The 228,021-nt window shown below is 42.2% G+C and overlaps 9 protein-coding genes across 19 annotated transcripts; 6 read left to right on the top strand and 3 right to left on the bottom strand.

The window, feature by feature from the left end:
• Nucleotides 1–9,936: 9,936 nt before the first annotated feature.
• On the top strand, nt 9,937–14,923 carry HSPA5 (heat shock protein family A (Hsp70) member 5). Its single transcript, XM_080667209.1, has 9 exons — nt 9,937–10,051; nt 10,136–10,347; nt 10,443–10,674; nt 11,054–11,191; nt 11,495–11,607; nt 11,708–12,098; nt 12,221–12,458; nt 12,778–12,945; nt 14,010–14,923. The coding sequence occupies exons 2-9, from the start codon at nt 10,226–10,228 to the stop codon at nt 14,570–14,572; spliced, it is 1,965 nt and encodes a 654-aa protein (XP_080523335.1). The 5' UTR covers nt 9,937–10,051; nt 10,136–10,225; the 3' UTR covers nt 14,573–14,923.
• Nucleotides 14,924–16,066: 1,143 nt separating this feature from the next.
• Nucleotides 16,067–37,856, bottom strand: RABEPK (Rab9 effector protein with kelch motifs). Of its 4 annotated transcripts, XM_080669676.1 has the most exons (10): nt 37,653–37,852; nt 36,761–36,905; nt 35,389–35,447; nt 32,741–32,799; nt 30,117–30,274; nt 26,010–26,162; nt 21,273–21,434; nt 19,613–19,762; nt 17,062–17,211; nt 16,100–16,432 (listed from the first exon to the last, which is right to left on the bottom strand). In XM_080669676.1, the coding sequence occupies exons 4-10, from the start codon at nt 32,791–32,793 to the stop codon at nt 16,143–16,145; spliced, it is 1,116 nt and encodes a 371-aa protein (XP_080525802.1). In that variant the 5' UTR covers nt 32,794–32,799; nt 35,389–35,447; nt 36,761–36,905; nt 37,653–37,852; the 3' UTR covers nt 16,100–16,142. The 4 variants fall into 4 exon arrangements, with proteins under 4 accessions (XP_080525803.1, XP_080525802.1, XP_080525801.1 ...); XM_080669675.1 differs by lacking the exon at nt 35,389–35,447 and having other exon boundaries at nt 37,653–37,856; XM_080669677.1 differs by lacking the exons at nt 35,389–35,447; nt 36,761–36,905; nt 37,653–37,852 and adding an exon at nt 34,183–34,340 and having other exon boundaries at nt 16,067–16,432.
• LOC308249060 (small ribosomal subunit protein uS14-like) lies at nt 23,701–24,002 on the top strand. The gene has a single exon (XM_080669679.1). The coding sequence runs from the start codon at nt 23,705–23,707 to the stop codon at nt 23,921–23,923; it is 219 nt and encodes a 72-aa protein (XP_080525805.1). The 5' UTR covers nt 23,701–23,704; the 3' UTR covers nt 23,924–24,002.
• PPP6C (protein phosphatase 6 catalytic subunit) lies at nt 37,829–61,857 on the top strand. The gene is made up of 7 exons (XM_080669678.1): nt 37,829–38,116; nt 47,705–47,800; nt 55,285–55,350; nt 56,354–56,495; nt 58,741–58,820; nt 58,995–59,204; nt 60,165–61,857. Exons 1-7 carry the CDS (start codon nt 38,042–38,044, stop codon nt 60,411–60,413), a joined length of 918 nt encoding a protein of 305 aa, XP_080525804.1. The 5' UTR covers nt 37,829–38,041; the 3' UTR covers nt 60,414–61,857.
• A 4,610-nt stretch (nt 61,858–66,467) lies between these two features.
• SCAI (suppressor of cancer cell invasion) lies at nt 66,468–153,393 on the top strand. Of its 2 annotated transcripts, none has more exons than XM_080669659.1 (18): nt 66,468–66,593; nt 67,284–67,333; nt 110,394–110,525; nt 124,741–124,836; nt 125,373–125,459; nt 126,960–127,058; nt 130,668–130,764; nt 131,943–132,041; nt 132,174–132,326; nt 133,763–133,864; nt 134,794–134,895; nt 135,588–135,666; nt 137,316–137,415; nt 139,207–139,288; nt 146,045–146,117; nt 149,861–150,034; nt 150,226–150,326; nt 153,050–153,393. In XM_080669659.1, the coding sequence occupies exons 3-18, from the start codon at nt 110,419–110,421 to the stop codon at nt 153,194–153,196; spliced, it is 1,698 nt and encodes a 565-aa protein (XP_080525785.1). In that variant the 5' UTR covers nt 66,468–66,593; nt 67,284–67,333; nt 110,394–110,418; the 3' UTR covers nt 153,197–153,393. The 2 variants fall into 2 exon arrangements, with proteins under 2 accessions (XP_080525785.1, XP_080525786.1); XM_080669660.1 differs by having other exon boundaries at nt 66,480–66,593; nt 67,284–67,328.
• Nucleotides 153,394–163,426: 10,033 nt separating this feature from the next.
• On the top strand, nt 163,427–205,190 carry GOLGA1 (golgin A1). Of its 3 annotated transcripts, none has more exons than XM_080669656.1 (23): nt 163,427–163,525; nt 164,306–164,355; nt 165,360–165,655; nt 169,907–169,997; nt 172,202–172,276; nt 173,209–173,306; nt 175,711–175,743; nt 177,792–177,920; nt 178,375–178,544; nt 179,036–179,147; nt 179,852–179,977; nt 183,021–183,116; nt 186,537–186,632; nt 188,497–188,646; nt 189,134–189,229; nt 194,704–194,793; nt 195,547–195,649; nt 195,753–195,913; nt 196,345–196,494; nt 200,982–201,041; nt 201,661–201,831; nt 202,360–202,446; nt 203,003–205,190. In XM_080669656.1, the coding sequence occupies exons 3-23, from the start codon at nt 165,521–165,523 to the stop codon at nt 203,081–203,083; spliced, it is 2,310 nt and encodes a 769-aa protein (XP_080525782.1). In that variant the 5' UTR covers nt 163,427–163,525; nt 164,306–164,355; nt 165,360–165,520; the 3' UTR covers nt 203,084–205,190. The 3 variants fall into 3 exon arrangements, with proteins under 3 accessions (XP_080525782.1, XP_080525783.1, XP_080525784.1); XM_080669657.1 differs by lacking the exon at nt 163,427–163,525 and adding an exon at nt 163,752–163,862; XM_080669658.1 differs by lacking the exons at nt 163,427–163,525; nt 164,306–164,355; nt 172,202–172,276.
• An 862-nt stretch (nt 205,191–206,052) lies between these two features.
• ARPC5L (actin related protein 2/3 complex subunit 5 like) lies at nt 206,053–213,983 on the bottom strand. 5 transcript variants are annotated; one of them, XM_080669668.1, is made up of 4 exons: nt 213,679–213,983; nt 209,294–209,366; nt 207,872–208,048; nt 206,053–206,595 (listed from the first exon to the last, which is right to left on the bottom strand). In XM_080669668.1, exons 1-4 carry the CDS (start codon nt 213,825–213,827, stop codon nt 206,533–206,535), a joined length of 462 nt encoding a protein of 153 aa, XP_080525794.1. In that variant the 5' UTR covers nt 213,828–213,983; the 3' UTR covers nt 206,053–206,532. The 5 variants fall into 5 exon arrangements, with proteins under 5 accessions (XP_080525794.1, XP_080525796.1, XP_080525795.1 ...); XM_080669670.1 differs by lacking the exon at nt 213,679–213,983 and adding an exon at nt 210,458–210,669 and having other exon boundaries at nt 209,294–209,364; XM_080669669.1 differs by lacking the exon at nt 213,679–213,983 and adding an exon at nt 210,458–210,660 and having other exon boundaries at nt 209,294–209,391.
• Nucleotides 213,984–218,502: 4,519 nt separating this feature from the next.
• RPL35 (ribosomal protein L35) lies at nt 218,503–223,146 on the top strand. Its single transcript, XM_080669673.1, has 4 exons — nt 218,503–218,571; nt 218,979–219,115; nt 220,238–220,319; nt 222,958–223,146. The coding sequence occupies exons 1-4, from the start codon at nt 218,569–218,571 to the stop codon at nt 223,105–223,107; spliced, it is 372 nt and encodes a 123-aa protein (XP_080525799.1). The 5' UTR covers nt 218,503–218,568; the 3' UTR covers nt 223,108–223,146.
• Nucleotides 223,147–223,348: 202 nt separating this feature from the next.
• Nucleotides 223,349–227,564, bottom strand: WDR38 (WD repeat domain 38; the record flags this gene model as incomplete). The annotated part of the gene is given in 9 exon segments (XM_080669667.1): nt 223,349–223,562; nt 223,564–223,632; nt 224,214–224,363; nt 224,483–224,614; nt 224,859–224,939; nt 225,226–225,323; nt 225,408–225,524; nt 226,914–227,034; nt 227,496–227,564. Coding segments are annotated over 9 exon segments (999 nt in total). The 3' UTR covers nt 223,349–223,400.
• Between the last annotated feature and the right edge of the window lie 457 nt (nt 227,565–228,021).

Raw genomic sequence — 228,021 nt, 5'->3', positions numbered from 1 at the left:
GTCAGCTTCCCTTGTACTGCCTCCCACGGCTAATAGTTATGCTGCTTGGAGCAATATAGAATGTTTCCCACTTGACAGCCTTTCAAAAAGTTGAAAGCAATGATTATATCTAACAACACTCTGAGTTTCCAAGCAAAAAAAGAAAGTAATTATCATTTTTCTAACTATTTCAAATGTGAATAAGCTTCCAGACTACTTTCCATTTAGTCATCCTCCTTGACCTTTAAAAACTGTCAAAATTTGCTTCATATTTATTGCCTCATTTTCTTACCACAATAGCTGGTCAGGTATTATTGCTCTTATATTGCCATTAATCTGATTCAAGAATTCAATTTGATCAAAGAGTATTTACCAGCTATTATAAAGCATTGCTCAAAGCACCACGGGAATGAAAAAAAGCAACAGGACACAGTTTGCACTCCAGGGTCAAAGGATAGCTCACACAGATTAAGGATAGTAATAGTAAACTAAGGTACAAAGTGCTGATATTCCGGCAAAGGCTTCATTAAGTTGAGAGGCCATGACAGTGGTTCTCAACCTTTCTAATGCGGCGACCCTTTAATCCAGTTCCTCATGTTGTGGTGACCCCCAACCATAAAATTATTTTTGTTGCTACTTCATAACTGTAATTTTGCTACTGTTATGAGTCGTAATGGTTGAGAACCGCTAGCAGGGTCGCCTAAGACCATCGGAAAACACAGATATTTACATTACGACTCATTAACAGTAACAAAATTACAGTTATGAAGTAGCAACAAAAATAATTTTATGGTTGGGGGTCACCACAACATGAGGAACTGGATTAAAGGGTCGCCACATTAGAAAGGTTGACAACAGCCCTAACTGGTTTGGCTCAGTGGATAGAGCGTCGGCCTGTGGCTGAAAGGTCCCAGGTTCGATTCCCATCAAGGGCATGTACCTTGGTTGCGGGCACATCCCCAGTGGGGGGGGGTGCAGAGGGCAGCTGATCGATGTTTCTGGCTTTCTATCCCTCTCCCTTCCTCTCTGTAAAATATCAATAAAATAGTTTTTTAAAAAAAGGTTGAGAACCACTGTCCTAGAAGGAAGTGACACTGGATGGTGGGATTTCAAGAAGGAAAAGGGTATGTGAGGATTGTGAAGAAAGAACCCAGCCTAAGCAAAATGCGCAAATGAACATGTTCACAGTTTGCTCTCAATACCGAATACTCTAAATGGGCTGGAACACACCGGCCAGGCAGGAGAAGAAGGGACCCCAAAAGTTGCAAAAACTTTCTGGGATCCTGAAGAATCTGCATTGGGAGTGAGAAGTAAAAAGAGCACTGGGATGGTCAATTAATTGTTCTGAGCCCTATGCTGTCATCTACGAATGAAGAAATTGATCAGCAGTTTTCAGTTGTTTTTTTTGTTGTTGTTGTGTTTTTTTTTTTGGCATCCAGAACACCTAAGTAATACAGGCCCAGACATCAAACAATGGGTCACTACAACAGTAATTCTTATGGAATATGAGTATGTATTATTATTCCCAACACCTTTTCCACATGAGAAAAAGAACTCAAGGTTAAAAGAGGCTCAAAATCAATAAATAATACTGAGGATAGAGAATCCCATCTTTTAAAAAAATTATTTCTGGCAATAACTTTTTAAAAGAAATACTTTAATATGTTTTTTTTTAATTGATTTCAGAGAGAGGAAGGGAGAGGGAGAGATAGAAACATCAATGTTGAGAGAGAATCATTGATCGGCTGCCTCCTGCACACCCCCTACTAAGGATTGAGCCTGCAACCCAGGTATGTGCCCTGACTAGGAATCAAACCAGCAACCCTTCCATGCAAGGGACAGTACTCCACCAACTGAGCCTTACAGGCAAGGGCTATATGTTATTTTTTAATGGGAAAAAGTTTCCTAAAGCTCTAGAGTCTGTAAAAAAAAAAAAAAATCCAGAAAGACATATGTGGAAGCAAAAGTATTCCCTCATAAAATTTTTTTGCACTTTGGAATAACCCAATTGAAAAGTAAAGGACAAGACTCCAGTTATACATTGGAGTCTTCTGGGCCCTTGGTTGTCCTGTACTGGCCCCAACTGGCAGGCTCAGAAATAGTAGTTAGTACTCAGAGGTCAATTTACTATAAAGCTGATGGAGCTTATAATTTAGGGCCCCTCACTTGTTTGGGGACCCTTTCAAGGTCAGAGGACTGTATTCATGTAGTCATACAGTTTTATAACATTTGCCAAGGAATTTTAATGTTTGGCAATGCTGAGGACAACTTGAGAATACTGAAAATGAAAATGAGGAAAGTGGTTCCTGTAGAACAGGGTCATAAATCATGCAACTCACACTTCAGCCCACTGAAATCTATTATAAACCTTATTTTTCTACCAGTACCAGTGATGTCCAGATTGATAGGAGCGGTCACCATATAACTTTGGTGCATTACCTGTATTTTAATTTAACCCATGATTAATTATAATGTTTAATTAAATTGTATCTTACATATTTTTCACTGACAATGCTTTTTGTTGTTGTTCTTTTGTATTAATTTTAAATTTATGCCTGCCCTTGTTTTCAAACTTGGTAAGTTCCTGATAAAGAGATTTTTTTTTTTAATAACAAGAAAATGTAGACCAAAAAGTAACGTACAATTTACTCTTTGAAAAACATAGATATTATGGAAGACTTGATTTAGGATGATAAACACACAATATAATATGCAGATAATGTCCTGAAGAATTGTATACCTAAAACCTGTATAATTTTATTAACTGTCATTCCAATAAAGTAAAAAAGAGAAAAACATATATATCAACAATTTTAATGGCTATATGTTTCATCATACTGATATATCATGATTATAATTTTAAGACAGAAATTATTTATTTATTTATTAAATGGTAGATTGGGCATCCCTTTTTTATTTTATTAAATATATTTTATTGATTTTTTTTTTTTTAGAGAGAGGAAGGGAGAGGGATAGAGAGCTAGAAACATTAATCAGCTGCCTCTTGCACATCTCCTCCTGGGAATGTGCCCGCAAGCAAGGTACATGCCCTTGACCGGAATCGAACCTGGGACCTTTCAATCCACAGGCCGATGCTCTATCCACTGAGCCAAACCAGTTAGGGCTGGGCATCCCTTTTTTAAAAAATATATTTTTATTGATTTCAGAGAGAGGAAGGGAAAGGGAGAGATAGAAACATGGATGAAAGAGAATCATTGATCTGCTGCCTCCTGCACGCCCCCTACTGGGTATTGAGCCCACAACCCTGGCATGTGCCCTTGATTGGAATCGAACCCAGGACCCTTCAGTCTGCAGGCCAACACTCTATCCATTGAGCCAAACCAGCTAAGGCAAAATTGTTTATTTCTGATAAGTTTTTAAATGCTAAATTCATGAAAACTTTTAAAACTGATTTTTAGAGAGAGGGAGAGAGACATCAATAGGAGAAACACACACTCACATTGTATATGAATTAAACATCTCTAGAAAGCTACACAAGCAAGTATTGACAGTGGTTACCTTTGCCAGTGCACAAGAACAGGGCTAGGGAATGGGTGGCAGGCAGATTTATTTTCATTGCATATTGTACTCTTTGAATTTTATACCATATACATATATTTCCTATTTTTAAAATGTAGAGATTTAAGATATATAGATATACATAGCAAGTATTATTACTCAAATTCCATATAGTTCTTTATACTTAAGACTAGAGGCCCGGTGCACGAAATTCGTGCACGGGTGTGTGTGTCCCTCAGCCCAGCCTGCACCCTCTCCAATCTGGGACCCCTCGAGGGATGTCCAACTGCCCGTTTAGGCCTGATCCCGAGATTGGGCCTAAACGGGCAGTCGGACATTCCTCTCACAATCCAGGACTGCTGGCTCCCAACTGCTCACCTGCCTGCCTTCCTGATTGCCCCTAACCACTTCTGCCTGCCAGCCTGATCACCCCCTAAACCCTCCCCTGCCAGCCTGATAACCCCCTATCCCCTCCCCTGCCAGCCTGATTGATGCCTAACTGCTCCCCTGCCAGCCTGTTTGCACCTAACTGCCCTCCCCTGCAGGCCTTGTCCCCCGCAACTGCTCTCCCCTGCAGGCCTTGGTCCCCCCCAACTGCCCTCCCCTGCAGGCCTGGTCACCCCTAACTGCCCTCCCCTGCAGGCTTGATCACCCCCAACTGCCCTCCCTTGCAGGCCTGGTCCCTCCCAACTGCCTTTCCCTGCAGGCCTGGTCGCCCACAACTGCCCTCCCTTGCAGGCCTGGCCCCTCCCAAATACCCTCCCCTGCTGGCCATCTTGTGTCCACATGGGGGCAGGATCTTTGACCACATGGGGGCAGCCATCTTGTGTGTTGGAGTGATGGTCAATCTGCATATTATTCTTTTATTAGATAGGAGGACAGAGGCCTGGTGCATGGGTGGGGGCCAGCTGGTTTGCCCTGAAGGGTGTCCCGGATCAGGGTGGGGGTTCCCTTGGGGCGTGGGGCGGCCTGGGCGAGGGGCCTGTGGTGGTTTGCAGGCTGGCCATGCCCCCTGGCGACCCAAGCAGAGGCCCTGGTCTCTGGGGTTTATTTATCTTCTACAATTGAAACTTTGTAGCCTGGAGCAGAGCCAAGCCTTCTGCCTGCTCCGTGGCGGCAGCCATTTCTATTGGGATTTTTGTATCTTCTATAATTGAAACTTTGTAGCCTTAAGCGGAGGCCTGGGCCGGCCAGGGTGTGTGGAAAGCTTGGCTTCCTCCATCGCCAGGGACAACCCTAGCCTCCTGCTCTTTCCAGCTCCGTGGCTGCCGCCATTTCTGTTTGGGTTTATGTATCTTCTATCATTGAAACTTTGTAGCCTTGAGTGGAGGCCTGGGCCGGCAAGGGCAGGCATAAAGCTTGGCTTCCTCCATCGCCGGGGAAACCCAAGCCTCCCTCCTGCTCTCTGTAGCCGTAGCCATCTTGGTTGGGTTTATTTGCATATTCGCTCCTGATTGGCTGATGGGTGTGGCTCGTGGGTGTAGCGGAGTGAGGGTTAATTTGCATGTCACTCTTTTATTAGATAGGGTTATTTTACTTCAAAAGAAATTTATGTATAAAGTTAAAATGCTTTACAATTAATCAAATTCCTTAAAAATAACAACAACCTTGTGAGGAGGCAGAATTATATCCATTGTGCAGATTAGTAAATAGCATGTGAGATTGACTTGCCCTAAATCACAGCTAGCTAAGTGACAGAACTGGAGCTCATAGTTTTATGCTTCTAAACTCTATGGTCTTTCCTCTCTATCACACTTTCTGACATAGCATATCCACCCTGCCACCCCCCAAAAAAATATATATGTATATATCTATATCTATAAAAAGCAAGCGACCGGAATGCCGGAACAACTGGAACAACCAGTCGCTATGACACCCACTGTGGCCTGCCAACCAGCCTGATCAGGGGTGGAGCCAGCCGGCCAACCGCCCGAAGCCTCTCCCCCTGGCCAGCCCAGCCCCAATCTGCCCCATTGAGGTGGGCTGGATTGACCCCACCTGTGCACGAATTTGTGCACCGGGCCTCTAGTATATATAAAAGTAAACAATTACTTTTCATTTGTGTGGGGGGGGAAGGGAGGTGAAGGTTATCTATTTTTTAAAAAATATATTTTATTTTCTTACAGAGAGGAAGGGAGAGGGCTAGAGAATTAGAAACATGGATGAGAGAGAAACATCAATCAGCTGCCTCCTGCACACCCCCCACTGGGGATGTGCCCGCAACCAAGGTACATGCCCTTGACCGGAATCAAACCTGGGACCCTTCAGTCTGCAGGCCGACGCTCTAGCCACTGAGCCAAACCAGTTAGGGCGAAGGTTATTTATTAATTAAAAATTATCTTTTAAAAAGTGAAGACAAAGAAGAAAACTTATTGCATAGCATATTACACTTTCAAAAGAAAAAAAAAAATGACATGATTTTTCCCTAGTACTGCTCCCAGCTCAGGTGTAGGGAGATACTTTTGTTTTACTTCAGTGTTGTTTAATGAAGGCTGAGAAATTATTCTGTCTTTTAATAAAAAACATTTATGTGGCCAATTAAGAGAGTAATAAGATGCAGCAGCATTTCCAAAAAATCTTTGTCAAATTTAACGTATCACCAAAGTTATTATTTCTCATTGAAAGAAATCTTCAAAATTGGCTCTTAAGAGGTGGAGTTTTTAAATTTTTAAATTGCAGTTTACTTTCAATATTATTTTGTATTAGTTTCAGGTGTACAGTTAGATAATCATATACTTTACAAAGTGTTCCCTCCTCCCCCAATATTTCCAGTAAGGAGGTGGTGTTCGTGAAGAGCTTCTGAAATTTCTTCTCATTGTACATTTACAAGATTGTATATTACCACTATTCTACAACTTTCCAAGTACTTTTTCATTTGATCCTTGCAACAAGCCACTAAGACAGGCAGGACAGAAATCCTGACATTCAATTGGTGAAGAAATTGAGGCTCTGGAAGGTTGTTTTTTCCCCCCAAGTTCATGTGCCCTACCTCTTAAGTTGAATATTCTCTCCAAAAAAGCATGTGAAGCCCTGACCGGTTTGGCTCAGTGGATAGAGTGTCAGCCTGTGGGCTGAAGGGTCCCAGGTTCGATTCCAGTCAAGGGCATGTACCTTGGTTGCGGGTACATCCCCAGTGGGGGGTGTGCAGGAGGCAGTTTATCGATGTTTCTCATCTATATTTCTAACTCTCTATCCCTCTCCCTTCCTCTCTGTAAAAAATCAATAAAATATACATATTTTTAAAAAGCATGTGAAAAATTCTCAATTATCAGGGTCTAAACATTCAACTTATCAATTATTTAGGACTTTTCCTTTACCTCTCTGCCTTTATTCCCTTTCAGAAAGGAAGATTTAGAAGCGAAATGACATCCAATCCTAATCAGTCCTAACTGCTTAGCTTTCTGAGATCAGATGGGAAATGGAAATTTATTTTCTTACCTCCGGGAACACAAGTGAAGCAATGTGGTTTAAATTACTGGATAAACTCTACATTTATCTATGACCCCTTATTAAAATGTTTGCAAACTATATAACTACTCTATATCCTAAAACAAAATCTTATAAACCAGAAGCTCAGGATGACAACCTAGACTACAGAAATTAAACATTAAATGTCAGTCTCAAATTCTGGCTCCATATCTTCTCAGCTGTGTGATTTTCTGGGAAAAGGTCTTTACCTCTTGAAGCTTCAGATTCCTTAGCTCTAAAGTAGGGGTTAAAAATGCTTTCATAAGGATTAAAACAGAAAATATACATAAAGCAATTAGCACTTACTAAAACATTGATAAATTGGCACTGATAACTATTATCAGCATTTAACATTTAGCAAACTAGATTTACCTGTACACTTCCCTATTCAATTCACATATGATCACACTTTGGAATATAACATATACCTAATTTATTGGCTTTAAAAAGATATTACAACCACCAATATGCTCAATTCCCCTCAGAAGTTAGCCAGGTATCACTTTTCTAAATATTAGAGAGTTGCAAAAGGTTACTCCATCAATCAAAGGTGAAGCTGAAATTGAAAGCTTTGTTTTTAATAGAAGTGAACTGTGATATACAGGGTTTGGTAAAAGTATGTTTACAGTTGTGAGTACGAGAACGTTTATTCTTATATTATTATTTATTATTGTATTATTTTCTATACAAAGAACTGTAAACCTACTTTTGCCCCACCCTGTATACAGGAAATTTGCTCAAATTGATATGAAGCTGTAATGTGGCTGGAGATTTCTTTTTATTGATTTTTTTTTTTTTATTAGAGGGAGAGGAAGTGGAAGGGAGAAAGAGAAAACATTGATACATGGAATGACCAATTGCTTGTTTCCATACTTGCCCTGACTGGGGATGGAATGCAAAAACCTGAGTATGTGCCCTGACTGGGAATAGCAACAGCAGCCTTTTAGTGTACAGGTCGACACTCCAGCCAACTGAGCCACGAGGCCAGTGCTGAATGGTGATTTCTATCTTGATAATAGACTGATGCAACCTAAAGAAGGGTCAGTGTTACTGTGGTATTACAATCCCTGTTCAAAGAGATGGCTGATGCAACTTGGATAGTAAGAATGGAGTCAATTCTGAGTCACCAGTATAACCTTTGAAGAGCACAGAGGAAAATTCCTGAGTACTGACTCCTACACTCAGCATCTTAGTGAACTGTGTGTATGTAAGATGTTTCAGTGCTATGTGGACACAGTACTGGCCATACCCATGAATCTCAAAAATACACTTAGTGGGGAATGTATTCACTAATTTTAAAAAATTGCTAAGAGCACTGGCTATGGTATCATGCTGATTTGGATCCTAATCCCATCCCCTCATAGACACAGCCACAGTGTGGTGATTACCACAGGGAAAGGGGGATGGGAGAGGTACAAGAGGGTAAAGGGGTGAGGGTAATAAATGTGATGGAAGGAACTTGACAGGGTAGTGAACACAATATGCTGATGATGCATTATAGAATTGTACACCTGGAACCTACATAATTTTATTAACCAATGTCACCCCAATAAATTCAGTAAAAAGGGGGGGGGGAATCCTAACTCCATCCCTCACCAGCTCTATGACTTTTAAGCTAGTTAATTTCTTTCTGTCTCAATGTTCTCACCTAGAAAATGGGAAATGCCAAATGCTGAACTGTAAGGACTGAATGACACGGGGTTGGTACATAGTAAACCTCAAGTAAATAGTACCCTATGTCATTTTCTGCTGCAGAATGCTATACAAGATTAAGGCACCATGGAGAGTCTTTGTGGCCCTAGCTGGTTTGACTCAGTGGATAGAGCTTCATCCTGCGGACTGAAGAGTCCCAGGTTCTATTGGGGTCAAGGGCACATGGCGGGGTTCTGGGCCCCACCCCCAGTAGGGGGCGTGTAGCAGACAGCCGATCAATGATTCTCTCTCACTGATGTTTCTCTCTCTCCCTCTCTTTCCTCTCTGAAATCAATAAAAAAATATTTAAAAAAAAAGAAGTCTTTGTGTACCAAAAGCACAATCAGACAAAAAGAGTGGAGGTAGAAAGCTATCTATAATAAAGGATAAGGAAGGTCTTGTAAATGGTAATGGGAGCCACAAAGGGAAACGATGGACGGGGAAGGGGAAAGAAAGGGGTAACGTACACTAGAAAAATGACGCCTGTGGGAGGGATGGCATCAGAAGCTCTTCGGGGAGCGTGTGGTCACAGTGGGGAGGGGATTCAGGGACAGGAGATAACTACTTTGGCCCGGCCTGTCCTGTGACTTACCCCGGGGCAGGGCAATGTGGAGAGGCCTGGTTTAGACAGATAGCTGCAGGGGAAGCAGGGGCGACATATTGACTAGGAGGAGCCATGATTCGGGCCGCGCGATGAGCAGGTCCCGGCTCGAGGGCCGCCGGCCGGTGAGCAGCAAGAGACTCGTACACCCTAGTACAAGTACCGGTAGTGGCTATAAAGCGCAGAGAAATTCGTTTTCGGGTGATCATAGCACCTACGCTGAGACCTTGCTGCATGGGACAGGATGGAGGCCGGGAAGAGAAAGAGCCGCTTCCTGCTTCGGGATGAGGGACAGAGGAGAGGCAGGCAGACTGCGGGAAAGCAAAGGACTGAAGCCCCACTGTCTCGGGGGAAATCAGGCCCCAGGCCGGTTGCGGCCCCCGAGGGCCCAGCGTGGAGGCGGGACCGCAGCGGTTACCGGTAGAAACGGCCTCCGGGTGAGAGGTCGCCACGAGGAACGGACAGCGGCTGAACCAATGGGCCCAGATCACGGGAGCGGATGTTGACTCCCATTGGTGGTTGTTGGGCGCGATCAGCAGCCAATGAGTCCGCCCTGGGGGCGTAGCGGTGACGTCAGTTGCGTAGGAAGCTGCTTCGAATCGGTGGCGGCCAGCTTGATGGCCTGGACCAATCAGCGGGCTCCAACTAGCAGAGCCTTGACCAATCGGCTGCCTCCACGACGGGGCTGGGGGGAGGGTATATAAACGGAGTCGGGGGACCGCGCGGTAGATACTGTCCGAGTCATTACACGCTTACTGATTTTGGGGTTTCGTGAGTGCGAGAGGTAGAGAGGTAAGCGCCGCGGCCTGCTTTTCCAGACCCGCCCTTCGTCTTGTCCACTGCTCCTCCTGACTCCGGGCCCTGTGTCTCCCTCAGATCGGTAACCTTGGTGCGTTTCCTTGCTTGGGCCTGTGCCTGGATTGCTTGCGACGCCCCGCCTGCCTGCTGACCGACAGCGAAGGCAAGATGAAGCTCTCCCTGGTGGCTGCGGTGCTGCTGCTGCTCGGCGCAGCGCGGGCCGAGGAGGAGGACAAGAAGGAGGACGTAGGCACGGTGGTCGGCATCGATCTGGGGACCACCTACTCCTGGTAAGTGGGATTTGTGGAAAGGAGAATGGGGCTTGCCCCCTTGGGCTGCGGTGAGAATGGCTGAGCTGATAATTTCCGTTCGTTTTTTCTGCCAGCGTCGGGGTGTTTAAGAACGGCCGCGTGGAGATCATCGCCAACGATCAGGGCAACCGCATCACTCCGTCGTATGTGGCCTTCACTCCTGAAGGGGAGCGTCTGATCGGCGATGCAGCCAAGAACCAGCTCACCTCCAACCCCGAGAACACGGTCTTCGATGCCAAGCGGCTCATCGGCCGCACATGGAACGACCCGTCTGTGCAGCAGGACATCAAGTTCTTGCCTTTCAAGGTTCGGCCGGGTTTTTTCACCGGATAGGAAGTGGGCGGTGGTGGTGGGAGTATTTAAGATTGAGAAGTTACGGAAAAACAGTTTTGAAGACAAAAAAGGATAGAGACATGGTACATATAATAATATTTATTTAATAATTCTGATACGTTACAAAATTTACAGACACACTTCAGACATAACTACTCTGTCCACAATAGTTCATGATTTAAGAGAAGTATTTTTGGTCAGTATTTAGCTCCAGGGGCTCAAAGTAAATCAAACTGTAAGGGGAGGAAGTGCCTCTCACTCAACCCTCCCCCCCTTTTTTTGACAACCCCCTTTTTTTTAAAGTTTGAAGTGTTGCCTCTGTGTCTGCAATAATAATCATTCTTTAAAATAGGTGGTTGAAAAGAAAACTAAACCATACATTCAAGTTGATATTGGAGGTGGGCAAACAAAGACTTTTGCTCCTGAAGAAATATCTGCCATGGTTCTCACTAAAATGAAGGAAACCGCTGAGGCTTATTTGGGAAAGAAGGTAAGTTTCTCTAGAACATGTTAAGTATTTTTATTGTTACTGTTCGTGATTGTGTTGTATAAATGCCTTCATTGTTTTTATAATTTGAATCTGAATGACATTCATGTATATCAGTTTTAATTACATGCATACTTTACTGTAGACCAAACAAAATGCTAGGGACTTTACCTGGGTATAAAACTATATATATTATGCCCATCTTAAAAATAAACTAGCTTAGAAACTAAAGTGATGATTTGACCGTAACTTAAATAAGGGTAAAGCCGTGTGATAAAAGACAGTTACCTTTTGTTATTTTTTTAGGTTACCCATGCAGTTGTTACTGTACCAGCCTATTTCAATGATGCCCAACGCCAGGCAACCAAAGATGCTGGGACTATTGCTGGATTGAATGTTATGAGGATCATCAATGAGCCGTAAGTGTTAAATTCAAAGAGAATGGTATAGTTGCTAAATAGAGAAATTGTAAACTTATATAACTTATCTGAACTTTTTTTTTTTAAATTCTCCTAACAGTACAGCAGCTGCTATAGCTTATGGCCTAGATAAAAGGGAAGGGGAGAAGAACATCCTGGTGTTTGACCTGGGTGGTGGAACCTTCGACGTGTCTCTTCTCACCATTGATAATGGTGTCTTCGAAGTTGTGGCCACTAATGGGGATACTCATCTGGGTGGAGAAGATTTTGACCAGCGTGTCATGGAACACTTCATCAAGCTCTACAAAAAGAAGACTGGCAAAGATGTTCGGAAAGACAACAGAGCTGTGCAGAAACTCCGGCGCGAGGTAGAAAAGGCCAAACGGGCCCTGTCCTCTCAACACCAAGCAAGAATTGAAATCGAGTCCTTCTATGAAGGAGAAGACTTCTCTGAGACCCTGACTCGGGCCAAATTTGAAGAGCTGAACATGGTATGCTCCTTGTTTTTGCATTGCTGATGAGATCTAGTAAGATTGAGACAATGCATTTAGAAATCTAGATAATAAGTCAGTATAACAGGCATCATAATAGTAATTATTGTCTTTTATTCTAGGACCTGTTCCGCTCCACCATGAAGCCTGTCCAGAAAGTGCTGGAAGATTCTGATTTGAAGAAGTCTGATATTGATGAAATTGTTCTTGTTGGTGGCTCTACTCGAATCCCCAAGATTCAACAACTGGTTAAAGAGTTCTTCAATGGCAAGGAGCCATCCCGTGGCATAAACCCAGATGAGGCTGTAGCGTATGGTGCTGCTGTCCAGGCTGGTGTACTCTCTGGTGATCAAGATACAGGTAGGTCAATGTTGGAAGCATCTTCCAGAGTGCTTCAGCAGCTTGCTTGATGGGAAGACTATAATTAGCTGTTGCTTTAGAAAGCAATAGAATATGAGCAACAAGGTCACATAGCTAATAAAGGGTACAGTGGGGACAAGACCTGATGCAGTTTTAAGATCCTTAGCAACTATATTAACTGCTTCTAAAATGGTTTTGTATAGAACCTAACCACATAGAAAGACGGAGAAGATAAAGTTGTAATGGTCATGGGGAGACTGCTTAGTAGTAATTCTATTGACTCTTTAATTAGAAATTAACTCTATCATTACCTTTGCAGGTGATCTGGTACTGCTTGACGTATGTCCCCTTACGCTTGGTATTGAAACTGTGGGAGGTGTCATGACTAAACTGATTCCAAGGAACACTGTGGTGCCCACCAAGAAGTCACAGATCTTTTCTACAGCCTCTGATAATCAGCCAACTGTTACAATCAAGGTTTATGAAGGTAATTGCTTATATTGGTTAATATCGTGGTATGTGTGTGGTGAACAACATGACTTCTTGCTTTTAATATACTCTATTGAATTGAAAAGACTAGGGAAAGAAATATCTGCTGTTTTCAGATGGGGGTCCCTAACTAGTGCTGAGTTTGTTATAGTTGGCATTAAAATCCAGTTCTTACCTAGCTTCCTAGAACTACTGCCCATTAAAAATAATTTCTGAGCTAGCTCTAAATTATAAGAACAAGAAAATGGTTCATGTAAAGCCAGTGAAATTAGTAGGAACGCCTGGATGGCATGGCTCAGTGGTTGAGTGTTCTATGAACCAGGATGCCACGGTTCCATTCCCAGTCAGGGCACATGCCCGCAACCCATTGTGGGGTGTGCAGGAGGGAGCTGATCAATGATTATCTCCCATCATTGAAGTTTCTATCTCTCCCTCCCTCCTTCTCCCTTCCTCTCTGAAAAAAATAAATAAACAAATACACACACACACACACACACACACACACACACACACACACACACACACACACAGTAGGTCCTCGGGTTACGTCGCAGATCCGTTCCTACGGTGCGACATAACGTGATTTTCGCCGCAAGTCAGAACCCATCTACATAAGCACCTACATCATTCACATGGAGCACATACACAGCAGTAATGAAGTGATAGTAAAAAAAAAATTTAAGAGATAACAATTCCTGACCTTTACTTGTGGTAAGTAAATAATAATAAACATAAAGCACATATGTACATACATCGAAATGACGGAACTTTTTTTTAAATAAATAAATGGGAGATGGCAATGTAACCACGAAACGATGTATGTCGAGTCCTACGTAACCCAAGGACTGTCTGTATATGTTATATATGTATGTATATATATATTTTTTAAAGAGTTAGTAGGAACTTAATTCACTTAGTTCATTTGTTGCTTCTTATAGACCAGTGACCCACTTCTGGCTTGATAAGAGTGCCCTTTTCACTGTAGGCTCTGCCAGACGGAAATACAGGGATCCACGTGTACTAATGTTGGTCATTAACAAGATTTTTATGTGTAACTTCTAGGTGAACGTCCCCTGACAAAAGACAATCATCTCCTGGGAACTTTCGATCTGACTGGAATTCCTCCTGCTCCTCGTGGGGTCCCACAGATTGAAGTCACCTTTGAGATAGATGTGAATGGCATTCTCCGAGTGACAGCTGAAGACAAAGGTACAGGCAACAAAAATAAGATCACAATTACCAATGATCAAAATCGCCTGACACCTGAAGAAATTGAAAGGATGGTTAATGATGCAGAGAAGTTTGCTGAGGAGGACAAAAAGCTCAAGGAGCGCATTGATACTAGAAATGAATTGGAAAGTTATGCCTATTCTCTAAAGAATCAAATTGGAGATAAAGAAAAGCTGGGAGGTAAACTTTCCTCTGAAGATAAGGAGACCATGGAAAAAGCTGTAGAGGAAAAGATTGAATGGCTGGAAAGTCACCAAGATGCTGACATTGAAGATTTCAAAGCTAAAAAGAAGGAACTAGAAGAAATTGTTCAGCCAATTATCAGCAAACTCTATGGAAGTTCAGGCCCTCCCCCAACTGAGGAAGAGGAACCAGCAGACAGGGATGAGTTGTAGACACTACTCTGCTAGTGCTGTAATATTGTAAATATTGGACTCAGGAACTTTCGTTAGGAGAAAATTGAGAGAACTTAAGTCTCAAATGTAATTGGAATCTTCACCTCAGAGTGGAGTTGAAAATGCTATAGCCCAAGTGGCTGTTTACTGCTTTTCATTAGCAGTTGCTCACATGTCTTGGGGTTGGGGGAGAGGAGAAATTGGCTGCCGTAAAAAGTGGATAAAAAGCTGGTTAGGGCGTGTGTTCACCGTGGAAATGTTCTATTTAACAATTGGGTCATGTGCATCTGGTGTAGGAACTTTATTTTCTACCATAAGTGACACCAATAAATGTTTGTTATTTACACTGGTCTAATTTTTGTGATAAGTTTTCTAATTGGGTCAATCATTTATTTTCGGTTTAGATTCTTAAGGGGGGGGGCGGGGGTTGGGGTTTTGAGGTAACTGGGAACTTGCCTAACTTCAATTTAATTCACCCATATCCTTACTTAGGCAAGGGTCATTTCACAATGCCCAAGAGTGGTGTTTTCTTGAACATGTTTGAAATGTCCTATTTCCCCTTATCTTTATAAAACTTATCTTTCTGGTGGCTTATTTTTTTTTGGCTATTAATGATACTTTAGGTTGTTTGCATTTTCTTAAGACTTGATAAAGAGATCACTGATGTTAACTTTACACACTTGAATTCATTATTTTAGGGTGTAAAGGTATATTTTTAATTTCACTATGTCAGAATCCCCATCTGAAATTTCTCACTACCAGGTGCTACTGGAGTGGGAGCTAGGACGGTGGTGACCTTGAAACCACATTAAGCTCCTCTGCCATTGTGGATGAAAGGCAGTCCTTTATGTCATGACAGGTTCAAGAATACTTGGATTGGCTTCCCAAGCAAAGGGATGGTCGTGAATAAGTAGTATGACCAATAAGGGGCTATTTGGCACTAACATGATATCCAATAAGACCCAAGGATAACTTTTTTAGATGGGCAACTGGCCAAAAGGTTAATTTGCTAACTGGCAGAGCTGGGACCTGACGGCACGATTGTGTTACTCTGAAGCCAGAACCTTGGCTGCAACGCCCAGAAGCATTTGGATAGGCCTAGAGTAGTACTTGTCTTCAGGCCAAGTGGAAGACAATCACGGCCGTGCTGTGTGCAGTGGGTTTAGTGGGTAGTGGGGAAAGACGGACCAGTCTTCTTTCCTGACCCCAATGGCTCTCACTACCAAATGCCAATGGTCTACACCTTTCTGAGGAGCAGCTACTGAATATTAAAAACACACTTGAACCTGTAAATGTCCACTCTCTGATTTACACAGTTTGTGTTGTACCTAACAATCATGATTTCTTCAACATTTAGCAACCAATCTCACCTAGGTTGTATTGCTGGTAAAACCCTATATTTATGTAACAGATTTTTGCACTGGGCTGTCCAGTTCATTTCCTCACCTTACCAAAGTAGGTAAGAGCTAGAGGGTTATAAAGTCAGAATATTTTGGAGTTATAAAACAGCTTAGGTTTCACTTTTTTGAGAGTAACTGACATTTAAAAGTATCAAAAACGGTGGGTTTTATTAGTCAATTACAGTCACAATACAGTCGTCGTAGATTTCCCCTTCGGTATTCATCCCACCAAACACAAAGCAGAGCAGTGAGTCAGTCTGACTTTCCTCATGTGAGTCACCATCTTGGGTCACTCCTTTGTCAGTGGAGTTCCCTTTCTCAGCATCACAGTTCAGAGTGACAGGATCTGGATCTTCCTCAGAAGTGCCCATCACTGGCCATGGAATGACACACATGCAATGGTCCAATCGTCCACGGGGTAGAGAAGTATCAAATTTAAGTAAGGTCCAATGCTGCTTCTCTGTTAGGGACAAAAAAAAGGAAATGAACAACAAATACTAATGGTAGTGTTACTGCTTTGATGAAGTCATTCCCTAAAAGTTTGGCTTTCATTCCCTTGGATTTAGGTGTGGAGGGACCAAAAAGAAACCAAAGCACTGTGGTACTTTTATTTATTTTTAAAAATATTTTATTGATTTTTTACAGAGGAATAGAGAGAAACATCGATGAGAGAGAAACATCGATCAGCTGCCTCCTGCATACCCCTCACTGGGGATGTGCCCGCAACCAAGGCACATGCCCTTGACCGCAATCGAACCTGGGACCCTTGAGTCCGCAGGCCGATGCTCTATCCACTGAGCCAAACCGGTTAGGGCCACTGTGGTACTTTTAAAAAAATAGTCACATTTGTTTATAAAGACCCATGGCTCTGGCCACATAGCTCAGCTGGTTAGCGCATCATCCTTATACACCAAAGTTGTGAGTTCCATCCTGGTCAGGTCACATGTAAGACTCAACCAATGAGTGCATAAAGCATAAATAAGGAACAACAAATCGATGTTTCCTTCTCTCTCTGTCTCCCCCTTCCTCTCTCACTAAAAATACAAACAATGAAAAATTTTATAAAGACCCCAGGGCACACCTACTTACCTGTGTGATATTGGTACATTGTGTCCAGTGCTCCTGTGGGAGTCATCCCTCCGAAGACATACAGGTGTTTCCCCACAGCCACAGCTGAGTGGGCAGCACAGCCTGTGGGAGCTGCCCCCGTGGGATTTAGTTTCTGCCACCTCATGTCACCTGCCAAGAGAAAGAAAGTGGGCACTCCATAGCCTGGAACGTGCTTTCAAACTTACCAGATTCCTACAGTTCACAAACCAGTCGCTGAACGTCACTGCCTAGGAGCTCTGAGAGGCAATACAGCAAGGTTAGTGTGCAGAAAAATTACTTGGGGGGAGTTTGAAATCCAGTTTGGGTCTCCAGGAAGGGGACTTAATCTATAGTGTTTTTTTTTAAATATATTTTTATTGCCAAAACCGGTTTGGCTCGGTGGATAGAGCGTCGGCCTGCGGACTGAGGGGTCCCGGGTTCGATTCTGGTCAAGGGCATGTACCTTAGTTGCGGGCACATCCCCAGTAGGGGATGTGCAGGAGGCAGCTGATCGATGTTTCTCTCTCATCGATGTTTCTGACTCTCTATCTCTCTCCCTTCCTCTCTGTAAAAAATAAATAAAATATATTTTAAAAAAATATATATATTTTTATTGATTTCAGAGAGGAAGGGCGAGGGAGTGATAGAAACATCAATGATGAGAATCACTGATCAGCTGCCTCCTGCACGCTCCCCACTGAGGACTGAGCCCACAAACCATATGCCCTGACCGGGAATCGAACCATGACCTCCTGGTTCATAGGTCGATGCTCAACCACTGAGCCATGCCAGCTGGGCCTTAGTCTATAGTTTTAATGAGCATTCCAGATGATTCAGATGTAGGTGGTCTTCAGAGCACACTGAGGTCACCTTTGGTGACTATCACCTTTAGCTATCTGGGAGCCCAGAAGTAGGTGAGGTTACATGTGCGTGCGTGTTTTAAATACTAACAGTTCCTTAGAAAGCATCTTTGCCAAGTACTAGCTAGACACTTTAAATATCTTGCTTGCTTAATTCTCATAATGGCCTTATGAAATTGCTATTGCTTTTGCCTACCCTCTTTCTTACAGATAACAAAACAGGATTAGAGAGGGAAAGAGACTTGTCAGAGATCCCACAGCTAGAAGTGGCAGAGCTGGAATTGTACTCAGGTCAGACTCCAAACCTTACGTTCTCTATACTGTAACTTTCTGCCTTCCAACCTATTTCTGCATCTTTTCCAACAAGCATTTAAATGAGGCTGGGAATCACTGGATTTTAGAGTTAGAGATCCACCTGGTTAGGATAGTGGGAAAAAGAGCCAGGAAGTAGTTTCTCCGCACAAGAGATAAGGACTTTCTTTTTAAAGAGTAAGCATTTAAACCTCTTTTGATGGCCTGCAAGAAACACTTCTGTGAAGATATTTTTCATCTGTCAATTTAAGACATGGGTCCAGAGTTGGAAGGGAGAATCACCCAGTCCTGACAAAATTCTAGTCAATGCAGGAATCCCAGCCAGTGTCACCTGGCCTCAGATGTCACCAAACCAGAGAACCCATTGTTTGGCAAGGTAGATGGACACACTGCACAGCAGTTCTCATGCCTTCTGTCCACTGTTCCAATTCTTGTAGTCTGGACCAACCCGAACATGTTCATGTGTTCGTCCATCTATCCTTTAACCGTGGTCGCCAACCGGTGGTCCGCGACCCACTGGTGGTCCGTGAGGTCCGAAAGGTTGGTGACCGCTGCTTTTACAGACAAGCCCTCATCACCCAGACACTGAGCTAAGTGCTACAAATACAATGGGGAACAAAAGAGATCAAGTCTCTGTTCTAAGGAGCTCACAGTCTGAAAGAAGGACCCGGAAGGAGTCCAGGCTTTCTAGGGCACGTCAGCCCTTCAGACACTTTAAGACAATTCTCATGTTCTCCCTAACTTTTCTCTTCCCAGTGTTTTTCACTAATTAGCATGACAGTTCTGGTCATCCGTCTCCAGACATACTAGAAGTTGTCGATGCCTCTCATGGGCCTGGGGTTAATGGCTAATGCCTGAAAGAAATCCAGTTGGGGAACACAAAGTATAAGGAATTTTAATGAAAGAACAGGATTGTTGGAAGGAGGAGATAATTGATAGCGAGGCACATAGCAAAAGCTCAGATGTGATTGCTTTTTTTTTTTTTTTAAATATATTTTATTGATATTTTACAGCGAGGAAGGAAGAGGGATAGAGAGCTAGAAACATCGATGGGAGAGAAACATCGATCAGCTGCCTCCTGCACACCCCCCACTGGGGATGTGCCCGCAACCAAGGTACATGCCCTTGACCGGAATCGAACCTGGGACCCTTCAGTCCGCAGGCCAATGCTCTATCCACTGAGCCAAACCGGTTTCGGCCAGATGTGATTGCTTTTATTGTCATTTATTAGTAGTAGTATTCAGGACACATTTGACTGACTAGTGAAGATTCTGCTGGCTGAACAAGTTACCCACAGCTAGGAGTAAGGCTATATTCTATCAAAGCACATTTTATTTAATTTTAAGCAGACAAGCTCCCATGCCCTCCATCCTACTTACTTATATCAATGCAATGAAGATCATCATAGAATCTGTCCCCTGCCAAGCCTCCATGGATGAAGAGCTTCGTCCCTGCTGCCACCATCACATGACCATGCCGGGGGGATGGAGGTTTTCCAAGTGTCTCTGGCTGTGACCAGGTCAGAGTGTCTAGAAAAGTAATTTTTTTCATTGATATCAGATGACAAAGCTATGAAGCAAGAACACAGGAAATACACCCAGAAAGCAGAGATCCTCCAAGCAGAAAGTGACCTTGGAGTCATTTACTCTGACCCATCTACCCAATCCAGGCCTCCCTCTCTCCACAGCCGTGCAGCCTCTGCTTGGCTACTTCTAGGGCTGGAGAGTTCACTACCTGACATGCCTGCCCTTTCTACTGGGCATGAGAAAATCATTCCTAGGTTTAAATTTAAAAAGACCTCCATCTGGTTGAGTCCAGATCATGTGGCTTCAAAGTTCATGCTTTCAACTACTAAGATCTACCCTTGTCCCTGCAAATGTAAGCTGCAGAACAGTATTTATAATTTGATTCCATGTGTGTGTTTTTAATAATTTCAGGATTCATACATGTTCATATATACTTATATACATGATTTACAAATGCATAGGGAAAGTCTGGAAGGAGAAATTAGGAACTGTCAACAGGGTTTACCTCTGTCTGGGGAGTGAAAAAGAAAGGCTAATGGAGGAAGTTTTATCTTTTTACTTTATAAATTATACTGTTCCAATTTTTTAAATTGACCATTTATACCTTTTTAAATGCAAATTTTGCTGTGGGAAGAAGGTATCAGCTAAGGGTTATGCTGAAGAGTCTAGAAGTGAGACACTCAGCCAGGATGTCATTTTCTTTTTTTTTATTTTCTTTTTTTTTTTTTTTTTAAATTCACACTCGAGGATATTTTCCATTGATTTTTAGAGAGAGTGGAAGAGAGGGAAAGACAGAGAAATATCAGTGTGAGAGAAACACATCAATTGGTTGCCTCCTGCACGCGCCCCGACCAGGGCCAGGCTGGGGAGGAGCCTGCAACTGAGTACGTGCCCTTGACCAGAATCGAACCTGGGACCCTTTGTTCTGCAGGCCGACACTCTATCCACTGAACCCAACCAGCTAGGGCCAGGATGTTTTTCTTTTTAATACATTTTTATTGATTTCAGAGAGGAAGGGAGAGGGGAGAGATAGAAACATCAAAGATGAGATAGAATCACTGATCTGCTGCCTCCTGCACAACCTCTCTGGGGTTTAAGCCCGCACCCTGGGCATGTGCCCTTGACTGGAATAGAACCCAGGACTTTTCAGTCCGCAGGCTGACGTCCTATCCACTGAGCCAAACCAGCGAGGGCGTGGATGTCATTTTCTAACCAGCCGTGGGCAAACTACGGCCCGTGGGCCGGATCCGACCCGTTCGGCTGTTCTATCCGGCCCGTGGAGCCGAAAGAGCGGAGGGTTCTCTTGCTCTCCCCTCCGCTCCTTTACTTTGAATTTATATTAGTTCACACAAACACTCTATCCATGCTTTTGTTCCGGCCCTCCGGTCCAGTTTAAGAACCCATTGTGGCCCTCGAGTCAAAAAGTTTGCCCACCCATGTAACCTCTGCTTCCCACATCAGGTAAGCTGTGGGCCGGGTAAGGGGCAGCCCTGTGTTGCCCACCCGTCCATACTTGCGTCAAACACATGAAGCTTCACATCCTGCACAGGCTGGGTGCCTCTCTCTCCGCCCCCAAAAACATACAGCTGGTTTCCAATGGCTGCCGATGATGTGTGGAATGTTCTTGGGGATGGTGGGGGGGTGCTCGCCTCTGGCGTGGTCCAAGTCCTGGTTTCTGGTCCAAAGAGAATGAAGGCACCTAAAATAACCAGACTGAGGGCCCTTGACCTTGACTTGGGCTGAGCAGCGTCACTTTTCAAACCCCAATCCCCAAGGCGGGCAGTGTAAGGCAAGGCAATGATCTCATGCCACCAAAGTCAAGGATGGGTAAGGGGCAATTCTTAGAATTTGCCCAGATAAACCCAAATTCCAAGACTGAAAAGCCACAATTACAAGTAAGAATGTGGTCGAATTGTTTTTGGAGGCCTTCAAACATCCTCTTTGAACCCTCTTCCACTCTGCTGACTCCTACCCCATGTCATTCAGAGGAACCCATCATCTGCCAAAAGTCATTCCCACCAGATTCTAGAAACCAAATGTGCCAAATTTCCCAGGAAATGTATGTGACCATTAAAAGAAAGTAGACAATAAAAAAATAAAAATAAATAAAGTGTTTTTACGGTTTCAGTGGTTTTACTAGTAATTCCTCCCTACTAAATAATAAGTGCTAAATAAGCATTAGTTTTCCATTTTACAGATAAGGGAATTGAGCAGAGATAGAAGAAGTCACTCATTTAAAGGTGACATGGCTAATAAATGATTGAGTTGGGATTCAAATTCTGTTTCGATAACACTAATATTTAAGTATTTTCCACTCTTCTGACTTGAGAATAAAGTTTTATCACCTGGGTAAGTGTATAGAAGCTTATTTCTTAAAAAAAATATATTTTATTGATATTTTACAGCGAGGAAGGAAGAGGGATAGAGAGCTAGAAACATCGATGAGAGAGAAACATCGATCAGCTGCCTCCTGCACACCTCCCACTGGGGATGTGCCCGCAACCAAGGTACATGCCCTTGACCGGAATCGAACCTGGGACCCTTCAGTCCGCAGGCCGACGCTCTATCCACTGAGCCAAACCGGTTTCGGCAGAAGCTTATTTCTTTTTAGAAGGATGCGTGAATTTTATAGAAATTAATGCATTAATTGAGCACCTTCTTTGTGCAGAATCGTTGCCTTGAGCACTCTGCCATCCCCACTATCCTCACTCAACCGTGGGAGGTGGACAGAAAGTATCTCCACTTTGCAGATGAGGGAACTGAAGTTCTTAAATCCTTTCCTCAGGTCACACAGGGCTTGTGAGTAGCAGAGTAAAGATTTGAACTCAGATCTGTCAAGAATCCCACAATGGGATGGGGGGGTAATGGGGGGGATAAGGACGCATATGTAATACCTTAATCAATAAAGAAATTAAAAAAAAAAAAAAAGACTCCCACACTCGTTCTACCATAACACACCAGGAGTTATTTCTTGCCTGGCAAATTCTGTGCCTTTTGTAAAAATCTTCATTGAATATACAAAGTGACCCATGAAGCAATTGTAATATGTGTGGGACTCAGACATGAACAAGTCTCAGCCTACATCCAAAGCCAAATGAATGTGTCTCTGTAGCTGCAGAGCTTGGGGAGTTTTTGGATCTTAGGGGGAGTTAGAAGGCCCACAACCTTCAGGGTCAGAAGGCCCTGGGATTGTGTTGCTGCCAAGTCAAACAGCAGCACAAATAATCACAAGGGAGTTCTAAGCCATTTGACAGACTTGTCTTAGCAACAAAAGCAACTAATGATTCACTTTCATTTTTCACATTTCTTGGGCACCGTGTCAAATTATGCTTTCTAGGAGAAAGGATCTAGTGGAAAATCAGCTCCTTTGACAGAGGCATTCCAAATTCTCAATGTATTTTATTTAAACAGATGCCATCATTGAAAATCAAAAGGCCAGTATTCTAGATGCATTTCCATCTGCCAAACTATAGCTATATTAACCACAACAACATTATTGAGCATTAACCTTGTGCCAGATATTGAGTTAATTTAAATCCTTGCCAAATTCAACAAGGTAGGAACTATTAATATCCCAAAGTGACAGAGAAGACCAACTATTGTGCAAATAAGTCTATTGTTGATAGAGGTACTGGGCAAGAGTTGACTGTCATGTGAAAAAATGTCCAAGTTACTGCCCTGGCCGGTTTGGCTCAGTGGATAGAGCATCGGCCTGAGGACTGAAGGGTCCCAGGTTCGATTCCGGTCAAGGGCATGTGCCTTGGTTGTGGGCACATCCCCAGTGGGAGGTGTGCAGGAGGCAGCTGATCGATGTTTCTCTCTCATCGATGTTTCTCTCTATCCCTCTCCCTTCCTCTCTGTGAAAAATCAATAAAATATATTTTAAAAAAAATGTCCAAGTTACTAATAATTACCAAAATGAGTATTTAAACAGTCAGATACAAGATGTTTTTGCCTATTTTCCTTTTGCCTCGTTGCTACAGAGTGAGCCAGATGGCTCACCAGCAGCTCTACTGGAGCCATCCGAGGAAATTCGGCCAGGGTTCTCGTTCCTGCCGCGTCTGCTCAAACCGCCACGGTCTGATCCGGAAGTACGGCCTCAACATGTGCCGCCAGTGTTTCCGTCAGTACGCGAAGGACATAGGTTTCATTAAGTTGGACTAAGTGAACTTCCGTGAATGGGTCATTCAAGACATCTACCTTATGACAGAATGCTATCTCTTTGTATAAAATAATAATAAAAAAAACCACCTTCAAATATAAAAAGAAAAAAAGATGTTTTTGCCTAATCAAATTAGCAATGTTTAAAAATGACAAATGCAGTGTCAGTCAGGAGTAAAACAGCACTATTAAACACAGCTGGAGGTAAGTTCAAAAACATCTTTCTGGAGAGCAATTTGGTAGCACATATCAAAAGCCTTAAAGTTCACAATGTGTTTTTTTTTTTAATTTTCATTTCTGGGCATCAATTCTAAGACAATAATTTGAAATACAGTCAATCTCTTCTCAACAAAGAGGTTCACTGCTCTGTTACTTATAATGGCAAGAACCCAAAAACAAAATAGATGTTAAAAAACAGGAGACTGCCGAAACCGGTTTGGCTCAGTGGATAGAGCGTCGGCCTATGGACTGAAGGGTCCCGGGTTCGATTCCGATGTACCTTGGTTGCGGGCACATCCCCAGTGGGGGGTGTGCAGGAGGCAGCTGATCGATGTTTCTCTCTCATCGATGTTTCTAGCTCTCTATCCCTCTCCCTTCCTCTCTGTAAAATGTCAATAAAATATATTAAAAAAACAAAAAACAAAACAGGAGACTTATTGTATTGTCATAAAATGGAGTGTTATGCAGCTACTAAAACTGATGTTAACAAAGCACTGTTGTTAATGGGACATCATTTATGTAAGTAATTATGAAATTAAAAAGAAAAAGGTACAATAGTGTAGTGGTGAAAATAGTATGATCTCAGGCTTATAAAAATGCATACAAAAGACAGAAAGGAAATACACAGAAATGTTAATAGCCTTAATGTCATAGGATTATGGATAGTGTCTGTCCACTTACACTTTTCAAATGTTTTACAATGAATATAAATTAGTAGAGGCCTGGTGCATGAAATTTGTGCAAGGGTAGGGTCCCTAGGCTTGGCTGGTGATCAGGGCCGATCTGTGGGGTGACCAGCGGGGCAACTGGGGGCCCCCGCTGGCACCCGCCTTGGCCAGCCTGGTGCCGCCCACTCGCCAGCCCTGCCCCCCATCACCACTCGCCTCCCGCGAGGCGACCGGTGGGGCAATTGGGGGGTGGCGCCCGCCTGCTGGCTGACCAGCCTTGCCCCCTGATCGCCCCACTGCTGCCTCCGGTCGCCTCCCTCTGCGGGGCGACCAGTGGGGCAATCGGGGGGAGAGGGGAGCCTCCCACTGGCACCTGCCTTGGCTGGTCTGGGGCCTGCGGGCAGCTCCTGCATTGAGCACCTGCCCCTTGTTCCACCATTCGGTTGATTTGCATATTAGGCTTTTATTATATTGGATACGCATAAAGAGAAAACAAAAACACTATTTTAACTGACAAAAGACAAATCCATCTCCCATGGGTGGTTCAGCCACACCTGCTCAGTAGTGATGTGCCTAAACTGCCTCTTCTCCGATAAAACTGCCAGTGAGACTAGAAGGAAATGCTAGTTACTAATAATTATTTGCACTTTTTGGCCAACAAAATATACCAGGAGGATCTAGGTCAGGCACTTTTGGCATTTTAGACCAGATAATTCATTACTGTGGGGTGCTATCCTGTGCAGTACAGAATATATAGCAGCATTTCTAGTCTCTACCCAGTAGATGCCAGTAGCAAACTCCCCTCAACCTTCCCAAGTTGTTTCCAGATATAGCCAAATGTCCCCTGAGGAGCACTATCACCACCGTGAACTAGGTAACAGGTTCTAGCCTGGCTCAGACTCCCTAGAGACTTTAGGAAAGCCACTTCCCCTGGACCTGGGGTGCCCTTGGCATAGCTGTTCTCTGAAGTCTCTTCCAGCTTTGGCTTTTAAGAAGCTGATAACTGAATATGTTACTAGAAAAACAAAATGCAATTCTGCTATTTTGAGATTCTGCTAGAAATTAAAATTCCTGTTTTCTCTGAGGTCAGCAAAGTTCGATGGACAATTCAGTACAATCCAAATGGGATTTGCTACAGGAAATGAACTGAAATTTTATTTATTTATTTATTTAGGTAAATAAAATAACCTTTGGCTACTTACCAGGATTCAGAACTTGTAGGCAATTTCGATTTCCTGACTGGTTGGCACCTCCAAACACCCAGATGCTGTGAGGTGTGCAAGAGGGAACGAAGCTGGCATGCTCATACCGGGGCAAGAGGCCCTCTGAAGTGGCTAAGTCCCACTGGTGTGTTTCTAGAAAACATTTCACCCAGTTTCTAGATTGGGGCTGCCAACTGTTTAGATTGCTTGGCAAACTTAGGGGAGGGGAGGGAAGAGAAAACAGTCAAAAGCATAAATGAACAACCATCAGATCACTTAAAGGGAATGTGGCCAAACTCCAAAGAGTTCTGTATTAGACACTTCAGGGACTATATCCACAAACCCTTTTCTATGGAAACTGCCCCCATTTTCCCAACCACAGGGGTTGAACACAGAACCCGTTTGTACTACAACACCTTGACTTTCTCGCCCTAGCTGATTGGGTCAAAGGTAGCCACTTGACCCCAAATGGGCCAATCAAATACTCTCTCCCGAGAGTGCAGAATTCAAACGAATTCCTGGATTTGGGTGGCCATCTTTACCATGTGCGGACAGGCAGAGAAAGCCAAAGTATGGAGGAGAGAAGAAGAAATATCTACATAAAGAAGATCTCCCCAAAGAGAGTGAGAAAGTAGAAGGTTTTTTTGTTTAATTTTTAGAGATTTGCAATTCCTGCTTCCTCTCTCTCCTAAGATGAGGCTGTATTTCAAACCCTTGGATTCCTCTCTTTACTGGTTTAAAAGAGTTTCTGTTACTCACAACTGAATTATTTCTGGCTAAAACAAGTTCACAGAATAATAATACCTAACCCATTAGTTATTTTAGCTAATAAACCATTTACATAGGACCTTCACGGGCCTATCTTATTGGATCATTACAACTGTAAGTGAACCAATTTTACAGAATACTGAAACCCAGATGGTTTGGACAGGTAAGCCAGAGTCACGAAGCTAGTAAGAGGTGACAACAACAATGTAACTGAACTAGACAATGAGCTTCTTGAGGGCTAGAAGAGATTTATTTTACCTTTGATTCTGGTGCAGGGTGTAGAAATTCAAATGCCTACATAGGAGTGGAGGGAATGTGGCAAATTGGAGCCTGAGAGCCCCATCGATAGGTGGCAGTCAGCTCCGAATAATGGTTGCCATGTAGACACATAGGCCTACAGATGTCAGATCTTCCAAAATTATCAAAAGAAGCCAAACCATTTCGATTTTTATATGTAGACTTCTGCACATTTGGTTGGTAAACAACTCAGATTAAAACAATAACAGGCCGAAACCGGTTTGGCTCAGTGGATAGAGCGTCGGCTTGCGGACTGAAAGGTCCCAGGTTCGATTCCGGTCAAGGGCACGTACCTTGGTTGTGGGCACAACCCCAGTAAGGGGTGTGCAGGAGGCAGCTGATCGATGTTTCTCTCTCATCGATGTTTCTAACTCTCTATCCCTCTCCCTTCCTCTCTGTATAAAATCAATAAAATATATTAAAAAAAAAACACACAAAAAAAACCAATAACAGCAATGTTACATGCACCTAACACAGTGGTCGGCAAACTCATTAGTCAACAGAGCCAAATATCAACAGCACAACGACTGAAATTTCTCTTGAGAGCCGAAAACCGACTTCTGCGCATGGGCCACGAAGTTTTAATCGCACTGTACGTGTACGCCCGCACGTGGTATTTTATGGAAGAGCCACATTCAAGGGGCCAAAGAGCCGCATGTGGCTCGCGAGCCGCAGTTTGCCGACCACTGACCTAACAAAACATGTATGTGTCAGCAGTTTTCTTCTGCCATTGCGTATAGTACATAGAAGTTACTACTTATCAGTCCATCCATCCATTCAAATACTTATAAAGCACTTACTCTGTGCCAGGTGCTATTGTTAGTGGCTGGGGATATAATGATGAGCAATATAGCCATGTTTCTTGTTTCCAAGGAGCTTATACTCTTGTGGGGAAGGCAGATGAGAAACAAACACACGAGATAAGGGCTGTGAAGGGAGATAAGGATGGGAAAGTACAAGATACTATGAAAATATAGAGGGTGGTGGTGACATTGTGACTTATATTCAGAAATATATGTATCTGACCTTCATCACTTCTAGGCACAGAGCTCCTAAAACCCTTGGAACTTCCTAAGTGATAAGATCAGTAAAGGTGTCTTATGCAACAAGCCCCTGTCAATCACACCTGAGCTTGTTAGGGCGGTGACTTTATGAAAAGCCTCTAAGGTTGAGACTGGTTGCCAAGGAAACCAACTCTATGATTAGAGGGTTGGAACTTTCAGCCCTCACCCCTGCCCCATCTCTGGTTGTTACCTGTACTTCTGACTGACTGGTTATATTTCAAAGTTTCCCATGACCCCCTCTCCTCAGGTTCAATTAATTTTCAAGCACTGGGTCACAGAACTCAGAGAAACATGTTGCTTGATCACCAGTTTACTATAAAAGAATATTTAGCCGAAACCGGTTTGGCTCAGTGGATAGAGCGTCGGCCTGCGGACTGAAGGGTCTCGGGTTCGATTCCGGTCAAGGGCATGTACCTTGGTTGCGGGCACATCCCCAGTGGGAGGTGTGCAGGAGGCAGCTGATCGATGTTTCTCTCTCATCGATGTTTCTAGCTCTCTATCCCTCTCCCTTCCTCTCTGTAAAAATATCAATAAAATATATTTAAAAAAAAAAAAGAATATTTAACTCAGGAACAGCCAGATGGAAGAGATGCACAGGGCAAGGTATATGGGAACGAAGGTGGTGCTTCCATGCCCTCTCTAGGTGCGCCACTCTCCCTACATCTCCATGTGTTCACCACCTTGGATGCTCTCTCTCTCTGAACCCTGTCGTTCTGGGGTTTTATGAAAGCTTTATTACATAGTCATGGCTGATTAAAGCATTGGCCACCAGCAATTGATTCAACCACCCGCTCCTCTCTCCTCCCTAGAGGTGGGGAGGGGAGATGGGGAGAGTATTACTGAAAGTTCCAACTCTCTAGTCACCAGGTTAGGTGTCCTGGTGACCAGCCCACATCCTTAGGTACTTTCCCAAAGTCACCTCATTACTATAACAAAAGACGCCTTTATGACTCTCAATACTTCGGAAATTCCAAGGGTGTGGGGAGCTGTGAGCCAAGAACTATGGACAAAGACTAAATATGTATTTCTTTCTTTTTTTTTTTTTAATATATTTTACACTTTTTTTACAGAGAGGAAGGGAGAGGAATAGAGAGTTAGAAACATCAATGAGAGAGAAACATCGATCAGCTGCCTCCTGCACACCTCCCACTGGGGATGTGCCCGCAACCAAGGTACGTGCCCTTGACCGGAATCGAACCTGGGACCCCTCAGTCCGCAGGCCGACGCTCTATCCACTGAGCCAAACCGGTTTCGGCTAAATATGTATTTCTTATAAATCACAATATCAGAAATCTGAAAGATGCATAGTAGCCAGGTGATGAGAAAGGGACGAGCCCTCCAAGCAGAGGGAATAATAATACACGCAAAGGTTTGGAGACCAGAATTCAAGATGTGCTCAAGAATCCAAAGGACACGCAGTGTAGCACATGGGGATTTGGGAAAGCCATGAAATAAAGTTGGGAAAGGCTTGACATGCAGGAGTGACACAGTCAGATTTGTATTTTAGACAATACTCTCTGGCTAAGTATGGAAAATGCACTGTAGACGGGGCTAAACTTGGAAGCAGGAAGACCAGAGAGGAGGCTGTTGTAACCTAGTGGAGAGATGACAATTCCTGGACTACAGCAGTAGTGGAAATGGACAGACATGGATGAAGAGAGAACTATTTAGGACTTAGTGGTTAATTGGATGTGTGGATGGAAGAGGAGGTGGAGTCATCAATGTCTCCCAGAGAAATAGTTGATAAATGAATGGCTGGATGTCCAGGGCTCCATACGGACTCTTTCTCTCAAAACACGATGTATTGGTTGGGTGCTCTGCTGAGACCTTAGGGACTTCTCAGTAATGTTCATTTACTTAGAGGAAAACCCTGCTGTGTGTTCTGAACTGGTGTTCCTAGGAATGCTCTGGTCCTGGCCAGCACCACAAAGCCCTGCTCTCTGGCTACAGGCACATGCTCTGCCACTGCTGGTCTTACCCAGGTCCATGGTGTGCACATCTGAGAAGCTCCTGTTTGGATCTGCTCCCCCAACAATGAAGACCTTCCCTCTCTTGGCATCACCAACGGGGGGTAAATACGAGCAGCTGTGGCCAACCCGAGCACATGGGCTGTCTCCAGGGGGGGTCAACGTGTACCTGCCAAAGGAAGGATGTATTCAGGAGGCCTGAGCAGAGAATAAATGCAGCAGTGTGTTCTTCCTATGCCTCATGAAATATTCATAATAATGACGGTCTTATACAGACACAGAACACTTTAAACTGTGTCCAGCAAAGCAGCATTTCCATTTGCACATAACCTTTGACTTTCCAATTTTGTTATTACTTTTACCTCACATTAACTTAATGGTGATGCACTGGGGTAGTAACTGTCCCCATCTGGTAGATAAACTGACACCCAGAAACGTTCAGTGGGGTGTCCGAGCACAGGATGGTAGTTCTGAGCATAGTTTGTGAATTCAGATGGACCCAGTTCAAGTCTCAGTTCAGGTGCTTTCTAGATGTGTGACCTTTTGGAAGTCACTTAACCTTTCTGAACTGAAATTTCCTTATTTGTAAAATGATAGCAATAGTTCTTACCTGCGAAGAGTAAGATGAAGTCTTGTAACAGTGCAGGGAAGGACTCAGTAAATGGTGGCTAGAGCTTTATGTGCAATCACACAGGAACCTACAGCCCCAGCGCTCTTGCCACTAGACCATGGTGCTTCCTGTTCTCAAGTAATATCCACCAGAGTTTACTGATTTTAAGAGCTGATGGAAGCCAAAGCTAGGACTTTGGAAAGTCAAATAAAATTAACATCTGCTCTCAAGTAATATCCACCAGAGTTTACTGATTTTAAGAGCTGATGGAAGCCAAAGCTAGGACTTTGGAAAGTCAAATACAGGACCCAGTTATTCCACTCTTTAAAGTTATTCTGAATTATGACTGAGAAATCGTACTTCAAGCTTCCTGGTTGGAAAAGACAATCCTGTAGCTATTTCTGAGGCCCTGTCTCATCTGACCTCTTTGGCTCCTTCTTCCTTCTTGTGCCTTCTCCTTACCTAGCTGCCCCACTCTCCTCCTTTTTGGTTCTCTACCCACTTTTCCGGGGGCTCTTCCTGTTTCCTTCTCTGACTCCTTTCCCACCAGCCTTCTAACCCTCAGTACCCTTGGGTTGTCTTTTCAGCCTATGTTTGCTTACCTGATCTATTTTACCTATATGGATGACTTCAATTATCACCTATCTATATATTCGTCAGTGATTTCCAAAATCTCTGTTTCTTTCCCCGACCTCTGGTCTGATGTTCAGATTCACAGATCCCATTACACCTGAATAATTACTAACAACATACCCTGCATGCTGCTAACTTCATTACAACCCCAGTTGCACTTAATCTGCACAAAACCCCTTTGAGGACAGTACTATGATCATCATCATTTGAGTTTTACAACTGAGGACCCAAGGCTTGGGTAAGGTTAAATAACTTAGCCATCCAGACACATGGTGAATAAGACAACAAAAGGTCCCTGCCTTCATAGCCCTTAAAGACTAGTTGAGAAGAGAAACATTAAACAGGTAAGTTCACAAATATCTGTTTCAATTGCGCTATAAAGGAGTACAGGGTATACAGTATTAGAACATATCATAGGGGCACCTTACCCTGTAAGGAAGTAGGGGAGGTAGGTAGTCAGGGAAGGCTTTCATTTCATTTGAACTGAAATCTGATGTATGGATAGAAGTTAGTTGGACAAAGGGAGTCACAAAAGATGGAGGGAAAGAGTGATCCAGGTACAGGGACCAGCACATACAGTTGCTGAGTGGGACAATGCAAGGCATGTTAAGGAAGAGAAAGAGAACAAAGGATGAGCACAGGGATTTGAGGTCGGAAAGACAGGCTGCAGGGGCAGATCATGCAGGGCCCGGTGGGCCATTTTAAGGACTCTGGTTTTGACCCTAAGACCAATGGGGAGGCACAAAAGGGTTTTAAACTAGGGAATGCCCTGGTCAGATTTATGTGGTGTGGAGGGCAAGAGTGGACACAGGGAAGCCAGATTGAAGACTCTCTTCCAAGGTCCTGCAGAAGCTCTGCCCCATCCATCTCTACAGCCTTCTATGGTCCCTGCTTCAGCACAGATCACATTTCATCACCATCACCTGCTTCGTGTGTTAGCCCCCACTACAGTGAGACTATTCACCTTTGTATATTCAGCACCTACACAGCAGCTGCCCCTGTCAGGCCAGTGCTAGTTATTGAATGAAGGGTTGATTGAGCAAGCAGCCCAGAAACTGGGAAGCCAGTTAAATCCAAAGCCGATTCCCTGAATATCTTAAAAATGAGTCACAGCTTGGGGGGAAGACACAGTGTTGAAGCTGAGGATGCCAGATGGTCAGGGCCTTCCTCTTCCTGGTAAGTGGACTTTAATAAAATTAACATCTGCTCTGATAATTATTGCCCCACTACCTTTCCTCTGAAGACCTTCTCAAATGGTTTGAGGCTAATTACCAGAAACTACAGACAGTTTTATCTCTACCCTTTTCAATAGATGTTTAAATATGTTAGTAAACCACTTATAAATGAAACAAAAACTTATGTTTTTCTCTGTCTGAATCCTTCGTTACAGACCATGTTGCTTTCCTGGGCTTGTCTCCAGGCTCCAAGGCTGGCAGCTGCTTCATGGTGTTCTACATACAAGAAAAGAAAGGCACTTTTTAGCAATTTATGATTATCTTCTACCTAACACACAAAATTAGTTCACTTCCCTCTTTAAAACCTTTCCTGTTGATGTACCAATTTCTAGGATCTGATAAATTTGAATAAGCATTACTAACCTTTTGATAGCAAGTTATATTTGAGAGGCAAATATAAACACAACTTTAACACAATTACAGAAGTGTTTTGGCTAAAGTTTTCAGTGTCTATAATTTTCATGCAGAAGAGGCATACATCAAAATAAATTTTCAGCCTGGCCGGTGTGGCTCAGTGGTTGAGCATCGACCTATGAACCGGGAGGTCAGGGTTCAATTCCCAGTCAGGGCACATACCCGGGTGGCGGGCTTAATCCCCAGTGTGAGGCGTGCAGGAGGCAGCCGATCCATGATTCTCTCTCATCATGGATGCTTCTCTCTCTCACCCTTTCCCTTCCTTTCTGAAATCAATAAAAATATATTTAAAAAAAGAATGATTCTTTCTAAAATAATAATAATAATAAAATTTCAGAGGTCAAGCTTATCTTTATCAAAAGATAAAACATTTCCAAAGGCTGACAAATAGGGAACTCTAGAATAAATCCTAGCCTCATCATCACAGTTTTCTGATGTCAAACTTTTTTCCAGAAACTCCACAGTTTCGTGCTATATTTGTTGTTCCTCTAACATGACAAGCCCTTTCATAACTTGCATCTCCTGCTGTTTTCCTTACCTGAAATGTTCCTTTCCTTCCTTTCAACCAGCAAACTCCTAGGTCACCTCCACAACCCGGTTGGAATGAACCCTCTTCAGTAAAATCTTCACTGATTTGCTGCTTTCCACTTAACATCCTCAAATTACTTCCTTCTCCCTCTGAAGGTATCTATTAAACCACCATCATTGCAGGGATCACCGTGAATGTAATTGCCTACGTAAAAGTCTCTAGACTAGATTCTAGACTAAATTCCAAGAGAGCTGGGCCTGCCGAATTCCTTCAGAAAATCTACCTATGAGTCAGGCATAGAGTAGAATTGAAGGATGAGTGAATGAAGAAAGTGGATGAGATTTCTGGGAGATGGACAAATCCAACCTTGGCCCTAAGCCACTGCCTCTGTCCCCAAAGCCTAAAAGCTCAGTGGGATTAACTTCGTGTGGGCGGGGATATCTCCAGTCTCGTCTCCGCGTGGTAGTGACAGGGGCTAGGAGACAGGGTCGGGAGAGACCAGGCCAGCTCCTTTCCATCCATGTGCCCAGGCCAGAGCCGGAGGAGGCCCTCTCCAATCCGGCCCGGGCCCACTTCCACTCCCGTAAAGAATGAGGCCGCCCCCACCCCAAGATCCTGTCCTGTGACCCTCCCCCCCCAGTCCCAGACCGCATTACCTGCAGCGGCTTGGGCCAGTCCCGAGCTGTAGCTCCGCCCCAACGTGGGCGGGGCTTAGGTCGTCACTCAGTCCCAGACCCCGGAAAAGCGAGGCAACCAACTGCTCCCCTCCGCCCCACTTGCAGGGTCCAGCCCCCAGGGATCGCCCTTAAAGGGGACGGGGCGGGGCCCTCCAGGCTGGGACGTGGACTGTTCATTTCCGGGGCACCAATTAGGCCGGCTGTTTTCGGGGTCTTAACCTGCCTGCGGAGTCAGAAAACCAGGTCTACTTGGAAAGTATTTACAAGAGAAATGCTGGAGGTTGGACGTCCACGTGGGTGACCCGATTGTGGGTTATCCTAAAGGGGCTGGGATATTTTCAGTTCCAGCGGCTGTTAGAAATGGTTTCTGATGAGCTATGAAGATGGAAGCCAGAGCTGCTTAAGAGAGCCCGCCTGTGAATGAAGCCAACACAGGAAATAAGAGGGCCAGGAGATGGAGCGTGCCTGGATCCAGCCGTGCCTGAAGCCAAAATTACCTATTTGAACATTTCATTTATGTGAGCGAGAAGTTTTCTTTCTTAAGCTAATTTGACTTCTTAATTTTACTCCTTATAAATAAGACTCCTAGTAAATGACCTCTCGGTAGGAAAAAAAAAAAAAAAAAGGAAATGGTTTCTGAAAGGGAGAGTTAAGGATGCTTTACCAAGTGAGAAATCTCTCTGTGCAGCCTTCGGGCCAGTTCAAGTTTTACCGCCTTAAACGGCTAACTCATTCCAGAATCAGCGTGTATAATAACCATGGCAGGTACTATGGAGAACCAGACAAGGTCCCGGCCCCCTGGAGTTTACAATCGAACTAGAGAGAGCGGTTAAAGAAAAACAAACAACTAGGTACATTTGTAAAAAAGTGCAAGGAATAGAAAGTCCATCCATGAGAGTATCCTTGGGTAAGTTACTTTTCTCTGGGCCTCGCTGTCGCTCCTGTAGGACGGAGCTAAGATTTCTGTCACAAGGTTATGGTGGGGAATACATGAGCTAATGTATTTAAAGGGTTCAGTGCCCAGCCGCTGGTGCAGAGCTGGTCCTCTGTAAAGTGTAATGTTCTTCCTAGCTATAAACCAACTCTAGACACCAGTCCTGAATGGGAAGTATTCATCTGCATTATCTCTGGTCTCCATAACCATCGGTTCTCTGTGGCTTTCCTCAAAATGGATAGGTGGCTCACCTGTGTCTATGTTTTAGAGAATCTCGAAACCACTTAGGAGGGTTGAGGCCAGTTGTATCCTAGGAAACAGCCAAGGAAAAAAACAACAGGAACTCCGTAAGTACAGCTATAGCTTAGTGGGAAGAAGAAAGACACACTTGGGTTCAAATCCAGGCTCCAGCACTAACCATCTAACCCTGACATTTGGCAAGTTCATTACCCGCTCCGAGCCCTAGTTTCCTCCTCTCTACAATGGGGAATAGTAATACGTACCTCCCAGAGGGAGCAGCTGTGAGGATTTGATAGTACAGGTGAAAAGCCAACGTGGTAAATCTTCTAGCTACTTGGAACCATAATGAAAATTTATTGACAAAATGGAATGTGAGGTCTGAGCCCTCCTCACTGTTCAAATACCCTATTTCCATCACCTGGCGTCTTTGTGAATGCCCATATTAATGGGAAAATCTCCATTGACTGTCTTCCTAAGAGGAGTTTAGGAATATTCAGTCATTCTGATTTCCTCCAGCAAAGAAAACCAAGGCCAGGTTGGCTCTGCCATATGCTCATGTGCATCTACATGGAGATTTTTGCTCAGAGCTGCAGAATGCTTTGACATCCCCTATGTCTTTTGGCTAGATCCATTTCAAGGTGACATGCTGGAGTTGTGCACAAACAAAAATTGGAAGAGGTTTATGGGCGAAAGAGCAACCAGTTTTAATTGTGGAACCTATGCTTTTAGACTAGAAATCACATTTCAGAAAGTGCTGGAAGGAACTTTTGAGACCTATTTTTTTAAAAATATATTTTTTATTGATTTCTGAGAGGAAGGAAGAGGGAGAGAGAGATAGAAACATCAATGATGAGAGAGAATCATTGATTGGCTGCCTCTTGCACGCACCCCACTGGGGATTGAGCCCACAACCAGGCATGTGCCCTTGACCGGAATCGAACCTGGGACCCTTCAGTCCGCAGGCCGACGCTCCATCCACTGAGCCAAACCGGCTAGGTTGAGAGACCTATTTTTATAATGGAAATCAAGGTCCAGAGAAATTAAAATGACTAACTCACGTATATGGCAGAACCAGGAGCCTACATCTCCTGCTTTGTGCAAGGAAGATTAATAGCATATTCCAGTCAGCAAGCTCTGCACACCGGCTCTGTAAAAAACTATCCAATGTCTCTATTACCTCTTCTAAGGACCTTGCCCACACTCAAGGATGCTTCCCTCTCTCTGCTCTGGATGTCAAGATCCAGACCCATCAACATTCATTGAATGAGATGGGTCTGCAGAATGGAGCTTCTTAATGCCAGTTTGGCAATGTGAACACTACCACCTATTTTCACTAAAAGGGGATACCATCTGCTTTCATTACCTACCTGTTCACTGACTTACCAGCAAGGGAACGAATGATGCTGGTGACACCTTTTCAAGCACTTTATTTGTCCTTCCTAATTCTGAGAAGGTATTTTGGGTAAGATTCATTCCCAGTTACTGAGGTTCAGAGATGAAAAGTGAATTGCCAGCTTTCCAAAAAGGACTGTAATTAAAAAAAAAAAAAAAGTCAAACAACAGTAGTATCTTTTGCTCAATTGGAAGTTGTTTCAACAAGAAACTGAGCATATTCTCCCTATACGTTCCCCCCCCTAAAGTCGTAAATGTTACCTCTTCAGAAAGGCCTTTCTTGTCCATCCAATACTCAGAACTAACACATTGCACCCACTGTGTACATAACATTGTTTTAAGCCCTTCCCATAGTAACTCTATTAAATGTCAGTACAAGCTTATAAGGTAAGTAGTATTCTTGTCATCTCCATATGAAGTAGACACTGTTATTACAATTTCCATATTGTAACTGAGTAAACTGGTGAACAGAAAGGATAAATAACTTTGCCAAAATAACGTGGTGAGTAATAGACTTCAACTCTGGCTATCTGATGCTTGAGTTGGTTGGAGCATTTTTAAAAAATCCTCACCGGAGGACATGCTTTTTATTGTTTATAGAAGGAGAGGAAGGGAGAGAGAGACACAGAGAAACATTGATGTGAAAGAGAAACATCGATGGGTCGCCTCCCGTGCACGCCCCCACCGGGTTCAAACCGGCAACCCAGGTAGGTGTCTTGACCACAATCGAACCGCAACCTTTTAGCGCAGGGGATGATGCTCCATCCAACCGAAGCCACCCGGCCAGGGTCAGACTTACCTAGTTTTTAATTAGAGATGTTCGGGTGAGAGAATGCTTAAATGGGTCAAAGTGAGAAACCAGGGAATGGCTAGGGTTACCTACTTCGTTGTTTTGCTCGGAAAAGCCTCGCTGGGTCCCCAGAGGTGAAAGTCTGGAGAAAGAAAACGGGAGGAAAACAGGAGTATCTCGTATCAAAACTACAAATCCCAGCCCGCCCCGCGGCAGCCAACTATGGGTCCCGGCAGGTTTCATTGTCCCGAAGGAACCCCTCAGGGCCTGCCGCCGGAGTTCCGCGGGAGAAGGCGTGGGGCGTGTCCAGGCGGCGGGGAGACCTAGGTCAAGCTCTACGTCGCTGCGCAGTCGTCTCTCACGGGCCGGACGTGACGCAGGGAGAGTTCCGGCTTCGGCCTCTGCCGCTGCCGCCGCTACTTCAGCCGCTGCCGCTACCGCCACCGCCGCCGCTGCCGTCGTCGGGGCTAGTTCTTCCTAAAATGGCGCCCCTAGACTTGGACAAGTATGTGGAGATAGCGCGGCTGTGCAAGTATCTTCCAGAGAACGACCTGAAGGTAAGCTCGGTCGGGGCGGGAGCGCTGCTGGTCGGGTTCGCCCCTTCCGGCAGTGGGGCGCCCGCCGGCCCGCCCTTCTCGACGCGGGACCCCCGCCGGCCTCTCGTCCCGTCTCGGTGGAGGGCCTGACGCGGTGCTGAGCGACCCGGTCCCTTTTGGCGTCGCGCGGACAGCGGGGGTTGTCGGAAGAGCCGGAGTCCCCCGAGTGCCGTCCCGGTTCCGTAGCGGGGATCCTGAGGGATGTCGCGGCCTCTGTCCCAGGGTCGCCCCTCCTGGCCTTCGGGCCGCCGCAGGGCTCCGAACCCTAACAGCCGTGCAAAGAAGACTGCCCTCCTCTGACCCCATCCCCGGTCTCTCGGAGTCCGAACCGAGCCACAGTGGCCGTGCCCTCGGGATGGGGTCATCCCTCCGGAGGTGGTGACAGGAGCGCGGGTGGCCGGCGTGTGACAGATGTCCGGGCCTTGGGAACGCGCCCCGGTGGGCGAGATGTGAGAGAACGTCAGGGCGTCCCTCTGGTCCTGCCACTCCTCCCAATTGTTCTTCACAAGCGTTGGCTTTCTTCTGCTAAGTCAGATGCGAATCCCGTTTTTCCTGGACGTTGTTGAGCTCATTTAAGTGGACAAAGCTAATTTAAGTGGACAATTTAGTAGTCCCTCAATAAATTACAAATACTTTTCTGTTTTTTAAGTTGTTCCCCCATGATCCCTTCTTAACTCGGGATTGCATTTTCTTGGTGTCCTAAAAGAGGTGAGTTTTTTGTTGCCGCCGAGTCTAAGTAACAGTAAATGTGTGCGTGTGTGGCTAAAGGAATGAATGTAGGTCTTTTGACAAGTCTTTCTATTTTTGTGCGTTTGTTGAAACTAGGGCTTAGGTGCCTAGTTAGTGCTACTCTCTTTTATTTGCTCAATTAACATTGATTTGTTTGCTGTGTGGTAAGTGGGTAAACTGCCAATAGTTTTTGAAATTGTTTTATGCTTTAAGCTGTGTTTAAAGCAATTTATCTTTGTGAATTTTTTTTCTCTTAAGGAAGATGTTACTGTGTTTTTCTTTTGCTGTCTCTCTTGGTACAAGGAAGTTGATATTTAAGGACAACAAATGTGCAAAATGTTGAAAGCCAAAGGTGCTGTTGTGAATGTAACTTATTTGTACTTATAGGTAAATGATGTGCACTATATTGTAGGGGAGTCATTCTTGTGCGTTTTCCCCTTAATAGGATGATTTGAAATGAGGACAAAGCCAATATTAGTAGAAATGTAGCTTTCATGCTCATCTGAGTCCTTTGTGGCTTCTTTAGGAAACAAAGATACAAGCAACATTGGGACCCAGATCATGGATAACTAACCAGACATCTTTTGGTAGCATTGTTCATCCCATAAGAGAAGTGGGGTTTTGCATGTCAGTGAATTGAGGTGAAATTTTCTGTTCTTTAGCATATGTAAAGCTGTTTGAAGCTTTGTGTTTATAATTAGTAAAATGTTGCTTATTATAAAAATATATGTTGATATTAACTTGAAATTGGATATTAAAATGATTTGGATGATAATCAGTTGGATTTTCTTTAGACCTGTTAGTTTGATAAACAGATTTCCTTCCCACCTCAAGGAAATATTATTAAACCATTTCATTTCCCCTTGCAACACAAAATGGACTGTATTTGGCATGTATGTTTCTTAAGAAAAAAATTTTTTTAAATCTTCTGGACAACTACTGGGGAAAATTAGGAATTTTTCTTTTAAGCAAAGGCTTTTTTTTTTTGGTCTTCGAAATGTTTTTGTTAAATTAATTTGCTCCTCTTTGGTATATTTTAAAAAATTTAAATTTGATTTTACTTCTTGGCATGAAGTGCAAACTAAAATTAGGCAGGCCAAGAAAGTATTCCAGGAGCACCTTTTCAGAGACTTTAAAGCCAAAGTAAAAGATTCTGTGAGGAAGGAAAGTAATCATTGGGGCCACTTAATGATCATATGGAAAAGATTTGTTCTGGTAGAAAAGACAGAAACTCACTGTGTTTTAGACTGACTAGAAGTTGGAGGTACTAAATAAAATAAATGCATAGGATATTCTAGATCTAATCATGATTTCTCTATACCTAAATTGGAAGTGGTCAAATCACTAGTACTGAATCAAATTAATATAACTGTTTTGAAGGAATAAGGATGAAATATAAAAGTGAGTAGACAAAGTATAACCTTTCTTTAAAAAGAGGTCATGTGACTCTCATCTACAATAAAGATTTCAGAGCTGCTCATAGAAGATACAGATTCCATATCTGGCTATGGAAGACTGAATGATAAAAATCAGGTTTATTGAATATTTAAACTTAAGTACTTAGGCGGGTGATGGGTTTTATAACTTGAAGATTGTCAGATCTCTTAGATGGTTCTTAGAAGGGACATGTAAGCAAAGAAATTGCATGTTGAGTTGGTGTTCAGTTTTCTTACTGAAGAACTTAAGACAGTTACCATGGTAAGGGTTGGGAGAATACTAGTGTCTATCTCAGAGATGCAATACAAAGAATTGTGTAATTCCACAGTCACCACTTTTATGGATTAATAGTATAATCTTTGTAGAATTCACTTTTTTGTTTAATCTGAGCCATCCCTGAGTTTTTTGTATAAGGCTACTTGCTCTGCAAAGTTGTACCTCTGTCTGAAATGCCTCCATAAAGCTTCAAAGAATTTCCCTTTCTTTTTTCCCGATATTTGTTGAACAGCATTTCATAAAATTCTCATTCAGCCTTTGTCTGATTTTATAGATTGTCATCATATATTGTAGTCTTTATCTTTCCATACATACTTGTCTCTAACCTTATTGCCTGTCTTATTGATCATTCTGTTTACTTGAGTTGTTTGGTTTTGCATTGTATCTTTCTTCAGGTAATACAAGGAAAACTGAACATAGTACAGAACTTTGGTACACACCATGACTTTATAAGGGACCAGAAGAGTGTTTTTAAGACTGTTTTTGATAATGCCTTACATTTTGTTGGTCATTTTGGCCACAGAATCACAGTCTCTTGTGTATTCTGAAAATAGTCTGTAACAGTGCTGTCCAGTAGAAATAAAAAGCTTAGAAATATGAGCCGCAAAATACATTTTTTTAAAAAATATTTTTATTGACTGCAGAGAGGAAGGGAGAGGGAGAGAGAGCAACATCAATGATGAGAGAGAATCATTGATCGGCTGCCTCCTGCACTCCCCCTACTGGGGATCAGCCCACAATCCAGGCATGTGCCCTTGACTGGAATTGAACCTGTCTGCAGGCTGACGCTCTATCCACTGACCAAACTGGCTAGGGCGCAAAATACATTTTTTAAAAAGTGAAAAAGAAACAGGTGAAATTAATTTTGGTACTGTTTAACCTAATTTCAACATGTAATTAATATAAAATTACTAATGTAATATTTCCCTTTTTTTTTGTACTAAGTCTATGAAATATGGTGTATATTTTACATTTATGACATGTTCCAATTAAGACCAGTCTCATTTCAGGTGCTCAATAGCTACATGTGGCTGCAGGTATCTAATGGGACAGTGCACACCTCTAATAACTCCCCAGCCCACTTCCTAGAATTGCAGAGCTGAGAGAGAATCAGAGTTCATCTAATTCTATACCCTTCTCATTTTACTGAGGGGGTACTCAGCTTTGTAGTGTTTATGATTTGTCTGAGGATGTTCGACTAAGCCATGAATTAGGTTGGAAAGCGTGCATAGCTCTTTCTGATACAGTTAATAGCTTTTTTAGGATGACAAATAGCTTGCTTTTCTAGATATGTCTTCCACTTCATCACCTTTTTAAAAAAATCTTCCATTCTAAGTACATTGGACTGCTGTCTTCTGACAACATGCTCTGTACTTACTTGCTTCTTTGCTTTTTTTCGGTCTGTTTTTGTCACCTATTTAATATGTTTATAACACATTTATTAAATTATTTAATACTTTGTGGGTTGGGTACTAATATTTGCCTTGTTTTACAAACAGGTAACTGAAGCACAGACAGATTAACTTTCCAAAGTCATGCAGCTAGTAAGTAAATGGATGAGCTGGGATTCAAACCTAGGCAAGTCTGGCTCCAGGTTCATGTCCGTAACTAACACTTACGCTTCCTTTATGCCTGTGGTCGGCAAACTGCGGCTCGCGAGCTGTGGTTTGCTGCTCTGTTGAGTAATGAGTTTGCCGACCACTGGGATAGGGGCTTAACCACAAGGAACAGCAGCAGCCTGTAATTATTGGAATTGAGAGTCTAGGTCAGTGATCGGCAAACTCATTAGTCAACAGAGCGGCAAACCGCGGCTCCCGAGCCGCAGTTTGCCAACCACTGCTCTATGCAATACCCTCCATGCCTCTTGTGAGCTTTAGCTCAGATGCCACTTTCTCCATACAGGGTTCCTGGATTCCATAGTCAGAATTATTAGTAATGATTAAAATTTACATAGCTACTTATATTATAGTCTTCTGAGCACCTTCATGTCCATTCTGTCATTTACACAATCCTTGTGATAGGCAGAGTAGGTACCAAAGCCAGGAATTGATGAGGTTTAAGTGATTTTTACCTGAGTTACTCAGCAGAGGACATGCCTGAATTTAATTGCTAATAAAAATTCCCATTCTTGCCGAAACCGGTTTGGCTCAGTAGATAGAGCGTCGGCCTGCGGACTGAAGGGTCCCGGGTTCGATTCCGGTCAAGGGCATGTACATTGGTTGCGGGCACATCCCCAGTGGGAGGTGTGCAGGAGGCAGCTGATCGATGTTTCTCTCTCATCGATGTTTCTAGCTCTCTATCCCTCTCCCTTCCTCTCTGTACAAAATCAATAAAATATATTTAAAAAAAAATTCCCATTCTTGCCTGGCCAGCATGGCTCAGTGGTTGAGCTTCGACCCAGGAACCAAGAAATCACTGCTTTAGTTCTGGTTCAGGGCACATGCCCAGGTTGCAGGCTCAATCCCAAGTAGGGGGCAGCTGATAGATGATATTTCTCTGTCATCAGGGTTTCTATCTCTATCCCTCTCTTCATTTCTCTCTAAAAATCAATAAAAACGTATTTTTTTAAAATCCCCATTCTTTCTTTTCTATATTAACCTTTTCCCTATAGCACTTTTACTCCATTTTACCACTTACAGTATTCTGTCTTGTCTGATAGCAAATGTGTCCATCTCCACCATTAGAATACAAGCTTATTGAGGGCCAGGGCCATATCTTGTTTATTATATTCTCTACAGTATTAGAACATTGCCTTGTATGTGATAAACAATCAGTTAATGCTTGTTGAGTCAAAGTGTATACTGTTTAACAACAAGCATTTCTTTAAATGCTTCCTGTGTCAAGTACTGTTCCATGTGGGTACTAGAGGTAGAATCCCATACTTGTCTCTGCCTTTGAGGGGCTCTCAGTGTAGTAAGGGAGATATGAAAGGTAAACACATGATCATCACATGGTGTGACAGGTGCTAAGTAGAGGACTGTCTAATAACCATGATATTAGGAAACATAGAAGCAGCATCTAATTCTGACGCCATCAAGGAGAAATGAGAGGATGAGCAGAGTTTGTTCAGGTAGACAAAACAGGAAGGAAAGAACATGCAAGCAGGATAAATACCATGTGCCATGGCATAGCGTAATCTGAAAGAAAGAACATAGTTGATTCGGGGAATCTGAGGCAGTTGATATGCCTGGAAGTAGTGCTGGGAGGACATGCAGAGGACAAAATCATGGCAAACTAGGCTGATAAATTTGGATTTCCATCTTTTAGGTGGTACGTAGATAAACACTTTGAAATGTTTTTATATTTTAGGGGAAAACATTCTGTGACTTTTTTTTTTAAGTCTTTTTTTATTCTATTTTATTTTTTTAATTGATTTCAGAGAGGAAGGGAGAGGGATAGAGAGATAGAAACAATGAGAGAGAATCATTGATTGGCTGCCTTCCGCACGCCCCCTACTGGGGAGGATTGAGCCCGCAACCCAGGCGCAACACGGGTATGTGCCCTTGGCCGAAATTGAACCTGGGACCCTTCAGTCCGCAGGCCAACACTCTATCCACTGAGCCAAGCCAGATAGGGCCATTCTGTGACTTTTTGATATTGTTTAAAATGTGGCTAACTAAAAAAAAAAGTAGATTCAAAGAAAACTATTATAGGAATACACTGTTGTATGTAGTAGGAGTATGACAAAATCTTGATGATGGTACTTGAATGGATTATGGAAAACACTGCCATAAACAGAGGAGTGCCCTTGAGAGATTTTTAAGGAAGTGACAGTTGGTTTTAGAAATATTATGGCAACATTGTGAACCATGACTTGGAATGGGATAGGAATCTCATAGAAACAATAGACCAAGTGACATGAGAACTTGAAGTATAATAGGACCTGTTGATAGAATAAGTCTAGGTGATGAGGGAGAGGGAAGAGTTCAGTGTAATCTCTTGGTTTCTGGCATGGATAACTTAGTTAATACTACAACTAGATGAAGGAATGCAAGGGAGTTTGGTTTGAGCATACTGGATTTGATGTGATTTTGGCTGCTAGGCCAAGACATTGAGGTAGAGATGTTCAGAAGACTTGGATACACAGGTTGGTTAGTTAACAAATATTTATTGATTGCCATATGTGCTCCAGGCACTGTTCTAGTAGTATTAAACTCAGGAGAAAGGTCTATTACCAGTAGTTCTCAACTGGGGATGATTTGCACTCATGAGGATGTTTGGCAATGTCTGGAGACATTTTTATTTGTCACAGCTTGCGGAGTGGGGGTGGGGAGATATAACTGTGGGTATCTAGTGGGTGTAGAAGCCAGAGATGTTGCTAAATATCCTATAATTCACTGGACAGAAGCCCTCCACAATAAAGAATTATCAGTAGTAATGCTATGGTGGAGAATTTAAAGCCCAGTGTATCTGAGGGACTAGAGGTAACAGGGAGACAGGAGCAGAAAATAGAATGGAACCATGAACAAGTATCTTGAGGAAAAGGTAGACAAGGGAAATAGGGTCTCCTAAGAATGGGGTCATGAACCCCTACTTGTTCAAGGATTAGGAATTAATTGGGCACCATGCGGAGAGGTGGGTGTAGTTTACCCTAAATTTGGGATAAATTTGCCTTAGTGCCTGTTTTGGAGCAAAAAGTGTAACCAAACTTCCTACAAACCAAGCAGCAAAACAAAGATGTGAGGGGCTTTGGAGGAGCTTCTCCCATGGCAAGGCTGGATTCTGTGGGGCCACTGTATGTACTGGTATAGTTGGCTGACATATGTAGAGTTTGTACTGAGATTTCAGACTTCTTTTTTTTTGTGTTTGCTTGATATGAATTTGTAAGCTACTGCTGAACTGGAGAGATGAGAGGTAATGGGTTTGGCTTAGGGACTTAACTCTAAATCCTCAGTTGGGACTGTAGACGTGGCAGTTATAGGAGGCAGCTTTTACTTTACTCAAGTTAGTGTTCCTGACTTCAGGTTAAAGATGCTGCCTGAGTAATTTACATTCTCCAGGCCTTTGAGATTGGCAGGGTTTCACAGTGATGTTCTTTACAGTCTGCTGTTACTTTCAGATCAGTACTGGGAGTATGGGTCAGTCTCCTTCAGTTCTGGAGGCCTCATGGGCTAGGAGAGCCAGTCATATGTTGGTGCAAATTCTGGCACATTCAAATATGGTAACCATGAGATTCCCTCGTGGTTAACAAAAATGCATTCAGTATAGCAAGATAAATATTCAGAATAAGTAAGAAAAATGAGACAAAGAGAAAATAAAGATAGGAAATCAAGATGAAGCGAGAAGTAAGAATATAAAAGCTGTGATGATCAGGTTACTTCTTTGAGATTAGGCCCTGAGTTTTCTGGGAGTGAACGAAAGGTAGGAACTGGTCAATTAAAAAATTCAGAGTCTATAAGATGGTAAAAACAAGCATCTTAGGGAATCACATTTATCCTTGATAGAGACATTCTTTCCCTAGGTCCTCCTTGAAGGCAACTGTTTAATCACAGCATCTTATGTACCTCATTTATAGTCTGCACAGTGACAGGCTCTGTAGAGGACTGTTCTACAGTGTCCCATACTACAGGTTGATGGCATGACTGTAAAGTGCAATTTGGGAAAGGAGGGTGGTATAATGCAGGGTGAGGACAGGCCTCTTTAGAGGACAATCTGACTTAATTCAGGGTGGAATTTATAATAGGTTTATTTGGGTAGCATTTTAATAATTGATCTTTAAAGGGGTATAAACAGTGGGGCCCTCAAATTTACAAGTAACCAACAGTACCCAAGAGTAAGCAAATAGAAAGATCAACATTGCAGGAAACAGAGAACTTTTCTTTCCCAGAGATGCATTCTGGAAAGAAGAGTGGGAGAATAGCTTCTTTGGCAGCTTGTGTCAGAGGATGTGTTGGGGCAGTGGTCGGCAAACTCATTAGTCAACAGAGCCACAGTTTGCCGACCACTGTAGTTGGGGGAAACATTTAAATTGTATTCATGGTATGGGCTCTCACCTCCATTGATGGAAGTTAGGACTCTTTTTAAATGATGTGAAATTTGAAAGGGAGTGTGGATAGGACAAGTGCCTGACAACATGCAGGTCTCATGGCAACAAACGGAAAATTCTGTCGACTCTTGTACAAATGACAGCAAAGCACTTCTACAAATACTTTTTAAAAAATATGTATTTTTATTGATTTCAGAGAGGAAGGGAGAGGGAGAGAGAGATGGAAACATCCATGATGAGAGAGAATCATGGATCGGCTGCCTCCGGCACGCCCCACACTGGGGATCGAGCCCACAACCTGGACATGTGCCCTTGACTGGAATCGAACCTGGGACCCTTTAGTCCTCAGGCCGATGCTCTATCCACTGAGCCAAACCGGCTAGGGCTCTACAAATACTTCTGGTGGGATTCTCTTTGAGGAGGTTTGGTGAGTGTACCTGAAAAAATATTCCAAATATTTATACCTAAGGAAGGTGGGTAAGCCCTACCTGGTTTGGCTCATTGGATAGAGCGTCCGCCTGTGGATTGAAGGGCCCTGAGTTCGATTCCAGTCAAGGACACATGCCCAGGTTGTGGGCTTGATCCTCAGTAGGGGGCATGCAGGAGGGAGCCAATCAATGATTCTCCCTCATCATTGATATTTCTATCTCGCTGTCCGTCTCCCTTCCTCTCTAAAATCAATAAAAATATATTTTTTTAAAAAGTGGGTAAGATCTTGAAATAGGTACTTTAAAATATCACTATATTGTTTTATTTTTGAAATTGTACAGTAGCAGAAATAATTGTTTTAAATATTAATTGCTACTCTCTGAAGCTAACCTGAAAAGAGTAGTGCTCTTTATTCTGGCAAGATGAGAAAGAAGGTGGTAATGAAAGACTATTGAAAACAACACAGGCCAAACATGGAGTATTTGTTCTTTGGAAATGAGTTAGAGTTAAAAAAAAATGCAAGTAGCAGATTGTAAACTGTGGGAGCTAACTACTGTAAACAATCCCAGAATCATCAAAGACAGTTTCCTTTCCTATCAAACAATTTAAGTATTAGTACTTGTCTTTTTGTCATGTGATCCTTAGTTTTAATATTGTAGTAAAAGGTTGCATTTTATCTTTTCTCCTTACAGCGGCTATGTGACTATGTTTGTGACCTCCTCTTGGAAGAGTCAAATGTTCAGCCAGTATCAACACCAGTAACAGTGTGTGGAGACATACACGGACAGGTAAAATTTCATAAGCAGATTTTTAGCTTTGTACTGTCCATAGTACATGTGTAGTTCCATTTGTGCTGCAAAAAACAAACAAACAAAAACAAATAAAAAACAACAGCTGGTAGTTGGCTAGGTTACTTCAATCTGTATGACTGTTAACTAAGTGAATAAAAGCAGTGGTCAAATTATTCATGGAGTTTGTTGAAATTATGCTTGCAAAGTAAATAGAATGCAGTACTATTGTTCTGTGGAAAAGGGAAGATATAAAACACAAATGTGGACTGCTCATAGTTATTATGGTTAATAGGAGATGCAAATTTCCTTGGTGGGAATGAGAATAGCAAAGGTTCAGAAAGAAAATTGTTGGCGTGTGATTTCACAGCAAGTCACTGCTAGAATTTATTTTTTCCTCTGCTGGGTTTTTATTTGTTTGTTTTTAAGAGTTTCAAGGCAGGAAGGGCACATGTCATCTTTAGATTCTTAATGTCAGTGTTTAGTCTAGTTGGAAAGCTGTGTGTTTATAGTTTTTTTTAAATAGGGAAATGAAAGGTGAACTGAATACTCATATCTTGCTGTATGCATACAATGGAATTGGGACTACAAGACAGATATACACTGTGAACAATATAGTATTTATGAATGCTAACAGGACTTACTGTCTTCTGACAATTTCCTGTCTTACATATGACTACTTAAAGGAGCAGAAATGTGGGTAAATAGATTGTGGTTAGGGGCTAGCTGCTGAATGAGTAAAATCTTACTTTGACTACTTAGAGGGCTCTTCTTTTTGGCTTTTCAATCTGTTCTCTGAAGGTTGAGATTATAATAAATCTGACATCTGCATGTTCTCAGCTTGTAAATAGATACCCCATTATGTCACACGTGATCTGTGAGTAGATTTTAGGAGTGAATTTCTTTTAAAAAAATATATATATTTTATTGATTTTTTACAGAGAGGAAGGAGAGGGAGAGAGAGTTAGAAACATCGATGGGAGAGAAACATCAATCAGCTGCTTCCTACACACCCCCCACTGGGAATGTGCCTGCAACCAAGGTAGATGCCCTTGATTGGAATCGAACCTGGGACCCTTGAGTCTGCAGGCCGGCGCTCTATCCACTGAGCCAAACCGGTTAGGGCTTGGAGTGAATTTCTTAATATTTCCATGTAACTTCTCTCCAAAACTATAATAAACATTTATATTTTACATAACATAAAGGATAGGAATATAAGCAGTTTCTTTTAAAAAAAAGTATATTTTTATTGATTTCAGAGAGGAAGGGAGAAGGAGAGAAAGATAGAAATATCAACGATGAGAGAGAATCATTGATGGGCTGCCTCATGCAGCATGTGTCCTTGACAGGAATTGAACCCGGGACCTTTCAGTCCTCAGGCTTACGCTCTATCCACTGAGCAAGACTGGCTAGGGCTAAGCAGTTTCTTAATACATTCATAAAAGCTGGAATAAACCAAGCAACGTTTTCCTCTGATTATAACATTAAAGTTGCCCTAGCCAGTTTGGCTCAGTGGATAGAGCGTTGGCTCACAGACTGAAGAAGGGTCCCGGGTTCAATTCTGGTCAAGGGCACATACCTGGCCCAGTCTGGGGTGTGTGCGGGAGGCAGCCAATCAATGTATCTCTCTCACATCGATGTTTCTCTTTCTGTCTCTCCCCCTCCTTTCCACTCTCTCTAAAAATCAGTGGAAAAATATCCTTGGACGAGGATTAACAAAAAAAATAAAAAATAAAGAAACTTAGTGTACTGATATGAATTGATTAAAAAAAAAAAAAAGTTGAGGGGTTGCCCAGCTGACATGGCTCAGTGGTCGATTTATGAACCAGGAGGTCACAGTTTGATTCCTGGTCAGGACACATGCCCAGGTTGCGGGCTTGAATCTTCAGTGTGGGGTGTACAGGAGGCAGCGGATCAATGATTGTCTCTCATTGATATTTCTATCTCGTTCTCTCTGAAATCAATAAAAATATATTAAAAAATTAAATTGAGTCAAAACCAGTTTGGCTCAGTGGATAGAACGTCGGCCTGCGGACTGAAGGGTCCCAGGTTCGATTCTGGTCAAGGGCACGTACCTTGGTTGCGGGCACATCCCCAGTAGGAGGTGTGCAGGAGGCAACTGATGGATGTTTCTCTCTCATCGATGTTTCTAACTCTCTATCCCTCTCCCTTCCTTTCTGTAAAATATCAATAAAATATATTTAAAAAATTAAATTGAGGGGTTACCAAGAACTTTTCAATATGTGAATTACAGTCATGATCAAAGGTCAGGAACTTAGAGACAACTTCAGATTGTGAAAATTAATTGAAATCATAAAATTGTACTTCTGTATTACTTAAAACAAATGTACAGTATTTGCTAACATTTATCTTGTGTTTTGAGCTTAATAAAGTGCTTTTTAGCATATTCCATGTAAAATTTTCTCAAGAGTTCTATACGATTGGATCATTTTGTAGAGAAGGAAACTGAGACTAAAAGATTGAATTAGCCCAAACTCTCACAGCTGTTAAGGGACAGAGCAGAGATTTGAAATTCATTTGGATGCCCAGTAGTCCATATTAATTTAAGACTACCACCAAACTGTGAACATTGTTTCATTTGTACTTGACCCTTTAAAACAATTGCTAATCAAAAACATGGGACTTGTAGAGCTTCTAACAGTCTGTTGATTGAGTAAACTAAATGTAAGATATGTCCTTTGGGACTTGTATAGTTGTCTTTCCCGTGGGCCAGTTCTGGAATTGCAGGATTGGGTTATAAGTATAAACAAACATGCTGGCAAGCATGTAACAGCTGTCCCTCGGTATCTTCAGGAGATGGGCTCCAGGACCTCCCACACATACCCAAATCCTGGGATGCTCAAGTCCCTTATACAGAAATGGCATAGTATTTGCATATAACTTATGCACATTCCCACATATACTTTAAATCTAGATTACTTATAATACCTAATACAGTGTAAATGCTATGTAAATAGTTGTTTAAGGAATAATGACAAGAAAAAAAAGTCTGCACATGTTCAGGCCTACAATCATTGTAGGCCTAATACATGGTACATGTCAACAAACATAACATTCCCTGTTCACCTGCCCCTGGTCCCAGATATTTTTGATATACTGCTGGTTGAATGGGGATGAGTCTGCAGTAAGAGTCTGGGAATCTGCAAATACGAATGACAACTGTACTGCTGAGAAGCAGTGTAATCTAGTCTGGAGATGGTAGACTTCAGTATCAGACAGAGCTTGTTTTAAATCCTGACTGAGCTATGCACTGCCTGTTTAAAAAGCCACATCAGCCCTAGCCCGAGCCCGTTTGGCTCACTGGATAGTGTGTTGACCTGTGGACTGAAGGGTCCCAGGTTCAGTTCCGGTCAAGGGCACATGCCCGGGTTGCAGGCTCGATCCCCAGTAGGGGGCATGTAGGAGGCAACTGATCAATGATTTTCTCTCATCATTGATGTTTCTATCTCTCCCTTTCTCTCTGAAATAATTTAAAAAGAAGTATATATATCCTGTCTAATAAAAGTAATATGCAAATTGACTGTCACTCCAACACACAAGATGGTTGCCCCCATGTGGACACAAGATGGCTGCCACAAGATGGCAAGCAGGGGAGGGCAGTTGGGAGGGTCCAGGCCTGCAAGGGAGGGCAGGTGGGGGCGATCAAGCCTGCAGGGGAGGGCAGTTAGGGGTGACCAGGCCAGCAGAGGAGGGAAGTTGGGGGCGAGTGGGCCTGCAGGGAAGGGCAATTGGGGGGAACCCAGGCCTGCAGGGGAGGGCAGTTAGGGGCAATCAGGCTGGCAGGGGAGCAGTTAGGCATCAATCAGGCTGGCAGGGGAGTGTTTAGGGGGTGATCAGCCTGACAGGCAGAAGTGGTTAGGGGCAATCAGGAAGGCAGGCAGGTGAGTAGTTGGGAGCCAGCAGTCCTAGATTGTGAGAGGGATGTCCGACTGCCCGTTTAGGCCCAATCCAAGTAGGACATCCCTCGAGGGGTCCCAGGTTGGAGAGGGTGCAGGCTGGACTGAGGGACACCCCCTCCCCTCCCCGTGCACGAATTTCGTGCACCAGGCCTCTAATACATACATACATATATATATATATATCACTTCAGCTAGCTCCTAAGTTCTTTTTTAAATATATATATATATATATATAGTGAAACCAAGATGGCGGCATAGGTAAACACCTGAACTTGCTGCCTTGTACAACCACTTCAAAACTACAACTAAAAGACAAAACGGACATCATCCAGAACCACAGGAAGGCTGGCTAAGTGGAAATTCTACAACTAGAAGGAAAGAGAAAAGCACACTGAGACTCAGAGGAGGTGTGGAAGTAAAGTGCAGAGGTACGGAGGCGCACGCGGAGAGGGCTGGCAACTGAGTACGCAGCTGGCTTTTTCAATTTGCAAGGAGACACAAGCTCCCGACTGCTCTGAACTCCAGTTCCAGGCGAGACTCTGGGGATCCAGACTCATACGGGGAGAAACTGGACTGTCTGGCAGAGGGTGGAATGCGAGGGCGGCTTTCTCTTAGAGGTGCTTGCAGAGCTTACCGAGGCACACTGAGACCCAGGGGCCTCTTAGGGCAGGGCTGCGGAAAGCCATTGCTGTTTGCTCCACCCTGAGACTCCACCCCATCCAAGCTGTGTGCAGAGGCTTTTGCATATGAATGGCCTGGTCCTTTGAAATCTAAACTTACCTAACAAACTGCATCTGAGGGACACACTCAGGGGGCAGACTCAGTGAGCACTAAAGCCCCACTGAAGCAAGTCTTGCCTCATAAGGTGTCTCTAGCACAGAGGTTCTCCCAGTGTAGACACAACTGATCCTCATAGCCAGTTGGCCTGGAGGTCAATTCCTCCCAGTGATACCAACAACAATCAAGGCTTGACTACAACAAGACTGTGCGCACAGCCCACAAAGGGTTGCACCAAGAGTGTCCACCTCAGATAACTGGGGAGGCTGAGCCATTGGGCCCTATAGGACATCCAGCATACAAAGCCACTCTTATCAATTCAGGGAAGCAGCCAAAATGCAGAGACAGAGAAACAGGTCACAAATGAAAGAAATGGAGGAAAGCAAACGACTGGATATAGAGTTCAAAACCATGATTATAAGGTTTTTCAAGAATTTTCTAGAAAAGGCTGATAAATTTAGAGAGACCCTCGAGGATATGAAAAAGGACCAACTAGAAATTAAGCATACACTGACTGAAATAAAAAATAATATACAGAGATCCAACAGCAGACTAGAGGATCGCAAGAATCAAGTCAAAGATTTGAAATACAAAGAAGCAAAGAACACCCAACTAGAAAGGCAAAAAGAAAAAAGAATCCAAAAATATGAAGATAGTGTAAGAAGCCTCTGGGACAACTTCAAGCGTACCAACATCCGCATTATGGGGGTGCCAGAGAAAGAGAGAGAGCAAGATACTGAAAACCTATTTGAAGAAGTAATGACAGAAAACTTCCCCCACCTGGTGAAAGAAATAGACTTACAAGTCCAGGAAGCACACAGAACCCCAAGCAAAAGGAATCCAAAGAGGACCACACCAATACACATCATAATTAAAATGCCAAGAGCAAAAGACAAAGAGAGAATATTAAAAGCAGCAAGAGAAAAACAGTTAGTTACCTACAAGGGAGCACCCATAGGATTGTCAACTGATTTCTCAACAGAAACTATGCAGGCCAGACGGGAGTGGCAAGAAATATTTAAAGTGATGAATAGCAAGAACCTACAACCAAGATTACTCTACCCAGCAAAGCTGTCATTCAAAATTGAAGGTCGGATAAAGAGCTTCACAGATAAGAAAAAGCTAAAGGAGTTCATCACCACCAACCAGTATTATATGAAATGCTGAAAGGTATTCTTTAAGAAGAGGAAGAAGAAGAAAAAGGTAAAGATAAAAATTATGAACAACAAATACATATCTATCAACAAGTGAATCTAAAAATCAAGTGAATAAAAAATCTGATGAACAGAATAATCTGGTGAATATAATAGAATTAGGGGCATAGAAAGGGAGTGGACTGACAATTCTCCAGGGGTGTGGGGGATGCGGGAAGAGACTGGACAAAAATCATACATCTATGGATGAGGACAGTGGGGGGGCGTGTAAGGGCAGAGGGTGGGTTGGGAACCGGGTGGAAGAGAGCTACGGGGGGAAAAAAGAGGAACAATTGTAATAATCTGAACAATAAAGATTTAATTAAAAAAATAAAAAATAAAATAAAAAGTGACAAAACCAGAAACTAAATATATCTCACGGAAAAACAAAACAAAATAAAAAATATATTTTTATTGATTTCAGAAAGAAAGTGGGGGGGGGAGGGAGAGAGAGAGAGAGAGAGAGAAACATCAGTGGTGAGGGAGAATCATTGATTGGCTGCCTCCTTAAGGTTAAAATTCGCTGCTTAAGACTTAAACAGTTAAGGGGCGAGGGGGCGGGAATGCTTTATTTCAGTAGTTAACATTTAAATGTCAGTTTTGTTCACTGTTACTAAGAGTCTTGTACAGTTTTAACCATTAGAAATTTGATACTTATTAGTGATTTTATTTTCAAGTCTAAAAAATTGTTGGAAATTATTAGTTGTGGTAGGTATAGTTTATTACAGAAAAACTGAAGTTTCTTTAAGAATTAGATTAGGGTTATCTAGTAGACTGAAGTTTCCACATGTGTAGTTTGTCATTTACCAATATTTAGTCAAATAGAATTAGGTGAAATATGCAGTTCCTTTTTACTAATTTTTTTTAACATATTTTATTGATTTTTTACAGAGAGGGAGAGAGATAGTTAGAAACATCCATGAGAGAGAAACATTGATCAGCTGCCTCCTGCACACCCCCCACTGGGGATGTGCCTGCAACCAAGGTACATGCCCTTTACTGGAATCGAACCTGGGACCTTTTAGTCCGCAGGCCGATGCTCTATCCACTGAGCCAAACCGGTTAGGGCCTTTTTACTAATTATTGAGAGGACACTCTACATTTGTGGGGGCTGAGGGTACACATCAACAGTATACTGTAGAAAGGTAGGTTGACCTGTTCTGTATCGTGTAAGTTTATTCTTTGAAATAAATTTTTAGCCACTTGTTTACTTTATCTCATTGAAATAGATGTTAAATATGTGATGGGATGGTTAGGTGAGCTTATTGACAAGTTATGTAACTGATAAATGATTTCAAATTCTCAAGTATTAGGTGGGGAGATAGATACATGAAAGAAACTTAAGAGGGAGGCCTATAACATTAATGATATATGAATGACTTTAATGGTAACTGAGCTTTATTTTAATGTGTTTATTTTTTTTTTAAGGCTTGGAAGCTGTGTGCTTGGCAACTTTGCTTATACTTTTTTCTTTTTATTGTCAATATTTGAAGTCCTCATAATTAACTGCTGCTTTACACATTTTGCTCTCAGTTTTATTATTTTACTTCTTTATAGGAATTTGTAATCAACAAATACTGCCTTTCTTTTATAGTTTTATGACCTTTGTGAACTATTCAGAACTGGAGGTCAGGTTCCTGACACAAACTACATATTTATGGTATGTAAAAACCAGTGACATCAAGTACTTATTTAAAAAGGAAAAGATCTTATTCCATGTAAATTACATTATAATTTTATTACCATGTGATAATCACTTTAAATATCTAAAAAGGTGATTCTATACCTTTCTACATTTTTCTGGGTCCTCTAGTTGAGAATAATTGCTTTAGTAAACTGCTGAATACATAAGAATGGGTTGTAGCCCTCAGTAATGGTTGGGAAGAAAATTAATCCTAGAACCGCTGGTTTAAAGCATAAATCTTTAATTTATTGTTACTTTACCAAACTTTTTTGAGTATTCATTTTTATGTTATTAATCTATGAATTAAGGAATATGCACACAGACACATTTGCTATGAAGATGCATATTTGCTTACTTTCAGAATGTAATGTTACTGTTTTACTTTTTCTGTGTCTTCCTTCTGTAAGTTTCTAGGTCACTTTCCTATTATTCTTTTAGCTGTTTTCTTATTGGTCTAATATTGGCCCAAGTAAAACATTAATGGGAAGTGTAAATAGCATGTCATCACATGCCATTGTTAAATACAAAGCTGAACATGGAACACTGTTATGATTATGGTGTTTGCTTTTACAAAAGAAAACAAAACTATTTTATTCAAGTTGGTAGCTCTTCTGATTCAGTTAAAACATTTTTGAAATTTATTTAAAATTTTTTATTTACACATTACCTTTTTGAAACATGTTACTGTGGGTAATAGAGAATTGAAAAATGGTGGTTTTGCAGGGAAAAATCATTGAAGAATTGTACTGCAGGTATCTGTAGGCCTCCTGAATCATGGACTAACACAAACACTAGTAAAAACAGCCTATTTACTTCCATTGGAATTTTTTGTTAAAACTCAATTTCCAAATAATTCAATGTGTAACTCTTCATTTTTGTTATTTTGGGCTGTATCTCTGATTTCTGTGCACTTTGGTATAATTTTTAAAATATATTGTTGCCATTTTATTGTTTGTAACTGTAATCTTTTACTTTACAGGGCGATTTTGTAGACAGAGGTTACTATAGTTTGGAGACCTTCACTTACCTTCTTGCACTAAAGGCTAAATGGCCTGATCGTATTACACTTTTGCGCGGAAATCATGAGAGTAGACAGATAACACAGGTTTATGGATTTTATGGTAAGACCTTCTGTTTCTCTGATTCTGAACATTATTTTACATTCCTCTTTGGGGAGAAAACACACAAGTCATACATGTGCTTAATAGTAAATTTAGAAAATACAGATAATCTTTTTCCACTTTCTCACCCTTTAACTTTCTCTCTTCCCCCAATCAATGGGAAATCTTACCATGGAGAGAGAACCATTCTTAAATTTTTGGTGTACATCTTTCTAGATCAGTGCCTCAAAGCACTGTCCTTAGTTTACCTTACTGGAATCATCTGGGGTGCTTGTTAGAAATGCAGATGGCTGGGCCCCCATGCAGAACTTTTGGGACGGGACCCTTGAAGTTGTCAGAGGTGTATGTTCTGCACATTCAAGTTTGAGAATTTATTCTATATATCTACATATTTGTGTGTGTTTGTGTTGTATAATATATGTGTGTGCATACACACCACACTAAAATGGGATCACACTAAAATGGGGTCATTTAATATTGTGACCTGCCTTTTTACTTCATTAATGTTATTTTTTATAGCTGCTTATATTATACTATAAGGATATCCTGTAATTGATTTAACCAGTCCCTTTCACATTGGATATTGGAGTTATTTTATTTTATTTTTTAAAATATATTTTATTGATTTTCCACAGAGAGGAAGGGAGAGGGACAGAGAGTCAGAAACATCGATGAGAGAGAAACATAGATCAGCTGCCTCCTGCACACCTCCCACTGGGGATGTGCCCGCAACCAAGCTACGTGCCCTTGACCGGAATCGAACCCGGGACCCCTCAGTCCGCAGGCCGACGCTCTATCCACTGAGCCAAACCGGCTTTGGCTGGAGTTATTTTTAAGTTGCTGATATACACATAGCTGAATGAATATCCTTTTGTATACATATATATATGATATCCCAAGGATATATAAATATCCTTTTACACATATATTAAAAATGTGTTCTTGTTCCAGAGAATCTCAGGTCATCAGGGATTAGAAATAGAACTCAGAAAAAAAACAACAAAAACAAATAGAACTCATCCATTAAAAACAAAATAGCTGCTGCGTTGGACCGTGTGGCTCCGTTTGTTGAGAATAGGTCCGTGCACCAAAAGGTCTGTGTTTTGATTCCTAGTCAGGACACATGCCCAGGGGATGTGCAGGAGGCAGCCCATCGATATTTCTCTCTCACATCACTATTTCTCTTTCTCCCCCTCCCTTCCTCTCTTTCTAAAATCAATTAAAAAAAAACATTTAAAAATTATTTAAAAGCAAAATAGCTGCTTTTATAAAATTTTTATATGGTTGAAAGTTTTTTTTTTTTTTAAATATATTTTTATTGATTTTTTACAGAGAGGAAGGAAGAGTGATAGATAGTCAGAAACATCGATGAGAGAGAAACATCGACCAGCTGCCTCCTGCACACCTCCCACTGGGGATGTGCCCGCAACCAAGTTACATGCCCTTGACCGGAATCGAACCCGGGACCCCCCAGTCCGCAGGCTGACGCTCTATCCACTGAGCCAAACCGGTTTTGGCTATGGTTGAAAGTTTTAATAAACATGGTTAAGAAGTTCTTTGAAGAATGTAGACAGAGAATTGTTGAGCTTATTAATAAGAATTTTTCCTTGAGCACAAGGTAGATATTGAGAGATTTAAAAATAAATCTATAACCCTTTAGTTTAAGATTTTTATATTTTGAATTATTTTCTATCATTATCTGGACTCTCTTACTAGTTTAAGCTGAATTCCTATTGTCCTAGTATTTGATGTATTCTTCATTAACATTTTTATTTTTTTATTATTTTTAAAAAAATATTTGTATTTATTTCAGAGAGGAAGGGAAAGGGAGAGAGACATAGAAACATCAATGATGAGAATCATTGATCTGCTGCTTCCTGCATGCCCCCCACCAGGGATCGAGCCCGCAACACAGTCATTTGCCCTGACTAGGAATCGAACAGTGACCTTCTGGTTCGTAGGTCAATGCTCAACCACCAAGTCACACTGGCTGGGCTATTTTTTTTATTATTAATTTAGAGAGAGGGAGGAAGGGAGAGAGAGAGAAAAACATTGATTTGTTGTTCCACTTATTCATGCAGTGAATGGTTAATTCTTGTATGTGTCCTGACGGGATCAAACCCCCAATCTTGGCATGTTGGGAGGATGCTCTAACCAACTGAGCTACCTGGCCAGGGCTATATTCTTTATTTTTATTGGCAGATTCAGAATTTCATTACTGAGAACTCTCCTGTTTCTTTTATAGATGAGTGCCAAACCAAATATGGAAATGCTAATGCCTGGAGATACTGTACCAAAGTCTTTGACATGCTCACAGTAGCAGCTGTAAGTTTATATGAATCTTTCTAAAGCCACAACGTATTTCTTGCCAATAATACTTTGCATATTTTTATCTAATTACCATCTTAGTTATATTGATATTATTATGACTCATTGGTGAATTTGGATATAACTGAATTTATTATTATATGTTCAACTCTTTGTTATCCTTTTTGTTAGTTAATAGATGAGCAGATTTTGTGTGTTCATGGTGGTTTATCTCCTGATATCAAAACACTGGATCAGATTCGAACCATTGAACGGAATCAGGAAATTCCTCATAAAGGAGCATTTTGTGACCTGGTTTGGTCAGATCCTGAAGATGTAGATACTTGGGCTATCAGTCCCCGAGGAGCAGGTTGGCTTTTTGGCGCAAAGGTCACAAATGAGGTAAAGTCAACATTTTCGGAAAAGTGGTTTGTTGGTTGCTAATGAACTATACAAAGAACTATGGTGGCTGTAGATAACAAACTTATATAGTCTAGTTTACTCAAACTATGGTGGTTATGGATATAAAATTTCTCATCTAGTTTATTATATAGTATATATTTCCTTAATAATTAAATGAGATGAATAATGAAAGCACCTCCTTCAGCATCTACTTGGTAACATATATAAAATAAATGTTCCTTTTCTTCCAAATACTGCAATTAAGTAATGAGATTAAGCAAGGGCAAGAAAGGCAACTTAAAAAATATTTTTTTTCATATTTATGTTTTTAGTTGAGATACAATCGACATTTAACATTGTATTAGTTTTAGGTGTACAACATAATGACTTGATATATGTGTATATTGTGAATAGGCAATTTTTTGAGGTTCAGCTATTTACACACACACACACACACACACACACACACACACACACACACACACACACACGAGCTATATTGGGAAGTAATTGAATGTGGAATCAGAGAGCTAGGTTCAAGTTATTTATCCTGTCTGAATCTCTGTTTCATTACACTGAAAATGGGTAGTAAATCTCAGAATTTTTGCAAGAACCATACTAAACAGTAAATTATAGATATGGTAACAATATGTTTATTGTTAAACCATAAGAACTTTGTTTCATATCTGAGAGTACTTGTAGGATGCTTTTCTTCCAGAAACTTCTAGTTATGTGACTGATGATTTCTAAGCTCTTTAATAATCTCAGGCCAAAGTGACTCTATAGCCTATAACTCATTGAAATTATTGGGGGTAACTGTAGAGTTAGTTTTACAGTCATGAGAACCGTATTTAGTAACAGGATTTATACTTTATTTAAATGTTTATTCTATTATATATATAGGTTGGCATTTTTAAAAAGAATATGCTGGATACTTAACCAATCCTTTCTAAATTGCAGTTTGTTCATATCAACAACTTAAAACTCATCTGCAGAGCACACCAACTAGTGCACGAAGGCTATAAGTTTATGTTTGATGAGAAGTTGGTAACAGTATGGTCTGCACCTAATTACTGCTATCGTTGTGGAAATATTGCTTCAATAATGGTCTTCAAAGATGTAAATACAAGAGAACCAAAGTTATTCCGGGCAGTTCCAGATTCAGAACGTGTTATTCCTCCCAGAACGACGACGCCGTATTTTCTTTGAGGCCTGTGCCCATCCTGCTGACCGGTCACATTTTCTGCCCTCTTCTTACCCCAACTTCCGTGTATTACCCTCTATAATATACTTTTTATTGAGCACTTTGCTGCTGAAATGCTGCCTCTTGCCTTTTTTTATTTTAAATTATCTAAATTTATTGTTTGTTATGGTGTCTATAACAATGTTTTTCTATCAGTTTTCTCCCCCATCCCATCCCCATCTTGGACTCATCTGAGAAGACTTGAGAAATGTCTTAATACTCATACTGCTGCATGTAGCTCTTGCTTATTTACTGGTCTGAGGGAAACAAGATGTGTTTCCTTTTTAAAAAAGCCAATTGACAGAACAGACTACACTGAAATACTCCTTTTGTATCATTCAGCCTTTTATTTTAGTTTGGTAAGTTTTAAGAAATTTCAGCAGCAAAGTTGTTATCCAGTGGGCACGATGGACTGCAAATGCCTCGAGTTATGTATACTTGTCCCAGCTGTAAACTTCATTGTCCTTTGTTGGATATTTTAAGTGGATATAAAATAAATTGGTCTAAAGGGCTGCCCTCCTTGTTGTGTTTTTAAATTTGAGTTAAAAACTGCTACAGCTTATGATTTTGTACATTAAGATAATTGTATTGATCTTTTTTCAGATTCCTTGTATTTTTAAATAAAGTAATCTTAAATAAAACCCAGATAGGTTAAAAGTGTTAGAAATTTTAAACAGCTTACATTGTTAGCTTAAACTTACTCTTTTTTTTTTTTTTCTAGTCAAGAGTTCTTGACCCTTTGGTTATTGAATTTAAAACTTCAACTGAAATTCAGTACTATTTATTTAAGAAAAAAATCACTAAACTGTGCCTAAGAACATAACTGCCATATTAATTAATGTTTTGGTTTATATCCTCTATAGTAATAGAAAAACATTTAATACTTGTAATGCTGATATGTTCATTTGATACCACTTGAGTAAAATGTGATCAATCCAGTTTACAATCTATCATGAGTATTATTAAGTAATATCTATGTACTTTTCAATAGGAATCATTTTCTTGCTGTAACACTTGACCTTAACTTTTAGAAAGTGTTCTTTTTTTTTTAAAACTGCAACTGGAAAGGTTGAAAAGTCAGGACTCTTATATTTGTGAACTGTAATCTGAAGCAGGTTTTAAAAAGTGTGGAAAGAAATTGTCCTTTTTTTGTAAAGGTCTGTGATACCATGTTTCGGCTTTGTGTAAGTAATTTGAATATCTAAAGGATTGTGGTGATCAGTCCTTGATATGCAATGTCCACTTAATAAGGACAAGTGTTCCAGTGTCTCTTATGACTGTGGTCATAAATGATGTTGGAATTTACCATTTTGTGAAATAGTTGGTATCCTTTTACTACTATAATTAATTTTTGTCATTCCAGGAAATCTTTGTGAAGCCAGCCAATTAATAAAGCACTTTAGCATCTGTTCAGGTAGTTTTGAAAATCAACTTTTCCCCTTCAGGATAAGAACTTCCAGGTTACCTAAAAATGCAATAAAAATCTTTATAGTCTACGCTTCTTGGCACATAATTTTTCATCAGGGTTTTCTTTTATTAAATGAGCACAACACTGTTTTGATTTTTTTCCACAACCACCCAGCTACTTGTGTAGTTTTTAATTGTATAGCTATATGAAAGAAGTGACTAAGACATTTGCTGCACACACTTGAACTGTTGGGTCAGTAGCTTTGTGTCATTGCCCTGACCCCAGTGTAATTCAGGGGGAAAGTTATTAATCTTACAGGGATATGTAGCTATGTATTTTACTAATTGTTAAACACTGGAAATTAATGATGCAGACAACTTGATGTGGTCTTTAAACAGCTCTCTGCAGTATTTTTTTCCTTTTACCATAAATCGTTTGTTTTTGTTAATCCTCACTGGAGAATATTTCTTCCATTGATTTTTTTTTAGAGAGAGTGGAAAGGAGGGAGGGGGAGAGAGAAAAAAAACATTTATGCGAGAGAGAGAGAGACAGAGAGACAGAGAGAGAGAGAGAGAAAGACATTGGTTGGTTGCCTCCCACATGCGGGGAACATACCTGCAACCCAGGTATGTGCCCTTGACCAGGAATTGAACCTGCGACCCTTGTGGTGCATGGGCCGACATTCTAACGCTGAGCCACACCTGCAAGGGCTCCTGTTACCATAAATTGTATTTACGTGCTTGCTCTCCTCTGCTTTTAAATTGTACCAGTTAAACCAGTAACCCTGAGCCCTCCCTTCCCATTTGATACTCCCTAGCTTAGGTTGATGTAGTTTTAGTTATCCCTGTAATGTGACATTTTTAAGTCGTGGTATACTGCATTTGTCTGTCACTAGTTGGGCATGTGCCAATAATATTCTGTCCATTTCTTAACTGCCATCTCTGTTCTGCCTGATTTTTTCCCCTTCTTCAACCGTATTTACGGCTTTTTGCATGAAAAAAGTTTTTACTATTAGACATGTAAAGGGAAGAGAGAGTGAATGTATTGAGTTTTGTAAGCCTAAAAGGAATATTTGGATTCCTCTACGAAATAAGGGCTACGTACTATATACAGTAATCATACGGTGGAAGATACTTGCAGGTCATAGGTTTGTAGGCAGAAAGATCTGTTACTCCCTGTATCTAGGCTGAATGTAAAATCCCTTATATTGTATTATTGGGGATAATCACTATTTTTATTTGCCTATGATATACTTGGTTTCTAATAAATTGTCCTAGACTCTAGTGAGAACTGTCTACTTTTAGTTGCCAATCACTCCCTGTCCTTACTTGCCTGATATACTCTTGGCTAGCTTTTTATAGGTTAATGCTTTTTCCTGAAATATCTCACCACTTTAAATGTGTGAATTTGGGTGTGATCCTAAAAAGCCTGGGTCAAGAGCATATCTAATATGCAACCTGCATCAGCTCCTACTCCATCTGGATGTTTAGAACTTTTGGAAGATTTTGACGTCTTAAATCCTGGGTTTTGCTTTTGAAATAAGATTTGAAATATTGTTCATTGCATTAAGATTTGTGTGTTTTTGCTTTGTAAGCCCAGCAGGTTTTGGAAAATGCCTGTATTGTGAAAGCAAATCTGAACTCTTTCTGAGCCTCTTTTATTGTGAGAAGTAGAATTGCTTTTCATCAGCCTCCAGAAAATTGTGTACCTGGAGTTGAGATTTTACAGCAAGAATCCAGATTTTTAAATGTAATTGTTTTTTAACTGCTAATGTTTGTAAAGTACCTTCAGTTCTTTGGATGAAGAGTGCTATATTCTCTCAGTGTAAATTAATAAAAATATTATAGGAAGTTTGTCAAAAAATTTTATCTAATGCATAGTTTGTAGTATGTCCCAATAAGTTAGCATTTTATATAACAATTTAAATTAAAAATGCTTATTCCTCCACTTAGTTGCTTGACTAGTAAACAGAAGTGAAACTTTCTTGTTCCATATTTGACTCTGAGCTAAGTGTTCCATTCTTTAAAGGCATTATTCATTGTTATACCCTGGGTCTGGTGGCCAGAACCATGCTTCATGAGATTGTCACAACTTTCAATTGTATATTTACAGTGTGCGGTCATGCTGAGAAAATATACAGTAATAAAACACCAAAAAGAAGCATTTGTAAAGTCCCCTAGTATTATGCCAAACACAGTCGATGTTTGGGGAAGGTTGGTTCCTTAGTCCCCTCTTACTAGCTTTTTCTTTCCTTGTCAATCAGTTGATGAATATGTGTCTGTCTTACCCTCGTGAGAGCAGGCTTATGCTGCTTGGGTCATTCAAATATTTTCTTGACTCAAAAATGCACAAAATTTATGAAGATTTTTTTGTGTGTCAACAAAAATACTGCATAAGTATATTCCACTTAATCCCTTGGCACCCATTGTTCTAAGCAATCTGCTTTTATGTGTAAATGGGAATAGGATAGAAAAGACTGCTTGGAGGCATTATGGAATAGTGGAAAGAATATAGTCTTTGTGATCAAATCTAGATAAAAATCCCAGCCATGCCAGGCAGCTAACCTGTATTGAGCACACTTAGCTAAATGCTGTGCTGCTCTATGTTGTGCCCTTACTATGGCTCTATGACTATATTACTTTTTTTTTTTTCCTCCTTCGAATGAGGAAACAGGTTTAAGGAGGATGGGTAACCCCTGTAGGGCACACCAGAGTGTATCTTAAGTCCCCTTACAGCAATCTTGAGTAGATTGGTTATAGCTATGTGACCCTGAGCAAGTTGGATTTTCTGAATCTTGAAATTCTGTGTCTAAAATGAGAGAATACCATACAGACTTGATAACAGGATTAAAAATAGCACTCATAAAGCTCCCAGTCCTTGGCCCAAAGCTACTATTTATTTACAGCATTTGCCCAAAATCAATGTTGCTAAGTAAGAATAACCCAAGGCAATATATAATTGCTGACATAGTAAATCTTATGTTACTACAACAAATTTGGAGAAGGAAATGTTTGCTGTAGGATGCAGTAATTAGGAAAGGCTTAAAAGAGGAAGTATGAAATGTGAACTGGAATGAGATGTGCATTTCTTACACAGTAAAAGCACAAAAGCAGAAATTACTAAAACTTGGAAATGACGCATTTTACTACCATTATTTCATAGAAGAAAGGTCATTTTTTAACATCAGATGTAAAAAGAGCCATTTCTGCATAAATGCAGCCATAAATTTTGGTTTGTGAAAAACTAGTACCCTTGTTTGCCATTTGTGAAAATCAGTGAGAGACTTGTTTTCAACCTGTGTACTAATCTAGGCTATCTTGGTGCATAAAAATGTGTTCTAATAAAATGGAAGTAGTTGAAGAGAAAGTTTTATGCCTCCTCCCAGCTTCAGTTGGTAGATACCAAGGTTCTACCAAACAGAAAGTGTACACAATGAATCTAGAGAGGCTGAAGGGGATACCACCTTCACAGAAGAATTTTATATGTTAAATGAACTATGTCTTATTTTCAAGGATGGCCTTGTTAAAGGTAACAGTGTGCTTATGTGCTAGTTAGTCAACAAAAAATGCAGTGAAATTTATTTTGATTAACGTGTAGAACTTAAAATCATGTGTTATCACAGGATGGTTAGCATACACTCGGGGATCTATTTAGGCCTTTTAAAATGCTTTTAGTTATGGCATCAATTGTTTGCAGCATTGCTCTTTTGTGGCACTTAAAAAGAAGGCACACAACTCTTGCTGTCTTGGAAGTCTACGCCCAAGCTTGTGACCTTTTCTGCTGAGGACTGAGCATCTAAACCATGCTTTATGTGGTAGATTAAATTTTCTGGCTGGACCCTCTATGAAGGGTATCTGGGAGCTGTGAGAATATTTCATTCAGCATGATACAGAGCAGTGATTTTCAACCTTTTTCATCTCATGGCACACTACTAAAATTACTCGGCACACCAGAAAGTATATTTTTTGCTGATCTGACAAAAAATAGGTATAATTTGGTTCATTCACAGTGGATGGCTATTGTGTTGGCTGTTAAATCATTTTTTAAATTTGACAATCTAAGGGAAAAGAGGTCAGTGTTCCTGACTAGTTAGGTATTGCATGTCTTAAAAATTCTTGTGACACACCGGTTGAAAATCTCTGATATAGAGACCGGGACCGCATACAGGGTAGTTCAAAATGAAGCTCGTTTTGGAGAGTTGCCTCACTGTCGCATCTGCCAGAGGAGTTTGGGAGATTGCAGTGCTTGGCTTTGAGTCCTGGCATGGTGCAGTGTTGGGGCGCCAGCAGGTGTGTGGGTTGCAGGACACAGTGAGCAGAACCTGCCTGCAGGTGTCTGAGGCCGAAGGTGTAGTTTCTGCTTTCCGACGCGCGGTGGCGCTCAGCCCCCCCCTGCCCTGCTAGTGGTCTCTAAGGCACCTCCACCGCCACCTGCAGTCTCAACCAAACTCTAGGTGGCGGGATGTGACGGCCCGAGCGTCCAATCGACCATCAGGATTTCGGGCATGCTACGGCTCTAGCCAATGGGAGCCGAGGAGAGGCGCAGAGGAGGCGGGCCCCGCGGCAGTCTGGCCGAGGCGCGAGGCCCTCCTCCCGCCTCTCCGCCTACTCCATCCTCCGCCGCCTCAGCTTCCCCAGCGAGCCCTGCGGCCGCCGCAGCTGCTCCCGCGGCGGAGCAGGAGCCGGATGGTCAGAGGAGCCCGGCAGCCTCAGCAGCCGCGGAGTCGCCTGGCCACCAGGTGGGGCGGGAACTGGGTGGAAGTCGAGGTTGGGGATGGGGGCAGCAGCGGGCCCAGGGGCAGCAGCCTGGGGCCATGAAGCATTCGGGGCGCAGAAACTGGCAGGGCCGGGGGGTTTCGTTTGGAGGGATTCGAGGGATTGGGAGGCTGCCTGGGGGTTGGTGGCGGGGGAAGCTGACTGGGCGGCGATCGCATCCTCGAGGCGGGAGGGGCATGAGCGGGAGGGGGCGACGAGGGGTGAGGCCGGGGGCACGCCCCGTGAAGGGGCCAAGGAATGCGGGGGGCGCGGGGCCCGGAGGGGCGGGGCCCCGAGTGGGGGTGCAGGCTCGCGAGGGGGTGGGCACGGCCAAGGGGAGACCAGAGGGGCTTGCTGGGGTGACGAGGCAGACAATGAGTAGGTAGGTGGTGCTGGGTGGTTTTGGGGAGCTGGGCTGTGACAAATAAGAGCTGAGGATGGAGTGAGAGATCCGGAGGCAGAGCAGGGTTTGGACTAAGCGGACGTTAGGGGAACAGTGAGTCCCAGCACTGCTTGGTCTTGTTCTATCGGGGAAACAGCATAGGCATTTGGAAGGTCAGGTCTGGGCTTAGCGAGCCTTTAGTCCTAGAGGGTGGGACATCGAGTTCAGAGTAGAGCCGGCGACGTGTCTTGTGTGTGACTTGTAGTCATCATCTTATCTGTTTGGTCTGCAGACTGACTGGCACAGTGGAGAAACCACCTCGAAAACGGAAAAGCAGGTAAGGTAAAAATGCCTTCCTGTTTTGTTTCGTGTTTTTACATTTGCTTGACTGCACCTGTGCCATACTGCATACTTCTGCACTGTTAGCAGGTGAAGTGTTTTATTTAGCTCTTTTCTTAACTAATATAACTGTCTGCAAGACTTTTTTTTTTTTTTTTGCGGGGGGGGGGGGTAATCTAAGATTATATAGGAAAGAGACATGGATAATTGAGAAATCCTAGTTTTTTACTTTAGCCATAATTTCAACTTTTCCACCCGCTCTGTTTAAAAGCTAGTGTTTATGGCCAGATGCTGTGTGCTTTGTATGTGTTATTTTCTGTAACCCTTGAAGCACCCCAAGGAAGTACATAGCGTTTTCACTATTTTGCAAAAGAGGGAACTGAGGAACAGAGAGGCCAAGTATTTACCCAGGATCACACATCTCCTAAGTGACAGAACCAGGATTTGAATCTAGGCAGTCTGACTCCAGAACTTACGCTCTTAACCATTATGCTATCATCCCTCTAATAAATGTCATCTTGAAAATAGGTTTCCCTATTGCTTTTTCTTTTTTTCCTTGTACACAGAGTCTAGTAACACATAGTTGAGCCCTAGGAAAATAGGAAAAAGGGCTTGTGTAGTCTGCAAACAAGCGAGTTATTCCTTGAGTGATGAAGAAGAGCATCTGTCCATTCCACGAACATTTCTTAGTGCATGCAGCATGTCTGGTTCTATAGAGCAGTTCTGTATAGTCATTAGAAGATTCCATTTTCACAAGTGTAGGCACTGGCCTAGAGAAAGTATGCTGTAGTAGTGAGGATGTGGCCAGCAGGACTACTGTCATAGCTGATACTTGGTAAGTTATTGGTGTTAGCACACAGAAAACTTCAACAGTAGGCAGATGTGAAATGCAGATTGTGGACGTGCCAACAGCCATGGTTCCTTTGTCACTCGTTAGGCCTATACTGTTCAATATGGTAGGTCTGTATGGCTGTTCAGCACTTGCAGTGTGGCTAGCATGACTCAGGAACTGAAATTTTAATACTGTTAATGATAATTTCAATTTGACTCATTATTGGAAAACGTTTCAGTATGTTTGGAGTAACTTGGGTTTGTGAATCTACATCTCCATCTGTAAATTTTGTGACATTTAAATGCAGATTAAATATTTCCAGTGAAAACTTCATGTCTAAAATGAGGTGTGCTCTAAGTATAAAGTACATGCAGATTTCAGGTTAGTACAAAAAATGAATGTAGGCCTAGCCGGTTTAGCTCAGTGGATAGAGCGTTGGCCTGCGGACTGAAGGGTCCCAGGTTCGATTCCGGTCAAGGGCATGAACCTAGGTTGCAGGTTCCTCCCCGGCCTGGGCCCTGGTCAGGGCTTGTGCAGGAGGCAACCAATCGATGTGTCTCTATCACATCAATATTTCTCTCTGTCTTACCCTCTCTCTTCCACTCTCTCAAAAAATCAATGGAAAAATATCCTCAGATGAGGATTAAAAAGAATGTAAAATTTCTCATTACTAATTTTTATATTGATTCCATGCTGAAATAATATTTTAGATATAGTGGATTAAATAAAAGTGTTACTAAATTTATTTTTTCTAAATGACTACTGGAAAATAAAAAATTACATATATAGCTTGTATTATATTTGTTTTCAACAGCCCTTGTTTTACTATTATTACCCCACTGTCAGACTCTGGAGTAGCCTGACTATATTCCCTACCTCGAGTCTCATTTATTCATCATACTATACAAGTTGATCTTGTAATTCTCATGCTTAAGATTTTTGTGTTTTACATTGCTTATTGAACATAATTCAGACTTGTAGCCTAATCATAAAAAAAGAGACTGCCTTGATTTCACTTCTGCCTATCTTTCTAGCCACTGTTTATTATTTTTTTATTTTTCAATATATTTTTTATTGATTTCAGAGAGGAAGGGAGAATGATAGAGCTAGAAACATCAATGATGAGAGAGAATCATTGATCAGCTGCCTCCTGCATGCTCCCTACTGGGGATCAAGCCCGCAACCTGGGCATGTGCCCGTGACCAGAATCGAACCCGGGACCCTTCGGTTCGCAGGTTGATGCTCTATCCAGTGAGCCAAACCAGCCAGAGCTCCAGCCACCGTTTAGTGCTGTGGCCATGGGAAGTCTCAATAACAGACCTATTACTAGTAAGGGTCTAGTATTAAATGACAACTTTCTGGTGAACCTTTGATGATGAATTAATTGCTGAATGTAACTCTTATGTTCTGTTTGCCATTCCTGGAACTTACGTTCCCTCTTTGCTCTGCATTTTTTTTACACTTTTTCTTTTTTTCTGTGATACTTCCTCGTTTCTTGGCAAACTCCCTCCTTTCAGTCGTAGCTCAGATGTCTCATCCTCCATGCAGACTTTCCCCACCCTCACCTTCTCCTTCCTCTGCTCTATCTTGTTGCTCCCCTGATAGCCTTTACATACACCTAGATACAATAGTTTGGGTTGATTGAATGCAAGTTGTGAAATCATATGCCAGTTAAACCTTTCTGAGCCCTTATCTGTATAATAGAAATAATAATAGTTCAAACACAGAGTTGTAAAATGCTTAGTATAGTGCCTGGCATATAGAAAATACCTAACAATAGCCCAACCGGTGTGGCTCAGTAGTTGAGTGTTGACCCATGAACCAAGAGGTCACTGGTTTGATACCTAATCAGGGCACATGCCCAGGTTGCAGGCTTGATCCCCAGTGTGGGGCATGCAGGAGGCAGCCGATCAATGATTCTCTCTCATCATTAATGTATCTATCTCTCCTCTCCTCTCTGAAATCAATAAAAATACATTGAAGAACAAAAAGATTAATTATAGAGAAAGGATGTAATGACTGTAGCCAGAAATTTTTTACAGTTGTTACTATCAATTGCATGCTGTGGCCATAAAAATTCTCAGTATCAAATGATATAAATTCCTGGTGAGCACTTCAAATGAATTAATTGCCAAATGTAGCCGTAAGTATCCCTTTGAGTTGGCCTGTTGTGTAGAGTTGTTGATTATTAAAATACGTATCCTGTTACATTTTGGAAAACAGTTGCCAAAAGTGTGATTTTTATTTTAGAATGGTTGCTGTTAAGCCATTCTTTTAGATAGGCATAAGTTAGGGCTGAGTTATCTTTTGAGAGCATTCCTGGTACAGACCAAACTATAATACCGTTAAAAAAAAAAAACTAAAATAATTTGAGATAAGCAAGCATCTCATATCCTACTGTTACTGATTTTTTAAAATATATTTTTTATTGTTGATAGTATCACAGATATCTCCCATTTTCACTCCCTTCCCCCCACCCCTAGTCCTTACCCACCCCTCCAGGTCTTCACCACCCTATTGCCTGTAACTGTGGGCTCTGCATATAAGGATACAAGTTCTTTGGTTTATCTCTTCTTGTCCCCCCAGCCCCACATCGAGGTATGTCAGTCTGTTCCATGCCTCCCTGTTTTTGGTCTTATTTGTTGGTCTATTCATTTTGTTCATTAGATTCCACAAATAAGTGAGATCATGTGATATTTGTATCTCTCAGTTTGGCTTATTTCACTTAGCATAATATTTTCCAGGTCCATCATGTTGTCCCAAAGGATAAGAGATCCCTCTTTTTTATAGCTGCATAGTATTCCACATCTTTTTTTTATCCATTTATCTACTGATTGGCACTTGGGCTCCAAGCTCAATTAATGTAGGATCCTCTTCCAAGCTCACAGGCTGCCCGAGGGTCTACAAATCTTAGCTTTTGTAAATAACACTGCTATGAACAAAGGAGTGTATATATTCTTTCTGATTGGTGTTTTGGGGATTTTAGGATATATTCGCAGAAGTGGGATCACTGGGTCAAATGGAAGTTCCATTTTTAATTTTTAAAAAAATATATTTTATTGACTTTTTACAGAGAGGAAAGCAGAGGGAGAGGGATAGAGAGTTAGAAACATCAATGAGAGAGAAACATCGATTCAGCTGCCTCCTGCACACCCCCTACTGGGGATGTGCCCGCAACCAAGGTACATGCCCTTGACTGGAATCGAACCTGGGACCTTTCAGTCCGCAGGCCGACACTCTATCCACTGAGCCAAACCGGCTAGGGCCATTTTTAAATTTTTTTGAGAAAACTCCATACTGTACCTTCCTAGGTACAACACATACCCATTTCCCTCCAAGGACTTGCTAGAACACTGCTGGGAAGTGGAGTTACAGACCCCCTCTTTCTGTGGGTCCCAAAGACTCCTCCTTCCCAGATAAATCACCCCATTTTTTCTGCCCTCAAAGGCACTATCTTTCCATTCTTTCCTCAGCATAAACTTCTCAAGAAGTTAACATTTTCAGAAAACAAACATAAAATCTCCCCCAAGGCAAGGGCTATCTTCTTGGGGATTGGGAAATACAGTGAGAATAAAACATCCATTGATGTCTTAATTAATAGCTTATCCAGCTACTTTTCCCCCTCAGTAATTCTTTTAGTCCCTGTGGTGGTTTTAAAGATCTGTTTACAAATTTTTTTTGATTCTCCTTTCTTTAAAAGATGTAGCTTAATTCTCCTCCCCTTGAGTGTGGGCTGGACTTAGCGACTCACTTCTAATGCACAGAATACAGCAGAAGTGAGGAGGTCTAACTTCCCAGATCTGGGCCTTCTGGCTTGGGTGTGCGAGTTCACTCTCTCTCCTGAATCACTTGCTGGGGGGTGGAGGGCGAGGAGGCTATAGCTGCCATGGTGTGAGTCAGCCTAGGGGAGAGGGCAGCCAGTGGCCTTGTGAAGACCCTCGGGCAGCCTGTGGGGAGGGCCACATGGTAGGGAAGCGAGGACGGCCAGCATGAGTGAGCTTGGAAGGGGATCCTACATTAATTGAGCTTGGAGCTGACTACAGCCCTGGCCAAAGGCTTGACTTATAATTCTGGCTTCACAAGGGCTGAGTTATATGAGCCTGTGATTTATTGTTATTATTATTATTTTTTTTTTGAGAGTCTCCTTTCTTCTGGCACTGGCTCCATTATACCCAAAGGGCTCAATCTCTGGGTAAGCTTTTTCTCCTGGATAGGAGTCTGATAGTGTGTGTGTGTGTGTGTGTGTGTTGGGGAAACAGCTATCTTTGTATTAAAGGCATCGAAGGACAGTTACTTTCAGGCAGTGACGTGTGCCTGTCCCAGTAACTAAATCTCTATTTGCTCTTTATCTTCAGAGTCATTGCTCTCTCCCTGGTCTTTTGTCCCACGGATTAGAAGATAGTCCCCTGCTCATGTTCACTCTTATAAAGGAAAGAGCCAAAAGGTAGTTGCCCAGTGAAGAGTCCATTTTCCTCTCCCGGGTGCCTGTCACCAGGTTTTAAACTCCTGTCAACCCCTTCTTGGCTGACTGGGAAGAATGGGCAAATCAGAGTCAAGCCAGAAGTGAAGGTTAATTTTGTGTCAGCTTGACCAGCTGGGCCACGGGATGCTCAGACATGTATTGGGTCAAATGTTATTTTGCACGTGTCTGAGGGTGTTTTGGGTGAGATTAATATTTCAGTCAGTAAAGCATATTACTCTCCCCAGTGGGGGTGGGCCTCATCACATCAGTTGAAGGCCTGAAAAGAACAAAAAGACTAAACCCCTCCTGCCTGACTGCTTGAGTTGGGACATCCGTCTTTAAAGCCTTTGGGTTCGAGCTGAAACTTGGCTCTTCTTGGGTCTTAAGCCCACCTGCTGCCAGACTGGAACTTACACCATCAGCCCTCCTGGTGTTCAGGCTTCAGACTCGGGCTGGAACCCCACCATTGGCTCTGGTGGGTCTCCAGCTTATATGTCTCGGCACTTCTCAGTCTCCATCATTGTGTGAGCCAATTCCTTATTTTCTGCGTACACACACACACACACACACACACACACACACACACCCTGTTGCTTCTGTTTCTCAGTAGAACCTGACTAATACATAACCTACTCTTTTATGGCCGGTCTTTCACCCCTGCCTTCCCCAAGTGCTCTTAAACCTGTCATAGCTTCTGCATTGCCAGCTGTGGCTTTTCTTCGTGGGTGCAGACTGCCTTGGAATGGCCATCTTCCCCGCAGGCCGAGCGAAGGGAGAGGTGTTTGTGTTTTCACAATCTTGGCAGCTGTTTTGGAAACATTTCACTGAGGCTAGACACCACTCTGTGTTCTGTTTTGCAGCTGGGTTTCTTTCTTCCATCTTCTGTCCACATACTCCATGGGCCAGGAGAGAGTATATGCCTGTTTGGCAACATCTTGGGAGTTCTCTGGATGGGCCCAGGCTGAAGGTGCTCACACATAGTTCCCCAATACCTGCAAAGTGGCAGTCAGAATTTTTATCTTCTTAATTTTTTAAAATATTTTTATTGATTTCAGAGAGGAAGGGGGAGAGAGAGAGAGATAGAAGCATCAATGATGAGAGAGAATCATTGATCGGCTTCTTCCTGCATGCCCCCAACTGGGGTTGAGCCCGTAACCCGGGCATGTGCCCTTGACTGGAATCGAACCCGGGACCTTTCAGTCCGCAGGCCGATGCTCTATCCACTGAGCCAAACTGGCTAGGGCAGCAGTCAGAACTTTTAAATGATTGTGATAATTTGCAACCTATGGAGTGACCACATACAGATTTTTAGGGAGCCACTATCCAAAACAAAGATTTTAGATTTAGAATAGTTGCCATTAGCAAGTCATTGATCTGTTGAAGTAACTCCTGGCTGGTGATAATAAAATTATAATCAACAAGTAAGATGATTCAAGGCAATTTTAAATCATTTAGATGTAGGTTAAAAAGAAGGGGGATGTTTTTAATAATTTATAAGAGAATTATAGAATCTGTGTTGGAAGAGATTAGTTATTGAGCCTAACCATAGGCATAGCAGAGGTCCTGTAACACACCTGAAAAGGAAGTCCTTAAAAATTCCTGCCTCAGGGGTGAAGGGATTAAGAAAAACAAAACAAACAAACTCCACCTCATACACACAGACAGCAGTATGGTGATTACCAGAGGGGAAGGGGCGTACTCTAGGGGGGATAATGGTGATGGAAGAAGACTTGGGGTAGTGAACACAAAATACAATATACAGATGATGTGTAGAATTGTACAGCTGAAACCTATATAATTTTTTTTACCCAACATCACCCCAATAAATTCAATAAAAAAGAAAAATTTCCTGTCTCATTCTTTTCAAATACGGTTTACTCACATGTTTACCAATTACTGACATGTATTCAACGTTTCTTAAGAATTTTATTTAAATCGAACAGCTCATGTAAATGCCCTTGTGACAAAATAGCAATAGCATTTTGTAGAAGTGTCAGTGAATTTGTGCTACTTTTGTCATTATTGATTTTTTTCTCAATAACCAGATAATAAAATCAATAACCAGATAATAAAATCACAATGTCCACAGACTTTTTACTCTTAAAAAGAGACTTTTATACTTGAAAACATTGGAAACCAGTGGATTTGCTATCGCTGGAGTCATTTCTAGCTCTAATATGTGGGAAAAGGACGTAGGCTTAAGGATGGAGTCTTGGTACAAGAATGTGTTTAAAGGGCATGCAGCATGGCCTGCTGGTGAAATCCCTAGAGCTTTGGCTGGTTTCTAGTCACTCCTTTTCCTTCTTTCTTCTTATCCCTGCCTGCCCCCGGGGTTTGATTCATCTTTATTCTAACACCCATTATGTAATCTGTTGTCTGTGCCCATAAACCCTTCCCTGAAACAGGATGCAGGTGCCTCAGCTTTCTCCTTACCTTGTTAACCTGAAGGTGTTCGATGCTTTTTCATTTTTTTTTTTAATATATATATTTTATTGATTTTTTACAGAGAGGAAGGGAGAGGGAGAGAGAGTTAGAAACATCAATGAGAGAGAAACATCGATCAGCTGCCTCCTGCGCACCTCCCACTGGGGATGTGCCCGCAACCAAGGTACATGCCCTTGACCGGAATCGAACCTGGGACCCTTCAGTCCGCAGGCCGACGCTCTACCCACTGAGCCAAACTGGTTAGGGCTGCTTTTTCATTTTTAAGGGTTTTTACTGCCAGTAACAATAGGGAACTGAGTGAATACAAATTTATGCATTCCCGAATTTAGAGGTTTGCTAAAAATAAGAGGTTTTCCTAACCTTCACTGAAAGGTACATGAGAAAAGCTCAGTTTGTTAGAATAAAGGCAATAGGCTGATATAAAAAGTTTCTTCCAACTCAAAAATGTTTACTTTTTAGTGAGAGATTACTCACTTTCTGTATTTTATCACTCTTCTATTCTGGAAAGTACCTGTCTTTTCTTCTCTTTTTTTTCTCTATCTTTTGGCCCTGAAGACAATTACTTGTAGGCTATTGGCTTTATTTTAATCACAAGGGAGGAGGAACTCCAGGTTATTGTTTTCCAACCTCTTTACCTGTTGCTTTTGCAGGAAATGTCTACTTAATACACACCAATAAACACTATCGATAAAAAGTTAACATGGATGTATTTTGTCACAGAACCACTCCATTGGTGTGATAGATTGTATTTCCCAAAGATGTCTGCAACAGCATCTTTCATTCCACATGCTGTCCTTACAATGCGACCGTGACAGTCCTCCCATTTAGTGGTGAGGTCTGTGTCTCATCTCTTCACCACAAGCCTTTGTAACTGTTGCCACCAACAGGGCATGGCTTAAGCGACACTGTGTGACTTCTGGAGCTAGGTCACGGAAATGCCATGTACTCCCACCTTCCTCTCTTGGCACACTTGCTACCAGGCAGAGCTGTGAGGGGCTCAAGAGAGAGGCCTGTGTGAACGAGAAACTGAAGCACCTGACCCTCCGCCCCAGCTGAGCTCCCAGCTGACATCCAGCATCAGCCTGCCAGCCATGCAAGTGAGCATCCTCCAAGTGGATCTCAATCCTCCAGATCCCCAGGATGCTGCCCCGGGGGGGCGGCCCATGTTGAGCAGGGAACTGCCCCTGCCAAGCCCTACCCAGATCGCAGGTTCACAAGAGATTGTTATTTTAAGCTACTAAGTTATACAACAGAAGATAACTGAATTGGTATTCCATTTTGCCAGAGTTTGGAGTAGAGACCGCACTATATATTAAACTGCCTCCACTTTAAGAACAAGATGTACTAGTATTTCTACCTCCAGGAGCACTGTTAATCTCACAAGAGAAGAAAAAAAGATTCTGTGTCCACTTTCTTTATAGATTTTTATGCCAATGACTTTCACTTTACATATTGATTAAATTAGGGCTTAAGGGTTCATTTAAGAGCTGAAGACCAGAATGACCTCTTTGGGAAAAAGGATTAGGGAGAAGGTGATGGAGAAATTTCAAAACCAGGGGTGGGCTGGTGCTGATTCTTGGACTTCTTGATAATGACTGGCATTTACTGATGGATTAATCAGTGATGTCTCATGTATTGTCTTTTGTCACTAGTTTATTTTTCTAACAAGCCCTTTAAATGTATTGATGAATACTTTACATGCAATAAAATGTGTAGCTCTTAAGTGTTCACTATGTGTTTTAATCAATTCTTAATCGTTTGTGTTTCTGTTGACCACAAAGTAGAGTAGTAAACGACAATGGAAGGAGAAGACCACAGGAGGATACTAGTAACTTAATTTCCTGGGTGCTGGTGCCTTTTAGCAGATCAGGTTTATATCTGTTACTTCATTTGAAGACAGATGGTATTCCCACTTACAAATAGAGAAACTGAAGTTCAGGAAAGTCAAGTAGCACAGCTAGGAAGTGGCACAGTCAAGACAAGACACAATTTTGGTCTGGCTCTATAAAGTCTTTGCTACAGACTAAAATAGTAATATTGGAGATAGTTTCCTATCAGGCTTTATTAAAGTCCCATCCATAACATGAAAACAGTGCTTGATGTGGATGTCTTCGGTTTCAAATGCTTCAAATTCCTTACGTTTTTGAATCCATTATTTTCTATTTCACCAACTTTTGTAATTGAGATAGTGTCATTTTGCCAGATAATCCTCTCCAGTGGTTCAGGTATTAGATAAAAGTTGTTGTTTATGGTAACCTAGTGCATGTTCACTTTGAAGTATCAAGAAAGTAAAGACCATTAAGAATGAAAAGAATTCCGTTTCTAGACAGTTCATGTTATTGCAAGTCTCACAGATACAAGATTTAAAGGCAGAAATTCCTGGACACAGACAACTGTGGTGATCGCAGCGGGTAGGGAGAGGTGGAGGAGGGTTTAGGGGGGAATAAATGGTGATTGACGGAGACTTGACTTGGAGTGGTGAACATACAATACAGTGTACCCATGATGTGTTGTAGAATGGTGCACCTGCAACCTGTATAATTTTGTTTACCAGTGTCATCCCAATAAATTAAAAAAAAGAAAAAAAAGGCATGTACCTTGACTTGGAGTTAAACCGTGACCTCTTGGTTCTTAGATGGCCGCTCAACCACTTGAGCCACGCCAGCTGGGCAGTCAGCTGTTTTTCTAAGATGACAAATAATCTGTTCAAAGCCATCCATCTAATCATGAATAACCACATCAATCATGTGCTTTTCAAACTACGTCAAACCACCATAATGTATGCATTTAAATTTGTATACTCTTTTATCCTCCCTAGTAGATTATAAACCAGCAGACAGTTTCTGTCTCTGATAAAACTTAGTATTAGCTGAGGCTTAGGGCCAAATAGGCACTTGAATTAAATTAAAGCATGCTTGGAGTTGGTATTGAGACTTTAAAAGGAGAGACCTTGACTTAAGTAATTGTTTCAGTACTTACGTCAGGTTCTGTCATTCTCTAAAACGTATGTTTTGCCTCTTTGGTAGTGGGCTAGTGTTTGTATTGAATAGAAAGGTTGGACTGGTGAATTGAAAGTATAGTTTTTAAACTTTGGAAGTACCATTTTCTAGGTTTCAGTCAGTTCTATTTTTATAAAACCTTGTCAAATGGATATCTATCTGTAATTCTAGGGCAACCGAAAGAAAAATAACTCTAGAATATGATTTACCAAAACTATTTAAAAAATTTATTGATTTCAGAGAGGTAGAGAGAGGGAGAGAGAGAGAAACATCAATGATGAGAGAGAATCATTGATCGGCTGCCTCCTGCATGTCCCCTACTGGGGATTGAGCCTGCAACCAGCACATGTGCCCCGACTGGGAATCAACCATGACCTCCTGCTTCATAGGTCCATGCTCAACCACCGAGGCACACCGCTGGGCCCAAAACCTTTATTTCTATTCAGGAGGGATTGTACCATTAAATTTGTCCATCTTGTTAGAGTAGACAGTTTCAGATTCACATGTTAGGGAAGAATGTGAGTTTGAGTGGAGAGGGTTCAATTTAAGGTCTATTTCTATAAAGTATGTCGTCTTTTGCCAAAAGAAATATTACCTAGCAGCCGTTTACATGTGCCAAGAGAGGCCAGAGAAGTCTTGTAGTAGAAATTGTACAGGAGAGCTGTCAAAGCAGATCCCTGAGGATGTCAGGCAGGAAATAAAGCTCATGATGCTAAAAAATGTTACTGGATGGCTAGGCCATTGAAAATGAATCTTCCAGTGCATGTAAATATTCTATTTAAATCCGCACCTGAGGATATGTTTATTAACTTGAGAGAGAGAGGGAGAGAGAGAGAGAAACATCGATTGGTTGCCTCCCATACACATCCCAACTGGGGATGGGACCTGCAACCTAGATATGTGCCCTGACCAGGAATTGAACCCTCAGTGAGTGACATTCCGACTCACTGAGCCACACCACACACTGGCTTATATTTCTTTAACCATGCTTTTGTGTTGAGTAGACAGAATTACTTTTACTTCTGTAATTTAAACTTTAAAAAATTTAAACAAGCCCTGGCTGGTGTAGCTCAGTGGTAGAGCATTGGCTAACAGGGGTGGGCAAACTTTTTGACTCGAGGGCCACAATGGGTTCTTAAACTGGACCGGAGGGCTGGAAAAAAAGCATGGATGGAGTGTTTGTGTGAACTAATATAAATTCAAAGTAAAGGAGCGGAGGGGAGAGCAAGAGAACCCTCCGCTCTTTCAGCTCCGTGGGCCGGATAGAATAGCTGAACAGGCCGGATCCGGCCCGCAGGCCGTAGTTTGCCCACGGCTGGGCCGCTAGCACACCAAAGGGTCACAGGTTCGATTCCTGATTAAGGGCACATAACCTGAGATGCAGGTTCCTTCTCTGGCCCTGGGCAGGGAGTGTTGGGGAGGCAACCAATAGATGTGTTTCTCCCTCACATCGATGTTTCTCTCTTTCCCTCCCCCTTTCTTCTGAAAGAAAAAGCAATGGAAAAAATATTTTTGGGCAAGGATTAAAAATTTTTTTAAATCAAAATTTAAGAAATTTTCTAAGATCTTACTGAATAAATATGAATGTATTTATAGTTTCTTCCAAAGTGTTTATATTCTGAGATTAAGGTTTGTAACTATATTAGGAGATGAGCTTTAAGTTCTTGGGGATGAAACAGTAAATAATTTCCTTCTCTGTGGCAAAAATGGAAATACAGAAAGTGTAAATAAGCAATTGTGTCCAAGCATTTATCTGTGGTTCTCTTTATTTTTACAATACAGCATTTTCCATTTCTACTGTACACGTTCAGAGATACTGTACAGAATTGTAGGAATTTTGAGCCTGAAGCCCTTCTAAAGGCTATTTGGATTCCTTTATATATGGTGAAATGAGGCAGGTCCTGTTGAAGTACAAGTAATTTCTCCAGTGCCATAAAGGGAATCAGAACATTTTTAACACCTGGGGGAATAGGACCTGTCCCTTAATTACTGTTGTATTAGTGAGTTATTTGAAATCTTAAATGGGGCCTTGGTTTTCTCACCACCAGGTGGCTTCTAACAGTTGGTATGTCAGCTTTTAATTCACTGCCAGCAAATGTAAAAACTGGTAAGCCCCTTTGAGGGTCACTGTTGTTCCGGCAACAAAACAGTGCTGCCACTTTAAGTAAAATAAGAATAGCTTTAGGGTCTTCAGAATTGAGAGAAGTTTGTGATGGAATTATTTAAGCCTAATGAGCTGCTTCTACATTGGTGTCTCCTCTTTACCCTCTGAGTGCTCCTTGAAGTTCACAGTTATGTTTTAGACTAAGGTTATAAGACTTTAAAAGGAATAGAGAGAGCCCTGTTGTTTCAGTAATAGGCAGTCCTTGTAACTGGTGTATGCAGAAATTTTAAAATCAGTCTGGTTACTTCTGGGTCATAGGATGTTGCTATTAATGATTTTAAAAATGCATACAATTCATGATAGCATTGACGATTTTGATTTAAATTTGAAGACAGTGTGTTTAAAATATGTATTTTGTGCTTGTAACCAGTTTTTACTTAGGTGGGTTAAAATAATGATTATAAAATTAGAATTTGACAAAATAAAACCTTGTCTCTTTAATTCCAATTCATTGTCAAATCATTCACTAAACAAATAAGAGAAAGAACTGTTTTGGCAACGAATGTTCCAACTCATTATTGCTTAGATAGAAATGGATGCTTTCTTTTGGGAAACAGCATAATTACTTTCAGAAAGGTATTTGATGATTTTGCCTGATTGGGTCAGGTCATTATTTTCATCTTATCCTTGACATTTCCTTTGATGAATACTTATTTCAGGAAATGGTCAAGCCATGACCTGGGTTTTTAGAATTGTACCAACACTATTATAATTTCATACAAACATTTCTCTAGCTTTATCAACTTTCATTTATTGCTAGTTTGTGCTTGATTTTAATGTGATTTTAGAGGTCAAAATTTAAGAAATTATCTACTCTGGGATTTCCTTACATCATTATAAAAAGGATGAACTTAATTTTACAGTATGATTTGACCGAGGGATTATGTTATTTGAAGTAATGCTAAAGCCCTCCTAACTTTGTGAAGATGTATGCTCAAATGGTTAATTTGGGAAAGTATTTGACTTAAGGCCAATGAAACTTTTGTGTTAGCTCTAGCCAGTAACTTCTTCAAGATTAATTATCTTAAAGTGATTTTATTTTTCTGCTGTAACAATGCAAATAATTTTTTAAAGTTAAGTGCACTGACAAATCTTTTTATTTTGCTGCATTTGTTAATTTTTTGTTTTGTTTGTTTTTTTCCTGTAATGTGTTGAGCGCCAGCAAAGATCATCTGATTGGCAGAATTAGACTGGAATCTTTTGGCGGGGGGGTTGTGAAGTATTTGGATTCTAAAACCTAGAGCCTAGAGGAAGTGATGGCAAGGGTAGGAGTATACACCTCAAAAGGCTACTGAGTTCAATTGCAGTCATGGCTCTTCTCCAATAAGATTTGGAATTGACTAGGAACTCCTTTGTCATTTTTCCAGTTACTTCTGCCAGATGGGTTCTAATAGGAAGAATGTGATGTCAGCTCCTTTATACTTTGGACTAGAATGATTTTGTTCTCTGGTCAGCTTGAAGACTCCTCTTGAGTCCCTCTCCAGTGACTGGCTTGATTTTTTTTTTTTAATATATTTTATTGATATTTTACAGAGAGGAAGGGAGAGGGATAGAGAGCTAGAAACATCGATGAGAGAGAAACATCGATCAGCTGCCTCCTGCACACCTCCCACTGGGGATGTGCCCGCAACCAAGGTACATGCCCTTGACCGGAATCGAACCCGGGACCCCCCAGTCCGCAGGCCGACGCTCTATCCACGGAGCCAAACCGGTTTCGGCATGGCTTGATTTTTTATTATAGTTTTTAAGTATCCATTTCTACTTCTAATAATCCTGCTAGGAAACATATTGCCAACTGTATGTGAAGGTGTAGCTATATGGAGCATAAAATTAGTTATGCTTCCTTCCTTTGGCTTGTAATCTAAATTTAGTAGGCAAGAATCTCCTTTCCCAGATGTCATTAAAAATAGAAGATACCCATCTGTCTGGCATGGTTTCTGTACAATTCCGCCTGTAGGCTTGGCGATGAACTCGATAATGCTGACTTTCTTTTAGCCCTCGGATTCTTAGAAAAATAATGCTTTCTTTCCTATAGAGGCCAAGAGTGTACAGTTTACATTGTTGACCTTAAGTGATCCTGTGAAAATCAGGGAAACCCTGAGAATTGAATATTGAGTAGAAATGTAAAAGGTAACATGAAATAATATGACTTGATTAAGAAAATTGGCCTTAAAGTAAAATTTAGTTCCTGCCCTATATTTATAATTTATTAGCTATGTGAGAAAGTTTACTTGACTTGTCTGATATTGTACACTTATTTATACAGCTGGAATAGTAGGGCTTACTTCAGATGGTTGTTGAAGAGTAAATTAAATGAGGTAGTATTTATAAACTTTTCTTCACTGCCTGGCATGTAGAAGGCATTCTTTTGGTTATTATTATTATTGTTTATGTTAATATTACTACCTTTTTATTCAAAAATTCTGCCACCTTGCTGTTAAAAAATCTTACTCTGGAGCTCAGGATATAATATGGGGTTAGAGATACAGAGAATTTCTAGGGGTTTTTGGAGCCATGGAAATCATTTAGGAGAGGACTGAAAATCATCCCTAACGGATGACTTGTGTTTAGCGGATGCAGAAGAAACAGAGAAATGGCCAGAGAAAGCCATCAGAAGAGAATTAGGAGACCAGTGTCATGGAAACCAAAAGTTGGGTTGCTTACCAGGTCAAATATTTTCTTCAGAAGTTCATTTTTTAAAAAGTATATGTATACTAGAGGCTGGGTGCACGGATTTGTGCACACTGAAAGGGAATGAATTAGAAGGTGGCCTGTGGGGCGGGACTAGGCAGGATGGGCTGGACATGCCCTGGAGCCAATCTCCCATGGTCCCTCCCCAGCTGGCGACACCTGGGGTGGCTCCAGGGCTCGAAGGGTGTCTGTGGAGTAAGCGGGGTCACTCCAGCAGGTGGGGTCCCTAAGCCTGGCCTGCGAGGATTGGGCTCCCTCCTCTCTGGTTCCAGGGTGCATCACCCAAGAACCGCCGCTGCCAAGTCACCGCAGCTCTGCAGCTCCTGTGTTGAGCATCTGCCCCCTGGTGGTCAGTGCATGTCATACCTACCAGCCGGTTGGACGGTTGGATGGTCGCTTAGCTTTTTATATATATAGATAATTTTTTTTCATTTCACAGATTGCCTTATGTGAGGTGAGGAAAAGTGAAGGCCATGAGTATAAGATGGATCCTTATGAAGATTTAGTTGTATAGAGAAGGAGAGAGAGGAGAAAGGTTTGTATTTGTTTAGGAAAGAAAAAAATGAGCAAGTTTGGAGCCTGAGAGAGAAATTAAATATCCTGGCCAGAGGATAACCGATGGGCAGGTCATGGTGTGCAGGTGGAGGCTGAGAGGAGCAGCTCTTCTTTGGTAGAAGGAAGAAGACAAATTGAAGTAGGGGCACAACATGAGGAAATTCATGTATAATGGCCTCTATTTAAGGGGGGAAATGGCGAGTGAACGTCTTGAGATAACAGCAGATCAGTGTTCCTAATCTGAGGGTGGTTTGGCCTCTCGGGAGACATTTGGCAATGTCTGGAGATGTTTTTGATTGTCACAGTTGGGGAATGTGCTAGTGGCATCTTGTGTGTAGAGGCCAGGGATGCTGCTGATCTCCCTACAATCACTGTACAGGACAGTCTCCACATCAAACAATGATCTGAGTCCAAATGCTAAGAGCACATATATCTAGGGTAAGGGTATCTTTTTAAAAAATCTGTGATTTTGCCAATTGAGAAGAAATGGGAACAGGAGTGAGAGTTTTGATATTGTAGATGTGGTTAAGGGATAAGCGCATGTAACACAAACCTAGGAATTATCTCACATCTGCTAACGTAACAACAAAACTCTCCGATCTCCTGCTTCAGCCTGGGTAATTGCTTTTGGCATAATAGCTATTACCTCAGACAGACTGAAAGTTTAATAACTAGATGGGAGATTTCCCTACATGGTGCACAAATAGGAAAAACACCACCATAGAAGTTATCTCCCACATCTGTCCTCCTCCCTTCCTTAATTTACCAGCAGTGCAACTGAACCTCACTGCCATGCCTCATTTTAGCATTTTTAAATTGTAATGCTGCCGATTATCAGCTTTCCTAATTTTTTGATATTTAACATTGAACAGCTCTAAATGAGTTTAAAGCAATCTTGTTATGCATAAGAGTTTATTTTCTAAAGGCTTCTGTTTGATTTTGTGTACTCATTTTGTGCAAAATAAATGTTATACTGCTTTATTAAATCTCTTTTATGCTTGCAATTCAGATTTAGCACCGAATAAGAGGTCATTTTTATTGTTATTTTTTTCAGTTATGTTCATGTTCTTAAATACTGTTAGTATTGAAAATTTCCATTACTTGTTGACTATTATTTTAAGTCTTTGAGATTCATGAAACACCCTTAAACTCGTCTTCTTTGAAATGTAGGTTTATTTCAGATAGCATACTCTTCTGAAATATCCAGAATATATTTTACCAATAACAGAAGGATATTACTTGGAAATGCAAACTTCACCTAAGAGGTAGAGAGAATTATAATACACAGACAATTCGTACAATTCTTTCTTTTCTCTCTGCCTCCTTAAATCACAAGATTCTCAGGAATCTTGAATGTCCTGATTTTTTCATATGTGCTATATATGTCTCTAAGTATCTTTTTATATTTTAGCATTAACATATTGATGGTTATGTATACACTAGAGGCCTGGTGCACTAAATTCATGCACGTGTGTGTGTGTGTGGGGGGTGTCCCTCAGCCCAGCCTGTACCCTCTCCAATCTGGGACCCCTTGAGGGATGTCCGACTGCCCTCCCACAATCCAGGACTGTGGGCTCCCAACTGCTCGCCTGCCTGCCTTCCTGATTGCCCCTAACCACTTCTGCCTGCCAGCCTGATTACCCCCTAACCACTCCCCTGCCAGCCTGATTGATGCCTAACTGCTCCTCTGCCAGCCTGTTTGCCCCTAACTGCTCTCCCCTGCAGACCTGGTCACCCCTAACTGCCCTCCCCTGAAGGCCTGGTCCCCCCCAACTGCTCTCCCCTGCAGGGGGTCCCTCCCAACTGCCCTTCCCTGCAGGCCCGGTCACCCCCAACTTCCCTCCTCTGCCGGCCGGGTCACCCCTAACTGCCCTCCCCTGCAGGCTTGATCGCCCCCAACTGCCCTCCCTTGCAGGCCTGGTCCCTCCCAACTGCCCTCCCCTGCTGGCCATCTTGTGGTGGCCATCTTGTGCCCACATGGGGGCAGGATCTTTGACCACATGGGGACAGCCATCTTGTGTGTTGGAGTGATGGTCAATCTGCATATTACTCTTATTAGATAGGCCTGGTGCATGGGTGGGGGCCAGCTGGTTTGCCCTGAAGGGTGTCCCGGATCAGGGTGGGGGTTCCCTTGGGGCATGGGACGGCCTGGGCAAGGGGCCTGTGGTGGTTTGCAGGCCAGCCACGCCCCCCGGCGACCCAAGCGGAGGGATTTACTTATCTTCTACAATTGAAACTTTGTAGCCTTCTGCTTGCTCCTTGGCAGCAGCCATTTCTGTTGGTATTTATTTATCTTCTATAATTGAAACTTTGTAGCCTTAAGTGGAGGCCAAGGCAGGCCGGGGCTGCAGAAGCTTGGCTTCCTCCATTGCCAGGAGCAACCCTAGCCTCCTGCTCTCTCCAGCTCGGTGGCTGCTGCCATTTTTGTTGGGATTTATTTATCTTCTATAACTGAAACTTTGAAGCCTGGAGTGGAGGCCTGGGCCGGCCAGGGTGTGCGGAAAGCTTGGCTTCCTCCATCGCCGGGGAAATTCAAGCCTCCCTCCTGCTCTCTCTGTGGCTGCAGCCATCTTGGTTGGGTTAATTTGCATACTCGCTCCTGATTGCCTGGTGGGCGTGGCTTGTTGGTGTAAAGGAGTGATGGTTAATTTGCATATTACTCTTTAACTAGATAAGATATAAAATAACATTAATCTTTTTCAGGCCTTTAAAATTCTTGAGGAGTTTAAAGAACCAGAATAAAGAAAATATAATTTATTTGGTTTTAATAAATTCTCCATTGTTTCAGCAGAACTACCGGATGAACCCACAAAGTTTTCCTCCTTTTAAAATATTCCTTCTGCCTAGCTGGAGTGGCTCTGTTGGTTGAGCGTCGTCCTGTGCACCAAAGGGTTGCTGGTTCAATACCTGGTCAGGGCACATGCCTGGGTTGTGGCTTTGATAAACAATCAGTGTATCTCTCTCTCTCTCTCTCTCTTTCTCTCTCGCTCCCTTCCTCTCTCCCCTCCCATTTTCATTCTTTAAGAATGTCCTTGGGTGAGGATAAAAAAATTCCTTCTTCTCTCCTCTGAAAATGTTTTTGACATTTATTTAGACTTTAAATCATAGGCAGCCATACATCTTGAAGAATAATGGTGCATATATGTATTTTACAGTCATGGAATGTGGTCCTTGACATTTTAAGTGAAAAAGGCAAGATGCATAGTTTATATCATATAATTCCATTTTCACTTAAGAAAATCACCATGCCCTAGCTGGTTTGGTTTAGTGGATAGAGCATCAGGCTGCTGCTGCTGCTGAAGGGTCCCAGGTTCAATTCCAGTCAAGGGCACATGCTCGGTTGCAGGCTTAATATCCAGTAGAGGGCATGCAGGAGGCAGCTGATTAATGATGCTCTCTCATCATGGATGTTTCTATCTCTCTCTCCCTCTCCTTGCACTCTGAAATCAATAAGAATATATTTTTTAAAAAAGAAAATCACCATATATTTGCTTATGGAAATAAAAAGGTTTGGAAGGAGGATCGAAAAAATGGCGGCAGAATAGACAGACGTGTTCCGAGTCTTGTCCCGGAGCAGATAGAAAGAACAGCTGAGGGTCGCACGGGGAGTGTTTGTTTGTGAGTTGAGGGACAGCTATACTCCAGGAGATGGTGGAGGACTGCTGGACAGGGCTCCCCTGACCAGGCAGCCCCCACTGCTGCTGGGTTCCCTCCCGGAGCTACCGGCTCGGACATGGAGACCACGCCGCCTTGAAGGGGAAAGTGGATGTTATCAGAAGCCTGAAAATCTACAACTGGGGCACCCACCGAACAGCTGAGAACCCCAGAGCACCGGCCCCCAGTTGGCGCGAACACGCGGATTCAGAGGAGCTCTACACTCCACCACGGAAAGGTCAGATTTCGCGTGGGATAAGGTGAGGTCTCTGGTCCTGGCAGGAGAGAGAAGCGCGCGCACTGCGGGAGCTGGATGACTGGGGGAAGTCTGCGCCTAGAAAAATCTGTGGCTGTTGGGGCTGGCGTGATCCGTGAATGTGGAAGGGGGTTCTCAGAGCTGCTAACAGAAGGGAACTCTAAAAAGCAACCCATTTTTATCTGACGCAAAAGGACATCCTAAAAATTTTAAAAGTGTGCCGGCTACTTAGACCCAAGGCGGAAAAAAAGACTGCATAGACTTGCGCGCAGCCCCGGAGTTTGCACACTTACATTGGCTCTTTTTTTTCTTTTCTTTTTTCTTTTTCCTCTTTAAATCCTTGCTTCTGATTACTAAGCCCAATACATAGGATCACCCAATTGGGGACACCCTAAGAAACTGCAGGGGAAAGTTGTTTTTCTGGAACCTGGGGATCAGAGCAGGAAATAACCATCAGAGAACCAGCTCTGGGGCAACCCACTCCCACAAACCGGTATTGAGTGCCACAGGGAAAGCAGGATCTAAGCACTGGCTAGAGAGGACCTATAGACCTGGAGGTCAATCCAGAAACACTGCCACCCAGGGGTTGAATCACAAATTGACTCTTGTGTAAACACAAATAAAGGAATACAAGAAATTAAGACACACTGCCTGCTTAAAAATCAGGACTGGCTTACAACACTGATGAGCAGTGGAACGCAGGGAACTGCGATACTGTCCTGACTAGGAAACAGGCGTGCCAAACAGAACAGTAGGGGAAGTGAATGACCTTCACTACTGCACATTTTTATTTTTTTAATCTTTTACTTAAGAGACTATTTTTTTTCTTTTTTCTCACTTGATTTTACCTTCTGAATTATTATTTTATTTTCAATCAGTATTGTTACTACTGCTATTTTACCTTTTTTAAAAAATAGTGTCATTTTATTTTCTCTTTATTTTACTTTGGGATTAGTGTTCTACATTCTATTTTCATCTTTCCTTTAGCATCATTTTGCTCTATCTCAACTTTAACGTTATGCCTTCACTCTCTTCCTAACTTTTCCCCTTTTGTTGCCCTATTTCTCTTACCCTTTTCCTGCTTTAGATTTTCCCTATTCCTTCTTTTTACCCCCTGTTAAAATTTCACCCTACTAATATATCTAATTTTCAATCCCCTGCTCCAAGTCCATACACACCTCTCTCTTCTCTATCTTCACTATCCAAAAAATTGTTTTTCTCTCTGTCCTTTTGTTGTTGTTTGCTTGATTGTTCATTATATCTATTTTTTATGCATGTTTGTGAGATTGTTTTGCTTATTCTTTTTTTGTTGTTTGTTTTGTTTTTGTTTGTTTTTTGCTTCTGTTTTCCCTTGCCTCACTTGATATTAGTTGTTGTTTGTAGTTTGTATTCATCTCCAGGTACTTGTTGCTGGCATTTGTTGGGATTAGTGGCTGTTCTACTGGAGTTTTCTCCCCATATATATAGTTTGTTCCCTTTTTCCTTCTTATTCTCTTTCTTTTCTCTCTTACTTTTTTTTTCCTTTCCCCAATTTCATTTTTGCACTCCTTTCCTTTTTTTTTCCTCTTCTTCTTTCTCTCCTATCCTCTAATTTGCCTTTTTCTGGTGGTTACCTTTATTTGGGGTTATCGTGAATACATTTCTGTTCAGTGCCTTATGCATTGTACCTGGTTGTGTTGTATTTTGTACCTTTAAATCAACGCAGGAGAGAGAGAACTACATAACCAGACACCCGGAGAAGGGAGACCATGGGGAGACAAAGAAACAGCCTGCATATGAAAGAAAAGCAGGCATCACCAGAAAGGGAAGTAAACGAAATGGAGGCAAGCAACCTGTCAGAGAAAGAATTCCTAGAAATGGTCATAATGTGGCTGAAAAGAATGGAAGACAAATTCGACAATATGTGTAAGAACCAAGAAGAGATGAAGAATGACATTGCTGCTGTAAAGTACTCAATAGAAAGCATCAAGAGTAGACTAAAAGAAGCAGAGGACCGCATCAGTGAGCTAGAAGACAAGGTAGGAAAAAATACTCAATTAGAGCAGCTTCTAGAAAAAAAAATTAAAAAGCAGGAGGAGAGCCTAAGGGAACTATGGGACAACATGAAACAAAACAACATCCGCATAATAGGGGTTCCAGGAGGAAAGGAAACTGAGCAAGGAATAGAAAACCTGTTTGCAGAAATAATGACAGAAAACTTCCCTGATATAGGGAAGAAAAAAACCCACACAAATCCAAGAAGCTCACAGAGTCCCAAGCAAAATGAACCCCAAAAGACTGATGCCAAGGCACATTATAATTAAATTGGCAAACACCAACGACAAAGTAAGAATATTAAAAGCGGCCAGAGAGAGACAGAAAGTTACCTACAAAGGAACCCCCATCAGAACAGCGACTGATTTCTCAACAGAAACTCATCAAGCCAGAAGGGAATGGAATGAAATATACAAAGTCATGCAAAGGAAGGATCTGAATCCAAGAATACTGTACCCAGCAAGGCTATCAATCAAATTGAAGGTGAAATCAGGAGCTTCACAGACAAAAAAAGACTTAAGGGAATTTATTATCACCAAACCAGGAATCAAGAAATGCTAAAGGGTCTGCTGTAAAAAAAAAAAAAAGAAATAGGAAGCGAAGAAGGAACACAAGGATAAAGAATAAAAATGGCGACAAATAAGTACCTATCAATAATAACTTTAAATGTAAATGGATTAAATGCCCCAATCAATAGACATAGGGTAACAGATTGGATAAGAAAACACAACCCATATATCTGCTGTCTACAAGAAACTCACCTCAGAAAAAAAGACGCACACAGACTGAGGGTGAAGGGATGGAAAAAGGTTTTTCAGGTGAATGGAAATTAAAAAAAAAAAGTTGGGGTAGCAATACTTATATCTGACAAATTAGATCTCAGAGTGAAGGACATAACAAGAGATAAGGAAGGCCACTTCATAATACTAAAGGGAGCAATCCAGCAAGAAGAAATATCTCTGGTAAACATATACGCACCTAATACAGGAGCACCCAAATACATAAAAAAACTCCTGGAAGATATCAAGGGAGAGATTGATAGCAATACAATCATAGTAGGAGACTTTAATACCCCACTATCACCATTAGACAAATTCTCTAAACAAAAAATCAGCAAAGAAACATCAATCCTAAATGACTCACTAGACCAGATGGAATTAATTGACATCTTCAGAACATTTCACCCCAAAGCCACAGAATATACATTCTTCTCAAGTGCACATGGGTCATTTTCAAAGATAGACCATATGTTGGGTCATAGGCAAAGTCTCTTCAAATTCAAGCAGATAGAAATCATATCAAGCATCTTCTCAGATCACAGTGGCATAAAACTGGAAATCAACTACAATAAAAACAATCCAAAAAAATCAAACACATGGAGACTAAACAGCATGCTATTAAACAATGACTGGGTTATCAGAGAGATCAAAGAAGAAATAAAAAACATCATGACAACAAATGACAATGAAAACACAACAATCCAAAATCTGTGGGACACAGCGAAAGCAGTCTTGAGAGGGAAGTTCATAGCTCTACAAGCCTACTGCAAAAAACAAGAAACAATGGTAATAAATCACCTAACCCTACAACTCAAAGAGTGAGAAAGAGAGCAACAAGAAAAGCCCAGTGTAAGCAGAAGGAAGGAAATAATAAAGATCAGAGTGGAGATAAACGACACTGAGACAAAAATAAAATACAAAAAATCAACAAAACCAAGAGCTGGTTCTTTGAAAGCATAAACAAGATTGATGAACCTCTAGCAAGGCTCACCAAGAAGCAAAGAGAGAGGACCCAAATAAAGAAGATCAGAAATGAAAGAGGAGAAATAACAACAGACCCCAACGAAATACAAAGGATTGTTATAAAATACTATGAACAACTCTATTCCAAAAACTGGACAACCTGGAAGAAATGGACATATTCCTAGAAAATATAACCTTCCAAAACTCAATCAGGAAGAATCTAAACATCTCAATAGGCCAATAACTATGGAAGAAATTGAAGCAGTCATCAAAATGCTTCCAGCAAACAAAAGCCCGGTACCAGACGGCTTCACAGGGGAGTTTTACCAAACATTCAAGGAAGAACTAAAACCTATCCTCCTCAGACTATTTTTAAAAATTCAGGAGGAAGGAACACTTCCAAGCTCCTTCTATGAAGCCAGCATCACCCTAATACCAAAACCAGATAAAGACAACACAATGAAAGAGAATTACAGGCCAATATCCTTCATGAACATAGATGCCAAAATCCTCAACAAAATTCTACCAAATCGGATCCAGTAGTACATCAGAAAGATAATACACCATGACAAAGTAGGATTTATCCCAGGAATGCAAGGATGGTACAATATCTGCAAATCAATAAACGTGATACATCACAAAAACAAATTGAGAGATAAAAATCACAGTCATATCAATTGATGCAGAAAAAGCATTTGACAAAATCCAACACCCTTTCTTGATAAAAACTTTCAACAAGGTGGGAATAGAAGGATCATACCTCAACATAATAAAAGCTATATATGATAAACCCACAGCTAACATGATACTCAATGGGCAAAAACTAAAACCATTTCCCCTAAGAACAGGAACAAGACAGGGATGCCCACTCTCACCACTCCTGTTTGACATAGTATTGGAAGTATTAGCCATTGCAATCAGACAAGAAGAAATAAAAGGCATCCAAATTGGAAAAGAAGAAGTAAAGCTGTCCTTATTTGCAGATGACATGATATTGTACATAAAAAACCCGGAAGACTCCATCAAAAAACTAATAGACTTAATAAATGAATTTGGCAATGTAGCAGGATACAAAGTTAACGCCAAGAAATCCATGGCATTTCTATACACCAATAGTGAACTTACAGAAAGAGAGACTAAAAAAGCAATCCCATTTACCATCGCACCAAAAAAATTAAGATACCTAGGAATAAACTTAACTAAGGAGGTAAAAGACCTATACGCGGAAAACTACAGGACACTGAAAAAAGAGATAGAAGAAGACGTAAACAGATGGAAGAACATACCATGTTCATGGATTGGTAGAATCAACATCATTAAAATGTCCATACTACCCAAAGCAATCTATAGATTCAATGTACTCCTCATTAAAATACTAACGGCATATTTCACAGACCTAGAAAGAATTCTCCAAAAATTCATCTGGAATAAAAAAAGACTTCGAATAGCCCCAGCAATTTTGAGAAAGAAGAACAAAGTAGGTGGGATCTCAATACCAGATTTCAAGCTGTATTACAAAGCCACTGTTCTCAAAACAGCCTGGTACTGGCACAAGAACAGGCATATAGATCAATGGAATAGAATAGAGAATCCAGATATCGACCCAAACCACTATGCTCAATTAATATTTGACAAAGGAGGCATGAACATACAATGGAGTCAAGACAGTCTCTTCAATAAATGGTGTTGGGAAAATTGGACAGATACATGCAAAAAAAATGAAACTAGACCACCAACTTACACCACACACAAAAATTAACTCAAAATGGATACAGGACTTAAACATAAGACAGGAAACAATAAAAATACTAGAGGAATCCAAAGGCAGAGAAATCTCAGACATATGCTGAAGCAATTTCTTCACCGTTACTGCTCGTAGGGCAATGGAAGCTAAAGAGAAAATAAACAAATGGGACTACATCAAAATAAAAAGCTTTTTCACAGCAACAGAAACCATCAACAAAACAACAAGAAAGCCCACTGTATGGGAGAACGTATTTGCAAATGTTATCACTGATAAAGGTTTAATCTCCAATATCTACAGGGAACTTATACAACTTAATAAAAGGAAGATAAATGATCCAATAAAAAAATGGGCAACGGACCTAAATAGAATCTTTTCGAAAGAAGACAGGAGGAAGGCCAAGAGACATATGAAAACATGCTCAAAGTCACTAATTATCCGAGAGATGCAAATCAAAACGACAATGAGGTACCATCTCACACCTGTCAGAATGGCTATCATTAACAAATGACAAGTGCTGGCAAGGATGCGGAGAAAAAGGAACCCTCGTGCACTGCTGGTGGGAATGCAGACTGGTACAGCCACTGTGAAGAACAGTATGGAGTTCCCTCAAAAAACTGAAAATGGAGCTCCCATTTGACCCCGTGATCCCACTTCTAGGAATATATCCCAAGAAACTAAAAACACGAATCAGAAAGGATATATGCACCCCTATGTTCATAGCACAATTCACCATAACTAAGATTTGGAAACATCCTAAATGCCCATCAGCATATGAATGGATTAGAAAACTATGGTACATCTACACAATGGAATACTATGCTGTTATAAAAAAGAAGGAATTCTTACCATTTGCAGCAGCATGGATGGACCTGGAGAGCATTATGTTAAGTGAAATAAGCCAGGCCAGTGGTCGGCAAACCGCGGCTTGTGAGCCACATGCAGCTCGCGAGCCGCGGTTTGCTGCTCTGTTGACTAATGAGTTTGCCGACCACTGTCATTTACTACCCTTTACCTCTTTGCACACAATATGCCACAATTGCCTAATCCTCACAGCTTCCAACTACATGGTAACATTTAGTCTAGTCCAGTGGTCAGCAAACTCATTAGTCAACAGAGTGGCAAACCGCGGCTCGTGAGCCGCATGTGGCGTTCGAGCCGTGGTTTGCTGACCACTGAGCCAGGCAGTGAAAGAAAAATACCACATGATCTCACTCATTTATGGAAAATAAAGAACATTATAACCTGATGAATAAAAAGATAGATACATAAGCAGTAAAGCACCAAACAGACTGTCAAATTACAGCGGGAAGGCTGGGGAGTGTTGGGGAGGGGGGGAAAGAGATCAACCAAAGGACTTGTATGCATGCATATAAGCTCAACAATGGACACAAGACACGGGGCGGAGGGGGGGGGATGAGGGCATGTGACGGGGTAGAGGAGGCTGGGGGGAAGGTCAATTGGGGGAAAAAAAAGGAGATACATGTACTAATATATGTAATAATTTAAACAATTCAAAAAAAAAAGGTTTGGAAGGGTGTATACTTATTAACTGTGATGGAGAAGAGAACACCTCGAAGGATTAAGTTGTGGGGCACTTCAGCATTCTGAGGTTGGGTGATGAAGTGACCTGTGAGTGCCCCACGTTGGGCTGCCAGTTGCGAGTGTCCCCCGCCATGTCCCACATGGTTCAGGGTTCAGGTTCAGGGTTCGGGCTCTGGAGGAGGCCGCACGCCAATGAAAGAGACTAGAAAATATTAATTTGAAAATATTGGGGGCCAGGCGGGAGCCCAACTCAAGGGGAAGGACTCCACTTTGTTCCGCCCTAGCGATACCTTTTATTAAGACTTTGGGATCCACCCATAGCTCTAGGCAGGCAATTCCAATAATAGCCAATCAGCAAGGATTTACATAAAACTAAAAGGTGGAAGTTGCTTTAGCTACCATTGTCTCAACTAAACAGTGGGTGGTTGGCTCTGACCTTTCAGGGCTTCAAGGTTGACCAGCCTTCCGGGTTCCTTGTCCACACGTCTCTGCTAGTGAGGACAATGGGCGGCTTCCAACAGTGACCCATCAGTGGAGACTTGAGAAGGAGCAGCTGTTGAGGTAAGAGGAGAAAATGATGTCTTAGAAGACAAATAGGAGCATTCAGGAGAAGAGAATGACCAACAGGGCCCAATGCTGTTGATAAGTAACTTTAAAAAAATGTATTTAAAAAAAATATTTTTATTGATTTCAGAGAGGAAGGGAGAGGGAGAGAGAGATAGAAACATCAATGATGAGAGAGAATCATTGATCTGCTGCCTCCGGCATGCTCTCCACTGGGGATCGAGCCCACAACCTGGGCATGTGCCCCTGACTGGAATCGAACCCAGGATCCCTCAGTCCACAGGCCGATGCACTATCCACTGAGCCAAACCAGCTAGGGTGAAAAAAAAAGTATTTTTTAAAAATTAAATTTATTGTTGTAACATTGGTTAATAAGATCATATAAGTTTCAGGTGTGGGTTTCTATGTTACAATATTTGTATATTGTACTGTGTGCCCACCACCCAAAGTCAAATCATCTTCTGTCACCCCAAAAAGTAACTTAGATGAGGACAGAGAATTGCCCGTTGGATTTTTCAGCATGGAGATCATTAGTATTGACAGAATGCTTCAATGGAATGATTGGTGTGTGTTGGAGAGATGGGAGACAAATTGGAGACCACTATATAGACATGTCTTTTAAAGAGGTAGGCTGTGAAGAAGATAGATAATAGAGAAATATCATGAAAGCTAGAGGGAGATGCGAGGGATTTTAAGTTGGGAGATTACACAGACTCTTTGAACACTGATGACCATTGTGCAGCATAGAAGAGACAATTGATGATGCTGTCGAAAGAGAACGGTTGATGGACCGATGTGCTTGAATAATAGCAAGGGATATGAAAGCTAATGCATAAGTAGAGGCATTGACCTTAGATAGGAACACAGTTCAATCAAGGTAATAGAAGGAAAGACAAGAATAATGTATATGGTTAAGATGCAAGTGGTTGGTATTAAGTGTGGTCAGGTGTGTGGAAGATCGGTACTGATTGCCTGTGTTTGTTTTTAATTTTAAAACAGCTTTTATTTTATTTTTTTTCTTATTATTTTTCTTTATTAAGGTATTACATATGTGTCCTTATGCCCTTATTGCCCCCACCCCCCCACCCCACACCCATTCATGCCCTAACCCCCCTGGTGTCTTTGTCCATTGGTTATGCTTATATGCATGCATACAAGTCCTTTGGTTGATCTCTCCCTCTTACCCTCACCCTCCCCTACCTTCCCTCTGAGGTTTGAGCATCTGATCCATGCTTCTCTGTCTCTGGATCTGTTTTTGTTCATCAGTTTATGTTGTTCATTATAATCCACAAATGAGTGAGATCATGTGATATTTATCTTTCTCTGACTGACTTTTTTCACTTAGCATAATGCTCTCCAACTCCATCCACACTGTTGCAAATGGTAGGAGTTCCTTCCTTTTTACAGCAGCATAGTATTCCATTGTGTAGATGTACCACAGTTTTTTAATCCACTCATCTGCTGATGGGCACTTAGGCTGTTTCCAAATCTTAGCTATGGTGAATTGTGCTGCTATGAACATAGGGGTGCATATATCCTTTCTGATTCGTGTTTTTAGTTTCTTGGGATATATTCCTAGAAGTGGGATCACGGGGTCAAGTGGGAGCTCCATTTTCAGTTTTTTGAGGAAACTCCATACTGTTCTCCACAGTGGCTGTACCAGTCTGCATTCCCACCAGCAGTGCACGAGGGTTCCTTTTTCTCCGCATCCTTGCCAGCACTTGTCATTTTTTTTTTTTAAATATATTTTATTGATTTTTTACAGAGAGGAAGGAAGAGGGATAGTCAGAAACATCGATGAGAGAGAAACATCCATCAGCTGCCTCTTGCACACCTCCTACTGGGGATGTGCCCGCAACCAAGTTACATGCCCTTGACCGGAATCGAACCCGGGACCCTTCAGTCCGCAGGCTGACGCTCTATCCACTGAGCCAAACCGGTTCTGGCAACACTTGTCATTTGTTAATGATAGCCATTCTGACAGGTGTGAGATGGTACCTCATTGTCGTTTTGATTTGCATCTCTTGGATGATTAGTGACTTTGAGCATGTTTTCATATGTCTCTTGGCCTTCCTTATGTCTCTTTCGAAAAGTATCTATTTAGGTCTGTTGCCCATTTTTTGATTGGGTTGTTTATCTTCCTTTTGTTAAGTTGTATGAGTTCCCTGTAAATGTTGGAGATTAAACCCTTATCAGAGATAACATTGGCAAATATGTTATCCCATGCAGTGGGCTTTCTTGTTGTTTTGTTGATGGTTTCTGTTGCTGTGAAAAAGCTTTTTATTTTGATGTAGTCCCAATTGTTTATTTTCTCTTTAGCTTCCATTGCCCTAGGAGCTGTATTGGTGAAGATATTGCTTCGGCATATGTCTGAGATTTTTCTGCCTGTGGATTCCTCTAATATTTTTATGGTTTCCCGTCTTACGTCTTTATCCATTTTGAGTTAATTTTTGTGTATGGTGTAAGTTGGTGGTCTAGTTTCATTTTTTTTTGCATGTATCTGTCCAATTTTCCCAACACCATTTATTGAAGAGACTGTCTTAACTCCATTGTATGCTCTTGCCTCCTTTGTCAAATTTTTTAAAAAATATATTTTATTGATTTTTTACAGAGAGGAAGGGAGAGGGATAGAGAGTTAGAAACATCGATGAGAGAGAAACATTGATCAGCTGCCTCCTGCACACTCCCCACTGGGTATTTGCCTGCAACCAAGGTACATGGCCTTGACCAGAATCGAACGTGGGACCCTTGAGTCCGCAGGCCTACGCTCTATCCACTGAGCCAAACCGGTTAGGGCCTTCGTCAAATATTAATTGAGCATAGTGGTTTGGGTCAATTTCTGGGTTCTCTATTCTATTCCATTGGTCTATACGTCTGTTCTTGTGCCAGTATCAGGCTGTTTTGAGAACAGTGGCTTCGTAATACAGCTTGATATCTGGTATTGAGATCCCTCCTACTTTGTTCTTCTTTCTCAGGATTGCTGCAGCTATTCAGGGTCTTTTTGTATTCCAGATGAATTTTTGGAGAGTTTGTTCTAGGTCTATGAAATATGCCGTTGGTATTTTAATGGGGAGTGCATTGGATCTATAGATTGCTTTGGGTAGTATGGACATTTTAATAATGTTGATTCTACCAATCCATGAACACAGTATGTTCTCCCATCTGTTTATGTCTTCCTCTATCTTTTTTTTTCAACGTCCTGTAGTTTTCTAAGTACAGGTCTTTTACCTCTTTAGTTAAGTTTATTCCTAGGTATTTTAAATTTTTTGGTGCGATGGTAAATGGGATTGCTTTTTCAATCTCTTTCTGTAAGTTCACTGCCTGTGTTTTTTCAGTGAACCATAGAACAGTTGCCATCAGCTGAAAGTGAGGATGGGGAAGAGATGTGGATGTTTGAGGAGAGCGGAGAAGGTGTGAAACAGTGCTCTAGGAAGGTAAAGAGTGAAGAAATGAAGGGAATGTGGTGGGAGTGTCCGTTCTGAGGTCCTGAATTGAAAATGAGCCCAGTCAGTATGATTGTGTTTCTTCAGCCATGGTTACTGAGATGAGATGCAAACTCAGAGTAGGCAGAGTATTGGATTTAATCAAAGCAATAAATAAAACTCATTGTTCACTTTGCAAGCTGTTTTCAAGAGGTTGATGTGAATGGCATTTAGCATTTCAGCTTTTCCATTATATGCAGTTTTGGAAGGCTATACTTAGTGACAGGTCATTTAAAAAAAAGAAAGGAAAAAGGCATGGCATTGTTTCAGGAAAGGTTCTTGGTTGAGCATTACAGGCCTAATTCCAGCCAATTTAAGCAGAAAAGGAATTTATTGGAAGGTTGCCGAGTACCTCACAGCACTGATCTGGTTCAGAAAACAGGCAGGAACCAAGGGGATTCAGAGATCTGGAATTACTGCCAAGGTCACACCACTGGAGCACCTTGGTGTTAAGGATGTTCGGTTTGAGGATGCTGATGTGGTGTGGGTAATTGGTGGGGCCTTTGGGAGGTGCTCAAGTCATGAGGGCGGAACTTCATGGGATCAATGCCTTAAAAACAGCTCCAGAGGCGCCTGGCCAGTGTGGCTCAGTTGGTTGAGCGTCGTCCTGTGCACTGAAAGGTAGTCACTGGTTGGAATCCCAGTCAGGGCACATGTCTGGGAATGCGGGCTTGATCCCTGCTTGGGGTGCATACAGGAGGCAGCAGATCGATGTTTCTCTCTTCTGTCAATGCTTCTCTCCCTCTCCCTTTCTCAAATCAATAAAAACATTTTAAGAAAAAGTTCCTGAGACATCCTTGAGCCCCTTTCTAGTGTGTGAGGGTACGGCGAGAACTGCGCAGCTAGAAGAGAACTTACCCCACCAGGCCGGCACCCTGATCTCAGGCCTCCAGCCGCCAGAGCTTGAGAAATAAATTCCTGTTGTTTATAAGCCATCCAGTCTGTGGTATTTTGTTATAGCAGCAAGAATGGACAGACAGATGCTGCCAATTCTTTTTTTTCTTCTTTTAAGATTTTTAAAATCTTTTTTAAAAGGCTCCACGACAGATGATACTGATTGAGATTAGGATGGTGACAGTGGAGATATAAAGAAATGGACAGATTCACGAATAGCTCATTAGGTTGCTACTAAAATTCATGTCTTGGGAAAAAATATTTTTCTTTTTTTTTTCTCCTCCTCCTCCTCTTCTTCTTCCTCCCCCTCTTATTCTCTTCTTTTTATCCTTTTTTCCCCCTTGAAATATAGATCTTTCTAGAGGCCTTGATGCAATCTTATCTTGCACAGGGCAGGATAAGATTCTGCAGTGTTCATTAGAAATACATTTTTAAGCTCCTACTGTGTACAGCAAGCATGTCAAACTCGCCGGCTGCGGGTTTGACATGCTTGGTGTACAGCATAGTGCCGAAGGGGGTTGCTAGTTGTAGTCATTCTATAATTGAGTTAAAGTCTAGACATTCAGAAATGATTTCTTTATTCCCGGGCACTACGGGACTGCTGAGTAGGATTGTAAGGTTTAATCAGAGGTGTAAGACTTAACCCGACCGAAACCAATAAGTTGACCAAGACAAGCAGGGTAAAAGCGAAAAATTGCATTTATTGAAAGCTCTCGGGTGAGGTCCCGCGGTCCGAGAGCACAGGCCGGGGGAGTCACACTTTATTCACCGGTGGGTTCACCGGTGGGCTTAGAGAAAATGAATTCAAATTCTAAGCAAGGTTACAAGCAGAACTTCCCTTTTTATTAAAGAGCCAGCCCTATGTGCACTTAGTGGTTATCTCGCTGCTGGCCTTGAAAACAACACAGTTCTATCCAATTAAAAAATGCACCTGGCATGGCATTGAAATTATGGGCATATCTAGTCTCTGGCCTACAAGGTCAGACAGCTTAAGTTTATTTTCCTCATTATTCAAGCAGGCTAGAAAGCAAAGTTTGTAAAGTTCCTGCTTTCCCAGCCCCAGACCTTACAGGATGACCAACCCTTTCCTAGGTGTGGGTCACTGAGACTGCGTAAACTCACTTTCATCTAAGATTTCCCCCCCAGGACTGATTAGTTCCTTAGTTAAGTCTTTTTACATATCAGTTATTTGAAATAGGCCAAATGCATATCCATTATTTTAAAAAATAATGAGAAAGAAAACTAATTTTTAAAAAGTTCTCTTAAGGCTGATTTTCAAATGGAATTTATTAGAAATGGTTAAAATAATTCTTAAAAATATAGACCCAGCCCTCCTGAGTCTTAATATCTAGAAGTAGGTCCCAGAAATCTGTGTTTAAAAAAATTCCAGGATAGGAACCATAGCTTTATGCTATTCAGACCAGCTTTACACTGTACTGGGAGAGGTAAATTCTTCTCTTTTAATGGGGAGGGTCTATTATAAATGACTATTTGAATTTCTCAGCTTAATTTAATTATTTTTAAAATGTATTTTTATTGATTTCAAAGAGGAAGGGGGAGGGTGAGAGAGATAGAAACATCAGTGATTAGAGGGAATCATTGATTGGTAGCCTCCTGCATGCCTCACACTGGGGATCGAGCCCACAACCTGGGCATGTACCCTGACCATTAATTGAACTGGGACCTCCTGGTTCATAGGTAGACACTCAACACCGAGCCACACCAGCTGGCCTCAGCTTAATTTTAAAATATGGCATTTAGTTTCATATGATTATAGTTTTTTGGAGGTGATATAGGTGAATTCCATTAAGTTTTCTCTTGCCTGTGGCTATTTTGTAATTATATAGCTTTGATGTTATCCTCCTAAGTATAAGAAACTTGTTCTCTGGATTACAAGAATATAGCTCCCTAAACATCAGCTGCAAGCAAGTTTGTATATGAACAGCTAGATCACTGCTTCTCCAACTTACCGTGCATACAGATCATCTGGAGCGCTTGTTAAAATGCAGGTTCTGTTTTAGTAGGTCTGGGATGGGGCTGAGAGTCTGTGTTTCTAACAAACTCTGGCTGGTGCTGATGTTGCTGCTCTGCAGATCTCCCAAGAGGATAGATAATGGGCTAGTAGAGGCTATCCTTTGAGCATTTATGTTTGTCTGAATTACTCTGATTTGGGGCATGTTTGGGACTGTTAAGTTTGACCAAAGAAGATTGCTTTATATAACCTTCTAATGCTTTCCCCCTTGTTCTTGAAGATTATGGTACTATATGTAGCCTAAGGTTTTTAGTTTCAAGCTTTGGAACTGAATAAAAAGTAATTTCAGCATTCGATCTGCAGCAGCAAAATTGGTTTATCTACTTGAGGTAGTCTGAACTACAAGTAAAGTATTTAGTAACTGAATTAGGAATAAGAGGGACTGACATAATGTTGAGAATTATTGTACTTACAAGATATATCTAAGTATTGGAAAATTTGTGTTTTGCAGAATTGAGAATTTTGGTTGCGATTTATCATATGTTAGAGCAGTGGTTCTTAGGTGGGGGAGATTTTCCTCTCAGGCACATTTGGTAATATCTGGAGACACGTTCAGTTGCCACGACGGGTAGGATGGTGGTGGTATTAACTAGTGTCTAGTGGGCAGCGGCCAGGGATGCCGCTAAACACTCTACAGTGCACTAGATAGCACCCGCAGCAAAGAATTATTTGGCCCAAAATGTTAGTAGTGACAAATATTAAGAAACCTTATGTTAGAGAATATTCACAAGTACTTGGTTAGTTTTTAATTAAAAATAATACAGAAAATACAAATAGAAAATAACCAGTTGTGTTTCCACTAATCAAATCTAACCAATGCTAACATTTATCTTACTTGATTTTAGGCTTTTGGTTTAAAAAATATCATTCTATTATTTTGGGGAAACTAAGTCACAATTAGTATTTTTTCTTTTTCTTTTTTGGTTTTTAAGGTTTTATTTTTATTTCACAATTAGTATTTTGAATTCAAACAATGTAGAAAGTGAAAGTAATGAAGCTATCTGAAATCGCAGCAGCCAGAAATAGCCATTATTACCTCTCGTTATCCCAGGAATCTTCCCATGTAAATGCACATACAGCTCGAAGCATGGAGAGAAGTGCTTTTATGACATTGGGGTCATACTGTACATGAAGTAGGAAAAAATGTTTTTTAAATGAAAAAATTTAAACTCAGAGAGAATGAAATAGAATAGAATAATTATCTCCCATATCTCCATCACTCAGGCTTCAACAGTCACAAGTTCATGCCTCTCTCTACCCACACCCACTCCCAGACATCACATCATTTCATCTGTTAATATTTCAGTGCCTGCCCTTAAAACACGAGGACCCTTTTTTTTCAGCCATTATCACACACAATTAACAATTTCCCTGATTCATTCTCTTTCCTTCTCTCTCTCCCTATCTCTCTCAGTATGTTTTCTTTCAAATTGAGTTTTGATTTCCATTGAGATCGAGCAGTAATTCCAGAAAGAAAGGGAAATGGGTGCTGCATAGGCCAAAACAAATGCAACCTGCCACAACTCTTTGGTGTGAATTTTGGTTTTTCTCTCTAGAATGTCTTAAACGATTTGGCAGTGCTGTGTAAAAATAATGAAATACGCCTTTATGTCTCTTTCACTAGCTTCATTTTTTTAAGCTGCCTTTCTCATCTTTTTCAATATTTCTCCAAGATATCTTCCTGTTTGGGTATATTTGCTATAGCAATGGCCTCTGGGGACTACCCGCAGGAAAGCACCTGCAGGAATCATTTAACTAACTGGTGGTTAGCTTCTTGAGGGCAAGGAGCAAGTCTTACCATCTTTGTGCCTGTTGCCATTATCGTCTGCTCAGTATGTGTTAGATGCCTGTCATTAATCTGGAGGGGATTGTGTCAGTATTGATTGGCATATTAACCCAAACCATTTATAGCAAACCACTAAGCGTGCTCGTTTAGCTCTAACAGAGTGCACGCAGGAGAATATAATCCAGATGTTAGTGTTTGGTACCTGCCTCTATGGGTAGCCTCCGAATAAAGAGGTGAGACAGGAAATTTTACTTCCTCTGGTCACATTTTTTCATTTCTTCTCACTTACAATATGTCCTGGTTTGCTTGACACGGTCTCAGTTTTTGCAGTCCTGATGTAATTACTAATAGTGTCCCTTTTCATTCACAGAATTATCCCAGTGGGTGGTAAATTAAATGGTAGGCCTACTTATATGACATTTAATGTGTGCCAGGCTCTCTTCTGAACTCTCTGTACATTCTCATTTAATCTTCATGAAAATCCTAAGTAGCAGATCATGTATTTATCCTGTTTTACATATAGGGAAGTCGGGGCACAAAGAAATTGCACAGTTATGTTTGAGAAGTGAGTGGTGGAGCCAGGAGTTGAGTGCAGGCAGTTTCTTGCCAATGTGCTTAAGCACTCTGCTCTGGTCTCTATGCGGGTCCCAAACATACCTGTCTTTGTAGAATACACGCCAACGCCCTGGAGTCTCCTGATAACTAATCCGCATAGTTTTACGTCAGCATCTACTTAAGGCTTTGGGAATTTGGGGTTTCCTTTTCTTCACAAAAGACTTGTAGGTTCCTCACATACCACAACACCAATCCTATATAATAAAAGAGTAATATGCAAATTAACCATCTCTCCGCTGCACCCATAAGCCACACCCACCAGCCAATCAGGAGTGAGTATGCAAATTAACCCAACCAAGATGGCTGCAGCCACGGAGTGAGCAGGAGGCTTGGGTTCCCCCCACAATGGAGGAAGCCAAGCTTTCTGCAGCCCTGGCCTGCCTTGGCCTCCTCTGCTCAAGGCTACAAAGTTTCAATTATCCTATCTAATAAAAGAGTAATATGCAAATTGACCATCACTGCAACACAAGATGGCTGCCCCCATGTCGTCAAAGATGGCTGCCCCCATGTGGACACAAGATGGCCACCACAAGATGGTCAGCAGGGGAGGGCAGTTGGGAGGGACCAGGCCTGCAAGGGAGGGCAGTTGTGGACGATCAGGCCAGGAGGGGAGAGCAGTTGGGGGGGACCAGGCCTGCAGAGGAGGGAAGTTGGGGGTGATCATGCCTGCAGGGGAGGGCAGTTAGGGGGGACCAGGCCGGCAGAGGAGGGAAGTTGGGGGTGACCAGGCCTGCAGGAAAGGGCAGTTGGGGGGATCCAGGCCTGCAGGGGAGAGCAGTTGGGGGGGACCAGGCCTGCAGGGGAGGGCAGTTAGGGGTGACTAGGCTGGCAGGGGAGGGCAGTTAGGGGCAATCAGGCTGGCAGGGGAGCAGTTAGGCATCAATCAGGCTGGCAGGGGAGTGGTTAGGCGGTGATCAGGCTGGCAGGCAGAAGCAGTTAGGGGCAATCAGGAAGGCAGGCAGGCGAGCAGTTGGGAGCCAGCAGTCCTGAATTGTGAGAGGGATGTCTGAGACTGCCTGTTTAGGCCCTATCCTACTGGGATCGGGCCTAATCGGGCAGTCGGACATCCCTCGAGGGGTCCCAGATTGGAGAGGGTGCAGGCTGGGCTGAGGGACACCCTCCCCCATGCACGAATTTCGTGCACCGGGCCTCTAGTCTGATTATAATCAGACTTCTTTCTCAGAAGGTTGAACATTTGCCTTTTTCATTCTCTTAATGACAGCTACTTGGCATTCATTCTTTCTTGGATTTCAGTTACAAACATTCCCAGCTTTTGCAGATTCTCAAGTCCCTGCCACAGTCACTTTCGGCCATCTTTGGTATAAATAAATTCAGGGACACACACATGCACACACAGTGTCTCCAGCACCTGGAACAATGCCTGTCATATGGCAGGAACACAAACTTTTTCACTATCTTTGATCAGTTCGTATTTTAGAATTATCTGGGGACAGTATTCACAGGCGCTTTACAGAAAGCTTTTTTAGACGTCTACTGCTTTCAGGTAGCTTACAGTTTAGTAAGGAGATGATGGATGTACTGGAAGAACTATGATATAAGACAGCTGAGCTGTGTGAGTCAAGTACTTGGCTACAGAATAACTACCCCTTGTTTTTAAGGACAGGCCTGGAGTTTGCCAACAGTAGAGTCCTGACAGAAGAATAATTGTCAACCCAGATGAGAGGAGGACTCTAGCAACTTGACGCGGGTCCTCTTGTAAGAAACCTTCTGTCAGCAGTACTGTCTGTCTTTATATGTACGTCCTCACCATGGCACATTCCGACCTCTCTGTGGTGATAAGCAGCAGGGACAGCTGGAACTGCTCAGCAGCAGAGAATTTTATTTTTTAATGTGGCTTTTATTTGATTTTTTAAAACCCTTTTTAGTTTAAAGTCTATTGATATGCACATGGTCTTTTTCCTTAATAAAAACATTGTCTACTTGTAATATAATTGCATTTTGCTTTTTTACTGGATATCTTAGTAAGAAGATATGGTTACATTTGAATAGAATTGATCACAATAGCCTGGTGAGAGAGGGTAGCATTCATTATCCTCACTTTACGAACGAGGAAGCTAAGTTCGGTTAAACTGTTAGCTGTGTGACTTTGGGGGAAAACGGCACAATTGGGACTTGTACCTGGGTTTTAGAATCTAGATTCAGTGTATGTCACATGGCCTCATTTTAACTTATTAGATTGATTTCTTTTTTTTTTTTTTTTAAATATATTTTATTGATATTTTATAGAGAGGAAGGGAGAGGGATAGAGAGCTAGAAACATCGATGAGAGAGAAACATCGATCAGCTGCCTCCTGCACACCTCCTACTGGGGATGTGCCCGCAACCAAGGTACATGCCCTTGACCGGAATCGAACCCGGACCCCTCAGTCCGCAGGCCAATGCTCTATCCACTGAGCCAAACCGGTTTTGGCTAGATTGATTTCTTTTTATCTGTATCAAGATAAGGACAATGAAAGTTGGGATTATATCACATCGTAAGTCCTTTTTAATGATTGTCATTATAGAATCTAGTTCAACCTAATTAGTCCATTTCCATTTCTGAGTCGTCAGGCTTATTAACACCACTTTGATGATTGTAGAGCGAATAAATTCTGTTGGAAGGGAAGTCCTGTACGGTACCTATGTGCAAATTAGAAAAAGGCGGTCCCTCTAGGTCAGTGGTCGGCAAACTTCAGCTCGCGAGCCACATTGACTAATGAGTTTGCCGACCACTGCTCTAGGTGTACTGTCAAATAGAATAAGGCATACCTGCTCTAGGGGCAGGTTGAGCCCGCACCAGGATGCTGGATGTGGGAAAAGCGCATCTGGGTTTGTCTACTCTGTCTCCTTTTTGTGGTACTTGAAAAGCAGTATCATGAATCTTATTCATATTAATTTATTTAGTAAGAGCTGGTGTTTTTTTTTAAGTGTTTTATAGACAAACCTCTTGTCATTCCTCAGTATAACAAGTATATACCTGCCTCAGCACCTTGTACCTGTTCCTTGCACCTGGAGCCTGAACTTCCCCCTCTTCTCTACTAGTCCTTGGCTCACGCTTTGACTTCACCCAGGTCTCCGCTCATGCGTCACCTTCTCAGTATCACCTCACCTATCCTAACTAAAACATTACCCCAACCACATTCTCTCCCTTTCTGCTGTATTTTCCTCATACTACATCTTGCCACCTGGATATTATATTTTTAAATTTTTGTCTCTTCACTAGAAAATACACTCTATTGCCTGTTTTCTTCACTGCTGTATCCGAACTCCCAGAATTACCAGTTCTAATATTTGCTGCCTTTTATTAACAGTGTGCCCTTTCTGGACTGTAATGTTATGAATATGATCTAATTGAATCTTATTAATAGCTGTATGAAGGGTAAATATTATAATTCCCATTTTGAAATTGAAGAAATCCAGAAGCTTAGAAAAGTTCAATAACACTCCCAAAGTCAAATATCTAATAATCAGCATCATTCATTGACAAGTAGATCTGATAGCCAAAGTTCATTTTTAAAAATTTACTTTAGTGATCCTTTTGGGTTTTGTAATGCTTTTCAAAGAGTGATTTCTAGAAAAAACCAAGATGGCGGCATAGGTAAACACCTAAACTGCTGCCTCGCACAACAATTTCAAAACTACAACTAAAAGACAGAACGGACACCATCCAGAACCACAGGAAAGCTGGCTGAGTGAAAATTCTACAACTAGAAGGAAGGAGAAAAGCTCACAGAGAATTGGGGGTACGGCAAAGGGGCTTTGTGCACGCAGAGAGGAAGGGCGGCTGAGAGCCTGGCTGACTTCCTCTGGCGGAAGGGGGAAGGAAGCCTCCGACCGCACTGAACCCCAGTTCTGACTGCACTGAACCCCAGTTCCGGGGGAAGCCCTGGGGACCCACGCTCTTACGGGGGGAGTCTGGACTCTCGGGCGGAGACTCGATCTGGGAAAGGCAGAAGTCTGAAGGCGCACGCGGGCCAGTGCGCACAAAGGCTGCGGGGGTTGCCACAGGCTTTCCCTAGTGGAGGGGAGTCAGAGGATTCTGACTGCACTGAGCCCCAGTTCTGACTGCAGTGAACCCCAGTTCCAGGCGAGCCCCTGGGGACCCACGCTCTTGTGGGGGGAGTCTGGACTCTCAGGCGGAGACTCGAGCTGGGGAAGGCGGAGGACTGAAAGCGCACGTGCGCGGAGGGGCGGGGCTGACAGGAAGCCAAGACTGAGACTCCACCCCATCCAAGCTGAGCACAGAGGCTATTGCAATTTGGCAAGTCTAATCCTATAGGGCTGTCTCCAGCACCGGGCTTCTCCCAGCATAGACACAGCTGATCCTTACAGCCAACTGACCCGGAGGTCAATTCTTCCCAGTGATACCAACAACAATAAAGACTTAATTACAACAAGGCTGTACACACAGTCCACAAAGGGGTGCACCAAGAGTGTCCACCTCAGGTTAACTGGGGAAGCAGACCCACTGGGCCATATTGGAAACCTAGCACAAATATCTACCTTACCAACTCAGGGAATCAATGAAAATGCGGGGTCAAAGAATCAGATCACAAACGAAAGAAATGGAGGAAAACAAACGACTGGATATAGAATTCAAAACCACCGTTATAAGACTTTTTAAGAATATCCTAGAAAAGACCGATAAATATAACGAGACCCTCGAAGATATGAAAAAGGACCAACTAGAAATTAAACATACACTGACTGAAATAAAAAATATTATACAGAGACCCAGAAACAGAATAGAGGAACACAAGAATCAAGTCAAAGAATTGAAATACAAAGAAGCAAAAATCACTCAACCGAAAAAGCAAAAAGCAAAAAAAAAAATCCAAAACGTTGAAGATAATGTAAGAAGACTCTGGGACAACTTCAAGCGTACCAACATCAGAATTATGGGGGTGCCAGAAGAAGAGAGAGAGCAAGATACTGAAAACCTATTTGAAGAAATAATGACCGAAAACTTCCCCCACCTGGTGAAAGAAATAGACTTACAAGTCCAGGAAGCCCACAGAACCCCAAACAAAAGGAATCCAAAGAGGACCACACCAAGACACATCATAATTAAAATGCCAAGAGCAAAAGACAAAGAGAGGATATTAAAAGCAGCAAGAGAAAAACAGTTAATTACCTACAAGGGAGCACCCATACGACTGTCAGCTGACTTCTCAACAGAAACTATGCAGGCCAGACGGGAGTGGCAAGAAATTTTCAAAGTGATGAATAGCAAGAACCTACAACCAAGATTACTCTACCCAGCAAAGCTATCATTCAGAATTGAAGGGCAGATAAAGAGCTTCACAGATAAGAAAAAGCTGAAGGAGTTCATCACCACCAAACCAGTATTATATGAAATGCTGAAAGGTATTCTTAAAGAAGAGGAAGAAGAAAAAAGTAAAGATAAAAATTATGAACAACAAATACATATCTATCAACAAGCGAACCTAAAAATCAAGTGAATTAAAAACCTGAGGAGCAGAATAATCTGGTGAATATAATAGAATCAGGGGCATAGAAAGGGAATGGACTGATAATTCTCAGGGGGAAAGGGGTATGGGGGGTTCATGAAGAGAATGGACAAAAATCATACACCTATGGATGAGGACAGTGGGGGGGAGGTAAGGACAGAAGGTGGGGTGGGAAAGGGGTGGAGGGGAGCTATGGGGGGAAAAAGGAGAAATAATTGTAATAATCTGAATAAAGATTTATTTAAAAAAATAAATAAAAAAAAATAAAAATCAATTGGAAAAAAAAAAAAGAGTGATTTCTAATTACTGGAGAGGGCGGCTTAAATACCATTATCCATGTTTAAGGGAAAAGAGAGGTAGAACCCATGGGATTTAAAGCATTGGGATGAGAGATCAGACAACCCTATTGCGGGATTGTAAACTGGTGTGGCTACTATGAGAAATAGTAAGGAGATTCCTCAAAAAATTAAAATTGTACACTTGAAACTAATACAATATTGTATGTCAACTGTAATTTAAAAAAAAAAATTAAAAGCAGAGCTACTATATGACCTAGCAATCCCACTTCTGGGTATTTAAAGAAATCGAAAGACTACTTCAAAAAGATATATGCACCCCTATGTTCATTGCATCATTATTTACAATGGACAAAATATGAAAGCCACCTAGGTGTCCCTCAATAGACAAATGGATAAAGAAGACATGCTACCTATGTTTTCCATTTGTAGGATTATTTTTCTGAATGGATTTGTAGAATGGACCAAATAGATAACTAGGTTAAAAAGATAAACATTTTTTCATTCTGAACCATGTAAAGGAGTGCCTGGAATGTAATAGTCCTTCAAATAATATTTATTGGATGAAAGAATATTCTAAAACTCTCTTTCCAAATGGATGTAACAATTTTCATTCCCCCCGATAATATGAGATTATCTGGTCTCCCACAGCATCGTACATTTAAATTATCTGATGGTTTGCATGTAATCAGAAGAATTCTCCATCTTGAAAAAAAAAAGTGTTATCAGATGGTATTGCTAAGGTCTGTTGATCTTTTTATTTTCACCTTCTTTGTTAATGGACATGTGCTTTCTTGCAGGACTGAATTTGCTCTTCAAGAAATCATGTCCTCTGGAGGTGCTGAAGATGACATCCCACAGGGAGAGAGGAAAACAGTCACTGATTTTTGTTATCTTCTGGATAAATCGAAGCAGCTGTTCAATGGGTTAAGGTTAGTGGACTGCTGATACCTTACATTGTTCTCAAGTTCTGTGTATTTTACCCCATGGCTGAAGTGTGGTACCTTTCTGAAAGTTATGGATAGAATGTTGCGTAAATACCTGTACTAGAAGTGATCATGCTTTTTTTCTTTGACACCGTTTCTTCATTCTCAGATGAAAAAACAATAGGAAAAGAGGGTAACTTAGTGTTGTACGCGAGCTAAGGAGAGCTCTTGTTCCATGGGTGTATATACATTAGTCCACATTATACCCGATTTACATCTGATCTTCCATATTGGGGTATGGAGGGCTAAGGAGCCTACAAATGCATAGTGCAGGTGAATGTGGGCCTCTCTCCTGTTGCAATCTTTGTACACTTGTTAATTTGCTTGTTTCTCTTATTCTTTCTTTTTCTTTGGATAAAATATCTGTTGACTACAGTAATGACAGAGTGTTTTAGACAGGGTTATTTTTACTTTAGCTGTGCATGCCCTGAACAGACTGGCAGCAGAAGCTATATGCACTTTTGTCCACATATGTCTTTGTTGATGTGTTCCTGTGTGTCGTGGGTAAATAATTTTGTACTGTTGTGTTCTATTTAAATCTCTCAGCCCTGCTTTTTCTTCTCCTCTCCCTCCAATTTATAGAGCTATATTTCATACAATAAAAATTCACCCATTCAGAGTTTACAATTATATGGTTTAGTATACTTAGAGTTGTGCAACTATCACCATAATCTAATTTTATAACATTAATCACCCCAAAAGAAACCCCATGCCCATTAGCAGTGACTCTCCATTGCAACCAGTTCCTAACCCCCTAATCAACTTTCTCTTTCTATGGATTTACATATTTTGGACATTTCATATAAGTAGACTCATACAATATGTGGTCTTTTGTGATTGGCTTCTTTCACAAAATAAAGTATTTTTTGAGGTTTGTCTATGTAGTAACATGTATCAGTATGTCATTCCTCTTAATTATAGATTAATATTCCATTGTACGCATTTACCATATTTTGTTTATTCAGTCATCTGTTGATGGATGTTTGAATTATTTTCCCTTTTTTGGCTGCTATGAATAATACTTACTATGAACATTTGTGCACATGGTTTTGTGTGGACATATATTTTTAGTTCTCGTGAGTATATACCTAGGGCAGTGGTTGGCAAACTCATTAGTCAACAGAGCCAAATATCAACAGTACGATTGAAATTTCTTTGGAGAGCCAAATTTTTTAAACTTAAACTTCTTCTAACGCCACTTCTTCAAAATAGACTTGCCCAGGCCGTGGTATTTTGTGGAAGAGCCACACTCAAGGGTCCAAAGAGCCACATGTGGTTCGTGAGCCGCAGTTTGCCGACCACGGACCTAGGGGAAAATTTGCTGGGTTATATGGTACTCTATATTTAACATTTGAAGAATTTCCAGACTGTTTTTCAAAGAGGCTATATCACCAGCAGTGAATGAGGGTTCAATTTTCTTCACATCTTCACCAACAATTGTTATTATCTGTTTTGTATGATAACCATTGAAGGGGGTGTGAAGTGGTATCTCATTGTGGGTTTTACTAAAATTTTTAGGGTGACATTGATTAATAGGGTCATATAGGTTTCAAGTGTCAATTTCTATGATACATGAACTGTATATTGCACTGTGTGACCACAATCCAAAGTCAAATCATCTTCCATCACCATATATTTGGCCCCCTTTACCCTTTACTACCCCCATGCCCTTCCCTCTGATAATCACCATACTGTTGTCTGCCTGTGTCTATGAGTTTCAGTTTGATATCCACACGTGAGTTTTGATTTGCATTTCCCTAATGACTAATGATGTGGAGCATCCTCTCATGTCTCAGATTTGTCTCCCATATGCCAGATGTGTTTCATCTTGTCATTTTATATCAGTGTATTTTTGCAGTACTGCTTTTCTTAAAACGAGGTATTATGTGAAGGGCCCTCTTCATATAAACAAGCTTAATTATTTCTACAAAAATATGTATCTGTGGTGAGTAAGCATATATATTCTCTGATTGTTTGGGGGTTTTTGTTTGAGGGGAGTGTGGCCAGTGGCAGTGCAGGTCTATAATTTACTGAGAGATTAGTATTTTGGCTCTTTCTTTTTCTTTTCACTTTCAAAGAAAATTCATTTTATATATACACATGGTATATATAAAACTATTGAAAAAGATTTTGGTGAAGATATAAATGAAAAGGTGCCTATGATATGTAGTTAAATGTAAAAATAATATATTTTAAATGATATTTTTTAATAAAAAGTTCTGTATTAAATAAATGTGGTGGTGAGTCCTGTTTGCTCTTAGTGCCCATTTGGTCTCTTCCTGCTGGGGGTGCTGATTTTCTCAGTGTCTGGTGCACTTGAGTTGTGTATTTTCTGTGCTTGTTTATAGAAATGAAAGTGTTTTGTTCAGTATTAGTCCTTGATTGGAAAAGCAATGGGAAAGGCCGCTGTTGATCAGTTCTGCAGGTCTGTGACCGAGTTCCCCATGATGGGGGTTGGAGGCCCAGTGGCATGCTCCACACCACTTTCCAGTTCTGGTCCAAAGCTCTTTGAGCATATACTAGGTGTAGCGGTTAATAATGCGGATTTTTTTCAATAGATGGAGTTACACATATGTTGATATATATGCGATTTGATATGTATGCTATTTTGTTATATTGACAGCAAGCTTCAAAACTTCATATGTCAAATTTGCTGAAGGTATTAACATCATAGATATTTTTATGCTTAAAAATGTCAAATTTCATGCCAGAAAAAAAAAAAGAACATTTGCAGGAAGTTATAATTTATTACTTTATTTTGAAGAAAACTGCTGAATACTTCAGGAAGCTTATGGTGAACATGCTTCACTCAAGATACTTAGGAACGCTGGTTTAAACGCTTTAAAAGTGATGATTTCTATGTGAAAGACAAAGAACGTCCAGGTCAACTGAAAAAGTTTGAAGACCAACAGTTACAAGCATTATTGGATGAAGATGCATGTCAAACTCAGAAACAACTTGCAGAAAGATTAAACGTTGCTCAGCAATTTCTGATCCTTTACAAGCAATGGGAAAGATTTTAAAGGAAGGAAAATGGGTGCCACATAAACTGAATGAAAGACAAATGGAAAACCGAAAAGTCATCAGGAAAATGTTGCTTCAACGGCACAAAAGAAAGTCTTTTTTGCATCGAATTGTGACTGGCGATGAAAAGCGGATTTATTTTGAGAATCCCAAATGTACAAAATTATGGATTGATCCAGGTCAACCATCAACATCTACTGCAAGGCCAAATCGCTTCGGAAAGAAGACAATGTTCTGCATTTGGTGGGTTCAGGAAGGTGTGGTGTATTATGAGCTTCTAAAACCAGGTGAAACCGTTAATACTGATTGCTACTGACAACAAATAATCAATTTGAACCACACTTGGATCATAAAACGACCAGAATGTGCCAGAAGACACGGCAAAGTAATTTTGCTTCATGATGACGCACAATCACACACTTCAAAACCAGTTAAAGACACGTTGAAAGATCTTGCCTGTGAAGTATTAACCCACCCGCTGTATTCACCAGACCTTGCTCCTTCAGATTACCACACGTTCCGATCGATGGCACACGCACTTTCTGAGCAGCACTTCAAAATGTAGGAAGAAGTAGAAAATTGGGTCTCTGAATGGTTTGCCTCAAAACAAGAAAAGTTCTATTGGCACAGTACCCACAAATTACCTGGAAGATGGGGGAAATGTGTAGGTAGCGATGGACATTACTTTGAATAAAGCACTTTTGATGTTTCTCTTGAAATTATTGTGTTTTCTTTGATTACAAAATCCACATTATTAACCGGTCCAGTAAATTAAACACCTTTCTACTTTCAAATATTGACTAGGTTTTGGGTATTTCTTTTGAAAGAGACAATTTCTTTGGGAATAACTTAAAAACAGGTGTTTTTTATTTTTTATTCCCTCCCCTTTTATATTTGTTTTGGTCTGAATAGAAAACAGGATCACAGTGCTTGTAGAGAACAAGAAATACATTGGCAGTGGTCCTGGACCAGTGTTTGCATTTGGGGAAATGGAGTGAAGTGGGAATCCAGCTGGAATAACATCAGCTTTTAACATTGGCCCTTCTTTCCCGGCATTCCTTTCATTGTTTGAGCTTATCTTTTCGTTAGCTTTCCTGTTTGTTTCTCTTTCTTTCTTGAGTTCACAAACTGGTAATTAAACTTGCTATTGCAGTGTAATGTCCTTCTAGGAAAGTATACATACGGGTATTTTTTTTACAGACTGAATTCATGCCCGTCGCTGGTAATTGGATAAAGAAATAGAACATACAGCACCTTGGCAACCTCTCATGTTCCCTCTCACCTAGACTTTTTAACTCTTTATGTACAGAGTGAGAAAGTGCATTTCAGTGCATGGAAGGCCTGAGAGTTTCTATAGAATATCTGATTTGGGTATAATAAATTCTCCTTTTACTCTCAAAGATATATATTTACCATTATATTAAGCCATTCATCCAAGTTGTCAGAGACTTTTCAGTTTCCCAGCTGTTTCTGTCTTAATGGAGCTCTTTTTTTCTTCCTCAAAATACCTTCTGATTATATGTGCATGATAAATAAACTTCTTTCCACTTACTGTGTAAGGAATCATAGTCCAGAGAGTGAGAAATGGGCAGAATGAATGGTGTTGTGCTTAAAATAGCTCTTGCATGTAGTTGCAGTAGTAATGAAGTGTTAGAAATAGCTTTGAATACTGTCAGAAAAATGATCAAAGCCCAAGTGCTTGCAGGGTTCTGGTTGCCATGGTGACAAAGCAGCATGGAATACTGGTGGGATTATATAAGGCAGCATCTTGAGACATATTTGAGGTACACAGCTGTGTCTACCACTGATATCCATGACTTTGGTGCTTTGAAACAGCAGAGGCCTCCAAGTCACTAATTATTTGATTCCAAAGGAGCAAATACACCAAGCCAAAATAAGCGTTGGAGCCCATGAGTGTATATATGTACAGAGATGTACACCAACGTGAAGTGTAATGGTCTGAAATAAAAATCGTGGCAGAAATTATTTGTGTTAAATATGCTCCCAATATTTTACATTAAAGAAGAAATCATCTACAATGCTTCCTTTCAAAGCTTATTTTTCGGAAGCCCTGGCTCCTAAAGAGGAAAGGATAACTGAGAAATTACCGGTTTGCCACATTGTCTCCCTCTCCTTCCTCTCTTTCCTCTTTTTCTTCCCCTCCCTCTTTCTCCTCCTTTAATACTTTCCCAGAGGCAAGTGTCACAGGCTGGTAATAGTAAGGTATATGTTATTCGAAATAATACCCTAAACTATTGTACAAGTTTGTACTGTGTGCTTTCATTTTATATGGCTTCCCACTCAAAAGAATTGCCCTTGACTTTGAGGCAGACTGCCACCAGAGTGATCTAGAGAAGAAGCATTGAGTAATAAAAATTTTAATGTGAGCCACAAATGAGACTTAAAATTTTCTAGCAGCCAGATTTTTTAAATGTAAAAAGAAAAATTAATTTTAATCTTTTATTTGAGCCATTATATCAAAAATATTTTATTTCAATATGTAATCAATATAGGAAAATTGAGATCTTTTACATTCTTTTTTTTCCATACTAAGTCTTTGAAGTACACCGAGTGTTTTATACTTACATACATTTCAGTTCAGATTAGCCACATTTCAACCACTCCGTAGCCACATGTGGCTATTGGCTCAGGCAAAGTCGCTCCCACTTTTAGATTCTATTCTCAAAATGGTCCAGTGTGCTCTGCAGTGGATTCAAATGGGCTACTTTGGGGTTCTCTTCTTCACAGGCCCATCAGATGTCCCATTTGTTTCTCCTGTCTCTTCCTGTACAGATGCCGATAGCCTGCAGGTCTTGGCTGTTGTTGATTTGTCCCCACCCACCTGTACTCTAGGATTTGAGGGGTACCTTATCACTTGGCTGTCATAACAAAATACCACAAACTGAGTGGCTTAAGCAACAGAAATGTATTGTCTCAGTTCTGGAGGCTAGAAGTTCAAGATCAAGGTGTCAGCAGGGTTGGTTCTTGCTGAGGCCTCTCTCCTTGGCTTGTAGGTGGCCATTTTCTTGCTGTGTTCTCATGTGGCAGTCCCTCTTTGCATGGGCACCCCTGCTGGCCCTCTGTGCATCCTAACCTCCTTCTTATAAGAACACAAGTCAATTGTATTAGGGCCCACCCTAAAGGCCTCATGCTAACTTATCTCTTTACAGCCTGTCTCCAGGCACACTCATATTCTGAGGTACTGGGTAGGCATCAATGATTTTGGCTGGTTCAATTTAGTAAAGAGTGTTGAATTGTAAAAACTTGGGAGAAAGTTCCTAAGTTTTGACATCTCAACATTATATTTAAAACATCTCTGAGAGTCAGGTTTAATCATCTGTACTATACTTCTTCCTGCCATAATTTCCTAACTTTTGTTGAGAGTTGAGAATTTTAAAAAAGGGAGATCATTGTCATACTTTCATTTCCTCTAAAGCCTTGGGAAAAGAATAAGAGCAGACAATTTATGACACAGGTGCCTTGGCAAGATGTGAAATATAAGGCCATTTAGCTTACAGGATAATTCACAGAGCCGCATTTCATTTAATTCTATGGACCATTAATTTCCCATCTCTACTGACAGTAATAAAGACCAAATGATATATTCCGAATTTAAAACCAGAGTCAGTCTCTGAATAGTAGAGGAATTTGTCTAAAACTCTTCATAAAATACCTTAATTTAGACCCTAATCATATTACAATGGTTTTCTATATTAATTTTCATGATATGTCTCATTAGAAAAAGGGTGATCATAGGACTTACCCTTTTAGGAAGTTAAAAAAAAATTTAAACCCCATTTCAAAAAAGAAATTGCTATCTTTATAGCAGGTCTTTAGACTGGAGTGGTAGATGTTCTAATTTCTATTAAGGAAAATAGTATAGAATTTAGCCAATAAATCATAAAATATTTGTATGTTATGACTTACTGTCAGGAACTTTGTTCTAGCCTTTAGATCACTTTTTATGTGCTTTTAGCTCTTATACAAAATTCCCTTCCCATAAAACTCAGTCATTAACTATTTGAAGTTTTGTAGTCTGAAAAAAACAACAGAGTTCTTATTCTGTTTTCTCTCTTAATAACATATAACTGAGGTTTATTAAATTTGTCAGTTTTAGAAACTTAAAGGAACTTGCAGACAAATACTTAACTTGAAAATTTGCCTAAAGACTTTACATGGTATCTTTAAAGATGCACCCAGGAGTTGTCAGGTCTCATGAAGGTGATGTGGCTGCCTAATCCTATCTAATAAAAGAGTAATATACAAATTAACCATCACTCCTTACACCCACCAGCCAATCAGGAGCGAGTATGCAAATTAACCCAACCAAGATGGCTGCAGCCAGGGAGGCTTGGGTTTCCCCAGTGATGGAGGAAGCCAAGCTTTCCGCACACCCTGGCCAGCCCAGGCCTCCACTCTGGGCTACAAAGTTTCAATTATAGAAGATAAATAAATCCCAACAAAAATGGCTGCTGCCTTGGATTAAGCAGGAGGCTTGGCTCTGCTCCAGGCTACAAAGTTTCAGTTGTAGAATATAAATAAATTCCAGATACCAGGGCCTCCGCTTGGGTTGCCGGGGTGTGTGGCTGGCCTGCAAACCACCACAGGCCCCTTGCCCAGGCCGCCCCATGCCCCAAGGGAACCCCCACCCTGATCTGGGACACCCTTCAGGACAAACCAGCTGGCCCCCACTCATGCACCAGGCCTCTATCCTATCTAATAAAATATGCAGATTGACCATCACTCCAACACACAAGATGGCTGCCCCCATGTGGACAAAGATCCTGCCCCCATGTGGACACAAGATGGCCACCACAAGATGGCCAGCAGGGGAGGGCAGTTGGGAGGGACCAGGCCTGCAAGGGAGGGCAGTTGGGGGCGATCAAGCCTGCAGAGGAGGGCAGTTAGGGGTGACCAGGCCGGCAGAGGGGCGAAGTTGGGGGTGACCGGGCCTGCAGGGAAGGGCAGTTGGGAGGGACCCAGGCCTGCAGGGGAGAGCAGTTAGGGGCAAACAGGCTGGCAGAGGAGCAGTTAGGCGTCAATCAGGCTGGCAGGGGAGTGGTTAGGGGGTGACCAGGCTGGCAGGCAGAAGTGGTTAGGGGCAATCAGGAAGGCAGGCAGGTGAGCAGTTGGAAGCCAGCAGTCCTGAATTGTGAGAGGGACTGGGATTGGGCCTAAACGGGCAGTTGGACATCCTCGAGGGGTCCCAGATTGGAGAGGGTGCAGGCTGGGCTGAGGGACACCCCCCTTTGCATGAATTTTGTGCACCGGGCCTCTAGTGCTTTTATATAATAGTACAGTCTTCCTGGCAGTAGCTAGTTGATAGGAGTCTTAAAGATTCTAGAAGCAACTTCCATTTTTAAATATCTGATTAGCTCTTCCTAATGCAGCTTCTTACTAGAGATCCCTGGAGACAGGAAAAAGAGGAAAACTTGCAATAAATGTGGAAACTAGTATCTATAGTTAACCAATTTCTGTAATCTGAAATGAGTTTTTACTTATCATAAGGATAATGGAAATTGATTAAAAAATGCAATTACTAGCTTATTCTCCTTGTGTGTGCCTGAAATTTTGAGAAAACCTTTTGCTTTTTTACTCATTTTTTTTAACATCTGGTACAGAAATGTGAATCTTCTGTTAACTCATCAGTTCCACTTACAGAAAGTTACCTCTTATTCATTCTATATAATAAAAGCCTAATATGCAAATCAACCGAATGGTGGAATGACTGGTCGCACTGACTATCAGGGGGCAGACGCTCAATGCAGGAGCTGTCCATAGGCCTCAGGCCAGCCAAGATGGGTGCCAGCAGGAGCCCCCTGATTGCCCCGCCAGTCACCCTGCAGAGGGAGGCGACAGGTGGCTGTGGCAGGGGATGGGGCCAGCAAGTGGGCAGCGCCAGGCCGGCCAAGGCAGGTGCCAGTGGGGGCCCCCTGATTGCCTCTCTAGTCGCCCTGCAGATTGGTCTGATTGTTGGCCAGGCCTAGGGACCTTACCCATGCACAAGTTTCGTGCACTGGGCCTCTAGTATCACCTAACTATTCAAGTTTGTTAAATATGAAGATGTTTATTGCATCTTTATAACAGGGAAAAGCTGGAAGCAATGTAAATGTCCATCAGGAGGGATTAGTTAAAGTGGTTCATTATATGCTACACGAGAAGCCCAGGACGCAAAATTGCGTGGCCCCACCCACCCGCATGGCCTCGCCGTGCTTGCAGTCCCTCCCACCCGCCGCTCCGCAGTGCTTGCAGCCCTGCCCACCCGCCCACTGCCTCATCACGCTCACAGCCCTGCCTACCCGCGCCAGTCTTTGGTCATTACGGCATTAGCGCCATGAGCTTTTTATATATATTGATTATACATAGTAAATATTGATATAATTCTGTATTCATTAAAGAAACATGACATATTAGTAAATAAAAAAGGCATGTTATATTATAAAAAAAGGCATGCTATAAAACTTTATATATAGTTGGATCCCATTTATTTAAAATAATAAACTCACATATATATTAAATGTACATATAAAATACATTCGCAATGGGGGCTAGAATTGAGGGGAGAAGCAATAGGGAATTTTTTACTTCTTGTTTTATATATATTTTTAAAATACATTTTTATTGATTTCAGAGAGGAAGGGAGAGGGAGAGGAGAAATGGAAATATCATTGATGAGAGAGAATCATTGATTGGCTGCCTCCTGCACGCCCCCTATTGAGGATCGAGCCCGCAACCCTGGCATGTGCCCTTGACCGGAATCGAATCCAGGACCCTTCAGTCTGCAAGCCGACGCTCTATCCACAGAGTCAAGCCAGCTAGGGCTATAGTACCTTTGTTCTCCAAGAGATATATTATTTTCAAAATTAAAGAAGGAAGAAAGAAACATAAGGTCTCTGTGATAGATTGTGAAAAGTCATTCCTGTCCTTATATCCATGCCCACAAGTCATCCCCTCTCCCACTGATTCTGGGCTTGGCCATGTGATTTGCTTTGGCCAATGGTACAATAGAGACTTGATGCAAAGACTTGAAAAGAAAAATGCATATTCGAGCTGCCCTTTCTTTTACTGCTCTTCGGATCCTTACAACCAGTCTCAGATGAATAGACTCAAGCTAGCCTGTTCGATGATGGGAAACATGTGGCCTACCACCTTGGCCACCACCCAGGCAACTGCTGGATATTTGAGGGAGGCCATCCTCCACTAGCTGTCCACAGTTGCGTGAGTGAGGTCTGGCCGAGACTTGTGCTACATTTTATTAGCTTATAATTGCCTTTGTTTCTCTTAAATATCTTAAGTAGCCCTCTCTCTCTGATGAGCTCTTCTTTCTCTTTTGCATACTCAAATCTATCTTCATGCAGCTTTTCCTCACTACTCAAACTCTCAATAAATCTCTTTTCTATACTCTTCTATTACTTTTACTGAGTACCGTATAATTTAGTGTTTAATGTGCTTTTGTTCTCTTTTTCTGTATATATGTTGGTCTTTTCTCTCTACGTAATAATAAGCTCCTTGATTGTACAGATCATATTTCACATTATTTTCTCAGGCTTTTATAATACTTAGCACTTGATAGAATCATATGTAGTGCCAGGTTTCATCCTTCCACCCAGTGTCTTCAACATACACCTCGCCTAATTGCAGGGCATGTGCCACCAGTAGCAGCATGACACACCACTGGTGCAAGGGAAAAGCTACACAAACACAAGCTGTATTTGCTTCTGCTCTGCAGCTATCTCATTTCCACGAAATTAGGTTTCCTTCACCAAGTAAATTTAAAAAACCAAGTCTGTGTGTATGTATGTGGTCTCTTTTTGCCAATCCAAGACATGTATGTGTATTATACACAGTGCTGCATATGTGTGTATATTTGTTAACATGGAAAGAATCCTAATGATATAGTAGGTTAACACTGTTTACATTAATACTGTATATGCATAAAATCTGGAAAGATATACAGCCCTCCCCTCCAAAACAACCAATCTAAACTAGTACCTCAAATTCCTTTGGTATTGTATAGTGTACCAAGAACATTCAGCTTATCTGGTTATGTGAGATAAAGATTTATTTCATACTTGAAAGTTAAAAGAGGTTTAAATGAGAGAATTTATATTTTAAAAGTCTTTTACTACTAAACATTGGTTTTCTCTATTTTAAGTATTTTGGTAGACATTTGGGTTATAGGGATTCATTCTGAAATATAGCCTGCTTCTTTTCTTAATTGAAAATAGTGCCCATGGTGATCATAGGGGTATTGACTTAGACAAAGTGATATTAACACGGAGATAAACAATTGAACTGATCGAAAGCAGTAGAGATTCCAAAATAAAAATACTAGTTTATCTGGCATCAGTGGAAGGGATTGGTCCTCTCCCTTCCTCTCTTTCTCTAAAACCAATGAAAACATATATATATTTTAAAAATAGAGGTACCTTTCACCAAAGTGATAAAAATATGAGACTTTGCATTAATGTCTCCAAGAAATATTAGACGTTTATGGAAAAAGTTACAGAATTTATTTAGTGACAATATTTTTAACATAAATGGAAAAGGATACTATTTACATGAGAAGTTATTTTTATACTGTTAATTTCCAAAATGGATCTTTAGATTAAGTCAGTCATTAAAACTCTACTATTAGGATTTTTTTAAAAATATATGTTATTGATTTTTTACAGAGAGGAAGGGAGAGAGATAGAGAGTTAGAAACATCGATGGGAGAGAAACATTGATCAGCTGCCTCCTGCACACCCCCCACTGGGGATGTGCCCGCAACCAAGGTACATGCCCTTGACTGGAATCGAACCTGGGACCCCTCAGTCCACAGGCCAACGCTCTATCCACTGAGCCATACCAGCCAGGGCAGGATTTGTGTTTTAGAACTTTGATAAGCTCATTTTAAACATATTTTATTGATATTTTACAGAGAGGAAGGGAGAGGGATAGAGAGCTAGAAACATCGATGAGAGAGAAACATCGATCAGCTGCCTCCTGCACACCTCCCACTGGGGATGTGCCCGCAACCAAGGTACATGCCCTTGACCGGAATTGAACCCGGGACCCTCCAGTCCACATGCCGATGCTCTATCCACTGAGCCAAACCGGTTTCGGCTTGATAAGCTCATTTTAAAGTTCATATGCAAGTACCAGGAACCAAGTTAGCCAATTGAAAAAGAAGAAGCATGCCAGACTTACTATAAAGCTGTAGTAATTAACAGAATGTTAATGAGGAAGTAGAAAAACAGACCAGTGGAATAGAAAATAAAACAGCTGAGACACAAGCATAAGGGAACAGTGATGATATTAGCCAAAATAATATTTTTTAAAAAATCATTCAGATATAATTTATTTTTGGTTATGTTGAAGAGTTAAATTTGAAAGCCAGTACTTTATATCTTTACAAAGACTGTGTTATTGTATGGATGACTTGCTTTAAAAAGTTATTAAAAGCACTAAACATAAAGACTAAGATTGATATGTTTGGTAACTACTCATATCAGTAAAAATGAGAAGACAAGTCACAGACTGGGATAAGAAGTGTATCACACTGTAATCAATGAATGATTGTTGTTCCTTATAAAACAAATTACTTTGGCAGTATAGCTCTCACGAGATTTAGTTTCCTTTGTTATGAATACCGTGAGCGTGTCCGAATTCCACAAGTCAGCAAAATCCTTAGATTCTTTTCCTTGATCTGTTTTGTCCCTCTGAAGGAATGTATTTGAGGCCACTCTCCTGTGTTTATTCACAGGCTTTCGGTTTTGCCCTGAGGATGCGACACAGTCTTAAACTAGCATTTCTCAAATTGTCTTTTTTATAGTCCTGCTTTAGAAACTGTTGTGTATTTCCGGTTCTGGAATGTGTGGCTTTTCTCTTTTCCTTTCCATCCGTGTTTGCAGCTGGTTCTTTTCTGAGTTCATCTCTCGTATTTTGTAAAGTACAACTAAGAGCATCCAGGGCTAGTAGCGTACCATCTCCTGGCTTTTCCCTATAAATCCACAAGTCCATTAGTCACATTATCTGCTTTCCAAGTTATTGCCAGAAAGACAGTTCTGCCGCTGTGTTATATATATGTCATCATTTTTCCAGTCTTCAGTAACAGTCACTTGTTGCTCGTTCCCAATGACAGTCTCACATATATGATGTGTTTGGTATGGCAGTAGCCCACTCCAGGTTCCATTTTCTCTACTGACTGTTCCTAAGTAAGCCTGCGGTAACTACTCCAAAATTAGAGTGCCTCACTGCGATGGAGATTTATTTCTAGCTCCCCTGTTAGCCACAAGTTATATGAAATGTGTCTTGCTCTGTGTTCCAGGCAGAGGAGCAGCCCTTTTTTGGTCTTAGGTCAGAGGGAAAGGTGAAAATGCTGACCCATGGAATAGCTCTTACATCTCCTTCTCGGATATGGTGTAGATCAGGGGTCGGCAAACTCATTAGTCAACAGAGCCAAATATCAACAGTACAAAGATTGAAATTTCTTTTGAGAGCCAAATTTTTTAAACTTAAACTTCTTCTAATGTCACTTCTTCAGAATAGTCTCGCCCAGGCCATGGTATTTTGTGGAAGAGCCACACTCAAGGGGCCAAAGAGCCGGATGTGGCTCTCAAGCCACAGTTTGCCGCCCACTGGTGTAGATAATTTACAATTATATTTCATTGGCCATACCACGTTATATGGCAGTCCCAGTGTCTGCATAGTAGAGTATTTGTCTCTAAGGGAGGAACAGTAGCTATCAGGCCCAAAGACAGGGAGCAATCATTTCACCTATCGGGAGGGGGTAATACTACCTGCGCTTTCACTTCTAGAACCCCTGAAGCAGTGTTTTCAAGGTGCGGAATTCTTAGGTGGAGATAAACATTTGGAAGTTATCATTGATAAGTGAGTAAAATAAGATCACCCCGGAGAGGGAAGAGAGCGCTGGATTCCTCGTGGGACACTAAGAATCAGCTGTCAGAAGTAGGGGAGAGAATAGGAAAGAACGAGCCTCTGGGCCTTGTGGTAGAGCTATCCTCCAAAAATTGTAACATTAAAAAAAAAGCCCAAATGCAAATGCTTTTAAATCTATCCCGTTTGTCATCACAAGACTTAGTTTCCAAATAGCATGTATTTAAAATTAAAATGTGTGTATTTGTTCTTACAGAGATTTGCCACAATATGGACAGAAGCAGTGGCAATCCTATTTTGGAAGAACTTTTGATGTTTACACCAAACTCTGGAAGTTCCAGCAGCAGCACCGGTAAAGGAATTTTATAGTTAAAGGAGAGTGAAACTCCATTTTGTATTAATCACAGTTTTGACCTTTACTACCTTTGTGCTTTTTACCTGGATACATCTTAATATATTTTATCTTCATGACCCAAATGAAAACAAATTGATTTTTTAATGTTTATTTAAGGTTTTAAAATATAAGTTCTTAGGATTTTTAAAGAAAATGTTACATGTTAAAATAGCTTGGCTGATTTCATGGTTTCATTCTTAAATAGGTGTTGTTTTTTGGCCAAAACTATTTGAGGGTGTTGCTTCTAATTTTCATGAACATAACTCAAAGAAGTTTCTATTTATGTTTCAACTTAAATGGACATTTAATAAATGCTTTTTGAATGTAATTGAATGATTATGTTTCAATCTCATGAAAAATTCATAAATCTGAATTCATGAATTTAAAATTTTATGCGGATTGGGTATCATTTTATCCTATTAAGTTTACAGATTTGGTTATTTTTGAAATTTATAGTCTCTTATTTCTATTTTCTTATTTCCTATATAAAACAGACAAGTCTTGGATAATCGGTATGGCTTGAAGCGGTGGCAAATAGGGGAAATTGCTTCTAAGATTGGGCAGCTATACTACCATTATTAGTAAGTGAATTGTATATGGGAAAATCAAGCATTGACCTGATTTAAACACAGCATGCGGAAGTATGCATGGTATATTACTTGGTTGGAGGGAAAACTAAGGAGTTACAAATGAAAACCTTAGTAATTCAGATCATATGGGTTAAGACTGCATTATGAAATGACCTTCCATAATCAAAGTAACATTATTTGCTTCAATGGCTCATCTTCCAAACAGCTCATTTGGTCAGACTCATCTATAACTTAAAGGAGTAAGATCTTGGTTTTAGGTATATGAATTTATAGTTTGTAATCGCTTCACTTAAGTCTTGATACTGTGCAGAGATATATCATAACTTTTATGTTTGAATACGTGGTTTTCAGGAGGATATTTTAAGATTCATACCTATAGGATATGTCTAAAAAGTTACATGAAGTAGATAATGATACTTCTGATTATATCCTTAGAGCAGCATCTACAGGGGCTGGCAAAAGTAGGTCTACAATTGTACTTATTGGAAGTAATACAATAATTAATAATAATGCCAGAATAAAATGTGTGTTTCGTGTACTCATAACTCTAAACCTACTACCTATATGTAGTCCCACCCATGAGTCAGGGACAGAAGAGAACTCCTTTTAGAACTACATCTTAATATCATGAAGTAATACCAGGTATGCCATAAAAAGACTTGGACCATTTGTAACTTACGAGGCCAGAAAAATTCCTTCCTCTTCTGTCTTTTGGCATGGCACCCATAATTCCCACCATCAAAATCACTCTCTTGGGTAGAGTATTTTCTTAAGAAGTCATTTATAAAACTAGACATGTGGTGTGTTTTGTAAATTTTAATTAATCTTTTAATTTTTCAATTACAGTTTTCCTTCAGTATTGTATTGGTTGTAGGTATACAGCATAGTGATTAGACAACTGTATACTTTACAAAGTGTCCCCCCTGATATTTCCAGTACCCACTTGGGATCCCATACATAGTTAATTCAATATTATTGGCTATATTCCCCATGCTGTGCTTTACATCCCATGACTATTCTGTAACTACTAGACCCTTCATCTCTTTCACCCAGTTCTCTAAACAAAGAGCCTAATTCATCAGCATCCTTTGAAGATTAATATGGATTAATCCATTTCTGAAATCTATGAGAAAAAAATGAAAGAAATTAGCGAAAGGACAAATGACTTTGTATGGATTTGAGGAAGGTCATGAAAGGCCTGGTCCTGGGTGGAAATGCTGTTTGGAGCGTCCCTGAGAAGAATGAGAATAATGTGTACTTTGGGTTGCCATCCAAAAGGATTGGGAGCAGTGGGGAGGTATTTTTTTAAAATTATCATTATTATTATTTTTACACATTTTAAGGGTGATATGGGTACTGCTTTGCTGATTCAAATTTAGGACAGTCATTCCCATCCCTCATGTACAGGAATGAAGGAATAATGGAACAAGTATTGATCAGAACGAAGAATTGGAGACATTGTCAAATTTAAATATTTTTTTTCTCTCATAGCTTACGCACATCTGAGACCAGCTATCTGAATGAGGCTTTCTCCTTCTATTCTGCAATCAGACAGAGATCATACTATTCTCAAGTCAATAAAGAAGACAGGTATGCACCTACTATATTTTTAGAGACAAGGAGGTAAAACACTTAATTTTCAGTTTGTGGGCAAATTATGCAGAAACGCACACATTTGTTTATAACTTTTATTCATTTCATGGGTTTTATGGAATGCCTACTACGTACCAGGCCTTCTTAAGCATGCAAAGATATGTTACATAATAGAAATAAATACTACAGATGTTGTAACAGATGTCACAATACCAGTGGAGTCAGAGCAAAAAGGAGGGGTGGATTACTTCTTTATGAGAGATTGGGATCCCACAAAGTTTCATTGAAAAGACACAACTCCAGAGTGAGGCTCAGCTGATAATGTCAGGTCTCTTAATTCATATACAGTTGTCATGTAGGACTAACGAAAAGGCGCTAAGCTGTTTGAATTTTATTTTATAAACCCACTATCATGCAGTTGTTAGAAGGAAAAACCCTGGTGCAATTCATTCAATTCCCAACAGTAATCTATTGAGCACTTACACCTCTGGCAGTGTGGCCGGTGCTTGGGTGGGAAAAGAATAAGAAGGTGTACAGGTGTGCTCTTTCCCTTTCAGGCAATTACCTTCTCATGGGAGTTATAGACATCTTTGGGTCCCAAGTAGATGGTGATGCTATTAATTCCACAGGAGTGTGGAATTGTGGGAGAAACCAGGGACCTGGCTCAGAATCTTTATTGCTAGTGTTTCAAGAATTGTTAGAAGAGAAAGTTCAGGTCCAGAAGATGGGAATGTCCTCTCTACCTCCGGCAACAGAACTCACAGCTGTTATAGTGAAAAGATGATATTCTCTTAGTGCTAGGAGAAAACATAGTTTTGCCCTAGCCGGTTTGGCTCAGTGGATAGAACATTGGCCTGCGGACTGAAGGGTCCCAGGTTCGATTCTGGCCAAGGGCACATGCCCAGGTTGCAGACTCGATCCCCATTGTGGGGCATGCAGGAGGCAGCCAATCAATGATTCTCTCTCATCATTGGTGTTTCTATCTCTCTCTCCCTCTCCCTTCCACTCTGAAAGCAATAAAAATATATTTTAAAAGAAAAGAAAAAGAAAACGTAGTTTTGACATTGCTTTCTAGAGAACACTTTGTGCTTGGCTATCATGAGCTTTCCAGCTCTACGGAGACATTTTTTGGAAAGCCCCACTCTTGTAAATCCCCTTCATGCCCTTGCAAGTCTTGTTCAGACTCGTCCAGAGGAGGTGATTTGATACAAGTGAGGTATGCAGATGCTGAGGTCTCTGTGTTATTGCCTTACTTCGTTCTTCTATCAGAAGTTCCATCAGTTATTTTTCCTTCAGCTTTTCTTATGATTTGCTTTACATATATTCACTATAGATATATTTCCTAAATCCCTCACCCCCTTTTTGCATTTATGTTGTACAATTTGTCTGAATTCTTGGTGAGATAAATTGTATCTCTAAGAACATGCAAAAGGGCTACATAATATTTTATCAGCATAGAACTATTTTAAGCAATAGTAAAATACCTTGTGTAATTCACTTTTCTAATTTGCCAAGAGGAAAATTGGCCTTAGGCCCGTTGGCTTAAAACCCAACAGTTTGATTCGTGGAAATCATTTTCTGTCCTAAGAGCAGACACCACACATCAATTGTTTTCCTGTGCTGCCTCCTAGAGCAGGGCAGATGAACGGAGGTAGGATTATTTGGAACCAGGATGACTAGATCTCTTGCCTTAAAGACACTAAATTAGAATCAGTGGACAACCCAAAATCTTGACCTTGTTTTCCGGAAGGAGTGTTTAGATGGTACGTTGTTTGTTTCTTAGTTCACATAGGGCAGGAGGGCCAGTCAAGGTAGCGATTGGTGACAACTCCTAAAATCAACAGCCAGTAGATTAATACAAGGAAGTATTCCACAATATCACAGTTGCTTTATACGGCAAAAATCTCTTCTCAAAGGGGCAGGTTCTCTCTGCACTCTCTCAGTGCCTCAGCATTCTGTCAAAGCCAGGAGGAACGGACCTTCTCGCCATCCACCTAGGTGACTGCTGTCACTATAGACAACTCTCAACAATGTCCCATTCCACGGGCCCATCCTGTTTAGTAAAGGGAGATGTTACCCCGTAATCACTTGTCCTAGGAGCTGCAAACCCCAGCTGTTGCAAATGGCTGAGGCTGAGCCTGGTCAGAGTTAGATATGGAGAAGATAAAGCACACAGAGGTCCTAACCTCTGTGTACTTTATTGCATATAGCCACCAGGAAAAACAGTTTCTCTGGCAAGTGCGCAGAGTCGTGTCAATTAGTAAACACATTTCTAAATAAGTCATGGGTCTAAGAGAAAAAAATTTTTTTTAAATATATTTTATTGATTTTTCACAGAGAGGAAGGGAGAGGGATAGAGAGTTAGAAACATCGATGAGAGAGAAACATCGATCAGCTGCCTCCTGCACACCTCCCACTGGGGATGTGCCCGCAACCAAGGTACGTGCCCTTGACCGGAATCGAACCTGGGACCCTTCAGTCCGCAGGCTGACGCTCTATCCACTGAGCCAAACCGGTTTCGGCTAAGAGAAAATTTTTAAGTTTTGTTATGGAAAATGTCAAACATATACGAAAAAATACTGTTGTGAGGTTTTTATATTTGTAATGTAGGATGTAGAAAGCAGGAAGTGGACATTGGGAATGTCAGGTTTTACTTGATAAGGGATAAGTGTAAAGAGGTGCAGTATTGACTGTAAAAGCCTTTGGTAAGTTGAGGATGCATATTGCTACTCCTAGCAGCACTAAAAGAACAATAATGCAGAGGTATGAGTATGAGTAAGAAGCCAATAGAGGATAGTACACTGAAATATATCAGATTACCTGAAAAGAAAGTAAGAGAGGAGCAATAGAGGACACAAACACGAAAGGGACAAACCGAAAACAAATAAAGCAAGGTGGAGATGCAAACCCAGAGGACCTGCGTGTACGAGGCAGAGATTATCACAGTGGATGACAAAGCAAGACCTAACCATGTACTGTCTACAAAAGATGTGGTAAAATAAAAGGACAAAGGCACTTGAAAGCAGAGGAAAAGGAGAAGATATGGCCTGTAAGCACTAGCACAAGAAAACTGGCTTGGTGATATTAATATGTAAAAGATAAGATTTCAAAACAACGACTGTTCTTCCTGGAATGCTTTTCACCTTGTGTTTTTCTGCCTCTTATCGTCTCCTCTTCCGTATATACAGCCTTAACTCAAACATTACTCTCTCTGGGAATTTACTCCCGCCCAGGATCCAGTCCTGTGGGCTCAAATAGCACCCTTTCTTTCTCCTGTCATTATATTTATTCCTCTGTGTTTTAACTATTTATCTGTCTCCTCTATATTTTAAATATGTTTCTGTCTGTAAGAGCTGAGAAGAGGGACTGTGTCTATAGTTCTGTGTGTGTGTGTTTTTTTACTCTGCTTCCAGCACTTAGCATAGTGCCAGATGCATCTAAGTTCTCAATAGGTATTTGTTGAATGAATGAATTATGTAATGAATCAGTAAGAAATGAGTTACAACTATAGGTTATATGTAGAAATATTTATAACTGCAGAATAGGGTCGAAGCAGCATATTTTCTTTTTTAATCTAATGACTATTTTTCCATTTATCTACCATAGACCTGAGTTGGTAGTTAAGAAGCTACGATACTATGCAAGATTTATAGTAGTTTGTCTTCTTCTCAACAAAATGGATGTGGTAAAGGATCTGGTGAAGGTAAATGTACTTTAAAATATTTGAATATCTAATAGTGTATGGATAATTTTTTTTTTTAAAAATAGATTTGAGGTTAAAATAGTTTTTGGTATGTCTAAATCATTACAGCATTAAAAGTGTGGTAACTTCTGCCAAGGGCAATGATAAAAATTTCTTTCCAATTCTCTTCGTATGTCCAACACAGACTGACCGGAGACCATTATCTTAATTCCTTGCTTTTGTGTCTTCAGCACGTTTTACATTTCACCACCCATCCATGGATGGTTGGGAAATGCAAACAAAAGCTAAAATATTTTGTTTAAAAGAAGATAGTTGAAAAGTTAGGTCAGGAAAAAGCACACAATGTTTGACAAAGGTATTGGGAAAGAGTTTGGTTTTTTCCCATTCCTTTAGTATGGCTGCATCACTGTCCCCCATTAACTCAGGCAGTTCAGCGTTAACGGCTTTCGGATTCATTTTCTCTCTGTGATGATTGCATACATTCCGGCTGCACTCTGTATTCACTCAGGGAGCGGTTTCAGTGGCATGCTTCTTAATTTTTGGTACATGCTAGTTTTGACAAGTCTTCCTCCACTCCTAGTTTCTATTAACTGTTTCCAGATAAAACCAGTACGCTATACTAGTAAATCCAAAGAAAATCTGCTAGACAGTATTAATTTTTTTAATGTTAAAAATTGGGGCGTTTACCTTTAAGAGTTCTATTAATAAAATCATTGCTTGCCTGGCCGGTGTGGCTCAGTGGTTGAGCATTGACCTATGAACCAGGAGTTCACAAGTTAGGGCGTATGTCTGGGTTGTGGGCTCAATCCCCAGTGAGGGGCGTACAGGAGGCAGCCGATCAATGATTCTCATCATTGATGTTTCTGTCTTTCTCTCCCTCTCCCTTCCTCTTTGAAATAAATAAAAACATTAAAAATAAAATAAATTTAAAAATAAAGTCATACCTACTCAGCATGGGTCTCTCTGGATCTCTGAAGATCTTACTGACATGTGTCATTCTGGAGTTTTTGATTTTGAGATAAATCCAGGTAGTTTTTATTCCTTGTTTTTGGTTATAATTGAGACTGTATATTGATAATAAACTTCTTAACTATGTCAATTTCTCTCGGGAATATGGTACCTCATAGCTGTCCTTTTTTTTTTCTATACCCATTTTCTTTGTGATATGTTAAAATCAGGAATTGTCCGATGAAATTGAAGATTACACTCACCGCTTTAATACTGAAGATCAAGTGGAGTGGAACCTGGTGCTTCAAGAAGTCGCAGCTTTTATCGAGGTCAGTTTCTGATAAGAAAGGCTGTCATAGGTTTGGATAAGGAAATCCCTGTGCGGTGTACATTTTTACTGTGTGTGTATCAAGAAGGAATAACTTCCTAGACTGACATTGTGTCTTGGCCCTTCTCTTCAGGCAGACCCCGTAATGGTACTGAATGATGATAACACCATTGTTATCACATCTAACCGCCTTGCTGAAACAGGAGCCCCACTGCTGGAACAGGGCATGATTGTGGGACAGCTGTCCCTGGCTGACGCGCTCATTATTGGTAATTGTAATAACCAGGTAAAGAATTGTGAAGGAAGTATGCCGAAAATCCACTGTGAAAAATAGTGCTTTTTATTATTACAGGATTATTATTTCCTTGTAAATATCCTAACACCCATTTGTGAGGAAATGGTTAAATAAATTATGCTGTGTCCATTTATGGACTATGTTACAGACATTTAAATGGTTTAGAAAGAATTTTTAATCACAAAGGAAGATACTCATGATATGGTAAGGGAAAAGAAATTTGTTATGGAGCTAGTATGTAAACAGAATTACCCCGTGTGTTAAAACGTCTATATACATATATGCATAGGGAAAAGACCAAGAAGAAATTCACCAATATCATAAAAGGTTTACCTCTGAATAGCAGAATTATAGGTGATTTTTATTTTCTTCTTCACAACTTTCCAAATCTGTATATATTGTAATCAGGCAAAAAGAGAGAGGATTATTGTTTTTTTTTTATAATATGTTTTTATTGACTTTTAGATGGAGAGAAGGAGAGAAGGGGAGAGAGATAGAAACATCAATGAGAAAAACACATCGATCGGTTGCCTCCTGCACACCCCATACTGGGGATTGAGCCCACAGCCTGGGCATGTGCCCTGACCAGGAATCGAACCTGGGACCTCATGGTCCATGGGACGATGCTCAGTCCACTGTGCCACACCAGCTGGGCAGAGGAGGGGTTATTTTTAAGTACATTTGTCAAAAGCAAATTTCAAATATATTTTCATGACAGAATAGTTGCATAATTAATTTAATGTAGTGGAAATGTAATTTACTGGAAATATGGAATATTGGAAAAGTCACCAGTGAGGATATTTTTCTATGTGCATTAGTGATACATTTTAATTTTGGATACTTCTTTACACCTATCATTTTTGTTATTGTTAACTTTTTCTAGTACTTTTCCAACTTTGGTTTTTATAGCCATTAATTCACAGATTTCTAAATTAGAATGTTTTAATTTAAACACAATGTTCTCTTTTCAAAGTAGAAAAAAGTATGCAGTCTTAAACATTGTAAAGTACCAAAATGTAATGAAGAGGTGATAAAATATGGGCCACGGCCATATTTCAGCCTCACTGTTTTGCCAAAAATTAGCATGTTTTATAGGATCTAAAATAGGTCTCTGTTTACATGACTACTTTTATTTGTTTCTAAAAGTACTTGAGGAAATGGATGGATTGATAGGCATATAGATAGAGAGATATGTGATAAAGCAAATATAGAAAAATGTTAATGTTGTAGGATCGAGTTGATAAGCATATTGGTGTCACTGTATAATTCTTTTAGTATTCTATGTTTTGAAATTTTTGATAATAAAATCCTGGAAAAGAAAATACCCAGTGTCATTAAGCGTACATGAATGTGTCAAGATTAATAATATGATTAAAGACTTCAAGGTCTGCATTCTGCATCAGTGGTCAGGTTTGTTTTCCTTGCAGGTTAAGTTCAGTGAACTAACTGTTGACATGTTCCGGATGTTACAAGCCCTGGAAAGGGAGCCAATGAATCTAGCTTCCCAGATGAATAAGCCAGGAATGCAGGTACCTTCTCCCTCCTTACGCCGTGTTGGTAACACTCCTACTGCTTCTGCTCCGCATGGACTGCTGTGATCCAGCAATGCTTTGGGTGTGAATAAAGAGCTCCCTGCCCTGGCAGCGTGGCTCAGCTGGTTGGAATGTTGTCCTGATGCACCAGGGTTACAGGCTTGATCCCGGTCAGAGCACATGCAGGAGCCAACGAATGGAGAGGTGAAGCAATGGGTCGATGCTTCTCTCTCTCTCAAAGCAATCAGTCAGTAAATTTTTAAAAAGCGCTCTCTTGTCAGCACATGCCAAGCTGGTGAAAGGGCAATCCTGGCAGGAGCAGAGACCAGGCAGCCCTCAAGTGCTGGCTCTGCTCCTGTCTGAGATAACTTTCCAAGTTGGCTCTTCTGGCACCACCGAGTTCTTTCTCTATCTCCTCTTTTTAGCCTTTGACTACCCACCCCCCAACCCCCACTCCTGGAGCTCAGAGAACCTTGACCTCATCTAGGAGGTGCCCGATGGATTCACGAAATACTTTCTAAGTTCTATTGCCGCCTTTGGTAGAAAGATAATATGCACAGAAGACATAGGAAAAGATGTACTAGCTAATATGAATTATGTTGGAACTAGAAGAAACTTGCAACTTGCATGAAGGGCAGGCTTTACTTCGAAGTCCCCCGAGTAAAGGTCCCTGGGTCTCATATATGACTATGTGTAGGTCTATGGTGGTAGATGTCACTTTGTATTTTCCAGATTATGGGGGGGGAGTACATCAGGAAAAAAACACACACACAAAAACTCTCTTGATGAAGAATAGTAGGAAATATAGATAAGCATAATAATAGTAACAAAAATATATTTGATGAAGAAGATAGTAAAAATAGGCATTAATAATTCATCTGTCAAATACAGCTTGTATGGATATTATTTTCTGTGTGTAAATACAGGAATCAGCTGACAAGCCTACCAGGCGAGAAAATCCCCACAAGTACCTGCTCTACAAACCCACCTTCAGCCAACTGTATACATTCTTAGCAGCATCTTTTAAGGTATATTTGACTCAGTATTTTTACTATATGGGAAAAGTGTGCCCTAAATGGAATCTGAGAGTCACTTCTCTTTGAATATCTGAGTCAAGAATTTAAGTAAAGTATGAAATTGAAACTGCCTTTACAGTATCCTAATCATAGTTATTTTCAGGATGGAAATTGCTTATTGCCATTAATTAATGAGACTATTGCTTAATTACTTTCCTTTCTCCAGGTTTTTATTAATAAACTACTGTAGGCATAACAGTCAGTGCAGAACTTAAAAATCCGGAGCAGGTTGCACAGACCTGCTCAGAGAAATATTTTGGTCATTGAAAGAGCTATGAGGAGTAGGGAATTCCTCCCAGAGTTTAATAGTGAAGCCATAGATGGGAGTTTGTCTTTTAACCTATAGTCAGGATATTTACTTCTCCATTTCAAGTTTTCCAGAGGACGTTTTCTAAATGACGGGCATTTTAAAGCAGAGATCGTCTTAAAAACGTTTGGCAGCCATTGTAGATTGTAGATTATAATGAATCTTGGCCATGTAGACAGAAGTTGGAACCAGCAAGAGTGGCTCTTCTCTTGGAGAAGACAGTAATATGTCAGATTAGGTGCTTGTTTCCCCCACACCTTTAAAGTGTCATGAGCTTTAAATGAAACTGTTGTTTTCCCTGTTTGTTGTTTTGTATATGTGATTTTTTAAATTTCAGGAGCTGCCTGCCAATAGCGTGCTTCTGATTTACCTGTCAGCCACTGGCGTTTTCCCAACAGGTCGTTCTGATAGTGAAGGTACAATAAAGGAATGCTCCTGTGTGAGCCGGGCTTGAATTCTCTTTATTTTCTACAAGACGATGGCCCGTAGCCCACAGACCATCTCCAGCTTTCTAGAGAGGCTTCTGAATTGGAAACCTGGTCTATTTATTGAATTGGCAATCTTATAGATACCCCAGTCTATTTTACTTGCTGAAATACTATACATTGAAGTCCACAAATCATCAGCAAATTCACATACTAAATGTGTGTGCCTCCCTATCAGATTTGCCAGAAGCACACATACATACGAAATAAATAAGCCTAATGATCTACTTCACACCATTAAAATTTTCTGAGCCTTCAGTGCTTTAGGGAATCTGGTCAGCGGCTTCATGTGGCTGAAAGTCTTTGTAGAAATCAGTACACTTTTGTAACTGCGAAAGTTCAAGTCCTTGTCATGATTTTGTTTTCTGTCCTTTCTTTATTTGGTTTTGATGGATTCAACCTATAGAATATTGGGATGCTGTTTCAGAATAAAAACTTAAAACTGTCCAGAATAAATGAGTCCAGAATGTATGAAATTGGTCAGAATAGGTGAGTAACTGGGTTGTAAATGAGGCATTTAAATCTCTGTCTGGACAAAAAAAAAAATTTTTCCTTAACATCCTTAACATTTTCCTCCTCATGTTTGTTGAAATTTGCATTCCTTTATACAATGCATGTCACTGCCATCTTCCTTGCATGACCTACAGATCCTCTTACTGTGGTAAAATGAAAACAAAACAAAATAAACCTCAAAGCCTTTTCATTGCAATGCTTTTTTAAGGGATAAAATATAACAGCATTAAATGTGGTGTGAAGTCATAAACTAATTTTTTGTAGTAAAGTTTATTTTATTTATGAATAATTATTCCCATTTCTCTACTGTTGAGTCAGATTTTCTGGGCCCCTGCTTAATATATTGACCTCATTTTACTTTTTTCAAGGTACGTTAGGACTGCAATAGGCACTAACTGAATAATCTTTTGAGAGAAATTATTCCTAACACCCCTCGGTTGCTGTGCCATTTAGGCAGGAGTTTAACTAACTGATATAACCAGTGGGCAAAGGCTAACTTCAAAACTGGAACTACAGTGGTTGGTATAATAGTGATAATGGATTTTTTCACACACTGAAATTTATTAATTATTTTCTTAGAAATAAAGATTTTTTCAATGAGAATTTTCAAGTTATATATTTTTTTAAAATTTTACTATTAATGGCTTACTTACACTTATATTTTAAAAATTATTAGGACTTCAGTCTGAAATTTCTCACATAAATAGTTTTGTTAAACCTGAGGTTTTAATTTTGCTTGAAATATAAAGATCATTTTGAGCATCCCAGATCTGCATCACTTTTATTGCCCAGAATAATGGGGTGCCGTGGATTCTTGTTTTGTTTCTCATTATATTCTGTTTGAAGAACTGAAGAGTAATTAAATGATTTTTTAAAATGTTGAACTAGGCAACATGCTGAAATCATTTAAATACTGTATTAAATGAGAATGTTAAATTTTAAAATAATTAAAATGTTTTGTAATTATCTTCCACTTTTATCAGGGAGAGATTCACATAATACCTTTGAACATCAGAATCATGTTACTCTCCAATTGAAGTCTAGGATTCTTCCCTTTGTTTTCATAGGTCCTTATGATTTTGGAGGGGTACTTACTAATAGTAACCGGGATATTATAAATGGAGATGCCATCCACAAACGCAATCAATCCCACAAAGAAATGCACTGGTATGTATTCTAGTGTCTCCCTGTCCTAAAAATTGTAGTTCTCTCTTATGAAATATTAAGTGAAATGGGGACTTTTCTAGTACTAGAAATGTTCTCCTAGGCTACTGTTAATAACACTTAATTTGAATTCTAGCAATACTTCCATCTCGACTATCCTAGGAAATTAGAATTTGGGGCTGATATATATATATATATATATATATATATATATATATATATATATATACACACACACACACACACACACACACACACACACACACACACATACTAGAGGCCCGTTGCACAAAGAGATTCATGCAATAGGCCTTCCTTCCCCTGGCTGCCCGCACCGGTTTTCCTCTGGCACCCAGGACCCAGGCCTTCCTTCTGGCTGCTGCCTTCTGTCTTTGCTCCGGGAGGAGCGCTGCTCCTGTAGCTCCCTCCACCCCCAATCCTCCCCCTCATAGCAGGCGTCCCGCTCTGCCCAGCCACTCCGTGCCTGCATGCATGTTGCCCAGAGGCCTGGAGCAGCTGGGGATGGGGCCACCGCCATCTTTGTTGTGTTAATTTGCATACTCACTCCTGATTGGCTGGTGGGCGTAGCGAAGTGACGGTTGATTTGAATGTTTCTCTTTTATTAGTGTAGATATTTTAAATTATTCCTTGAATATCAGTTATATTTCAGGTACTGTTCACATACACACATTGTCCACTAAGCTAGAAAGAGCATGCACACCAAAATTGTGACCTTCTTCGTCAGTGGCTCTCAAATACTAGTTATTGGACTTTTAGCGTTTGGGTCCAGTAGATCTTCTATGGGCCAGTGAATCTAGATGTTTAAGAAGTACCCAGCTGATTCTGATACAATATCCAGAGAAAACAAAGAATAGTAAAGGGCCCTAACTGGTTTGGCTCAGTGGATCGAGTGTTGGACTGTGGACTGAAGGGTCCCAGGTTCGATTCCAGTCAAGGGCATGTACCTGGGTTGCGGGCACATCCCCAGTAGGGGGCGTGCAGGAGGCAGCTGATCTATGCCTCTCTCTCATTGATGTTTCTAACTCTATCCCTCTCTCTTCCTCTCTGTAAAAAATCAATAAAATATATTTTTAAAAAAAGAATAGTAAAGGGAAGCCCCTATTATTTTCTGAAATATTAAGATATAGCTTGAAATACTAAAACTCTTTAAAATAGGTATAGATTTTAAAAGAATCATTGAAATACAAATCTGGTTGTGTGTTTTTTGTTTTTTTTTTAAATATATTTTATTGGTATTTTACAGAGAGGAAAGGAGAGGGATAGAAAGCTAGAAACATCGATGAGAGAGAAACATCGATCAGCTGCCTCCTGCACACCTCCCACTGGGGATGTGCCCGCAACCAAGGTACATGCCCTTGATCGGAATCAAACCCGGGACCCTTCAGTCCGCAGGCCGACGCTCTATCTACTGAGCCAAACCAGTTTCTGCTCTGGTTGTGTTTTATATGTTTGTTTTCAAAATATGTTTTTAAAGGGGCTTTTAAATACTAAAGTATCTAAATGCTGACTTCTGAGATTTTCACATTGTATGTTTAGTTCTTCTTTAAATATATATGGACTTCTTTTTAGCTTAGATATTCTTTTGAAATAATTATCTCTGAATTTTTTTCCAAATGAAACTTAATACAGAGATTTTTTGTCCTTTGCTTAATCTTTGTTTTTCTCTCGTGCTACTATGAAAAGGAGACGTGAGCAGACCTAACTGAAGAAGAAAAATTCTAAGACTTGGCGGTATAGTTACTCAGTTATTTATCATTATTATTGTTTTCCCAGCCTCCATCCTGGAGATCTCTACCCCTTCACGAGGAAGCCCCTGTTTATCATCGTGGATTCATCCAATAGTGTCGCATACAAGGTGAGTTCCGTGAGCGCCAGGGCACATGTTAGACATTATGGCACCACCCCGAGGTAACCAGTCTTAACACGTGCCTTTTCATTTTGCTTTATTTTATTTCATTTTACACAGTTTGTATTTAGTCTTTCTTTTCTTTTGAGGTTGTGCATGCTAGTCAGGATCTGGTGCTATGAATAGAAACAAGAAGAAAACGCATGAATGGACACTCAGTGGAAAATAATAAATCCTCCTGCAGGAAAAAATATTCAAGATTCCCAAGATCTCTGGTGGAAGGTTTACTTTTGTTGTATAACCCAGAATAATTTTCTTTTATAGAACTAGAAGTACGTGGGCACATTTTATTTTCTAGTTTTGAGACCTTTCCCCCATCTACACACTTGAGCTGCTATGGTTTAAGTGCCATGTTTTCCAGTTACAGCCATTGAATATCAAAATAAATTGTTTTATATGCACTTATTTAAAAAAATGGTGAAAATAAGTAAAATGCTGAAGTAAGTGACAAGGATATAACTTGAAAATCCTTTGTTTTATATTTTGCTATTGAAGCAATGTTTTGCAGTGATTATTTAAAGAATGTCAGCAGCAAAACACTTTAAAGTAGGATAGTAGATTTCAAACTATAGTAATTTACAGGAAAATGAAAACAGAATTTTTGGAGTCCTTTGTATGTGGTTGGAATATTTCACTAGTGAACAATATGTTCAGAAATATGCTTGGATCTGCATATTAAAACTGCCATTTAAAACTGTTTCTGTTGTGGATGTTCATATAATTAGATGGAGAAGCAAGTATTGGTAGGTTTATTTCAGGAGAGCAGTGGACGTGTCTGGTAGCCAAGCATATATTTTTCATCTAATTTTTATGTTCAGTTTCATTTTTTAAAGTCTGAATTCCAAGAGCATCCAACCTACCCTACGCTTTTCAGCACATTGCCTGAAAAGTCAAGTTTACAACTTTGATTTTGGGGAAAACTAGCTGCCACTTTTCTTAAATCTGGTGTATGTTGTTTTTAATCTTTTTGAAGGGGTGATAGGTTGCTGAAGGAAAGGTTTATTAGCTATCCCATTTAAACTTATAAAACGAGGGGAGTCCAGGCATTGGTGTCTTCACAGAATTCCCAAGAAGCATCTGTGTCTTTGTCAAAAGAATTGTTTGCTACAGTTCAAAGATGTGACAGGATATGTTGATGCACCAGGTCAAATGTATTGTGTATATGCTCCAGCATGCATTGAGAGTGTTTTAGCAACCTAGTAATTTCTCTCAACTTAGAGCAAAAGACAAAGAGAGAATATTAAAAGCAGCAAGAGAAAAACAGTTAATTACCTACAAAGGAGCACCCATACGACTGTCAGCTGACTTCTCAACAGAAACTATGCCAGCTATTTCGAGAGTGCCCAGGATGATGCTCCAACCAGCTGAGCCACACCAACCAGGGCTCTCAGTGACCATTTGAAAAGTTCTCCCTGCTGTCTTTTTCCTCCAGGCCGATGTGTTTCTGTTTGTTTTGCCTGCATTTGTCATATTAGAGACTCTCCTCAGAGTATTGTAATTTTTGCCTGTCTGCTCAGATTTAAGAGTGGGAGCTAGGAAAATAGAATCTCAGGTGGTGGATAGGGCTTGTCACGCTGAGCTGCTCCTGTGACAGTCTAGTTGGACCAGTCAGTTGGCTAGTCTCTGATGTGTCTTTAGGTCTGTCTTCATGGTCTCGTTATATTACCCAGAGCAGACTCAACTATTCTGCCTGGAATGTAAAGGTTTGATTATCAGCATTAGGCTATGTTTTCCCTCAAGTCTCTGTGTCTGTGTTTATCTTTGTATACACATGTATCTTTATGTCCCCAGGCCTCACACCTAAAAGGTTCTTAGTAAATATATGTTGAATGCTTAAGTGAAGATAGGTGCTATTATCCTTATAGCTGAGGAAACTGCCCGTGGAGGTTAACCTGCCTAACTGATTCCAGCAGCTTTTGTCATTCCAAAACCCCAGCTCTTCCCACTTTGGAAAAGAGGAGGTTTGCGTGCTAATCTGAGCCTCGTTGAAATGCCAAGATCTGTGTAACATCTGGCCCACGTTGTGGTTCTCAGATTTCCACTAGAGAATTGGCAAGTGGAAGTGGCCTTGTCTGTACTAAGGTAGTACTATGGGAGTGAAAAAACCCCATGGTCATTCTGAACACGTCTTTTAGTACTGCCTTCTTTTTTTTTGGAAGAACAACCTTTGAGTGTTTTAGTAATTATGACAAGGCTGGATCCCTGCCACTGAACGTGAATTACTCATTTGTCAGACAGTCGTATTTATCTAAACGGCCTTATCCTCGTTGACTGATGGCTGCAGGTTGCTGCAGTCTATTAAGGCAGTCACTCTCCTAGCAAGATGATGACAGCTCGTCTGCTAGTCAGCCCCACACATTCTGTTTCTTTCTTGCTCCTTTGAAAGTGTTTGGCATTCTATGGTTACACTGTGAGGTCTAGGTTTTGTTTCTTTAGACGTAATCTGTTGTGACTTGTTAGACTTCTTGAATGGGAAGGTTGGGATTTTTCATAAATGCTGGAAAATTCACAGCCATTGTCTCCTCAAACACTGGCTGTACCCCAGCTTCTCTCTCAGCTCCTTCTGGAACTTTGAAAAAATCTATATATCTATATCTATATCTATATCTATATATCTACATATCTATATATCTATATATCTATATATCTCTATATCTCTATATCTATATCTATATATCTCTATCTATATCTCTATCTCTATCTCTATATCTATATCTATATCTATATCTTTATATCTATATATCTACATATCTATATATCTATATATCTACATATCTATATCTATATCTATATATCTATCTATATCTATATATCTATATATCTATATCTATATATCTATATCTATATATCTATATATCTATATCTATATCTATATCTATATATCTATATATCTATATATCTATATCTATATATCTATATCTATATATCTATATCTATATCTATATCTATATCTATATCTATATCTATATCTATATCTATATATCTATATCTATTTCTCACTGTCTTCCACATCTCTTGACTTCTCTTCTATATTTTCTAACTTTTTTTTTCTCTATTTGAGATTTGGATAATTTCTTCTGAGCTACCTTTCAATTTACAAATTCTTCAGCTTTGACTAACTTGCTATTAAACCCATTTGAGTTATATGTTGGTTGTGGTTATTTTCATTGCTAAAGTTCTCTGGTTCTTGGCTCATGGGTCAAAGCATATCGTCATACTCAAAACAGTGTATGTAGTACAGTAAAGGATACAGAGCAAAATTAGCAAAAGAAAAAGGTACATAGGATGAAGTCCAGAGCAAAATAGGCTCAGACTTCTAAGAGTTTTCTCCCAGTGCAGTCACACAGGATGTCCCTACTTCCCCAGCAACAAGCTGAGGCAACGCGGCTAAAGTGTCTACCAGGGCAGCTCATGCGGGACTTGTTGCCCAGGATGTTTACTGGGGACTGATCATGTAGGCACCCTGTGCCTGGCACACACCAAATGCCAAGCTCCCAGAAAGAAAGCAGGTGTTCAGCATAAACCATCTTGTTTGCACAGTCCGGGTAAAGTGAGCCGTTCTTATCGGTTCTGCTAATGGTGGGAACTCACCCAAATCTACGTTCCCAGAAGCCAGCCAAGGGCCAAACCTTGTAAGCAGGTCCTTTCAGAGGATAGCCGTCCGGTTTGTTATGCCAACCCTAACTCTTCTCACACAGTATCTAAAAAATCAGATGAGAAGTTGATCGCAAGGGCAGCAAAGAAAAAGGAAGCCTTGGGACATAAGTAGCGGCCGTGTTCCTTTTGACACTATCCAAGAGCAAGAGCCTCATGGCCAAGGACGTAGAGGCCGTCTGCAGTGTGGGAGAGTGCCCAGGCTGCCTTCTCTGAAGGGTGCGCCTTAATATCATTCAACTTACTCCCTTTGTTTTGGTTACAAGAAATTTCTCATTTATTTTAACTATTTAAGTTTTTTTGTATTGATATTATATTTACAAAGTCATAAAATAAAAAAGGCATTAGTGAAATCTCTTCATCCCTCCAAGACCCAGTTCACTCAGTTACTAGCTCTCCCTTTAAGTGATCACTTTTGTCTGTTTATCCTTCTAGAAAAAAACTTTAAATGCATATATAAGCCAAAACACATACATAGCCTTTAGTCTTCTTTGCTATATACTAGTAAATTGTAGTAACATGCCATACACAACTGCTCTATCTTACCTTTTTCACTACTAAGAAATGTTGGAGATCTATCCATGTCCATTCATAAAGAACTTATTCTTTCTTGTAGCTGCATTGTGTCCCGTGGTATGGTTGTGCCATAATTTATTCTACCAGTCTCTTATTGCTGGTCATTTGGTTGTTTCTAGTCCTTTACTATTAGTAACAATGCTACATGGAATAATTTAGGACTTGCAGGTTATTTTACAGGTTTGAGAGAGTATATTGACAGGGTAAGTTCCTAGTTATGGGATTGCTGTGTTGATGGACTATGCATTTGAATTTAATAGATCCTGCCAAATTGTCTCCTAAAAAATTTGTACTAATGTATACTCTTATTTATGGGTATTTGTTTTCCCATATTTTTGCCAATAGCATATATTTTCACCTTTTAGTATATGTGCCGCCGAAGAGAGCACTATATTTTCAAACTTTTAGAAATTTTGCTAAACTGATGTATTAAAAATGGTAATTTAGTGTAGCTTTGATTTTCTTTTATCAGTAAGATTGAGTACCTTCCATACATTTGAGCCAATTGTATTCCCTTTTCTATTCTCTTATCTTTCACCCATTTTTCTATTTAGTCAGTAGACTTACAGATTTGGAGAAGTTATTTCTATATTAAAGAGATTAATCCTTTGTAATGTGAGTTGCAAATATATATCCCAGAACATCATTTTGCTTTGATTTAGTTTATGCTGTATTTTATTATATATAAGCCTTTGATTTTTTGTGACTAGGTTTATTAATCATAATAAGGAAGATCTTCTAGGTTACAAAAATAACCCTTTCTTATATTTTCTTTCAGTACTTTTATTGCTTAATATTTTACATTTAAATCTTTGGCATATTTTATCCAAGTGTGTGGTTTGAAGTATAGAGCCAACTTTTTTTTCTATATGGTTATCCAGTTTTCCCTACCAATTTGAATTGTCATCTTTATCGTATATATTCAGCCCTGTCTGTTTTGGGATCTAATTTTGTACTCTCCATTCTCTTCCATTGGTCTTCTGCCCACTCATATGCCAGGGCCACATATTTTTAATTACTGAAGCTTTAAAGTATGTTTTAATATCTGATGAGTCGTGTTCCCTCTCAGCTCTTCTTTTGAATGCAGCGTTTTCCTGACTAGTCTACTTTTTCCTTACGAACTTTAGAATTACTTTTTTCAGTTGCAGGGAATGGAACAATTTTTTTTTTTTAGGTTGGTTTACATTTTAATAAATTAGTATAATGACATCTTTAGAATGGGTTCCTGTCTAAGAACATAGTATGTCTTTCCATTTGTCCTAGTCTTTATTTTTATGATTCAGGAGTGCTTTAATTTTTGTTTTGTTCACATCTATTAAGTTCTGTCTTATTTTACCAACCAGTTTATAATGTTACTAGAAGCCTGGTGCACGATATTCATGTACTCGGTGGGGGCGGGGGGCGGTGCGTCAGCCTGGCCTGTGCCCTCTTGTAGTCCGGGAGCCCTCAGGGGATGTCCGACTGACAGCTTAGGGCAGCCGTGGGCAAACTACGGCCCGCGGGCCGGATCCGGCCTGTTCGGCTGTTCTATCCGGCCCCGCGGAGCCGTAAGAGCGGAGGGTTCTCTTGCTCTCCCCTCCGCTCCTTTACTTTGAATTTATATTAGTTCACACAAACACTCCATCCATGCTTTTGTTCCAGCCTTCTGGTCCAGTTTAAGAACCCATTGTGGCCCTCGAGTCAAAAAGTTTGCCCACCCCTGGCTTAGGGGGAAGAGGGCCGTCAGTCAGACATCCTTAGTGCTGCTGCGGAGGCAGGAGAGGCTCCCACTGCTGTGCTCGCCCGCCTGAGCCCGGCTTGTGGCTGAGCAGCGCTCCCCCTGTAGGAGCGCACTGACCAGCAGGGGGCAGCTCCTGCATTGATCGTCTGCCCCCTGGTGGTCAGTGCTCATCATAGCGACTGGTTGATTTGCATATTTGCCTTTTATTATATAGGATTTCCCATGTAAATCTGCCTTTAGGGAAAGGATATGCTGAAATCATGCAGAGTATTTTTTGAGTGTCAGTTTAATTCTCACTGTAAATTAACATCATTCTGAGTGAGCAGTTAATGTGATTCACAGTGAGAGATGGATCTACGCTTCACAGACCAGTAAGTCAGGTTTTCAAGCCTGTGAGGCTGAGAGCCAGACGTTAGGCCTTGGAAAATTCACCCTTGTGAATACATCTTCATCGTGTGTATTGCCCAATGGGTGGCCTCTTGATGGATGGCCAGATGACCTCTCCCTGTAACACTGCAACCGTATCTATGCCTTTATTTTAAAAATCGATAGTTCACTTAGTAAATGTCACTATTTTAAGAAAGCCTATCATGCATAGTAGTTTATACATGAATGGCAGCCTCTTCAGCTGTTACTGATGTTTCTGCAGCTGCTTATGAGTCAAAGAGCCCAATCTGAACACTAATGATGTGCTTCGGAAAATTACTATCTTCGGTCAAACCTTTAATGAACATCTTAATTCTTATATGTTACAGAATTTCACAAACTTATTTGGACAGCCACTAGTCTGCTTGCTTTCTCCTACAGCATATCCCAAAGCTTTACAAGGTATGTTCTGTTGTTACCTCTTACATCCATAGGTTACAAGTAAACACTGTCTACATTTGTAATAATACTTACCTTTGTTTTCCCACCTATAATGTGGATTTATGGTGTTTAATGTGGCAGGTGTCAATCTGAAATCAGCCCAGAAGTCTTGCCAACTACCAGACGTCTTTAATGTGCTACCATTAGGCCTTGAGACAGTTCTCAAAGAAATGGCAAAACGTTCCTGAGAAAAGGGTGGTTTTGGTCCCTCACTCGTGGGGAACTCATGATTTATGAATTTTAAAATGTGTTCTGCAGCTGCTTGTTTGGGTGAGCTTGTCCTCTTCCATCTGGCATGATGTCCTGTATCACCAGCTACACATGTAGGCACCGTTTAGGACTGTAAGGTTTCTGGTCGAGAAAACTTCTCAGCCTCTGCCCAAGAGTTAGGGTACCCTAACCGGCACAACTTAAGGGCTTCTTTTATTCACGTTCTACCTTGTTGTATTTTTAAAACAAAAGAACCTCTTCTCAGAGTGACAGAGAGATAGTTGAGGGTTCAGGCTGTTTCTCAGATGAAGACGAAATGAAAGACTTTTACGAATTTGTCCTTGATTGGCAGTCCATGCAGGCTGGTTCCAGCGCCCAGTCATTAAGCTGGTAAGATACTAAACAAACCTTGCCGCTGTTTTAGCAGTGCTTGTCGCCATTTCACTGTTGCCCTGGCTGTGAATAGAGCCGCTGTCCCTCTGTGGGAGAGGGCCTTTCACTGCTACTTCCCAGCCAGAAGTCTTGTCTGCTGACATAGTTTGACACAGGAAGTGATGGTCAGCATTTGAATGCCTGAGAGAAGCTGGAGACTTTCCACCGTTGTTTCAAGGTAAGTTCTGCTATTTTACAGGGAAAATCGTGTAGAAGTACTAAGTTCCTGTATCCAAAAGTTCAGTTACTAAGGGATAGAACTTACCTTCGAACAACGGTAAAATTCTCCTGCTTTGAGGACTCTGTTAGCCTGTTGCTTATCATTTCTGGAGAAGTGTAACCCCTTCCAGTTACTTGAGAGTACTTTTTGCTATCATTTTGTCCTATCAAAAGGCAATTTTAGCCTGGCTGGTGGGTGTAGTTCAGTGGTTGAGCATTGACCCAGGAACCAAGAGGTCACCGGGTCAGGGCACATGCCCAGGTTGCAGGCTCGATCCCCAGTAGGGGGCGAGTAGGAGGCAGCTGATCCATGATGTTTCTGTCTCTCTATCCCTCTCCTTTCCCCTCTCTCTAAAATTCAGTAATAACATGTGTTGTTGTTTTTAAAAAGAGGCAGCTTTAGTTTAAATTGCATGGTCTGATGGGTTAATAGCAAGATTATTTGGTCTGAAGGGCTTTAGGGTAAAAACACAGGCTCTGGAGGCAAACTGATTGAATTTGAATCCCAGCTCAGCTGCTTACTAGCTGTGTGACCTTGGGAGGTTCCTTAGCCATTCTGTGCCTCAGTTTATTTCCTATCAAATGGAGATAATAATAGCATCAGCCTCATAAAATAATTCAGAGTACATAAATAGTATTCAGTATGTGCCAACTATCATTATTACCAATATGCTTGGTTGTAGTATATGTCCTTAATATTTTTTTAGTCCAGTATCCTCTTTTGTGCTATAAAGCTTAGGCCTTTAATCCCTAAATATGCCCCCTCTGGACACAAAACTAGCAGATACCTAGTATTTGGAATCTCAAAGTAGGTTCCTGCACCTCTGATATCTAAAGTCTACAGTGTTTTATTTTTATTTTTATTTATTTTCTTTATTGATTAAGGTATTACATATGTGTCCTTATCTCCCCATTGCTCCCCCACCCCCCCTCATGCCCTCACCCCCCTGGTGTCCGTGTCCATTGGTTAGGCTTATATGCATACAGTGTTTTCTTTATCCAAGAGTTATTTCATTCATTAAACATTTATTCAACGTTTATTTATCAGGTACAGTGCTAGGCATTGGAGGTGACACTCGGACCAGACAAACACAGTCATGTTTCTCACAGAGCCAGTTGCCTGGTAGAAGATATAGACAACCTAACAGACAGTCACTGTTGATGCTATTAGTGTCTCATAGGAGGAAGCCTGTGCAACACTTGAGGAACTCCTAACCTGCCTTTGAGATTGAAGAAAGTGCAGGAATGATGTCTGGAGTGGAGATGAAGGATGTGTAGAATTAGATGAGCATGGGAAATGGTTGAAAATTGGTATTCTAGCAGAGAAATAGCGTGTGAGCCCTGAGATGAGAGCTCTGAGATGAGAGAGTTTGTGGGACATGTAGATAAATTAAAAAGTAGCTCCTGCTAGTTACAGGGCAGAGTTTGTGATCGTGGGACTGAATTATGAAAAACCTCTTATGATTCAAATGGAGGATAGTGGAGTGCCATTGAAAGATTTTAAAGAGCAGTAACATTAAAAAGCATTCCGGCCGAAACCGGTTTGGCTCAGTGGATAGAGCGTCGGCCTGCGGACTGAAGGGTCCCGGGTTCGATTCCGGTCAAGGGCATGTACCTTGGTTGCGGGCACATCTCCAGTGGGGGGTGTGCAGGAGGCAGCTGATCGATGTTTCTCTCTCATCGATGTTTCTAGCTCTCTATCCCTCTCCCTTCCTCTCTGTAAAATATCAATAAAATATATTTAAAAAAAAAAAAAAAAAAAAAAAAAAAAGCATTCCGTTTACCTTATGTAAGGTGAATTGGACAGGAGCATTGATGGAAATAAGGAGATCGTGGTGGCTGAGCTAGGACAATGACTGGTTACCTGGCTTCAAAAGGTGCTAGCCCAGACAACCAGCAGGACTTGGTGACGGAGAGGAAGGAGGCAGAATGGACTTCAGGTTTCTGGCTGAGATGCTGGCAGAAACAATGATACTAAATAACAAGTAGATTTATAAGAGAACCAAAAGGGGAAAAAATTGTTGTCCATTTTTGACATGTTGAGTTTAAAGTTACCTTTGAGAGTTAGGTTGATTATAGAGGAATAGAGCAACTCTGTCCAATAGAAATATTATGGGAGTCACCTATGTAATTTTAAGATTTCTAGTAGCCACATTTTTTAAAAAAAGTAGAAAGAAACTGGTGAAATGAATGTTACTAATGTCTTTTTGTACAGATGCTTTGAAATCCTACGTATATTTTACACTGTAGTGTGTCTGATTGGATCAGTCACATTTTAAATTCTTTTTTAAGTGTCCAGCAGCTCCTGCAAGGCAGCACAGTTCTAGAACTAAGGAGCTCAATCTAGGCTGCAAATGGAGAACTGGGAATCGGTAGGCATATAAATGATAACCGAGATTATAAGAGTAGGTGAGATCAGCAATGTCTCAGGCCAAAGGAAAAAAAGATTGATATTTAAGGGATAGGTGGAGAAAGAAGAACTCACCAGAGTGAAAAAGACTGGCAATCCTAGAACTCATCAGAGAATTCTGTCAGGAACTGCCTGTGATCCAGTCCTGGCCATATTTGGGTAAAATTTGTTAGTTGGGGGGAAAAGGCAAAGAAATACGTTCGTGTCCTGTTTCTCTTTAGTTTACTAGTATTTAAAGTTAGTTCTGCAGAAAGCAATATGCCTGGGACATGTTTTGTAGTTCCTTGCAGAATCTACATCGTTGAATTAAGACTTAATGATATAGCTTTAATTGTATACATTGTCAGTATATTAAAATGTTCCTCAAATGCATCTCTTACCTTTTGCAAAACTGTTTTCTATATAAATATATAAAACATGTTTGTTATTACAGATCAATCTCAACGAGGTAGCCTCTTCACGCTCTTTTTGAACAATCCTCTAATGGCCTTCCTATTTGTCTCTGGATTGTCAAGCATGCGCAGAGGCCTATGGGAAAAGTGTCAAGAATATCTTCGAAAAATCAACCGCGATATTGCCCAGCTACTGACCCATTCACGTTCAATAGGTACCCTACTAACCTAACTGCACACGTAACGGAACGTACTGTAATGGTTTAAAATTGTTTGAATTGTTTGAATTTTCAGAAGTATTGGTTGAAGGCAGGAAAGTTGAGAAGGTTTTCCTGAACTTTCCTTCCCCTTGGAAATCTATTTTCCCTTTAAGCATCTTTTTACTACCCCTTTCTCCTCTTTGCAGATCAGGCATTCCTCCAGTTTTTTGGAGATGAATTTCTTCGCTTGCTTCTCACAAGATTTGTCTTTTGTTCAGCCACCATGAGGATGCACAAGATTTTTCGGGTAAGCAAAGAATATTTTAATGATTAATCCTACCATTTTAGGTATTTAACCATCATGTATTATATTTTACCTGTATTAAATAGAGTTTGGATAGATCCAAAATCATATTTACAAATTAATATGTAAAGTATTAAAGATGGGCAAAATAAACAACATCTGAGTACCTACCACCCAATTTAAGAAGTAAAACGTTTTCTTTACTTTTGAGGTCCCTTGTAGGTTCTCTCTAATCCTATCTTCCTCTCAAATGAAACTACAATCCTGATTTTTATAATTACATTCATGTCCCTTTAAAGTTTTGCCACATGTATTTGTATTCCTACACAACATATTGATAGATCCATGTTTTAGGTATTCTACAACTTGCTTTTTTTCACTCTTTATTATAGTCCTGAGATTCAGGCATGGTGATGACTGACTATAGCTTTTATTCATTTGTTTTCACTGCTACATAGGATTTCATGGTTTGACAAATGTAGCTCAAATTACTCATCTTACTAGTATTCTACCGATAATGGACATTTGGGTTATTTCCAGTTTATAAATATTATAAACAATGCCATTGTGAAATCTTCTATAATTTTCCTGGTATACATATATAAGCCTTTTTCTGAGGAATACCTAATAGTGGAACGTGAGAACAGATGGTTTAGGTATATTCAACTTTACTAGATAGTGCGAGGCATGTTGTAAAGTGGTTGTATCAATAATTTACACGGTACTAGCAGTGTGTAAGAGTTGCAATTGCTCTAGTCCTTGCCAACATTTGTTGCATTCATACTTTATAGTCTATGCGAATCAGGTGGGTGTAAAGTAGTAGCTCATTGTGGTTTTAATTCGCATTTCTGGAATTACTGTTGAGGCTCAGCAACTTTTCATGTGTTATTCTGTGTTCTTCTTTGTGATGAAGAGTGTGTTCAAGTCTTTTGTCTGCTTGGTTCTAAGTAGTTTGTTTTTTTCTGTGTATTCAGGTAACTATAAGGCACTGTTCATTGAGGTTTTTTAATTTTTAGCTATTATACTTTTCATTTCTCTCATTGTACTTAGGTTTTCATTGTGCTCTTGAGTGTATATGTAATAGGTAAAGTCCTTATCTGCTAACACTATATTCTCTGTCATTTATAGTTTTATTTTTATTGTTTTTCCTACTGGTTATGGGTCTCATATTCTAATTTGTATGCCTAGTAATTTCCTTAAACTGTGGGCACTGTGAATTTTATGATGTTGAATTCTGGATTTTGTTGTCTTTCTATAAAGAGTGTTAGAAAGAAAAAAAAAGAGTGTTAGACTTTGTTCTGGCAGGAATGAACTTACTTGCAAATTTGTTTGACCTTTTCACAGTTTTTTTTTTTTTAAACTTATTAGGGTGGATTTAGAGTAGTGTTAGCATATAGTTAGAAACTTATTTCAGTCTAAAACTAAGAAGTGTGATTCTTTTGGGGTCTCTTTCATATGTTCCGTTTCAACAAATACTCTCCACTCTGGGGAATGCTTGCTCAGAACTCAAACATCTCCCAACCCTGTGTGAGCTAAGAGAATTGTTCAGCTTACAGTAGTCCCCCAAGTAGTTCTTGGGGTTTTGTTGTTGTTTTTAGGGTTTTTGAACATTCTATCGTTATCACTCATAATAATTAGTATAGTAAAACAAAAATTTGGTCTTTGTAATGTGTAATGAGTGAGGCTTGTAGGAATAAGAGAAATAGAAATGACATTTGAATATAGGACATGTCTTGTGAGATGTGTAGAAAAGTAGCAAATTCTTCAGAAAATTTTAAATGTGTGGTAAAATTATGGTCTATAGAAATTACCCAATGAAGACAAAATTCCAAATGAGAATTACCTGATTCTTGAAATTGTCATCTTCTTTGGCTTTCGTGTAATTACAGAATTATTATTTTCTTTTTATTATTATTTTCTGTTCTTTTTTTTCTTCTTCTTAACTTTCATCTCCCTTTTTAGGAACTCTTTCTTTTTCACCTTTGTTAACATTCTTAGAAATCTCATATATTTTTATGGCTGCAATATTTCTCTGCATGCAGATTACATCAGTGTTTACATATACTGCTCAAACTTCTCTTCTAAGATACAGCCCTAAATTTTCAAATTCTGGTTGGGAAGCAGTTCTGTTTTTACTACCCTGTTACCACAAATAAAATATACCTAAAACCTGAAGCTTTCTACTATCCCCAGGTCATCTTCTCTTTTACTTCTCTTTCTTTCAGCTGTTCCCAACCCTTCTCTCAAGTCCTGAAATCTTAGTCATTTTGACACCTCCCTCTCCTGTAGTTAATTTCAAAGGCTTATTAATTTGACCTTCTCAATGCTTCTCATGGTTTTTCTCTCATTTTAATTTCTGCTACAGATCTTCTTATTCATGTACTTAAGAAATACTTGTTGAAATATGCTAGAATTTCTCCCCTAACAAGTGGTAATTGTATGGTTTCCACAGTACCCAGAAATGATCAGCCCCAGTAAATATTTGGGAACTAACTCACAAAATTAATAGATTAAGTTGAACCATATGAAGTTATCATTTTTTTAAGATCAAAGTGGTCACATGCCAGTAATTTTATATGTTCAAACATGTTACCAATAAGAATCATACCAATATGGAAGAAAAAGACATATTGTTACTCCTTAATATTGTTAATGCTAACAATAATGTTAATGTTTATAATTTTCTTTCATTAAACTATAAAACTTGACTTTTCTCTGCCTGTTAGGAAACACGGAATTACCCAGAATCATATCCACAACTGCCAAGGGATGAAACGGTGGAGAACCCTCATCTCCAGAAGCACATTTTGGAATTGGCATCCATTCTGGATGTTCGAAACGTGTTCTTTGAAAATACCTTGGATGACTATTAAAACAAAAACCCTCTTGTTGAAACACTTTCATTTGCCACAGATTTTAAATGGTGCCGTTTTCTAATGTGATGACAGACACGTAGTGGTGTTACTTCGTTTTTATTTTTTAATTTAGGACCACCATTTTAAAAGCAAACCTAAAACACTGTTCAAATGTTTAGGGTGACTGTTTTAAAATACAATCTTTCAGATCTTTTAAAAACTCGCTTAATTTTGGGATTTTTATTTTTTTGGTTTTGAGGTATGGATACTTGCCTCCAGCATCTCATCCTACACTCCAATATTCACTGTTCTCACTCTTCGAAGAGTAAATTATTTATTTTTGTATAATGAGGAAAATCCAGCTCTTAAACTTGGACCTTACAGTGTAATTGTTCACAGAGAGGAAACAGCCAGCATGGACTACTAAAAATCTAGAACAGAGTCCTGCCATAATATTTCTTTTCATTCCAAGTTAGTAGATAGAAAATGGGTGAAGAGTATAATTGAGACAGTTCTTGAAATCATTTAAATTGCTTAAATACTGTCAGAATTTCAAAAACTATATAAGATTGATTTGCACCTAAAAGCTAAAGCTTTAATTGGGATCTTAAGAATGATAAATATCATTTGGAATGTGTGAATCCTGTCTTATGAGATATGTTTGCATATTTTGTTTCCTTTGTTAGACTTTGAGTGCTAGAAATGAAAAAGAACAACTTTTAAATATTTCACTTAAAAATCAGATTGTCGGCTTTTTAATACAGTATTTCCAGTAGGAGTTCTATTTAAATTCTTCATTCAGAAGGTCAGGTTTAAAGACTGTCTAGATTGAAGTCCGTGGCGTACAGTACAGAGTTTGTAATCTTTTTGCAGAGTTAAAGTTTGTGAGACTTCAGAGTCAGAGATGGTATTAATTTTAGTTGGGGGCAACCGAATTGTTATATAACCTAAGATGGAAGTTGTTTTGCATTGACAATTTGGCAATAAGATGTTTTTTAAAACTTCTTGTACTTAATATTTTATATTCACACACAAGTTTTTTATTATTTTAAATAGGACTCAGTGTATAATATAAAGATTTTTGTGTTCTTCTTCTCTATCATCCCCTTCATAATTTCACAGGTACTAGCTATGATATTTGCCTCCCGCCCCCTTTCCTTTCGACTCCACTCAGAAAGTTATGTATCAGAAGTCCTTCTACTTAATTTTCTGTATACAGGCTCACATTCTACCTCTGGCAGGCAGTCCCAGGGGAAATGAGATGATTGCTTTTGGTGCCTCTTTCCTATGTCCCTCGGGAAATTTTATTGTTATATTTTAACTTAGTTTTCATAGAGAATTACTTGAGTCTGAGCTATTCATATACTTGTTCTAATTTGCTGATACTATATCTGATATCTTGAAGTTATTGTTCTTGGTTTTGGGGGACTTTGTGGTGTTTTATTAATTAAAAAAATTTTTATTGATTTCAGAGAGGAAGGGAGAGAGAGATAGAAACATGAATGATGAGAAAGAATCATGGATTGGCTGCCTCCTGGATGCCCCTCACGGGGGATCCAGCCCGCAACCCAGGCACATGCCCTGACTGGGAATCAAACTACAACCTCCTGGTTCATAGGTTGACGCTCAACCACTGAGCCACACCTGTTTCATTAATTTTTTAATTATTTTTGTTCTTTTAAACATATTTCAGAAAGCTTTGGGAAAGATATTCTGGATAGAGATTACCTTTGCTAGTGGGTTGTTTTCTGTTATCAGATAAAGACCACTTTCCCTTTTTCTCAGCCCCTTAATAAATTCACCGCTTTCCTGTCACCGAGGTTTTCACCTAGACTCCAGCAATAGACTGGCCTAGTTGTCTGACCTCTTGTTTCAATTCTCCCAAAGTTCTGTGCCAGTAACGTTCCTAACACAGGAATGCTTAAAATGATATTGTACATCCTGAGCTTTATCCTCACCTGTTCAGCATAAAGAACACTGGTCTGAAAACTAGGAGTCCTGAGTTCTAATCCTGCTTCCCTGATAACTAGCTGTATGTCCTTAGCAGGTGTCTACATGTCTCTACTTTTTAGCATTCTAACCTGTAAAATGAAAGCATTGGCCCTAGATCCTGTCCAACTCAATGGTTCTATAATTTGAATTCTTGGTTCCAAAAGATACTGATTTCTCCACCCCCTATCACCTGGAAAACTAGTTTTCCTGATTTTAGTGTACACAACATTTTCTTTTCAAGATCATATTTAACTAGTTTTTATTCAAGAAAATATCTGGGTCTCACTTAGTTGTTGTAGAAACTAGTTCAGAGAGAGAATCTGAAATATTAGAGCTTCTGTGATTAGAAATCACAACTAGGGTTTAGATGATGGCATTGGCTTCATTTTAAAGCGAACCAAAGTGATCTGGAGAGGAAAACTGCTAGGAACGGCTAAGCTCTTGTTTCATTCAGGCCTTCAAAAAACATGTCTATTGAACAACTGTGCTCCGGATTTTGTTGCAGGCACTGGAGAAGCAAACAAAGTAGAGACGTAAAAATTCTCGTCTTCATGAAGCTTCATTCTAGTAGGCGAAGGCAGGCAGTACATACAGCAGCTAAGTAAGTTTATATTAGGAAGTTATAAGTAGTGTGAAGAAAATCCGGGGCCTCGTAAGGACAGTTCTCCGTTTGTTTTGTGGCAAAGAGCAGTGTAGAAATGAGTGATCAGGGTAGGCCTTACTGAAATTACCTTTGTGCAAACAATTCATATTTATCTCCTCTGTGTGTGTATGGTTTTACTTTTTATTGTGAAAGTTTTACACATAAACAGAGTTTAATGAACCCTCTTGTACCCACTACCTAGCTTCTACATTTAAAAAAATATATTTCTATTGATTTTACAGAGGAAGGAAGAGAGAGATAGAAACATCAATGATGAGAGAAAATCATTGATCGGCTGCCTTGTGCCCCGACCAGGAATCGAACCAAGACCTCCTGGTTCATGGGTCGATGCTCAACCACTGAGCCATACCTGCAGGGTCAGCTTCTACATTTTAAGGTGTTACTTTAATTAAGGAAGAAGAAATGTAAAAGGACAATCACCCCAGTGGGCTCTAGATGGCAATGGCAAAGAATCTCATTTTTTTTCAGTGCAAACTGCCCCCCTTTAGAAATATAAAAATAGCAAGCTTATTATTTATTTATTTTTAGAATTCACAGAAACTTAAATATTGGAACTAAGAACAAAGCAAAGCAACAGGAAAGGGCACGTCTTTGTTTTCCAATTGCACAAACTCCCCCTGGAGATTCTGATAGTCTCTGACCTCTCGTAAGAATCACCGTAAACAAAATAGAAAGTGTAAGACTGCAAAACGTCAGCTACACACAAAACGAAAGTAAGCACAATGGAATTATTTTCTCTTTCTTTTCCCACATATTTCTGAAGTCGGTAGAGTACTTATCTTCCCTATTTTACAGAAGAGAAATCTAAGATACTCCCCCGAAAATAAAAAATTTGTTTATTCACAGTGCTAGTGTTAGAACTCAAATCTCCTACTCTCAGCCCAGTCATTCCTAGTAGTTCAAGTTTTCTATAATGAACAAGAAAGAAATAAGAGATTTATATTTTGGCACAAAGATTATGGTATTTTTAATATCAAATATTAAAACCAGTAAATGAGTCAGCCCTAGCAAATTTTTATTTATTAATTATTATAACTTATAGTCCATAAGTTAGACATTTTGTCTTTGATTTTAGCCAGTGTATATATATATATTGTGTGTGTCTGTGTGTCTGTGTTTTCTTCTTAGGAAGTGGTGCTCTCAAAACCTCTCAAAGCACATAGAATTTATTGTACTCTTTATATTTTTACCAAGTTGAAATGTTTTGAGATTATAAAAGCAAAGTGCAATCTAGTTATGACTGAATTTTTATTTTTAATCTAGGATCTGGGTTTTATTTTTCTTCACTTGTGGCTTCTGCCCTTTGTTTTGTTCTTGTAATAGAATTTCCTGAAAGTGATTAGGTGTATTAGATGGTGATTGAACTGAATTTCGTTGAGGTAAAGGGAAAATCAACAAATACGCTTTTTTGTATATCAGTTATGGATCTTTCTGTAGCATTCTTCTTTAAGTTTAATCTCTGATCTTTGTGACTTAGCAACTTTCTCTTAGAAGGGCTTTGGACTCAGTTGAAAAACCTTGTACTTAGTTATCCACGGAGACTTGTAATCAGCCTGATACACAGAGAACATTCCTGACTGGAAATATAGTAAGGTATGAAGGTCTGCAAACTTGGCTACTGCCAGTGATTCAGAACCACCTCCCCACCCTAAGTGAGTAAAAGATTGGATGTTAATATCAATGGTATGAGTCTCCTGGTGATATTTTGGGTATATACTAGAATATGTTCCTGTGTGTGTGTGTTTGGAGAGTATAAAGTATATTTACATTGAGAGCTCTTTTGTTGAATTTATTTATTTTAAATTCTTATTTGTAATGGCATGTGTATATTTTTATGATGCTAAATGCAATCTCTGTGTATACTTTTTGTATATATGTACATATTTGTAAATATATTGGTATGCAATGATATAGTATGTGTATATTAATATACCCATATCCATTGTGGGCTGAATTTATTTAAGTTCTGTGAGGACATCATAGTGGCATTGTTCTTGCTGCTATAATTAGGTTGTGGCTGTATCTCATTCATGAGCCTCTATTTTGAGGGGCTTGTGTTTGGATAAAATGGATTAATTTGGAGTTGAAATTAGGATACAAAGATCTTTAACAGAAAGCTGGATATTCTTAGCTTTAAAATCATCTGCCAATTTTCATTTAAACTGATGATAAATTAGTGACATAAGCCTGAAAAACCTAAGTCTGTGAAACTGAGACACCTACAGGTTCTTAAGCTGTATTAGTCCTTTAATTTCTTAATCCATAGTTGAGTATTACTGAGTAGCGAAGTATTTATACTAAGAATCAAGGGGCTGTGGAAAAAATTGATCACATTTCAAAGTAGAGAGAAAAATGCCCTTTAAATAGGGAATATGTTCCTAATTGCCATTTTAATACCTGATACTGACTTTAATTTTGGAACAATTTTTTTTCACCCATATGTCTCATATGTCTCTGTGAGGCAGAAAAGAGGGCATAGGGGAAGGCTTTACTTAGATGGGTGGAATTTATTGCAAAAAGGAGGTTGTTAAGCTGTGTATTTACAGCAGCTGTGATCACTTTAGTCCTGTCTTGGCATTACTGACTGTGGATATTTCTTATTGGGGCTGCATATCAAAGATGAGTACATTCATCTGAGAAAATGCTTCCAGGGACTACAATGCCTCCAGCTGTATCTATTTGTCTCTGTGAGACCACTTGTGTTCTGTAGATTGATGACATGTTCACACATGAGGGTAGGATTCTTAATATGAGGCACGTGGTGTGCTCTAAGATCTGGGCCTTCAAACCTCTACCAAAGATGACAGGTGGGGGAGATAAGAGGACAGTGATTATGTACATTGCCACTTTGTGAACCTATGAAATATCACAGAATATCAATGTTCAGTTACTTCTGTCTTCACTGGGCAGGTTTATTTGCATGGAAGCGGGTAAAGACGTTTAATAGACACTTGAATACAGTCACCACAGAAATTGAGTTTTTTATTTTTTCATGATTAAATAAACTGCAAAGCAACTGTTCACCCCATTATTCTTCAGAAGATTAAATCTATCTGATCCAACATTAAATTATCTTAAAGAGAGAAGTTAGAGTCAGGAGTCAATTTTACTACCCTCAAAATATTACATTTGCCTCTCCATTGTATTTTTAATGAAATAGTCAACTATTCATAACCCTGCTCAATTAGTCTTAAATTTAAAATAAAGTTATAAATATAAAAAATTGGTAATGTACCATTTCTGAAAAATCAGTGGAAACATTCATAGTGTTTGATATCACCAGATCATTCATTGCAATTGGAGAGATGCAGAGCCGGTGCTATGCTGTTTAAAATTCATGGAACTGATTTGGGCTTGGTGCGGACATTGATTTGAGGAGAGTGGCAGCAATAGATGCAGTAGATGAGAATGACATTGTGAACATGACCTCTGACTCCTCTAACAGTGGTAAAGCCAGTTACTTTTCAGTTATGTAAGGTAAGAATTGCATAGAAAGCCAAGCCTTTCCCCCCGTTCTCCTGTACTCTTAGACATTGACACTTCATACGTATTTTTGCTAGACCTCCTCTTCTTTGCTAGACCCCCATAGTGGATATTGTGACCACTTTACTTAAAAAACAAACAAAAAACAACTTTTTTTAGAGGCAATTCGTCTTCCTCACTCTAGAATTTTAAAACAATATTACACGATGTCCCAGCTTCACTGAGTTTTTGAACACAGACTTCTTAAGCATGCCTTCTGTTGAAGGAAAAATAATTGATGTGTGAATGGAATCAATCACCTGTTGAAGAGAAGGGTTGTCAAAAAGATGATGTAGGGAGCATGCCCTTAATTGGGGAAAGATAAATGTATTAATATAACTTTATTGGTGCCATAGAAATATTTCCATCTGTAGATATGAAATGTTCTCTTAAGCCAAAATTGGTATTTTTCATTTATTTGGTGTAATATTGACTTTTGAGAAGAATTTCATTTCTGTATTAAGTTTCTTAATCATTGATTGAAGCACCATATCTTAATTTTAAAGCACATTTGTTAAATTCATTTGTGTGTTTTTAAAAGTTATTTCTAAAATTATTTATCAAGCTAACTTTGTGTGATTTTTAAAAACATATTTGAACAGGTCAATTTTTAAATAGTTTGAAGTATATTGATTCTGCACTTCACATCCACTTAATCATAAAGTCTGAATTTGGTCACAGAACAGACTATAAATTGGGAATATTTTCCTATTTTGGACAATTCCAGTGTATCCTAAGACAATCATCTTTTTAGGTGTGGTATTGTTTATTGAAACATTGGTAATTTTAGGGTTCAGATTGTTACTCTTCAGTTGGCTTATGGAATGGAAGTTAATAGACTGAGTGATTATATCACTTTCAAAATGAGATAAGGAATTATTGCTAGCCTTCCTATATGTCTGCAGTAAACAATATTTAAAATTTTATGTTATATTACTAATACTTTCTCTTTTGAAGCTGTTGTAAATGTCCATTTGTCCATGATTGAAAATTAAGATTAGTAACCATTACAATTTGACCCATAAGTTTTCTCAAACATCAAATCAGTATAGTATGATCAACCATTGTAAAATGTGAAATTATCATATATGATTATCCTAAAGTAAATATTTCCAAACCATAAATAACCACAGTATTTTTCAAAATTGTATCCCTACCCTCTTTTGCATGTTACTGATTTTTTTTCTAAGTTATAAAAATGTGTTGTAATATATTAAAATCTGCAAGGAAAATTGCTTTAAACATTTTAGGGCAGTAAAAATTTTATTACTATTTCTTGAAGAATGGGGTTTTAAAAACACTTTTATCTTTTATTAAAAATAACTTTTAATGATTCAATAAAGTATTTTAGGACTTGGTTTTCCTGGCTTTTTACAGTTATCTGGATACGTTCCTTTAGTCACTTAGACCATATGGCTAGTTCTCCAATTGTTTTTGGTTTGTTTTTAATAAACCAGCTATTCAGCAATCAGAGAGTCTTACATTTTGTAGATTTCTTCTAGTTGAGGTCGAAAGGTCTTAGATATTAGGAAAGGCAGGTACGATGTCCTAACATTTTCATAGTAGAGCTTACAAATGAATTTATCTAAATAGGTTATCTTTAGTGTGTAGCACCAGTACAAATAGGGGTATCATTAGTCCTTGAATCTGATGAAGCAGTTATAGGTCATCTCTTACTTTGCTCTAAAAATTGTCACTTCAGGCCACGTTATTTTCTCTGAGCAGTTTCCGTTGTAAGGTTGAATATCTTTTCTTTATGCAAATCATCACTAAAGGTTAAAATAGTCAAATAAGAGTTAAAAATAAGTTGTGTTTGATTGTTTTTCCTGAAAATAATGGTGAACCTATTGTCTGTATTATGGATATTAGGCAGAAATGCACTTGTTTCAATCATAGCAGAAATTAAATTTGGAGACCATAATTACTGGATTTTCTAGTGGTGTGAAATACTTTTTAAAAATTGTGCTTGTCTGTAGCTGAAATGTTACAGAATTGTAACACTATAGGGATTATAGAGTTATATTTATTAGCTCTCCTCAAGAGATTGAAGCACAATAATTATCATGTAACAGTTCTTATACAAGTGCTGCTAATCTGTCGTGCAAATAATGAAGCTATTTGGTTGCCTAGCTATTCACAAATTACTGTAATCCTTGAAACGTAGTCTTGTTGCTCATTGTATTAAATTTTGGGTATTGTGGGTTAATACTTTAGAACAAAATCCATTAACTCAGCTCTGTGAGACAGCAAACCATTTGAATTTATTAGTTTTATATGTATTATCAGTAGAATAAATTTTGAAGGGGCTATTTACTACCAATGACTAAGGGGTAAAATTATATTGTCAATATCATTTGACTTGAACTTTTGTGGTCTTGTAAAAGTCTTGTCTGTTGTGTTTCCAGATTGCTTAAGCCATACATACTTTCTAAGGATTTTTTTTTGTAATGTTCTTTTCCAGCAGCCTTTTCCTGCTTTGTCTGTTATTGTTAATACTTCATTGATTTTAGAAATTGACAGGTTATTGAAACATTTTATTTTCTCGAGTTCATAACTTTTGACTCTTGTGTGATTTGTCATAAATAGCAAGCCTTTCACTACTTCACTAAATGAATTTCAGAGTAAACACTGTGATTCTGCAGAGTGGATTCTGTAGGCCCGTCTTTCCAATGTTTTCTTCTTTTATATGGTGCCTACCACCTTGAGGGCGTTTAAATACTAGTGAATGGAAAGTTAAACATTGTCATTTTTATGTTTATTGAATAACAAGATTACAGAATATTTGATTTTTGTTGTCAGTGTATTGAAAGCATTTTTTTTGCACTGATAAATGTTCTCTAGGAATGTGACTAACATTCATCTGTGTGAACTCTTGTAAATGAATTTTGTATCTTGAATCCACGTATATATTAAGTGTATCAATATGAAAATAAACATTATTTGGTTAAAGTTTTCTTAAGAATTGTTGACAACGTTCTAAATTCTTAGGGTTTTTTTTTTGTTTTGTTTTTGCTGCTTTTAGATAATACCTCAGACATTTTAAACTCTTTTGGGGTTACGGATTCAATGCTTATTCTCCTAGTTTGTATATTTCTTCTACGTCCTAGTCTTGTTTTTTTCCCCTCCCCTGCTCCTGGCGGTCAGAACTGGGACCCGCGGAGGGAGGGATCGTTCTGGGGATGGGAGGAAGCTGTTGGCCCTCCCGCTGGTGTTGGGTCTGGGTCAGGAGCAGGAGCAGGAGCAGCTTCCATGTGGAATGGTTGGCTTGGTTGGCTTCGAGGAGTCCGGAGACCAGACGAAGGCTACTCAATTGCGCTGTAACTTTGTACAAGGCAGTTTTACCTCTCTGGACACGCCATCTGTCAAAGTTGGAAACCCGTTAGTAGACAGTGGATAGTATATTGCATTTTACGAAATGCAGTATAACAGACTGCACTATATAATAAGGGTATGATTCTGGAAGCTTTTCTTTAAATGGTGCATTATACGTGTCCTGGGTTGCGATATAAAACGTGTAAGCTGCAGTAGGTCATGGGCACAAAAGTTAAAACACGAATCACAGGGCGCGAGGTACCAAGAATGGGCTTCCGTGTGAGGAATGAGGGAGGCACGGACTTGGAGTGGTTGCCTACTACTGAGGAGTGACCTGCGGCTGTGGAGGGTGCGTGGGGCTGGGATGCGGGGAGAGGCTTAGACGCTCCGGTACGCCCTGCGCAACCACGACCCGAGGCTTCCCTCCCGCAAACCACACGCCGGCCACACCAAACCAATAGGGTTCTTCCCCTTTTGCCACGAGGCTCCTCCCACTTCCCCCGTCCCGCACCGCTTCCTTAAAGAAAAAACAAGAAGGGCTTCGGCCACCCAGTCACCATCCGCGACTCGGCCGCTCGCTGACGTGGCAGGCCGGCCCAAGGGAGCGAGCGCCCAGCCCCGCGCCTTCCAGCGGGTCCGGCGCAACCGCCGCCCGAGCTCGCGCCGCTGTCCGCGGAGACCGCTCCCCGGCGCATGCGCGCACTGGGCGGGCCCCGCGCAGTCACTTCCGGCTCTGGAGCGAGTACGGTTCCGGGTCGCAGCCCCGCTTGCCGGCCGGCCGTTCGCGCTGGTGACGCGGCCTGGCGTTCGCGAGAGGCCCGGAGGCGGGGCTCTGCCGGCTGCCCCAAGAGCGGCAGGTGCGCGGGCGGGGGCCGGAGACCCGGGCAGGCCCCTCACTCTCCCAGTGGACTCGGTCTGCCCCCACAGCGGCTGGGACGGGGCTGCCCCCAGACCCCAGGCGGGGGGCGGTGCCGGGTGCTGAAGGGCGAAGGTGGGGTCCGGCGGGCTGCCGGTCCCAGGAGTGCGGAGCCGGTTCCGGAATCCCCCTGCGCAACCTCTTACTCGTCACTCCTCTGGCCTCAGTTTCCCTCCTGTCAGATGGGAGGGACGTGGGTCCCGCCCTGCCTTGACAGTCCACGCTTAGGCAGGTTTGGAAGAAGCCTTGAGTGACTGGGATCCAGACTGTTGCGGCAGGTACCTGCCTGCCTCCCTGGGCGTTAAGCAGCTGTCTTTTACCCAACTTAGCCATCTTTTCCCCCCGCGACTTTCTTAGTGCGACTCAGGGCTCCAAGTAAACAGTGTGACTCAGAATCAACTGAGAAACACTGGCCACGGAAATCGTAATCTCATTCAAGTTGTTTCGCCCGGGGATCCCAGTGCGAAGTCTGTGTAGGCACCGACTGCAGTGAGAGATTTTGTTCTTTGTTGTGCCTGTGAGTGAAACTCTTAGGCAAATCACAAATACAAAGAAGACCTGGGTGAGGGAGGCTGGCTCACTGAGGATCGTGTCAGTGACAGGTTTTTCTCTCTCTCCTTTAATCATCCTCCCTACTCTTCCAACCTGCCCAGCCCCCTCAACGTTTGGCCTTACACTTGGAGAGAAGTATCCAATGCATTTTATCTTTGTCTTCATGCAGGACAGAAAACTTTGACCTCCAAGCTGTTTTAAATCTAGCCGATAAGCCAGGTGAGTAGGTGGTTTACAGACATGGAAGGTAAAATTTTTGAAGAATTGTACAGACTTAAATGGATGACCTGAAGAGGTAAAAAGTCATTTGTAGATGGTAGGTAGCAGGGCTTGGATATCCTCCACAAAACATGAAAAGTTAAGGTTCGAGCCAGAGTGTTCGTGTTTTATACACCATTGGGAGGAAAAGGCATTTGAGTCTCGTTGTTGAATATTGTGAAAAGAAACTGAGGTGAGGTCATTTTAATCATCCTTAAAGAGAACCACAAAGGATATCTGATACCTATATAATATAGTTGTCTGCCTTGCCTGGTCTTTGCCAGGTTCTGGTGAATGGCTGATTGCAAACCATCCGGGAACATTATACCATTGCACCTTTTCCTCACATTGAGTTACATGTTTTTGTCTTCATCTTAAAAACAACAATACTGAACTGTAGTTAGTATTATTGGGAGAAGGATTCAAAATCATTATGTGACGTTAATGTTTACCCGGGAAAGTTTTACTTCATGTGCCTTAGCCAACACGGTGTGCTAAAGAAAAAGAGTAGGGCCCTGGCTGGTATGGCTCGGTTGGTTGGAGCCTCGTCCTGTATACCGATAGGATGTGGGTTTGATTCCCTGTCAGAGCACATGCCCGGGTCGTGGGTTTGATCTCCACTTGGGGTGTATGCGAGAGGCAACAGGGTCGGGGGCAGGGGGGGGGCGGGGGGGGAGGGCAGGGGGTGGAGGGAAGTAGGGACTTGTGAGTCAGAATCCTGAGTTCAAATACCAGCCTGCCACTTAGCCACACAATCTTTGGCAGATTACTTCACCAACTCAAGACTGAATTTCTTGATCTGTATATGCATATGAAGTGCCTGAGTGCTTTTTAAATGTTTAGTAATTGTGTTCTATTAAGTATACATGGAAAATTGTGAAACTTAATTTTGAAACCTGAAGCTTAACTCAGATGTGAAATCTCTCCATTGTTTAACTTAGAATTCTCTTTCATCTGATTTATAGATTCTGTGTTGCCATAGGTGACCCACATTTAAGACGGAATGCAGCTAGCCTGGATGTCTGGAACTTTTTAGACACCTGTCTTGGACTTCTTGGTTGCTGGCCTAAAGACTACTGTGGTGGTTTAAGAGCTGGTCATCAGGACAGGATAGCCACACAGCAAAATGTTTGCAAAACTAAAGAAGAAAGTTGCAGAAGAGTCTGCTGTTTCCCAGAGGCCAGGAGGTGCTACTAGGATCCCACGGTCGGTGAGCAAGGAATCTGTTGCCTCTATGGGAGCTGACTCAGGAGATGACTTTGTAAGTATCTTCATAGTTTTTAATATTTGTTACCATCTCAATATATATTTAAAATAAGATTTCACAGATCGTTCCAATAAGTGTGTGTGTGTGTGTGTGTGTGTATATATATATATATATATATTATTGATTTTTTTTTATAGAGAGGAAGGGAGAGGGATAGAGAGTTAGAAACATCGATGGGAGAGAATCATCGATCAGCTGCCTCTTGTACACCCCCTACTGAGGATGTGCTTGCAACCAAGGAATATGCCCTTGACTGGAATCGAACCTGGGACCCTTCAGTCCGCAGGCTGACGCTCTATCCACTGAGCCAAACCAGTCAGGGCCCAATAAGTATACTTTTTAATTGAAAGATTATTTGTAGTTATATGATTTTTCTTATTCTGAGGTGTTTTTCTGTTTATTTTTTCTTAGGTTTCTGTGAGTTCCTTTCCATATTCTTTACCTTGTCCTCTTTTTCCATCTATGTATCTTGGGCATCTTCTTTTACATTTCATTTCTCAATACTTTGGTCTGTTGTCTCTGTAGAGACATTGTTGCTTAACAAGGTCTCTGAGGTGTCATGTGGAGTGAGCCAAAGTACACTCTTTTATTGGGAAAGTTGATGAAAAGATGGCACTGATGACTGCAGTGTGTCCCTTATTCATAAAGTACCTTTGTGGTTGGAAAGTTTTCAAAAAATGAGGATGCTGCTGTGTAAGGTAAATGTTAAACCTTAGGATTAAAAGTATGTCTTTAGCATATGGCAGGATCCTCTTAAAGTCAGATAACTTTCCCAGAATGGTTTGTAGTACTTGATATATGTAAAAAATATGTATATAAAGTAAATGTAAAGTATAAGGCATAAAAATAAAATGACTGCTTATTCATCTGTCACTTATTCAAAGAACTAGAACATTATTGATACTGTTTGAAGCTACTCATAGGCTCCTTCCCAGTTCCCTTCCCCTCCCTCCCCTCCAGATAACCACTATCCTAAATGTTGTGTTATCATTCCCCTGCTTTTTAAAATATCCTACCAGATACGAATATATTCATAAGCAGTTTGTTGTTTAATGTTGCTTATTTTTGAGCTTTATAAAAAATTGTATACTATAGTCTTCTTGGACTTCCCTGCCCTCCGCTCAACATGTTTCTAAAATGCATCTGTGTTACATGAAGCTGTGGCCCACTTATTTTTACTGCTGTATAAGATTCCAGCACTTGAAGACAGTTTATCTCTGTCTACTCCTGGTGATAGACACTTGAGTTGTTTCCATGGTCAGATGACTCATCTTCCTCCTTTCTTACGCTACCTGTCTGGGACAGATTACATGGCAGAAGCTATTAGGTTATTGGGATGAAACAATAAGACTATCAGATCTAAAGTATCATTGGCCTCCTATATTTAACAGGAAATATAAATGCACATTTGATCACCAGGCTGAAGGACATAGTTTTAACTCTTGAGTTCTGTGACAGAAATACCTGCATTGCCTTTCATGCAGGCAGAAATACCTGCATGCTGACATGCTAAATGAAGGCTCTCATCTCGAATGCATCAGACATACAGATTGGCCTGAATTCAGGAAATACTTTGCTTTGAGACTTCTCAAGTAATTGATTTGAACTTACTATATGTACATTCTGATCCTGCCCTATTTTCAGACACTTACACCTGCTGCATATAGTTCTCCAACCAGATGTTTTTCCTCTGGCATCTGAAATTCTAAAATGAACAAAACTGAATTCAGTAACTTCATTTCCACGTGTGCACCTCATCAACCCAAGTCACCAGCAAGAAACCTTGGAAGCATTTTAAACTCTTTCCTCCTTCACTTCTGGGTGTCCAAGCATGTAACAAGTACAGGGTGTACCCCCAAAAAATACATACACACTTTAACAGCTAATAGCTCAATTTTAAAAATGAAATGTCTTTTAATAAATATTGCCTTTATAATTATTCAAAATGTGTGTATATATTTTTCTGGGATATCCTATATTTGGCTTCCATCTCCTAAATATCCCAAACTTACCCTCTCTACTCCATTTGCTGGTAATACATTTACTTCCATTTTATTTCAGGCTGTCTTTGTTTCTCAGACAAATGTGGTAACACAGGGTAAAATGTTGTGTACCAGAGAAGCCCATTAGCATTTCAGTGCCCAGGGATTTTATTGGGAGGCTAGTCATTTACCAAAATTTCAGACTCCCGGAAGAAGAACAGGTGTTAGCATAAACCATATATATATTTTTTTTCATAATCAGTTTAGGGTACAATGAGCCTTTCTTATCAGGAATAGTGGGAACCCATGCAAAATCTAAGTTCCCATAGGTCAGCCAAGGGCTAACCTTCCAAGCAGACCTTGCTAAAAATGGCAGTCTCAGGCCTGTGATGTTAACTCTTTGCTGCACAGTATATAAAACACTTTGTAACATAGTGCCTGGCTCTTAACAAGTATTTCATGATGAGCAGTTACTGCAGCTGCTGCTGTTTTAGGTAAGGACTCTTTGTTTTACCTCTCTCTATTCCAGTGCTTATTAGCACAATGCTGAGAATAGGATGTGTCACTAACAGTAATAATCATAACTTCTACTAATAATAGATGATATGTATTAAAACTATGCAAGGCTCTATTTTAGGGACTTGACAATTATTGATTTATTTACTCATAACAGTTCTATGAAGTACATCATGTTTGTTATCATAGTTTACATATGCAACCATTGCACAGAGAAGTTAATAATTGGCCCAAGTTCTATACTTTTATAAGTGGTGAAGATGGGACTTTAACCTGGACCTTCTGCCTGCAGAGACTCTCTCTTAACTGTACACTGTACTGCGTCTCCATACATGGTGGATGGGCAAGTGGCTAGATGGGTCAGTGATTTAAAGTGAATTGTTCAACCACCTTTAAATACATTTTGGGAATAAATTGAGAAACATTACTAGATATTAGATATTATTATTTTTAATTTTGTTAGATATGGTAATGGTATTGTGATTATAAAGGAACATGTCCTTATATTTTAGAAATATTTATCAAAGTATTTAGGATGAAATGCCATGATGCCTGTTATTTATTTATCTTAAAATATTTTTATTGATTTTAGAGAGGAAGGTAGAGAAACATCGATGTGAGATTGTAACATTGATTGGCTGCCTCCTGCACTCCCCCTACCGAGGATTGAACCCTGACTGGGAATGAACTGGCAACCTTTTGGTGCATGGGAGATGCCCAGCCCACTGAGCCACACCGGCCAGGGCCATGATGTTATTTAAAGTACTTTAGTAAAATAAAAATTGATGAGGCAAATATGGGAAAACATCAGCAATTGTTAAAATTAATGTTCATTAAACCATTCTCCCTACTCGTCTGTGTTTTTAAAAATTTTATAATCAAAGGTAAAAATATAAAGCAAGTTACTTATTAACAACAGTAAGCAATGACCAAAATAATAAAGATAATGTTTTAAGATAATGTGGACTATTGAGGAAAATTTTATTCACTCTAGAGCTTTAGAATGACATCTCTTCGTTTTATAGATGAAGATACTGCAACTTTATTGATATCAGTAATAGTTTCTTCCTCACAGACCAGCCTTCCCCTCTTTTTTTTTTTTTTTTCTTTTTAAATATATTTTATTAATTTTTTACAGAGAGGAAGAGAGGAGAGGGATAGAGAGCTAGAAACATCGATGAGAGAGAAACATCGATCAGCTGCCTCCTGCACACCCCCTACTGGGGATGTGCCCGCAACCAAGGTACGTGCCCTTGACCGGAATCGAACCTGGGACCTTTCAGTCCGCAGGCCGACGCTCTATCCACTGAGCCAAACCGGTTTCGGCATAGCCTTCCCCTCTTTATCATCACAGAGCTTTTCCCTTTTTATCCCAGGACTTCAGCTTTGGAAAAATAAAGTGACTTCCTTTTTTTTTTAATCACTGAAAACATGTATTTCATATTATGTACTTGGTGTAGTAAGATCATAATGGGTTTGTTCACCATCATTTATTTCAATACCATGTATACACACACATAATTTATTTGTTTAGCATCTCACATCTCCTTCGTACTGTAGATGGATATAGTATTGCTTCTGCTTTATAGGTTGATGAGCTAGGACCCAGGTAAGTTAAGAAGCTTTTCAGTGATCACAAAGTGTAACCAAACCTAAAATAAGAGTCGTCGCTTTCTGGTTCAGTACTGTGGTCTCACACTTCCAGAAACCCATGTGTGAATACTGCTTCTTGTGTCTATCTCAACAGGCTTCCGACGGAAGCAGTTCCAGAGAAGATCTTTCGTCTCAGCTTTTGAGAAGGAATGAACAGATACGGAAATTAGAGGCCAGACTTTCTGGTATGTCTAAGAACTCATAAAAAACAAACAAAGGAAGTTTTCCTTCTCTGACCCTCCCTCCCTATAAAATAGCTATATGGTATAATCTTATCGTTATTTTGGTGTATTTTGATTTTCTTAGTAAAGAAAGGAGAAATTTGTACCCCCTTTGTTCCTTCTTTTGTTAGTATACCAAATAGTGTAAATTCAAAACTGAGTTTTAAACTTTAAAAAGCACACAAAACTTGTGTTTTCTGCTCCTGAGGTTTCTAGCCATGGATATAAAAGGTATTAAAAGTGTCTGTAGAATAGATTTGACTGTCTTTTTTAGCCATTAGCATAGCTTGCTTTCTGGTGGAGAGGGGTAGAGGATACCATTTATAGGGAATGACCAACACATGTTGGATTCTTCAACACCAGAGGCATTTGGTGCTCTGTTGCCACTTGCTATAGCTACATATCACCTATGTAAGTGTTATTCTGGTCTGGGCCACATTTCAATAGTATTTCTAACTTCAGCATCTTATAGAAGCAGTAACTCTCGCTGTGTTTTTTTGTGTGCACTTTACAATTTACACAACTTCCATTATATCCTTTGCCCGAGCAGGTCATGTTTGTGATAGAGTGTGAGTTCTTATTTTATTTCTGCCAGTGGACACATTTGAAAGCTTCATCCTGTGAAGTGGTTAGTGGTTTCTGTGTTTCTTTTTGTCCATTGGCCTTATGCCCATTTTATTGGAGTGAAAGCAGTAGACTGCAAAATTCCCCAAATTTTATGTGACATCTCTGTGTTTGTTCAGTTATCAAAGGTCCATAATGTACTCCCAATTTCTAGTTAGTTTATTATCATTTTGTCCTCACTGTAGCCTTATTAGACATAGCAAGGTTAAGGTCACCCAAGTAGTGGGTGGTAGAGCTGGGATCCAAGTCCGGATTTGCTTGATACTAGAGTCTATACTCTTTTAAAAAAAATATTTTTATTGATTTCAGAGAGGAAGGGAAAGGGAGAGAGAGATAGAAACATCAATGATGAGAGAGAATCATTGATTGACTGCCTGCTGCATGCCCCACACTGGGGATTGAGCCCGCAACCCAGGCGTATGCCCTGACTGGGAATCGAATCGTGATCTTGTTCATAAGTTGATGCTCAACCACTGAGCCATGCCAGCTGGGCTAGAGTCCATATTCTTAATTACAGTCTGCTTTAAACTCAGTTTTTACTGTCCTCTTACCCTCTGGTGTAAATAGTATCAGTAACACAGGTGAAATAACTGCACATTTGTTTAATGTTGTGGGGAAACTATAAAATGACCTGTACCCTCCCTAATATAGAAGGAAGAATAGTCTGAGCTTGACTTACGTTAGAGAGGAAGGGACAGGGGAAAGAACTGACATTTACTGAGCTCGCATATTCCCGGGTATTTTCCAACAGGCTCAGTATGAATAACAATAGCAGCTCCCATTTATGGAGCACTGTGTGCTAGGTGCATAAGGCATATAAAATGGTTTATTATCTAATGCATCCTTTGAGGTAGGTACTCTTAATATGATCATTTAATAAATGAAGAAACTAATACTTGGGATCAATCATTTGCTTAAGGACTGACAGAGTTGGGATTTGAACTAAAGCCTGTCGTCTACTTTTCCACTATACTGTACTATCTTTTTTGGTCACTCAGGTAATTAATTCTGACTTTCACCGTTAAAATGCCATAGGCAGCTCAGTTCCTGTGTGGAAAGGAAGCAGACTTCTAGAACATGAAGCATTTACACTATAAAGGCAGTACTGTGGTAAGGTGTCTGCTAGTGTCCTCACCACTGTTACTCAGTTGTATGGACTGTACCTATTTAGGGAGTTCCCTTTGATCTATCCTGCTAAGACTGGAAGGGGAAGTGAAAACTGAGATTTGAAATTAAGTAATGAGATGATACTGGTTTTCATAGCAGGGCATTTCTGATGACCAATCCAGGACCAATTCTTGTTCTTTATCAAGGCTAAACAAAGCTGCTTATTCGTATTCACCATTTACACCTTGGATAGTCTGTACTACCTGTTTGCCTGTCTTGTTCATTGTTATTTGGAGGCTGTCTGCCTAGCTATCCTTACCAGGAATAGTTTTCAGGCTGAAAAAATCATCATCATTTTCATTCATTTTTTTGTTTAATTAACTTCCTTTCCTGATGTTTGTCCATTCCTGGTATGTGCGTCACCCTCCTCACCCAAGACTATGCTGAACAGGTCCGAAACTTGCAGAAGATAAAAGAGAAGCTTGAAATTGCATTAGAAAAACACCAGGATTGTACGTATTTTTTTTCATGTTTTTTTCCCCCCAATATTTTTAGGGTTTAGTTTTTTTAAATGAAACAGTTGTGTATGATTAAGTTTTTTAACTTTGTCACAGCTCAAATCTTTATCTTATGAGTAGTATCCAGTATTTCTTAATCAGGTTGATATAACATTTGTTTGATATTTAGTACATATAACTCGTATTTATGGGCATGTTGCCTTATGGGCATGTTTCTTAGGAGAAGGAAGCTGTGTCCATCCAGTTGACCAGTTTATTGGTAAAATCTAATGCCTGGCCCTGGGATCTAAATCAGGAGACTTGGTTCTAGCCATAGCTGCATTCCTACTGTGTTCAGAAACTGAGGGAAATCTCTAGCTGTCATCACTCCTCCTCCAACAATAGAACAAACATTTTGTTTATTCTACCCTAAATCATATGGTATTCTTTGGTCCAATCAAAGAAAATGCTAACGGAAGTAGAAAGTTATTTTCAGTTGATATATACTAAAAAAAAATTTTTAAAGGAAAACAAAGTGAAATATTTTTGTGTGTTGCTTTGTTTTGATTTTTGTTTTTCTTTTTAATTCTATAAATTGATAATAGCCATCATTTAGCAACAGCATTGGTGTTTTCTTGCACCTTACCTAACTCAGTCAGTGTTCTTTTATTATACCATTTAAAAGTTACCTTTTGGCATCTTCCTAAATGTATATACTTGATTATTACAAAAACAACAGGAAACAGATAAACAAAAATGGTGGTCTATTACTAAGGCCAAACGATTCTGGGAAAGTTGAGATGGATCAGGTTTTTCCCAGTCTCATAATTCATTTATGTGACCTTGGCCTTTTTGTTAGGTGACAATTGTAAAGTAATCACATGGGTTATTTGTGATGCTGTTTCTGAAATGTTTCCATACCTCAAATAGAGCCTCTTTGTTAACAGCTTCCATGCGGAAATTTCAAGAGCAGAATGAGACATTCCAAGCCAACAGAGCCAAAATGGCAGAAGAACAGGCTTTGGCATTAGCCAGAAAGGACCAGGTATTTTATATTTGACGTTGCCCAAGACTGGCGAAAAGATTTCATTTGGGGCATGATTTTTTTTTTAAATCATGACCTAAACCTGGTAGAAAATATTTACAACCTAGGAGAAAAGAAATGCTATATACAGGGTGAGGCAAAAGTAGGTTTACAGTTGTGAGTTCGTGTAACAGTTTCTTGTATTATTAATTATTATTGTTGTATTTTCCTTACAAACAACTGTAGGTCTACTTTTGCCCCAACCTGTATGTTTTTTGAGATTTCATTTGGCCTCAGGGTTGGATATTATCAAGAAACTTTACAGTTATAATCATGAAGTATGTCCAGAATGTGAGATTGTCATTCTGCAACTGTGTAGCTTTGTAAAATGGAGAAGGGAAATTGTGCGTCCATAGTCTGATAGCGAGCCCAAGACAAGGAAAAAGATCTCTGTCCTCTCAAAACCTGTCTCAAAGCCTACATGCAAACTTGCCTTTGACAGTGGAGAAGATGATGTCAAGCTAGCCATCATCCATGATGTACATAGTTCTTACAATCTTTGTTCCCAAATTTCTTCAGCTTCAGCTAGCTAGACAGAAGGGAATTCCTATAATCTCATTAGAATTATCCATTGAAAGATGCTGAATGAATAACAATAAGAAAGGAAAATAATGCTGTATATTTTGTGCAATGGCATTTTAAATTTAAGATAAGCATCAAGATATTATAATGATAATCCTGATTTTTTTTAAGATGGGGGTCAATTTATTATGTTGCATTTAAATAATGTATAGCCCTAGCCGGTTTAGCTCAGTGGCTAGAACATTGGCCCATACACCAAAAGGTCTCAGGTTCACTTCTTGGTCAAGGGCAATGTACCTTGGTTGCAGACTCAGTCCTCCCGCATACCCCTCAGTTAGGGGCATGCGGGAGACAACCAATTGATGTGTCTCTCTCTCTCCCCCTTCTCCCTCCCACCTCTAAAAAAAATCAATGGGAAAATATCGGATGAAGATTTAAAATATATATATGTATATATGTAAATATATACATCTACATATATACATATATATATATACACACATATATACATATATATATGGTTGGGCGAGGATTAACAAAAAACAAAGCCAAACAGAAAACATATACTTTACCTACAGTAGGTGGGTTGGTTGATTGGTTGGTTTTAAAGTTTGCATTTGTCTTCTAGGACATTACTAACCAGAAAAAAAATCATTCACCAGTACTGTACTTAGTGGCTAACTATGATGGTATGAGTTTATATAAATTAAGAAATCTAAAATTGGTAGATTCTGATGGTAGGCATTGGGATATGGCCTTTTGTACCAGTGGATATTTTTCCCCTGTTCAGGGATTTGTGAATAACCGGCATAATCCCTTTTCCATGAACTTATACCAGATGCATAAAGCATATTGGTAAAATCAAGATGAGAAGGAAAATGATTATTAGGAGCTACTGAAGACCTTCCCCTTTAGTAAATTAATTTCTAAACATCAATTACAAAGTTACCAACTCAGCTGGTCCCAGCTACTCATCCCAAGAAGTTATGATAGTAATCATGGAAAACCACTCAGGAATAAGCTGGAAAGCTGCATCCAAACAGCACAGAGAGTTTTGTTTGGGTGCTCTACTTAGTAAAAATCTGCAGGCTTATATTTGTATTCTAGAGTTTTATAAAAAGTTCATTTTCTGCCGAAACCGGTTTGGCTCAGTGGATAGAGCGTCGGCCTGCGGACTGAAAGGTCTCGGGTTCGATTCCGGTCAAGGGCACGTACCTTGGTTGCGGGCACATCCCCAGTAGGAGGTGTGCAGGAGGCAGCTGATTGATGTTTCTCTCTCATCAATGTTTCTAGCTCTCTATCCCTCTCCTCTCTCTTCCTCTCTGTAAAAAATTAATAAAAAATATTTTAGAAAAAAAAAAGAAAAGAAAAAAAAAGTTCATTTTCTTCTTTTTAGGACTCTTAGCTTTCTTTCTTTCTTTCTTTTTTTACTCCTCACCCAAGGATATTTTTCCATTGATTTTTAGATAGAGTGGAAGAGAGAGGGAAAGACAGAGAGAAACATCCATGTGAGAGAAACACATCAATTGGTTGCCTCTTACACACACCCTGACCAGGCCCTGGCCAGGGAGGAACCTGCAACTGAGGTATGTGCCCTTGACCGGAATCGAACCCGGGACCCTTTGGTCTGCAGGCCGACGCTCTATGCACTGAGCCAAACAGGGTATGGCTTTCTTCATATTAAGACAACTTCATGTGTTTGTTTGTTTGTTTTTCAATTCGCTATTTTGTTTGTTTGGTGGGTTGCTTTGGGGGTGGGGTAGGTTGTTTTGTTTTCTGAAAATCTTGATATTATTGATACTCTTCCCTGGAAACTGTACTTTTTTTTGTTCTTTTGCCTTAGGAATGGTCACAAAAAGTGGAGCAGCTTGAAAAGGTTAGTTCATCTTTAATTTTGTCTCATTCTGACTGTGGGTCTCCTCTGCGGAGCTTAGAAAATGGATTCTGCAGTACCCAGTGTACTGATATCTAATACCTCTTGGGAGCAGGGTACTAGATGATTACACATTGATGTGAAAAACTCATGTCTTAACCTTTTGTTGGTGGGCATGCCCCGCCCAGTATGCTCTCCAACCCTCTCTTAACTTTCTCTGTGTACGTGAAGGCTGATGGGACCTGCATCAGCAGGGCTCCATTGCCCTTTTGCTTCTGATTGGGTTCCGCCAGTGGGAAACACTAAAAGAACTATGTGAGGAGGAAGAGTGGACTCAGAGTGTTCATTTCCCCAACCTTCTCCATGTGGGATCCCTTCGGGTTAGTTGTATCCCATGGCCAAAGGTCACAGCTTTAGTTGGATCTTTGGTTTACCCTCTTGACATAGTTTCTTTCTCTAGGTTTCTTGTAACCTCTTCATCCCTTTGTCCCTTCACGTCCATCTGTTACTAACACATTTTCTCTTTTGGATTTTGTAACTCTGCCCACAGCTTTGAAAAGTCCCTTTATTAAACTCTTCTCAAAATACCTAACCTGAGTCTGCCATCTGTCTCCTGCTGGGACCCTAACTAACACTGTGGTGGCATTAGGAACACTTTCGGAGGAGACAGTGAAAGGAGTGCATTTCTCCAAGTTCAGCATTGAGCACATAAGAGAACCTCTTGGCTAGACACAGATGAGGAAAATTTATTATTCCAGCACCACAGCTTTTCTGACACTGTGTAGATGCTTAAGTAATGCATTCCTGGCTCCCAAACATGAACAGTAAGATGAAATTTCAAGCCTACAATTAGAAAAACATTTTAATTTAAAATAATCAATTGTCAACACCCTGAGCCTGAATTATATGTTGCTACTTTATTCATTCCTTGTTTTCATTGAGTACTCCTAAGTTACTCTTCATGGTAGAAAAATTATTTCTTAGATTGATAGGTTGCTGGTTTGATTCCAGGTCAGAGCACATGCCCGGGTTGCGGGCTTGATCCCTCGTAGGGGTTGTGCAGGAGGCAGCGAATGGATGCTTCATTTTCTCTTTCTCTCTTCCTTTCCCTTCCTCTCTCTCTCTAAAAAAAGAAAAGAAAAAAATTTCTTTAAAGAAAAAAAAAGTTCTAACCATGGTGTTGATGGTCTTCTTAAACATGGTGGTATAGACTAGGTCAAAGTTTTCTTATCATAAGAAACTTAAGATTGTAGCAATTGAAATTCTCATTGGACTATTTTTTTTTGTCTTTTAAAATTGTGGAAAAGGGGCATCCATATAGGACTGAACTAAATAAAACCTACTTCAGTTCACTGAGGAGATTCTCTCTCTTCACCCCTCCCCATTCAAAGGAGGGATTGGAAAGTATTTTAGACATGGAAAAACTAGAGACACCTAGGTCTTTGAAGCCACTGTGATTTTTGGAAATGTTATTTTTTATAGACTGTTTTAATTTCTTTTCAATCAAGAATTGGAAACTGCAACAGCAGGGTTTGTCCTTAAGAGAATCTATCTTGGTTGTGGGGCGGGGAGGGGAGAGGAACAAAAAAAAAAAAGAGAGAATCCATCTTGAGAAGTTACCATTTAGTAAATTGTAATCTGCTGAAATCAGTCATGTCTAATTTTTGTTGACTTGCTCATTGAAATCCGTTCTACTTAAATGCATCTAGTTTTGTCAGGGCATTCAATCTCTTACTCCAGTTATTAATGTTATTCAGCCAGTTGAGCTCTCTCACTGGGAATAAACATGTAAAATGGATATCTGGAATTGTTAATCAAACTTAAGATTTTAAAGTGTTAAGTAATTATTGTTCTTATTGCTCTTATTCGCAACTGTCATTTAAAACATTTATTTTTTAACTTAAAAAATTAATGCCATATTGATCATATTACTGTAAAGCTTCCTATTAATGTTTTCTTGTCTACTGACAAGAGGTTTTTATTAAGAATTCTGCTTACATAATATTATTTTAATGTCTTAGTTGCCTGAGTTGATATCTTCTTCCAAATAGGAGAAAAGGTTTCTGACAGCTCAGTTACAGGAAATGAAGAACCAGAGTTTGAATCTTTTCCAAAGGAGAGATGAAGTGGATGAATTAGAGGGGTTCCAGCAGCAGGAACTAAGTAAAGTAAAACACATGGTGCGCATTTTTGTTTTAGTAGCTAAATGCTGAATAGATTATTCATTGTTCTGATTTTGCTAGTCATCACCCTCTAAGTGCTGACAAACATACCCCAGTAGTCTTTGATATTAATTATATTTATACTAGGGGCCCAGTGCACGAAATTTATGCATGGGTAGGGTCCCTAGTGGCTGCTGGCTGCCAGCCAGGGTGCCTCCCTTCCCCCAGCCGCCTGCCACCCCCAGCCCCAGCCCCTGGTTGAACTCCTGATTAAACTCCCAGTTGAGGGGACAATTTGCATATTATGCTTTTATTATATAGGATATTTTTCAATTTATTAAAGTGGAAAAGTTCTGTTTCATTTTATTTTCTTTCTTTTTCACTACTGGGCATATAAGGCCACTCAGAAGCTCACAAGTTTGGCTTATTGGTCCAGATTTTTTTTTAAAGAAAATCTTTGTCTTTGTGTCAGCTTTTAAAAAAAGAAGAAAGTCTGGGGAAAATGGAGCAAGAGTTGGAGGCACAAACCAGAGAACTTAGTCGAACCCAGGAGGAGTTGATGACCTCCAATCAGCTGTCGTCAGACTTGAGACAGAAGCTAGAAGAATTGCAGAGACACTGCTCAACGCTGGAAGAGCAGAGGTTCTTGCTTGGTCTGTGGGGCCCATGGGAAGTGGTGTTAGTGTAGCTCTGGCTAGAACCTGCCCACCATTCCCCATTACTCATTGCAATACTTTCTGATCTCAGTTCTGGCAAAGGCTTATGGGCTTGTCCTTATCTGCCTAGGGCTTAGGACCGCCCCCCCTAAAAAAAAACACACACACATCCTTATTCCCCTTCCCCTGCCTATGCTCAGAGCCCCTCCAATTCTGCTGAGAAATTTAGTGTGTTTTAGTTTGTAAGCTATTGAGAAACCACAGACAGAAGATCTTGCTTAAATCTGGGTGGAATTTTTCTCTTTGGGCTTCTGCTTCAGAGAGCGAACTAAGGAGTTTTCTCCATTTTTTCTAATCTTCACATGGCAAATGTTTGCAGCCCGGACATATAAAGAAACAGCTGTGTTCTTCCTGTGGAAGAGAGTTTCTTAGATGAGATATCCAAATTTATTCATTGTCTGCTTTCTTTCAATGAAGAGATCTTGTGACAGCTTCAACAACAGGTGCAGAAAATAAGATCACAGCCCTGGAGCAAAAGGAACAAGAGCTCCAAGCATTCATTCAGCAGCTTTCCATTGATTTGCAAAAGGTAAATAGAACAAAAAATAAAAAGGTAAGTAAAGTTCTAGGAGGGGACCCAGGTTGGGGATACGGTGTGAGATGCACAACGGCGCTCTGTGGTCCTTGTGCTGTGAGCCAGGGTGTATATCATCATTTCTTTTACAACTTCTCTCTTTGGCCTTAAGGCAGCTGATTGGCATCACCATTGCCTCATCCAGCCTCATGGAGCGCTGTAGGTTATTGTAGGCTGGCTGGGAGCTTCTTGCATGGGATTATCTCTGCTGGATTTGACTAATGGGATAAAGATGCAGGTCCTGTTGGACTGTGCATTAATAGGATTAAACACTTGCTTGTTGAGAGTGTGAGGAAAAGCATTCATTTAGCTAGTAGATCACAATACAACTGAGTTATTTTAAGGAGGAGAAGCATCTTCCCAGGGTCCTGGCTAGATTCCACGTAGGTAAGAACATTGCTCGTTCCCAAGTTGTGGGTTGCTTGGGGCAGGCATTTGTCTCTTGCTGCTGCATTAAGTCTGAACTGGTTGCCAAAGTGGTGCTGGGTTCTGATTTTGTATCTTCTATGTCCCATTTTCAGGGAAGATTTCCTGGCAATATATTCTTCTGGCATGCAGTTGAGAACAGAATTTCTGGGAAACGCAATGGTCCTCGAGGGGGACCAGAAGGGAGGGAGAGGGTATTTACGGTGTAATGTAATCTCTGCTTTCACCTGCAGGTCACTGCTGAAACTCAAGAGAAAGAAAAACTCATCACACATTTGCAGGAGAAAGTCACGTCCTTAGAGAAGAGACTGGAGCAGAACTTATCAGGAGAAGAACATGTGCAGGAACTCCTGAAAGAGGTAATTAGCTCTCTCTGGGCCAGCCAATGTGGGGAAGGTGATTTCATAAAATCCTAAAGTTTCAGGTCCTGAGAGTTTGCAAACAGCTTGGTGAGAAGAGCACTCTCTCCAACTTTTGATTGTCCTGCTTACAGCAGAGAGAGTCTCATGTCACCTGTGTGGGACATGTTTTCCTCAGGGAAAGCTTTACTCAGAGATGCCTGTGAACAAAGAGCATCCTGATCACCAATCAGCCCACCTAGGGATTTACTCCACCTGGACTGTCTTGTCTTATTGCTTTGCTCTCCTCCTCCCTTTTGCACTTTCCATTGGCCAAGGAACCATCTGTTACCATCTGCCTTTGGCTTCAGCACAATTGCCTTGGGCAGCAAGTGGACTCTCCTTAGCTGAGAGGAGGCTATTGAGAAGACTTACCTTTTGCCCAGGTCAGTGATGTAGATGAACTTGCTTTCTCATCAGGTCTGAGCTCATTGCCTATATTCCACTCCTTTTCCTCTTGTTTACCAGTGATTGGCCTCACCATGATAAAGGTGACAAAGCCAAGGCCTTGGGCCTAGATTACACCCTCACTTTCTGTCTAATTTCCACTAAATACCTCTATCTCCCCTGCCACTATAGCCTAGTCCAGTGAGAGCCGTGGTTTGCCGCTCTGTTGACTAATAAGTTTGCCAACCACTGGCCTAGTCCATATTAGAAGTCTCCAGACTGGCCTACCCAACATCAGTCTCTCCTCCTTCACCCTCTGTCAAAGTTATTGCCAAAGTGATCTTCCTAAACTTAAAGACCTTACACAATTCCCCTACAATCCACAACGAGTATAATGTGGGTTCTAGAGTGTAGATTGATTTCTAGAACCAGACTAGGTTTGTATCTCACCTACAGGCAGTCCTTGGGTTACATCGGACTCGACTTAATGTCGTTTTGTGGTTACATTGCCATCTCCCATTTACAGTATTTATAAAAAAAAAAGTTTGGTCATTTCGACGTATGTACATATGTGCTTTATGTTTTTATTATTTATTTACCACAAGTAAACGTCAGGAATTGTTATCTTTCTTTTAAATTTTTCTTTACTGTTTCACTTCATTACTGCTGTGTATGTGCTCCATGTGAGTGACGTAGGTGCTTATGTAGGTGGATTCCAACTTAATGGGGAAAATCACGTTACATTGCACTGTAGGAACAGATCTCCGATGTAACCCGAGGACCTACTGTATTCTATTTATTGGTTTGTGACTTAAAGCTAATTATGTAATTGCTTTGTGTTTATTTTTCCTCTGTAAAATAGGGTTATTAATTGTAACCAAATACATAGAGTTGTTATTAGGATTAAATGAGTTACAATATGTGAAGTGGTTAAAATGAGGCTTAGAACATAGTAGGGTCTTGATATAATTCAGCTATCTTCTATATATATAAAAGCCTAATATGCAAAGTGTCACCTCGGGAGTTCGACTGACTGGGAGTTCGATCACTTGCTATGACGTGTGCTGACAACCAGGGGGTGGCGTGGAATGAAGGAAGGCCCCGGCCGGCAGCCGGCAGCCACTAGGGACCCTACCCATGCACAAATTTTGTATAATGGGCCTCTAGGCTATGTATATAAAATCCTAAGCGACCTTTCGACCATTTGACCATAGCTATGACATGCACTGACCACCAGGGGGCAGACGCTCAATGCACAGGCAAGGAAACATGGAACAGACTGATGAATCTCAGAGGGAAGTGGGGGAGTGGAGAGTGCAGGAAGAGATTAACCAAATACCTTATGCATACTAGAGGCCCGGTGCACCGATTCATGCACCAGTGGGGTCCCTTGGCCTGGCCTGCGGGGATCGGGCAGTCCGACATCCCCTGAGGGGTCCCAGATTGCGAGAGGGTGCAGGCCAGGCTGAGGGACCCCACTGGTGCGTGAATTGTGCACCGGGCTCTAGTTAGTATAATAATCATTATTGTGCCATCATCATTATTATAATGTTTAGTGTGTATAATAGCTACTTAGGGAATTTGTTTAAAGTATATATCTCTGGCCCTACCATCGGAAATTCTGATGCCTGGAGTAAAGCCTCAAGTTTAATACCCCCCAAGTAAGTTTTAATGCCAATGTTTAGACAACTCCACTTTGAAAAATATTGCCTTCAGAATTAAATTCAAGCTCCTTTCTGCAGCATAAAAAGCTTCTCATGATCTTGCCCTTTGCCTCACTTTCTAGTCTTGTTTCTTGACTTGAGCCCACCATCACTTTATCTTTTAGCAAGTTGTAGCTTCCAAATGTCCCAGGCTGTTTCCACCTTCATTGGTCATCCCTCTGTCTGGATGCTGCCCCCCACCCACACCCCACCTCCCATCCCTGGCCACCATGAATTATGAAGCCTCCCATTTCCCTGAGGCCATGAGCATATCCTGCTCTGTACTCCTTCTTGTGGGCACTATTGCATTCTATTATATAACTAGAGGCCCGGTGCATGAAAATTCATGCACTGGAGGGGGCGGTCCCTCAGCCCGGCCTGCCCCCTCTCACAGTCTGGGAGCCCTCAGGGGTGGGAAGCAACCCGGCGATCATGGAAGGCGATGCCCCCATCACACCTCTGCTGCTGCCACTGCCGGCAGCACAAGCCTCGACCGGCCCTGGTTACCTGAGCCTCAAGCGGCCCTGGATGGCTGGGCAGCCGCCATCCGAGGCTTGCCTGCGCCTCAGGCTGACCCTGGGTGGCGGGGCTGAGGGGACTGGGCGCCGCCATCTTTGAGGGCATGGCAGTCAATTAGCATATTCCCTCCTTATTGGCTGTGGGCACTGCCAGCTTTGTGATGGCGTGAGGGTCAATTAGCATATTCCCTCTATTAGATAGAATTGTTTTGCCCTAGCCACAATGTCAAAGGACTGTGTCTAATTTATCTGTGTATACTTGATGATATGTGAATTTTATCTTAATGTATTTGTGTCCCTTGAGACTTACACAAATCATAGTTATGTTGTGGATATCAGTAAATATTTATTCAATGAAGAAATGACTATTTTCTTTTACTCTTTTTCCACTTACAGAAAACAGTTGCTGAGCAGAATTTGGAGGATACCAGACAGCAGCTCTTGGCAGCCAGAAGCAGCCAGGCCAAGGCCATTGACATCCTGGAGACGCGGGTATTGACCTCACTGCCAGTGATCGCATTGTCTGGGTGGTAACCTGGTTGGATGACTTGGTTGTGGCTGAGAATCCCCTTGGGTCAAAGGTTTTCTTTTGAAGGGACTGTTTTTTGGCTCTTATATTGAGTTGAATTAGTCATTTTCTTCATTTGTCACATTATAGTCATTGTTCCACACAAAGTTGTCTTCTTGTTTGTTCCCTTTTATCTCCATTTCTCTTCCTCCCATAGGAAACTATTCTGACATGGTTAATAGAAATCCTTCTATTGTTGGGTGTGTGGCATTGTTTTGTGTGCTAATTTATGTAAATGATATAGCTATGCATAGTCTTCTCTTAGCTTCAGCTGCTCCATCTTCTGTCTGTGTCCACATCACTGTACTTACCTACTCTACTTTGTAGTTATCTACTAGATCAGGGGTCCTCAAACTTTTTAAACAGGGGGCCAGTTCACTGTCCCTCAGACCGTTGGAGGGCCGGACTATAGTTTAAAAAAAAAACTATGAACAAATTCCTATGCACACTGCGGGCCCGGGACAAGTCGGCTGCTAAGCAGGACAGGCAGCGGCACCCAGCGGGCCGGATAAATGTCCTCGGCAGGCCGCATGTGGCCCGTGGGCCGTAGTGTGAGGACCCCTGTACTAGATGATAGACATACAGATTGCCTTCTTCCTGTCACCACAGATTACACTGCAGTGAACATCCTTATCCCTGTCACCTTAAGGAGGAGAGAGAATGCATGTGACCTAATGTGACTAAATAGGATAAGGATGTTCCCAGCAGGGCTGCTCCTGGCTCTAGTCCCCCAGCATGCCCGGGGTTTCTTGTATCTGAGGGCTTTTCCAACATTGGCATTTCCCAGCATTTTCTTTTGCCAGTTTAAGAAGTGTGAAGTGGTGGGAGGAACAAAGGATCTCTGTGGGGCCTCCTTAATGAGAGCCCTAATCCCATTCTCAAGGGTTCTATCTTTATGACCTAAGCACCTCCAAAAGCCCCACATCATGATCTCAGCATATGAATTTGGGAGAGGGGACGCAGACTTTCAAACCATAGCAATTTAGCTCATTTTGTAAAATCTTATTTCTTGATAAAATATTTTAAGGTATATTTTTCTCTAAATACAGTTTTGTTTGTTTTATTATAATTCCATTTTTTAAAATTTATTTATTTATTTTTTTTTAGAGAGAGAGAGAGAAACATCGATTTGTTTTCCACTTATTTATGCATTCATTGGTTGATTCTTATATGTGCCCTGATGGAGGATCAAACCTGCAACCTTGGCATATTGGGATGATGCTCTAGCCAGCTGAGCTACCCGGCCAGGGCAATTTTATTTCTGTATATATATATATATATATATATATATATATATATATCCATTTTTTATTGTGGTGTTAAAATATACGTAATGTAAAATTTATCATTTCAACCGTTTCTAGGTATACATTCAGTGGCATTAAGCACATTCCCATTGTTGTGCAGCCATCACCACCATCCATCTCCAGATCTTTTTCATCTTCTCAGACTGAAACTCGGTACCCATTGAAACAGTAATTTCCCATTCTCTCCTCTCCCCAGCCCCCTGGCAACCATGATTTCACTTTCTGTTTCTGAATTTTTCGACTCTAGGTACCTCACATTAGTGAAATAATACACTATTTGTCCTTTAGTGTCTGACTTATTTCACTTAGCATAATGTCCTCAAGGTTTATCCATGTGTCAGAATTTTATTGCTTTTTAAGGCTGAATAAGCCATTTTAAGGCTTTTATTCCATTGTATGGATGTACCACATTTTGTTTATTCATTTGTCATTGGAAATTTGGGTTGCTTCCATCTTTTGGCTATTGTGGAAAATGCTGCTTGAACAGTAGTGTAGCTTCACCAACAAGGTTTTTGTGTGTGGGTTCACACTTTCACTTCTCTGAGGTATATACCTAGGAGTGGACTTGCCCGGACCTGTGGTAGCTCTGTATTTAACCTTTGAGGATCTGAAATCTTTCTTGAGTTGTGTCTCTAATAGGGACTTGAGGAGATATTTTCCGAACCCAGGAGTTTAAAAAGCTAGGTTTCAGTCCTGGCTCTGTCACTAATAACATTTATGATTATGGACAAGTAACATTACTGGTCTCCTCTGTGGAAGTACTCACACTGTTCATATAGGGTAGTTTTAGTGAAATCATGTAATGTGAATGTATCTGAGGAACCATGAGACCTAAAAACATTCTCTTCTAATTGGGCACTTGTCCTTGACAAAGCTGCCACCTTCTTGTGCTTGTTTTAATAGTAAAGTTCCCCAAGGGCAGAGATTATTCCACAAACAAGAGAAATTGGCAGGTAGCTTGAGTCAGATCATAATGGCCCATTGGAGAGTTAGGCCTAGCTAAGTGCTGGGCAGTATGTCATCATCCTGTCCATTGGGCCAGCCTAGTGCAGGGCCAGGTACATCCTAGTCAGACTTGGTCGATATTCAGTGAATGAATGAAACCAAAATTGTGTCATAACAGTAATCCTACTTCTGGAAATCTGTCCTATGAAAGTGATTCAAACCAGGTCAAAATATTTGCATAAATATTTTAACTGCTGTACAATTTTGGACGGGAAAATGGGAAACAACCCAAGTGCCAACACAGGAGGCAGCAGTGCAGGAAATTCCAAAGCATCCTTTGGGAAAATAATCTAAGGTCTGCAGACCATGTAGAAACACAGAAGAAAACTTGAGTGAGGAGGAAAAATACAGTTTTACTAGAATTGTATACAAAGTTATTTTAAAAAGTCATAGAAATAGACTGGAAGAAAAGACATTAGGATGATAGTGTTTTATAGTAGTAAACTTATGGGTATTTTTTTCCTGTAAAATGTTCAGTTATGTACCTGATTTCTGACTTAAATTAATTTAGTCTTTAAAGCCATTTATTGTTACTCTCAGCTTTTTTTTTTAGATGAGGAAACTTTTTTTTTTAGATTGTCTTTTTTAAATTTATTTTGGAGAGGGAGGAAGAGAGAGAAACATCGATGTGAGAGAGCTATACCCACCAATTGGTTGCCTCTCGTATGGGCCCTGACTGGGAAGCGAACCCACAACCGTCCGGTCCATGGGACGACGCTCCAACCAACTGAGCCACACCAGCAAAAAAACGCTTCTGGCCTTAGCCAGTTTGGTTCAGTGGATAGAGCGTCGACCCGCGGACTGAAAGGTCCTGGTTTCGATTCCAGTCAAGGACATATACCTCGCTTGTAGGCTTGTTCCCCGGCCCCAGTTGGGGCACATGTGGGAGGTAACCAATCGATGTGTTTCTCTTGCATTGATGTTTCTCTATGTCTCTCCCTCTCCCTTCTACTCTCTCTAAAAATCAGTGGAAAAATATCCTCAGGTGAGGACTAACAACAACAAAAAAAGAATGCTTCTGTTTCCACTAAGGTGAAAGAACTAGAGCAGAGCCTGCAGGCCTCTGAAGAGAAGCTGAAACAGAGCAGAGACGCCGTGGCCGCTCAGGAATCTCAGATTCAGGAGCTTGTAAGTAGCTACTGTGCTGCTGTGGTCTAGGCCCTCGATGCCTTCCCTTCTGCCTTTGCAGCTACCCCAACTTCTGGAATGGTATCTGGGCCTGACTTCATATACACTTGTGCTGGGTGTGGGCAGCTGGGCAGCTGCAGGTAGAAGGAGTCAGGCCTGCTGGAGGCTCTGAGTTACCCAGAGAGGCAGGGACTGGCTAATTCCCACCTGACCGCTGGCTGGAGGGCCCAGCCTAGTTGTGGGACTGTTACAGGTGGTAACTCCACTGGCAGTCAAACCTCAGCTTGCAGCCAGGGCTGTGGAGAACAGGTCCAAGCTTTGAGGAGAGGATGGCGAGGGCTTGGCCAGTTGTCACAGCCTCAGGAGAGGTGTTGAGTTAGCAACTAGAGAAATAAAAACGGCATTCGTTGCATGGTTACCCTGTCCCAGGCTCTGTGCTAAGTACTCTGCACGTGTTTTCATTTAGTCCTTGCAGCAGACCTAAGAGGTATGCACTGTTACCCTCTAGAGCAGGGGTCCTCAAACTACAGCCCGCGGGCCACATGCGGCCCGCTGAGGACATTTATCCGGCCCGCCGGGTGCCGCTGCCTGTCCTGCTTAGCAGCCGACTCGTCCCAGGCCCGCAGTGCACATAGGAATTTGTTCATAGTTTTTTTTTTAAACTATAGTCCGGCCCTCCAACGGTCTGAGGGACAGTGAACTGGCCCCCTGTTTAAAAAGTTTTAGGACCCCTGCTCTAAAGCAAGCATGTCAAACGCAAAGGCTAACACGGGCCAAATAAACAAGGTTTAAGTTTATGTGGGCCGCAAAAAAAACAAAAGCTTCAATTTTCATAGAACCGACGGAGGTTTATTTTGATAGAGACATGCTGAATACAAAGGGCTGAAATGAGTAATCGTTAACATAAAATAATAGAACATTTTAATAAAAATTAATATTTTTTCTTGAACATTAACTTACCAGACACTGAATAACTGCACAAATTAATAAGCGTAACGCAAATAAACCTATATTTCTTGTTCTCCGAAAGCGAAATATTTTCTGTTGCTCACACCAAACAAGTCAGTACAAGACTAATGATGTGGCAATCGCCTGCTAAAATATTCGCTGCTAGTATTAGTGGAGAGAAATGGTATGCCTGCGCATAAGGCGCATAAGGGAAATGAATGCAACACAATTATAGTAATTAGTCATTAGGGAATGTTGTAGTTCGTTATTAATAATTAAATATAAGAGGATGTTGTAAGAATTAAGTTACAAAATTTTTATTAAAACGTTTCTTACATACCGCTATATTGGCTGGGCCACAAAAATATTCGTTGTGGGCCGGGAGTTTGACATACTTGCTCTAGAGGAAGCAGGCTCAGAAAGACCAGGCTGCAGCCTTCTCAGATCAAAGCCCAGTTCATCATGGGGTTATACTGCCTCCTTGGGGAAAGCTGCCACCATAGAGGGCAGCACTGAGTACAATGAGGGAGGACAGAGCTGTCCCCCCAGCACCAAGACCCATCCCAGATGCCAGCTCCTGAGCAGACCAGGGCCTGGGGCAGTACACTGAGCCTGCAGATGGGGACCCTGGCAGCACCCAGGCTGGAGAAGGTCAGAAAGGAGAGTTGCTTGTATAGGACAGTGGTCGGCAAACTGCGGCTTGCGAGTCACATGCGGCTCGCGAGCCGCGGTTTGCCGCTCTGTTGACTAATGAGTTTGCCGACCACTGACCTAGACCCTCGATTCCAATAATTACAGGCTGTTGTTGTGCCTTGTGATTAAGCCCCTACTATAGGACACCCATCTTTGGGTCACTGAGAAACAGAATAAGGCCCCCATTGTCCCTGTGAATATCTATCCTCTGGTACCCCCACAGGCCACCGCAAACCAGGAGAGCAGCCGTGCACAGCGGCAGGTGCTGGCTCTGCAGCAGCAGTGCACGGAGCACGTCCACGCTTTGGAGGCCCAGCTTGCTGCCCTCGAGACGGCTCGGGCAGCTGACCAGACGGCTGCAGAGCGCCAGGTGGTGAGTGAAGGAAGGAGTGAGGTTGTGCTGCTCAGCACCAGGTTCACAGGAAGACCAGCCCCGCTCTGAACTAGGGAACCACATTTGGGAGCAGTTTTTATCTTTCCAACTAGACACCTTCCCAGGAGACTACATACAGAAAGGCTGCTTTTTACAAAATCACCAAACAGATGGCTTCTCCTTTTCCTTGGGCTGCACAGGGGCTCCCTGACCAGTCCCATCAGCTTCTTCCCAGTCTTTCTGAAATTCATATTCTTCCCTAGTGGCTTCTACTTTCTCTGGCCCCTCCCCCTGTTCCAGAGCTTCAGAATCAAGTGCCTCTTTCTTGTGAGGAGTTTGTCTGGTGGTTCTGCGCCACCCCATACTCATCTCCCCAAAAAAAGGGAGGGGGCATTTTTAAAGGTTCCCTGTCAAAGGGATAGGACTGTGCCCAGGGGCGATATGGTAAAGACCTTTTCTTTTTATCTATGCTTTTCTCACTTTGCAGAGGGATCTGGAACAAGAAAATGCACTCCTTAAAGAAAGCAAGAATGAGTGTGAACGTTCTTTACAACATCACCAACTTGAACTAAAGAAGCTAAAGGTATTTAGCTCACGAGCGGCATGCCTTTCACTTGGAGAAGCAGTGGAGCTAGCATTTGTTCAGTGGTTCTGGTAGGCATTTGCTAGAAATTGTCACCTCACTAAGTCCTCTCAGTGATCCTGGGGGGTAGGAAGAATTACCCTCATTTTTCAGCTGTCTTTGAGGCTCCAAGTGTAAGTCATTTGCCCAAGTTCCATAGTTATTGAGAGGTGGGGCTGGTCTGACTTTTCACTCCACCACAAGGCCCAGCCCTTCCTCTGTGTCATCAAGAGCTGCCTGGAAAACCACTGTCAGAGCACCACTGTTAGTGACTTCCAGTGAGACTAGCAGAGCAAGGCTTCAGAAGGTCACAGGACCTGGTTGGTTTGCATTGGGCACCGTGTACATAAATGAGGAAACAGTGTGCTGGATTGCTACCCTCCCCCTTCTGAGAACGTGGTATTTTATCAGGCTGCCCCTTCGTTTCCTGGACATAACTGGATGAGGAGGAAAGAGAGACTCTGCCACTTTCTCAAAGGCCTCCAGGCTCCCTTCCTTTTCTGTAGCTGATGATGGGTCACTGAAGTACTTGCCCAGCTTGGTCATGACCCAAAGATGTTGTGGATCCCTCAGCCAAGGTCTTCTCTGAGAACATCCATAGCTGAGGGCCTGCACTGGGTCAGCTTTCAGGAACAGTATCTGCTAAGTTCTGTAGGTGCTATTGCAGTAGAGCTGTATGTGAGGGCCTGCACTTTGGAGTCAGATTTTTTTTTTACGCATTCCTTCAACAAACATTTGAGTACCTGTAAGCACCATTGTAGGTGTTGGGATGTGGCAATGAGCAAGACAAACACACACACTCCCTCCCGTCCCCTGGTGGAGCTTGTAACTAGAAACAGTAAACAAGTGATAAATAGTCATAAATGCTCTGACGATAAGAAAGCAGGGTGAAGGACAGAGCAGGGAGGAGAGGGTTTTAGCTATGGAGGCCTGGGCAGCTTCAGTGATATTTGAACAAAAGCTCTGAATAATGAGAAGGGGCCAGCAATGTGAATGTTTGGGGAAGGAATATTCCAGACAAAAGAAATAGCAAATAGAAAGGCACTGAGGCAGAAAAAAGCTTATTTTGTTCAGAGAACAGCATAAAGGTGGGTGTGGGTGCTGCTTGGTGGGCGGGGGACAGCAGGGGAGAAGTGGGCAGGGAAGCCGTGAGGCTCTGAGCAGAGCAGAGATGTGAGTTTTGTTTTAAAAGGATAACTCTGACTCTGTGGAGAATGGTTTGTAAGGAAGCAAGTGCAGAAGCAGGAAGACCTGCGAGGAGGCTCAGACATTATTGTGCTCATAAATTTTGTCATAAAAGACAAAATTTCAGCAGAGATTTGGAAACTTTTTTTTTTTAATATGTTTTATTGATATTTTACAGAGAGGAAGGGAGAGGGATAGAGAGCTAGAAACATCGATGAGAGAGAAACATCGATCAGCTGCCTCCTGCACACCTCCCACTGGGGATGTGCCCGCAACCAAGGTACATGCCCTTGACTGGAATCGAACCCGGGACCCTTCAGTCCGCAGGCCGACGCTCTATCCACTGAGCCAAACTGGTTTCGGCTGGAAACTTTTATTATTAAAAGAGAAATTTTGAAAATAAATCAGATTAGAATTTTAGAACTGAAAAATGCAATAGCTGAAACTAAGAATGCAGTCAATTATAAAAGGGCATGAGGAAACGTTTGAGGTGATGGATATTTTCGGTATTTTTATTGTGGTGATGCTTTCACCATAATTCTTCATATTGCACACTTTAAATATATTCTATTCGTTAGTTATACGTCAATAAAGCTGTTTTAAAAAACAATGAATGAGTTTAATAGATTAGAACTAACGAGAGAATTAGTGAAAAGAAAGGACAGAAGGAAATACAGAAAAGAAATGGTAAAAGACACACAGGAGGTGTTCCAGCATGTGTTATTGGGGGCCTGGAAGGCAATGAACCAAAGGAGTCAGGAGCCATTATTGAAGAGCTAATGGCTGAGAATTTTCCAAACTGATGAAAACTGTAAGTCACAGGTACAGGTGTAAGAACCATTCAATCCAAACAAGATAAATTTTAAAATCCATACACTGACACAGCCTGGTAGTAGAATTAAAGAAAACCAATAAAACAAAAACAAAGAATTAGTCACCAACAGACTTGCACCTAAGGAAGTACTAAAGAGCACCTTTCAAGTGAAAGAAAATTCTAGATGGACGTATGGAGGATGTGAGGAGGTAAGAAAGAATGAAGAACAATGATTATTGCAAATATGTATATGAGAAGAAACAGAAAATCTGACCGACGGTGTGTCTTATGGTCCAGTCAGCAGAGAGGAGAACCACCCCAGTTATTTGAATGCGAGTTTACTTTCTAATGTAAAGTTTTTAATCCAGCACTGAAACAGTTAAAAGGTATCTCAAAGGTAGCAACTGAAGGAAGCAGCTTCCAACCCAGGGCTAGGGAATTAAGGGAAGAAGTTGGAATTATTAAATTTAGGAATTAAGACAAGGAACCCCACAGGTCTGACTCAGGCCTCCGGTTGGGGGATGCTGTACAGTGGCACGTGTGTGTGTTGGGGGGGAGGGCAGTGAATGAATTCAGCCCCAAGTGTTGGAAGCAAAGTTGATGGGAAGGAGCAAGCCTTTTTCTCCCTCCTCCTGCCTTCCAGTCTCCCTCCAGCTTCCCCCTCTTGGCAGAGATTAATATGGAGCCAGCTGGATGTGCAAAAAGTGGTTTGCAGAGTCCCAGGTGCAGCATCACAAAGCAGAATAGAGAAGGGCGGGTGTGGGCTGAGAGCAGTAACTTAAAAGCCAGCACATGGGCTGTTTAGAAGTGTGGTTAATTTCCAGATGTTTGGGGAATTTTCTCAATGTCTTGGATTTCTAGTTTAATACCATTATAGTCAGGTAATACCCTAAATGATTTCATTCTGATATTTTTTTAGACTTGTTTTAAGACACAGCCTATAGTCTATCTTGGTAAATATTTCAGTGCATTTGAAAATATATTTCTGCTACTGTTAGGAAGAATATTCTGTAAGTGCTAATTAGATCAAGTTGGTAGTGTTCAAATCTGTTTTCTTATTTTTTTATTTTGTCTGCTTGTTCCATTAGTACTGAGAGGGGTGTGCTAAATCTTCCATTGTGATCATGCATTTGTCTCTTCTCCTTTTACTTCTGTCGATCTTTGCTTCAAGTTTTTTTAAGCACTCTTTTTAGGTGCACACATACTGGTATGTGGAATTGTTTGTATTTTTCAAAACAACTATTCCCGCCCTAACCAGTTTGACTCAGAGGATAGAGCATCGGCCTGCCGACTGAAAAGTCCCAGGTTCAATTCCAGTCAGGGGCATGTACCTTGGTTGCGGGCACATCCCCAGTAGGAGGTGTGCAGGAGGCAGCTGATCGATGTTTCTCTCTCATCAATGTTTCTAACTCTGTATCCCTCTCCCTTCCTCTCTGTAAAAAATCAATAAAATATAATTTTTAAAAAACACACAAAAAAACAACTGTTCCCTGAGCCTCGCAGGGAAGTCATTCCCAGGTGCAGAGAGCTGCACATGTGGTGGCCTGGTGGCTCCTCAGCAAACGCGAGCTGTGCCAATCAGCCGCGAATCCCATGGTCCTGAGGCGCAAGTGTCTGTGGCAACAGCACAGATTTAGAGCCATGTTGGCTCAGTTCTGTGTGCCAGCCTAGCCCTCCACTAGCTGATTCTTGGGGGAATTCAGTTTTTTTGTTTGTTTGTTTAAACCTGTGACCTCCAGAGGATCACCCTGAGGATCAAGCATGACCATGGCTGGAAAGTGCTCAGTGCAGTTCCTGGCACGAAGGTGCCGAGTCCCTGCTCCCTGCCCTGCTTCCCTGTCTTCTCGCTCACAGTCTGCACAGTCTGTGTCCTGTCCTCTTAGACATAGAGATCCTAGCGTCTCCTGAACTTCCCCAGAAAGGCTGCTGCAGAGGCCTGACATTTGTATCCCCTTCCCTTCTGGGCCCACAGGCCAGGGTTTCACAGCTCCACCAGCCTGAGACCTTTTGCTCCTCCTGTATCAACAGAGCGTCCCCAGTGAGGGGTAGTTTAGGGTCCCACCATCAGCCTTTTGAGCTCAGGCACCAATTTTCCTTGACTACTAGAAGTGGACTCACAGAAGGTCAATTCCGACAACTCCACAGTCGGATCCAGAATGCCACTGGCCACAAGACTGTCATCTTCCTCCATTAACCCACTTGTATTGGCTGGAGTGGGAAGGGAATTTTGTAGGAGGACTTGAGTAGCTCACAGAACCAGAAAGACTTGTCTGACTGGAATCTGGGGGCCTCGGGTTCTTCTCTCCTATTCCATGCTGTCTCTTGCCTTGGGGGTCGTCCAACTCTTGTCCTTGCTTTTCTCCATGATGTAGACTGAATCCTACAGATCAGGAAATGTCACCACAGCCACTCCAAGCTGGTAACATTCCAGCTTAGCAGCCGCAGGGGCAAGAGGGCCTCTCCCCAGCTTCACCTTAATATAAAAAGGATTCTGATATAAAAAGGGATTCTGATTGATTCATCTGTGGACAGACTGATTTGGCCAAAGGAATGAGGTACTATTGGCCAGGCCTGAATCACATGCTTACCTTGTAGCCGCAAAGTGGGGGCATCGTTATTAGCATTCCTACCAGAACCATACGGAATTGCTGGGTGGGAGTGGGGAATAGCAACAATGAGGCTCTTATCCAAACAAAGGGGGCTGATTCTAGGTAGGTAGAAACAGCAGACCTCTCTGACCAGTAATGTGGGCAACTGAGCAGTCATAGTATTCATCTGGGGGTTGATGGGTACGCATGGCATGTCTCAGGGAAGAGGACTGATGTGTTTGTCAGGAGATAATCCCTGCACTTTGAGGAAAGGCCAGTGAGGTAGCCTTGCTCGGGGTAGAAGTTACTGTAGGTGCTGGAGTCTAGCATCCAAAGGCTTGGCTCTGAGCTCAGACAGGTGCTGGCTTGAGCAGATTTCTTAACCTCTTAGAGCCTCTGTTTTCTCTCCAATAAAATGGGTAGGTTTGGTGAACCTGTGACATTTTGCCCTATTAAAATTCAGTAATTGTTTATTATTTTTTCTGTAACCGAATTGTTCCGGTGCACTATACCATTCACATGAGCCCAAGTCTCTCTTTGTGTTCTGTGTTAATTTCACTAGACCAGCTCTTCTAATCCTAGGTCCCCCAGCCTTGGCTTGGGTCTGACTGCTGTGCTTACGTGGTGCTAGTTTCCAGAGAGGCTGCTGGGTTGTCCCCAGGGCAGTTCTCAGAGGGATACAGAAGGCACTGCAGTGTGAGGGCAGCCTGAGAACCTTGGGAAGCAGGAACAATGTTAGTCTAGCACTGCAAGACAATACTCCCTCTGTGGGCTGCATGTGAAGTAAGAGCTAAAAAAATAAGCGCTGCGTTATTGGCCTCTACCTCGACCCATTTTCTGTATTATAGGAAGAATGGAGCCAAAGAGAAATTGTGAGTGTGGCAATGGCTCAAGCCCTGGAGGAGGTGCGGAAGCAGAGGGAAGAGTTTCAGCAGCAGGTAGGCTGAAGGGTCATGCCTTCACCTCAGGCCAGCCTACCTCCCCATCTGTCCAGAGCAGGGTGTGGCCCAGGTCTCAGGAATGCTGGCAGCTGTGTGATTCCCTGGAAGTCTCTAGAAAAGTGGGAGGAAAATGTTATAAAGAAACCTCCACCCCACAGGGATGGCCTTTTGGATTTGTGATGGTCAGTTATTGTTATAAACATCACCCTGGAAGGGCCCATGCCCAGGCACAAACAGGGCTCTAATTCTGTGAGGTGGGCCACATCCCAGTGAGCTCTCAGAAGGGAGGGTGGAAAGAACCTTCCTTTGAAGACAAAGTCAGCGGCTCTAGGCCTTGGGTAAGTTCGAAAAGTCTCAGAGTTGCCTTTGAAACGACTCAAGGATAATTGCACCTTCCAGGATATCATAACGAGGTCGTGTATAGCAAATGCCACGCATGTCACAGGCACAGGGGACCTAGAAGTTATGCTTACAACCAGCTTGTTGGAAGGCTGAGCAGAATGGCCACATCTCTGGGTGGCCCAGTGCACGCCAGAGAGGCAGTGAGGGCGAGTGCCCATCTGCAGGGCCCCTGCCAAGGAGAATTGGTGTGTGCATGGTTCTAGGAGCAAAGGTGAGCTTGGGGCGTGTTCTAGGCTGTGGACTTCAGGGAGGGATTCTCCAGAGGCCTGGGCAGTGGAAAAGGAGCGAATCCTTGGAGGAGATGGGGTCACTGCTGCCAGCCTTCTCAGCACGGTTTTTTCCTCCAAGGCTGCTAACCTGACATCCATAGTAGAAGAAAAGGAGCAGAGTCTGCAGGAAAGCACGGCTGCGATTCTCCAGAAAGAGCAGGAGATTTTCCAGCTGAAGAAAGGTGAGGGGTCTGCCCTGTTCCTGCCCAGCACCCCCACCCTGAGGTGGCCCAGGCATGAAGCAGCACAGAGTCACTGGGCTCCCCTCCCCTCTGCCCGGCCTAGGTCATGACGCTGCCCTGCTGCAGGCACACCAGCTGCGCAGTGAGCTGCAGGCCCTGAGAAACCTAAGGGCAGAGGAACCCGAGGCAGCCGCTGGGCGGGAGGACCTGCTGAGGCTGCCAGGCCAGGAGCAGGGGTTGGCACTCTCAGTCAGCGAGCTCCAGGTAAGTTCCATGCCAGCCCGCCAGGCCATGGTGTAGTGGCAGCCAGCCACAGGGCAAAGCTGCAGTCTGCCAGTAGGGGGCGGCAAAGGAAGCTTGCTGGGTTCACTAGCTTAGGGATGCCTTAGCTTTCCTTAAGGTGGGGCCGCTTAACTGACTTGGAGGTTGTGAGTCTTGAGGAGCCTGTCAGCGGTCAGGTGTTAAAGCCCTTCCCTTCCAGGCAGACTGGCTGCGTGGAAAGTGGATTGTCCCTCTGGAAGGCGTTGGCCGGGCCCGTTGTAGTCTGTCTGGTTCTTGGCAGTTAGAGCACAGCAGTCCACACCTTTGGAACGAGTCTGGCCCCTGTCCCGATCTCCTCCTCCCTCCCTCCCCCATGGACCTGTGGCTTAGCTTGACCCCTGTCCTGGCTCTCAATTTGCTGCCCCACCCTGTAGGTAACCTCAAGGTCGAGGGCTGTGCGGGAGCCTGCATACCAGCTTCCGCCTGCAGAGGGGATACCAAATGGTGAGGTGGGAGCCATGGACCTAGAGCAGCTACAGAAGGAAAAACAGGACTTGGAGCAGCAACTTCTAGAGAGAAATAAGGTAAGGGTGCTCTTTACCTCGGCTCTGTATATCTCTGCCCTTCCCTGTCCTTGTGCCTGGAACTACTCAGTCCCTTCTGAGAGTTTTGCTGATGCTCCTCGGGCACCTCCTGGGGAGATATTCTTTCCTGGTTTTCCTCTGCATTTTTGTCTTCCTTTCACACCCCCAGTCTCCTCCCCTGCCTCCCATGTGAGACAATGTCCAGAGGATCAGCGCTTGAGCAGCAGCAGATCTAGGTGTTCCCAGCCTCCTCTGCTGTCACCAGTTTTGTCCTGTTAGACCCCTGTTCTCACCTCTCCTGTGGCCTTCCTTTCTACAGCTGTAAAGTGATAGCAGTGAGATCTGCCTTTGAGGGTGACATGAAAGTGAGCTGTCCTGTAAAATTCCTGGTATTTGGTAGAGGCTAATTCAGTGTCATGATTCCACCCTCCCCAGCAGGCCTCTGCAACTGTAAATGCAGGTCTCCTTTGATCCTGGTTTTTAAAGTGCCCTGCGCAGTTCAGTGTGTGGACTATGCTCTGGCCTGAAATTCTGCCACCAAATTGTGTGATTCTGTGTGTGTCTTTTTTTTTTTAGATCTTTAACAAAGGAAAAAGTATTCATTTTCCTTCCCCTCCCTATCCCTCCCTTTCCCCTCCCTCTCTTCCCCCCACATTCACATTTAATCTTTTTCTGTGAAATATAAAATAGACACAGAAAAGTGCACAAACAGTGTGTGCCCCAGGGTCCAGCCCTCAGACCTTCTCTAAATTGTACTCACCCCCTTGTGATCTCACCCAAACTACACGCTGCCGGCTCCCACATCCATATCTCAACCCGGACAGCTCCCATGAACTCTAGACGCCTGTACTGATTTGCTCTGTATCTAAAAGGCATCTGAAGCTTAAAACACCCAAATCCAAACTTCAGATGTCCATGCTCCCTTGCATCTATTGCCATCTTTCCTACCTCAGTAAATGGCAAAATCTTGGTGTCACCCTCGACATCCAAACATTAGCAAATCCTTTTGGATCTCCCTTGATATTGTACCAGCTGCTTCTCAGCCCCACCACTGCTGCCATCCTTCTCTAGATGGTGTTGGGCTGCTAGCCTGTCTCCCTGTCACCCCTCTGTCCCAGCCCCCTGATGACATGACTGTCCTTCTCTCTATAAAAGCTAAGTCCTCGCAGTGGCCCCCAAAGCCCTGCCCGTTACCCTTTTCACCGGCCCCCGCTGCTATCCCCACACCCCTCAGGCCCATGGGCCTTGCCCGCTGTGACTACCAAGCAACATCAGGGCCTTTGCACTCGCTGAACCTTCTTTCTGGAAGATTCTTCTTCCATTTACCTTCACTTCCTTCATGGTACCATTTTGTCAGTGAGGCCTCCCAGCTGTCCCTGTGAGCCCTAACCACCAGAATTGCCTAGCCCCTCACCATGCTCTTTTTCTCCATGCCTTCTGATAGCCTTTATATTTGGTTTTGACACTTTCCCCTCCTGAGGGCAGACATATTTTTGTTTGTTGATTGCTATTTCCCCAGCCTCTAGGACAGCCCATAGTAGGTACTCAGTATTTGTTGGATAAATTAATGAATGAGCCAAAATCCTAGAAAATCAAGTAACATAAAATAGCAAATGTACTTTTGGAGTATTGTCCAGTCTCATGGTCAACCAAGAGCATACAAATTGAAACAGCCCATTACCATTTTATTAAGTGGAGTGTGGTGGGGGCAGTTTAATGTACTTGACAAGATTCTCAGGATCCTCTCACCCAATCCTCTCCTTCCTCTAGAGCAGTGGTTCTCAACCTTCCTAATGCCGCGACCCTTTAATACAGTTCCTCATGTTGTGGTGACCCCCAACCATAAAATTATTTCCGTTGCTACTTCGTAACTGTAATTTTGTTACTGTTAATGAATCGTAATGTAAATATCTGTGTTTCCTGATGGTCTTAGGCTCTACAGCAGCGGTTCTCAACCTGTGGGTCATGACCCACAGGTTGAGAACCGCTAGCAGGGTCGCCTAAGACCATTGGAAAACACAGATATTTACATTACGATTCATAACAGTAGCAACGTTACAGTTATGAAGTAGCAACGAAAATAATTTTATGGTTGGGGGTCACCACAACATGAGGAACTGTATTAAAGGGTCGCGGCATTAGGAAGGTTGAGAACCACTGCTCTAGAGAGACTGCGGGGAAACCTGTCTTGAGAAAACAAAGCATAGTACAGCTTTGTTTAAAAATGGAAACTCAAGCCTTGGCCGGGTAGTTCAGTTGGTTAAAGTTTCATCCGATATGCCAAGGTTGTGGGTTTGGTCTCTGGTCAGGGCATATACAAGAAGCAACCAATGAATGCACAGATAAGTGGAACTACAAATCAATGTTTCTTTCTCTTTCTCTCTCTTAAAAGAAAATCAATAAATAAAAATTTATTAAAAAAAAGAAAACTTGCCGAAACCGGTTTGGCTCAGTGGATAGAGCGTCGGCCTGCGGACTCAAGGGTCCCAGGTTCGATTCCGGTCAAGGGCATGTGCCTGGGTTGCGGGCACATCCCCAGTGGGGGGCGTGCAGGAGGCAGCTGATCGATGTCTCTCTCTCATCGATGTTTCTAGCTCTCTATCCCTCTCTCTTTCTCTCTGTAAAATATCAATAAAATATATTTAAAAAAAAAAAAAAAAAAAAAAAAAGAAAACTCAGCTACACAGTAAGACATGGGAATCCCCTAGAGTTATTGTCACATTGAAAGTTTAATTAGGAAAACTGTAGGAAGCTGTGAAAACTCTGATAAATGAAAAATACTATTCAAAATTGTAGCTACTCAATGCAAGAGTGACATGGACTAGAAATCCACAAGAAAATCTCATTGTGATGTGTTACAGTTGTGAGACTTTGGAGAAATTTTTATTTAAAATTTTTTCCTGTACTGCTGCTTATATAGTAAATTTTTTCATTGGGAACATAGTTCAGCCTTTCTAGTGATAAATGGAATGAGTAATAAATTACACTTAAGGCCCTGGCCAATTTGGCTCAGTGGATAGAGCATCGGCCTGAGGATTGAAGAGTCTCAGATTGGATTCCAGTCAAGGGCATGTACCTTGGTTGCAGGCTCAATCCCCGGCCCCAGGTCGGGGCATGTAAAGGAGGCAACCAGTCGATGAATCTCTCTTATATCGATGTTTTTTCTCTCTCTGTCTCTCCCCCTCCCTTCCACTCTCTCCTTAAAAAAAAAAAAAAAAAAAAAAAAGGAAGAAGGAAAAATATCCTCAGGTGAGGATTAACCCCCCCCCACCCCAAATACATGTAAGGTTATAATGCTAATTAAACTCACTAAAAAAATTAAGTAAATTTACACCATGGAATACTGTGCAGCTGTAAAAAAAGAAGGATCTCTTACTCTTTGAGACAGCATGGAGGGACCTGAGGAGGAGTATGCTAAGTGAAATAAGCCAAGTATCACATGATCTCACTCATATGTGGAATCTAATGAACAAAATAAACTGATGAACCAAATGGATCCAGAGACAGAGAAGGTTGGAACAGACTGAAGAATCTCAGAGGGAAGGTGGGGATGGGGGGGAGATTAACCAAAGAACTTACGTGCATAATTCAAGGACACAGGCAGTGGTGTGGTGAAGGCCTGAGGGGGAGGGTGCAGGTGGAGGGGGGTCATGTGGACCCAAAGGAGGTCATCTGTAATACTTTCAACAATAAAAGTAAATTTTTAAAAAATAACCCAATGTTGGTGGATTGTGCAGAAAAAAACATGACCTTTTACACTGTTCAAAATAAGCATTTCAAATTATGGTATTCCAGGAGAGCAATGATGATGACGAGAACCGTGAATTGTGGCCTGATTGGGAAATCATAGCACATACATATGATTCTGGAGGACGAAATAGACTGTACAGAGGGTTCTAGCTGTGCTACTTAGGGAGGCAGGCACTGGGAGCAGCCCTGAGGCAAAACGCCTAGGACTGTCCTGACCTCTGACCTGTCCCCACTGGGATGTTGGGTGCTCTGCAGAGGGGTAGATGGTGACTTTGGTGGCCACTGTCAGGCTTCAGAAGCCAATATGTGGCCCAGCTGTTGTGGCTCAGTGGTTGAGCATCACCCCAGGAACTAAGAGGTCACCAGTTCCCAGTCAGGGCACATGCTGGGTTGTGAGCTTGATCCCTAGTAGAGGGTGTGCAGGAGGCAGCTGATGGATGATGGTTCTCTCATTGATTATTTTATCTCTCTATCCTTCTCTCTCTAAAAATCAATAAAAACATTTTTTAAAGAACAGCAAATATGTGCAGGCAGCTCCATGTAAGGAAAAGAGACCATGGCAGCATACACAGGTGTACAGGTGTGACAGCACAAGCCTCTCAGGAGACAAAGCAGGGACTTCTAACAGGTTTATGGGGACCCAAGAGCATCTGTCTGTTCTGTTGTCCTTCCCCTTAACGATGATGAAATGTGCATTTACTGAGTGGCTTTTGGCTGGGGTGGGGGATTTGTCTCAGGCCATAAAGCAGATGCAGCAGAGGATGCTGGAACTCAAAAAGACGCTGCAGAAGGAACTGGTGAGTGCCCTCCCCTCCCTGCTGCCTGTTCCCTCTCTGGTCTCTGGTCCCCTGGGGTCCCTTGCTGCTTGATGATGCTTCCCTTCCCTCGCCCTCCCATTGATTGCAAGGGGTCTCTGCGATGTTGGCTGGTGGGACAGCAGCCCTGCCAGCTTGAACATGCTTCTATGAAGTAGCTGTGTGACCTCAGGCATATGCCCTCCTTCTCCAGCCTGTATGTTGTCTGAGAAGTTAGTGAGGTGATGGGTGCACCACATGTGAATGGCAGAGTGCCAGGCCCAAACATAGGAGAGCAGGACCTCTGCCCTGGCTGAGGTGCTCCCTGCCGCAGGGCATGTGTCCTGACACGGAGGAAATGTCTGAACTTCCCCAGGGACCTTTCTCCCTCCTCTCAACTGTCCACCCACCTGGAGGAGCTGAGCTTTCTTCAGCTGCTGGCAATTCCTCCTTGGAGGGTAGGCGGTGGGGGGGGGGGGCGGGGGGGGCAGTAGTGGGGAGCGGTGGGGGGTGGCGGCAGAGGACCAGCAGGTGATCCCAGCGTGGGACAAGTGAATCTCCCATGTGATTTTCTGACCTGTCTTGAGCAGTTCAATGTAGCATCTTTTCTTTGGTTTTTCAGAAAATCAGACCCGATAATGAGCTTTTTGAAGTCCGGGAGAAGCCTGGCCCTGAGATGCCAAACATGGCCCCTTCTGTCACAAATAACGCTGACCTGCCTGATGCCCGCGAGATCAACTTCGAGTACCTTAAACACGTGGTTTTAAAATTCATGTCCTGTCGGGAATCTGAGGTACAGGGTTCTGAATTGCATTTGGGTACTGAGTTCTACCCGGGGGCCTGGCCTATTTGTCAGAGTCCTGCATGGCTTCCCACCACGTCCACTTCTTCCTTTTTCACATTCCAATTTGACTCTAAGTGTGGGCCCTTGGTCATTTCTCCAGCCGGCGCTGACTTGCTAATTGAGCAGAAAGCAGGGGGCACCTAGCAGGGAACTAGCTCCTGGGAGGGGATGTGGTTTGGATGCTGAGGCCAGAGTCAAGGCAGCTGAATCTGCCCAGCACTCCTGCATCCTCTGCAGAGCAGAGCTGCTGTGGATGTCCTGGGCATCGTGCCAGTCCCCGAAGTAAAAGACGGAGGGAGAAAGAGAACCTGTCATTGCTGTCAGACCTCTGCATGGTCTTTGCTCACTGTTGGGAGCACACACCAGGAACAGAACCAGAAATGCTGCCATTTAGCCCCAACTCCCACCACAGCACCACCACCACCACCACCACCACCACCACTTGGACCCAAGGCAGCAAAACTTACTTTGTTTCAGGCCTTTCATCTCATAAAAGCTGTGTCAGTGTTGCTGAACTTTTCACAAGAGGAAGAGAACATGCTCAAAGAAACCCTGGAGTATAAGGTAGGGTTCCCTGGCCTGCTGTCCAACTTCAAAACATGTAGTTAGTGTTCCCAGCACTGGCAGGTGAGAGCAGCCCACAGCTGCGGTATCAGCTTCAGAGGTGCTTTTGGATGAACTTGACTCAGGCAGTATTTACTGAGCACATGCTTTGTGCACACAGGTCTCTGCTGTACTTGACCAACAGACCTTGTTTTCCAAAGCAATTGATAGCACTTTATCAGTAGCCCTAGGTCTGGCCCAGCACCCAGACTTAAAAAAAAAAAAAGAAAAAATTTATTTTAAAAGAACCTGCATACATTAGGTAATAGAAAAGAAATTTAAGGAAAAGATACCTACAATTTCACCTGTTTTGTCAACTCAGTTTTTATTCCTGTTTCCCTACCATACTTAGAATGGGCTCAGCCCTACAGACTGGTCACTACAACCATTTTCACTGCTCTGGTCACAGCCGGAGTCAGGATGCATGGAGGGCAGGAGGGTCACCCAGGGGTGGGAGAGGGCTCTTTCTGCACCTATTCCTGATTCTCGTCTCAGGAGTCTTTTCTGTTTCAAACAGATGTCATGGTTTGGGTCCAAGCCAGCTCCCAAAGGCAGCATCCGGCCCTCCATCTCCAACCCTCGGATACCATGGTCCTAGATGGAACTACCCAAGGATGGAGCTCCGTGGGCTGACACTCTTTCTGTGAAAAGAACACTGACACACCAGTCTGGGTGGGTTTTTAATCACTGTAACTGCAGTATTTTGTACAAGCGTCTAAACATTGTTTACAAGACCTAAGGTCCACTTCCCTGCAGACTGGTAAGAACCTCAGGAGGCAGTGGATCCTGTCATTCTAGTCACAAATGGGAGGGTCCTGGCACCACCCACATTTCTAGTGCTGCTAAAATCCCAGCTCTGGCTAGCACGCCTGCACCTAAATTTCTAACTTTTGTTAGTACTTAAAGCTGAAGCTATCAGCATCTGGCAGAGAGGAGGCAACTAATCCATCCTGTAGTGACGATGCTGGACAAAAAGCCCTTTGAAATGGTGCCCGTAGGCCAGACTCACCTGCTTCTGCAACCAGCGAACTCAGTGGGGGTGGCCTTTAAAAATTCCCCTTCCTTGGTAGCATGATTGGCTTCAGATGAGTTAGAAGAGGCTTTTTAACCTTCACAAAAATACTTTACCTTGTTTCTCAAACTACCTAGAAATTCAGATGTGTACATCTTTAAGATACTCTAAAGCCAGTGTGGAGCAATGACTATGCAACTGACAGTATCTCACTTTATTGAAGAAAACAAGCAAATGTATAAAAAGATCCAAATACACTCAATTGCCTTCTTAATAAATGTACTTGTCTTGGATAGGTTGCTGCTAAACCATTTAAAACTATTTTTTATAGCTAAAATGTCTTCTGTATTATGAAACCCAGTTAGTGGTGTTCTCAAAGGAAAATTGGAGCATTGAGAGGAAATTATTTCGGAGGTTGGGATTCCTGTCCCTTTGAGACTTCACTAGTGTTCTCTGGCATCTGCTTCCCTCTGAAGCAGTGGTGGCGTTTCATTTACTTTGCTCTTGATTCTGGGATTTAACACTGAGCAAGTGCTAATTACATGTTTTCTACTGTTAAAGACAGTCTGCTGTATTCAAAGGAGGCAGCAGCTGTCCCTCCCCCCAGCCTTGACCAAAACATTGGAGGTGGCCTGCCATCTTTCTTCCTCACCCTACCCCCAAATATTTAAGATGACACTACATTCATATATGGTGTCCAGACAGCCCCCAGCTGGCTACAGGACTTGATACATGCAGATGGCTCTGGTAGTGACTGACAGAAACTTATATTACTAAAGAAAGAGACCATGCTTGCCTTGGATAAGCCACAATATCAAATCTAAAGGGAAACTGTTTATTGATTTAGTTTGATAAAAGTTTCACTGGTTAAATAAAAAACTGAATTTAGTAACTGGAGCTCCTTTAAAATTTATTATCAGTTATTATCCTGTTAAGTTCCGTCTCTCAATTACGCTTAGGGTTAAAATATATGAAATAGGTCTCACAGAAAAACAAGGATTTGCAGAGTTAACCTGCTACATTTCCACAGACCTAGAAGTACCAAGCAAGGGCAGCATCACCTTTGTCCCACCTCGGGCTCTCTGCCATCCAAGTGACCCATTCACCTACCTGAAGATGTCTATCCTGTTTAGAATGTTATTTTCCATTTACGTGTTGGGGACACAAAACAGGAGTCCCTTCTGTTCTGTAATTTTGATGAGGAAGAGGTAGCTTTACCGGCTGTTCCAGGAGAGAATCCTGAAATCCAAGTAGTCCAGGGCTCTCCAGAGGCAGCTACAGCACAGCTGTGGGAGTCCTTCTAACTCCTCTGTGGCCTCCCCAGCCCTTGAGCTGGTCCCACCCCCACCCACGCTCCCGGCAGGTTTAAGTGTAGATGTGGGGCCATCATGAAGTCTGGACTTGTTTAGAGGATTCAGTCTGATTAGGTTTGCCTCCTGCACATTGAATTTCCTTCAGCTTTAAGAGGAAGAGTGGAGTAACTATTCTAAGTGATTTAATGCACTTTTACTTGTATAAACATTCTGTGATAGAGACAATATATATATATAAATATATATGGCCCTTTATATGAGCATTGGATCTGGCTCTCTCCCTCCCTGTTGTAAATAGAGATTATATTCTCTCTAAAACTGCTGTAGAAAAGTCATTTGTGGTGCAATATACTTTTTGATTAAAGCTCTTCAATGCAGAAGCTACAGTGGGTTTTACTGGATATGGTGTGCCAATATTTCTTTGACTTTCTAAATCTAGTACATTGTGTCTCTCATACTTCAAGGGCTACAGAGCATTTGTCTTTCAGGAAGAACCTCCCCAGACTGGGTCTGGGTGAATAAATATATGTAATTTAACAAGCCAGCAGCCTAGGCCTGCCTCCCAAGCATGGTGGGGTTCTGCAGGAGTTGGGAGGATTGTGTACTTTGGTCAACGTCTATCTCCAAGGCCCACATGACTGGGGAGAGCTTCAGAACATGAATGGGGTCCTTATCTTCAATAGAATGTAGATTAGTCACATGTGCTAAAAAGGTAAGAAAAGTATCTGCTCTTCAAAAAGGCTCATTGTTATTAGCTATAGGGAACAAAATGGGTTTTTATATTTATAGGCTGATTGCTACTTATTTCTGGCTTTTAATCCTTTAAAGAGAACTTGTCAACCTCACGGTAAGAATGTTGCTATCACACAGCCAAATCCAGTGTCAGGAGATGGTGACCAGGCCTGTCTGAGGCCTACTCTCAAAAGACTCGAGTGCAGTCACACAAACTAAAGACTTTTTAAAGCCTGGGTTAATTATTGAATGTTTGGCACTTTATTAAATAAGCTCCAAATTACATACAAATCAAAAGAGTAAACAATAAATACTTATTCAGCAAAACATCTCTCCACAGCAGCCAGCAGCACTGTAGCCCAGGCTTGAGGTACTGCTGTGTAAGAGGCTGGACTGCCATGCTCGCTTCCTGGGGAGTTTCCAGAATAATCAACCCCTCATTCATTACCATCCCATTCACTACCTTTTTTTTTTTTTTTTTTACATATATGAAACACACTGCAAAGTATATACTAATAAGCCAAGAGCTTTATTGATGCAGCAGGCACTTTACAATGAACCCAAGAGAGCCCGCCTTCTGGGAGGATGGGATGTCTGTACAAACCCTTGGGGGGTTTCCAGTTCAGAAACTCAAGCTCTCCCTTCTACCGCAGCCCTTGGATCTGCACCTGCCCAAAGCATCCCTCCCCCGTTTTAAACAGGCAGTGCACACAGGGACACCTGACCAACACTGGCCAGCCACTCTGGCAGACAGTCACAATGTCAGTTCTGCATTATTCGTGGACAAAGGCATAGACTATCAGATCCTGCAAAAGGATTTAGGAAACAGTAAGACAATTTCTCCCTCCACCTTGAAAATAAAATACACTTCAGCGGATGCATGTCCTGAAATAGTTGGGAGTTCCTAGGAAGATGGTCCATTGTCAATCCCTTCTTCACCAGCCTGTGCATCCAAAATTCTTCTCAAGGTAACATGAGTCTTTTTTTTTTTTAAACAGTCTTTCTTGCTGTAAGAACTCTTATAATGGAGCCTAGTCCTCCTACTGCTAATGCCTGTGGGGGCAGGAAAAGGAAACATGTCACATGAATGCAGGTGGGCAAGGGGAAGCCTGGCTTGCCAGGGGAGATGGGATGATACACTCCCTAACCCAGTTCACTATGTTAGAGACCCCAAAAAGGGATTCTAAAAAGAGCACAGGCAGTTAGGAGAAGGTAACAGCCCTGTACTGGAGCCAAGGTCCAGGAGTTCCTCTTTAGGCAAAACTGGGCTTGAGAACATTGTTACCAAGCACACACACAACAGAGCCCCCCAATTTCCCCTTTGACAAGCTCACTGTTTCCGGCCTGCTGGCACTGCTCTAGGCACTTGAACCGACACATGCCCATCAGAGCTACCTCGAGGAGCCATCATTAGAAATGCCAATAAGGCTGAGCACCAAGTTGCCTTAAAGGGCCCAAAAGGCCTGGCCTTGATACCAGGCAGAGGGCTTGCTCACTTCCCCCAAGCACCACAGCTGCCCCCACATACTAAACCAACCAAGGGCCTCACATTCTTGCTGAGCAGGCAGCATACCCACCAGCAAGACTAAAGGCCACAACCCTAGCCCAGCACCAAGGCTGCCAAATGACTGACCCCTCAGTAAGGGGATCGCTCCCTTAAAACACAATGGAGCATTCAGGACGGATGTTAGTGATAGCCTGGTCTCCGGTGATGGTGGGCGTGCTTCCTGTAGCTCTACAGGGTGCGGGGACACTGACATATAGGCAACACGGACTTGATGAAAAGCCTGCTCTTATACCAACCCTAGCAAAGGAAAGGCACAGCTTTTTCTGCTGCAGGTGGATGAAGGCCCTTTAAAGTGTGAAGGTTTCTGCCTCTGCTCACTCTGGCCTGGTGAGGCTGAGGCCAGAGCAGGAAGCCCTCAGAGCTAGCTGGAGGGCACAGCTGCATTCCCAAGCACCCCTACCATCACCACCACCACCTCCACCTCCACTTCCACCAAAGCAAAAAGTATCATGAAGCCCCAGCCACCAGCAAGCCTGCCTGCGTCCCATCTGGGACTCATCTACCTTACCATGCCAAGTCACTGCCCCATGACCTGCCTGGCATACATCAGCAGCTAAAGCAACTGTGACTACCAGAGACAGTGGATCTGTACTGATGCTTTTTTGGCAGAGGTAAGTGATCAAATGTCCCAGGTTTGGCCCCTTGTTCTCATATGCCTATCAGAGCTTACCAGGCTTGTTTTGGAACATCTAGCCTGCTGATTTGAACCCTGGAGTGGGGGTGAGTCCACGGGCTGCCTGCACGGGCAACGTGTTCACATACCTTTTCATGCCACTGGAGTAACACTGCGCTGCTATTTTCTGTGGGCTTCTCAAACCCTTTATAAATGTACTTCATTAGCAAGTCAATGCCATTTTTGTCCAGTGATTGCACAGCCTGCTCAATCTCGCTGCTCTTAAAATTTGTAAGTACTTTCAGCACCACACCCTGGGCTCGTTCCTACAGAAGAAAGAGAAAAAGAGTGAGGCCAAGCCACAGCCCAACACATCCAGGCCCCCCACTGCTGGCACAGAAACACCACCCCAAGCAGTATGAACTCACCTGAAACTGCGTAATTTCTAATCCGTCTGGGATGGTTAAAAAAATAAGCGGGGAGAAATTCTTTCACTGACTTAAATTTCAAAGTATCCCTTCTTTATGTCAATAAGTTATTCCATTATTTGGGAGGGAGGGGAATAACTACTTTACTGGGGAGAAACATCACTACTACTTTTTTAAAAAAATCCTCACCTGAGAATATTTTTTTCCATTGATTTCTAGAGAATGGAAGGAAAGGGATCGAGGGAGAGACAGACATCAATTGGTCGTCTCTCGCACACACCCTGACCTGGGTAAAGGATCAAACCTGCGACCCAGGTATGTGCCCTTGACCAGAATCAAACCCGTGACCCTCCAGTGCACAGGCCAATGCTCTAACCACTGAGAACACCGGTCAGGGCAAAATGTCACTACTTTTGATGACACCAGCAAGGCCTTAGAATCCACAGGATCACAATGGTGGAGATCTATTTTTTTAAAAAACAGGTTTATCTGTCTGCAGCTTCCCTCTGCGCTCACCCCAGTAATAGAGGGGCCATTTCCTTCCATGTTTGAGAGATGCAGCCATTGTACACACCCTTCAGTCCACAGGCTGATGCTCTATCCCCTGAGTCACAAAAGGGCAAAATCCCAGCTTTGGAAACCCCTTTTCCCTAGACCAAATTTTAGCTTCAGTGATGAAATGTTAGACTCAGAGATGCAGTAAACACAACTGTATCTTCTCACCTAGTTTGTAAAAGGCGGGAAATCTTAAAAGCACTGAAAATCCTTAGGCAAATAAAGCCTACTCAATAGCCTATAAAAGCTTACCCACCGATAAGTCTCACATGGCAAGCTAATTTATAGTTCTGCTAATCAGCAAGGGCTGGGCTGACTTCTCACCCCACAAGGCTCTGGGGAGGAGTGAACAGTTTCTTTGGGGAGCTTTTACTATAAACACTGATAGCTTTGATGTCAGGAACACCAGGAGGCTTCCGTGGAAGCACTGCCAGTGCCAACTCACTCCCTTGGCAGATACTCACTGATGCAGAGATGGAACAGACACTGTCCAGAGCCCCAGGCAGCTCACACTCAGCTGGAGACAACAGATAACCACAGCCCAGGTCCCAACACCACCCAGGAGAGCTGCAGCGCAACCCCATTTACCTTCACAGCTTGATTCTTGGTGTTGACGGGAGAATTCCGCAGGGCTGCATGAAACGCCCGAAGCATGTCCCCTGTGCATCACCACCAGTTAAGGACGGCTAGGCTCGAGCATGTCCATGACTTTATTAATGAACTCATCTCAAAAACAGCTCAAGAGGGTGAAGTCAAATGGCATCTTACCCCATCCAACCACCTCCCACTGCGGCTTGCAGGTGGGCACACAGAGGCTGTTTGGAGGGTAGCCTGTTGCCTTCCGAGCCACAAAGAGGACAGAGGACACCTCTGCCAATGCTGCAGTACTCCTTCTGCCCTCCCCTAAACCTTCCCCCTCAAAGCAAGTTTTTAAAGGAAATAGGATTCTTATTTTATGTATTGATTGATTGATTTCAGAGAGGAAGGGATAGGGAGAGAAACATCAATGATGAGAGAGAAGCATTGATCGGTTGCCTCCTGTATGCCCCCTCCCGGGGATCGAGCCTGAAACTCGGGCATGCGCCCTTGACCAGAATCAAACCCAGGACCCTTCAATCCACAGTCTGATGCTCTATCCCCTGAGCCAAAGCAAGGGCTCAAAGCAAGTTTGCACACACCTTCCCCCCATCCCTGGAAGGTAGCAGCAAAGCAACTGCCCTCCAGGGGTATCTTACAGCAAAATCTTGAGTTGCCTGCACTGGCTCCGTCCCTGTATCTGCCCTACTTGATACTAACAACCATGTGAGGTTATCAATCTCACCTCAAGAACAAAGGCACAAACCAAGGTCTTCTCACTCTTAATCCAAGGTTTTGTATCAGTTAAACTATTAAGATGTGCTAAAACTTCTATCTTCTAAGACCTCCCCCAGGCCAGTAAGGTCCCAACTGCTACCAAGAGGGAGATTTATTAATCTATAAGAACCTTGCCAACAAAAGAGCCGATCCCCTTGCCCCCCTATCCCCCAAATCTCAGCTACAATCCTGACAGATTCTTTGCTGAGTTCTGAATATCCAGCACTTAAAAGAAATTTATAATCTGGGTTAGGTCCCCAAAGGTGACACCTATTTTAAACTGAATTACATTAGCCGACTTTCATTTCCTCATCTGAAACATTGGCTTCAGCCACAAAGCCTCAAAAATAGAACAAGGAATGGCTTCTGCCCAATCGGATACCATGCAGCGATACTCACATTTAAACAGACAGGCCTCTGGAGCAAAGCTGTCCTGTCTTCCCTAGTGTGGGCTCCATCTTGACTGAGCAGTGCCCACACCACTCCAAAGCCACTCCTGCCAAGCTCCCAGCCCCCCTGCTGGGCTGTGATGCACCTTCCACATCTGAGAGGCAGCTACCCCCCAAATGTGGAAGATGGATCAGAGCCTGCTGCATTCCACCCACAGACCCAGTATCTGTCAGCCTTGGAATTCCTCTTCCCCAGCCAGGCAAGGGCCAGTCTGGTATCAGCCACTGATAACTTCTACCTCAGAATTCTTTTCTAGTTTGGTGTCCCAGAACAATAAGCAGAGACCCAGCGGCTTAGCAGGACATGTTGGCTGGTACTCTTCACTATTCAGCATGGCTGGCAGACAAAATCTTTGGAAGAGCAGGGTAACTAGCCCACAAGAGCAAAAAGAGCCACTACTTTAGAGTTACCTCACTGTTGTGCCAGTCTCCCAAGCATTCACTCTAGGTGTTGATGGGCAGTGGGCCTTCAGCAGGTAAGGAGATACAGGGTGCCGCGAGGGCATACCATTTATCAAGCTGGCCTCCGGCCCTTTCAGAGAACAGGCTGTGGAGGCTGGGGAACCCTGTCCAACCCCTAGTCTCCTCTATCTCAGGGTTTCTCAACCAGGCACTACTGACATTTTAGACCAGATGATCAATGTGGGGTCTGCCTATGCTTCAGAAATATTTAGCAGCATCCCTGGCCTCTACCCACTAGATCCCTCAAGTCCTGACAATCAAAATGTCTCCAAACATTGCCAACTTTCCTCAGAGAAAGGAGAGAGTGCAAAATCACTCAAAACCACCTCTCTGAACAGATCCCTGCTCCTAAGGACCAGAAGGTGCTCAGCAAGGAAAGGGAATTACTACTACTTTAAAATCCCTGCAAGGTCTCCGATCCTGTGCCAAGTGCTTTCACATGTTATTACCACAAACAACTCTGTGACCAGAGTCGTCATTCTTATTTTAAAGGCAACGAATTTGAGGCTCAGAAGGAAAGTGACCTGTCCAAGGTCACAAAGCTAAGCTGTCCAGCTGGCCTTCAAGCCCAAGTACACTTGTCTCCAAAGCCAAGGTCTTTTTACAATCTCCTGCTGCATTCCACCCACAGACCCAAGTTTCATGTTCAAGACACATGCTGTGTGTCTAGCACTGCACTGAGGCCTTCTGGGATGTGGTCCAGTGATGCTCCCATGGGACATACAAGGCAGAGTAGTTCTCCTCCTCTTAACAGAGAAGGATGCTGAGCTTCAGAGAGTGTATGTGACCACTCAAGGTCACATAGCTATGGCATGATAGAGCTGGGTCCGTATGGATGCACAGCTAGTGTTCTTTTTATTTCATCTGTTAACTCCTACCATGACTCGCTACCGTATACAGCAGACATGCCTCCTCCCAGCACTTTCCCATTCCAATCAACCGACCCCTATTTCTCCTCTCCTCTGTTCTGACTCCTTGAAGCCTGTTCCATAGTTTAAATTCAATGATGTTATATAAGCCCAATACCTGGCACATGGTAAGGACTCAGTAAATATTAGTTCTTCTTGGACTTCAGTTCTCACCTGCTAACCTCCCTTTCCCCAGTCCCAAGAGGTACACTCTCCATGGTAACAAGGTTCCCAACATTACCAGCAGTGAAGAAGCTACCACCCCCTGGATGTGCTGAGCTGTCTCCAAACAGCCTCTAGAAACCTTTTACTGGTCAAGGGCATATAAGAGAAGACCTTTAAATCTGCCAGGACCAAGACAGCAGATAACCAGACCCTGTCCTCCACATCTGTGGACGTTTCTGCGCCACAGGCCTGACCCTGCAGCCCTTTTGGCACCACCTGCCCATGAATGAGGTCCTGCACCAGACTGCAAAATCAAACCTTCCTTCATGGGGTCTTCTCATGCCACCATTTCACCAAAGGAATAAGCAAGGCGATCCTGATGGGGCAGAAAATACAAGTTTGTATTCGAAAACACATCCCTGTCCAAACAAAGTCTGAAGGTTTTTCTTTTAAAGGCACGCTGAACTCCTCCCAAAGGCAGTCTATGGGCCTGACTTCCCAAGCTGAGTCAACTGATTAAACACCCAGAACCTGATTTATATACAGCATGAGCCTCCAACCCTGCACTGGCAAGTGCGGGGGAGGGGCAGGCACTTCCTGTAACACCATTTGAATAAAGAAAAATCCTTCCTCTGAGAATAAGTCAGTTTCCTGTGTTCAAGCTGCTAAGGGGCCAAGCAGGCTGTGACAACCACCTCTATTTTTAATCTTGTTTTCTAAATGCTAGTTTTCTACGGCCACAAACATAGTCCTTTCCAGTCGTGGGGCTCTACTTTCACATCTCACTTTTTGCTCTCCGGTTTTTCTTAGCTCTAAACTACTAGTTTTTTTCCACTGCTTCCTGCACAAGAAGGCTATTGGGGGAGGGAGGAAGCCAAACTCACTTGTTGAACATGGCTGAGACCATGAAGGTCCAAAACCCAAGGTGTTGGTAGGAAGCTGAGAATAGGTCAGAAACAGTGGCGTTAAGCTGCAGGGTCAGATTGATTTGTGGGTGAGAGGTGTACAACCTCAGTCCTCAGGGCTGTGACCTTTCTTCGCCGCAGCCATCCACCCACCTATTTTCGTGTAGTGCAGCGATCAGGCCCGAGAGGACCGTGCCCAGGAGCCGCCCTGGCTGCTCAATTACTCAGCGGTGGTTCACCTCGGCCCCTCCCGCCGGAGAAGCCCGAGTCTGACCCCATTGCCTGCAAGGGAAGGATGGAGTGATGGGGCGTCCAAGGAAGGGACAGCCTGAGAGGATGAGCAGACAAGGGGAATAAAGGAGAGGCCTCGCAGAGCAGTGAGCAGCCTGAGGGGCTGGAGGCGAGTACCGCGCACTCCTGGAGCCTCCTGGAGCCGCCGAGCAAGCCGGCCCACCAGGGTCCAGGGACCGCGTGGGGCCGAGATGCCGAGGGAGACTCCGGGGGCGGGGGCCAGGAACCAGAGGGGTGGGGAGGCGGGTCAGAGGGAAGTGGGGGGATATTCGGACTCAGGGAACCTTGCCCGAGGGGTAGCCAGGTCGGAAGAGAGTTGGGAGACTGACCAGAGGGGGCCGGGGATAAGAGGAGGGGGAGTCAGCCTGAGGGGCCGCGAGAAGGGAAGTGGGAAGGCTGGGCCAAAGGGGAGCCCGAGACGCCACGCCGGGGAAGGATATTGCCGCAGGAGCCCATCCACCTCGCTAGGGTCCGGGCCTGGCTCGCCTGCCGCCGCCGCCGCCTCCTCCTGCTCGTCCACGAATTTGTTCTCGTCAAACTCGTCGATGTCCACCCGACGGAAGCGCGAGGACAGCGTATTCCGGGCCATGGCGGGGGCTCGGCGCCCGCTCGGCCGGCTCCGCTCCGGGTCCGACCTCAGATTCACTCCGCTCCGAACCGGCTCGGGGGCGGGAAGCGGCCGCCGGGCACTACCTCCACCTCCTCCGCGCGCAGCCGCCGCCGCCCGCCCACTTCCGGCCCGCGCCGGAACCGGAAGTGCAGGTGGAAGGCGGGACAGAGACGTTGGGGTTGCCGCTGAAAGTGCTCTGCGCTTGGTCTTGATGCCGACCAGATCTCTCTGCCTCCGCACCCCCGTCAGACTCCCAACTTCATTGCACCTCAGTCTTCCTCTCTGAGGAGCGGGCGCCCGTCCCCGAGCACCCGGCATCTCCGGCGCCACTACTGCTCTTGTTCCTTGGCCTCCCTCCCGCATTCCGTGAGCTCCCGCCCTGGAAGGGGCTGGCGCGGGCACAGCCCCGGACTCCGGGGGTCATCACTGCCCAGACTGAGGGAGCACGGCAACCGCAGGAGAAGGCACCCGGCTGTGCCTGTCGAATGGCGGGCAGGCTTCTTGGAGAAGAAACCTTCAGGCTGAGGGATGAGTAGTGGTTCTTATGCCCTGGGAGTGATGGGGGTTGGGAGAGCCTTGAACGCCACCACACTGAGCTGAGAGGAGGTGCCCTCTGCCTTGTACACAGTGACCCTTGTACACAGTGACTAGGAGAATTTAAAGACGTTTAAAGTGTATCTTGTTGATAAGACAGTGAAGACCTTTGGACTTGAGGGTGTGGCGGCCCCCGCATGTGCAGCATTCACCTTGGCCAGGCGGGTGGTGGTGGTGGTGGTGGTGAGAGGGAGATGACTCGTGGCCACCATCCTAGCAAGAAGGGCGAGGCTCTAGCAGCCTTGGGCAAACTACGGCCCGCGGGCCGGATCCGGCTGTTCTATCCGGTTCTCTTGCTCTCCCCTCCGCTCCTTTACTTTGAATTTATATTAGTTCACACAAACACTCCATCCATGCTTTTGTTCCGGCACTCCGGTCCAGTTTAAGAACCCATTGTGGCCCTCGAGTCAAAAAGTTTGCCCACCCCTGCTAGGGGCTGAGAAGTTGGACCTGACTGGAGAGGCATTTCCTGGTAGGAAGCCCAAAGTCTGAGATGGGAAAGATTGGGGTGCAGGTAGGGCACAATCAAGGACGACTCTAGTGCCAGGGTTAGGTGCCTAGGCTGTTGCTTGAGGGGTTCCATTAATGGGCCTTGGCCTTAAACCAAATTGGGTCTTTGTTTTCATATAATAGTACTCTTTAATAAAGGCCAGTAATTAATGACATGGGACTTGTTTTATTGCTTTGAGTATTTCTCATTGAACTGTGTCTGCAGATCAAAAAAATATGCCAAGCTTTGCGCAGTGCAGTATGGTAGCCAATGAGGTTTACCTGAGGGGCTATTATTGCTAATTGAAGAAGAAAAATATACCAGACTACGATGCTACCTAATCTTGGGTGATAAAGACACAGACTCTTAGACCTAGCCGGTTTGGCTCAGTGGATAGAGCGTCGCCTTCCGACCAAAGGTTCCTGGGTTCAATTCTGGTCAAGGGCGTGTACCTTGGTTGCAGGCTCCTCCCCAGCCCCTGCCCTGGTCAGAGCACGTGCAGGAGGCAACCAATCATGTGTTTCTCTCTGTCTTTCCCTCTCCCTTCCACTTTCCCTAAAAATCAATGGACAAATATCCTCGGGTGAGGATTTTAAATAAATAAATAAAAATAAGATACAGACTCTTTTTTTTTTTAAATATATTTTATTGATTTTTTACAGAGAGGAAGGAAGAGAGATAGAGAGTTAGAAACATCGATGAGAGAGAAACATCGATCAGCTGCCTCCTGCACACCCCCCACTGGGGATGTGCCCGCAACCAAGTTACGTGCCCTTGACCAGAATCGAACCTGGGACCCCTCAGTCCGCAGGCCGACGCTCTATCCACTGAGCCAAACCGGTTTTAGCAAGATACAGACTCTTACAGTGGGAAATAGATGCTGAATAAAAGTCTGGGGGTCCTGGAAACAGGCAAAGCACGCTTGTCTTTCAGCTCCATACCTTGGAAGAAATCAAGCAGGCCACAAGACAGCAGAAATTCACATCCCCAGAATATCCTGGTCAGGAGGAACTTTAAATCAGAAATGTCCATTTTACAAGTAAGGAAGTAACCTCCAAATAAACTGGTGAATGAAGTCATGTTTCTCCTATAACTGTGGGCCTCCATTCCAGCCAGGAAGGCAGAATTTAAAAATCTGTACCATACTATGTCAGAGATGACTGCTGAGGGAGAACAACAGCCATGCAGTGCCCGAGAGAGAGTACCTTAGATAAAGTGGTCAACAGAGATGTCCCTTAGAAGGTGACACTAATTAGGGACCTGAAGGAAGTGGAGGAGGGAACCAAGCAAAGGCCCAGAGGCAGGGCAGGCTTGGTGTATTCCAGAAACAGCAAGGCCAGACTGGAGCAAGAGTGAGAAGAGATGAGATGGGAGTGGAGGAGATGCTGTATGGCTTTGAGGAAAAGCTGTGGTCTTAATCCAGATGGGACAGCCCTGGAAATTCTGGGCAGAGCAGTGGCATGTGTGAAAAGGATCCCTTAGCAGCTATACTGAGAACACCTGGGAGCAAGAACTAACGTGTAGAGGTGATTTAAGAGGCAACACCAATAATCCAGGTGACAGTCCATGGTGGCTCAGACCAGACAGGTGCCAATGAGTGGTGGGGCTCTGACCAGTGTGGCTCGCTTGGAGTGTCGTCCGTCAACAGAAAGGTTATGGGTTCAATTTCTGGTCAGGGCTCATAGCTAGGCTGTGGGTTCAATCCCAGGTTGGGCGCATATAGGAGGCAACCGGTTGATGTTTCTCACATCGATGTTCTCCACCTTCTCCATCCTCTCTCTAAAATCAATAAACATATCCTCATGTGAAGTTTTTTTTTTAAAGTAGTGAGAAGAGGTCAGATATATTTTGCAGGTAGAATTTGCTGATGGATTGGATGTGGCAGCATGGAAGAAGAATGGAAGTCACAGATGACTTCAAGTCCAGAAAAGATATACACAATCGTTAGCTCTAATAGAACTATAACCATTTGGGAAATAAGACAGCAAAGTCCCTGTGCACTATTCGACTTCCATTTAAGACGAATCCAGGCCATGATTGCTCTTTGTCTGCCATCTCCTCCCCATATCCCTCCACTTCCTAAAATTCTTTTTTATTTTAAGCACTTTTTATTTATTTTATTGATTTCAGAGAGGGATCCACTTCCTAAAATTCTTTTTTATTTTAAGCACTTTTTATTTATTTTATTGATTTCAGAGAGGGAGGAAGAGAGAGATAGAAACATCAATGATGAGAGAATCATTGCTCGGCTGCCTCCTACACGCCCCCTGTTGGGGATCGAGCCCACAACCCAGGCATATGCCCTTGACAGGAACCGAACCCAGGACCCTTAAGTCCACAGGCCAACGCTTTATCCACTGAGCCAAAACGGCTAGGGCCTAAAATTATTTCTTATTGTAATCTGGGACAAGGCTCATTCACTCATCCAACAAGCACTCACATATTGTGTCTGGAGACTAGAAAAAGGAAATCATGTATCAGCCATGGTTCTGCCCCCAGAGAACTTCTAGGCAGGCTGTAGAGACAACATTTTAACTTAGGATGTTTGGAGCTAAAGAGAGGATTGCACAGAAAACTTGGGACACAGGGGAGGTTGTGCCAGTTCATTCCAAGGCTAAGGTATAAAGAAGGGGATGGATGGAAGAAGGCTCCCCGGAGATGACACCTGACAGCAACGAGGGGCCAACCTGGCATTAACTAGCACTCTAAGAAGTGTCCTGTGTCTTTGTTAATGGCAATGGAGTGACACTGGAGCATTGATTCCTGCTTGCTGGTTAGGGAAACAATGAAACTGCCCAATCGCAAAGCTGGAGTCCCTTCCTGCTTTGTGAATTCCCCTTTAACTTTTAGGGCCCAACTCAAGTGTTCATTCCACTGGGAGGGAGCATTAATACCGATGGTATTTTGATCGATTGTTACACATCAGGTCTTGTGAGAAGAGTTTTAAGTGTTATCTTCCTAATCCTCATAAATACCCCATTTCACAGGTGAGGAAACTGAGACTCAAAGAAAGGAACGTATTTGCCGAGTCTCAGCTAGCACCAGGCAACAGAGCAAGAATCTGAAACTGGGTCAGGTTCGCTAAAAAAGGCCATGAATGCTCCTTCCCCTGCCACATGCTGCCTCCACTGGAACGGTTATGGAGTTGGATTTATAGTTGACCCCGCCTCTCCCCGCCCACCTCGACCTTTAAATTCCTCCCTGCCAGGGGCCGTCTTAATTCATCTTTGAAAATCCTCAACTCATCTCCATCCCCAGAACAGAGTAGCACGAACTGGGCGACCTGCAAAGATTGAACGAACAAATGACTAAATAGACGAATTTGAGTCCTCACTATGCCATCTCTGGTAAACTGACTCTCCCGTGCCTCAGTTTCCCCAACTGCTCGGTTTGGGATGAGGCCGACCACAGTAATCTCGAGGACCGGCGGAAGACAGCTGCGAGAACCACAGGGCTGGGCAGGTAGTACCACCCCGCTACTCGCGGCGTTGGGGCTGGGCTGGGAGGGGCGGAGCCAGGACTCCCCTGCTGCGCCGCCATTGGCCGCGCCCGCCGTCACCCGGCAGTAGTTGTAAAGTTCAGCCCCGCCCCTTCCTCTTTCTCTCTGAGCAGGCGGCGGCGGAGGGGTGTTTAGCCATGGTGAGAGCTGAGGAATCGGGACCCATCCGCGCGGTGTTGGGCTCGGAGACTGGGGTTGGGGGTGCAGGGTGAACCCTGGGGTCCCATCTGCCAGCCGGGCCTGTGGGGTATAGTGCGGAATGGCCTAGCTCCGCCACTGCGGGCCTTCTTCCAACCCCTGCCGGCCTGGGCTGGGAGAGGTGCGCGCGCGCTGCCGGAGGCCTCTGTCTTCCTGTCTGCGGAGTGGGAGTAGCGGCCCAGCCTCGTAGCCGACCTGGGCCTCGGATACCTTGCGACAGGCGCGCGCCCTCCTGGGGCTGGTCAGGACGCAGGTGGAGGGGTGGGAAGGGCCGGTGGAAGCCTCGGTGAGCGGCGGAGGGGGAGACGCAGGCACCCGGCATTTGACCCAGACCCTTTCTTGCACGCAGGCCAAAATTAAGGCTCGGGACCTTCGCGGCAAGAAGAAGGAGGAGCTGCTCAAACAGCTGGACGACTTGAAGGTGGAGCTGTCCCAGCTACGCGTAGCCAAAGTGACAGGCGGCGCAGCTTCCAAGCTTTCTAAGATGTAAGTGACGGGCGGCCGGGGGAGCATTTGGGGATCTTTGAAGTTGGCTTAGGGAGGTAGGTGTCCGCTTAAGTGCCCGTTCAGTGGAGCTGTGGGTTGGAATGTCACGCCCTCCTAACCGGGCTCACCTGCTCACGGCCCTCCGCGTGGGAGAGCCGCTCCCCTTTACCTGCCTTTGACCGTGTGGTCCTTTTGCCTTGTTCAGCTTCTCTGGCTGGTGAAAGAACAGGGTGTCCCTCTTCGGGGACATTTTAATGCTTCCTTCAAAAAACCCAACTGGACGTTTTCTTTCATCTCCCACCAGCACTTGATTCCCCCCCCCCCCCAAGTTGGTAGGTGGGTACCTTGCACCTTACTTGAGTTGTAGTGTTAATTAGTGATTTACACGGATCAAGAATTGTGTAAGGAATGTGGGTTTGGAGTCAGTCAACCTGGGCACAAATTCCACTTCAGCCACATCCTACCTGATGGGCAGGTTGGCTAACCACCGGTTTCTTTTCTTCTTCTATGAAACCCCCCCAACAACCTTCATATGGTGATGGGAGGATATTGGGTGAGTTTGGGAACATGTAAGCAAGTGTCATGCCGAATCCTCAAGACCAGGTTTACCGAGCTATCTACTGAGCGAGCCTCCCCTCATCCTCCAACATGACCACAGATTCACCTGCCCCCAGCTGGTTCCTGGCTTCAGGCTCTCCTCTGCTCAGCATTTCTCCTCCCAAGTGGCCCCTGCTGTGACTCTAAGCTTCCCTGGTTGCCCAGCTTGTGACATGATTCTTTCTGGTCAGCTCATTAAGATGGGCATTGGTTAGGTTGGCTTCATAGCCCTCAGGATGTATGGCCTGGGATGGAAGATCTTTCCTGATCAGCCCTCCATCGCTCCTCATTAAGCCTCCTCAGTGGACACTTCACAGATCCTCAAAAGCACTGGACAGTCCCCGCCTTCCCTATTCCCTCCTGAGATTCCCATATACTATAGTCGCTCGGACCTTACCCTCAGAATACCTTCCTCCTGGGCTGAGTTAAGTGCGTCTTGTGTGGATATGGATGAGATCTGGGTCAGGCCCTGAATGAGATGCTTTGGGGAGCACTGTGTGTTCACTGTTGTATCTGTTTTTGTAGCCGAGTTGTTCGCAAGTCTATCGCCCGTGTTCTTACCGTCATTAACCAGACTCAGAAAGAGAATCTCAGGAAATTCTACAAGGTGAGTGGGGGTATGTGTGGGGCTGCCTGGCTCTGGGGAGCAAAGTTCCAGCCCTCGCTGAGGGCGGTCAGTATGAAGAGGTTCTTCTGCTGGTGTGTGTGGGACAGAGCTTTGTCCAGGCCCGTCCAGCTTGTAAATGGGTTTGCCTTTCCAGCATCTTGCTCTAGCATATGGTATGCAGACTGCATTTCCTCGCGGCTGCAATTGTCAAGAAATCAACAGTGTGGTAGGGCTCTGGCTGGACACTTGGGTTTTGGGTGCAGCCTCACCAGCTGACTGAGTTTGTGCAGTCTGAGGATTGACTGCCAAATGTTTCGTCTTACTAGTACTGTGTGTCAGACGCTGCCAAGCCCCTGACATTCTTGTTTGTCGGATGAGGACCTCAAGGCTTAAAGAGGTTAAGTTGCTCAGTCACCTACAAATAATGGAGTGATTGGGCTGAGGTTCAAAACCATGCCTTGGGGAGGGGTGAATGGGGTGCTCCTGGGAAATTTCCACAGGTGTCTGATCCCTCAGCCTAGGATATTGACAACCGTTTCCTAGTCTTGTCCTCAAATTAGTCTTTACCAGGGTTCAAGCAGTGAAGGCAAACCATTGGGATACTTTGTATATGCGTGTATATGTATATTTGCTTTGTTACAAGGAATTGGCTTATGTGGTTGTGAGGGCTGGCTAATAGAGTCCAAACTGGCTGCCGGGCGAAGATTGTGGGCAGGCTAGGACTCATGACACAGGCTGAAGCTGCTGTCCCGCAGGTGGCATTTGGGGAGAGCCTCAGCCCTGCCTTTAAGGACTTCCAGCTGGTTTTATCAGGCCCACCTAGATTACCCAGGACATTCTCTTTTAATTTAAATCAACGGATTGATTAGTGGCTTTAATTACATCTACAAGATGGCTTCACATCAACTCCCAATTTAGTGTTTGAATAACGAGGGTTTGATACCAAAAAGGCCATCACGGTGTGCCTGAGCTAGCCTCCCAGGGACACAACTGTGGGGATGTACGTGGGGTGCTGCCACCCTGGATGTATGCACATCTGTGTGGGAACGTTTTTTTTGAGGATTGGGTCTGGAGCTTTCATCAGGCTCCGAGGGGACCAGGCAGAGGTGGTGGCCTGGAGCAATCCAGTGAATGCACCCATGCCAGGCACCACTCAAGTCAGGGAGGTGGGGGTGAAGTCTCCATCTGTGTGTCAGTGGACCTTCTGTGGTGACAGACGTATTCTGTATCTGCTCTGTCATCAGTCACCTCCAACCACATGTGCCTGTTGATCACTTAATGTGACTATGGTGTCTAAGGACTGGCTTAATATAAACAGTATGGGCTAGCGGCTATTCTGTTGGGTAGCAGAGCTCTAAAGGGCTTAGTACATTTGAAATGGACAACGTTCTGACTTGTGCCCTGATGTGAGGGATGTGGGTGGACAAAGACTTGAATACTTCCAAGTTCCCTCCAGCGCTTGTCCTCATCTCCTGTTTGGCCTTTTCTGCAGTTCTCTGCCCTGTGCCTACTCCTCCGGGCTGTTGGTGGTTCCCATTCTTAAGGGTTTTGTGCACAGTTTTCTCCCCCATTTCAGTTTGGCTTCTTTGTTGCTTTCAGGACTATTGCCAGTTGCTAGGTGAAACCTCCTCCCCCACGGATGAGCTACTTACTATCTGTTCAGTCTTCCCCACTGAGCTGGGAGCTCCTTGAGCAGGGACCAGGCCTGATTCCTGGCCAAGCCAGCACCCAGCACAGGGCCTCAAGCCAAAGAGGGCCCAAGGAACCTTCGCATAACAAAGGAGAGACCATGAGAGCTGCCTTAGTCTAGACCTGCTCATTGGAAGCAAGTGGGACAAGAATAAGTGAGAGCCAGGGATGGAGACACTATGGCCCTGTTAAAGGTCTGGGAGCAGGTTTGGTGGGAGGCCACCCAAGGCAGGAAGGGGCTTTGCCTCTCTGGAATTGCCTTGGCCAAGCCAGAGCTTCCCTCTAGGACTTGTAAAATGGGAACATAATTACAGGGGACACCCATAGGTACCTGGCAGGCACTCCAGATTTATCCAGTACCAGCTTAAGCTGCAACCCCTCCTCTACCCCTATCACCATACACACCAGCTTGCATAAACCAAGAAAACAGTGACCACCCAGTACTTGCTGGGTGCCACATGCCCCTTACTTGGTTGATGTGATGTTGACTCCATGGCAGGAATTAGGCCGGTGGGAAGAACACTGTTTAGGGAGTTGGTTGATTTAGATGCAAATCCCAGTTCCACCACAGTATTCGTGAGATTCTGACAAGTTCACTTGCTTTTTGACTCTGTAACTCAAAAGACTTTTTTTTTTAATGGGGATGATTTCCCCGCCCCGCCCCCCCCCCTTGAATTTGGGGGGATTGTATGAACTAGTAAGCAAGAAGTGTGGCCTGTCCTAGTCCCATGGTGACAGTCCCCTACTGTGCTGGATGTCATACAGCTCCTCACACTCATGTCTACAAACGAACCTCCCCCCAGCCCAGCCATGCACCTTCCTCAGTCACCTCCCAGGTCTTCCCAGCACCATCTCAACACCGTAGTTCCAACCTCTGGGGCTTGCTTAGCTACTGCAGTAGCTCCTAAGCCCTGGGTCCTCAGATTCCCCCTGCTCTCCCATCACCCAGGGAAAGAAGTACAAGCCCCTGGATCTGCGGCCCAAGAAAACACGCGCCATGCGCCGCCGGCTCAACAAGCATGAAGAGAACCTGAAGACCAAGAAGCAGCAGCGGAAGGAGCGGCTATACCCCCTACGGAAGTACGCGGTCAAGGCCTGAGCATCACGGCATCAATAAAGCACAAACTGGCTGACTGTTGCTTTGTGTTTGCGGTTGTTTTAACTAACCATGCTGGAGAGAGGGGCTGTTGTGGGGCCATGACAAGGATCTGCTGGGTGCTCGGTTATGGTTACTTTGGGCCTGTGGTATGGAACGACCCTGACTTGTGCTTTCGCCAAGCCCCAAGCGCCCTGGGCAGGGAGAGGCAGGGGCATGAGGTTTGAGAACCTTGTGTGGCGATGTTACGTTAGAGGCTCTGGGTGGTTGATCATGCAGGGGACTTGTCGACTTGCCTAATCCACAGCTCCAGACACCAATAAGAGTTTCCCGTCTGGGGTGAAGGTGCAAGCGTGGGCCACATCCAGGGCTCCCTGCCAAAAACACATTGTTGGGCTCTGAGGATGCAAGTCCTGTCTGAGCCCAGCTTTCTGGTACACCTTCCCCTGCTCCTTTGGATGCTACAGCCACAGGCCTTACCTTCAGGGTTTCAATGCACTTTCCTGTGTTGCAGTCCCAGACTTTGATCTGGAAATAAAAACAAACAGAGCCAAAACCGGTTTGGCTCAGTGGATAGAGCGTCAGCCTGCGGACTGAAGGCTCCCAGGTTCGATTCTGGTCAAGGGCATGTAACTTGGTTACAGGCACATCCCCAGTAGAAGGTGTGCAAGAGGCAGCTGATGTTTCTCTCTCATCGATGTTTCTGACTATCCCTCTTCCTTCCTCTCTGTAAAAAATAAAATATATAAAACAAAAAAACAGAAAGGCAGGGAGGCCTCACAACACAAGCCATTTTTAAATCACCTTGGGGGTGAGTCCTAGCCAACATCTTAATCTTTGGTCTGGGTTTTGTTTTTGAGGTATATTTAAGATGCCTGCCATAGTAACTGATGCAAAAATGCAGTGCAATGCAATTTCCTTCTCCCTGAAGCTATTTGAATCCTACAAATGTTACTAACGTTTGGGCTAGCACAGACCTTAGTGGCTGACACCTTCCTGTTCAGGGCAGATAGGGTTGTGGTCCTTCCTGCACAGTGCTGAGGACTCTAGTAGGCCCAGTGTGGGGGTAGGAGTTTGCCAGGAGGAGGGGCCTGGTGGGGTAGGGTTACCATTGGGGAGTAGCCCGTGCTGGCCAGCTGCAACCCATCTGGGGAGAAAGCTATGCTCTTCACCCAGGTGGCATGGCCCTTGAGCTGGACAAGCAGGCTTCTAGTCGAGGGCTTCCAGATGTGGATGGTCTTGTCCCAGGAGCCAGATGCCTAGACAGCAGATAGCTGTTTGAGGCCTGCATGTTCACTGCCCCCAAGTGGCCCATGACCCTCCAAGGGTCTTGCTGCCAGCAAGGGACCAGCCTAGAACCCAGGGCAGCCCGGCTCACCAGCAGGCCAGATGTTGAGTAGCACAGGCAGCTGACATTGCCACTGTGACCCTCCAGCTCCTGGTGGAAGATTGCTGGGGTCCCTGCCCGAAGGTCCCAGATGCGAATGGTAGAGTCCCAGGAACCAGTGGCCTGCAGACAGCTGCCATAAGAATGGCCAGCTAGCCCATGTCCACCCTCCCAGTTTCCAGGCTGGTCAGACTCAGCAGGCACCAAGCCCTGCTGAATCCCCATCTTAACAGATAAGGGGTCAGGCTCCGAAGAGCCAAGTCATCTAGTCAAGGTCTAGAATTCTAACCACTGCTCAGTCCCAAGTGGGAAAGTGGGTGTTGGTACTATCATAGTGTGGGGCACGGGCAGAGATGGTGTGGCTCACCAGATAGTCTGAGCTGGGTGCGAAGTCACTGCTCTGGATGGAGTCTCGGTGCCCTGCTAAGTGGCGCAGCACCTGGCCAGACTGAAGGTGAGAGCCCTGAGCTTCGGAGGGCAGCCCAGAAGCCTCACAGTGCCAGGTTCTAGGCCTCAGATGGGGCAGACCCAGGCCCTTCTTTCGGGGCTGCCTGGGTAATGTGGCATATCACAGAGTCTGGGAGTCTTCCCCAGCCTGAGGAGAGGGCAATCCAGGCAGGGGGAACCTCATGGGCACAGGGGGAGGGGGTGAGGTAGTTGTAGCCAGATGCTAGGGGGTCTTGGTGTGGGTGTAGGCAGTGGAGGGTGTGTGTGTCATCCACCCCTCCATATACCTGCACCTCCCAGAGCATCACCCGCTTGTCCCAGCCACCCGATGCCAGCTGCTTGGAGTCTGGACTGAAGCTGACTGTTTCCACACTCCGCTGGTGACCTACAGGTGGCACAGGACACAGCGAGGTCCGGAAGGGAACCCAGGCCTGGCCGCTTGGCCCGAAGTCCCACCCAGCCCACTCACCCTTTAAGACCTGCAGACACTTGGCTTCTGCTGTGTCCCACAGGCGGATGGTGCAGTCATAGGAGGTGCTGGCAAAGAGGCGGCCATCGGGGGAGAAGCGGCAGAACTTCACAGGGCCTAGGGCGGGTGGCCGTGGTCAGAGAACGGCACTACCCCCCACCTCTGGCCCTCCACTCTGACACCCACTAATTTCTCCAGTCTCATCGCCTCCCTCTCTTGTCCTAACTCCCTTGTAGCCTACACCATACACCTGGGAATTCCTGGAACACCCAACCCCACACAATCAGTACCAATCCAATGCAGGCACCCCCCAGAAACTCCTTGACAGCCCAGCACAGGTTCATTGCCTCCTTTGAGCTCCCCAGCCGCCAGATTTTCCTATTATAGCATTAATCAGTCTGCCCTGTAATGGACCAGAGCTTTTTCTTGGTCTCCTTAATTGTAAATTATATCTACTGAGTACTTACTGGGTACTAGGTACTTTCCTTGCATTATTTCATCCTATAGGGTAGCAACCATTATCCCATTCTACAGAGGAGGAAATAGAGGCTCAGAGAGGTGACATTACATAATCACAGTCAAAATAGGAGATAAAACATAAGAGAACCTTAAGGACATTATGCTAAGAGAGGTAAGCCAGTCATAAAGAAGAATACTGTAGCCCTGGCCGGTTTGGCTCAGTGGATGGAGCGTCGGCCTGCAGACTGAAGGGTCCCGGGTTTGATTCCGGTCAAGGGCATGTACCTTGGTTGCGGGCACATACCCGGTGGGGGTTGTGCAGGAGGCAGCTGATTGATGTTTCTCTCTCATCGATGTTTCTGGCTCTCTATCCCTCTCCCTTCCTCTCTGTAAAAAATCAATAAAATATATTAAAAAAAAAAAAAAGAATACTGTGTGGTTCCCCTTATACAAGGTACTTAGAATAGTCCAATTCTTGGAGACAGAAAGCAGAATGATGTTTGACGGTCTGCGGGGAGGGAGGAATGGGATGTTTAATGGGTAGAGTTTCACTTTTGCCAGATGAGTTCTGGAGAGTAGTTGCATAGCCATATGAATGTAGGTAACACTACACTTAAAAATGGTTAAGACAGTAAATATGTATATTTGTAAGCTTTTTAAAAAGTAGGATCTGAATCCGGCTGGTGGGGCTCAGTGTTGAGCATTGACCCCTGAACCTGGAGGCCACGGTTAGATTCCCCCTTGGGGCACATGCCTAGGATGCCGGCATGATCCCCAGTAGGGGGAGTGCAGGAGACAGCCAATGAGTCTCTCTCATCATTGATGTTTCTATCTCCCCCTTCTCCCTTCTTCTCTCTGAAATCAAATAAAAACATACTTAAAAAAAAAAGAAGTAGGACCCGAGTTCAGGTCTGCCAGAGTCAGAGGGCCCAGGGAACATGGCCGTCTCCTTGTCAGCCCCGCCTAGGCGGTCTTGCATGGGTGCCCAGCTCAGACACTGGAGGTCACTGCGGGCCTTAGCCTCCCGATCCAGGTTGAGGAGCCCACCTGTGTGGCCACCCAACCTCCACAGCAGATTCCCACTCTGGGTTTGCCAGCCATACACACAGCCGTCTTCAGAGGCTGTGAGCAGCGTCTGGCCATCGGGGGAGAAGGCGGAGGAGTTGACCTGGAACAGAGCACAAAAGTAGTCCCATCACAGGGCAAGAAACACCTGCTGCTCATTCTGGACGCCAGACCCCTGGACCATCCCTAAACACCCCCCCCCACCCCCCCGCAGGAGCCTGGGGTTGGAGCCAGGGCTTCAGGCCTCACTCTGCAGCCAGAGCCCAGACCCAGGAACCACCCTGCAGCCAGAGCCAAGAGCCTGGAGCCCTGCAAAGAAAACCCGAGCCTGAAGCTGAATCTCAAGGACGCCAGCCGCTGGCGCCTTCTCTAGAACCGGATTCGGAGCCAGGAGTCCATTCTAGAGCTGGAGCCCAGAACCAGGAGTTCACTTTGAAGCCAGAGCCCAAAGAACAGGGGTTTGAGGCCTCTCTGGCACCAGAGCCTCTAGAGCCCATTCTGGAGTTGGAGTTCCGCTATGGGAAACCAGGAGCCTAGAGTCTGGGCAGGGCCCACTGGCCTCACCTCGCCGCGGTGCCGGCGGAAGAATTTCACTCTCCCTATGACCAGCTTCCCTGGGGCCGTACTGTTCATGGGTCCGAGGCCAGCTCCCTCGGGCTTCCCCCGGCCCGCTGATGGGCTGCGGGCCGGACTTGGGACAGGGGGAAGGGGAAGGGGAAGAGGAAAGGGAAGGGGAAAGAAGAAACTGTGTACAAGTGGTCTCCATGGCAACCGGGGTGGGGGCGCGCGCAGCTGCTGTGAGGTCTCTGGGAAGTCCTGAGAAGATGGACTGGAAGAGACCGTTCTCAGCTCCCTGGAGGTGGGCCTGCAGCTGGCACCGTAGCCGCCAGAGGGCAGGCCAGCCCCACACACCGCTCCTGCCTCTCCCGCCGCTCAGAACCCGTGCACAGTGCCGATCAGTTTGCAAAGGACCCACAGAACCCTTGGAGAGGAGCCTGTTTCCCATCTGCACAATGGGGAGGATCATCCCCACATCCCTGCCCCTCAGGTAGGGATGATCCTAGTAGGTGCCCTGGAACCAAGACCCTTT

The sequence above is a fragment of the Plecotus auritus genome (genome assembly GCF_963455305.1).
Source record: "Plecotus auritus genome assembly, chromosome: 5".
NCBI lineage: Eukaryota > Metazoa > Chordata > Mammalia > Chiroptera > Vespertilionidae > Plecotus > Plecotus auritus.
This window is presented reverse-complemented; position numbering and strand designations above follow the sequence as displayed.

Coding starts and splice junctions, on each gene's coding strand:
- HSPA5 (XM_080667209.1), top strand. CDS start 10,226: ATGAAGCTCTCCCTGGTGGCTGCGGTGCTGCTGCTGCTCGGCGCAGCG. Junction 10,675..11,053: donor TCAAGTTCTTGCCTTTCAAG/GTTCGGCCGGGT, acceptor TCTTTAAAATAG/GTGGTTGAAAAGAAAACTAA. Junction 12,099..12,220: donor AATTTGAAGAGCTGAACATG/GTATGCTCCTTG, acceptor CTTTTATTCTAG/GACCTGTTCCGCTCCACCAT.
- LOC308249060 (XM_080669679.1), top strand. CDS start 23,705: ATGTTTTTGCCTATTTTCCTTTTGCCTCGTTGCTACAGAGTGAGCCAG.
- RABEPK (XM_080669674.1), bottom strand. CDS start 33,652: ATGTTAAGTGGAAAGCAGCAAATCAGTGAAGATTTTACTGAAGAGGGT. Junction 32,800..33,535: donor GAAGGAAAGGAACATTTCAG/GTAAGGAAAACA, acceptor TCTTGTATGTAG/AACACCATGAAGCAGCTGCC. Junction 21,435..26,009: donor CCTACAAGTTCTGAATCCTG/GTAAGTAGCCAA, acceptor TCTTTGGACCAG/AAACCAGGACTTGGACCACG.
- PPP6C (XM_080669678.1), top strand. CDS start 38,042: ATGGCGCCCCTAGACTTGGACAAGTATGTGGAGATAGCGCGGCTGTGC. Junction 47,801..55,284: donor GTGGAGACATACACGGACAG/GTAAAATTTCAT, acceptor TTTCTTTTATAG/TTTTATGACCTTTGTGAACT. Junction 59,205..60,164: donor GCGCAAAGGTCACAAATGAG/GTAAAGTCAACA, acceptor TCTAAATTGCAG/TTTGTTCATATCAACAACTT.
- SCAI (XM_080669660.1), top strand. CDS start 66,541: ATGGTCAGAGGAGCCCGGCAGCCTCAGCAGCCGCGGAGTCGCCTGGCC. Junction 132,327..133,762: donor TTGGTAATTGTAATAACCAG/GTAAAGAATTGT, acceptor TTTTCCTTGCAG/GTTAAGTTCAGTGAACTAAC. Junction 137,416..139,206: donor TCCCACAAAGAAATGCACTG/GTATGTATTCTA, acceptor TTGTTTTCCCAG/CCTCCATCCTGGAGATCTCT.
- GOLGA1 (XM_080669656.1), top strand. CDS start 165,521: ATGTTTGCAAAACTAAAGAAGAAAGTTGCAGAAGAGTCTGCTGTTTCC. Junction 165,656..169,906: donor CTGACTCAGGAGATGACTTT/GTAAGTATCTTC, acceptor CTATCTCAACAG/GCTTCCGACGGAAGCAGTTC. Junction 183,117..186,536: donor TTGACATCCTGGAGACGCGG/GTATTGACCTCA, acceptor GTTTCCACTAAG/GTGAAAGAACTAGAGCAGAG.
- ARPC5L (XM_080669668.1), bottom strand. CDS start 213,827: ATGGCCCGGAATACGCTGTCCTCGCGCTTCCGTCGGGTGGACATCGAC. Junction 209,367..213,678: donor GTGGATGGGCTCCTGCGGCA/ATATCCTTCCCC, acceptor GTGGTGATGCAC/AGGGGACATGCTTCGGGCGT. Junction 208,049..209,293: donor CCAAGAATCAAGCTGTGAAG/GTAAATGGGGTT, acceptor TTTCTTCTGTAG/GAACGAGCCCAGGGTGTGGT.
- RPL35 (XM_080669673.1), top strand. Junction 219,116..220,237: donor GCTTCCAAGCTTTCTAAGAT/GTAAGTGACGGG, acceptor CTGTTTTTGTAG/CCGAGTTGTTCGCAAGTCTA. Junction 220,320..222,957: donor ATCTCAGGAAATTCTACAAG/GTGAGTGGGGGT, acceptor CCCATCACCCAG/GGAAAGAAGTACAAGCCCCT.